At 40.3% G+C, this 288,358-nt stretch overlaps 2 protein-coding genes across 3 annotated transcripts; one reads left to right on the top strand and one right to left on the bottom strand.

The window, feature by feature from the left end:
• The first annotated feature begins 81,203 nt into the window (after positions 1–81,203).
• Positions 81,204–142,547, top strand: LOC106838326 (amine oxidase [flavin-containing] A). The gene is made up of 15 exons (XM_014852338.3): positions 81,204–82,648; positions 100,042–100,136; positions 104,810–104,947; positions 119,492–119,596; positions 120,344–120,435; positions 123,990–124,131; positions 126,450–126,599; positions 126,844–127,003; positions 127,921–128,017; positions 131,409–131,462; positions 135,035–135,092; positions 136,315–136,412; positions 139,073–139,184; positions 139,391–139,453; positions 139,645–142,547. Exons 1-15 carry the CDS (start codon positions 81,301–81,303, stop codon positions 139,789–139,791), a joined length of 2,859 nt encoding a protein of 952 aa, XP_014707824.3. The 5' UTR covers positions 81,204–81,300; the 3' UTR covers positions 139,792–142,547.
• A 19,529-nt stretch (positions 142,548–162,076) lies between these two features.
• Positions 162,077–281,303, bottom strand: MAOB (monoamine oxidase B). Of its 2 annotated transcripts, none has more exons than XM_070503287.1 (15): positions 280,944–281,303; positions 228,363–228,457; positions 227,250–227,387; positions 190,143–190,247; positions 189,353–189,444; positions 183,918–184,059; positions 182,497–182,646; positions 181,311–181,470; positions 175,711–175,807; positions 174,611–174,664; positions 172,316–172,373; positions 169,257–169,354; positions 164,765–164,876; positions 164,121–164,183; positions 162,077–163,072 (listed from the first exon to the last, which is right to left on the bottom strand). In XM_070503287.1, exons 1-15 carry the CDS (start codon positions 280,987–280,989, stop codon positions 162,920–162,922), a joined length of 1,563 nt encoding a protein of 520 aa, XP_070359388.1. In that variant the 5' UTR covers positions 280,990–281,303; the 3' UTR covers positions 162,077–162,919. The 2 variants fall into 2 exon arrangements, with proteins under 2 accessions (XP_070359388.1, XP_070359387.1); XM_070503286.1 differs by lacking the exon at positions 280,944–281,303 and adding an exon at positions 280,412–280,553.
• Positions 281,304–288,358: the final 7,055 nt, after the last annotated feature.

Genomic DNA, 288,358 nt, shown 5'->3' with positions numbered 1-288,358 from the left:
TGACACATGCTACCATATGGATGAAACTCGAGGGCATTATGCTAAGTGAAACAACCCAGTCTCAAAATGACAAATATTGTATGATTCCACTTATATGAGGCACCTAGAGTAATCAAATTCATAGAGATAGAAGGTAGAATGGTGGTTGCCAGGGACTGGAGGGAGAAGAGAATGGGGAATTGGTGTTTAACGGGTACGGAGTTTCTGTTTGGGAAGACGCAAAAGATCTGGAGAAGGCTGGTGTTGATGGTTGTAAAACAATGTGAATGTACTTAATGCCACTGAATTATACACTTGAAAAAATGGTTAAGATGATAAATTTTATGTTATGTATAGCTCATCATAATAAGAAAAATCAAAAAAAATCCATAAGTCAATTTCTGCCCTTTGGGCATCCACTCGAGGGTGTCAGAGAAGTATGCTGCATCCATGCCTGCAGCCGTAATGCAGGAATCAATGGAGAGGTGAGGAGATGGCTGTAGCTAGCATTTCAGCCTTTCATTAAAGCTATAGTAATAGGATAAAATCATGATTTGAGGTTTAGTAACTAGAGACTAGAACAAATGTATTTTACTGCCTCTTGAAACGCTAACTTTTCCTGCCCTTTCACCAACAAGGGACTAGGGTCATTGGGGCTTGGTTGGTTTTGAACAAGGTCTACCCTTCCACTCCTCCTGGACCTCACTCTCAGCAGCAGAGGCGTGACTACAATTTCCTGATGAGTCTTGGTTGTGATGACAGGATACCAGAAGATGGCAGCAAAAGTCCATCTAGCGGTAAAGTCCTTCTGCCAGATGCCTAAGAGAAAAGATGAGTCATAAGTTGGCTTTGATTGCTAGGTCCCCACCTCAATTCAGGACCGAGCTTAGTGTTCCATCACTGTATAGTAACACCATGCCTTGGGACAAGAGAGACATAATAAGAACAAGGTCATCAAGATTCAATCATTTAAGAAAGGACTCTTCCAAAGTGAGGAGATGAATAGGAAAAGATAAAGGTGAACCTAGTCAGTTAAACTCATTGAAAACTCCTAGCTTCTAGGCTTGGTGGATCCAAAGCTAGGTAAAGCAATCTCTCCCCCTGAGACATTCAGTCCAGTGGGGGATGTAAACCAGATGTGCTTACATGAAGAAACTCGAGAAGCAGACCAATGCCCAAGGTGTTTGGAATGACACCTATGCTGAGTGTTTCCTTTGCCCTCCAGATTCACTTTCTATCTTTTTCCTTATGGCTCTCTGTCCCAAGAAGCTGATCTGTGTAGACTGGAAGCCAGAGGACACGGGAGTCCATGAATGCAGTGGGGAGATTAGAAGGGTAAAGGTGAATGCCAACAGGCTTTATTCCCATGACTCTCACCCTGAGAAGTTGCCTTGGTCTCACCCTTTTGCGGAATGTTGCTGTCCCTCTCACAGGGCCTGCCCTACAGGAACCTCTCTCATTTTATTTTTCAGTAATGGCTCCTTCCCCTCATCTCTGTTGATCTAGCGGTAATAACAGTAGCTTTTAGTCTTGTCTTCCTGCACTATCTCTTGAAGTCCTCTTCACTCTGCCTATATTTTAATTAAACACTTTGTAAATAAACTCTCCCTAAATGATACTAATTTGTGTGCCATCTGTTTCCTATTGAGACCCTGCCTGATAAAACACCTGGCTAAATCATAGCCATCCACTAAGACTGAGCTCAGGTAAAGAAGAATGAGGAATAGTAGGAGGCCGTTCACGTTTTCATGGAGACCATGAATAATTCAGTACCACCAGAAATAAGTTGTAAGGCAAGAGATGGCAGTTCAGTCGAAGCTGAATGGTAGTTAATATGACACATGAGGCTCTCTTGATCTGGCACCCAGTGTCTTGAGACTGGTGCCCAATGTCAGAGAGTATGTCTGAGAGAAAAAGGCAGTTCTTGAAGGGCATTCATTAGTTTAGTGTTTTAGAGTTTTGAATATAGTTTCCACCCAACATAGGAAGTTGGGAGAGTGGTTAGGGCAGAAACTTGGCAATATGGAAACCAATTAGGGAGAATTTATCACAATCCAGGCAAGAGATGAGAATTTGAACCAGGTTAATGATATTTGGGATGTGTTTGATAAATACTAAGAGGTAAAAAAATCAATAGAACTGGATATTAAAATATTAGGGGTGTCAACGAATAAAATGAAAACCATCAGAGGCTAAAAAATTATGAAGTTGAGTCTATTAACTTCCCATGCAAAAGAATACATGCCAGTGAAAAAATGAACTGATCTGTTCACTGAGCAAAATAATATGGGGATATTTAAGTGCCAGACAGGGAATTTCATAGTGGTTACACTAATTGAGGATTAAAAACGAGCACTTTGGATAAAACAGAATGAATCCATGGGTCTGACAAGGTTGGTTCACTCAAGTCCTAGCATTCACGATCAGGAAAGCATCATCAGTCAGTTTCAATGAGTTTCTGGCTTACCATGGTCACTCAAAAAGCATAGTCTTTTGTCAGCTTCAGCTGGTTATAGCAAGTTGTGGTGACACAACATTCAGTTTTGATATCCCCTATGCAAGGGCTGATGTAAAAGGAACATTTTCCTTTGTTGGTTGGGAGTAAGCAGAGGAGGTGAGAAAAGAATTGAAGGTTCTCTCAGATTACTGGCTTGCATGACTAGTTGTATGGGGATACCATTAACTGTGATCCTGGATACAAGAAGAGGCTTGGGGGTGGGGAGGGCAGGCAAAGGGAAATAAAGTTGAATGTCTAGGCCATGGTGAATTTGAAGTATCAGTGGAAAGGATGAGTTTGCCATAGAGAACTGGAGTGAGACTTGAGATATAGTTCTGAGAGTCAACTGGGGATAGTTTAGAGGAATCACCACTCAAGAAGCACATGGAAAGCAGTAAGCAAAGAGATATTGCGATGGTTAATTTTATGTGTCAACTTGACTGGGTCACACTGCCCAGATATTTGGTCAAACATTATTCTGGATGTTTCTGTGAAGGTGTTTTCAAATAAAATTAATATTTAAATTGGAAACTTTGAGTAAAGCAAATTGCTTTCCCTAATGTGGATGGGCCTCATCCAATCAGTTGAAGGCCTGGTCCCGTTAATACCAGATCCAGCTTCCATTTTGGATGAAGTTGCGCTTCCAGGATGTAGCCCTGCTTGCTGCCTTTGGGATGATAAGAGTTTGGGAGACTGTGTCTAAACCTACCTCAAACAAATGTGTTTTTTTGGGCTGGATATGATTGAATGCATCATAGTATGTGCCCCAGGAGAGGGACCCCTTCTCTGACGTTCCACATTTTTATGAGGAATTTGGCAAGAGACAAGGAGTACCCAACCAGTCTTGTAAGAGGCAATTGAAAAGTCTTTGAGCTCACATAGTCAGGTAAAGACCTTTATGGCAAGAGGAACAGCCCACTTTCAAATATCAGGCACACAGGGGAGTTTGCACACCTTGCCAGAATCAGCTAGGGATTTTGCAGCATTTTCTACTGAGCCAGCTCCTTGCTAGGCTACCTAAGGTAGGAAGCTACTGGGGCTGTCCAGTAGACAAATGGGCTTATGTCTCCTCTGAAAATGATTGTTAGAGGTCTAGAGTTTAGGTCCAATCTCTGTGGGATGGTGTAATTAATCCATAAATAGTTAAACAACATGAGCCCAGGGAAGATAGATGCTTCTTAGACCAAACATAGGAAAAAATCTAACAAAAAACATCAAATTGAAGGAAAAAAGATAAAACTCACTGAAGAAAGCCAATACCCGTCACATCTTGCCTTTAGGAATCACACCTAAGTGAGAGAAGAATCTCATTTCTGTCCATTCAAAACCCATTCAGCAGCCAATTAAAGCTTTTGAGGTAACATAAAGACCCCTAGGAAAAAGCGAACATAGACCAAACTCAGGAAAACAGGGAAACTGAGTCCAGGTTAATCCTATATGAAAAGGAATAAGCAGACTCTGGACTGGAGAGAATGCTGCACCCGGCCCTGCCCCACCCTGGAAGAAGGAAAACTAATTGGTGTTGTTTGGAAACATAGGAGTAAATGTTTGATAAACTTGGAAAACACACAAAAAAATAAGCACTAAAAGAAAATTAAAATCACCCACAGTCCCTCGACTCAAAGGTATTCGTGTCAGATTCCCTCTGGTACTTTTCTTAGGTGCATTTTTTAAAAAATTGAGACGACATACAATAGTGTCATGCAGTACTATTTGAATTCTAAAATTCTGTTTCATGTCGTGTTACATGATCAAAGCTTAACATAGGCTACAAGACTTACAATGAAAATAAACAGATTTTTCCTCATATTTCTAAAGTTTAATGTTTTATAAGTTAAGTTATTATGGAAGATGAGGATTTAACACTCTTATGTAATACCAGTCTCCAGCCCCTCTAATATCATATCAATTAATAGTTAAACCAGTATTTACTATTTTCCTTACTATCATTACTATGATTCAATGCAAAGCTAAGTGATAAATATGATTATTATTTATTTTTGGCACTCTTCTACCCCATTCCTGGAATTCATCTGCCTTATTTTTCCTTTTTTGCAGTTGAATATTTGCATAGGTTCAAAGGAAATAGTTTGGAAATCCAACATGTCTTATAAGACTTACAATTTAGTTATGAGTCCTTAGTGAAAGAAATATCAACAATCTAAGATATGCAGATGACACCATCTTACTGGCAGAAAGCAGCAAATGACTTGAAACAACTTCTGACAAAAGTGAAAGAAGAAAGTGCCAGAGCAGGATTGCATTTGAACATCCAGAAGACAAAATCATGACTACGGAAGAACTACACAACTGTAAGGTACACAATGAAGACATTGAAATTTTGTTTACCTTGGTTCAGTCATCAGTTTAAATGGAGACTGCAGGCAAGAAATCAAGAGAAGACTAAGCCTCAGTAGGACAGCAATGAAAGAATTAGGAAAGATCATCAAGCGTAAGGAAGTGTCATTAGAGACCAAGGCCAAGATTATCTGCACCCTCGTATTCCCAATTACTATGTACGGGTGCAAAAGCTGGACACTGAGAAGGCTGACAGGCAAAAAATGGATTCATTTGAAATATGGTGTTGGAGGAGAGCTCTGTGGATACCCTGGACTGCCAGAAGGACGAACAAGTGGGTCCTTGAGCAAGTTAAGCCTGGACTATCACTGGAGACAAAAGTGATAAAACTGAGGCTGTCCTACTTTGGGCACATCATGAGAAGGCAGGATTCTTTGGAAAAGACAATAATGCTGGGAAAAGTAGAAGGCCGCAGGAAAAGAGGAAGACCAAGTATGAGATGGACTGACTCCATAAAGGAAGCCATAGGCACGAGTCTAAGGAGCTGAGCAGGGCTGTTGAGGAGAGGACACTGTGGACAGCACTCATTCACAGGGTCGCCAGGAGTCAAAGCCAACTAGACAGTACATAACAACAAGTGGAAGAAAACCTTTTTAAACTAAAAGACACCACCATTATACACTTCAGCTTTATGTTTTGAAACAAGACTTCTATACATTCTCAGTTTTTCACAGAATAAAGCCCTAAAAAGTAATCTTTGATGATGTTATCACATAGACTGCAAAGTAACATTTTTCTTATGCTGAATGTCCAAAACTACACACATTGTCAGGAGATATTGATGGTGTGCTCTCTGTCAACAAGAAGCAAGAGAAGGAAGGGCAGCAATAAAAGGGCAGCAAGGCCTTTTTTTTTTTTTTTTTTTGCTCAGCATTCATCATTTTCAACATTTCTTCTTAACCTTCTAAGAGATTGCTTACATTCAGTGTCCCATCAAGACTGATGTGGACGTTCTTAACAATAGTCCAAAGCATCTAAGTGGAGACACCAGTTTCTCTGGCTCTCCAAATCTGAAAGTCTACCATAACTGCTCATTACTGAGCATAGGGTTGGTGTCATTTCCTTAGAAGCATCAGTACTTTCTGGATTTTCCTTGTTAACAGAATCAGAATCTGAGTACCAAAAGACTGAGGGGATCTGAAGCCATTTAGCACATCTTTTTGAGCAGTTACCTCAAGCAGACCTTCAATTTTTGAAGCACACTAGCAATTGCCTGACCCACCCTTTGCTTTACTTCCCACATAATCATTTTTCCATTTGCAATCGTTTTTCCACAACTTTTCATCTTTGCCATTTGCAATTGTCTAGACATCTCCCTCTTCATGCCATCCTGTGGCACCAATACTGCTCCTTTCTTCTCCTTTTTCTGCCTTTCAAGATTGACTTGAGTTATGTGTGGTTTTCTCTTCTTTCTTCCCTTCATTTTGCAATGTTCTAACTTGATCTTCTTCAAGCAGAAGCATGCATAATTTTCCAATGGAACAGGACAATCTTTTCACAAACACTGAAAGGACAATCAACCTCAGGATATTTTACATATTCAGATATCTATTTGTCATACTTGTCTTGACTTCTGAAACCATGATCACAGGTATCACAAAATAGTAAAATACTCATTTATTTCTTTTTTTCCATCTGTTTTCTACCGGGGAAGAGATTAAAATCATTGAAATTTATATCTTATTTTCAAAAAAAAATATGGGTTTTCAATATCATAGTACTGGAGACAGTCTCTTGAAATTTTCCCTCAGCAGTGGAAGTGTTATAACACTCCAGATGAAAATTAAAAATCCCAGGAAGGCTGTGAAACAAGAACACTAAGTGCTGAAAGGGACAGTGCCCCAAGGAAAGGCTGGGCATTAGGCACCTGAGAAACGCTCTAATCTGGTAGAGGTGGTAAGGATGGAGGCAGTGGCTGCATTGCTCAGAACATCCAGTTTTCCAGCAGGGGGCAGTGTTGTCCAAAGGCTCCAACATGGGAGTCACCTATGGGGTTGGGGTAGAAACCACCCCACAGAAGCCCTGAAAACTCTAGCTGCCTCAGACGTGGGACTTGCCAGCTGGGGAAACTCACCCACAAATGTCTTTTTTGCCTTGTTTTTCATTTTCTTAGTTTCCCATTTCCCTATCACTAGTTCTTTAGGTTCTACAATTGAACTGTAAACCTCCTATGAATACTCTTTTCTATATAGTCAAAATCTAATCTTTTGTCTTTTTGGAGTCATCTCCCCTGGAGTCTTCTGTTTTCTTTCTACAGTTCCACTGGACATTGGTCGGGTAAGGTCCTGCAAGCTTGTTGGAGTCCCACCAACTGTCATGTCAATAGGGTGTCTCTAGAAATCTTGTCTTTGGAGAAATTGAATAGTCTCAATCTCCAGTGTGGGATGGAAGGGCAAAGTTCAATAGCCAGTATCATCAGGAGTGAGCATGAGAAAAGGTTGTGAGTCTCCCCATTCCGTTAGGAAGACTTTCCTCAATCTTTTCAATATGGCAGCCTCCCTCAAGTCCTGCTGTGCCTGATGTCCTGGAATTAAGAGCTTCTCTGGTACAATGTGTCCTTAGAATAAGCCTCTAGTTTCCAGTGCAATTCTGGGAAAGGTGGTCTGTACTCACAAGAGAGGGAAGGCACGCTGGGGGCTTAACAGTTCATTGTACAGATTTTTTAAACAGCTTATTTTCAGCATCACTCCTCAGCTCACCTTCTGAGGTACAGTATTTTACACTGCGAATTTCCTTGTCAGCACTTGAATCAGAATACTTTTCATGGCATTCCCTCTGCCAGCACTTACTATTAGAAAGGAGGTAAAGGAGCTGGTAACATTTGTTTCCTAGTTTCCAAAGATGTGTTGATATTTTTCCACAGTTGTCTCTTCTCCCATCTTCTTTATCCCTGCTTCTTTAAAGAGCCAAACTAAAATGAGAGGTAGGAATTCCATAAAAATTATTAATCCTCAGAGGCAAACACTTCCAATCCAAGAGGTTTAAGCGTAAATCTATTTTTTTCCTTTTAGGTTTTGTGAACACTTACCAAGTAACATTAACGGTTTTAATTTAAATTTGTATTTTAAAATACAAATGGTTTAACATTTTAGCTCTCAAATTAGTATATTTTCTGTTCCTTCTTCCTCCCCTCCTTTTCCTCCAACAATCAGATTTTTATTGATTATCTTGTCCTTTTTAGTTTTAACAGTATAAAATTAAATATACATAAGCAATATCATATCAAATACTGTAACCTCCCAGATAAAAAGATAAGGAACTCAGCACAGTTATAAACTCTACCAATGTAGAAATTATACAATGTAGACATTCCCACCACCTCTTCCCTTTTCATTCCATTTTTATTAGTTATAAAACAAAATGTGAATGCCCAAATATATTTTCGCCAGTCATATATTTGTGTATTTTCATGAGTTTTTACCATAGTTATTTTTTCAGTAATTTTATCTGATTGAATTTCATGTTTTTCTAAGAAAAGGGCTCATTCCATGAGATCTAGAATGTTCTTTCAAAAATATTTGTAAGCATTTCTCCAAACTTTTGTTCAAATAAGGGCAAGCAAAGCACTCAAGGGAATAAAGAGTGACCACACAATTTTATAAGCAGCAACCACTCTTTAAGAGGTAATGAATGCTAAAGAATGAAGGCAGTCTTGTTTCTAGGAAGCTTTTAAATTAGAAGACCACACCAAGGCCTAGGAGGAGAAAGATGATCCTAGTAAATTACTAGATTTTAGTGATGACCATTTTGTGCCCAAAAACAAAATGAATTTTTGGGCAGCTAGGCAAAAGACTGTCATTCATAAGAGAAAGAGAAACAGAACACAAAACTAGAGAGTAATATTTGCTTGGAAACCTTTAAAGTACTGAAGTGATGGCCCAGAAAAAATAAATGAATAAAAAGAATTTAAAGTGGATAAAAAGATGAATGAAACAAAGATAGTCAAGGGAGCTCCAACACAAACATAAGCATACTAGACTTTTTCATTTCATTCTTACTGCTTGCTGTGATTTTAGTAACACCTCCCTTCTTCCAAATTCCCTCTTAATCTCCATGGTTTTATTCTTCCACTTAAAATGTGAGCTGACAGAGCTCAGAAAATATCTTTCCTGTGTCAAGATATTTTCCACGAGCTCTTCCACACCTGCTTTGTGTTATTCTTCTATAAAAACAATTGCTTTAGTAAGTTTTCCCGTTTAGGGTAAAATATTTCAAAGTTTTTATTTTCTCTGTGGCAATATTTTTTCTTGTGAGGATTACTCTGCTACTTGTTATTCCCATTCCTTTATTTCTTTTTTCATCTCTAAATAGGTCACGTACAATTTCCTCTTTTTTTTTTTTTGCTCAGGAAGATTTGCCCTGAGCTAACATTTACTACCAATCTTCCTCTTTTTTTTGTATGTGAGCCACCACCACAGCATGGCCACTGACAGAGGAGTGGTGTAGGTCCACGCCTGGGAACCGAACCCAGGCTTCCAAAGTGGAACATGCCAAACTTAACCACCAGACCACCACAGTTGGCCTGCTATTTCCTTTTTGATTACCCATGTTTAGTCCAGGAAAGCTCTCTTCCATCAGTCAAAATCATTTGCAGGAGATTTGTGGTGGATGAGTTAGGCCCTTCCAGGCAAGGAAAATTTCATCCAATGGATATAGATTTGCACAGTAAATACCTGTATAGCTACCTCTTCTCCCAACAACCACAGGGACAAAATATGGCTTGCCTGTGTGCATTCTTGTTCAGGTTCACCAACTTTCCACCTAAGAACCAGGGAATCTTTTGCAGCCAGGCTGTGCTTCCCCATTCCTACTACTGCAATGAAGAAATTTAGGTTTTGTAACTCAGGTGTGTTTCTCACCTTAAGAAGTAAATTTTGCCAGCCTTTCTTGAGAACTGCAGCCATAAGAATTCTCTCTCCATTTCCTTCCATATGTTTTCAAATTTTATTATCACTTTGGGTACTCATTCCACCTATTTTGCGGTTTGGATTTTTAGTGAAAGCAGGAATCCACTAAGATAGAACATATTTTTCTCAGTTTTCTGGCTACGTCTAGGTGATTTCCAAGAGGATGGAAAAATGGTAACTTTACACCTACATCTTCAGACCAAAATACCTCAAGAGTAGAAATTCTTGATGATCTCCTTCAGGAAGCTGAAGTAACAGCCAATTTCTCATCAGAAACCCATGGAGACCAGAAGACAGTGGGACGACATATTTAAAGTGCTGGGGGGCAAATCTGTCAACCAAGAATTCTATAGTAGATAAAACTGCCTTTCAAAAATGAAGGAGAAATTAACAGTCCCAGATAAACAAAAACTAAAAGACTTTGTTATCTCAGACCTTCCCTACAAAAAAATGCTAAAGAGAGGGGCCAGCCTCATGGCATAGTGGTTAAGTTTGGCACCCCCCACTTTGGTGGCCTGGGTTTGTGGGCCTGGATCCCAGGCATGGACCTACACCACTTGTCAGCCATGCTGTGGTGGCAACCAACACATAAGTGGAGGAAGATTGGCACAGATGTCAGCTCAGGGCTAGTCTTCTTCAAGCAAAAGAAAAGGAAGATTAGCAACAGGTGTTAGCTTAGAGAAAATCTTCCTCAGCCAAAAAAAAACACTAAAAAATGCTAAAGAGAGTCCTTCAGGTTGAAATGAAAGGACACTAGACAGTAATTCAAAGCCATATGAATAAATAAAGACCTCTGGTAAAGGTAAATACACAGGCAAATATAAAAGCCAGTATTATTGTATTTTGGGTTTATAACTCCACTTTTTTTTCCTATAGCATTTAAAAGACAGATGCATAGAAAATAATTATAAATTTATGTTTTGGGGAACACCATGTATAAAGATGTGATCTGTGGCAACCACAATATAAGGGGGGGATGAAGCTGTAAAGGAGCGGTGTTGTTGCAAGCTATTGAAGTTAAGTGGCTATCATTTGAACTAGATGTTTATAAATCTAGGATATTAAATGTCATTCCCATGGTAACCACAAAGAAAATATCTAAAAAATATATACAGAAGGAAATGAGAAGAGAATCAAAACGGTTCACTATAAAAAAATCAACTAAACCTAAAAGAAGGCAGTAATAGAGAAAATGAGAGACAAAAAAAGGTATAAGACATACAGAAAACAAATGGCAAAAGGGCATAAGTAAGTCCTTCTTTATTGGGAATTATTCTAAGTGTACATGGATTAAACTCTCCAACCTAAAGGCAGAGATTGGCAGAATGGATTTAAAAACTTGATCCAACTATATGCTGTCAATGAGAGACTCATTCTAGATCCAAAGACACAAATAGACTAAAGGTAAAAGGATGGAAAATGATATGGCATGCAAATAGTAACCGAAAAAGGCCTAGGGTGGCTATACTAATATTACAAAATAGACTTTAAATCAAAAGCTGTCACAAGAGACAAAGAAGGACACTATAGCTAATAATACCATATTGCATATTTGAAAGAGAGTAAATCTTAAAAGTTCTCATCACAAGAAAAACAAATTTTGTATCTATGTATGGTGATGGATGTTAACTAGACTTATTGTGGTGATCATGTCGCAATATATACAAATATCAAATCATATGTCATACACCTGAAACTAAAATAATGTTATATGTCAATTACACCTTAATTCAAAAAAAACCTAAAAAATAAATGAAGTACACATTCTACAAAAAAAAGATTTAAAATCAATAACCTAAATTTACAGCTTGAATAACTAGAAAAAGAGTAAACTGCACTGAAAGTTAACAGAAGGAAGAAAAAAAGAAAGATTACTGTGGAAATAAAATATAGATTCGAAAGACAATAGAGAGAATCAATGAAATGAAAAGGTGGTTCTACGAAAAGATCAACAAAATCGACAAATCTTTAGCTAGACTGACAAAGAATAGAAGAGAAAAGATGCAAGTAAGTAAAATCTGAAATGAAAGTGAGGACATTACTACTGACCATACAGAAATAAAAGGGATTATAAAAGAACATTATGAACAATTATATGTCAACAAATTAGATAATCTATATGGAATTGTATGCTGACAAATTCCTAGCAAAGCATAAATTACCTAAACTGGCTCAAGAAGAAATAGAAAATATCAACAGACCTATAACAAGTAAAAAAATCGAATCATTAATACAGCTTTTTTCTTTAGTTCAAGACCAGATGACTTCACTGGGAAATTCTACCAAACATACAAAGAAGGTTAACACCAATCTTTCTCAAACCCTGCTAAAACATAGAAGGAGGAGGAACACTTCTTAACTCTTTCTATGAGATCAGCATTAACTTGATACTAAAGTCAGATAAAGACAACACAAGAAAACTATAGACCAATATTCCTTATGAATATAGATGCAAAAAATCCTAAAAAAAAATCCTAATCCAACAGCATATTGGAAAGATTATACACTACGACACAGTGGGATTTATCCCAGAAATGCACGGGTAGTTCAACATAAGAAAATAGGCAAATGTAATGCATAACGTTAACAGAATGAAGGGGAAAAAACCACATGATCATCTCAATTGACGCAGAAAAGGCATTTGACAAAATTTAACACCCTTTAATGATAGAAACTCTCAGAAAACTAGGAAAAGAAGGAAACTTCCTCAACATGGTACAGGGAATTTATGAAAACCTCACAGCTAATTCAAGGGTGAAACGATGAAAGCTGTCCTTCTAAGATCAGAATGAGACAAGGATGCCTGCTTTCCTCACTGCTATTCAATATTTTCCTGGAAGTTCCAGCCAGAGAAATTAGACTAGAAAAAAAATTAAAAGCATCCAAATTGGAAAGGAAAAAATAACCTATATCTATTTACAGATGACATGATCCCATATATGTAGAAAATCACAATGAATCCACAAGAAAGCTACTAGAGCTAATAAATGAATTCTGCAAAGTTGCAGGGTAGGAGACGAACACACAAGTCAATTGTGTTTCTATATACCAGCAATGAACAATCGGAAAAGAAAATTAAGAAAACAATTCAATTTATAATAGCATATAAAAGAATAAAATACCTTGGAATAAATTTAACCAAGGAGGTGAAAGACTTGTACACTGAAAATTACAAAACATTGCTGAAAGAAATTAAAGAAGACAAATGGAAAGGCATCCCATGCTGATGAATGGGACACTTCATATTTTCAAGATGTCAATACTATCCCAAGTGATCTACAGATTCAACACAATCCCTATCAAAATTCTATCAGACTTTTTTGCAGAAATGGAAATATCAATCCTCAGATTCATATAGAATAGCAAGCAGCCCTGAATAGACAAAACGTTCTTGAAAAAGAACAAAGTTGGAAGATTCAAACTTCCTGATTTCAAAACTTACTACAAAGCTGCAGTAATCAAAAAAGTGTGGTACTAGCATAAGAATAGACATATAGACCAATGGAATACAATTGAGCGCTCAGAAATAAACTCAGATATCTAAGGCCAAATGGTGTTTTGACAAAGTTGCCAAGTCCATCAATGGGGAAAAAAGAATCTTTTCAATAGATGGTATGGGGGCAACTGGATTCCTCCAGTTGCAACGTGCAAAAGAATGAAGTTGGACACCTACATCACACTACAGTAGTCCCCCCTTATCCACGAGGGAGACCTTCCAAGACCCCCAGTGGATGCCTGAAACCGTGAAGAGTACCAAATTCTATATATTCTATGTTTTATACTATACATACATACCCATGATAAAGTTTAATTTATAAATTAGGCACAGTAGGAGATTAATGGTGCTTTGGGGCCATTATTGAGTGAAATAAGAGTTTACTTGAACACAAGCATTGTGATACCATGACAGTGGATCTGATAACCGAGTCAGCTACTAAGTGACTAACAGGTGGGTAGCTCATACAGCGTGGCTATGCTGGACAAAGGGATGATTCAGGTCCCAAGCATGAGATTTCATCATGCTACTCAGAATGATGCATAACTTAAAACTTATCAATTGTTTGTTTCTGGAATTTCCTGTTTAATATTTTTGGACTACAGTTGACTGTGGGTAACTGAAACCACAGAAAGCAAAGCCGCAGATACTACTGTATAAACAAAAGTTAACTTAAAATGGATCAAGAACTAAATATAAGTGCTAAAACTATAAAACTCTTAAAGAAAAACGCAGGGGTAAATCTTCATGACCTTGGATTTGGCAATAGATTCTTGCATGTGACACCAAAAGCACAAGCTAAAAAAGAAAAAAAATAGATAAATTGGACCTCATCAAAATTAAAATCTTTTATGCCAAGGACTTTATCAAGAAAGTGAAATGACAACCTCAAGAATGGGAGAAAGTATTTGGAAATCATATATCTGATAAGGATTTAATAGCTGGAATATATAAAGAACTCCTACAATTCAACAACAAAAAGATAAACAACCCAATTCAAAACTGGGCAAAGGACTTAAACAGATACTTCTCTAAAGAAGACATACAAATGGCCAATAAGCAAATGAAGACACTCAACATTATTAGTCCTTAATGAAACGTAAATCTAAATGAATACGAGATATCACTTCACATCCCACTAGGACTGCCATAATTTTTTTAAAAATTGAAAATAAGTTTTGGTGAGGATGTGGAAAAACTGGAACCCTCATACATTGCTGGTGGGAATGTAAAATGGTGTAGCTTCTGTGGAAAACATTTTGGTGGCTCCTCAAAAACCCAAACATTGAATTATCCAGCAATTCTACTGCTAGGTCTATACTCAAAGGAATTAAAAGCAGGGGCTTGACCAAATACTTATATACCAATGTTCACTGCAGCATTGTTCACAGCAGCCAAAAGGAGAAAACAACCCAAGTGTCCATCAACAGATGAATGGGTAAACAAAAGTGGCATATTCATACAATGGAATACTATTCTGCCATAAAAACGAATGAAGTTCTCATGCGTATTACAACATGGATGAACCTTGAACATATTATGCTAAGTGAAATAAGCCAAATATAAAGGACAAATATTGTATAATTATACTTACTTGAAATATCTAGAATAGGTAAACTCATAGAGGCAGAAAGTAGATTAGAGGTTACCAGGGACTGGGAAAAGAGGAGAATGAGGAGTCACTGCTTAATAGTTAAAGAGTTTCTGTTTGGGGTGATGAAAATGTTTTGGAAATAGAGTAATGACTGTTGTATAACATTGTGAATGTAATTAATGTCACTGAATTGTACAGCTAAAAATTGTTAAAATGGAAAATTTTGTTTTTTATATATATTACTACAACTTAAAAATAATGTAATATACCAAAAACCATTGAATTGTGTACTTTAAATGAGTGACTTATATGGTATGTAAATACTAGCTTAATAAAGCTTTTAAAAAAATCCAGCCTAGGCTTTAAAATTATATACATACTCTACCCTGGTTTCCCATTTGGAAATACCACTAAGACTGTTAATATGGTACTCTCCTTTACTGCAGTATACCAAGTAAACTTCTCTTTGTTCAATCCACAGGTTTTTCTGGTGTACTTTTTAGGAGTCGACAGATGACAAATCCTAATGCGTGGGTCCAACAAATGACTAGTGCACTTGTTGGCTCTGCTGTGCCCACTTATCTGACCAGGATAAAATATACGTAAGTTAAAATATATTCAAAATTAAGATATTGATTCTGGTAACTCGTGGTGTCCTTTACTGAATGCAGGCCTCTTTTCTTTGACCAGAACTGGGACTTAGAGTCATAATTCACGTACGCAAACAGTCTACACCCCACTGTTATTCTTTTCTACCTAATAGTATCAAATTTGCTTAAACATTACCTGATTTTAAAGGGTTGAAACTTATTATTATCTCAGTGGAATAAAAATTCCCAAGACAAAAACATCACTAGTCCTCATGAAGTGCCTATTGGTTAGTGATAGAGTTATGCTCCACTATCTCTATTTATGGTCCAGAGCTTTAATTCTCAATAAAAAAAAAAGAACAGTTCATTTCTCTCATTGTAAGAGATGCTGAGATCTTAATGGCAAAAGCTATACTGTCATAATTACTAATCACTTCCATGAAAGAGTCAATGTCAATAAAATTATTGATTATTTCAAAGGTAGACACTCATCTAGCTGATTTGAAGGGAACAAACTTTGTACATCTTCTAAAGTTACTATCAGCTTTTAGAAGAATTGCTATCTGAGGTGGCCATGGAGTTATGCTGCTCAGATCTCCCTTTAAGAGAGCTTGTGGTGGGTAATAGAGTTGACTGAAAGTTTCCAGCTGGATCCTCCAGAGAATTCATGTCAGGCCGTGCTTTTCTTGGGCTGTTCCCCACTAAGCACAGTAGCAGTACTAGAGCTTGGCCATTTCTTGCATTTCAATGAGAAACTCCTGAGGGGCACCTTTTGCTCAGAAACTCCCCGTTAGCTTAAACACATCTTTCTTAGAGTTTCCTGTAGTCTGAGGCTTTGCCTGTCCAATCCTGCTTATTTATCTTCTTCTGCAGGCATCAGACTTGCATTGTGCTCTGAAGGCTCTTCTCATCTACCCCTGCTCCTTCTCCCCTTATGCCTCATATGCACTTCCCCAAATAAATCTCTTGCACATCTAATCCCTTCCTGGTTTCCTCTTCTCTGAAGACCTGAATCAACATATTAAGCAAGGAAATTCTGTCCAAAGAGGTAATGCCAGAGCCAAGATTAGCAAGAGCTCATGAGACATCCTTTAACTACAGGAGAAACTCAAAACATCAGGCCTTCTACTAAAATGATGGTAAATGAGTAATGAATTACCACAGAGTATGTTCCTATTCAACACGAGATATGAAAAGTCAGAACTTGCATATAATAATACATTATTATTAAAAGATAACACCACTTCCATAACCAGAAAAAGATGGATTTTCCTGGCACATTGTCAATATTGTAACTAATGCTTTGCTGTTATCTAAGCAAGCTACTTGCAAGTTCACTGTATAGCAAGTAATTTCGTTACTCCAGTCATCTGAGTAGGAATAAAAACAAGGTTAAAATTGTTAGTACTCAAAGTGACAATTTGTCCCAGCACTGTATTTGCTGTTCAAAATCAGAGGGATAAATTCTGTTATTGAAGTCTGAACATTTTAAAGAACCCAGAGGCAGTTTCTCAGATCTTCTAGAAGTAGCATTGATCCCACATGAATCAGAACAGGTAATAAGTAAGTTTCTCATCCATGCGATAATTACGCTTACCTTAAATTCAGAATTTTTCATCGTGTAGTAGGAAGATGACTCAATTATTAGAATAAATTTACTTCCAGGCTGAGCGTACAAGAACACAGGACTGGAAACATCAGAAATCACATTACACTTCTAAAGCATACAGGCACTCATGTTTGTGGGACCCCCACATACCTGTTCTCCTGTCTATTCCTTATCTTCCCAGTTACTGTACCAGAATCTCTGACTGTGAATCACTTCTTTAGTTTAAAGAAGGACTTGGAAAGGTAGCCCTTAATTTCTGAGAAAGTTTTAAAAGCGTTTAGTCAAGCAAACTATCACACCAGCAAAGCTTTTCATATTGTTGTCCTTAGGATAAGGAGAAAGAAAAAGACAGAAAGGAAGAAAAACCAGGGGGAAAGGCCCCAGAACAGGAAAGTGTGGTGTGAAAGGCCTAGGTCCAGGTCAACTGGAGATGTAGGTAAACTGCAGCTTGGACTCTGTCAGTCAGTGAGATGCATAAAGGCTGAGAGGATTTTCTAAGGCCAAGCCTACATAGGCAGAAGGCAAAATGTTTAGCTGCCCAAGGCAGAGAAGCAGATGTGAAGAAGATCTATATTTTAGAATATTCTACTTTAGTAAATGAAGTCAAACCCTATTGTTAGACTTGAGAATCACAAATTAAGCAAAAAGTCTTATTAACAACAGACTGAAAACACAGCCATTACTTTAACTCAGCATTGTTAACAATTAAAACAAAGATGATTTAATGGCAAACCTTGCCCATTGAAGAAGAGGAATAGATTGACAGCTGTGCTTTTATCCTACTCCCCCTACCTCTACTGACATTTCTGGGCTTACAGGGGAACTGTCACCAAGAGCATAAGAACCAAGTGAAAGTGAAGATACATTCTAGCAATTCCATTTCTGAGGATACATCCAAAAGGAATAGGACATGTCTAAAGATGTTGAGAAAAATTATGCAAAATTTGGAAATAATACAAAAGAATGGAGGCATTTCCTTTTCAATATCATATTGGAGTATTTTCTAAGAGATCCATTTACAAGATTATTTAATTATCTAGGAAAATGTACCGTTCACTTCCATTTACTATTATTTTGGGTCAAGACCACATAGTTACATGCTAACATGTAGACTTTTGTTCTATAGAGATGCAAGTGATTTTACTTTCCAGTAGAAAAATAATCCCAAGGATGTTTTGTTGCCCTATAGGCCATTGACCAGTTCTGTATCTAACTCAGCAATCTTATTCCAGCATTCTTTCAGGGCCTCCAAATATTTAATCTCTTGAATTATCCTTTGAACCAGCTTTATCAACTTACTGGTTCCCTTAATAATGAGTTAAATATTTGACATGAACTTGCTACATTTATATAAGTGATATTTTTAACATTTTAAAATATATATACTTTGACAAAGATTAGGCATCAAGATGTTGACAAAAGCATGGTTAAAACAAAAGGTAGGGGCTGGCCTCATGGTCAAGTGGTTAAGTTCACGCGCTCTGCTTGAGAGGCCTGGGGTTTCACCAGTTTGGATCCTGGGCGTGGATATGGCACTGCTCAACAGGCCATGCTGAGGCAGCATCCTACATAGCACAACCAGAGGAACTCACAACTGGAATATACAACTATCTACTGAGGAGGGGGGGATTTGGTGAAAAGAAGAAGAAAAGAAAAAGAAGATTGGCAACAGATGTTAGCTCAGGTGACAATCTTTAAAAAAAAAAAAAGTAGACTCCTAATTCTGGAAAAGGTGGAAGAGATGTAATAACCTTATCCCTCACACTAAGTACAGACAAAAACCCTGGAAATAATACATAAACAAACATTAAGAGATGCTGAATGATGAAGAGAAGAAGGCAGACTATCTAGGGATCTCAAGACTTGGGGGACGACATGGAGGGGAGTTCCCTAGGTTTTGTTTTCGTCTCCTATATACACTGGTTTGGGCTCAGGAGAAGTCCACAATCTTGGAACAGAAAAAGCCAAAAAGGCCTCAGGGAAAGCTTACTGTCTCCAGCCAAAAGGAAAATAATGGGTATTGTTACATACTTGTCCTACTACACTCAAACACCAGTGGAAAAAAATGTGAATCTCCTTCTCTTCCTATCAGCAGAGACTGAGTCGGGAGCATGGACTTCTACCTCCACTTGGTAGAGGTGAGGTAGTGATCTGAATACTAAAGAAAAAAAGTGCTGAAAACAGCTAGAGAGAAATAACACGTTACCAATAGTACAATAATGATTTGAATGACTGAGGATTTCTCTTTGGAAACAACGGAGGCCAGAAGACATGGGAACAACATTTTTCTAAAGAGAGAAAAAAATGTACTCACACAGAATTCTATATATACAGTGAAAATATTCTCTAAGAATGAAAGTGAAATAATATTCTCAATTAAAAGTATTTGTCACCAGATACCCATTCTAAAAGAATGGCTAAAGAAAGTTTTTCAAAGTAAGAAAATGGTAAAAGAATAAAACCTAGAAAATCATGAAGAGTGAATGATGGAAAGGGTAAAAATATGGGTAAATATAAATGACTATCCTCCTCCTGTTGAGTTTGTTATGTTTGATGGTTGAAACAAAAGTTATCATATTATCTGTTGGGGTTCTCAATATATTTAAAACAATTATAAAGGGGGAAAGTAAAGAACAAAATGGAGGTTAGTTTTCTACATTTCACTCAAAGCAGTAAAATGTCAACATCAGTAGATAGTGATCTGAGCTCTTGTGTCTGACTTATTCATAGTCTAACATTCAACAAGTACCATTCTAAGTGCTAGAGATACAGCATGGAACAAAGTACTGCATCTCTGCCCTTACTCAGTTTACTTTTTAACTGTGAGTTTACATTCTGTCTTGAATGCCTTTCTCCATCTGTGGTACAAGGAGAAATAAATGTTTGGCCTTTGCCTCTGGTTTCTGGCACAGAGCTCCTCATGAGTGACAGGAGTGTCTTTTGTTATTCATAATGAGCCCCTTTCCACTATACCTGAGTTTATGCTAATGAGATGACTATTGGTGGGCCCTAGACAGCTTCAGGATGGGGGATTGGTTACCAAGGGATCCAGCCACGTGACTAGAGGATTGGAACTTTCAGCCCCACCCCCTGGTCTTGAGGGAAGGTAGAGGGGCTGGAGGTTGAGTTCAATCACCAACGCCGATGATTTAATCAATCATAGCTACATAATGAAACCTCCATAAGAACCCCCTAAACAATGACGTTCCAAGAGCTTTTAGTTTGGTGAACACACTGAAGTGCTTGGAGGGTGGCATGACCAGAGAGGACATGGAAGCTCCATGCCCCTCTCCCCATATTTTGCCTTATGCATCAGTTTTGTTCAGCTGTTCTTAAGTTTTATAAACTGGTAATAGAAAGTAAAGCACTTTCCTGAGTTTTGTGAGTAGTTCTGGCAAATTATTGAACCCAAGCAGGGTGGTGGGAACCTCTGAATTTGTAGTCAGCTAGGCAGAAATGTGGGTAGCTTGGGAACTCCATTTGTAGCTGATGTCTGAAGTGGGGTCACTCTTGGACTGAACCCTTAATCTGTGGGGTCTGACTCTAACTCGAGGAGTTAGTCTAAGAATTGAATTGAATTGTTGGACACCAGTTGATGCTGGAGAATCGGAGAATTGATGTTGGAAAAGACACCATCAGTTTGGCGTCTGGGGAAATAACCTCTCTTATCATCTGTTGGTTACATTTTCATATAGTTCAACCAAATATGCTGTTTATTAATCTGATTAATTGAGAAAGGAAGGGGGAGAATATCTAGAGCAGTATTCATTAACTGGAAGGTCAGGATGAGAATGGGCTATGATTGATGCCCATGCCATGAAGAACCATCAAGGACCCTCTTGATGATGTGAAAGATTATTTTGAGTATTCAAAAGCTTTGGTCCAGATTCCACTTCTGGCCAAAATGGAGTCAAGGACTGTATTTACTCTCCAGTCTCCAAAAACAAAACCCCACAAACACTAACAAAATACATGAAACTATGGTTTTTAAGGCACTGGATATCAGGCAATGAAGGGCAGTGATCCCTGAGAAACTAGTAACAAGGTAAGCCCTATAAGTGCCCCATCTTACTGCCTTGAGAGAGTTTTCAGGCCATGGTGCAGGCAGGGGGAACTGAGTTGGAGCTCATCAGACTCAGAGTTGAGAAGACAGAGCTGAGAGTCCAGGGAGACCAAGGAAGCTGGGGTTTGTAGACATAGCATCACAGAGGAGATAGCTTCATAGACAGAAAACTACAGAGACTTGAAGAGGATCATCCTTGAATATTCAGTACCATCTGAAAGTATTAGAGGACACAGGGCTCAAACAGGACCTGATTCCACCAGCCAGACTGGAAAAAGTAACAATTTATGGGGCATTGGGAAGAATACGCAGGAAGATCTTGTCTCAGTAGTGGAGAATTATTAGCCCAAGACTGAGCAGTGTTCCAGAACTTTCTAACAAATCATAAAGGCAAGACCTGAAAACATTAAACTGTTTCTAAATAACATAACTACATCTTAGAACAAACATCAAGAAGATTTATAGCAATACAAAAATATTCAGCACCTAATGCAGTAAAATTCACAATGTCAGGCATCCAATTAATTATTACCTGGCATGCAGGAATTCAGGAAAACATGATTCAAAAAGAGGAAAATAATGAACCTCAATAGGCCCAGAATGACATAAATGTTAGAAGTAGTAAAAAGGACATTAAAATAGTTATTATAATTCAATGCCATATGTTCAAAAATTATAGACATGGAATGTATTAAAAGGACCTAAATCAAAAGATATAGAGATGAAAACTACAATGTCTGAGATGAAATATACAATGAATGGGATTAACAACAGATTAGATATTACAGAGAAAAAAATTAGCAAACTTGAAGATACAGCAATAGAAACTATCCAAAGTAAAACACAGTTTGGCAGCTTCCTAAAAAGTTAAACATATACATACTCTATGATCCAGTCACTCTACTCCTAGGTATGTACCCTAAAGAGATGAAAGCATATGTCCATACAAGGAGATGTACATGAATGCAAAGCTGTTCATAACATCTTTATTTGTAATAGCTAAAAACTAGAAACAATCCAAATCTCCATCATTGGGTGAATACATAAGTTGTGGCATATCCATACAGTGAAATACTACTCAGCAATAAAAAGGGATGAACTATTGATACACACAACATATGGATCAACACATTACAATGTGTATCTCAAAATAATTATGCTGAGTGAAAGAAGCCAAATCCCCTCACTCAAGAGTACATACTATATAATTCTACTAATACAAAATTGTTGAAAAGGCAAACTAATATATAGTGACAGAAAGATTAGTGGTTGTCTGAGGATTGGTGGGGGAGGGGAGGGGATATTACAAATGTGCACAATGCTTTTTAGCTGTGACGGTTAGTTTTATGTATCAACTTGGCTAGGCTACAGTACACAATTATTCAATTAAACTCCAATCTAGGTGTTACTGTGAAGATATTTGATAGATCTAATTAATGACTATAATCAGATGACTTTAAGTAAAGGAGATGATCCTAGATCATCTGGGTGGAGCCAATTCAAACAGTTGAAAGGCCATAAGAACAAAACTAAGGTTTCCCTGAGGAGGAAGAAATTCCGCCTGCAGATTGTAGTGTTACAAGGGTCTCCAGCCTGCTGGCCTGACCTACAAATTGCAGACTTGCCAGCCCCCACAATCACATGAGCTGATTCCTTGAAATAAATATCTTGATATTAGATAGATAGTCAGTCCTACTGGTCCTGTTTCTCTTGCGGGACTGTAGCTGATACAAGAGTTTGTTCTTCTTTTACCCTATCATGAGCATAACTCACTCTAAACTCAATATCTAAGTACTCATTATAACTAAGAAGTTTTTACCTTGAATTTATTGTTCAAATTGAAAATCTTTAATATTTAATATGCATGTTAGTGAAAACATTTAAGTTGGGTGCAAGTTTGCATGGTAGGGAGTGTGTTCCAATGGTATCTCAACTGTCCTCCCGATAGGATTAGGACTCTTGACCATGCTGTTTGAGCATGTTCTCCACTATGTCATTATTTTTCCTACATTAAATGAAGCCATCTATATTGGTTTCCTATGGCTGCCACAACAAAGTACCACAAACAGGGTGGCTTTAAACAACAAATCTGTTCTCTCACTGTTCTGGAGGCCAGAAATCTGAAATCAAGGTGTTGGTAGGGCCACACTCTCTCTCTGAAGGCTCTAGGGAAGAACCTATTCCATGGCTTTCCTCATAACTTCCAGTGCTGCCTGAAATACTTGGTGTTCTGTGGCTTGTAGACTCATCATGTTAATCTCCACCTCTGTCACCACATGACATTCTTGTGTGTGTGTGTTTTCCTCTTCTTATAAGAGCACCAGTTATATGGGATGAAGGCCTACTCTAACCCAGTATGACCTCATCTTAACTTGATTGCATCTTCAAAGACCCTATTTCCAAATAAATTCACATTCACAGGTACCAGAGTTTGGGATTTCAACATACCTTTCTGGGGAACAGAGTTCAACCCACATCATCTGATAAGTGCAAAAGCATTCGAAGAAAATGTTTAACATGATTCCATTAATTAAAGGAAGAGGCATAGATACTTGATGCCAAACATTTAAGATTTATTCTTAATAGTCCATGTAATCATGATGTAAGCAGAATCAACACATTCCAAAATGCAATTATAAATGCAATCCTATTGTCAGGAGCAGTGTCATTGCAAGCAAAGGAAATACAACCAGTTGTCCAATTTCAGTTGCTTTATTAATGGTTTCAATGATGATTTACAACCATCTAGTCGCAGTGCCTGAGTGCCAAGCAAAGAAGAAACTGTTCATTAATTCCTTTGATTTGGACGTAATTGAACTACAGGCATTCACTATCTCACTCATTCCTTCACAGGCTCACACTTCCTCATCTGCACCAACCAAGTAACTCAGTGCATCAGCTAGAGTCTAAATAGGAAAAGAGAAGAAGCCGCTTCAAGTATTTACAATGGATGGAATTTAAAAATAGTTGTTCACACAAATGAGAGAGGAAGTGAAAAGCAAACAGAGTGGTGAAGCAACCTAGTGATGGGCAAAACCAGGAATCAATGAAAACCCTTAGCCTACAGAGTCAAGAGAAAGAAGGAGAATTCTCAGAGGCCAGAGGCTAGAGGCCAGGGTCCACTGGCAGAAGCTGGAACTACAGAAGGAATTAGGTCTCAGGAAGAGAAGGAGCCACTGCCAAAGAAGCGCCTATCCTAACTTCTTCCTTCTCCCTACCCACCAATCTTTGATCTCTCACCAATGTCTCCCATTGGCCAAACCCAGCCAGAAGCCAGCCTTCACAGAGGCCAAGGGAATACAGCCTGCAGGGGTAGGGCAAGAAATCTGTGAAATAATGCTCAGGTCCTGCACATCTTCCTCCTATATGTTTGTTGCTATGTAGAGGGGAAAAATTCATACTTGTTGAACCCTGAAAACAAATATACCCAGCTAATGAACTCATTAATTGTGAAGTAACTAGAAATAGCCGTTTAATATGTTATTATGCAAAAATCCCTTTGAATTCTTATAGGTATTGAGGAATTTGTTTTGCTTTTTACTGGAATTTGGGAGAATGGATTAGGGTTTGGGAATGGAATGATGACACATTTTTACCACCTAAAGCAATAGATCCTGCATTTTGCTGCCAGTATGTTTTCAGGAACAAATTAGAGTCAGAAAAGAGAGGTGCATGGACTCAAAGCCTTAGTCTGGTACCAAGTTTTTCACATCAGGTCTAGAGTCTTCTTTCCAACTCATAATTTGTATTTTAATTCTTCTAAGACTTTAGAGTCACCTACAGCCTAGACATATTTTACTTGAGTATATGGTAAGCCTTGTTTTTGGTGACTAGTTATTTCTATAGCATTATTGTGTATCCAATACATTCAAAATACCAGTAGACAAACTAGGTTACCATCCTATTATGAGCTAGACTATCACTACCTTGAGACATAGAACTATTTGAATTTAAAAATATAGTAGGTTAAAATGCTTTTGCCATGACCTTGTTACTGAATTCTTGCACTCATACCAAACTTCACTAAAAAGGAGTAGTAACTTTTATTGTCCTTAACTCAAAATTATAAGCATTAAGAAAAAGAATAACTAGTGTTCTGATACGTTCATCCTATCAGTAATGTCCTTTATCATGTTGTATTGACAGGAACAAAGTTCATGTAAAGAATGATGATATAAGATGTTTACTTGTGGAACAAAGCTAATAGGTTCATCATTCTTCATTATGAGAATGCTGGCTTACCTAGTGTCACATTCACTGGTGTTCCAGACATGGCATCCCAATCATAGCATTGCCACAGTATTCTATGATCTCACAAAAGTGAAACAAGGAGCCAGTGTTGGCAGTCTACGCCTCTCCACCAGCACAACCAATAATATCAAAGGCAGCAACAAAAACAGCAAGAAGGGTTTGGCCTCCAGTAATCTCAAAGAAGTCACAAAAACAGACATGGAAATCCCTGGTTCAAAGCATAATCTCAGAACACCTAAAAGCAACCTTGCAAGGTGGCTGCTGGTTCACAAATTGGACACCAAGAGAGCTATGGGAGAGGAAGCAGGAATATTTGGTATACTCAGTATACTCAGTTATACTAGGAAGACTCAGTAGACAATCCCCCACAGACAAAGGCTAATGTCATCGTCTAGGGGTCATTTGACGGACTATTCGTAGGTGGGTTCAGGTGGTACAGTTAACAATCATAGCACAAATACATGACTATTTTCAAATATTGTGACTGTGGCCGCCCCTCCAACATCTTTCAAGCCCACACTTGAATTTCTCCAGTTTGGTTAAAAGTCATATCTACACTAAGGGGATGGAACAACACAGACTTGGTCACAGCCTGGGTTCCAGGGAGTATCTGGAAAATGTGCTCAAACAGCCACAGAAGATACTTTAAGCAGTTGAGGAGGAATATATTAGAGATGCACAAAATACCAAACTGGTTTTCTGTTAATATATATTTCCCCATTCCATGGACCTAAAGTAGCTTTCATGTGCTAGGGAGAGAGATGACTAAGACAGTCCCCTGCCTCTTAAGAGTTATTATATCTAGTAGCTGAGACAGACTTTATTATATTGACTTTTAAGTGTTGGCATGTGAAGTATTTACCAAGACCTGTGACAATACAAAACAAATATTTGATGGTGCTGCATGAAGCATAGGGTATTCATAATGGCAGTTGAGGTCTACGTATGCCCTAATCAAACCAAATGACTTGATAGGCTGCCAGGTCTTACCTAGTATATTCTTAGATATTAAGAAGTCTCACTGGGCTATTCATGCTCAACAATATAGCAACTTAGGCTGCCACAGGAACCAGAACTTAAGTCAGAAAAGCTAGGAATTTAAATGGCAAGTTTTCATACTACATCTTGGGAGCATGAGGCAGGTTTTCTCAAGGTCACGTGGAGCTCTATTTGGAGCACAGCTACTTGCAGGGAAAAGCTGAAAGCCACTTAGAGAAGATGAAGTTCTGTCCAAAAGATTGGGCAAGTCCAAGGCTACAGCAAGTGGACACAGGCTGGTTCCTGAGAAGTGGTATAACGCTATAGCATCCCAAACTGGATACTATTCCTCCTCACATGATAGAGGCTTGACCCATACTATCAAATCCCAAGTACTCCAGAGTGAGAATTACCAAAATGCACTTGGGGGTAAACAGTGGATGTTCATCAACTTAAGTAATTCATTTCCTCAGATCAAGACAGTCAAATATCTTAATTTAAAAGTGAAAAAGAATTGTACCAATGTCAGTGTCCTGGTTTTGACATTGTATTAGACTTATGTAGGATGTTACCACTAGGGGAAGGTGAGTGAGGGGTACGTAGGACTCTCTGTACTATTTTTGTAACTTCCCATAAGATCCTTTGAAAACTTGAAATCAGATTCCAGGCCTGACAGAATAACTTATTTGACTAACTAGCCTTATGAAATATGCTGCCACAGTAGGGATCACCCCAACCCATGTGCTGCAGGCCAAAATAAGAAAGCTATCTTTTACAGTAGGGTTCTTAAGTTAGGGGTCCAAAATATCATAATATCCATGGAATTTTTTGGTTTGATTGGGAAATCATTCATTTTTATTTTTCCTAACTTCTAACTTAAAGTATTACGTTCTTCAGCTAATATAGTTAAACCACAGCACCATTAGCAGAATCAGCTATTTTTGATTCACATTAACTTGCTGCAGATCTCAAATTGTAATTTATCTTCTTGGCAGTACCCTCGAATCAATTCCAACTCCACAGTGATGAGAGTGTGTAATATTAACCACTAGACCACCAGGGCTGGCTTTGTGTTTATCACTACCTCAGAATTATGGTAGCAATTAGGCTAGCCACCAGATCTCATGTGATCACTATTTTTGTGTATACAGATATTAGTACAAGGCAGTTGCCCATCTCTGGGTCAGGCAGACATTCAACTACTAAAGAATGAAGTAGAAAGTTATCTCATGGATGACCAAGACAGCCATGTTGTTTTCCAGTACTCCCTATCTACAATTATTTTTCAATCTACACATGAAAGGTGGTGAGCCATTCTTGTTACGTTTTTGCAAAACTAGCACAGTCAGATGAGAACACTTAACTCTTCATAAAGCAGCATGACTTTTATAACACACAATACGTGGACTACAGGGGTGGACCAGGCAAGTTCAAACACGTCTGACAGTTGTAGTAACTTTAAATAATACATTTTAACAGTTACTACTAACAGATTGTGCAATGATACAAGTCAAGTAGTGTGAATGTGGTAACGTGTTTTTCTCCTTATATTCTTTTTGTATATGGTTAGGAAGTAAAGACATGCACAAGAGCCGTACAGCTATTTTACAAGGGGTATTCATATACTATTCTGTGAAAACACCCCACATTTAAAAAAATTTGAGGGGGCCAGCCTGGTGGTGCAGCAGTTAAATTTGCACATTCCACTTTGGCAGCCCAGGGTTCACTGGTTTGGATTCCAGGTGTGGACCTATGCACCACTTATCAAGCCATGCTGTGGCAGGTGTCCCACATATGAAAAATAGAGGAAGATGGGCATGGATGTTAGCTCAAGGCCAATCTTCCTCAGCAAAAAGAGGAGGATTGGTGGCAAATGTTAGCTCAGGGCTAATCATCTTCAAAAAAAAAATTGAGGGCAAGAAAACCAATCACATATGAAAACTACTTTGCTAGGAAGGCACAGAAAGCCACATAACTGCAGTGCTAGAAGAAGTTCTTTACCAAGATGAAGTAATTCAAAATGTTGCCCATTTCATTGATGAAAAACAGCTGTGAAAATCTGGAAACATTGCAGAACTCTTTCAAAAGATCTTTTCTTGATGGTAAAATTGAACCACGGCTTCATAATCTTTTTCTAAATATAAAACTGTATCACAGATCTTGATCTAGCCATAGACAACCTTTTGATTTTTTTAAATAATGGCTTTGAGACATAATTCACACATGAAAAAATTAACCCATAATTCAGTGGCTTTTTACTGTAGTCACGAGATTATGCAACCATCACCACTATCTAATTTCTGAACATTTCGTCACCCCAAAAAGAAATCCCATACTCATTAGCAGTCATTCCTTATTCCCTTTTCCTTAGTCCCTGGCTACCACTAATCTATTTTCTGTTTTTATGGCTTTGTTTATTCCAGACATTTCATATAAATGGAATCATACAGTGTGTGGCCTTTTGTGACTGCTTCTTTAACTTAGCATAATGTTTTCAAGGTTCATACTTTTTATTGCTGGATAATATTCCATTGTATAGATATGCCAAATTTAGTTTATCCATTCATCAGTTGATGGACACTTGGGTTGTTTCCACTTTTTGGCTATTACGAATAATGCTGTTATGAACACTTATCTACAGGCTTTTGTGTGGACATATATTTTAAATTCTGTTGGATATATACCTAGGAGTGAAACTGCTAAGTCATGTGGTAATTCTATATTTAACCTTTTTGAGGAACTGACAAACTTTTTTCCACAGCCGTGGAACCATTTTACATTCCCAGCAGCAAGGTATGAGGGTCTAATTCTCTACATCCTTGCCAACACTTATTATTGTCTGCCTTTTTTTTTATTTTAGCTATCCTAGTGGGTATGAAATGGTATTTCATTGTTGTTTCGATTTGCATTTCTCTAATGGACTAATGTGCTTATTAGCCATTTATATATCTTCTGGGGAGAGGTGTCTATTCAAATCCTTTGCCCATTTTTTAATTGGGTTATTTCAATATTGTTGAATTGTAAAATAGCCTATTGATCTTAATGTGAATGCTTTAATACAATTGGAATTTAACTCAAAAAACCTTGGAGAGTTCAAGTGTTTTTGCCTTGCAATGTGAATTAGGAAAGTTTTAATTCCTTTTGAAACAATATATTTGTGAAATTGAGATTTTTCAACCCTTGTATCTATTAAACAAAATCAGAACTGATTAGATGTCTCATATGACATGCATGTTGTCTTGTCCAAAGATTACCCCAATTTAATATTCTGATTCAAGCTAAGGAGTCTTTACACTGATGTCTTTAAACTTTAACTTGCTTGTGCTTAAAATGTATTATCTTGTTATTTAATGCATTAAAGGTACATATTTTTAAATTGCAGGTTTGTTTTAAAATTGATACCTTTTAAATTCTTTTCTTTGAAATCTCATTGTTTTATTTTAAACCTTTATACACATTTCAGACCTCAAAGTGGTCCACAGAAAAAACCACAGAGCCCCTGCTGCAGCTGCAGAGAGGAACACACCTTCCAAAGGGCAGGAGGGATCACTGTGGTAGGTTTTTAAATGCTATAATGAAACACAGCTACTGACAATGAGCCTCTGGCTTTTTCCTACCTCAATCTAACACTGCATGCTGGAATAGCCAATATTGCCAATTTAATTGGGAGCAAGAGGAAAGATGAAGCTTTTGGCTTTTCTATATGAAAAGTCTTTAACCCTTAAGGATGCAAGCAAATAGATATTTCAGAGATAGCTTGTTTGTAATTATTACGAGCAAACTTGTAAAGCAGATTCTTATACTAGCCCAAAATAGCAATGTCTGCAGAGCGACATTTGGTTTTTCAGAAAAAAACTCTCAGCTTTCTTTTTTTTTTAAGTGCACAGTTTAATGGATCTTAGTGTATACACAAGATTGTGCAACCATCACCACTGTATATCAGAATATTTTCATCATCCCCCAAAGAAATCCTATACCCATTAACAATCATTCTGCATCCTCCCCTTTCTCAGCCTCTAATCTACTTTCTGTCTCTGGATTTGCCTGTTTTGGACATTTTATATAAAGTGCTAGAAACATTCTTTGCTTGACTTGCATTGTATTTCAATTCTTTTCTGAATTAATTGTCAATATTTAAAATTGGGGAAAAATACAGTATGTGGCCTCTTGTGACTGACTCCTTTCACTTACCTTAATGTTTTTGAGGCTTACCCCTTTTATGGCTGAGTAATATTCATTGTATGATACACAATCGATCCTCATTATTGACAGATTTCTGTACCTGTGAATTTTCCTACTTGCTAAAATTTATTTGTAATCCCAAAATCAATACATAGTGGTCATTTGTGGACATGAGCAGAGCAGTGAAAATTATGAGTCTTCAACACTCACATTTCCAGCTGAAAACTCTCAGCTTTCTTTAGCATTATCACTGTGGCTAGCAGAGTTGATGGCTAGTTTGCAAATCTTCACTGCTATCTTATGGATGTAAAGAAAATAAGTTTTTCCAACTAAGTCAGATAATAGAAATATAAGCCACAGCTCCTGGAAGCTAAGCTATCTAACTGAATATTCCTACCCAGTAAGAAACCTTATAGAGCAAAGTATGACAACCCTGGAGTCATTTGCTCTGTGCCAAGGGTAGCTGGGAGTTTCAGGCAGGTTCTTTAGGGAAGCTCCAGAACCCGGACTCCCACACACAGAATACATTCAATACACTGAAAAGAAGGCTCCATGATTTGATCAACAATATCCCTATTCCATGGTCTCAGAGACAAGAAGAACCAGTAGAGAATGAAAGCTTATATACAAAAAACCTAGATAATCGGGAAACAAAGGATGGAGAGAAGAGGGCTTCCTACTGAGGGGATGAAGAGATCTCTGCTAAATTCCCTAGTTCTAATTTGATGTTTTTTAAAAACAGTATTTCTATCCATTTCAACCATTTTAGTACCTGCTGTGTGTCAAGTTCTAGACACTGGAGATACAAAGATCAATTGAGATTCTTGACCTCAACGAGTTTGTAGTCTGGCATTTTTCATTCTAGGAATATCAGACTCAAGACATTCACAACAGAATTCTTCAGGGTCCCCATGCAATGCCCCTACACACGCCCAGTCTTAGTCATCTCAGCAAACGTCACCATCCACACAGTTGTTTGGGCCAAAAAATTGTGTTACCCTTGATTCACCTTTCATCCCATAGTCAATTCACCAATAGTCATGGAAGTTCAAGTTGCAAAGTTTTCAAAATTAGATCTACTTCTCACTATCTTCCATTGCTTTCACCTGAGCCATCACAATCCGATAGACTACAGCCAAAGCCTCCTAACTGGTCCTGCTCCATTCTCACCCCTGTGCAAGTCAGGGTGACCTTTCTACCACATATGTCAAATATCATATCCCTGCTTACAACCTCCCAATGGCTTCACAATACACTTTAAAAAAAATCCCAACTCCTTACCATGGCCTACTGGGCTCTACATAATCCAGCCCCTGTCTGCCTTATTTCCTTTCACTTTCTTCCTTATTCAAAACTCTTCAGCCACATGGGTCACATTTCTGTCCTTATGCACTTATAGTTCTGGTAAAAAGAAACTCCATTCCCCCAGATATTCATTCTGCTGCTTCTTCCTCATTCAGGTGTCTCCACTAGAGAGGCCTCCCTCATAAGCTTAACTGAAACAGCCACCCCTGCTGTAGTTACCCCAAACCACAGTCAGTCTGTTTTGTCTTTATGGCACTTGGTTCTAAACATTCTGACATATATGAGTCATCTCACTGTGGTAGAGTGTAAATTTCTTGGGAAGCAGTACTCATTCTAGATCCTGGGGATAAAGCCATGTCTGTTGGTTACCTGACTCAGTGATAGCCACTCCTGGCTATTCTTTCTGGTAGCTTAGGTTGCTTATATGTATGTTCATTTGATTTCTGTTTTGAACATTTGCTTGTTCTGTTTCTTAAATATATTCAGTTACCTCCCTTACTCAGCGTGAGACATCTTCCTCTTCACTTTCTTACTTGCCCCCTTTCCCTGCTATATCCCCTCTTCTCAGAATCAGACAAAAGCAGGCATTTAGCTGGTGCTTCCCCTACAAAAATGAGCATCTCCTTCTTAATGCGAGCCTTGCCTGCTTTGTGTCCTAGCAGCAGATCCTGCCAACAGTAACCTCAAGTTTAAAGGGTACCCTTGAGGCTCCCAAGGATCTTATAATGGAACATGATTATAAAGGGCTGGAAGTCTATAAAGCAGAGGCTATCTTCCCTGGCCTCGTCAGGCAAATGATTACATAGGTAACGTGATCAATGCACCAGGAGGTCTTTCATATATGAGAGACTCCAACAATAAGTCTAACAGACCTCCGGGAGACCTGGACAAATAGGTAACAAAATCAGATGATCCCAGTTTGAAAACAAACAGATTCATTCTGGAGATGGACACAGGAGACGTGTCAATCAGTCACACAATTCAAGAGGTAGCCAACCAATGTTCTATGAAACCCAAGGCCTGGTACATGCCCAAGCCAATTATACTGACCAGGTCATTTCCTAGGTTCAGGATCTGAGCGTGATGTCCAAAATCCTTCCCACCTCCCTCCAAGATAGCTCCAACCCTACAAGCTTCCTCTGGTAGGTAAGTGAATTGGAGTTTAGAAAAGGCTACAGCTTTAGGAGCCAGAGTTTCTTCTCCCATTACAGGAACCATTTCTTGGTCAGTTGGATCAGATTAAACCAATCCCTCATATTCTAGGGCCCCTATGAAGCCAATATAGCTTTGCAACTCAGCTGTCCCTGAAAAGACTAGGACTACAGAGAAGCCACCAGGTCAGAAATGCCAGCCCCATAATCTCAAGTAGTAACTGCTCTGATGCTGCAGTGCTCACATTGCTACCATCCTGGACTATTTCCCATCAAGCCCACCTACTTGTTCAGCTGTTCTGTTCAGTTATAACTGAATATGGAAACACAGAACTCAAAATTCATAGGGAACAGAACAGCAACATTCTTCAGGTCCCAGCTTAACAAGGAGGGGGAACATGGGGCTGACCCACAGCTCTAGTCATGAAATTTGATAATCCATAGAGAGACTATGGGCTTTTTCATTAGAAGACATCCTCCATGCACATACATACACGAGCAATGGCATTGGCCCAATTATTAGCCCAGGAAGAAGTGCATGGAGGTGAAGGAGGCAGCAACTCAGCCCGATGGGCTGCTCAGACTCTAAATAAGTAGATTTGAGAATGGCTGGAGGTCAGCTACATTCACCTCCCCATACACATTTCCTGTTTACCTCCACTGAACAGGAGATGAGTCCCTGAAGCCAGCCATGTTCACACTACCACCCACAGAGGGGCACGCCCTACAGGTGGGCTGCTACAGTGTGGTGCCCCAGGCTCAGAAAGATTTTGTCTCCTCTGCTAGGAAGCACTCTGGCCCAGTAGTAGACAGTGACCAGCAGGACCCTACATTATATCTCCCACCCCCATGTTCATTTCATCCTTCTGAACAGTGTGGCTGAGAAAATCTGTCTCCAGTCCAACATGATGGTCTATTAAAGAGAATTAGCAGATTTGTGGACCAAGCCTTGGTCCAACAGGCCAGCAGAAAACGTAAGCCACCTGTTGATGGATAGCCCCCGCTAGAGGTGGGGCAATATCTCACAAGACCACCCCTGTGAAACAGATTTCTATTTTACTTTACTGACTTTACTGAGCCTTTGGCTTTAGGGTTCTTGAAGCTATTAACCTCATCAGTGTTACCACAAGGTCCAGCCATTATTTTCTCAGCTGTGTCACAAGACCTATCTCTACGTATGTGTCCCACAGCACCCTGCTTCCCATATTCATACTCTAAGTGCTCCATCTCTACAAATCTTTCAAACACAGAGACAAGGGAGTTGCTTCTATGTTTTATATACCTGCACAACTGGCCTGATTCCCAGGAGCTAGACCATAGCAGAAGGAGACTCTTTTGGAAGCCAGACAGACTGAGTTGGTTGACACTAGCTTGCAGAAGGGGTTCTTCCATGGCTTGGCTAATGGAGAGTTCAACCTCTGCCACATCACCAAGATCAGAGTGTTGCCTATCCTTTAATTGCTCTTCATCCTTCACATCTCAAGGTCACAGGTCCTCATTAAACTGTACCTCTGGGATAATCCCAGCCTTGCCAGCCTTCAGGAAGGGCTTTCAGCTGTTACTAAAGTTAGAGAAAACAATCTGGCTTAGACAGTAAATGGGCACCCACCCACAGCAAGGACAAAATCTATGGATGGAATTAGGGCAATTTACCTCGGTGTTGTCTCCTTGGAATCCTGCTTCAAGTAGAGTTAATAGCTCCAAGAGGCTTGTATTCACCTCTTACTTCTGACACACCTGGAATATAGAGATCCCTGGTGATTATACGTTGCATAATAGGTAACCTTTGAGAAACTCTTTGTGACACCTGAATTTGGCTTAGAACAAGGTGTGGGAACTTGAAGATCTTGCACTGTTCCAGGCTCTAAACGTCTCTGGATTTTGTATGAATTTTCTCTTGGCTGTTATGGCACTACCCTTGCAGACATCTTCAAAGAAATGGCTATTTCAGACTTAACGCAGGTATCACATTTACCCCAGCCACCACCACCTTACTCAGCAAAACTTTACAACTTGTGGACTAATCCACTTTCTTTCCAGTCCAAGGTACACTTTGAAGATAAGCTCAAGGTTCTTTAAGTCTGCACCCACATCTCCTCCCCCGTCACTCCCAGGCATCTAAAGTACATTAGTGGGGTTTGAGGAATACCCATGCCATTTTCTTTCTCACAAATAACAAGAATGTTGCACCTACTCTACTTAAGTAAGCAATTGTTCACCCTCAAAACAGTTTCACACCAACTACAGCTTCTATCCCTCTGGCATCTACCACTGAAAGCTCATCAGATGGACAGTACCTGGGGGACATGACTCCTCCTCAATATCATACTACCTAGAAGTCCCCAGCTGCCACCAGTCATTTAGCCTCCTCACGTCAATGGGCTCTGTTGCCCAGGACTTCCTGCCTTTGGGGCCTAGTTACCCTTGTGAAGAGCGTGGATTATCCTCCATCTTATTTGGCAACCTGACTTTTTAACTGGTCACTGCCTTTAAGGTTTCTTACATCCAAGTTTGACACAACATGAAGCACCGCTGCTTACTAGCACAGGCCTCCCTCTGCTTCCAACAGCATCTGGCTCTCTTTTGGAGCCACTCAGGGCTGCCAGCCCCCCTCAGCTCCATATACAATCAGCCTTTTCACACCCTCACTATTATCCTGCCCTATAGGTCTCTTCTATTCCTAGGGGCCCCCTACTGGTTTTAGGCCCCAAGGACTACCACAACATGGCCACAGCTGAGCTGAGTCCCTGTCCTGAGATAAAACTACTAATAGGTTAACCTTACTCATTGGTGTCTGGAAGAGTAGTCGTATGTGATGCCCGAGAGATTCAAAGGGAACTGTTGCCACACAGCGCCCTCACATGGTAGGGAGTAGTCATGCAGCTGGGCAAACCTTTGCAAAGCAACGACTGATTCAGAGACCCAGGGACCCTGGGAAACCAAATAGGAAATTCTGCGAAATTCGGGGTCCAACAGAGCTTACACACGCAGAATGAAACAGTTTATCCTTTCACAAGCTGACAACTGAGGAAGAAAGAGACATACACAAGGTAACACAGCAAGTTTGGGGCAAAGTCAATGTCCTTGCAGGCCAAGTCAAGCTCCTAATACCTTAAAGGATATGACTTAACTCAATGACTTTTGGCTCAACTTTTCTCCACAGCTGGTTGTTTAGGTATTTTAGAATAGCACGTAGGAGTTTAAGAGATAGAAGAAGTCACTTGTGGGTACAAAGTAAAGTCTGAATCAGTATTTTAGAGAGACTTAATGAAGAAAGAGAAAAGTAGTTAAATATTCTAGTGTGTTTCTCTGACTTTCAGACTTAAGATTAAAAATAAGGCAGAAAAGAAACAGAAAACCAAAGGGATTGCCAGCCGTGAACTTTAGCTTTTTAACGTTCACAGGCATGTGGCACTAATGGTGTGTGGCCAAGGAAAGACTGTTTGGTCTAAAATCAGGCCAGACTGCTTTTCATAAGTGCTCTATGTCACAAGTGAAGTTGTTCCTCCAAAAATTAATTCATTTGATTACTGACGATTCTCACTTAGTTGTAGCAAAGACTGAGCAGTTTGTTGAAGAATGCCATTTTCCAAGAGAAACCTATATCTCGAAGCCAGCATGAGGATATTTGATTCCTTCTTTATTCTCAACTGGTATATTGAGTTGGTTATGCATGAGCAATGGGGGGCAGGGTGCACACCAGGGGAGGAACTGCATGCAAATGACAGTGAGGCCCTTGTAAGCTACATTTTGGTCAAAATCTTGGCCACAGACAACTTACAAAACAACCCAAAACAGTCAACATCCAGCAGGCTCGGTTCTCTCTCCTTCAGAAAGAATCTTGCACCAGTGCTCTTTGAGTGAACAATTTTTTCCTAGAAAACCACCCAACCCATTGGCCATCCATCTGAGTTCAATCAGCCTCAAACCACCAGGACAAACCTGTACTTTGACAGATTCAGGTTTGTTGACCCATTGCAATAAGTATGAATGAACAACAGAGGAGTCATGGGGCATCTCTCAACAAAGGTGAACGTAGTTATTGTAGGATTTGGGGAGAAGGTGTTTAGGTAAATGATTAGCTCAAAGCAAAGCAGGGCAGTGTGTAAAGATATCAACATCAGGTCTCTGCTGCAAAGTAGCCCCAAGTTCCTGTGTCCTTGGGGATGATAAAGTTAAGATAGATGTGAAATGTTGTGACCTGAAACCCCTTATCTACACCTGGATTGGAAACCTAGGCTGCTTCTCTCTGTCACAGAGACTCAGATACTCTGGGCAAAAGTCGGGGGGCTTCATCTTACACATCTAATTTCAAACAGTTATGTTTCTGATAATCCATGACTTTAGAGAACAAGGTTCTTCAGTGAGTAAGAAAGAAGTAGTCACTCAAAGGAGGAGGTTCTGGCTGTATTTGATCAAATGTCTTTTCAGCCCATATTGTTATAATCATATATCTTTTCCCTTTAATTTACTGCTTTGATGGATTAGGTTGATAGATTTCCTGACCTTAAACCAACTGATCCCTTAGTCATACTATATCTTTCTCTTGATATATTGCTAGAGCCAATTTTCAGTTAAGGGATTTTGTTCTATATCTTTATTTCTCCCTTCCTCCCTCCTTTCTTTATTTCCTTCTTTTTATATTATCATTGTCAGGTTTTCATATTAATGTTAGCATCATAAAGTAAACTAGACACATTTCCATGTTTTGCTTTTAAAAAAATGGAGGTTCTTATGATACTTTACAGCTGTGACGACCTGGAGAGAAATGTTTCCTGATAATTTGTAATGGCTTTATCTATATCTGTTATCTCAACTTGATGAATGCAAAGCAGATTTTTACCTTCTCCATCGAAGCTAGTATTTACTGTATCACATACAAGCAGAGCCTATTCACTGCCCATAATTTGTCTGCCAAGTGTTTTCATGAAATTACATCTTTATCTAATGCTAATTAGATCTTAAAAGTTCTAATAGTACTAAAAGCAGGAAAAATTGAGGCCATTAATGCTTTGCAAATGAGGAAACCCAAGATAAAAAGCTTTCTCTTGAGTCCTAGCCATATTAGAAAGGCAAACTCATACATGAACAAAAGTTAGACTAGGGGAGAGTGATCAAGGCAACTGATTGAGCAAGAGTCTAGAAAAGTCAAGCTCAGTTAAACTAGAACAAAATTAGATTTTCTAGTTGTTCTACAGCAGCAAAAACTTCCACTGGAAACAACTAGAGTAACAAAAAGAGATAGCCCCTGCTGACAAGTTGAGAAAGTCCTTTATTATTTCCTGTCTTAAAATTTGATTAAACAAAGAAAGCCTCATGTCATTAGATTAGTTTTGGCCAACTGATTTCTGAGCCAAAGACAAATTACATTTGAAACTCACTGATATTTGAACGTTATTGAAATTTGAGGCCATTTCTACTGTTGGTAATGAGCAAGCACACAAAGACTCCTGGAGCATAGAGGACAGTACTGCAGTATCTTAGGCTTATTTAGAGTTAAAACCAAGAACTTGCTTGGCTAGGAAAAATAAAGAAACCTAGAATCTTCTCCCAACTTGGTCACTGAATAACTCTGTGTCCTTGGGCAACTACACATCCAAAGCTTCAGTTGCTTGAGTCATGAAGTACAGATCACACCGAGATGCCTAAGGACATGAGAACAAAAGTGGAAAAGCTTTGTGAGTTGTGGAGTGCTGCACAGTGTAAAGTTATCATTGCTGATGGGCCAAGACCCTGATCCATTTGAGGTAAGTCTTAATACCAAAAAGAAAGCCAGGTAATGACAATTTCTAGATAAGTTCTTACTGTGACGGAGATAATCCACACATAGTAATAAATCACTTTTAGAAGTTGTTGGAGTGTTTTCTGAGAGATCCTCTTGATTAAACTCACATCTCTAATGCTGAAAGTTAATTGTATTCAGAAGAGAATTGACACGTGAGGGTTCATCAAAAAGAGAGATGAACAAGAATGGGAAGAGTGTCTCAAATCCCTGATCTATGGTTTTCCTATGCAGTGATAGTCTCTAAAAAACAAGTTACTGCAAATCAAATGATAATTTCTGGTTTCTGATCTGTCCCAAGTAGTTAAGTATCAAGCAGAGCTTTCTAGTTTAGAACTGAATGGCAGACCCCAGATTTAGATGTAGAAACTTAGTTTCATTTAATAATAAGATAGTTTACAATAGGAAAAAAATCAAAAGTGTCTGGATTAAGTGTTGTCACTGTTAAATCATTCTACTAGTACTTACTTCCAGTTATTTGCTACAATACCTACACATTGGCTACACTTCGAAACTCACGTTTCATCTTAATCTACGATAAAGTAAAATTGGCCCTCTGCTCTAATTCATGGTTAACAAACCACTTTGCTACTCAACAGGACCACTAATTCCCAAAGACCAGGGGCCGACAGGAGAAGAAAACAGCAAGTAGAAGAAAGCTAACTAGAGAAAGAGCTACAGTGCCTAAACAAAAGACCGAAGCAATTAAGAGGGAAGAAGTATCTACCTTGACGACATCCAGACATCTTAAATGATGCTTGGCTACTCTCTTTATATAAACTGGCTTCCTGACCTGATGGTTGAATACTGACACCTGGGGCTCATTTTTGACATTATCAAACAGGTGCTTCCTTTCAACTTGTGGCTCAGGGGTATTCCTATTGGAAAATCATAGCCACCAGTAGCCTACTGTGGGAAAAACCGATGAAATCTTAAAGAAGTCTGTAGTTTAGTTCATAGTATGATACCAATGTTGATTTCTTAGTTTTGTTAAATGTAGCTGGTTGTGTAAGATGTTAACATTAGGGGTAGCTAGGTAAAGAGTATAAAGGAGCTCTCTGTATTATCTTCCCAACTCTTCTCTAAATGTAAAATTATTTCAAAATAAATTTATTAACTGAAAAAGCCTACAGTTTGCCAGCACTGTGCTCCACAAGGCAATGGTTGGCCTCCAACAACCAGATCTGTCCTTAACTCTACAGCCTCTACAGTCAATTCAGGAGTATAAGGCAGTATCCAACCCAGACTGCACTTCTACTGTGGAAAATGGCTTCTGTGATGATGAGGAGGAGTATTTCTAGGAGCAGTGCTCTGTCCATGATGGGAGAGAACATAGAGCTCTGAGGGACTCGTCACATCTGTCTCACCCCCACCGCCCTGCAGCATCAACTGGATTCTGGAGTCCATCTAGAGGGCTCAGGAGAAATGTGACTATCGGAGAATCCGTTACTACTGGACAGACTGTTGGCACGTTCTCTCCTCTTGCAAATGCTCCTTTCAAGAAAGCTCATCTGCCACTGCATTGGCATATAGGAAGAATGCTGCCAGTTTAATTTGTAGGCAAAGTTCTCCATTGACACACATTAGCAGTCTATTTGATGGCTGGAGTTTCTGCTTAGGCAGACCTAGTGGTGCTTAGCAATATCCTTAATACCCTTGTATTGAAGCACTCCTGCTGAAGGTTCAAAATAATAATCTAATGAGAGGATCCCTATAAAAGACTTTAGTGGGTATTTTACTAAGTGGGAGTATTTTGTGCTTGATGACTTTTAGCTAATCACTTCCTTAAGACAGTAGATTATTTACCCTCTCTTTGTTACAGAGTTCCTGCCTCAAGTATAGGATGTACTAAAGCTAACACTCTCTGCTCCCCTTCATTAATACATTCTGCAGCTTTTGTTAATATTTAAAGGAGCTTTAAAGTCTCTTGGTTGAGCTTTATTTATCTGCAAGCTCCATTACTAAGCTTTCCAGGTGACTCAGTGAAAGCTTTTTACTCAAAAGGTAAATATCTCAGACTAAATCAATCAACTGTTTGTTCTCAATCTTAAAAAACTTTATATCATTCTTTATCTATCAGATATAAATGGTAGGAAGATAATACGAAGATATATTGAATAGGAAAAAAATGGGGGCAAGCTAATGTTTTGTATCATTCCCCACAAGATGCAAGGAGCACTAGGAAAATGAGCAATGAGACAAGCTCCCCACCTTCACGGAGTATACATGTTTGTAGGGAAGAGAGATAAAAATTGATTAAACGTAGACATCAATAAAATAAGTATAAGTTGTCATAGATGCTACACAGGAAACAAATAAGGAGCGGAAACAGAGAATAAGGTGGAAAGAAAGGGAAATCTACCTTAATGGGCTGTCAGGAGAGGCTTCCCTGGGAAGATGACATTTGAGCTGAGACCTAAAAAAAGAAGGAATCAGCTCCAAGAAATATTGGCAAGGAAGAGCTCTGTAGATGCTTATGTAAATCCCTGGGGTGGGAAAGCTGGGCACGTTGGAACAAGTGAAGACGAGTGGGGCTGCAGCACACCAAGAAGGAAGAAGTGATCCATGACTGGATTAGAGAGATGAGCAGGGACAAGTGATTCAGGGCTTTATAGGTCACGGGATGCAGATTGGTTTTTGTTCCAGGTACGGAGAGAAACCAAGGAAGAGCTTTAAGCTAGGAGTGACATGATTTGTGTTAGACTTTAAGAAGATTACTTTTGCTGCTACTGGGAATGAAGCGCTAAAGCAGATCAAGAATGGAACAGGAAAGCCAGTTTGAGGCTGCTGAAGTGCTCCATACCTGGACTAGGCTAGTGCCCAGGGTGAATGACAAAGGAGGGCAGATTCAGGAGATATCTTGCAGAAAGAAAGTACTAGACTCCCCTGTGGATTAGATGTATGGGTTGAGGGAGGAAGACTAAAATAACTCCCAATTTTGACTTGAATAATAGAGTCAATAGAGGTATCATTACAAAGTAAAGTTTTTAAAGATTGGATTTGCTTTTTTTAGGAGATCATAATCTCAACTCAAAAATACAGGTTTGTGTCTTTGGGTTTCAAACTTGGATGCACATTAGAATATCTCGTAGGCTTATTTCTTTGCTTAAAATACAGATGCCTGGGCCCTACTGAATCAGAATGGGAGGACATAGGGCCCAGGCATCTGCTTTTACAACAAGCCTTGCAGGGTTCTGATGTACAACTTTGAGATGCACTGGTTTAAGGAGGAAAACATGAGATGCACAGTCACAACAATATTTTTAAGGAATAGATAATAGGTCAGATTTACCTATAAGTTCATTGAAACCACTATTTCTGGTTTACATAAAAATAGTATTCAGATGGCAATGATAAAGAACTCATAAATATTCTAACAAAACTAAATGTATTTCTAAAAGTTAAGTTGGATGACTGGGAAAGAGGGAAGGCAAGTAGCAGTTTCTAAAGGAAATAATTATCTTCTCCAGATTCTCTGTCTGGACCAATTTATTTTGTGTTAGTAAGAATGTATCAGGCAGTATAATCATACACACACACACATACACACGCACAGTAATTTGATTAGTTAATACAAGATATTTCTGATCCTGCTAGAGTTTATAGAACTCCAAAGTGTTATTGATATTATCAATAGAATAATAGTAAATTCAATAAATATTCACTGAGAAACACTACAGTAGACACCATGAAATGCTATGGAGTTTGTGTGGGTGGGAGGCATGGGTGATGGTTTGCAGAGATGAATGAAGGTGGAAAAGGAAAGAATGTCCACCATGTGACAGATTGTTAGCATGTCTTATTTCACTGAGCCCTTACAAGGCCACTGTGAGACTAAAAGGATTGCATTCATTTTAGTGATGAGGAAACCGAAGCTCAGGGACATTACGTACTGCACCTGAGTCATGATGCTAGTAGGCAGCAGAGCCAGAATTTAAGCCCACATCTGTCTTGTTCTAAAGACTATCTATCTATGCTTTCTTCTTCACTCCACACAGCCCACAAGGGATTTACAAACAAGTGAGGGTATTGGAACATTAGCACCAAAACATATGTTTATGCCACAAGGTTTTATAAGTACTATAAAATGTATAAACAAATTTCTAGAACAATCAAATTGCCTGGGTGCCTTGGCAGAAAAAATTAAGGCAAACAATAATCCCTCAAAATTTTCAGCTAATCCTCGATGGAAAGGTAGGATTGTGAAAGAGTTGCTGAAAGCCAAAATATTTCTTCCTCCCAATGTTTTGGACCTTTTATCGAGTCCACCAGGAAAAGGTATGACTTTGGCATTAGCACAAGATAGGCCACAGTAAGAAGCAGGGCATATACCTGACTGTGTTGTGAGGTAAGGCTGCTGCAGGACTGTGAATCAGTTTTGCTGCAAGTATTCAATCTTTGAGGTTCCCTGAAGCTTGACTTAAGCCTAATATCAAATTAAGTAAACATACTTCTTCCATAGGAAAGGAGGGATGGGTTTGGGTTTTAATATGTGAAATACAATTTGGGGTAAATACAAATTGGAGGAACAATGATCAAGCATTAAATCGGTATGAGGTTTTTGCCTCTGATGAGGTATGGACTCCCTTGGAGATATCATTCATCATTCAAACACAGAAAGGGCAAAGCAAATGATTCCAAGGTTTGTTTCATATCCTGAAGGTGGCACAGCCCTGTGAAAATTAAGCAATTGTAAATGCATAGTTTCCTGTAATCCTTTTCACAATGCTGAGAATTGTTGATTATTATCTACAAATTGCTGGTTTCCTTCTTCTCTATGTGTCTCAAGATAAAGTTAGACTTTTGGAAGGATGTGAAGGACAGCTTTCCCATAAATATTCATGTGTAAGAACCCCTCACCATCAACTACCCATCATGGTGGATCACTGTATTAGTTACCTATGGCGGACTAACAACTTACCCCAAAACTTGGTGGCCTAAAATAGCAAATATTTATCTACCAGTTTCTGTGGGTCAAAACTCTGAGTGGCTTAGTGGGTGGTTCTGACTCAAGGCCTGCCATGAGGTCATAATCAAGACAGTGGCCAGGGCTGAAGTCATCCTACACTCAAAGAGAAGAAGAGCCTGGGGCTGGAGGATCCAACTCCAAGCTCACTCAAGTGGCTGTTGGCCAGACATCTGAGTTCCTCACTTGATGGGTCATACCACAGGGCTGCTTGAGTGTCCTCACAATGTGACAGCTGGTTTCCCTGAGAGGAAATGATCCAAGACAGAGAGAAGCAAGGAGGAAGCCACAGTGCCATTATGACTTAGTCTTGGAAGTTATATAGCATCACTTCCACCATATGCTATTCATTAGAAGTGAATCTGTCAGTCTAGATCACACTCAAAGAGAAGGAAATTAAGCTCCACATCTTGAAAGGAGCATCAAAGAATTTTTGAAATTATTTTCAAATCACCATAACTGGGGCCAGCCCTGTGGCCAAGTGGTTAAATTCGTGCCCTCTGCTTCACGGCACAGTGTTTTGCTGGCTTGGATCCTGGGAACAGATATGGCACCACTCATCAAGCCATGCTGAGGTGACATCCCACATAACACAACCAGAAGGACCTACAACTAGAATATACATCTATGTACTGGGGGGCTTTGTGGAGAAGAAGAAGAAAAAAAAAGAAGATTGGCAACAGATGGTAGCTCAGGTGCCAATCCTTAAAAAAAAGAAAAGAAAACAAAAGACCACTAAAAAAAAATCACCATAACCATTGAAGTAAAAAACTAGCGTGCTTCCCCATGAAACAGAGACAGTTCCTATTAAATATTAGTGGAGCACTCTTGTGATTGTCAGTTAAGAGTGATGAGTTGCTTAGTAAGAAAAAAAAATAATGGTGACCTATTGTATCATGTGGGAAATCATTTTGATGTGATGGTGGCCATCATTGCTATCAGACAAGCTATCCCAGAATCCCAGAGGTTACAAAACAGAAAGGTTCACAGACCAAATTTTGATGTAAATAATAAACACAGAGTTTATTAAATCAATCTAAAGCACAGTGAGAAACAAGAGGGAAAAGATGGGATAGTTTAATACACTTAGGAGAGAGTACAAGCAGGATGGAAGGACAACACACCTGAATCCTTAGAATGTTCTCCTTTTCTCTGTCACTAGCTCTGAATCTCTCTGTCTCTCTGTCTCTCTCTCCCTCTCTGCCACATCAGCTGCCCCCTACTGATGATGTGGTTGGAAAACTATATGTTACGGGCTCTCAGTCTGCAAATGGAAGATTCTTGGGACCAATGGCATACACTTGCTCTGTTGCAGAGATGCAGAGAGAAGCACATCTGAACACAGACGTAACTTGTCAATAAGCCTGCTGAACAGCTATGAGATTCACTTGTTTTTCTTGGGAAGAGCACGTGTGAAGCCAAAATTGTACCCTATAGGATGTCACCAATGGGTGGCCAATTTAGGGTTGATATAACTGTCAATCAGAGGTAGCATGATCATGATTTGGTCTTGGTCTTTCCATCAGTTTCTATCCATAAGAACACTCTTGTCTGTTTCATTATTATTCCATTTATTCTATCTATCTTTTAGGTTACCAACTTACTACCTACATTAAAAACCTCTTATATATTCTGCATGTCTCATAAATGACATGCTTACTCATTATCTGTACTTAACACGTCCTCTGACTTTTGCCTATATCTTATGAGCTTCTAGCTAGCTTGCTATTTATACTTAACTCTTGTGACTTTCATCTATCCCATTAAATTTTCTTTTCTATAGCAGAGTTGAATTATTGAATTATAGCAGAAATATGAATGATAGCAGTTGTATTATTCTCAAATACAAGTTTCCCCCACTATCCGAAAGTAGAGCTTTCCTGTGAAACCTTTTGTAAGCTAAAATGGTGTAAGGCGAAGAAGCAATTACCATTAATTTATATGGGGAAAACTTTTGAGAATTCCCAGACCCAAAAACTAACCTACCAAATCACACCAAATAACACATAAACCTAAAATAACACTAATACATAGTAAAAGCAGGAATGATGTGATAAATACACAGCCCGTATAAAGTAGAAATAAGATCTGTACAGTGTAGTTTCCCTTAGCAGAATCGGGAAGACGGCAAGCACCCTAGAAGGCTGAGAGGTGCTGGTGGTGATGATGGGGTGTCAGGCCGAGTCATGGAGGGTGGGGTGGTGGGAGGTACAGAGACTGGGGTGTAGGAGAGAGAGGAAGAGGGGCATCTACCGACGTCTCATCATCATCTGACTCCATCAGGGCCCGCAGGCCACTAACATCCATATCTTCTTCTATGTCTGCCTGCCTCAAGTTCTAAGGTCGTGGTTTTTCAGCTGCTGCGGCTGACGTAGCTGATGTGGCTGGCTTGAAATATGACAGTGTGCTTGACTGCTTAGCCTGTATAATGGCTCTCTGCAAAACAAATGCTGAATGCTATGTTCTCATCTCAGCTTTTTTCGTAAAACCAAAAATCTTCGGATTTCTTTCAGTTAGCAAAAACAGGTACTAATGTAGCTCTTTCTAAAAGTCAAGTGGCATAAAGCAAACTTTCGGGTAGGTGGGTAAACCTGTAATACCAAAAAACCCCCACATTTTGCACTATCTCTGAAAGCAGAAACAGCTCTTTGCTAATTGGGGGAATATTTTTTCTCAATAGGTATTTGGATTGTATTATCTCTAAAAACAACAAATGATAGCATTTAAAAGAGGTGATTAGATCACTGAGTAATGGAGCTGCATGGCTGACAGCTCTCTTGGACAATGGTAGATCTCTACCCATACATACACCCTACCCCCACTACTACCTGCCGAACAACCAGTGACAAACATCAAGGCCTACCCAGAAAAATGCAGGAGACTTAGTGATGACTTCAGGAACCAGACAGGACCTAGAGAGCCTCTTGCAAATTGAGTTCTCTGGAAGCAAAAACAGAGTTTAGGGTGCAAGATGCTGTTAGAGATCAACATGTTTGAAAGGAAGGGGGAGCAGAGGGAGAAGCTGAACTGCAGTGCAGACCCAAGACAGCCTAGTTCAATCCAGTGGGGATCTCTGAAGACAGGACTGTCCATCAGAGTTGTTTCCCATCGGGCCAAAATAGCAGAGCCTTTATACCACTACATCCTTCGGTCGTTGGATATGGGCTGCCCTGGTAGGGCATGACCTCCAACAAGGCTACTGTCTAGATGAGCCAGACCCTGAAGTCACTGACAGCTGGAGGCTGCCTGCTGACTGCACTCTTCCTAGCTGGGTAGCAAATCTTTCCTTGAAGAAGGATTCTGTTGAACACAGAGCCAGATAGATCTTTCCCTGTGGGACACGATGTGGTTTACCTGACAGGAAGAAGGGAGCATTCAGACCAAGAGATTTAAAAGAAAGGGTTTTGGGGAAGCAGAGGCCAAATTTGAGGGTAGAAAAGCCAATTACGAGTTAGGGGAAGCTGGGGAAGGGTGGCCTTCTCCAAGGGAAGTCCTATGTCTCTGGATGCCTCTCTCAGGAAGCAGAAAGGAAAGTCAACTGTAGCTAGAGCTTCAATTTCTTATCTCCCCTCTCTGTCCCTCTCTTCTAAACATACTTCACTCCTTAGAGACAGGGTGGCCAGAGGAAAGGGTTCTGTTGTACCCTATCCCCCGTATCTCTGAGAGAGAACACAGCAGTGACTTCTGGCCCTGGGAAGCTTCCCACAGTTAAGCCAGAGGCAGCAGGAAGAACTGAGACTCTAAGAGAAATGTTCTGGAGAGGACATATGCAGAAAATAAGACCAAACCTTTTAGTTACGTGTATAGTTTAGCAAATGATACCTCTTAAGAAAGAAGAGAGGGACCCCAGCAAACTTCTGAATTACTTACAAACTTCCCACATTGTGGAGTAAAGTGGCTTTTTCTTTTTCTTTCTTTCTTTCTTTTTTTTTTTTTTGAGGAAGGTTAGCCCTGAGCTAACATTTGCTGCCAATCCTCCTCTTTTTGCTGAGGAAGACTGACCCTGAGCTCACATCCATACCCATCTTCCTGTGCTTTGTATGTGGGATGCCTACCACAGCATGGCTTGCCAAGCAGTGCCATGTCCGCACCTGGGATCCAAACCCGCGAACCCAGGGCCGCCAAAGTGGAAGGTGCGCAATTAACCGCTGCACAACCAGGCCGGCTCTAAAGTAGCTTTTTCTGAAATATTTGCCTAGTTTATAATTCTAACCTAAATTCTGAATTTTCCAGTTTGATCACAGGTTCCTATCAATGGTAGGTGGATTAGTCAGGACGTAGTAACAAATAAACCCTAAAGTTTCCGTAGCTTAACACAACAAAAGATTATTTCCTACTCACATTATACAATCAATACAGTCAATGGGAGTCTGTGCTACAGACTCAGTCACCCAAGGCATAGAAGCTCCACCGTCTTGTAACTAGACCATTCAGAAAACATGTCCTACACCCACTTCCACATGCAACTCATTATCCAGAATCCAGTCACCTGGCTGCCACCTCAATGCAATGGAATTTTGGGATTGTAACCTTGCTATGTATCCAGATAGGGGAAAATGGAATGGGGTTTGGTGAGCATATAGCATCTCCTCTGACACAATGAGGAACAGCTAGCTGTCTGATTCAGCAGAAAAGCCTGGTGAACTTTAAAACACACTTCTCAGTTGCTCTTACTTTTATCTGAGTTAAATAATCCCAGACTTGGAACCACATACTGGCAACACTGAACAACTGCCTTTGGGAAGAGGACATTAAGTTATATTTTTGAGACGAATTGGTGCCCAGGGACTATTGCCTTAGCTTATCTATAAACCCTGAAACTGTTGGTGTATAAAAATGATGAGTACAACTGAAAAACTACGGTAATAAATCTGGGATCAAATAACATTTTAGGAATAATCTTCACAATTTTAAGTAAACCAGAATCGATAGAGGACTAGTGGTCTATCAAAACACCAACGAAAAAGATAAGCATTCTTCTATATCCTCCCTCAGAACGGAAGATGATAGCCCCTTGAGGTTGTTTCTGTGAATTATTTCTTTTAAAAATATGAATAAACAGAATATTTCCAGAACATTCATGCCATTTAAACTCAGAGATTAATATGGTGTCTGAAGATCTATTGTTCATTCTATCTCTTTCTCAGTTCAATAAAACCATGATGGACAGGTACCACAGGTTGCCTCCTTGAGTAGAGATGATTTACTTTCACTCTACAAATATTTATTGAATATACTATGTGTGAGGTAGTTTCCTCTGGAGATATAACAGTGATCATACAAAAATTTCCCTGCTCATTTAAAGTTTACATTCTCATGGGTAAAGACAGACAAATAAACAATTCAGTAAAACAAATAATGTGTCAAAAGGATATAAGTGCTATAGAGATAAACAGAGCGAGGAAAACAAATGGGAGTTGTCACTAATTGGGAATTAGGGTCTTTGGGAATAAAAGAGAAGTGATAGACTTCACGTCACTGTGAGATTTTTCCTGATGCTCTCAAGGCAGATAGTGATAGTAAAGGCTGTGATGGGGGAAAAGGAGTTGGAGATGGAAGTTTTGCCAGAAACATAAAGAGCTCTGATCTCCATTCATTCCTGCCAATGGCGATGTGGAGACTGAGGAATAAATGATTGTAACCAGAGAATGTAGAGCTCTGGAACTCTTGCGCTCCATTGATTTGTCTGTTTTCCCCATGGGACTGTGAACTCCTTGAAAGCAGGGACTATACCTAGTGCCTATTGGGATTCAATAAATGTTGGATGAGTAAAACTCTATGAGATGCATTTGTAAATGCTGCAGTATTATTTATTAGCTAGCAATCTATAAGAGTGGTTTGGTGATTGTGGAGGCTTTATAATGTGTCAACTTGGCTAGGCCGAACTACATTTTTCAGAATTCCCTTTCTTGTATGTTTACAATTAGGGTCAGCCACAAGAAAGATTCTTGGGAAATTTGGAGCACAGAAGAGAAGCAGCAGCCATTTTGTAGCTCACACACGTTGTTGCTGGTCTGCTGACTCACTCATTGGTTTGAGACAGTGGCTGGACCTGCAACTGTTCTACCCTTCCCTGGATCCTCCTGCAGCTTCTCCAATTCCTCAGGCAGATGTGTGTGTTTAACTCCATGACGAAACAGTACACCCACACCACTAAGGTCAAGGGAAACAAAAACCAACATGAATTTTAGTCTGCACTTGGGATATTCCAGCCTGGGTTTTCTCTTCCCCACTTTACAGTCATCTTCCCTTCCTGACTGCCTGGCCTGGACTTCACATTCTAGCATCTGATGCAAAGATTTATACACACACACACACACATACATGCATATCTTTGTGGTTCTGCCTCTTTAGTTGAATGATAATGGATACAAATATTTTAATTATTAATGTCCTCAGGGAGTTAAGAGAAAATATTGCATCTGTAAAACAAAGACTAGGATACTATAACAGAAGGAACATTCAGAAAACAGCACCCAAAAGAAGTTATTAGAACTCAAAAATAAGATAGCGAAAATATGAATGAGGAATCTCCCAGAAATTAGAGCAACAAGATTGTGACTTCTGCCTTGCTCACACTTTCTCTCTGGCTCTTCTTGCTTGCTCGCTCTGATGAAGCCAGCTGCCATGCTGTGAGCTGCCATATGGACAGGCCCACCTGACAGGAAACTGAGAATGGCCTCCAGCCAACGACCAGGGAGGGACTGAGGCCCCCAGTCCAATAGCCCACAAGGAACTGAATCCTGCCAACAACCACATGAGTGAGCTGGGAAGCTGGTCCTTCTCCACTTGAGCCTTGAGATAAGTGTGGCCTCAGCCCATGCCTTGATTGCAGCCTCATGAGAGATCCTGAGCCAGAGGACCCAGCTAAGCTGTACCCAGATTCCTGACCCAGAGAAACTGGGAGATAATAAATGTTTTTTGCTTTAAGCTTCTAATTTTTGGGGTGATTTGTTATACAGCATTAGATAAATAATATAATAAAGGTAGGTGATCATTAATCTAAAATCAATTGATATCTATTCAGAAGTTTTAGGTAAAGCATAATCACTTATTACAGACTATCCTAATGCAATCATGTGCAGGTTAGGTGGAAAGCATTATAGTTTGGGGGTATAATAAACAGTGTAAACTTTGTTCTACTCTCTCTCCCTGCCCCAAAGTATCATGGAGTAAACTTGGCAGTGAACAAGACATTTTCAGAAGAGAAAGATTTCTACGGGCCTGGGACTAGCACTAGAATATGGCAAAGCTGAGAATCCTGAAATCTAAAGAAAACTAAAGATGCATTTGTTTGTGATAAATAAATGAAAGTAATAGGATATATTGGAGTATATGAGGAAGCCATTTGGTTTAAAACTAATTTGACCTGACCTTGTTTTTCCAAAAGGGCCTGGCATGCATTGTATGTCTGCTTTAAACATTTACAAGGTTCCAAAGACAAGAAGGATGCTCTTAAAGATAGGGATGTATCTTCCCTCCATATCAGTATTTCTTTAAGGATGAGCATCTCTTCCTAGAAACTAAGGATTAATTACCAACCTGCTGTGCTCACCTTGTGACCACTGACCTGCTGTGCCAGCTAAGCAATCTGACTATTGTAATCAGTAAAGTGACTATTGTAAAAGGACATTCCTATCATATGTGATGTATGTTCTTTTTTCCAAGAGAGTATATAACCACTCTGTATACCTCACTTCTTTGGTGCCTTTCTTTTGTGTCCCAGGCTATAGTCCTCAGACCTGGCTCATAACAAACTCACTCCAATTTTGACTTATAGATTGATTATGGATTATTTATATCAACATTTGTCAGCATTTTGGCTTCCCTGGGAAACCTTTGGAAGTTAATGACTCACATCCTGATATACCAAGATATCTAACCCTGAGTGAGGTGTGTAATTATTAAGGATGTGTTATATACGTGTGTATGATGCAGGACTGCCTTACTGTAAGTTACAAATCACTGAGAAAGGCCAAGGTCCTACAGTTTCAGGATTAGTCTTAATTCTGAGATTACCCCTTTTTTTGGCTGTATGTTTTTAGGGAGATATGTCAATATGACAAGTTGTGACATATTTATAATGTCAAATATGTATGTTGGTCTTATTTTCCTTTTCCATACATTTGTGCAGTGTGTGCACCCATCATGTGATTAACAATTGTCCTATATTCAGGAAATATATTCCATGAAAGCGTTATACAGCTATGGTTTTTAGATAACGGTTCAAGGATTTCTGTGTGAAAAAGTGTGTGTCACATAGAGCTGCTTTTGTAGTTTTTAAATGGAGATTTCATATTACAATGAATCTTTCACACATGTTTAAGGATTTTAAAAATATAGAAGATGAAGAGGATGAAATGAAATCTACAATGCTGAGCTCTAAAGGAGTTAGCAGACTTAGATTACAAAGCTTCTCACGTTATATTCCATCAATATTATGCAATGTTGACTTAATATTGTTTTTTTAGTATTTATTTTCTCATTTCAACTCTATGACTTGCCAAGTGAGTAGAAAAGTGTCCTGTGTGTCTCTTCCTTATCACTCACACAGGACACTTCACTTCTGACACTTCTGGTCAACAAATGTGTGGGGAGTTTTCCCTCACTAAGCAATTCTGTTTGACAGTAGCTGGCTGTCCTATAATTCAATTCAACTCAATTCTGACACTATCTACTTGGAGTTAGCATCAGATCCCACAGGTTGTGGACTCAGTCCCATAAGACTGCCCACCCCTTCTTCAGATGGCAATCACAAGTCCCAGGTTATCACCTATACTTCTGACCAACCAGCTATAAGTCAGGGTTCCCATGATCCCCTCCTTGGGTTGGATGATTTGCTAGAATGACTCACAGAACTCAGAAATACTTACTTACTGTTCCCCAGTTTATTATAAAAGGATAAAATAAAGGATACACATGAATGTCCAGATCGAACAGGTACATAGGGCAAGATATGTGAGAAGGTGCGTGGAGCTTCCATGCCCTCTCCGTGTGTGTGGTTCTCCCAGTACCTCCACGTATTCAGCAATCTGGAAGCTCCCCAAACCTCATGCCTTTGGGATTTTTATGGAGGCTTCATCACTTAGGCATGATCCATCATTAACTCAATTTTCAGCCCCTGTTCCCTTCATGGAGGAGAGGGGATGGGGCTGAAAGTTCTAAGCTTCTAATCATAGCTTGGCCTTTCTGGTGACTGGCTCCCATCCAGGAGCCCACCAAGCGTTGCGTCATTAGAACAAAAACCGCTCCTGGTGCTCTTATCACTTAGGAACTTACAAAGTTTTTAGGAGCTCATTGCCAGGAACCAGGGGCAGAGACTAATATATAAATATATTTTTTCTATTATTTCACACTAAAAGCCAGAAGCAAATCAGCAAATAAAAATGCATGTGAACAATTACAGGAAAATATAATTAAAATTGACTCTAATAATTTAAAACTCTCTAAACACAGGAGGACTGCCAAATTTACTTTTGATTATGGTACTAGGTTTTGAAAATGGCTAGAACAATTAGCAGAATTACTTATTAAAAGAACATCGTATTTTTTCCCTGAAATTTAAGTTATTCATTTAATGCTTAACTACTTTGGGAAGCAGTGATGGTTTAAATCAGGAAATCAGTTACTTGACTTCAGCTCTGGAACTTTCTTTCCCCTAAAGAGTATGAAAGGAAGAATGCTAAAGAAGACTAATGTCTGACAATGCATAGGAAAAGTCTATGCCTTTTCCCTACCTTCTCTTCAATCACCTAAAAGAAAGTTTAGGCACTAAATTCCATGTATTTTATTCATACAAGAGAGCCCCAAACTATCACTCTGTGTTTATTTACAACTCTAACATACTTCATTCATTCATTAAACAAATATTGAGCTCCTACTATGTGTCAGCTTCTTATGTTAGTTATTGGGATTATGACAAAATAGAAACAGTTCCCGCCCTCATGAATCTTACACTGTGTAGGGGGATATAGATACAGCTGGCCCGCTGCGTCCGAGGGGGATTGGTTCCAGGACTCCTGCAGATACCGAAATCCGCTGATGCTTAAGTCTCTTATATGAAATGGCATAGTGTTTGCATATAATCTATGCAATCCTCCCATATACTTTGAATCTTTTCTAGATTGCTTATAACACCTAACACAATGTAAGCGCTATGTAAATAGTTGTTCAAGTGCATTGTTTAGGGAATAATGACAAGAAAAAAAGTCTGTACATGTTCAGAACAGACGTAACCATCATAGGCCTTGTGATCTGCAGTTAGTTGAATCCATGGATGTGGAATCCATGGGTACAGAGGGCCAACTGTAATTAAACAAATGACTGTAATAAAATAGTGTAAATTCCATTGCTGGAGGAGAATTAAGGGAACACACAGCAGGGAGACCTAAACTACTAAACCTAAGTACTACTTAAACTATTATAGTAGATTTCCCAGAGGAAATGATTTTTCAGCCAAGTAGAAGATGATGTTGTTCATTAAGATAATAAAGGAGGGGTAGCAGCTATGGCAAGGAAAATGATAAATTTTATTATAGATGTGTTGAGTGAGCTTATGGAGCCTACACACAAGTTATGATATTTTGGTGGCAGTCAGATGAATCTTATCCGGGGCTCACAAGAGAGACCTGGATTGGGAGTCTTCACCCTGTGGCTGGTAAAGGAAGCCAGAGGAGTAAATGAGCTCACCCAGTCAGAGGACACAGAGTGGAAGAGAGGATGCCTAGGGCAACATCATGAAAGACAGAAACATCCAGAGACAGGTAGGAGAAAAACAGTCAGAGAGAGAGCTGACAGAAGAGTAAATAGAAATCCAAAAGAATGTAATGCTCCAGAAGCAAAGGGAAAAGAGTACTTCACAGAGAGAGGGAACACAGAGTGCTGTCGAAAGCCAAATAAAATGACAACTGAGAAATGTTAATTAGATTAGCAAAAAGCTTGTTAATAAACTTGGCAAAACCATTTTGAGCAGAGTGGTAGAGAGATAATACAGATTGCAAAAGAGTGGGAGCTGAATTAGGAGAAATATCAAGTATAGGCAACTCGTTCCAGAAGTTTGGCTGTGAAAGGGATCTGAGAGTGCAAGAAAATGAGAATGAGTTGAATAAGCAATAGGTGAGGCAGGATGGGACAAAGAGAGACTTTTTTTCTTTGTCTTTTTAATGGGAGAGAGGAACATGTTGACATTTTGATGGGAAAAAGAGTCTAGAAATGAAGGGGTTAAAAATAAGAGAGGGAAAGGTGGAGATGGAGAGAGAGAGGGAATGAAAGTAACCAGAAGTGATATGAATTTTAAAGGAGATAGGATCCAGACCACCGGTTCTACTGCGAATGGAAGGAATGAGGAAAAGACTGGTAAGGATACTGATAAAGGTTTGTAGATTTAATTGCAGGGAGTTGAGAGGATTTTGTTATCTGGTTTCCCAGGCTGCATAAGATTAAAAACAAGAAATTAGAAGGTGTGGATTTATTAGGGGCAAGTACATTGATGGTAATAAAAAGAACAGTTGATCTTAAAGGATATTTAATTCATTTACTTAACATTCACCTAGCACTGTAATAGATTTTATGAGGACACTTCAATGAGAAAAACATTGTCTTAATTTAAAAAATAGGTGAAAAAAAAAACCCCAAGCTTCCCACTCTCAGTTAACTGTAGTCCCACCATTCCACTATTCATCTAGTTGCTCCTAGGAGAAACCCAGGAGAAATTTCTAGGAGAAATTCTTCCTATCCATCACTTGTCCTCTGCCACCTCCGTACCCCCAGCACACACACACTTACCATGTCCAACTCACTGGGAAGCCCTGTCAATTCTCCTTCCAAAACAGGTCTAGAATTTGCTACTTCCATCTCCACTGCCTCAACCTTGATCCAAGCCATTAGCACTTTTCACCTGACTACTACAGTAGCCTCTGTTAAAAAATAAAACTCCAAGTGAGGAAATTTTAAAGATCTTATTAGCTTTATTCAGCAATTCATGAATTGGGCAGCATCCAACCTAGCAGATAGAAAGGAGTTCTGAGGAGCTATCTGAGGCAAGAGATTTCATAGGCAGAAGGAAGCAGGAACCCGGAAGTGGTACTAAGCAAAAAAGCAGATCTGTTATTGCAAAGTTTCCTTTTTTATAGGCGTTTATTAGGCAGATTACCCAAGTCATGCTGATCAGGCGATTCCTGATTGACTGGTTTAAGATTCCATTTCCAGGAAAGCCAAAACTGTAACTAAGTCTCAGTGTGGTGACGTGGCACTTAGCATAAGTGACTCCATTTTGGACCTGTTATCTAGTCTTTACCAACTCCTAACTTGTCTCCTTCCCATATCCACTCATCCCTTTCCATCCATTCTCCACACAGCAGCTAGAACATACATCAGATCATTATACTTCCCTATGTAAAACCTTCCAATGGCTTCCAAATGCTCAGAAAATAAAATCCAAAACCTTCACCATGCCGTGAAAAATCCTACATGAATGTTCTCCTGCCTGCCTTTCCAAATTCATCCTTACCACACTTCCCTTGTTCAAAACACCTCCTCCACATGGGCTCCATCTTAGTTCCGAGAATATGCTAAACTCTTTATCAATGCTAAACTCAATATCAATCTCTGAACTTGTTGCTTCCCCTGGCTTTCTGCATGATTGGCCCTTATTCAACTTCACTGTCACTCCTGAAAAAGACCTTCCTTGGCAATTCCATCAAAAGTGTTTTACTTTACTCGCTATCATAGCACTTTAATGATTCCCATCATAACACTTAGGACAATCTGTAGTAATTTGACATGTTTACTTTCATTGTCTATCTTCCCCTCTAGAATGTAAATTCCATGAGGGCAGGGACTATGTGTGTCTTGTCTCCAATTCCTAGAACAGTGCCTGGCATATAGTAGGCATTCAAAAATGTAGCTTGAATAAATGAATTGATTGAAAACAACTAACCAATAAACAAGGAAGAATGAAAGTGTACTGAATTACACATAGGATAAAAGTTGTGAGAAAACATAAGAGATGATAAATTCTCCTTGTTAAGTAAAAATAATGACAATGAGATAGCATTTAAGGCAAAACTAATCTATGATGCTAGAAGTCAGGATGATGGTTTGTCTTAGAGGGGTGCAGCTAGTGACTAGAAGGGAGCAGGAGGCAGGCTTCTAGGGTGCTAGTAATGTTCTGTTTCTTTGAGTGCTAATTACCCAGTTGTGTTCAGTTTGTGCACCTTTCTAGATGCATATTTCAATAAAAAGTTAAAGTTGAGGATAAACATAGTTTTATAGACCATATGATATCAAAGTATAATAACTAATGCTCATAATGGTGGCCTAAGTCATCAAAAAGATTAGGTTATGTCTATTGTGAACTATTTTCAAAGACTTCAAGTATGTGATGTAGTTTTTAAAAGATTTCCACTAAAAATAGTTAACATTATACCACCCAGATGGGTCTATTATCTGAAAAATTGACTTAAGCGGAACACCTTGTACTTCAACTATGCTCAAGAAATAAGGTGTTAACACATTAACGCCATTAGAACAACCACAAGAACCAGGCCAGGACTATTGCCCCCATTTTACAAAAGAGAACTCTGAGACTCAGGGAAGTTACGTGATTTCTTTATCATTGCATATAGAGAAAGCCTAGAGTCAAGTTCCTCTGACACCAGGAGCAGCACAGTATGCTTCTTACTACTCTTTGTATGAGTACATGGCAATCTAGGAGAAAAGAGGCAGAGCCAATGGGGTTGGGTCATCTTAGGGAGAAGGGCCTGCTAAGAAGATGCTCTGTGAGTGGCTCCCATCTTCAAGATTCCCCTTAACATCTGCCATGACTCCTCCTCACCTCCCTTGAGTGACTCTCAGCATTCTTTTGAGCAATGAAACTGTGGTTCTTCAACAGGTATTCACTATATCTTACCATAGGTATAGCTAGGCTCTAAGTAGAACCATCTTTCATTGCTAAGAGACTCTGTACATCTGTTCCCTGGTTGTAGATAATTATAAATATAAACAAAATTGACCGTGCAAAATTACTATTTTCTGTTGGGACCTAGAAATTTCACCTCAAAGTTGATAGACGCATTTAAACCAATGCCTAGGTAACTACTCCTTTGACATCCAAGTTCAAGACTGATTGATTTTGGACTGATCAAGGACTATCTGGTCTATATTGAGTGAGGATGTGGGATGTTAGAGAAAAAGGAAAAGGTGAGGCCCACTTTGGTATATAACAGTCCTGGGAAGGTCGGTTTTCCCAGAATCCTATCAGATCTGGAGAGCTTGGTGCAGGCCTCCTCTTGGGCCAATAAGGTGAGTATGTGTAATTCAGATAATCTGATAATAGCCACAGATCCCCCATGGGAGCCTCAGAAATGGCAATTCTAAGTCCTAGGAAGAGCCTGAACTTGATCCAAAGTTCTAAGGTAAAGCACTAGATAAGACTCAGAATTGAGAGAAGACCTGAGACCAGATTAGGTTTAACAAAGCCACACTCAACCTCCCAGGCCTGTGGAGGACCAGATATGGCAGAGGAGAAGTCATTCACTCCCAAAGAATTGCAAGTCTTGCCAGTGTTTTCCACCCTGTGGCAGATACTGTGATCCATCATCCCAGATTTCACGTTGAGGACTGAGACATTCATTATCCCACCTGCCAGGAATGTTGGTGGCTGATGGATCTCAGCTGAGTCCCTGTTGGGGCGTTGCCAAAAGCCAATAAGAGCCAACTGCCTCAAGGTCATACTGCCTTTCCAGGGATAGACTTCATCCAGTGACTGGTCAAGGTTAGAGCGGAAAGCCTGGTCCCCTTATCTCAGGGTGGGACAACAACTCTGAAGGACCATCCCGGCTTCAGAGCTCCCTGGGAGATCCACTGAGGACTTTGCTGTGTCTGCAGCACAGTTCGCCTCCACCCAGTCCTGCTTCCTTCAATCCCCCACAAGTGTTGATCCAGAGAGAGATCCTGAATACATTTCCTACACACTAAGCTGTACACAAAACTATGGCTCAGAATCAACCTTTTGGGAATAGGAAAACTGGCCTCAGACAATCTCTTAGAAGATATAGAAGGTGTCATAAGTTTGGGAAACAGAAAGGCCATGGGAGCAAATAGCTAAAATATGAATGCAGCAGAATATTGTTTTAGGTGTGGTACCAAGGGTTGATATTTTTAATGTCTAAGAAACTCATATACATCAATAAATAAAAGCATAGATGCTTCAAAAGATATAAATGTTTAATGATATGAGTAGATAACTCAAAAGTAAGCAAATATTAAGAACAATCTTTAGTAATATAAAATACAATTAAAGCACTATTTTTGCTATTAAATTAGTGTACATTAAAAAATTATAAAATGCCTAACCCTGGTGATGTTTCAATGAAACACATTCTTACGTACTGCCAGTGGTGTGCAAATTGGCACAATCTTTTTGGGAAGTACTTTAACATTTGATATTAAAACTAAGCAATTAGTATTCTGTGTTAAAGTAATCCCAATTCTTGGAATCTATCCTAAAAAAACAGTTCCAAATATGGGAAAAGCTTTGGTCTGCATATTTTTTCATCACAGTATTAATTCAATTTGCAAAAACATGATAAGAAATAAATACAAGACTTATTAAATAAGCCAATACATGTATTTGATGGGCTGTTACGTAATCATAAAAAATGATTACAAAAGGTTTGTAAAAATTTGGAAAATGTTCATAACTTAATGTTAGGTGAAAGAAAAAAGATACATTCTGTATGTCCTCTCTGCTGTTGAATAGAAAATTTCTCTTCCACTTGATATGGCTGTTAAACAATTATGTCCTGCATTTAAAATATTTTTCCTGTCATCAATTTAAGATACTGAAAAGATATTGTCTGTATATCAGTTTTAATTAATTTTACGATGACCCTATCATGTTGGACATTACTCATTCACATCAGTTTTCTCTAGGAATCAGACAGAATGGTTCAATGAAACTTTGATTGGAACACAATACAGCAGCAGGTGAAAACATTGTCCCAGTGTGGAATGGCTTCCGAGAATTTTAGGGCTTTTAAACAGTGCAAAGCCCCGGATCATTGCCCTAACTCTATTTGCTCTAGCAAATGCAGTCAAAAGACTTTATTTACTGAAATACCAGGGAGATTTTGCCTCAGGGAGACTTGACTCATAAAGCCATCAACAACAAAGCCCGAGGCTTTTCTGGCAGGGAGACTGCACCCTGTTGGTGTTAGCTCTGGCAGGAGGAGCTGCTCTTCATCATTAACCAGTTAGTCTCCATGTTATTTGAGAAGTGTGCAGCCGGAAGTGAAGGTAATGGCTTTATGTTTTGTACAAATGCTCCAGGGTAAAATCCACAGTGAGGTCCTAGAAACACGGAAATAGTTCTCTTGCATTTCTCTGCATTTTTGAACAATAATTCTTGAGGGAAGAAATGTTCATCAGATAGTTTGGTCTGTAACTTCATTCCTTATCCTCATTGCCCTGGTTGAGTTTGATACACATAAAAGCCTATTCTTTTACTGGAGTAGTACTTGGAAAATCACTTACATATTACCAAGAAATGTGTTTATCACCAAATACTTTGAATGTCGTTTATTTTTACATTTCAAACCAAAAAGTATGGTCAGAAATGTATCATCTGTCCTCCTGTCATATAAATTTGCAAAAATTATTCATAATGTGTGTTAAAATACCTTAGCTATTGAAACATGAAGTCAATGGTTTTCTTATTTTTTATACTTGAATTTTATTGCCTTATTTTTTCTCAGTGGGATACGATTTTCTATAAGAAGTTAACAGGAACCTTAATTTTTAAGTGCAGGTAACATTTTTTAGAACAATTTTATTTGTTTCAAACACTGATTTATGTGTACTCCTATAGCAAAAAAAAAGCGTTTCTCTTTAGGTGCAATCATAGCAAGTCCATTTTGCCAAGGTGACACTCTTAATATTCAACAGGATATAGTAAAGATATGGAGGACCTAGAACTCTCATACGTTGCTGATAAGGATATAACATAGTACCACCACTTGGAAAATAGTTTGGCAGTTTCTTAAAAGGTTAAATATATTGCTACTGTGTGATTCAGCCATTCCACTTGTAGGTATTATCCAAGAGAAATGAAAGCATAAGTCCATACAAGGACTTGTACATGAATGTTCATAGCAGCTCTATTTGTAATCACCCAAAACTGGAATCAACCCAAATGTCCATCAGGAGGTGAGTGGATAAACAAATTGTGGTATATCTACAATTGTCCATTATCCACAAATACCCAATATCAGCCATAAAAAAGAATGAACTGTTTATACAGACAATAACATGGATAAATTTCAAAACAATATGCTGAGCAAAAGAAGCCAGGTAAAAAAGAATATATTTTAAGTCTGTGTATACAACATTCTAGAAAATGCAAACTAGATTAAGAAAGCAGATCAGTGACTGCCTGGGAGTTAGGTGTAAGGAGGGGCAGGAGGGAAGGATGACAAAGTAGTTCAAGGAAGCTTTGGGGGCTGATGGATATGTTCATTTTCTTAAGTGTGGTGATGGTTTCAGGTATGTACATATATGTTAAAACATATCAAATTCTACTCTTTAGATATGTGCAGTTTGTTGTATGTCAATTATACCTCAATAAAGCCCTTAAAAATAAATAAATATAAATAAGATAGAAGGAATAATATTCAATAGAATAAAGGTTGTAAAAAACATAAGATGGAATGACACAGTTTCTTTAAAAAGGGATATAAAATTTACACATCCTGTTTTTTAAAGACTTGCTTGGGGAGCTACGTAAGGACTAGCAGTAGAGCTGAAGAATCCTGTAGAAAGAACAGTCACTAAGCGATTTTCTATTCACTAGGGCGTCAGCTAGGTAATAATACCCTGGGAGAGAGAGAGAGATTCTATTAAAATATCAACAACAACACAATCTCTCTCTCAGACATTTGAGGAGAGCAAAGTAGAATACTAAATAAATGAAATCCGGTTCAAATACAATCTAAAGTTCCTCCGTCCAGGAGAGAGAGATAGAGAAAATTAAAAGACCCCTAGAGTAAACAGCAGGCACTCACCTGACAAATTGTAGCCCATTATGTAGGCAAGAAAAGGTGGCTACGAAGTGCGTGTGAGGGCTTATATCATCCTGCAGAATTTCTTCTTTTAATAAAACTCCACCTGTGCCTAATTTCCCCAAGCAACCATCAGTATTTAAAACTTAAACCCAATTGAAAGATTTTACATTTCACTTGGGTAAGAGCAAAGTAGAGAGAAAGAAAGAAAGAGAGAGAGAGAGCAAAGAAAGGCCAGAGACCCGGGAGTCTGCCATCCCTGATTTGATGTGCCAGCCACAGAAGCAGATATCCTAAGCGAGTTAAGAATATTGGATCTGCCATCCTCCTTGAAGCAAGGGATTAATCCTATTAAATATACCTTCCCTCCGAGGCTGTTTTGGAACTGCTGTTTCACCCAAAATCTTCTCTGGATCCTCTTGGCAAATGGCTTTGAGATGACATGATGAAAATGAGCTTTGGGTCTTGTTTTTAATGACCTTCCTGTAAACAGAAAGAATAGGCTCACGTCTAAAAGTTCTGATATGGAAGTATTGGAAGTAACACAAGTGCGAAACAAGCAAGAAGATGAGGAGAAAGACAAAGAATGCAAAAAGAGATGAGAGGAGAAAAGAAAGATCCTAAGTATGGTTATTTGGAGGTAGGGGGAAAGAAAGGAAACTGGATTGCCTAGAAAAGTAGACCCTTGAAACAACCAGGACCCCACAATATTTACTGATAGATACAGCTTCATAAGGAGATAATGACTGATTTTGTCTAGAAGAATAAATAGAGATCATCCAGGCAGAAATTTATGTAGCGGGAAAATGAAGCCTAGGATGCAGCACAAATAAAAGGGTAACATTATGAAACATTGTGCTGCCCTTGCTGGTGCATAGAATGTGTGTGTAGTGGGGCAGGTGGATAGGAGAGTGGAGGACCAAACCAGGAAATTGATATTGGCAATGCAGTTAACTAGACTACAGATCTTGCTCAGATTTTACCAAATAACAATATTTATAAACTAAAATATTAGCATTTTAATAGTGATATGTACATAAATCAAGGATGATTGCTAAGGACTCATGTGGGCTATCATTCAGAAATAACTTCAGTGATGCTGGTGAGCATGTACCAACCTATGTAAACATATTTCCTGGTATAAGACACACACAGCCCCTGTCATATAGAAGTGTGCAATCCAGTTGGGAAGCTGGACAATGTAAATAAAGATGAGTACACAACCCAAGTTGCTAATAAATGTTTAAGGTGGAAGCAGTCTTGTGGAAACAACTGGAAACTTGCCTGCAGTGGTGACTCCATGTAACTCCAAAGTAAGAGGGCAGAAAAAATTTTAATCTATGTGTTGAAAGGGCTCTTTGTTGTTTTTACTGGGACAGCAAATTTTTATAAGCAAACCATGACTTTGACCTTTTAAACTTGGCAATTTCGTCCTTTGCTCCTCAATTTTGGGTAAGTGAGGTTTCCAAAATGGTATAAAAGAGGAAAAGAGTCTTCTTCCTCTACACATCTTGGGTTCTCTAGCTGGGGTCCTGTAATTAGACTGACAAAAGGCAGATTAACAAGAAAAAAACAAGCAGAAATTTATTAACATAGGCATCATGCATACACACAGTGGCATTCAGTGATGAGTGACTCAAAGGGGTCATTAGAACTTGGGCTTGTATAGTATCTTAACAAAAGGACAATAAATTTGTAGAGATGTGACAAAACAAAGGAAAAAAGTTTCAGGCTTCCAAGGGCGGCAAACCGTGGGAAGGTAAATATATGACGGAAACTAATGAAAGATAAGCGGTATTTGTGCAGGTCTATTTTCGTGCTGACTTTCCATCTTCTTCGTGGCCATAAAACTTGCCTGGGAGAGGAGATTTATGGCAGTCTTCATTTCTCAGAAGTTTCTGCTTTTAGATAAGGAAAGTTCCAGAAGGCTTCATTTTGCATCTGTTGACTCTCCTTTGCCTCCAGCTCAAAATAGTCTTTATGCCGAAGTGGCATATTTTGGTGTGGTATATTCTGCAACCCTTTAGTAGGAACAGGAAAAGTTATAGAGAGTGGATTCCTGTGTCCCCAGAGGACAGTGTTCCTGGGAGCATTATCCATGGAAGTTACTCCCTCTTAGACTCAACAGAAGCTGAACATCTATTCTGATCATTCAAAGGTTAGTGACTGAAGTGGTCATTGGGACCTAAAAACTATTAGAGACTAGAAAACTTGCAATGATTTTCAAGTCAGAGCTGGTTGTCTAAGGCAGATGATCTTAAAGATTTTTATGCCACAGACCCTTCAGCAGTCTGGACAATAATGTTTTTGAACTGATAAAGTAAAAGATCTAAGATTATGAAGGAAACCAATTACATTGAAATACAGTTATCAAAGTATTAAAAATTTCATAATACAATAATATGTGTGATTCTTTATTAGTGCATTAAATAGCAAAATCTAGCAGTGGGCTATGTGATTAATTTTAAAGTATTGTGATGAATATAAAGGATTTTCAACATAGCTGCAAGAACTACCACAGGATGTGACAGTGCCTGTGATTCTTGTTGGTGACAAAGTTACAGGTACTGCTAACACTACTATAGTTTGTTACCTACATTCATAATTGAAAGAAATGCTAATTTCAGTTAGAGATTAGTGAAAATGAAGATGTAAGGTTTTTTCCCTTCTAAGATCACACATCCTCCTCAATTCTATTAGTTGACCCCAGGTTAAGAACCCCTGGTCTAGGGGCTGGCCCCATGGCCAAGTGGTTAAGTTTGCATGCTCTGCTGCAGGCGGCCCAGTGTTTCGTTCATTCGAATCCTGGGTGTGGACATGGCACTGCTCATCAAACCAAGCTGAGGCAGCATCCCAAATGCCACAACTAGAAGGACTCACAACGAAGAATATACAACTATGTACCAGGGGGCTTTGGGGAGAAAAAGGAAAAGAATAAAATCTTTAAAAAATAATAATAAAATTTAAATAAAAGAACCCTTGGTCTAAAATTCTGTGATCTTATTCTACACCTCCACACTGGGTCTGTAGTGTGTCCTGAGAAAATCCCCATTATATACCAAACTACATGTGCAGTGACAACAGCCAAGCCTTTCCAGACCCCTTCCCTCTTCAAATCATAGAGAAGTGGTCAGGAGACTGCAGTGCCTGGCAACTCTGCTATTTGTGTAATATCCGTTCATGTCTTGTTATCCATAACGCTCTCTGCTTGGCCTGTCTCCGATGTCCCGATGTCACTCTCATCTTTGTAAAAAAAATTTTATTGTAATAATCATGGTTTCAGAGTTTAGTTTCCTCTGGGGAATTTTTTTTTTAAATTTATCTTAATATATCACAGACATAAACTGGAAGAATTCCAGGTGCTCTGCACTTATAGCAAGAGCTGTTAGCTCCAATTTTATTTGGAACATGAAGCAATTAAAAATAATGAGGCTGAGTCATGCTCCTACTTGTCAATCCAAACTGTTCTAAAGAACTTTCACCATCACGCAAAGGATTGTGGTGACTGATAACAGACTTTATCTGTTATATAACAGGTCACACCTTCTCTTTTAAACATTCTTCGCCAGCTCAGCAAATTTAGAACGGTATATTCACCGTGCATATACACTGTGATTACAACCTCATTTCTGAAATATTTTTAAGGGACTCATTCAAAAATAGAACACAGAAAGTAAATATAACTCCAAAGTCTTGCTTATCAGTAGGCCATATTGATGTAGTTGATCATTATTCAAGGTCCCAATAACAAACACATGACAAACTCAGCTGGGATTTTTGAATAGACTTTTTAAGAAGAGGTTATTTACAAAGGTATGGGCTGGGTTAAGGGAATCAACAAGGGATGCTGAAGCACGTAGGGACTAGCAATTGTGGGAAGCCATTACTTGGCTTGACAGGGCAAAGGGAAGAAATGGTGTTAAGGGATCCCAGCTGAGAGCTGGAGCTGTGGAAGATGGCAGGACAGGAGTTAGAGGGAGGTAAACATGGATGGCCACGACCTTATCTAAGTGGAGGGAGGGGAGGAGAGATAGCGATGGTGATGGAATAAACACCCTGACCTTTCTCTCCTATCCTTCAGGCTCTTGCCAACCCCCACCTCCATGGCCCAATCCGACCAGAAGCTAAAAGGCAGGGGTGACCAGGCCATGTATTCCGTGGGGGTCAGAGCAGGGCAGAGAAGGGTGGAAAATCAACGTGGAGGAGGGATAAATGGAGAATAACCAGCACATGCCCTCAGCCCTTTTGAAGAGTGTTTGTACAAAAACAAGTTGAGGAAATTGAAGGCAGTTATGTGGTTTATAATTCAAGCCTTTCTTACGATGATGCTTTTAAGGAAGCATGGCGTTCCAGTTCCATATTGATCAAATTGTCTAGATAATTGCTTGTTTGCCTTACCATTTTACTTTGCCTTCCTGGTCCCAGTCAGTGGGAATGCCTGGAGCTGCATCTTTTAAGTGAGGCTGATTTGAGCTTAATTGTTTATCTGCTCAAAGGAGAGCACTGCCTGAGTGGTTTTTTAAAATCATTCTTGTTGTTCAAATTTTGTCTTGAAATACTGAAAGTTAAAGGGATGATTTAAAGAACAACCTAGACTTCAAATTGCCTAGAGCCACATGATTCAGAGGGTTCTCCTGCTCTTGTCTATTTAGGTGAAAAGAAGAGTAAACACATTTATAAATGTCAGACACGGCTCCTGTAGGAACTATTGATGCAGACAGCCAGAGCCAGCATTAAAAAAATTATCCAAAGGGCTTGATTCAATATCATTGCTGATCAGAAGTCTGGGAAAGAACTGATGTTGATGTGTTTGGAGAGCCTTACCCTTCCCTGATTCTCTGTCACTACACACAAGAACCTCTTTAAAGGAGCCAGTAGCTCTTGTGGTCTGAGTAGAGAGACTTCAGCCATTGAGCAGCTGGGGTGATGTAGTGCCCACCTCACTGCTCTATACCCAGTGCCTCGCTCTGAACTTGTCACCTGTCACTTATTAAGGAACTCAACCACAAACATTAATATTTTTTCTTGTAACTGGGAGACACTTCTGTGAATTTAATTCGCTCCACATATATCAAATCTCAGTGATGCCATCACTGGTTATCACCATGATAATTAGTGTGGTTCCCTCCTGCAATGGGGCTATATTCCAAAGTATTATCCTGGTTGTGTTCTATCTTTTTCCCTGCCTCCTCTTCACTCTCACTGGTACACTGAAGGCCAATTTCACTATTCCAGTCTCCACTGAAGATGAAATAAAGGTACATAAGAAATATTCAAAGAAACTTCTAACTTTTGTGCCAAATGAAGAGTCTCAAATATGTGTATGCTAGCTTTTGCTCTCCAAGAGATTAAATGAGACAGAGCCTAAGCAAAGTAGAAAGAGATGGCAAAGTAGAGACTCAAATGGAAGGACACAAGAATGGGAGAAATGAATTTTCTGTCACAATAACCAGGGTGCTGAGTAAAAGGGATCCCCCTTCCCCTACACCTGCCAACTCAAAACCTGTGAACAACCCACCTTTCAACATTATTGGACATTTGCAAGACCTCTTCCCCACCCTACCCTGGACCAAAAGGTTGGAATGGGAGGCCTGAAAGGAGAATCTCAGGCCCTGGTAAGGTGGGACTGAACAAGAACAGTGGGGAGTATCCTTCTTGAACAGGGCAACAGCAGACACACATTTACTGTTCCACGTTCAGTTAAAGGACTATATCAGAAGGATTAAGTGCAGTTGCTTGTGACTGAACCTTCCCCCCACTGAAATAGTGGCTTAAACAAAAAGAAGTGTATCTATCGTGTAAAAAAAATCTGGAACTGTACAGACTCCCTCCATCTTATTATTCTGCCAGCCTCTTTCTATCTCATAGTCCCAGATGGCAACGTGAATTCTAGCCTTCACGTCTATATTCCAGATAGCAGGAAGGAAAGAAGAGGGGACAATCGTTCCCTTTAAACAAACTTCCTAGGAGTTTCACGTGATGTTTCCAATTATATTTATTTGCCAGAACTTAGTCACACTTAGCTGCAAGGGAGGCTTGGAAATTACAGTCTTTATTCCGAGCAGCAAAATCTGTGGGTTCTAGTTCTAAGGAAGAAAGGGAAAATAGCTATTGGGGGATAACTAACTGTCTCTTCTAGAAAGATAATCACAGTGATCTTTTTTTTATTTTTGTTAAAAAAAAAGGCAGCAGACCCAAAGTGGAGTCATTTATGCTAAGCCCCATGTCACTACACTGAGACTTAATTACAGTTTCAGCTCTCCTAGAAATGGAATCTTAAATCAATCAGGAATCGCCTGATCAGCACTAGTTAGGTAATCTGCCTGATAGACCCCTACCATCCCGTGAAGGAAAGTGATCTTGCAATAACCAACCTGCATTTTTGCTTAGTATAACTTTCTTTTTCCTGCTCCCTTTTGCCTATAAAAGTCTTTCATTTTGTGTAGCTCCTTGGAGCTCCTTTCTATCTGCTAGATTGAATGCTGCCTAATTCATGAATTGTTGAATAAAGCCAGTAATATCTTTAAAATTTACCAGTTGAATTTTGTTTTTTAACAATTTATAATGAACTAGGAGATGGGTAGAAGATTAGAGGGCGAAAGACAGATAAAAGAACAGAAATAGTGCATGAAGTCTTGGCATTTTTGCTTTTAAAGAGTGGAGTATACCAAACACAGTCAGTATCCCATAATGTGGCAACAGATATAGGAACAGGCAATTTTAATATATTTATACTACATGCAGTAGAAGATGTAATACCCGCAGTAGGATCAGGGGATGGGCATTCATTCAGGATTGGAGCCTGATCAAGGAGGGCTGCTGTCGGGGCCAGCTTCATAATTCACGTGGTCCAGTGCAAAATGAAAATCGAAAGCCCCTTGTTCAAAAAGGGCATCACTAATGTTATATGCAAATATAGGGACAAGGAACAGAGTACATGCATTTTGTGCTTATCCTCTCAGCTCACAGGCATGCTCCATTGTCTCATTGGGCTTCATTTACAAAACACAAGTTTAAAGATAAAATTAAGAATTTCAAGACAGTGACACGGGGGCATTAAAACAAAGGCAGGCCCTTCTGAACATGGGGCCTTGTGGGACTGCACAGGTCACATGCTCATGAAGCCGGCCCTGAGTGCTGTGGCGGGCGTGGGGATGTGCCCTCATTTCCCACTTCAAGAAAGGACTCTCTACCCAGAAGTGTAAGGGTGTGGTTAGCTGACAGCCTCTAGCTGTGATTTTCTTCAGGATCTGCCTCAGCTTTATAGCCAACTTCACGATATTCTTGGGGAAACACAAGCCAATGACTAAGCAAAGCAGTCTTCTCAGGGCAACTCCCAGTGAATGACTGAGCAAGGTGCTGGCATCTGGGAGTGGCCATTTCCACCTAAGGTGAAGCTCCTCTGTTGGGCACCCTTTGCTCAGAGCTCCTGCTGGCAGGCAGAGACTGTTAGATCTGCATTGCTGCCTGCAGCCTCTTGCCCAATCTTTCTTCCACCCTTCTTTCATGGGTGCTTCTCCCAATAAACCTTTTGCATTCCCAGCTCCATCTCAGTGTCTGCTTCCCAGAGAACCCAACATGTGGCAGCTTCATTAGGAGATAATGATTTGGTCTAGAAGAATGAATAGAGACCATCAAGGCAAAATCCATATAGAGGGAAAATGAAGTCCAGGAAGGAGCATAGTAAAAAATTATGAAACATTGTGCTGCTCTTGCTGGCGCATAGAATGTGTGTGTGTGTGGAGGGGGCAGGTGGAGTGGAGAGGAGAGTGGAGGGCTAAACCAGGTAATTGACAATGGCAATGCAATTAACTAAACTACAGCTCTTATTCGGATTTTCCCAAATAACAATATTTTAAAAGTTGAAGTTTTAGCATTTCAATAATGATACATATTTAAATCAAGTATAATTGCTGAGGGCTTCTATGGACATCCTTCAGAAGTAACGTCAGTGATGCTGGTAAGCATGTACCAGCCTTTGTAAGCACATTTCCTGGTTTTGATAATGTACTATGGTTATATAAGATGTTGCCACTGGGGGAAGCTAGGTGAAGGGTACACTGGACCTCTCTGTACTGTTTTTGCAACTTCCTGTGAGTCTGTAAATATTTCCAAATAAACACAAATTTTTAGCTTAATATTTCAGTGATTCTCCATCCTATACATTTTGCTTTACAATTGAGACCACAAGCCATTTACGTTTTTATTATGCATTTGTTCACTCAATCTTATAATAATTTTCTCATGCCACGAAAAAAATTCTTGTAAACATAATTTTTGAAGACTGCATGATCTCTAATGGCATATTTGTGACATATTCCTATCCATTTCTTTATTGTCGCATGTTTAGTTGTTCTTAGTTGTAGGGGCTCTTTTATGGAAGGGGGTATTATAAAAGTGATTGAACATAAATCTTTTGTCTGTGTTTGTATTTTTATGAAAGATTCCCAGAAATAGAAATAGTAGTTGGTAGGAAAGAACATTATTAAGGCTTTTGACATACATCGCCAAATGGTTTTTCTGATATTTATACCAATCCACTCTCCCAAGAGGTAGGTGTGAGAGCACCTTTTGCTGCACTCTTAAATTGTCATTTCTGAAAGAACACATCAAGAGATACCTCAAACACTCCAGTAATCTGGAGAATTCAGGAAATGAAGATTAATATAGATTTTACTGTCCCCTTCAGTTCTAGCAGACACTACCTGTCACATCTAAAGGTTTTGTTTTTGCCAGCTAAGATTGTTATAGAGGATGAATGGGAAACATCAGAGACTGCATTTACTTGCAAGTTAAAATATATTTATTTAAAAGATCCATGAATTCTGAACACTAGGCCTGAAAATGGCAAAGATGATGTTTTCTTGTGAAAAGCAAGGTATCTGGCTCATAGTCTTGCTTTAATTGAAGGTTAGCCGTGCTGGATGTTTTCCCAGTTGCCCCTCTAGATCTACTTTCTGCTCTTCTCCACATTGCATTCTTCCATGGGAGGCTGTCTTCTGTGGTCTGTAACAGGCCCCCATGTGCTTTGGCTTCTGGTTGAGTGCATCCAATGGGGAGCTCAATGGGGGGATAACAGGGCAAAGGGAGTAAGTTTGGGGTACTTAATCCATGGCTCCTTCCCTGTAAGGTCTCCTGGGCCTATTTGTATCCCTCAACCAGTGCTCACATCTCCTCTCAAGGTAGTCTTTTCCATATGACTTCGTTCTTCTGGATTCCTTTCTTCTGGCCCTGCCTTGGGGTGGTAACAGCTCTGCTATTATTTCCTCAAGAGTACCTCACTATCCTTTGTAGGCTCCCTACACTCTGCCCACACCTTGGTAAATATTCCAATTACCAAACCTTCCTCAAATTATCCTAATTTCTGTGTGCCTTCTTTCTCCTGGTGGAGCCCTTCTTCAATGAGTGGCTAGCTATAGTAACTCTGAGGGAGGTGGGTGCACCCTCTTACTTTCAGAGAAGTCATGGACCTTGTGACTGTAGGGGCTGTGCTTCTGTTGGGAGGGATGGGTACTGGCTGGAGGAGAGTGGGCAAGTGCAAGTTTATGAGGCTGATTTGGCATCTGTCGATCTCGTGTTAATATTTTAGGCAGGTGAGTGCCTCTACAGAAATGACACAGACATTTAATATTTTGAGGAGTAAGTGAGGAGTGAGTTTGCAGGCAATCAGCTCTCAAATAGTTCCTATGACTCACATGCAAGTGCTCTAGATAACCGGTGGGGGGTGTCAGCAGGGAAATCTGAAAAGAATGTCCCACGGACCCCAGTGACCTGAGGAGCTAAGGGAAGCTCCTAAGCAATGATGACATACAGGGAAACTGAACAGAGTGGCCCATATGCATCTTCTACCTGCTGACATGAGTAAAATCAATGAGGGAGTATCTTGGGAACACCCAGGAGCCTAATCTATGCCTAGCCAAATTGGAGCCTGAAGGCAAAAGGAAAAATCGAAATTACTGATCCTGTCTTTATTTGAAATTTTGATATTTGCTTCATCATGAGTTTTTGCATTAATTTTAATTTTTTTAAATACTGCATGAAAATATTATTTTCCTGACTATTTAGTGTTTGGTGCCCCTTAAACTTTGCACCTGAGGAAACTTCCCCATTGGCCTCACTCTAGTCAGCGGGACCAGCTGCAAGGAGTTATTTTTGACTCTTCTCTTTCTATCGCACCCCACACCCAATTCTGTTGGCTCTACTTTCCAAATATTTCCAGAATCTGGTTACATCTGGCCACCTCCACTTCTACCACCCAGATTCAAGCCACTGTCATCTCTCACCTGGCATTCCAGTTACTATTCAAGCATAATACATTATCCCCAAATCTAGTAATATAGTAGTATAAAACAACAACTACTTTATTTTGCTCACGATTTTGTGGGTCAGGACTTCAAGAAGGACTTGGCTGGGCAGTTCTTGCTTAGTCTCTCATGCTGTTGCAGCCAGGTGTCAGCTGGGGCTGTAGTCATCTGAAAGTTCGGCTCGGCTGACTGTCCAAGATGACTCACTCATGGACCTGACAGTTGATGGTGGCTGCTAGCTGTGAGCTCTTGGGCTGTAGACTGGGGTGCCTAATACATTGCCTCTTCAGCATGGGGATCTGAGTCAAATTTCTTACATGGTCACCAACTTCCATCAGAGCACTCATCCCAAGAGAATCAGGTGAAAATTTCATCATCTTTTATGACCTAGCCTCAGAAGTCACATACATCATCTCCACCAAACTCTATTGGTTGATGCAGTCCCAAGATCACCCAGATTCTAGGGCAAGGGCCCCAATAGTCTATCAATTACAAAGTAGCTAGGATTATCGCTCCAAAATAGGAGTCAGAACATTTTACTCTTCTGCTCAAAACTTTGAATGGCTTCCCATTTCTCAGAAAAAAATAATCCAAAGTCTTCAGCATAGTCTACAAGGTCCTATAAGATCTGCCCACTCTCGCACTGCACTCATCTCCCACTACTCCCCTCATTGCTCACTCCACTCCAACAGTGTGGATCTCCTTGCTGTTCCTCAACCAAGTCAAGCATAATTCTAGCTTTAGGTATTTGTACTTGCTGTTCTTTTTCCTGGAATTCTCTTCCCCAGATATCCTTTTGGCTCTGCCCCTCAGTTCCTTGACATCTCTATTCAAATGTCACCATATGGAAGAGGTCTTCCCTGACCACCTTATACAAAGTATTAAACCCTACCCTATTACTCTCCTTCCCCTTGCTGTGATTGATTTTTCTTCAGGGCACTTTTACCACCTGACACCCTATGCAGCTACTTATATATTTATTTATTGTTTCCTCTGCTCTCCTTCTATTAGAATCCAAGCTCTTTGAGGGCAGAGACTTTATTACTCGCCCCTCTGATGTATCCATGTCATCTAGAACAGTGCCTAGGACATAAAAGGTGCTTGATAAATATTTCTTAAATGAATCAACGGAGGAAGATAACCATGATTACTCCTGAATGAAATATGCATCATCATTTTTAATGGTTACAGTCATATGTACAGTTTATGGGTAAACCATAATGTGTTTAACAAGTCCACTGTATTTGGGTTCTTCTCAATGTATTACTTGTTTAACAATGAACATGCGTATAGCTAAATCTCTTATAATTATTTCTTTAGAACAATTCCCTCAAGTAGAATTACCAAGTGAAATAGTATCCATATTTTTAAGGTTTTTAATACATGTTACCCTCAAATAGACTACTGCAATTTACACTTCCATAGCAACATATGGAGGTGCTTTTTTCCCCACAATCCCAGCTCGTAGTACTATTTCTTCATTTGTCTACTTTAGACACTGTCTATTGACTTCCCTTTATTTTAGGTCAAGGATTTAATTCAGTTACACCACTCCCACATTCTCTCCTCATTCCCATTTTTGGTCGTCAGCTCATTAATTTAGTTCCTGCTTTATATTTTTGAGTTGTATATGTAAAATCTTATTTCAGTTTCTACCAATTTTCTACGGTATCTTTTGATGTGAAAAGTATTATGACACTTCTACATTTTCCTCTACTCGTTCCTCCCCATCAGTTGTCAGCTGTTCCTTTATTTTTATACTGTCAAATTGATAAGATTTATATTACTTTCTGTAACCATAACTCAGTATTCTAAAAGTAGAAAAATCAACAAAATATTTACATAATAAAAGTTATGAGAATACTGTAAATTGTAGAGCTGAGTAGTGTGGCACAATTATATGGTGTTTTCTTCTCTCTGGCTCCAAGGTCATGATCCTTGTGCCAAGAAAAGGAGAATTTGCTTAGTGTCAAGGTCACATGGATTTGCTTTTCCTAAATGCAACAAATTGCTCAGTAATGCCACATTTTTGTTCGCCTCTGTCTCTCTTTAATTGAGAAGATAATAATAAGCTTTCTTTATCATACTCCTAACGTCTTCCAATTTATTCATTCTATATCTCCTTTGGAATACACTGTATTCTTGTTATATCCTGCTGAACTCTACTGTGGTCTGTTTGCATTCCAGACTGCCAACCGATGGTCACTATTTCACTGGATTTTTACTTAGTTCCTTCCCATGAAATAGCCCTCTTTCTTAGTTTTCAGCCTTATTTTTCTGGAGTGCATTCTAACAAGTTCCCTTTCAGAAAGAAAGGCAAGCTTTTTTTTCTGCTTGTATGATGAATTTCTTTGCCTTCATAATTAATTAATAACTTACCTTGGGAAAGAATTTTTGGCTCAAAATAATCTTTCCTCTGAACTGTTTTCTCCAAAACACTTAATATTGAAAATTTTATAGTTAAGAGACTATTTTGATTGACACTAATATACCCTTCACCTAGATTCCCCAATTGTTGTGTATATTATCACATTTTCATTGTTTGTCTGGGTTTTTTTCTGAATTATTTGAAAATAAGTGGAAGCACTCATGACATTCACCTCAAAGTACTTCAGTCTGCATCTCCTAAGAGTAAGAGCTTTTTCTCACAAAACCACAGTACCATCATCACATCTAGGATGATCAACAGTAATCATAATAATATCATCAACTATAAAATCCATATTGAAATTTTCTCAATTGTCAAAATGTGTATAGATTTTTTCCTTTCCAATTCCAGAATCCAATCAGGTTTCTCACACAGTGTTTGGTCATTATGTCTCTTCATTCTCTTGCCTTTTAGCTCTTTTTACAACATTGACTTTTTTTTTAAGGATCCAGGCCAGTTGTTTTGTAAAATGTCCTGTATTCAGATTGGTCTGATTTTTCCCTCATCATTGGATTCAAGTTAGACATTTTTGGTAAGAATACTGCATAAATGAGGTTGTGCACTTCTTACTGCATCGCATCAAAGGAACTTTTACATTAGGTTATTGATGATTGGTGACCTTCAGTTCTGTCATTTGGTTAAGGTGAGGACCACCAGATCTCTTAACTGCTAAGGAATGATTTTTCCTTTATAATTAATAAAATAATCTGTGGAGTAATTCTTGGAGACCAGGTGAATAAACTGTTTCCTAATAATCTTTCACTCAAGGTTTTTAGCATTGCTAAGATCCTTGCTTGGCTCAATTAGTACAAGTTCGAAATGGTGTTTTTTTAAAAATAATTTTTCTATATTTACTACCTGACAGTTTTCTGTAGAGAAGAACTTTCTTTTTTTTAAACTCCGTTCTCTCTCTATTTCATTAATGTATTTATTTTTGTATAACACAGCGGATTAATGCATTTTTGTAATGTTTTATTAATTACTATTATAAGTCTTTTGATGCACAAATTGCTCCAATTTTATTAGGCAACGTTATTTATGGCAAAAAGTGCCCTCTCATTGGCAAATAGCATCTGGACTGGTAGAAACTATAAATGAACTATAAATACTTGATGCAAATGTCATAATTTTGGGCTTCACTGGGTGTGGTGACTGTTACAATTGGGTATGTCCCATTTGAGGGGCCCTGGAAACTATGCCTGTGGAACTATTACAAAAGCTATTGGCTCCTACAGGGCATAAGGCTGCTACTCCAGGCAAGGTTCCACACTTGTCTGATGTGAAACTTGTTCCTTTGCACCTGAACTACCACTTGGAGGACTAAAGAGAATAGCTAAAGTTCTATTATTTGGTCTGCTCTATGATCCGCTGCTGCAAGGACTCCCATTGAAGATACACACTGGATTCTGCCTTGCTGGAAATGTGTATCCCTCCCAGCAGACTGATGTCAAATGTGGCCCATAGTAGCTTTGTGAGTCTGAAAGTTTAGTTGAACCCATGAAGATCTCTAACAGGAGTTGTACTAGTTTTTTTTTTTTTTTTTAAGATTTTATTTTTTCCTTTTTCTCCAAAGCACCCCGGTACATAGTTGTATATTCTTTGTTGTGGGTCCTTCTAGTTGTGGCATGTGGGATGCTTCCTCAGCGTGGTTTGATGAGCAGTGCCATGTCCGTGCCCAGGATTCGAACCAACGAAACACTGGGCCACCTGCAGCGGAGCGCGCAAACTTAACCACTTGGCCACGGGGCCAGCCCCAGAGTTGCACTATTTTAAAAAGAATACTCAGAGAAATCTCACTCCCATCCCTACCCCCTCCATTTTATTCTCACACATTTCCCCACTTAGGATTTTTCCTTTCTATGTTTCTTTTTGTAAATATAAGTAAATATTTTTCTTATGCAAAGGCACAAATACACACACACACATATATATATAAAGGTATATTATATATATTCTCTCATACTTTTATTTTATCACTTGACAATATATTCTTAAGTTCACTCATATCAGTTCATAGAGACTATCTTCATTCTTTTTTTAATGGCTGCATATTGTTTCATTGTGTAGACATATCAAGGTTTATGCAACCAGTTTCTTGTGGATGGGCATGTAAATTGTTTTGAATATTTTGCCATTCAAAATAATTCTACAACAAACAACCTTTTCATATGTTTTTCTTCTTTGTGGAGGTTTATTATTAGGGTAAATTCCTAGAAATAGGACTGCTGGGTCAAAGTGTGAACGCATAAGCGTCTTTGTTAGATATTACCAAATGCCTCTCCCTGGGGGTTGTACCATTTTGCACTTGAGCTAGCAGTATATGAGAGTGCAATACGTGTCTGCAGACAGAGAAGAGCATTTTCAAAAACAGCTGATGCTGTCCCAAGAAAATGCATAAAACTAGGTTTCTGTGAAACAAAATTAGGGAGTCATAAGAAGAAAATACACTGAGATACACATTATACACATTGCATAAATGAAAAGTGAGTTGGATGAAATAAGAATTTAAAATGTAAAAAACCCTACACTGAAATGACATAGTAAAAATCTGCAGTAGAAGCAGTAAAGACTAGAATTAGAACTGCAGAAATTAAAAATTCACAGATTGCAAGGATGTATGATACCACACACACACACACACGCACACACACACATGTGCACATACACAGACTCATATTACCTTCACAAAATTGCTTAATTTCAGGGATAAATAAAACAATTTCTTGTAAGTATTCTGGAAATAAAGACATCTTTAAAAAAGATGTTAAATAAGACTGCCAAATATAAATTTCCTCGGAATAATCACTATCCTATTTAAATTAACCAAGAGAGTTTTTATTGATGAAATGATTCTAAAATTCATTTAAATATATAAGAATATATTAATGGTAATAATACATAAGAATATCATAAATAATTTGTAAAGAAGAACATTGGGAAAGGACTAATCCTTCCATCTAGTAAAATCTGCCTTAAAGGGGGGCCGGCCCGGTGGCGCAGCAGTTAAGTGTGCACGTTCGCCTTCTCGGGGGCCTGGGGTTCGCCGGTTCGGATCCCAGTTGCGGACATGGCACCACTTGGCAAAAAGCCATGCTTTGGTAGGCGTCCCACATATACAGTGGAGGAACATGGGCATGGATGTTAGCTCAGGGCCAGTCTTCCTCAGCAAAAAGAGGAGGATTGGCAGTAGTTAGCTCAGAGCTAATCTTCCTCAAAAAAAAAAAAAACTACTATAAAGCAACAACAAGTAAATCAATGTGGCAATGATGGCAATGTGGTAAGAATAAGCAGGTCAATATAACAGAAGAGACAGTCCAAAACCAGATCTCAGTATTTATGTTCTATGAGGTAAAACAAATCAGTGGAGAAGGGTAGAAGTTTTCAACAGACAGTCTTGTTATGATTGGTTAACTATTTCTGTGTGTGTGTGTGGGGGGGGGGTCTACTTAGATTCTTACCCTACAGCACATAACAAAATACATACCAGTAGATTAGGATTAAATAATTAAAATTTAAAATATCAAACCATCAAAAAACAAAAGAAAGATTTTATCCTTCAGGTCTTTAAAGGCAATGGAAGAAATCACTAAAGAATAGATACAAGCACATACATTTAAATTTTTTTTTTTGAATAAACTACCTGCAGTGAAAATACCAAACAAGGGGTTAATATCTTATTATACAAAGCTCTTACAGAAATCAACTACAGAAGGGTATGAGTTGATCATCCACAACAGAAGAAATTGAAATGGCTAATGAATATGTGAAAAAAGCATTTCATCAGTAATTGAAGAAACGCTGATTAGAATAGCAATGCCATGCTGATTTTTCACCTTTCAAATTAAGAAAGGTTAAAAACTTGCTTGACGTTGGAGTGGAAGCAGGAACAAGACAGCCCTTCTTAGACATTGCTGATGAGGTATCAATTTGTATGATCTCTTGGGTAAGTAATTTCAATCAAAGAGCTTTACAAATGCTCCTACTCTCTTACCCTATAATGCTATTTTTAGAATTCGATCTCAAGGAAATTCTAAGAAATATGTGCTATATTTTATGCATTAAAAGATTCATCTCCATTTTACGTATTATATTTAAAAAATTGGAAAGTACTAAATGCTTAATGTTAGAAGATAATGGTTCAGTAAATTACAGTACATGACATGAATATAATGTCATTTTTAGAAATTAAAGTGTGAGTATGTATTGAGTAACTATCTAGGTATTTTCTATTCATTTGCTCATTGAATCCTCACTACAATGATACTGGATATCTTTCCTTGGCCCTTCCAGGTTGGGTTACGTCAAAAGAGAGGAACAGCAGGCAACTGGAAGGAGGGAGAGAGATCTGGTCTATTTGTCCTGGCTCCCTCTCTGTGGGTTTCCTGTGGGCTGACTGTCTCCCTGAACTAAAGGCCACAGCTTGTGTCAGGCAGCCCTTTCCAAACACCCCTGTGGCCAGGATCTGATTACTGCTCTCTCCCCTTATCCCTTTATAGTGCCGCCTTCTTGCTGTCACCAGCCTGAGAGTCGTGCACGATTGCTTGTGGTTTCTCACCATCTTGCCCACACCTTTTAAAACACTTCCTTTATGATACTGCCTTCAAATGATCCGATTAGAGTTTGCTGTTTCCTACTGGAACCCTGGCTGATACAACAACTTATGAGATTGGGGAGACAGACACAGAGAACTTAAATAATTTGCCCAAGGTCACACAAGGGAGGAAATAATACTTGTAGGATATGTCACAACAATTCCTTTATTTATTTATTTTAAAATAACCTTTATTACAAAAGGCACACAAAACATACAATACAAACAAGTAAAATGAACAGAGAAAATACTCATATTTCCAGACTCCCACATTTTTATCTCCAGCCAAACTCCTGCCTTTGAGTCTCAGACTTCATGTTCAATTGCTTACTCTACAAACTTCATGTTGAAACTCAACATGTCCAAAAACACACTCATGGTCTTCCAAATCCCAGCCATAACAAGTCCCGTCAATTTTACATGTAAAAGTCTCCAATCTGTCCATCTCTCTCCAGCTCCACTGCTGCCACTCACCTTAGTCAGACAACGTCACCTCTTTCTTTGAAGAATTCCAAACTTTGGTCTCGCTGTATGTATCTACTCTTGTCCTCTTCAACCCATTATTCACATGGCAGGCAGACAGACCTTTTCAAAATGCAATCTAGTCATATTGCCCCTTGCTTAAAATCTTGCACTGGCTTCCATTGCTTTAGAATACAGATCAAGGATCTGACTTTGGCCCAGCCAACCTCAGCAACTTTGTCTCCTGTGCTTCTCCCCTGCTATAGGTACACTGGCTGGCTTTCAGCTACTTCAATGAACCATTGTTTTTTTCTACCACAGAGCCTTTGCCCACATCATTCCCTCTGTATGGGACATTTGTACACTCCCCCTCCCAAAGTTAACCTCCAGAGTGGTCAGGACACCCTAACACTTTATCACTATGGACCTTTCCAACATAACATTTATCAGAATTTGGATTGACACATCAAGCGTATGGCTGTCTATCTTCTCTACCAGCTGCTCTAGCAGACGGTATTTTGATGAAGGTCTCCAACTGTCTTGTGTCACCTGTGCATCCCCAGTACCTTGCCCTGTGCCTACCACATAGTATGAAATCAAATATTTGAATGAAAGAAATGAAAGCAACAGAAACAAGGAGAAAGTTGGACAGAATCATATTAGAAAGGGCTGAACTCTTTATATTTATTATTTCCTCTTTCTTTGCTTCAAATCTAACAAGACAAAAATGATACCAATTTAGTCCTAAGTCTCAACTCCTTTTCTAGAAAGTAAAAGCTATTAAAACTGGATAAAAGACTAAATTTCTATTTCCTTAGAGTTTCTTCAACAAGATATTGTTTGATACAGAATGGGGGGGGGCAGGAGAAATGATTATAGGTGGGAATGGACACTAGTTAACTTCCAGAGTTCTCATCATTTACTCTAAATTCATGTCATAATTACATCTATTTTTGAGGGTTCTAGTGATGATAAATTCAGCTCTAGGAGGATAAGTGGAAATTTAAGGAAAGAATAAAACTAGCAAGACAAGAGGCTGGTTGCACAGCAAAAATCTATGCATTAAATATCCTTTTCAGTAGGACGGGGAAACATGTTTTCTTGTTTAATTTGTTTCTGCACCTTAACCATCCCTTGACCTTCGCTTTTAAACTGCAGGTCCCACTTAATCTGTAATGGCTGAGTTCTTAATTTTCTCGCCTACTTGCTTCAATTTTGGCTAAGCACCTCAGCTTGAAAAACTCCACAGAAAACCACTAATTGCCAAACCTCCCCCAAATAAGTTTCCACTTCACCCCGCCCCCTGCGCGGCTGCGCAGACCTCACCCGGCCCCCCGTGACGTCACAAAGAGGCCAGACCAAGTGGGGCGGCGACCCTGCAACCCTGCCATCCAGGCCCCCTTCTTTCATGAACCCGCTTCCCTTAGCCCACCCCAGCCCAGTCCCCTTTTAGTTAAAGCGTTAGAATAAAGCACCAGGTTGAAACCCCCCTGCAGCCACGCCCACACTCCCGCCTGGGAACCGCCCCCCTTCCCCTCAGTGGCATAGCCCGGCCAGTCCCGGCGGGAGAGCTCCCCTGGAGCGCGCTTTGGGAGGGCGGCGGAGGCGGAGCCAGGCCGCCTCCGCTCCTCATCTCCCCGCCCCGGAGCGGGCCTCCGGAGTGCGGTTACGGACAGTGGGGCCGAGGCGAGCGCCCGTAGGGGAGGGGCGGAGGCGAGCGGAGCGTCCGGCCCCCGGCGCGAGTCAGACAGATGAGCGCACAAAGTCCGGATGCCTCCCGCGGCCGCGGCGGCAACGGCAGGAAGGGGCGCGAGGCACAGCGCGCGCCCGGTGCCAGGGGCACCGCTGCCCAGATCCAGGACCCGGCCTCCCCCTTGGGCTCCGCCTCGTCCTCCACGTCCCGGTGGAGCGTCCATTCTGAGTGGCGGACCGTCTCCCGTCTGTTTTCCAGCAACCTGTCGATCGCGCCCACATCAGATGCGGCATACTCCGGGAGCTCCAGCACGCCCTCCCAAACCGGCCCCAGTCCTAGCCCGAGGACTCACACGGACTCCCAGATTGGTCTCTACGGCTCTGGAGCCCACGGCCTGAGCGACTGGATCCTCATGTCTGCCGCCCGCACGAGCACCCCCGAGGGGGCCGCCCCAGCCTCTAACCCGGACTCCCGCAACCCCCGGGTATCAGTACGAGGATCTGTCCCGCCCTCAGGCTCCCCCAGATTGTTAGTACTTGAATCCGCCCCACCCTCATTGCCCAGCTCCCCCCAGCTATCAGGACTCTCTACACCCCCAGGACCTCCTGCACCCAATAACTCGCCCCGAGTGTCATTACAGGAGTCTATCCAGTTCTCAATACCCCGCTCCACCGAGGTATCTGTAGAAGGAGCTTTCCCATTCTCGGGCGCCCCAGCATCGGTACGAGGATCCGTCCCGCCCGCAATGCCACGCTCTCCCTGGAGTTTAGAACAAGCATCTTTCCCATTCTTTGGCTCCTCCCGAGTGTCAGTGCTAGGGTCCCTCCCACCCTCAGTGCTAAGCTCCCCCTGGAGTTCGGTACAAGGATCTTTCCCATTCTTGGGCTCCTCCGAATCATCGGTACTAGAGTCCGGCCCGCCCTCAGTGCTAAGCTCCCCCTGGAGTTCAGAACAATCATCTTTCCCGTTCTTGGGCTCCTCCCAAGTGTCGGTACTAGGGTCCGCCCCGCCATCAGTGCCAAGCTCCCCCTGGAGTTCGGTACAAGGCTCTTTCCCGTTCTCGGGCTCCTCCCAACCGTCGGTACTAGAGTCCACCCCGTTGTTAGCGCTCAGCTCCTCCCTGGATTCGGTACTGGGACCTCCTACACCCAATAACTCCCCGCGGGTGTCATTACAAGAGTCTGCTCCGCCCTCACTGACCCGCTCCTCCTGGGTATCGGTGGAAGAATTGGCTCCGCCCCCATTCTCCCCCCGAGAGTCGCTAGAAGGGCCCGCCCCGCCATTGGCGGGCCCCACTCCTATACCCACGCCTGGGGAGAGTCTCAGCCCGATCATGGCGAGTCAGGAGAAGGCGAGTATGGCAGGCCACATGTTCGACGTAGTCGTGATAGGAGGCGGCATCTCAGGTTAGTGTGGACCGCTATGGTAACCTAAGAGGACCTGGCTGGCTCTGGGGTGGGGGACTTGCAGTAGCGCCGTGGCGTTTAGGGGGTCTCTCTTGTGGGTGCCAGAGTACAAGAGTGGCCGGCTGGATCCTGCAAGGTGGGAGTGGGGGTTGGGCCAGTTTTACTGGTGGTGTGAACGGAGAGGAGGCAGGAACAATAATTTTACTACTGCCACTATTAAATACTGACATTTAATTAGCTGTTGCTGTGCAGTCATATTTAGCACTTTACGTGGATTTTCTCAATCCTCAGCAATCCTGTGAGGTGGGTATTATATTCGCCCCTATTTTACAAAACTAAGAAACTGAGGTCGGGAGAGTTTCAGTAACTCTCCGAGGTCCAATCCCCTAGCCGAGAAGTGGCTGACAGGATTTTCTCCCATTTAAGACTCTTGTCTTCTAATTCCTGAGGTGACTGCTTTGCCTCACTGATTTCATGTCCTTTGCCCTAAACAGAACATCGGTATACCGATTTCTGTAGTATTACGGTAGTAATAGTGTTATTTCAGTTTATTTCAGTCCTGCTGTTCTCTAAGCACTTTTCCTTAGGAAATTTAGTAAGTGAAGAAGAATCGTTTAGGAAAAGGTTTTTTTTTTTAAAAAAAAAAAAGAAAGAAAAAAGCGAGCGAGGTGGGCTCTTAGTTTTAACCTACTCCCCCTGGTTTTTTTTAGAACTTGCAGGAAGGTGTAGGGCATTTTTTGCCCTAAGGGAATCCCTTTGTGAAGCAAGGGCTGACAGCAGAGCAGGGAATGCCCTGTTGTGTCCTTTCATAAGAGCTCCCATCTCCTGAATCTTGTCCTGTGATGAGCCAGCTGGCCAGCCTGGGTTCCCCTAGTCCTGGCTTGGGTTTGTAGCTGACCAGTTGAGCGGTGCATGAGGCTTTTCAGTATCTTCCTGGAAACCTCATCATGATTGATATATTAAAGTCACTTATTGTTGTCATAATTGATCAAATGTTTCAAATTTAGGAAATGTGTTTCAGTCCTGGCTAGAATCCCACAATAATCTGTCTACCGCCCAGGAGGGTGTTAATAATTTCTGAAATATACCTGCAGGATCTGATTTAGAAAGAGGGAGAAAGAATGTGGGAGGGAGTAAGTAAGGTGGCCCCATACTAGCCATTTTTATGTATGATACTTTTAAGGAGACTCTGAACATGCTTACAAATTAATTTTGAGTGGAGATAGCTTTTGACTTAGCCCCTTGAGGATAAAGTCTTAATCACCAGGGAAGAGATTGACATGAGCTGTTTCTTTGACAACTCCAGCCAGTGCCAGCAAAAACGTGCATGTATGGTCGGAGCATCAGAGGAAAGCAGAGTAAGAAAAACAAGTATTTCCCTTCATTCATTCATTTATTTATTCATTCCACAAAAACACTTGTTGAGTGCTTGCAATGAAGTGGACTGGTGTTTCCAAAAACCTAGTCCTTCTGTGCAAGCCTTCTAGAAGCAATATGATTGTTAGTCACTGGAAAATAAATATGATGATAATGTGTTGTGTAAATTGATTAGGAGTTCTGTCTCTTCTGCCATCTCTATGCCATCCATATTTCACAATTCAGGACTCTTTTTGGATTTTATTCTTGTCTTTTTCTTGTTCTGTGCTCCATATTCCTTAAGGAGCATTTTATCTTTTATTTTTCCTCTTCTGGATTACCTGCCCTTTCTCCCTTTCCACACTCTCCCTCAGTAGTTGGTCATGAGCAGAGGTGGATTTACCATGTAGCTGATGACCCTTATGCTTTATGGCCTTGCCACTGCTGGTCCCCTCTGGTTCTCACTCCAAATAATTAACCAGTTTCATACTGAATCTTGTATTCCTAATTTTGCATTCTTTTTCCTACAGGAGGGCACCCGAATTATATAAGGTTCAGGCCCCTCAGAACCTGGATCTGTCCATGGTCACTATTAATTATTAATTTGTTCATTTCCATTTGGAAGAAGTAGAGTGCATCTCTTGCACAGTAGTTCACACTCCTATTTCAGAAGCCAGCTTTCAGACCATCAATGACAGTGGAAAAGGCACTGGGCTTCCCCTAATACCATCTCTATCAGTCAGATTTGAGGGATTTTAACATCAAAACTGACCAGAAACATTGCTTTCTGGCTGTGGTGCCTTCCCAGATGGTTTACAACTAAAATAAAAGTAGATGCAAATGTGGCTCAGGATAAAGCCTGCACACAGACTGGGTGTTTCATGAGCTGGTGAGAGGCATTACTTCCCAAGGGTTGTTAAGAACTCAGAAACATATCATCTTTGTGTGTGGTTAGCAGTATCCCATGAGTTACTTAATAGTCCTTATATCAGTTTTAAATGCTTTTGGATATGTCTTATAACTTTTCTCAGGACTTGCACATTTTATTTTATTTTATTATTTATTTTGTGTGTGTGTGTGTGAGGAAGATTTGCCGTGAGCTAACATCCATTGCCAATCCTCCTCTTTTTTTGCTTGAGGAAGATTAGCCCTGAGCTAACATCTGTGCCAGTCTTCCTCTACTTTGTATGTGGGATGCCTCCACAGCATGGCTGATGAGTAGAGTAGGTCTGCACCTGGGATCCAAACCTGCGAACCCAGGCTGCTGAAGTGGCGTGCATGGAACTTTAACCACTTGGCCACGGGGCCAGCCCCAGGACTTGCACATTTTAATATGTTACCCACACACTTATAATATATGGCATATATATATAGAGAGAGAGAGAGAGCTCTCTCTCTATATATATGTATATGCAGTGTTATTCCTATTATATAACAAAATAGCTCCCCCAAGAGTACAAATTCTAAATGACAGTCCTCAAAATCAATCCATATTAACAGAATTATCTTTCGTTTTTTATAAGTATCTTTGCCCAAAGAATAGCAGCATCTTAAAATATCTCCCTTTGTCATTACAAAACACAAAACACAGCATTCTTACAGCCACAAAATCACTTTTTCTGCCCACTCACTGATTAAATAATTTTATATACTATGTTAGTAGTTAGAGGGGAAAACACTTGCTCATTTATAAGTAGTATCTTTCACGTGCTCTGGCCTCTATCCATCTTCCGCCATCTATCACCAAGTCCTTTTTGAAACTCCTTTCATGTTTTCTGTGACACTATTGGATCCTGAATTTTTAGCGCATACTAATTGCTTCTTTTCTATCCCTTTCATTGTGCCCATATTCTTGTGAACTTCTAGTCTTGAAATGGCCTCGAGGTTCAGCTGTTCATCACTTTTGGGCTCTTATGTACTCTCTTCTTTCTCATTCTAGGCCTTCAAGTTTCCCTTATCTATAGGGAGCTCTTAAGTTTCTGGTTTGAATCCTTATCTTTTTCTGAACTACTGTCCCATAGCTTTTCTGCTCCTGGATATTTCACACTTGAATGTCTTGTTCTTACTTTGTATTCAGCATGTCCAAAAGCCTCCTTGCCCTCCAACCCAGTTTCTCTTCCTCACTTCCTTGACTCTGTTCTTGGCACCACCATCCTTTCCATCATTTTTGACACATTCTTTTCTTTTATTTTCTACACTCAGTCAACAGATCTTTCTAACTCCTCTTTTGAGCTATTCCTTTTCCCTATTTCTGGTGACTCTCCTGTCCCCAGGACAGACCCTTGACCCCTTCAGCTCACGAGGTGATGACCATCTTCCCGGTGTCCACCGTTTCTTTTGGGCTCTCCCTTCATGTCCATCCTGCAGTGTTCTCCCAGACATGAAGATAGGATTTTTTTAAAAAGACACTTCTTTCATCACCTTGCTCTTCTGCTTAGGACCTTCAGTGGTTCTATCACCAGCCTTTCAAGCTCCCCTCCACACCCCCAATTATCTGGTCCTACTTTGGTGGCATTTTCCACTAATCCCAACATGGACCTGAGCTTCAGTCACACTGCTCTCTTGTCCTCAGTGCTCCGCCATGTTTATTTTGTCCCTCCATTCCTTCCCTGTTTTTGTTTTTCTTTATATGGAAATGCTTCTCTCTGACCATTCACATCCTATCCATTCTTCAATACCTGATTAAACATTTTTTTCCTTGATCACTCTGACTCCCCTTAACTTTTCTCTCTTCTTGTAGAGCTTATAATCTATAGCTAGCAATTCACACATTTTCTGTCTTTATTTCTTGATTTTATTTTAAGTGTAGCAGTTCAGTCGCTGACTTTAGATACTAGTTCTTATTCGTGAGATGACACAGATATGACAAATGACAGAAACCCAGTGGTGTAAGATTGTAAAATCTGCCTTAACTGAGAATTTCTAAATTGACTGTCTTTAGGGAGAGAAAAAAAGGAAAAGAGGAAAAAAGCCCACCTCCAAAAGACAATGCATGCTTCAGAGTCTTTGGGCCAAAGGGATTTTTAAAAGACAGTCTAGTCCAATCACCTAAGATTTTAATCCTCTTGGCAGCATCCCCTTTGTGTTCAGAGCTACAGCCAGAGAATCGCTTCTAGGGAAAAGGAATGCTCTGCCCCTCAAAGCAACTCATTAGGAGCAGAGGTGGCTCTGGTGCCTGGACTCGTTCAAGCATTTTGAGAGCCTCTGCCATATGCTGAGTAGCGGCTAGATCAAGGGAAAGAGGTATATAAAGCTGAGTAAGTAGTGTCCCTGCCCATAGGGCACCCAATCCTCTTGCAAGAAGTAATCAAGTGAGAAAATAATTGACATTCATGCAGTGAGAGAAATACTAATGTTATGAATATGAACAAAGTGCTGGGACCCTGAGAGATAGGTAGGATTTTTAACAGGTACAGGTAAGAGGATGGAAAAATGAAGGAGCACAGATACGGAGGCGTGAGGCTGTGAGCCATACAGGAGCAGTGTTTAATTGAAGCCCATGGCAAGAGTTCCAGGGAAGGAAAATAGTTGCCTACTGTGCCTCTGGGATGTGATCCTGGTAACTATCGAGATAACCCCAATGTGCCACATCTGCCCAACAGTTAGCAAGTGCACAGTGAAAACACTTTAGTCGTAATGCTGGATAGTCCTCAGTGACTAGAGAGTTTTTCCATGTTTTTTTTTAAATTAAATTCCAAGTGTCATGTAAAAAGAGATATTTCCATATAGTGTCTAAGCAATAGAACTCTTATGAATTTTTTTCTACAAGCTGAGCTCAACTAAAAGAATTGAGAACACTAGCCACCCAGAACTTGGCATAAAATCATCAGGGACTGAATGTTTCTCATCATCTGAGACAGAAAAGCCATTTTTCAAGAAGATTGACTAATGTTCTCAATTCTGACAATTGAATCCACAACATACCACAATTTCCCTTTTTGTTGAAATATGTCACCCTGAAGAATCATTTCTGCATGGAGCATTTTAATCCAGAATTTGGTAGCATGTACTGTGTGGTTTTGTAGTGATTAAGAAAAGCTTACATTAAAAAAAAATGCCACTTATTTTGACGACTTAATTATTTAGATACTCTGAGCTTCAGTGCAGGCTGAGCATTAATTTTCTGCCTTGTAGGACACTCCTTTGTCCCTATTTTGTGTTTTTTTTTCTCTAAAATAAACTAGGGTACTTTTACTTTATAATTTTTTTTTTTTGAGGAAGACTAGCCCTGGGCTAACATCTGCCACCAATCCTCCTCTTTTTGCTTGAGGAAGATTGTCCCTGAGCTAATATCCATGCCAGTCTTGCTCTATTTTTTATGTGGGATGCCACCACAGCTTGGCTTGATAAAGCAGTTCACGGGTCTGCACCTGAGATCTGAACCGGTGAACCCCAGGCCACCAGAGCAGAGCACACAACGAACTTAACTACTGTGCCACCAGGCCAGCCCCTATAAAATGTTTTTATGCTGAACAAAGAATACAAGAATTACATTTATTTGGGTTCTGATTTTTTAATATCTTCACGGTTGAATGAAGGTTTATCTGACATTTAATGGGCAGTTTTAGCATTTGACCAATACTAATTGATTTAAATCTATACATAATTCTCAGCCAATGTGAAAAATATATTTAACAATAGATCAAAGTATAGTATAATTATATAAGTATAGTATAACTGTAGTATAATTGGATCACAGAGACCAATAATTGGCAAAAAGAAATGTGGAAGCCTGTTATTGGTGAATATTGGGTCATACAAGCTTTGTGCAGGCATGACATATCCTTTTTTTACATATGACAAATCTTGCCAGTATTTGGATTCAGGTGTGCCCAAAACGACTGAGGTTATGGTGTAGTTTTCTATCACATACAAGGATGTGCAAGAGTGTAGTCATCCAATCAGGGCTCATTTGAAGACTATACTTGCATGTATGAGAGGGATAGATTGTTATTTTTCTTTTTAAGTTTGAGTGTTTAGAACTGCACAAAATGAATCAAAAAAGTTTAGTTACATTGTTAAACATTGGAGCATTTGAGACAAGTTGATTGCTAGGACTGTTTTATCCTTTTGTTTTGAAAAATATTTTATAGTTTTACCAGCAGTTTGTATTTTCATTTGGATGACCTATTCCTTATTATGTTATCATCTAGCATTATGAATTAGGGCAGCTTAAAAATCTTTGAACCACAGTTTTGTCATCTGTAAAATCAGAGGTTCAATTAAGTTATATGTTATATATCTTCCAGTACCTTTTTTAGTAATTAGTCTGCTTCCTAAAGGTCTCTCTCTTCAGCTTTTTCTTTCAGACCCCTCCCCAACACTTTTTTTCTTCCATGTGTATTCTGGAAATGGTTTGCGTCATCTCTCTTATTGACATCCTACACTAACTTAAATCAGGGTCTGGGTCTCTCTTACAGGTACTTATTCAAACCTTCTCCGTGGCTCTTCTGAGCCTTAGCTTCAAGCCCTTTTCTAGTTGTTGCTAGGCCAAAGTAAGTAAAACCCCACTTTATAGCAATATTCTATCGATTGATTAGGTAAGAGTGTCAATCAGAACATAAAAACCAGATGATAGGCTTTGAGAGTTAATTGCATATTAACCATGTTCAAGAATTACAGCTTGTAAGAGCTCGAAGGGGCAGAAAAGAAGGCTCAGAGGGGTCGAGTGAATTACCAAACGCCGCAAAATTCTTAGCTGTTTAACTTGACGTTGGACCCCTAAAATACTGACCGCCAGGGCAGTGCTCCCTCTAGAGCCCGGCTCAGTGAGCTTGTTTTGTAGGCTCATTCATAAAACTGCAGTAAACTTTATCACTGCTTTCCTTTGAGGCTTGATTCTCTAAAACCTAGTGACTGTTTCTTCACAGTAATTTATATTTTAGAATATATTACATGGCGTATGACTGCTTCATGGACATTTAAATTTAAAAATATGGGGCACCCTATTAGGTCAAATGACTTTTATATGAAGAATCTATTTCCTTTTTGAAAAATCCATTCCTGGTGTGTTTAGGATAATATGTTGGCCATTGTTTAAATGGTTTAGATCAGCGGTTCTTAACCTTTTGGATCGAATGTTCCTTTGAATATCTGATGAAAGTTATTGGATCCTTTCACCAAAAAAATGCATATTTTTATGCATAGACTTTTTTTTTCCCTGCACCAGGCCAACATCCGATGTTATGGAAACCTCTTCAGTGTCACTGTCCCTGTAACGTAAATGTTTTTGGCTGATACTGGGACTTCACAGAAGTGGTCAAAAATAAGAATTCAAAGGATTCATTAGGTCATTAGACAGTTACTAGTAATGAATATGTAAATAGACAATGATAAAAACTGTCAAGACATCCAGGCTGAAAAATAAGGCACCTGCATTTCCTACATTAAGACCGTGAACCTGATATGTTTTGAGAAGAAAGCATTTGGGGAGACAACACTGGTGAAAATGAAAGGCTGTGGTGGTTGATGTGATTTTTTTAAAAATAGTTTTCCAAGATTGGTATTTACAGATTTTAAGTATTGAAGTGAAGCCATTGATATTAAATATACATTTCTGATTGAATATGCATTTGTAATAGCTTATAAAAATCATTGGTCATGGAAGGCATTTGACAAAATTTGGCCCAAATGGAAGATTTCAGTTCTCTAGTCCATCGGTCAGTCCATTTGTCTCTCCAGTGACCGTCTGAGGCGGAGGACTCCTCTATGTCATGAGATAACAGCGATGAACAAGAAGTGCTCTTGGTGTTTGAGGTTGACTCGGGGGTTTGGCCAGGGCTCAAAGAAGAGAGCAGGAAATGACAGACAAGGAAAGGATTTCGTGAAGGAAATCATGCTTCACAGAAGTGTGTTTTGGATAAATTCTGAAATGTAACAAAGATGACCTTTAAGGTGACCGTTTCCAGATGAAATGAGTTTGCTGTGGCTTAAGTTAAAGACCTTTTTCTTGCATGTCTACATGTATTTACTCATTCATTCATTTATTTCTTCATTCATCCAATAACTATTTGTTGATTGAGCCCACTATGTGCTTTAAGCAAAATTTATGGCTTTTGCCGTTTCCCTGCTTTGGGAGCATTGTTTCTAAAACTTCAGTATGAGCTAATGTTTGACTACCCTTTTTATTGTCCTTGGAGTATTCAGTCCAAGAGTCCAAACGTGCCGTTATGTAAGAATTCTGTTGGCCAGAGATCACTTCACTGAAAATAGAAAGTTAACTTAAAAAAGTTACTATATGATATATACTATACACATTCCCCAGGTGGTGATGAACGTCAAAGTTGAAGGAAAATGTCTCTTTCTGGGAAGAAAGACAAAAAGCTAGGAAATCCAGCAGAGCATAAGCCATAGCTAAACTAAAGCTTTGTTTCAACACTCAGCTTGTGTTCTAGGCATTGTTCTCCTGGGACCCTGCCCAGGGGAGTTTATTACTGTAAATATTTGAACAATTTTATAAGAGATGAAACCAGCTTTCCCAAAGTGTGTTTTGAGGTATAGTTTTTCCAAAAATACAGAGAGTGGAGAAATGCAGAGTTAAACAGGTCTCTTCGCTGCAGGACTTATCAGGGCCTTTAATATGCCAGTATGCGCCACACATTTTGCAGAAGGAGAAACAGCATATGTCCCAACTTCCACACTGATACGTTGATACTTTTCCCCGGAGCATCTTTAGGACTAGTGTTCCATAAAACATTTTGCAAAGTATTTCTTTAAACTACAGCACATCCTAGTGTGCAGAATCTGAGGACAGCAGGATGGAGCACCCCTGGGGTATTTTAACTTTCAAGGAAAGAATGGGGTGAATAATGAATTAAGGGGTAATTGCATTCCCTAACTTGTGTGAGATCCATTTATCTAAAGTGAAGATGAATGCTGAACAATAATCAAATAAATTAGGACTGTCTAGACAACACAGTCTGTCGAATTCAGGACAAATTGAAGTTAATTGTTAGCTTTCCTCTATTTATCATTTGAGACAGTACTGTCTTTTTAGCTCATCAAATGGATTAGAAGATTTGGCTTTTTCAATAGCAGAGAATTTTTTCTCTGAAAGGAAGCACAAAATGCAGATGGATATAGGGATGGATAGGTAGGTAGATGGAAAGAAAGAAATGACTGTATGTGTCAGGAACAAGTTTGTGTGCGTATTGATATTCTCTGTTCTCTTTTGCTAAAAAGCTCAATGCTGATTCAAAGACCAGAAAATGTACTAGTAGTATTTAGAATCTGCTGACTTACTTAGGCATAAAGGTTAAAGTGACTTGGTACCCTATCCTTGTCAATATTTCTTAGTTGCTTGAGATAAATATAATCTAAGTAGCATTAGAAACTTTTCTGTTGCCTTGGTTTTGTTTTCCTAGTATGTGGTTCTTCTGTTTATTGCAACAAGCATTTGAACACCTGCAACATGGCAGGCTATATTCTAAGGATGCAAAGATGTATAACCCATTTCTGTTCTGAAGAAGGTCATAACACACTAGTTAAAAGGTAGATCTCTGGGCAAGAGGTCATGGTACCCTGGACAAGAGCAAAAGGCCACAATGGCTTGGACAAGAGTGACTGTGGTTGCAGTGCTGAGAATCAGTCAGATTCAGAATGTATTTTGATTCTGCAACCAACAGGACTTGTCACTTGAATGGATAAGGTATAGGATGAAAAGAGAGGAGTCAAGAATGGCTCCAAGGGTTTTGACCTGAGAACTAGCTAAATGGTGATGCCGTTTACTGAGTTGAAGAGCTTTAGGGGAAGAATGAGTTATGGGGAAATATCAAGTGTCCTGTGCTAGACATATTGAGCTTGAGATGCCTAAATGACGCTACTTTCTTGGGGGCTTAATTCTAGTGAAGGGGATATAAACTATATAATACTATATAAATATACTATAGTATACATATATAGTATATATAGTGCCAGGTGGTGAAGTGTGCTAAGAAGAAGAATAAAGCAGGGGTAACAGGGACAGAGTGTGACAGATGATTATATCACTTGTCTATGTTGAAAGTGGGGTCCCTGGACATTTTTCATGAGGAATACACTACATTTCAAGATTTTCTCTAGTAGGGAAGTAGAGACACCGGATCATTTGTTGTTGAAAGAAAATCAGAAATTGAACTGGAAAGGGTAGCACGGGTCAAATGGGCGATTTCCTTTTTTCGCTAAAATAGAGTAACGTGAACGTGCTTGAAGAAGTAAGGTAAAGGAAAGGGCCCTTGGCGAGGTGGAGAAGGCAGGGGTAAGTGTGAAGCTGAGTTTCACGGCAAGAGATTTATATCTCAGGAAGCAGAGGACCATTTCCTCCATGGCTTCGTTGCAGATATTAATTCCTTCTCCAGGTACGCTATGTAGGTTTAATCACTTTCTATACCATTTCTATGAGGATGTAGCCATGTCAGGACTTTGGTAGCACTGCAGAATCTGTGGGAACAGAGTTTCCATGGGCAGTGACTTTAAGAAGCTGGAGCCCGGTTTGCAGTTGCTATGGCAACACTGGTGCTGGCTGTATACATCATCTCGCCCAGGCTCTCCTGATCTAATAACCAGGATTAGCAGTTGCCTGAACTCTCAAACGAGGTGTGCTTTTGGCAGACTTTTTTTTTTTCAGCCTCTCTGATAAATCTATTAACCTACTTTATTTTCATTTCTGTAAAATCCAAATGATTACTGAGAGAGAAATCAGAAGAGGAATTGTATTGTTGTAAACTCATCATCCCTATTTAAAATACTTAATTGCAAAGTGATTTAAGATTTGCTTGTGCGATTATCTGCTATTTTCCTGTTTTCAGGTTTTTGCATTTTGAAAGTGATCAGATCCTTATTTTCACAATAAGGCCTTGACAAACTCTTTGTGAATGTAGCTTCTTCGGGCTCGACTCTCATAGAAAACCACAGGGCATTCTGGAGTGCAGGCCTCTTTTCTTCCTAATGAGCTCGGTTTGCCGTGATTTGGGAGAGGAAGAGCTCCTGGTGCAGGTGCAGGGGATGGTAGATTTTGCCAGTGCCCACTTAGACCTCTTCCCTCAAACGCAGCCATGGGAGAATCACAGACTTAAGACACTAGGACACTTGAGAATCTGGGACACCTTTCCAAGGTGGTCCTTCATCCCCTACAACCCAATGAATCTCATATACTTGCCGATTTAATAGATGCTCTCCCTCTCCCTGACTTGTTTACCCTTCCGCTCTCTGATCTGAGGCCAAGAGTCTATAGCTCTAACAGTGTGTGTTGGAGCCAGCTTCTACTAGCTCCAAAGGACTGATCGTGATCGCAAATGCTCTTCCCAATTCCACAGTCAGTGCTATCACATTGGCAGCTTGAAATCACACTGGTAGTTTGAAATCAGCCGTCATGGGAGTGTATATATACCATGGAAATTCAAATGCTCCACATCAGGTGTCCTCCCCTTCCCCCCAGCCCAGAGATGGTTGTTAACCATTTACCAGCGTGCTACATGTCAAACCCTTTCCTTATCTTGGAGACGGGCAGGGGTCCAGGAGGGGTGGGTGAGGAGCAGGCTTCTTCTATCACTCTAGATTCCATATGGCCATTAAATGATGGAAAATGAATGAAAGGAGGAGCTGTAATGCACAATGCTCTTAGCTTTGGTTTATCTATATTTCTTTGGAGCAAGATGAAATAGGTTTAATGTGAGATTTTAAATCTCTTTTCATAACAGATATAAGTAAATATTTAATTAGGAAGTCTTTTTTTAGTAGCTACGTTGTATTTGGTGACTGGCCTTTAGACTTAAAGAACTTTTCTAACAATTTTATCCCATTTACAAAAAAGAAGGTTAAATAAATATTTTCAAAGATTATGGCAAAAGCCCTAAAACCATTCTGTGAAGTTGACAATTGGGATGAGATTTTTTTTTCTCTGATTATTGAATTTTGTAGTGATGAAGGGAGGATAGAATGCATAGTAATACACAAAAAGAGTTAAGGGGTATAATCCAAGACTTATATCTTGAAGCAGACATTATCTTAGTTTTTTCCATTTGAATCAACAGACAATTACAGTTGATATATTAGAAAAGTGTTTCTGGATTGCGAATGTTTGTGCTTTATTTATGACTTCCTGAATTATTTATTGAAAATTAGTTATTTTTCAAAAATAACCTTTTCTAATGGCATCTTGCTTTTATTTCCATATTTTGTATTTTCTAACCTTTAAATTATCATAGAAGATCCTTATCAGAGTCTTCTTCACAATTAGCACTCAAACTGAAACATTAGAACCCCATTTATTCAGCATCTTAGAAGAAATATTTTTCTAAATAACTTAAATCTTCTCTCTTCAAATTCTAAAACCTTTTTAAAACCATTTTTCTGAAATCCTTTAATGCTTTAAATGTTTTCCTTACTTCTTAAACTAAGAGTTTAAACTTTCCTTGCTAACATAGAGCCAATCATTTTCCTGTAATGCAGAAACAATCATTTTTGTCAGCTTCTTAATTTTGTTTATGTCCATAAATGCCAAACTGCGTTTGTCACTGGTGTGGTCCTTGTCTGGCTCAGCCAGCTCTGCTCTCCTCTCCCCCGTTAGCCTCCTGAGTGGTGTTTATTTATTATTGGCCCTGAACTCCACTCACCAAACTTGTTTAGAGTTACACGCTAGATTCTATTTTATCAGGGCTCCAAGTGAGGATGTGAGAAGTAAAATTCCTTCGCTTTTCAGGAGACTCTGTTGAGGTCATATCAGGCACTTGATTTTTCTCATCTGGAATATGGGGATGATGAAATCTATTCAAAAGGATGGCTGTGAGAGGCAACAGGAAAGGCACGTGAAGTTGACCTGTAGGACGCACAATGCTAACCAACTGTGAGGCTGCCTCGGGGGGCAGGACCACTGTAGGTCCCACTGCTGCGGGAGTTCAAAGCCACCTCTGCTTCTCCTTAGGCGGCATGCAGAGGACAAGTTGCTCCTTCCTTCGAAGAGGAGCCACTCAAGTAATTCTAATAAACCCTTGGGTGTATTTATCTAATTGGATTATAAATAGATTGATTAAGGGGCACTGGGAAGAAATTAAAATTTTCTGCATCTGAGTTTCTTTGCTTTTAAATATAGAGTGGTGCTTTGAACCTAAAAAATGTTCATATCTTGGGGCTGGCCCCGTGGCCGAGTGGTTGAGTTTGCACGCTCTGCTGCAGGTGGCCCAGTGTTTCATTGGTTCGAGTCCTGGGAGTGGACATGGCACTGCTCATCAGGCCATGCTGGGGCAGCGTCCCACGTGCCACAACTGGAAGGACCCACAACGAAGAATATACAACTATGTACTGGGGGGCTTTGGGGAGAAAAAGGAAAAAATAAAATCTTTAAAAAAAAATGTTCATATCTTTTGACTAAGTAATCTCTCTTGTAGGACTTAATTCTAAAGAAATAGTCAGACATAAGAACAAAGATTTAATGCATAAGCATTTTTCATCTGCCTTCCTCCTTTTTTTGTGATGGTCAGCATAAGAAGCCTGTGGCTCTGTCCCACAAAACCCATAGCACCAAGATTTGCAGATATTGGCTTGAATTTATTTAAATTGCCATGGGATGCCTTTATTTTTGAGCAGATTCCGAAGATTTGTTGCACACCTAAATCTTTGATGGATGTCAGCCATGTAAGGGTACACTGGACTTGACAGGGTCAAAAGTACGTACAAACATCGGCAGATAGCAGTGCTGGATATTATGATTTAGCTTCCTTGCATTTTAGATCTTATAGACCTAAACTCATCCTTGATTCTGGCTATGTATATTCCATGCCATTCTGTATATGAACAAAATACTGTGTCAGTCTGGGTCCTCTGAGCGCAGACATCAAGAGAGAACTAGCTGTGTAAGAGATTTACTGTAGGAAAAACCTGTGAAAGGTAAAGGGGAGAGGGAGCAGGGACAGGCAAGTTGTTAAAAAAAAATGAACCAGGGCAGTCTTGCATAATTTCCTATCTGGATTTTGTTGATTGCATCCCAGTGGTGGTATTTAACACGTTCCTCTAAGTATCTGAGTATCAGATCTAGAGGCTTGATCACATTAGAATTTAGTTTGTTTGCCCCTTCCCTTCCTCCCCTCCCTCCCACTCTTCCTCCCTTCAACTCTTTGTAGGTGGTGGTGCATGCTTTCATCAGGAGGCAAATAATGTTTGGTTATCTCTTTTTTGTGTGTGTGATGTTAGCAGCTGTTGACAATTATTACACTAGATCCATTAATTCATTAGGGGTTGCAAAATGCTCATATTCTAATTATTCCTGTCTTCACTTATTAGCTAGCATACTTTTATACGGTAAAACCTTCCTTTGTTAGCCATTTGGTTGCTTTGAGGTTCAATGCAAATAGGAAAGGTAGGATGATTGCCAGATTCTTTTCTTTCTTTTATCATTTTTCAAAATGATAGGGTGGTTCCTTAGCATTCTCCAAAGGTGAGCAATGAGAGTTTTTATTTGTTTGTTTAGTATTTATTATGAAATCATGGATTTAAGCCATTCACTTGTTATTTTTGATAACCAAGTTGTTCTATCTTTGGCCTGTGGGAGTTTATATAGGTAGGTTCCTGAGCCCTTTTGTCACAATCCTAGTAGTCTCTGATAGCCTCCTTGCTTTCTGGTATAACTTGCTGGTTCAGACCCATCTTGTACATTTCCTGCCCCAGATCTGGACTAGGTCATGAGCCATGGTTCATTTTTAGTGGGAATTGATTGTTTGGAAACCACAATCTGGATGTAGAGAGTGTTCATTGCTACAAGTTAGGTTATTATTTTTAGCCCTTTTCATTGGACAGAACTAAGAAATATGTATTTTTTTAAAGACAGAATATATCCAGAGATTATACTGATAATTCCAATTCATATTTAGGACTACAGGGTTTTTATTTAATCTCGTTGTTCTTACATCTGAATTTTCTTATCCCCTTGCCCCAAATTCTGCTTCTCAGTGACACCAGCCTGATTACTCATTTGCTTTATCCCACACTACGTACATAATAGCCTCAAAATAACAAAACTAATACTAGGACCAATGAAATGGTTACTGAACAAAATGTTTCCAGTTCTTTTTTGTCTTTAGGATATATATCATTAGAAATGAACTATCAAATTATTGGGTTTTAAAATCACTTAGGATAGTTCCTCTCCTCAACCATTTGTATACATATTTAGGTATTATTTGTATCATTTTACTAATCTTATCCCTAGTGTCCTTCTTATTTTTCTTTCACCCTAATATTCTAATTTTTTTCTTCTTGAAGTATGTTTAATTCTGTAGTCTGCTTCATATTTTTTGTAATAGGAGTATAAAGATAACTAGGTATAAGGTATCATTTGAAGTACAAAAAGAATGTAAATTTAAAAATAAGTGTGGGGGCCACCCCGGTGGCCTAGTGGTTAAGTTCAGTGTGCTCTGCTTCCATGGCCCAGGTTCAGTTCCTTGGCGTGGACTTACACCACTTGTCTGTCAGTGGTCATGCTGTGCCAGTGGCTCTCATACAACAAAGAGGAAGATTGGCAGTGTATGTTAGCTTAGGGTGAATCTTCCTCAGCAAAATAAAATAAAATAAGTGTGTACACACATATATTTTCTTACTTTGTGAGCTGAAAGGTCTTAGAAGTAGTAACACCCTGGTAGCAACAGGCACACCTAGAGCCCAGATCTTAGTTTCTAATACCTGTCTGCAATAAAAGGAACCAAGGCTATGGCTTGGCCCAATGGTATAGTAGTTAACTTCGCATGCTCCACTTCAGCAGCCCAGAGTTCACGGGTTTGGATCCCAGGCGTGGACCTACACACAGGTCGTCAAGCCATGCTGTGGCAGCATCCCACATACAAAATAGAGGAAGATTGGCACACATGTTAGCTCAGGGATAATCTTGCTCACCAAAAAAAAAAAGAAAAGGAAAAGAAACCAGGGCTCATTGGAGAAATGGCTGATTCTAAGGCTGGCAAGAGAAGACATCTTGTAATACCAGAAAGTGAGGAAGTGTTTAAACACACACACACACACACGAAATGATGGGAGTGTGTCAAAGGGACACAGGAGCCAACTGAAAGCAACAAAATCAATAACATAGTATTGGATTATAATCCAAAGTATCAAACAACTATCTTTGAGTCCATACTGATATAAATAAATGATTGAATAAATAAAGAAGTGGGGGACAGGGGGGACAAATCTCCTGTGCAGGAGAATTCCAAATAATTTATGTCGCTACTCCACCTTCAAGGAAGTGGGACATAAATCCCTACTCCTTAAGTGTAGGCTGGCATAGACTTCCTCCCGAAGAGTACAGAGTGGAAAGGGGGAAAAAGAGTAGCTTTACAGTGGAGAAACCGGACAAACACTGCCTCAACTAGGTTATCAAGATTAACATCGGCAATAAATCATGTGGATAGCATGCACACTTGATGTAATGTTAATCCACGACACTTTCTCTCTTTTCTGGTATTACTACACTGGGTTTTAAATCTATCTTTTATGAAAGTTTTGATTTACAGGTGAAAACTTGTTCTCAGCTTTGAGCCAATGAATAAAGTATGAAGTGTGGTTCCTACCTTTGAATCTAGTGGGGGAAAACAAGATCTATCAAGCATGTAATCCAGATATAAATTATAAGAGGGGATTATGGGGATTTTCAAGTTGAGAAAAGCACAGATATACTGAGGGCTGGTGTACCCAGGGGAAGTTTCCAGGAAAACATAGTCTTCTGTTTATACAATCAGGATTTCTAGAAGAGGAGCACAATAAGGGTTGATTTAGGGGTTCAACAAATTCTCTTAAATATGATTTGATTATCACTAAAAACCGAAATAGATATTTTAAAAGTTACATTTTGTCAACCAACTTTATTATGATAGATAATGTAATATATAATAGATTATAAAATTGGTGGCTCAATTAATCACAGTGTGGTCAGAATTTCTTAGAAAGACAGTAAAATCAATGGATTGTGTATGATGCCCTGCATTCATTTTGTGTGTAACTTGCTTAAATCTTGGATGTTTCTTGTTTAGATGTTGGTATATTCCTCGATTTTGTTTTCCTCTTTTTCCTTTTAGGATTGTCTGCTGCCAAACTCTTAGCCGAACATGAAACTAATGTTTTGGTTTTGGAAGCCCGGGACAGAGTTGGAGGAAGAACATACACTGTGAGGGTAAGTGATTTTAATACCTACATATAATATCTCACACAAACCAGAAGGGGCTCACTGGAAGTCACAGGGCTAGAGCAGATCTCAAGAGTTCATGCAGTTAAGACATTTGTCCTCCGTAGCCCTAAACTACTCCATCAATTAAGTGTCCCTTCTTTTCAACAAGAACTCATCGAAGAGTGACAGCCTCTGTCCTTCAGTAGCTTATAGTCTAGTGAAGAAAACGAACGTGAACAAATAATTTCAGTACAGCGTCATAATTTCCATACAAGAGACCTAAATAGAGTATGCAGTGTCTCAGGTGGGGTTACGGTTTGGCTGGACTGGAGATGACCACACACCCACAGCACACACACAGTATAGGTTCCTTGTTTATTTATCCAAGGATACACAACTTAAAAGAAGTGTGGCTACAGTAAGCAGAATTAAATGTAGCGTATTTTTGTGCAACTTTTTCCTTGGTCCTTGTTCCCTAAGAGGTGTGCTGCTGCTAGAGACACTCTTTGCTCAGGTCGGGTCGACTAGACATGAGAAGGAAGCTTCTTGCTATGTCACTGCCGTTTTATACTTGAGCTTACATCACCATTCTGGAAAAATGCACACTTATTGTTTACTACTATTCAAGGAAATGGTTGCAGGTGGTTGAATGTGTGGAGCTGATGCAAGTACAAAGGAAGAGTACGTAGGGTGGGGAGGAAATAGGACCAAAGATGGAAGTTTGGGGAGCATGCAGATTTAAGAGGGGGCAGAGGCGGAGGAGCCAGAGAGAGGCAGTAGGGGCAGAAGAGGAGGACCAGACTAGAGCAGTGCTGTGCAAATCAGTGGAGGAAAGTGGAAGGGATGATCAACAGGGTCAAATGCCAAGGGCACTTGACACAGGATGAAGGCTGAAAAGAGGCCCTTGTGTTTGATTAGAAGGTGAGCGCACAAATAGAGTGTTAAAGGCTGGGGATTGGCAGCAAGGACAAAACCAGACTGTTGAAGTGACTGGAAGGAGAGAAAGCATCTATCTAATTAGAAGATGTATCAGACTTAGAATAGAATGGCTTTTGCGGTGATAATAACAATGGCTTAAGCAATACAAACATTCAATTATTTTACATAGGAAGAAGTCTAGTGGTAGGTGGTCCAGGCTGGTGCGAGGGTTCAGCTTTGTTTTCAAGGCTTTGCCTTCTTTCTGTCTCTCTGCTCAGCCATTCTTTGCTTGTTGGCTTATTGCCTAGTGGTAACCAAATCACTGCTGCAGCTCAAGCAGCAAGTCCTCCTTTTCAAGGCAGGAAAGAACATGAAGAAGTGGCCTGTCTTATCTGCAGCAATGCTTTTCCTTTACCAGAAGACCCCAGCAGACATTTGCTTTAGTCTCATTGGCCAGAGTTGGGGCACATAGCAACCCTTAGCTGCCAGGGAGCCTGGGGAAGCAAGTATTTACCATTTCCAGGCTGCATAATAGAAGCAGGCATGGGAAAGGGAATATGAATGGATGTGGAATAGCCAACCAACAGCATCTGAACCAGGACATTTTACCAGCTCTTTCAGTCACACCATGCCATGCTCCCCTTCTGTCATTCGCTTTCTACCTTTTTAGATGTGCAGGGATGTCTCATAGGCCTATTTTCACTTTGCTCAGCTCTAAAAGTGTTCTACAGCCTCGCTACGCAAAGTGTCCTGTGGACCAGCAGCCGTGGAATCACCCAGGATAGAAATCACCCTTGATAGAAATGCAGAATCTCAGGCCCTGTCCCAGACCTGCTGAACATGAAGCTGCATCTTGACAAGATCCCCAGGGGATACTGTAGAAGTGCTGCTCTATGATGTGTGTTTGCTTGCTTGCTTTAAATTAATGTAAATCCAGATTAATTGCATTTGGAGAATTTCTGAGTACTTCCTCAAATGTAGTCCACTGGGAGGCGATAGATCTAGGAGTGAGCAGACTGGGATTCTGGCCCCTGTACTGGCCTGATTCACTGTCTTATCTTGGGTAAGTTCTGTTAGCACTTTACATCTGAGATTTCTCATCTGGGCAATGAGATACAATCTAAATACACTCAAAGAAGCTCCCTTCCACCTTCAAATTCTAATCGAAGGCAGTGTGTTGGAGTGCAAAAGAAGGATTGCATATTCTGACTGTATGACTTATTAGATATGATTCTCCTGTCATTTTCTGAAAAATATTCCTTCATTTTTGAGATAGTTATTAAGTTGTCCCTTAGCCCTACTTTTCATATCTCTAAAACCTTTTGGTTATTAAATACGACCATCAGTCATGTTGCAGATTTTCAGTTAGGAGCAAATTTCTTTCTATAAGGGAAATGAGAATTTAGCATGCTTGTCCCCATCTATGTTATTTCCCCAGGCTGCTTTTCCATGCTGCATTATTTATATATGTCAGCACCATACAGGAACTACTGTGTATTGAACATGATATTATAACTTCCCTTAGGTAGGCGAGAAAAGAGCTTTGAAATGCTTAGAAACTAGGACTTAACATTTATAAGATTTCAAATGAATAGAAGGAGAAAAAAAGGCTTTCTTAAGAAACAGGGACAGATGATGGTATTTAATAAAAAAACGGAACTGAATATTGTTCGAATTGTTTCTCATAGCTCTGTCAATTAGGATAATTTGGAATGGAAATGTCATAAAAGTTATTCTGGATCTTTCAGTACTGAAATGTCAACTTTGCTATTGTCACTTGGCGGCTGTTCAGATAGATCTTCTATTAGTTCAGAACTTCCCAGTTTTTCCTACTGCGATTCCTCCGTAATTCTTCAGGATCAAGTTAATGCAGTTGATATGCCTGCAGGGCTACCGCAGGGATGGTGTATTTGTTTCCTAATATAGTTGCATGTTTGTGACCTTTTCAAAGGCTGAGTAATGAAATGGAAATCAAGACCCTAAAGACTGAAGTGCAACATAGCAGAATATGGTATTACAGTTCTAGTATCTTGCTGAACCTGAGGCACCTCCTTTAGAATCTTTTGACTTTGTAAAGAAACATTCTGTAAAGTGCCTCACACTTTTTACTACCTCACTTAGGACTTTTGCCTTAAAGATAGTGTCAGTGTTCTAAAGACATCATGTTTGGGAACTCACAAGAGTCCTCTTGCTGTCTTTGTTAAAGCCTCGAAATTTATTGGAGTGCTGACTCCAGTTTTGTTTTCATGTCTTAAAAAGGATGTTGGAGACTAGAGAAGGTCTGGAGGACAGCACCAATAGGTAGTAAAAGGGAATGTAAGGGTTATATGAGGAACAGGTTAAAGAAGTCAAAGGGACACTTCATTTCTGGTATTCTGGCAGAATGGAAAGCCTGATTAACTCTCCCCATCGAAATAAGTAAGATGCTGAATAAAGTATACTGTGCTGCCTTGATATGGAAGCTAGAAATGTGCACATCTCCTGGATGTTGAACAGATATCTCAAATTTAACACATTCAAACTGAACTTCTGATCTTCTTCATCAAGACCACTATTCCACAAGCCTTCCCCATATCAGAGGATGGCAACTCCAAAAAACTCGGAGTCATGCTCAACACTATCAGGTCCCGCATTCATTCTGTCAGGAACTTCTGCTGGCTTTGCCTTCAAAATATATCCAGAATTCACCACTTCCCACCACTTTCATGACTGCCACTTGGTGGGAGCCACCATCATCTCTAGGACAGATTATTCAGTAGCCTCCTAACTGATTTCCCTGCCTTTGCCCTTGCTGCCCATAATCTAGTCTTCGTGCAGCAGCCAGAATAAGCCTTTCAAACCTGAGTCAAATCGTGGCACTTCTCTGCTCAAAAGCATATTTGGGACAAGAGCATTCCTGGCAGAAGGAAGAGCCAATGCAAAGATTCTAAGGCAGAAATGTGCCTGGTGTATTCAAGAAATAGGAGATCAATTTGGCTAAAAGAGAGTGATTAAGGAAAAGAGAATTGGAGATGAGGTTAGGCAGGTCACTAGGGGGCAGATCGTATCTTCCTGTGATGCATTCTGTCCAGCAAATTTTGTGTGTGTGTGTGTGAGGAAGACTGGCCCTGAGCTAACATCTGTTGCCAATATTACTGTTTTTGCTTAAGGAAGATTGTTGCTGAGCCAACATCTGTGCCAATCTTCCTCTACTTTATGTGGGATGCTGCCACAGCATGGCCTGATGAGTGGTGCCAGGTACACGCCTGGGATCTGAACCTGCGAACCCCCGGCTGCCAAAGCGGAGTGCGCGAACTTAACCACTACGCCACCGGGCTGGCCCCCTGCAGATGTTTTAAAATAGGATCAAGAACTCATCAGTGTGGGCTGATTTAAAATTTCTTCTGTTGGAAATCAGAGAGTTAGGCCTAATCAATCTCTGCATGGCTCCTGCAGCACAACCTCAAGGAAAAGGATAGATAATAACCTAAATGCTTTGAAAAGGATTTAGATCAGCAGGATGTCCCACAGTGTTCTTTATTCCTTATGCATGTTATTGCTGAATTGGCCTCAGCAGTGACTATACAAATGGGGTTGCTTAATGATGAGTGTCATACAGGGTTAATGAGTGGAGAAGAAAGGAATGCTATTTTCAGTTGCATTTTATAAGAGAGATAAAAGGCACATTTAGGTTGTAATAAATAAATGTTTTTTTATAAGACAGAAACTCTTTTTTTCATGTTTTAACTAAAATCTTCTGGTTACTTTTTCTCCTTCTACAGAACAAACATGTGAATTACGTAGATGTTGGCGGGGCTTATGTAGGACCGACCCAGAACAGGATCTTACGGTTATCTAAGGAGCTGGGTTTAGAAACCTACAAAGTGAACGTAAATGAGCGTCTTGTTCAGTATGTCAAGGTAAGCCTGGCTCAAGTGACCAATGGGGGAGCATTATTTGGGAAAACATTTCGTTTTGTTTTGTTTTTTCTTCAAGCAATCATAAAAATTGGCTGTCAGGTTTAAAGTAGTATTCTGCCTTTCTTTTCTTTTTTTGTTTTCATTTAAAAAATCCCTGTGGCCTCCTGGAATCACTGCAAGGGGTCATGCCTCAGCTTGGCCCTCCCCCACATCACCCACTGTGACCCTTGAAGGCTGCACGCCCCACCCCAGTCCAACTGGAGTAGGAGTAAGAAGCTCTCAGCTTCCTTCCTTCCCTCCCTCTGCGGGTGGGGGTGCCTGGGACACACACATATACACACACACACAGCCCCAGGCAGCCCCTGAGGCACCTATGAGGCAATTCTAAGGTCCCAAGGAACCTAATAGTTTGAGGCCACTTCTTAAGACTTTGAACAGATTATTCATCCTCATTCTTGCCTGACATTTCTTTGCACACTTTGATAATTTCCTTTGTACCTGGCCTTGACTCTTGGGAAGTCTAGCTCGGTTGTGCAGTTTCCCACTGTTTAAACAAGAGACTGTTTAAACTCTGACTGCTGATACCCAGTCAAGAAACAGCAGCTGTTGCCAGCATTATTCTTTCTTACTGAATCCAAACACGGAGCAGCTGGAGTCTGGAAACGTGCCTTGAGAAATCAAGTATCCAATCTGACATTGCAGCCCACTTCCTGGAACTAGTGTCACGAGGGCAGGGGTCATTTACTCATTCTAATGCCAGGATTCCCACACCGGTAACCACATCTACCCCCCATTCCACCCCAGGCAGTCGTGTAGGTCTAGTGTCTTCAAGGCCTTTCAGAGCTGGGAGTTAAGGATGCTTGTGATGTATGCACATTGATGCCCAATGAAGGAGATCAGGAATCTTGGGAAACTCGGAGAGCTGGTTTGAGATGGTTTGGGATGCTTGGGAAAGTCTGGCAGTGGCACATGAGAAAACAAACCAGAAGCCTTTAGAAAAATTGGGTCCAGATGTCAAGGGAGGAATGTAGAAAACATAAAAAATTATACCAAGTGTTTATGAATGCTGGCTTCAATAGGCCATGATCAAAAAGGGAAAAAATCCTTTGCTTCCCCACTTTCTCTTTTCTGCATAGTATGTTTCCCTGTAATAAAAACGGTAAGAATAATAACAGCTCACATTTATTGAGCAGTTTTACGTGTATTGGCATATTTAATGTCGGGAGAGAAACCAAATCCTTTGCACTCAACTGCTAATTAAACAGTCATGTAAATTCACTCGCCAGTCCAGCTGGGAAGAAAAGGAGTCTGATGATTATCCTGGAATCTGAGCACACTCACGCTTATAATTTCTTTCTTCCTAACATTCAGGAGCTGGGAGATTTTTCTTTTCCCCGGAGACTCACGATAAACAACTAAGTGCTTTTTATGCATAAATTCCTTAAATCCTTCTATCTACCTTATTAGGCAGGCATGGTTATCCCCATTTTACAGAGGAGAAAACTTAGGTTCAGAGAGGTAAAGTGATTTGACAGGGTTATAAACCTAGTAATGGTCTGCCTTCCCCCTGACTACATGCTCTTCATGAATTTTAGAACTGACTTACCAGTAAGCACGTATTTAACATGCTACACACTGTCCTTTTCATTTAAGACATAATCTCATCTAATGAAATGGTGGAGAATAGAAATACCATTAAACCATCCTCTCACATACTTTAACCTGCCAAAAAAACACATATTTTCACCAAAGTAGACAGCAATGTTATGGTAAAAATGTAGCAGGTCAATTAGAGGTTAATTTCTCTGAATGAGTGCCTTTCTGCTATTGTTTCTAGTAAATCGTCTCCTTTCTGCAATGAGAAATAGTGTAGTAGATGTTTTTATAATGACCAGGAAACTGTAAAGTAAGGAGACCAGATGAGGGAAAAGCAGGAAGATATTCAGTTAACTATTCCAAGTAAGATTGTTAATAAACTGTATAGCAAAAAGTAATTCCACTTATCTAAAAATATCTCAACTCACTATTCTGGCCATTTCTAGGGAAAAAAAAATGGACTTTTCCGCAGCACAATAGTATATTGGGTTAATAATGCAAATTGTCTTTGTGATACTCTCTGCATCAGCTCTCATGACAACCCCAGCTTCTGTAATTCTAATACAGTGCATTCTTTTTGGTAAATATCACTGAAGTGAGTGAATCACTAGAAGATTGCTGCTATCTAGTTAAACCAAGCCATATTCTTTATGGTCAAGATTGATTCAGCTCTTAAATTTTCCCAAGTTGCAGCCTTAAAGAATGCTCCAATTTGTTTCTTCTGTTAGCAGACTGTAGGGCATCCAGTTTCAACCTACTCTAGGATGGTTTTTAGTATTCACCAAAGAACTATTCTTGACCTCTGCTGGACTGTGTCTACAGCGCAAGTTTTGACGTGACAATGTGGTGTTCCAAGCCTGGGTCTCTGAGCTGAACCGTGAGAATAGACATTTACTGGTATTATCTACCCTGTCCCTTCCCCAAGAGACTATGTCTATCTACTTCATTCATAGATGTTTTACATCATTATGCTAAATTCATTCCATCAGTTTAATAAATAGTTACTGGGCAATCTACTCTGTACCAGATCTTTTTCTAGGCTGAAAATAGCGCTGTGGGCATATGATCAAAGTTTTTACTCACATGGAGCTTGCCATCTATAGGGAGGAGACAAGTAAACAATAACAATAAATAAATACTATTCACTAACATTTCTGCCTGTATCCTTCATGGATCTTGTGAATAGAACCCTACTCTAATTCTGGTTTAGTAGATCCTGATTCTTGTATAATAGGTTCTTGACTGGTTTCTACAGTGAATGTGTTTTATGAATATTGTGAATTTGATGGCTTTATTTGGGAGATTGTATCTGATTTGTGAAATTAATATAACTTAATCATATTGTCTTTAACCAAAAAGGTAGATTTGAAGTGGCATCAGCTAGATGTGTTTAAAATGTTCTCTTTATCAATTCTTCTGCTTTGGATGGTGTAAGGAAAGCAGGTGGACTTGAATGCCTCTTGGATTAATGGATTAATTACTTGCATTAGCAAATAAGATACACCACCATTATGATTGTTTTATGAATGAGTATCATTGAGTTTTGGAGACTTTTTTGTTAAATTTTGCCGTGCCAGTTTTTGGAGAGGGAGGAAAAAATGCTTGATTCCTTTTTTTTTTTTTTTTTGCTTTCCATGGGTTCTTCCAGATCATAATAATGCAGGTAGGGCGTGGAGAGGGAGAACACTGCCAGAGATGGAGCAAGGCATCTTGCAGGAGCTGCTTTGAAGGAGAAATTGCCATATTCACTCATTCTCGCTTTCTCCCTGCTTTTCATGTCCTCTCAATAAAAATAGAAACTATAAATGTATACCACACATTTGTTTTTAGAGAATGGTGTGATAAGATTTATTTAAAACGACATAGACTTTCCTGATAGTAACAGCTCAGCAAGCAATTTTTCCTAGAATTGGTTCTGTTCTTCCCACAGCCATTTACTCCAGGTTTCTATGCCAACAACTGAAATCAAAGGCTTTTCAGACTGTGCATGTTCTGGAATACTAAGTAAATTTTTTTGTCGTTGCTAAGAGGTGAACTTTGTTTTAGCCAGTAGGCCATGTTGAAAGCAGAGGATGTACTTTTTGTCAGTTTGTCTTAATTCTTGCCAAGTATAACTGTGTCTTTGGCCCCTTGCATATAATAGGGTGTTTGGTGTGGATTAGGGACATATATTTTTAAGCTGCTTTTAACCCCTTTCCATACCAACTCACAGAAGTCTTCTCTTTTGTCTTCAAAGAAAGTTATACTTTCACTTTCAACCCCTCTCAGTAGGAAACTCAAGAAGCTAAAGGTGTTAAGCTCTTGTAGGGATGTTGCTTGTGGTGTCTTTGCTTCCTTTCTTTTAATCACCTAGATTCATCCTCCTGACTCCATGCATTGGCATTGCCTTCCATCTGTAATGTGCCTATACATGTGTTACCTCGTTTGAGCTTCCCAGTGACCCAATGAGGTAATAAGAATTATTTCCCCACATCTTACAGATGAAAAAGCTGAGGCTCAGAGAGTTTAGGAGCCAAAGTGAGGCTTTCCAGCCCCTGAGCCCAGGATTCTGTGGGTTACATCACATTGTTCCTTATTCCATGGGCAGGAAGTCATCTTATGAACCCCTTTAATAAACTGCTCTAAGAAAAGACAAAAATCACCTTACGCCAACAGGCTCTGGAGTCCTAAGACTGCCACTTTAGCAGTAGGAGCTCCTCTGGACCCAGGGACTCGGGGGAGTGGGTCTTCCTGGGAACCACATCTGGTTACATTCACTAGGGTGGCTTCTTCTCTTCTCTTGTACTTTAGGCCATAGATCTGTAGCCCATTTGGCCTTCAGTGAGTATCTGACTCCTGAGCAACCCCCAGGGCAGCCCAGTTAGGCTCTGCAGGCTGAAGACTACAGATGGATTCTGTTATTGTGTTAAAATACTAAGTCTAGAGGTCTAGGGCATGGTTGGAATTGTTAGCTATATATTCTTTTTGTTAAATGATTTATGTAAGCTTATTAGTCAAAGTATGATCTAGGTAAGAGTATTTTATTTTATGCCATTATATCCTGCCTGGTTTTAAAAAGAAAAATAAAGAAAATGTAAAGTAATTTGTATAAGTCAGGGTGGAAGATGAAAAAAAGACAATTAGGTGAGGACAGGCAAGTGGTAATGGGCCTGTGCTCCTGATAAGAAATTCTGTTTTGATTGTAGAAATGAGGTAATGCAAGAGAAATTATTTGTTTTCTTCTCTAAATTACAATTATATGTAAGTTTTTAAAAACAGAGAGACTAAAAATGTTTACATATTTTTAATTTGTCAAGTATTCAGTATAAAGATATATGGACATAGCTTGTAAGAAATAATTTTTAGTAACTTCCATTCTTTTTTCTCCTCCATTTTTAAAAGACTTCATTTACTTCTTGTGGGTCACAGGAAAGCTTAATGACAGAAATTACTCTTAAAGCCTTGTACTGTTTAGAAAGCTAGATAAGCATTAGCTTTTTTCTCTCAAAGACTCCTTTCTTTCTATAAACTTTCGGGGATAAATCTCAGATTTAGTTTCTAGAGAATGAAGTTTCTACTCAGTTGAAGTGACAGCCCAATAAATAGCAAAGTCAGGTTAATTACTACATTTTTTCTTTCTGTTTTTAAATTTTTTTTTAAATTGTGGTAAAATATAAACATAATATAATATTTACCATTGCAACCATATTTAGGTGTACAATTTAGTGACATTAAGTACATTCACATTGTTGTGTTACCATTATCCCTCCCCAGAACTCTTTTCCTCTTCCTTTCATTCATTTTTAATAGGGAGTAATTTACTACAGAAATTGATTTCTAACCATTCATTGAGAAGTAATCTAGAATGGCCCTCCCGCCTTGGACTGGCCTTCACTGGCAGCATAGAAAGGAGGTTAGTTCAGACACAAAAGATTTTTCTCATGAAGGCAGTGGAACTTTGCAATCATCTCCTCAAGTAGGGCCTTGGCATTTTGGTTAATGGCAAAAAAGAACCTTGTGAATAGAATGAAACATTACATAAGCAGCTTCCTCAAGAGAAATTGCTCTAATCGCCGTGATAACCCAATTCCTAGAGGTTCTGACCTTTCAGGTTAGAAAGTAGGTGCCAGTTTGAGGCTAAAATCTCCTTCTTCCTCCTCCTTTCTTGCTTTCTACTTCCTGCCTATTTTCCCCTTCTGCAGCCCCGACCACCTCAGAGCATGCACCCACTACCCCAACCAAAAGGCTTAATCATTGGTCCTGAATTTTCAGACTTTTGCAGAGTAGCCTTCTAACAGTTGAAACTTTAAAAACCCTCTAATGTCCTATGAATCCTGTACCTGGTCCATTCTGGGCACTTCCTGAAAAAGGGAAGCTCCAGTGTCCTATGAGTACATGCAGACCCAGCCAGAAAGTCTTTTCTGTCATTGCCCTGTCCTGCCACTTAACAGGATCGATGCTGCTGTATAGCCCTCTGTCTCAGGTGTGAACTCCAAGCTTTTTCACTTCTGTGTCAAACTCAATGAATACCTTTTGAAAACCTAGTGGACCTCAGAGTTTTAGTAAGTGACAGTTATCCTTACTTGAGAGACAGGAAAAAGTTGTAAGAATGCAAGTATTTGGTTCAAGGTCCTGCAGAAGTGAATGAGAGAGAGAGAAACACACAGACAGGTAGACAGACAGAAAGCCTACTTGATAACTAACCTTAGCAAACACAGAACTTGAAACTGAACAGAGACAAATAATGACAATAATGCTGATACCTTATATTTGAACAGTCTAGTACTGTTTTCATAGCACTTCATTTTAATTTTTGCTTTGTGTTTGGGTTTAACGCAACTAGAAGGAGAAAATTCTAAGTGGAATCACAGAAAATTTGAGTGTGAATTATAGTTACACGTAATGAACACTTTGATCCTGAAAGCTGTGGAACTGAGTCCTTTTCATGTCAGGCTTTTCAAACAAAGAGAAAAATTACTGAGCTCTACTAGCCCTTTTCTTTTCATTTCCATAGCTCTCATGTAATTTGTCAGACTCAAATGATACACAATGAACCTCAGGCTGAGATTTAATTTTGTGGCCTAGTTTCTACAGCCATAGCCAGCAGATAAATGTCTCTGAAAAAACATCAGGCTTCAGAGACAATGCAAAGAAATTACTGTTGGCTCACACTTGCTGACCAGCCGTGGGTGATAAAAATAGTCCCTGGGTGCAGTCGCTAATCTACATAATTATTTGGGCACCTACCAAAGAAATCCTGAGTATCTTTGACTTTTCCCAGTCTGTAAATTATTTTTAAATACTTTTCTGATCTTCAGATGTTGGGAAGATCGTGCTAAGAATCTGATGGCTCCTGGTGCACCTCCCTCCTACTGTAAGCCCTGATCATGTCCCTCATCATGATGGCATGATCGCAGGAGCCATTACTGAGGTATCTCCATCCATTACCATCCAGCGGAGGGGCAGGGCTGCATCTGCCTAGTCACTGGGATACACAAGGCTTCTCTGGCAAGAAGCTCTGTTTGCCCTTGACCCTCCTGACCTGCTCTGACGTACTTTCGCTCTGTACTGCCCGGTTTTAAGTGGCAGGGGCCCAGGTCCAAGACTCGGCACAGAACATTTGCAGTTTGAGCTAGACGTATAAGTGATTTCATTTTATTTCTCCTATTCAACTCGGCGTTGTGGAATGATGTACCCTCTTGTCCAGGAGAGGTATAAATGAGAATATATTCCCATTTGTAGCATTTGGAAAATAAATCTTCTACTTATCACACCTCTTCTTTCTAGCCCACATTTTCCCATGTTTACTCAGGCCCGTGCCAGTGGCAGCCAGAATAAGAAGACATGCCTAAGGGCATATTTTCAAAGCAACATTAATCCCAAAAGTGCTTTGCAAAAGACAGAGTTTGTTGGTCAGATAAATTTTGGAAGTGCTCCATATTCTATCCCTATCTTTAAGAGCCACGATGTCCATTAGCAAATTAGAAGTCCTATGAGGGCTGGCAGTTAAGAAAAAATAAAGCTGTTTAACTATAAGTCAGGATTTCCAAGATTTATGACCGTGGAACTCGTTTTCATATCGCATCCATAAAGATCAAAGTGAGAAATGCTAACATAGGATGTGTTTTAGAGATTTAGGTTCCCTAAGGGTCTGAGCCTTCCATATTTTTCTCTTCTCTTCAACACTTTACACATAGGGAGTTCTAGTAAATTTGATGGTGATATTGATTATTGCTATTTTAGAAAAGGTATACATATGTGTAATTGATAATTAAAAATCAGTGCTAAATTGGCATTCATTAGAAAGTTTTATCTGAGGTGGAAAAAGAGGGAGTCATTTACATAGAAAGAGACTGGACCCTTTCTGAGGCCTAGGGGAGCTAGATGTGATAGTAGATAGACTAAAAGCAAGAATTCCATTCCCCTTTTATTCCTTCATTTAATGAGCATTTCTTGGGACCTTGGTATTTACAAGGCAATGTAGGAGATATAAACACAAGTGAGGCATGGTCCTTCTTCTCAGGTGTGTTGAGACTAGTCGGGAAAGTAAGACATGTACATAAATCAGTCTAATACAGTGTAGAAAATAGCAAGGTGCCATGGGCAACAAATAAAATGCTCTAGTTTATCAGAGGAAGCAGAAGTGGTTTCCAACCTAGGCAGCCAGGTGGGATCTTTGGGACCATGTCTCTCCCAAATCAGTATTCGCTGGTGCCTACAAGCTCCAGGCCAAGAAGCACATCCTAACAGGAATACATGGACAACTTCTTCTCCAGGAGGAAATGGGGCATGGGCAAGCCATGGTATGTGGTTGCTGTATAATATCTTAAATTATTGTTGGTGGTGTAGGATGAAGGATAGAGGGGGAACAAAGCATTGGGTAATCAAGGAGCTTTGGCATTTGGTTGCTATGGCAAGAATAGTGACCATAAAGATTATAGAATCAGTTGACACCTACTGATGGTCCTAAGGAGCATAAACAGAGAAAAGGAGAAACTGAAAATTGTGAATGTCCGATTGAGAACAGGCTTGGAAAATCAGAGTGTCTCCAAGGCAGCTTGAATGAGTCAAGGCATAGAAATGACTGAGAATCCAAGTCCAAGCCCTGAGCGTAAAGTTTGCAGAGTTGGAACACCAATTAAATGCCCCACCCTGCTAGGGACACTGCTAAATCAGGGACACTGGTAGGGAAGGAATGGGAACTTGAGACTGGGATTTAGGATACTTGGGTAGATACAAACAAAGCTGAGAACTTTGATCCCAGAAATCCCCTCTCTAGATGAGAAAACCAGCCTTTCCTCGCATACAAGCCTTTCATTGTCTGTACCAGGCGCAATTGCCTCTCAAGCTGAGACAGATTCACCCTCAGCATCTACTTGTACCATTCCTCACAATCTTCAGACCCATGAGAATTAGATCTCAACATAAGTTAGATGGAGAAGTGCAGGACCTGGCCCAAAGTACAAGGCCAGCTGCCAGAGTCACATGGCATGGTTGATCTCTGGATTTTAGAAGCAAAATGACCACACCAAGGCATGCTGCTCTAATGTATTTGCCCATTAACTCATAAAGCTATGACTTTTGAATGAGGCTTAAAGTAAGGAGGGACTCTACAGCAGGTCCAGGCTCCAATGCCTTAAGACCCAGCAGAACCAATGATATTGGAAATATCATGGCAGGCAGAGATAGTGTCTGCAGCTTTTGGTAGCCTTCAGTAGGAATATTGGAGCAAAAACCACTTAGGATTTGAGTGAGGCCATGAATACCCTTTTCTGCTGACAGCTACTCTTCATTTGCAAAGCGGTTCCTGACTTGTAGCTAGGTCCTGGTAGGGACTGAATAACTGACCATGGGATACCAAGTGATCATAGATTCAAACTGTGCATCATGAACGGAGGTAATATCTGCTCCACTGAACTACAGAACTAGACATACATATCATTATAAAATTGATTAGCCCAGGCCTGAGAAGGTCCAGCTGGTACAAGTAGACTGCACGAGCAAGGGGTAGTTTAGGCTCCCAAGATACCTGCTTCTATTGCTTTGGTTCCTTTCCCTCAACCATACATACAACCTCATGCATAGTATCCTACAAGTAGCTGATGGGAGAGGCTAAAAACACAAGCCTGGTTTACAGAAGGATCTGTACCTTCTGCAGTTGTCAACTGGAAGTGGATGGCTACTGCATTTCAGTACCACTCAAGGGTGGGCCCTAAAGACAATGATGAAGGGATATCCTCCCAAAGGGAGAAGTCAGGCAGCACATCTGGCTGTCTGTCCCGTGCATAAGGAAAGATTGATTGTTGTCTTAGTTTGTTTTGTCCCCATAACAGGCTTGAGAACATTGATTGTGCCCCCAAAGTAGACCTGGAGTCACTTCCCAAATAACTACCTCCAGGGAAAGGGATACGTGCCCATAAAGGTTGTATAAATGAGTTGTTAGAGCTGTGGGCAACTGAGGCTCAATTTCCCCTAGGTTCCCCTGAGGAACTGTGTGGAATTTGTCGCAGAATTGCCCCACCAAGAACAAGGAAGCTGAGATAATTTATCCATGTCCCTCACTAGCTGGAGTTGCCCTTGTGGATGTCAAATTCCTACTACTTGTATGCTATCCTGCCCTCAGGCTGAACAAACTCCTGGTGGCCCAGAAGAAAGTCCTCAGGCAGAAAAGGAGAAAGACTAAGTTTTAGTCACTTAGAGTGCACAGGTAGCAAAGGTCTAGGAATTTTCTACCACGGCTCCAGTCCTCTGCCAGAACTCAGAGATAGGATGTGGAGTAGGGAATCAACAATATCCACCACAGCCGGAGGTTTGGATCTATACTGATATGTGGGCAGTGACTAACAGACTGGTTATACAGGCAGGGGTTTGGAAAGAACAAGATTAGAAAACTAGTGACAGAGAACTCTGAGGGAAAAGTGTGTGGATGAACCTGTCAAAATGGCCCCGAATATGAAGATGTTTGTGTGAGGGTCAGACTTTGGGGGTGGTCAGTAGATGGGAGAAGGGAGGATCTCCCATGAAGAATGGGAATTAGGTGAAGGGAGACTTGAGAGACCCAGCACAATACGATGGGATAGATGTTTCCATGTCAAGTGTGAAGGCTTTTTCTAGGTAGAGTAGAACTGTATATGTTTGAGGAGAACTTGGATACCTCCATTTGGAAAGAGGAAGAAAGTAACTTTTTAAGCTACTAATACAACACAATACTGACATTCTATTTAATGGATCACTTTTTAGATGATTTCTTTATTTAAAGCATTATTGTAGACTATAGAAAGGAACCACCAAAAGATTTCTCTTACCAGCTTGTCAGAAAACAGTGGGACTAGAAGGGTGCCAAGGAATTCACATGGGTTGGACAAACGTCTTTCTAAACCAATCCAGAACATATCTGTTTATTTTCAAGATGATTAAAGGAAACTCTTTGGCAGCTTTCCTCAGTGGCCTGTGATACTCTTTAATAGCACTCGGTTCTTTTTGTTTAACTAAAATGTAAAAGTACAGAGAGATAAAACTCACCAACATGCCAATCAGCAAATGATACTTGCTTACTATAAACTTGGCTTATCTTATAGGACCAACAATAAAGAACGATGTGGGAGCCATAAACTGTCATCTCCTGGCAATAGTCTCCCATTATTATGAATGTTGGTAGGTTGAGAATGTGATTTCACAAAGGGACTTAAGTATTTGGGGCAAAGTTCCAGGGACATTGTGTTCTACTTGACATCAACAATTTCTGCTGTGTCAAAGACGCTTTCCTTTAGAGATTAAAGGCCACTTTGGAAGGATAGGAAGGTTTCAGAGTATAGGCACAAAGTGAACTTGACCTTTACTCAAGATTTTTGTTCCTTTTATTTTTAAAGTGCAGTAGCCATTTGGAAGTATTCCCAGAGATTCTGCCTCCCACTCTTAGGTCGTAAAGGCATTTCTTGTTGAGAAGTGGTTTAGGATTGAGAAACTACCGACACCTTTGTGAGAAAACTATAAAATCCCATTTAAGAGACTGAGAAGGTCTGGATCGAAGGGAGTTCTCACTCAGCCAAGAGACCCCTCCAGGCCTTCCCACTGCACAGCTTTAGGGATTCATCCATGCAAAAGGCAGTCTCGAGTTGTCTAGTTTAGAAGCGGGCCATGGAGGAAATAAGCCTTCCAGAGGCTTGTGAGAAAGGAATAGGTGACACGGAAGTGCCTGTTTCCACATACAGGTATATTCATTTCTTTAGGTTTTCTGTGGAATAAGAGCAGAGAAGCCAGAAACTGCTAAGAGCGAAACTAATTAATGAAATTCCTTTATCAACTTGGTGCCTCTGTCAACAGGATAAAAATTACTGTCATGGTGGGCCTCTGTGATCTTCTTTTAGAATATTCCATGGCTTCCATTCCTAAAAAGATTGCCAGGCTAGGGTCTTCTCTCTCCCTGAACTCTTCACTTCTCCTTCCATCTCTGTTTGTTTATCAAGGCTCAGATCAGGGAGTCTCTTAGGACCATGTACGAGATCATACTTTGGTTGGCATCATCCTGCAAAGAACGTTAGGAATGTGGGACATAGTTTGTTGAATTATATTTAGAATATTTTTCTTGATGTCCTTAGACAATTCAGCATGTTTAAGTTTTTTTAATAATTTTTTTCAGAGCAAAGATCAGTTTGTGTGAGACTATTCCTTGAGTATAAACACATTTTATAGAGGAAAATGTAGATTTTTCCTGATTTCGATTAAGAGAAGAATTATAACAAGAACCAGTTGTTCTGAAGGCTGCCCATGAGCTATTACTTAACCATGGTCTCTCTCTTCTCTCTAGCTATTTTTGTGTTTTGGGTAAAATATCTCTGCCTATTTGTCTCAGAATACACTTCAGCATTTTCGAAAGTTGCCCCTGTTTCCTCAGCAGTCATCTTATACCCCAGAGCTTCTTAGTCTCCATTTTTACTCCTTAGAAACATAAAAGACATGTGTGGAAGATGTATAAGATTCACATTTTAATGTTTTCTTTCTCTTAGTTGGGAAGTTTAAGATGTCTCTAGAACAAACCTATCTCAACATTCCATCAACTCTATAGGAGGCTGGAAAGCTTAATGTTTATGAACAAAGGCTTTGGGAGCAGGAAATTTCCCTTCTACTATTTTCTAGCTAATGGCCCTGGGCTTTAGTTTCCTCATTTGTAAAATAGAGATAGCAATAGTGCTTGCATCCACAGGGTTGGGATGAGTATTACATAAGATAATGCATATGAAGAGCTTAAGCCAGTGCTAGACATAGAGAAAGAGCTCAATAAATGTTAGTAATAATGGTGGTGATAGTGGTGGTGGTGATGATGATAAAGGATTTGGAGTCCCGGAAAGTTGTATTGCAGCATTACAGCATAGCATTTTCAGATAAGAAATCAGATCCCATAATTTGCCAAGGTCATTTGAATTTGCTGCTATGGAAGGGAAAATTACTTCTTTGTCACTTAATTGCTGCCACATAGTCTTACTTAGTTGGAGTGTGTGTGTGTGTGTACGTGTGTGTGTGCACGCACATTAATGCAAATGCTGTTATGTCTTGTGTCCCTGCCTTGGTGGACAGGAGTTCTGTTTTAGCCCTTTCTTTAAATCCAAGACATCTCTTAATATTGTGCAGTACATACAGTAAGCTTTCTACAAATATTGAATATATTTTTATTTGATAAAAAATTAAAAGCTCATACAAAATTGTATTAGTAAACAATATTTTGACCTTATGAAGATTTATAGGATGTTTTATTTTTAAAGGAAAAGAAGATAAATTAGGAAATAAGGCCATAGGAACTACTTAGACCTGGTCTCTTTTCCTTCATTCTCCCTGCTGCCCTGCATTTACACAGCATAGTGCCTGTCACATAACTGAAATGAGGTAAATGGTGGCTATTAGCTGTCTTTGTGTTAGAGGTCTTGGTACAGGCAATAGAAACCAACTGGAGCTAACAAGAGGGAATTTACTGAAAGGATATCAGAGGACCGACAGAATCAATAGGAGACTGGAGGGCCACACTCAAGAATGGGCAGAGACCAGGGGAACTCTGGCAGGTTAGGGACAGGAACTACAGCCGTGGTCTTTACAGCAGGAAGCATCTGCTCAACATGCTGCTATAAGGAAGGAGAACCCAGAGTCAATTTTTTTCTGTTCTTGAGTGACCCATTACAGGGTGAGAGTCCTCTGAGAGTGGGTGATTTGCCAAGCTCAGATCACAGGCTCACAGCCTGGCTGCACCAGGAGCCAGAAGTTGGGAAGAAAGGATCTAGACCATCGCCTACTGTCATGGGAGATGGTACCCAGGACCATCCTCCCTACACATCTATCCACAGGAGAGGAGAGGCAGTTTCCCAAGAAAAAAACCAGGGTACTACCAGGAAAGGGGAATGGATGCTGGACAACCAAAAATGGCAAATGCCCATTATTCCACAGTTCTAATGCTTTGATTCTTGACTTCAGGCATGGTCTGTAGTCTATCCAGTCTTAATTTAGCCTGTGTGAACCTTCAAACACAGTCTGAGATATTCTGCTTTGTTATTCCAGTCCGCTATGTGGTCCAAGGACAGTCCTCCATGTCATCATCCTGCTCTCATCTGAGTGGGACCATCCTTCCAAAGAGATTAGATAGAAACTCAGGAGTTGAGAATATTGTGGCATCAGCATTAGATACTAGGACGAGCTACTTTTATTTATTTATTTGTTTGTTTGTTTGTTTATTCCTTCATTCTCTATAAGGAGAAATAAGTTCAAATAATAATTTCCTGTAAATTAAAATCGACTAACAAAACACCAGGGAAACTTTGCTAATCTAATTGAAATTTAAGGCCTGAACAGGTAAAATATATTTACTTTTGCTTTTGACACAGTAGAGGATCCTGTTGCTTTGAAAATAGCTCTTAGGTTGATTGGTTTTTTGGATTTTTAGAAGGCCATCCTAATTTAAGGTATTATCCTTTGCTTTTGTTATAGGGGAAAAGTTATCCATTTCGGGGAGCCTTTCCTCCAGTATGGAATCCCATTGCGTATCTGGATTACAACAATCTGTGGCGGACGATGGATAACATGGGAAAGGAGGTAAAGTGTGTTGTCAGCTTGCATGATGACCTGTTACTGAAATAACAATAGGAACTGTTTAATATCCTTCCACAGTACAGAGAACATTGCTCAGGACATTGATACATATCATTTCCAATGCACCCAACAACTCTGCCAAGTTGGTAGTATTTCCACTTTACAAATGAGGAAAATGAGTGCCAAGGAGTTATGGGTTATGTAATTTCCCCAAGACCACACAACAAGGGAACCAGGATTCAAACCAACATCTCTCTGATACTAATGCCTGTGTGTGTTCAACTCTATGCCACTGAGAATTTATGCAACATATTTTTCCAGGTATCCTACTTATAGTTGTCTTATCTATATGTGATGCCATTTTAGATAGTAAAGGAGAGAAGGATTTGTTCCCCCAAAGTTTTATTACTTAGTCTCAGGCTCTGTAACATCACTCTCTCAAACTTAAGTTGAGGACTTAATATGGGTGTTAGCTTTCAATAATAATAATGATCATCATAATTACATATTAATTTATACATACATTTACATGTAATTATTATTATCATTATTATTTTGGCAACAGTATTAGGGCATAGAATCCAAAGAGCTATCCATCCCAACCCCACCGTCTATACATAGATTTGTATGCCAATCACACATTCCAACATAGACAGAGAGATTGGTTTTCAGAGGTTCTCCTGAGGGCCTCTTGGCAGGGCAGTGGGCAGTAACCATCACACCTGAATGTGGACCCTTCTTTCTCTGCAGATTCCAGCTGATGCACCGTGGGAGGCCCCACATGCTGAGGAATGGGACAAGATGACCATGAAAGATCTCATCGATAAAATCTGCTGGACAAAGTAATCTTGACTATTTAAAATTTGCTTTTTATCTTCCCTTCTGATCCTTTCTATCCAATCTTAAACTGCAGTGTTTTCTTAATTATAGGCAAAAAAGTTAAGAGGAAACCTAATGACCTTTAGGTTAGTAGCAACTTTGAGGGCACTTTAGACACTTCAGAGTAAGTTTGACCATAAAATGAATCTAAAACATAAGAAGAAAAGTAGATGAATAAATTAGAACTTGAATGAAAGAGTTGTGTAATTTGCAATAAAACAAGGAATTGTATTTTCAGATTATATAAAGGTCAGGTACAGGAACAGTTTGAAAAAATATTAAAGTAATTCTATATAGATACAGAAAAATATGAAACTGAAAAGAAGCTAGTCTATATTAATAAAAAATATAAACTGTATATAATGTTTTCAATGAGAATCTGTGTTATTAGCTGAATGACTTACAGATCATTCAGTCAGCATTTTGGGGTTGCAGTATGAAGGCACTGTACCAAGCACTGAGGAATGGTGGTGAACTTGTTAGACATGGCATGAACTCTCATGAAGCTTAAATCCTTCTAGCAGGAGAGACTGACATTATACACATAATTACATAATGCTAGGAAAGTGACTATAACAGGAATCCTGACCTGAGGGTATAAGAGATTCCCTGATGAAGCAATCTTTAAACATAAACCAACGAGTTAGTGCATCAACTAAAAATGAGCCACAGAGGATGGGGGAGACAGGAAGGGGCGAACAGTGGGGAGGGGGATGGTGTCTTCCTAGAATGCGCCATAGTGGGTGGGGGGAGACAGGAAGGGTGGATGGTGTGGAGGATAGTATATCCCAGGAATGAGCCATAGCAGATGAGGGAGGACAGGAAGGATGGATGGTATGAGGGGATGGTATCTTCCAGGATGAGCTATAGTGATTGTGGAAAATAGACAGGAAGGGTGGATAATGTGGAACATGGTATCTTCCAGGAATGAGCCACAGTGGATGGAGGGAGACGGAAAGAGTGAATGCTGTGAGGGAATGGTATCATCCAGGAATGAAACACAGTGCATGGGGGGATACAATAAAGATGGATGGTTCGTAGTATAGTATCTTCCAAGAATGAACCACAGTGCATGGGGGGAGACAGGAAGGATGGATGATGTGGTCTAAGGATATCTTCCAGGAAATAGGCATAGTGGATGGAGGGAGACAGGAAGGATAGACGGCATGGGGAGATTATATCTTCCAGGAATGAGCTACAGTGGATGGGGGAGACAGGAAAGATGCATAATGTGGGGGATGGTATCTTCCAGGAATGTGCCAGTTGATGGGCATTATAGTTAGAGTAGATATAGTGAGAGCATGATATCTTCAGGAAGGACCACAATGACTTGCAGGAGTCGACGGGAAGGATAGGTGGTGTGAGGGGATATTACCTTCCAGGTTGAGCTACAGTGACTATGAGGGAGACAGGAAGGTTGGAAAATGTGGTAGCATGATATTTTCGAGGAATGAGCCATGGTGGATGGGGGGAGAGATGAAGAGTGGATGGTATGAGGGGATGGTATCATCCAGAAATGAGCCACAGTGGATGGGGGAGACAGGAAGGATGGGATGTGTGGAAGGATGGTATCTTCCAGGAAAGAGCCACAGTGGGTAGGGGGAGACAGGAAGGAAGTATCCCCTTGGGGGGATGGTATCTTCAAGGAATAACCACAGTGACTTGAGTGGGAGGGGGCAAGAGGAAGGACAGATGGTGTGAAGGGATGGTATCTTCCAGGAATGTGCTACTGTGACTGTGAAGGGGAAGAAGAGTAGTAGATGATGTGAGGATGAGGTATTTTCCCAGAATGAGCCATAGTGAATGGGGTGTAGACAGGATAGATGAGTGATGTGGGGGCATGAATTCTTCCAGGAATGAGCAAGTTGATGGAGGAGGCAGGAAGAGTGAATGGTGTGAGGGAATGATATCTTCCAGGAATGAATCACAGTGTATGGGGAGAGACAGGAAAGATGGGTGGTGTGGTGTGATGGTATCTTCCAGGAAGGAGCCACAGTGGGTAGGGGGAGACAGGAAGGATATATGGGGGGGGATGGTATCTTCCATGAACAAACCACAATGACTTGGGGGGGTGGTTAACAAGAAGAATAGGTAGTACAGGGGATGGTATCCTTCAGGATGAGCTACAGTGACTGTGGGGGAGATGGGAAGGTTGGACGATGTGGTGGCATGGTGTCATCCAGGAAAAAGCCATAGTGGATAGGGGGAGACATGAAGAGTGGATGGTGTGAGGGGATGGTATGATCCAGGAATGTACCACAGTGGATGGGGGAGACAGGAAGCATGCGTTGTATAGGAGGATGGTATCTTCCAGGAATGAACCACAGTGGGTAGGGGAAGACAGGAGGGGAGTATCCCCTTGGGGGATCTTCAGGTAAGAACCACAGTGACTTAGGTGATGAGGGTGACAGGAAGGAAAGGTGATGTGGTGGTGTGAAAGGACAGTGTCTTTCAGGAATGACTCACAATTAGTAGGGACAAACAGAAAGGATGGATGGTGGATAGGGAGGTAGTATCTTCCAGGAATGACCCACAGTCATAGAGGCAGACCAGAAGGATGAATGCTGTGAAAAATGGTATCTTCTAGGAATGAGCCACAATGAATGTTGGGAGATATGAAGGTTGGATGGTGTGGGGGATATTATTTTCCAGGGAGACAGAACAGCTCATAGCTTTTATGAAGGCCCTGAGATGAGGAAATTGACATGTTTTAGCAATGAATGGACAGTATGCCTGGACCATAAAGATGCTGTTAGAAAGTGATGTAATGGGGGTTTGGAGAACTGGTTGAGAGGCAGATGGTGCAAAGTATATTGACCATATTTAAGATTTTTGCCTTTGGCCATAAAGGCCGTTGAAGTCTTATAAACAGAGTGTTTTTTGAGTTTTGGACTGTTAGAAAACTTCATTGGCTATAATGTGGAGAAGGATCAAGAGGGGATGTAGGATAACCAGGTAGGGATGACCAGGAGGAGCCACCACTTTTGTAACCCTGGTGAGGGACAGTGGTAAACTGGACCAGGGTGGGTTCAGTGGAGGTGGAGAGTAGGGGATGGTTGTTCAAATAAATGAGACTAAATATGCTTAATGATCCTGGACAAGCATATTGACCCTTTAGACTGCACTGGAAATAGCATATTTGGAGCTAAGCTGTAATTTCCTAAAAGCAAAGGAAAAGTTTACTGTTCCCAGGAGTTAAAATTTGCATTCCTTCAGAAATTGGGCCCAGAAAACTTCAGCATGCTCCACTTTGGTAACCCGGGTTCAGTTCTTGGACGCGGACCTACACCACTCGTTGGCAGCCATGCTGTGGTGGTGATCCACGTACAAAAAAGAGGAAGATTGGGACAGATGTTAGCCCAGGGCAAATCTTCCTCAAGCAAAAAGAGGAAGATTGGCAACAGATGTTAGCTCGGGGCAAATCTTCCTCAGCAAAAAAAAGCAAAAACAAAATACATGATATCCTGTGATGGATGTATGTATTTACTCCTGACTTCCGCTCTTGTTCTGTGACCAGGACTGCTAGACAGTTTGCATCTCTCTTTGTGAATATCAATGTGACATCAGAACCCCACCAGGTGTCTGCTCTGTGGTTCTTGTGGTATGTGAAGCAGTGCGGAGGCACCACTCGGATATTCTCGATTACTAACGGGGGTCAGGTATGGAGTGTTCATTCTCATACTATAACTTCATTTGTGATTTTGCCCTCACCCAGTGTGGTGTCTTAATAATTGATTTTGTATTTTGAAACATGAGTGAATTTGAGACATGAACTTTTGAAATGATTTCAAAAAACTTTTCTGAAAACAAAATTTCTCATTTCCTCTTCTCATTCCTGAAAATAAGTTCACAGCTAAAGAATGTTTCATTTTGATTAATTAAGTCTTGAGAATTTAGTTCCTTCCTTGTGGAGGTATATAAAATTAGGCTACTTGTGTAAGAGGAGCTAAATTAGTAAAATCAACTAATTTTCAAAAAATTCTAGTACTTCTGAAATTATTGTGCTTAAAGTCGTCTCTGTTCCAGACATGAGGCTTTTTTGTCCCATTTTGTGCCTGAAAGTTATTCTTTTATGTTCGTTGTTATAGAATGGAAGTGACTGCTCTTTCCTCTAATTCACACAAGTGATTCATAGCCACTCTTTCAATAGTAAATTCTACATTTTTTATTTTAAATTTTTACTGCCCACTAGCATTTGCCCTGATTCCATACCACTTTCATTACTGATGAATGAACTCATTTGGCTCATTGGCTGGACATACAGCGAACCAGTTTTGAGGTCAGAATCCTAATTCCATGATTTTCAAGACTCTGAGGTTCTTTGTGTAAAGGCTCTCCCTTATTCAAAAAGAGATGGGTATCTCTTTTCTAGGAATCTTATCCCTTGGCAGGATGAGATTTAATTCAGAGCAGTTTACTTCCAACTTATGCCCTGCTCCACAGTGGACAGTGTAGAGTCTTTCTCCACTAAGTGAATTATTCCTCTCCTTAGGAGATCTCCGGAAGTCCCTAAATTGTTCTTGTGGCCCCAAGAGTTACTACCCATTTGACCGGTAGCTTTAGCAAATGCAGGACAGTTGCATTTTTTAAGTATCTTTACACTTAGAAATCCCACATTACTCCTTTTAACTTATATTTTTTACTTTCTGAGGTATCATGACTCATATTTTATATTTATAGCCCTCATTCAGAGGAGGCAAGATACTTCTAACCAAACTCTACATGACCTTTTGGAAAGCACAGTTCAGATTATGAATCTCAAACAATTATCACAATATTTTTATAAAGAACCTAGATTTATCCTTTAATAATTTAGTTCAGCAAATACTAGACATGAAGGAGTGGACAGAGAACAAGATGGAAATAGTTCATGGTCTTTCCACTATACTAAAATTCAGAGTAACTCTTGGAAAACAGAGGTCAAATTATAAATTAAATGGTCCCAGTTTCTTGAGGAAGGACAGATCATGAATTCAGGTGTGAACTACTACGGGAATATTTTTATAAAAAACTTTGGTGGTGTCACTAGACCAATAGCCTATGCAGGGTTTTTGGAGGAGCGTGTTTGAGGTACCTAATTGTCAAGTGTTAGGCTGTGCCTCAGTCTACCTACATGTATTTCTAACCATTCAAAGAATCATCTACAACAGGCTAAAAATATTCCCCTGGTTCTTGCAAAGTGCATCGTATTAAGGATTTAACCTTCATAGATTAAGCTGGAAGCATTTCCATGGGTGAGTGTGGCAGACCACAGTGGAGCAGAGCACTCATGGTCTTACAGGGCTCCTCAAGGGAATTATTTAACACTGTCTGGAGGAATAGGCAAGTGACTTCTTAGCCTTACACTTCTGCCCCCACAGTGACACTTGCAGACATTTTTGCAAAAAGTTACTCAACCTCTGAGATTTAGATTCTTAGAACATCATTTGGTGATGACCAGATGATCCCTAAGACCACCCTTAGCCTGTCCTCTTAGAGAACATCTTAATCTGCCTAGACAACCCTTGACTGGGACTTTGAGAAATCAGATGGAATTAGAAACTGCATCCCCATCTCAATAAAACCAGGAAAAACGATAGTTAATTTTTAAAAAAGAAACTGCATCCTCCAGGAGAAGCACAGCACCCTCCCTTTCCCAGGGCTCCCTCCATGCACTGCACTCTTAGGCATTTGAAGCCCCCAGACTTGCTGATACTTGCATTCGCTTAAAGCGTCCCTGGTATAGGGGAACATTTCTTCTGATTCTGCAATTTTATAAACTAGTACTGGCTTTCCATTGCCAGAAGCTGTGCAGAGTGTGATGACTGAGGTGTCTTGGTAGACTTTGCCTCTGTCCTTAATGAGTTCCAACAGTTAAGTGTGCAGAGGGTGGATGTAGGGCCTGTGACTTTCTGGAGTTTTTCTAATCACTGGCAAATATGATTTTCCTTCCTTGAGCTTTTATAATGTTTCCTTTCCTGCCTGCCTTCTCTTGTAGGAACGGAAGTTTGTAGGTGGATCTGGTCAAGTGAGTGAACGGATAATGGAACTGCTTGGGGACAGAGTGAAGCTAGAGCATCCTGTCACCTATGTTGACCAGTCAGGTGACAACATCATCGTAGAGACGTTGAATCATGAACATTTTGAGGTAATTCAGTTTAGTCAATATAATCAAAGCAGTGGTATAATTAATGCTGGCATGTTTCCAACTCAGTTTTCCAAATTATCAGCCTTGGCTGACCTGCCTTGTTCTGTTTTGTTGCCTTGCAGTGGCCTCATTTTGTATGTTGTTACTGCTCAGTGTCATTCAAAATGATAAATATGATATTTCATGCCCTCTACAAAGACTGCGACTCACATTAGAGGTGGTATTTTGTGTCTGTGTGTTTTAGTGCAAATACGTAATTAGCGCCATCCCTCCGGCTTTGACTGCCAAGATCCACTTCAAACCAGAGCTTCCATCAGAGAGAAATCAGTTGATTCAGCGTCTTCCAATGGGGGCTATCATTAAGTGCATGATGTATTACAAGGAGGCCTTTTGGAAGAAGAAGGGTATGCTGCATTTATTCATGTTTAAATTGTACTAAATGAAGGGACCACACTGTTCTTGGAACATACTAGACATTGAACAGAAAAAGAGATGTATTTTCAAGCTGGAAGAGAAAAGATCAGGAATTTTAGTCTCTACATCTCCTCATAGCCCCTGGTGACACAAAATGACCCCAAGAGCACTTGCTAGCAGTGAGAGGGGAAGAAGAGATCCCCCCAGTTACAGGGCCGCCATTGCCCTGGCTCCTGGCCTATGTCCTACCACTTACTCTTCATGAGCAGAGTGAGACAAAGGGGCACCATGGAAATAGCTCTGCTTTGAAGTCACACATTCCTGGGCTTCACTCGCTTCCTAGCTGTGTGGCCTCAGGTGTGACTCTTCACCTCTCTCAGCATCAGTCTCTGTGTTAATGGTAACAATGAGGCCTACTGTCAGGGTGTTGTAAGGATTAAATGATGCAGGGTCTGGGCAGATATGGTGGCTATTGTTGATAAGCCTTCTGCTCATACTCAAAGAATTCCTTCCTGCCACTTCTTCCATGGGTTTATAGGGGTGATTCCCTCTAACACATCCCTCTCTCTCTGCATGGACTCCAAGGCCATCTTACAATTTTAGCCATGCACTGGTCATACATGACTCTTATGTAAAGGTCATTGAGATGGGTCATTTTCCATGTGTCTGGGTGAACAGACATCCTTGTATAGTCAGTGTACGTATTTAATAGAAAATAGTTCTAGGGTTGGGATAAAGACCAATAGGTTAAGATTTGCCTTCTTCTTAGCAAAATACTTTATATGTATATATATATATATATATATATATATATATATATATATATATATATATATATATATATATATTCCCCCTAAATCTCTGATGAGGTCAGTCTCAATTTCTTATTGATCTTCTCCTGGTTAAGATTACTGTGGCTCTATGATCATTGAAGATGAGGAAGCTCCAATTTCAATAACCCTGGATGACACTAAGCCAGATGGGTCGCTGCCTGCCATCATGGGGTAAGTTAGAGCTGGGTGTTCTGCATTTTCCAAATTGTATGGGTGTATTGGTGTGGATGCTGGCAGAGCATGTTGTTTTGGAGTCAAGCTCAAGCAATGAACCCTACAGAAATATATCATGTTCCTCTATATTAAAATATTAGAGTAATGTTTTGTTTGTGGTACCAGAACGCTGGGAAACTTTACTCAAATTGACACCATTTTGAACTTGTGCCCATACATCTCTTTTCTCCATAAAACTTACATATTGAGGACAGAGTGAAAGAAGCAGCTAGACAGGCAGTATAGTAGACAAGCTTGCCTAGAGGCAGAATGTCTACAACCGTTCTGGAATGAGAACTGACTGTTTTATCCTGTAAAACCTTCCAAAGTTAGGGTTTCTTGGCTTTATACTCTTCTCCATTCCAAACATTGCCTCATAACAGATGTTAATATGTTCATTGTTACCCTCGGATATAAGATGGATGACCAATTAGGAAGTGCAGCTCAAAGTAGAGTCAGGCCTTGAGTGGATAGCACTTTTCCTAGTAGGTCATTCCATGGCTATCCTTTACCAGGGATGGTCCAGGGTGAGGTTCTGTGTCTGGAATAGGAGAGCTCTTCCCCTCTCCTCACATCCTGCCACACAGCTGCTCTGCCCTTTGGGACTAGGGGCCCAGAGAAGGAAGTAGGGGCTCCCACAAAGGGATTGCTAAGGAGTGCTGCAGCCTCCCAGTTGCCATGCCTTTCAGTCCTCCTCAAAACTATACAACCAAAAGGGCTATTTATTCTACCACATCATGACAAAAGAGCACAGCTTCTAGAGTAGTCAAGTGACTTTTAGAGACCAGCAGGTTTCCTCTTCACCCCTGGGAGAGTTGAGCTCATGTACATTACATCATTAAAGGGAAATTACAAAACCAAAAGGAGCAGACCCATGATCCAAGGGACCTGGAGAGCAATCTGTGCTACTGGACTGTCAATAAGACATCTTATAACCCCTTCTCTGGCTGTAAAATATAAGAAATCGTACCAGCCCCCCTGAGAAGGGCAGGTGCTCACAACATAATGACCATCCCCTTCAGCTCTAACCTCAGTGGGCAAGAAAGGATATAGATTATTGGGGCAGTTTGCTATCACCTTCTATATGCCAAAGGAAAGCAGGAGGTTGAGGTAGAGATTTCAGGAGACTGTCAGTCAAGACCAATCCAATTGTAGATGGAAGAACATTCAACTTCTTGCCCTGGGAGTTAGAAACTGTGGCATCTGCCCTTCTGGGCTTTCTTCAGCTTTATTTACAAGGACATGTATGACAGAAGCCTTCCAGATGGTAATGGAGTTACTTAGGCAGCTCCTAAAAAGTGATATTCTACTCTGTTTTATCTGGACGGTTGCCTCCACCTTGTTCTTGCCTTGAAGCTTTATTGCCTCGACACTGCTCTCTGCTCTGGCCAAGGAGAGCCTTGAGGATGAGAGTGGTAATTGCCCAGCACTGTATTTGTTGATAACTACTGCCTTTTGGGAACTAGAAAGGGCTTGTACTTTAGAACTGTGAAAGGTCCTCAACCCAAAGCCAGTGTGTTTAATTTCCTCACTAAAACACCAAAGAACGTTAAAGAGTAGTTGTCCATAGTTAGAATTAGATCAAAGAGGTTATTTAATTCCTGACTTGAGATTTGATAGAAATAGCCAACACTAACTGCCCTTTAGGAAAGGACCTGTAGAAAGCACTCAAGACCTAAAAAGATTTTCAGATAAATCATTTGATCTTTCATCAGATATTGGTGATTTTCATTGAAATACTGCATAAGTCTAAAATCATCAATTCTTGCATAAACCCAAAATTTAACTAAAATCATTACTAGCAAGCCATAACACAAGGTATGAAATCAAACAAAATCATGACTATATCCCATAAAGTTCAGTAATTCAAATTTCTTAAATAGTCTACAGCTTCCTCTGAAATACTATTCTCTGGATTAACACAAATACATTTTGCATCTTTGCTTCCCAGAATGATCTTGTATAACAGCTCTGTAAGAATTGCCAATCAAATTAGGAACAGTTTAATCTGAGGGTGAGTGAGAAGATGAAATATCTGTGTTCAGCTCTTGCATCTTCAGTCCTGATCTACTTGTCTTTTTGGTCTAGGACAAAACAAATATAATTTTAAAGCTTTTTTTAAGTGGAGACATAATTTCATTGTCCTTTAGCTCATTTGGCTTTTTGAAAGATTTCTAATAATAGTACAACTAAGGTCTTCTTGTCACAATTCAATTCTTTGAAATATACATGCAATTAGTAATAGTATTATAATAAATAGAATCCTTTTTTTGTGAGGAAGATTCGCCCTGAGCTAATATCCATTGCCAATCTTCCCCTTTTTTTGCTTGAGGAAGATTAGCCCTGAGCTAACATCTGTGCCAGTCTTCCTCTATTTTGTATGTGAGAGGCCTCCACAGCATGGCCAATGAGTGGAGTAGGACCACACCCGGAATCTGAACCCGCGAACCCAGGCCATTGAAGGGGAGTGTGTGGAAGTTTAACCATTTGGCCGTGGGTCCGGCCCCCAAATAGAGTCTATTTGATTAAAGGGAAATAGACAGATTATAACTGAGTTTTACTGAGCTACTGAATTTGGGGACTGTGCTAGGCCAGTTTTCCAGGAAGCCAACTCAGAGATGGAGATTTGGGTGCAGGAGTTTCATTGAGAAGTGCTCTGGGAAGGGAAGGAATCAGGATCGGGCAGAGGGATATATTGGGCTCCAATGTTGTCCCAACAGAGGCCTTAGCCATCCCATGGGGAACTCTGAGCAGGATTACCCTTCAGAGATGTCCTGCACTGAGGCAAGGGGTCGGGCCTAGGTACCCCAGAGCCAGTCATCCTGGGGAGAAGAGGGACCTTGAGCCAGGCATTTCTCTGCTGCAGAGTGCGATTGCTGGGGAAGGGTTCAGCTATGAGCTGAGGGCAATGAGTGCTTGATCCTGAAGAGGGATCTGGGTGGCCCACCATGGCATCCACTACAAGCATTTATTTATATTTGTTATTCCAATTTTTCAAGTATTTGGCAGAAGGCAACAGTCATTACCAGGATAATCATTTAATCCAACATTGATTCATCTAATATTTGATTTCCTACTATATGCCAAGAACTGTGCTAAACTTTGGGGGTAGAATATTGAGTAGGAGGTGACCTGTCATTTAGGAGCCTACAACCTAGCAAGGGTTTTGGACACAGAGGCAGATGGGGAAGACAGCAGGGCATTTGCTCTAGTAGAGGGAAATAATGGGAGGATGTTGGAGCGTTCATTAATGCCAAGTAGGTGGAGGCAAGAACACTTCACAAAGAAGCAGCAACTCTTGAGATAAACTACTAACACCTCATCGTTCAAATGTAACCTCTCTCTCCAGCTTCATCCTTGCCAGAAAGGCTGATCGACTTGCTAAGCTGCATAAAGAAATGAGGTAAGAATTTGCGTCTGAAACAGAAAAGGTTAGCTTTATATTGTGCTTACTGCACTAACCACAGTATAATAGCATTATGGAAAACCACAAATAATTCACTAATATTCTCAAAATCCCAACAAATCAACCTCTTTGTATTTGGCTACACCCCCCTCCACTCGGTCCTTGCCCATATGTATGTATCAATTGAGTTTTACATGTTTGTGTTCATTTTACTGTGATTGAGTGGTAGGATTTCCCTGTAGGATGGATAGAGAAAATCAGAAAACATTAGCTTTGAAAAAAGCCTTAGAGGCCAAGTCCTGTTCACCTTGCAAGACAGTTATTCCTTTTCTAAGGTTCTCTGACTTGTACTTTTCTGAAAAGCAAATCCATATATATGTGTTTCAACCTGTTGCAACTTGTGCACATAAAGTATTCCTCTTTCATTATCTAGGACATGGCTCTGATGTTCCCTTCTCCCTAGAGCTTCCTAGTATAAAACAGTTATTTTAGGACAGTGGCTTTTTTCTTTCTTTCTCCCTTTCTCTCTTTGTACTTTGTATGTGTTTTACTTTGCCTTGGAATCCTTTGTTCAAATTAAGTCTTACTTGGAACTCTTACCTGGAAACAGTCATTTGGCTGGTGGGGGGCTGCCTCTGGGAATTTCTGGGCTTCCCTTCTTTAGGGTAGTCCTAAATCCTTTGTTAGCTTTTGAAGAGGACCAACACACATGCAAATGTGTACTTCTCTCTGCATTTAATTTATAAATTAAGCAGCAAATCCACTAACAGCCCTTCCTTTGAGAGTTACTTTGATGACTTTGGAAGTTAGGAAAAGGCTGCAGAAGTTCCCACACTTGCATGCAAATTTGTTTATTTGAGCTACTGTGAGATTCGATGTCAGGAAGGGAACTATTTTAATGTCCACCTACTCAATAGAAGAGGAATTTGGGCTCCAGTGACAGAGAATGATGTCCAAGGCTCCATAGCTAGCTTGTGACAAAGTCAGAAATAGCATCTAATGTGTACTTTTTTTCATTACGCCACACTAAGCTTGACATTTTCTTTTGGATTTCCTGCTTTCCCTCCTTATTAATAGTAAAATAAATACCAGCCTGGATGTAGACATTTGGTTATGATTCCACATGGTGGCTGAACTTCTCAAAAGTTTTTATAAGGCAAAACCCTTAGAACTCTGAATATGCCCTTGACCAGAGCACTGGTACCCAGAACTGACTGCATCAAAATCTCCCAAAATATGTTTGGAAAATATATTTTTCTGAGGCCATTAGATTATGATTTGGTAAGTTAGGGGTGGGGCCTGAGTATTTGTATTTTTTAACAAGCTTTTCCAGTGATTATGATGAACAGCCAGATTTAGAAACCAGTGGGTAAATTCACCTACAAGATGACCTCTTTTGGCCATCATTTAAAATATGTTCTGTTATTTTCAGAGCCCAACTAACCAATCAGTGCATTGCTCCAATATCCTTGTTTTATATAACTTTTCCTAAAATTTGTAATTTTAATGGGTGGAAAGGGATGGGGAAGATAATTTCCTGATATATTTGTATGAACTCATCCTTGACTCATCTCATAGTATGGAATACAGTAAATAATGAGTTATATTTCTAGTATAACTACTTTATCATTCATGAATGAAAAATTAACTACAATGTAGGTTGACTGGATTTTAGGTTTCACTCTGTTTTACTAAAGATTTTATTACATGTTCCAAAAATAACTTAAGCATCATTAAACTTTTCAAAATAATGATTATCAAAACTTTTGTTTTCTAATTGACTCAAAATGTGAGAGTTATTCTTTGTAACACTCTTATGAAGTAGGTGAGAATCAGTCATCTCATCATAGAGTAGGAAAGAGGGTACCATACTAGGCTGAGGATGGGTTTGGATTACATAAATTTTTATTGAGCACTTACTACAGGTGCAGTGCTCAGGAGAGTAGAGCCTCAGCCCTGCCATTCATCAGCTGAGTGATGTTAAACAGGTCTTTTCAGCACACTGAGCCTCAGCCTCCTCATCTTTGTAATGAGGGGCTTGGATTAGACAGAAAGAGACAGACAGGTGGACAGTAGTCCTGAGACTTCTTCCAGTTCTGCCTCTCCTTTATGATTATTGATCTGTAGTATGAACAGCTCCTTGAAGGAAACCAAACTTTTCCTGTCTGTACTAGAACTTAAATAGCCACCTAATATTGAGTGACATCACCTCAGGAGTGGCATTTGTTTCTCCCTTAAAACCTGCCATGGTAAAATGGTGGCAGTAAGCAATGTTTATAATTCAACCTCCTCCTCCTGACTTAACACTGTATATTCACAAGATGGAAGTTCTGGGGTTATATAAATGGTATAAATGTGAGCATTTGGATAAATTTACAAGGTTATATTTTGTCCCACGTGATTCAGAGAAATTGGAGACATATTTGAAAAATATTTTCTAATGTAATTGGCAACATAAAATTGTCATCTTTTAAAATGTCTGTTTCTTTTATTACTGGTAAGTGTAACCTTCCCCACACACACATTTTTGGCCATTTGTCCCTTCAGCTTTTAATGCTCGTCTTACAGATTTGAATTAAACCCTTTGCCACATTTTTTAGCAAATATCTTTCCAGTTGCTTGTTAGCCTGTAACAAATAATTTGGAGCACTTTCAATGTTTAAACTATATAAAAACTAAAGTAGGCAAATACCAAAAGTATATAACTGGATCAGTGTGAACGTATTCAAACAAACCCTGAAATAGAACTGTTCGTTTCTAAAATGGGTGATTTTAGTAAATTGGAACTTTTTAATATCACCAAGAGTGGTTGTAAGTTTAAAATGTGTCTGTTTCAAAAAGTGCTTAGTTAAATTAAACTACTGATTTTTAAGATATAATGCATGCCATGTTCTATGCTAGTCATTTACATAATGAATTATGAGGGTAACCAAAGACTGCGTTTGAGGTAATACCACATAGTGCATCATGCCCACTCCCCAGATGCCCTTTGAAGTACTCTGTCCACAGACCATTCTGTCACGTGACAGATTACTAGGCTGGAGTGACTCTAAGCCTCTCCAGGTATAGCATATTTTATGTTTTGCTTGAAAGATTAAATTAGCTTTATATGTTTGTAGATCTTTAAAACATAGATATAGGATAGTTAAAAGACACTGTTATATGTACTATAAACTTATAGTAGGATTATAAATCCTTATAAAAGGATTATTCTAGAATTCTACATATTCCAGAAAAGTGACTTAAAATTAATTCCTAAAACTGAATTTAATTTAATCTCATTTTCCCCATTTTAATCTTGAATAGATATGGTATAGGGTAGTGAAAGAGGCAAAAATATTTTTAAAAAGGAAAATTCTGTTGAATCTTCAAGTCAAATGACTGTATTGAAGCACAGAGTTAATCTGAGAGCAGAGATTCACGGAACTGTTCGTTTTGTATAGTTACAGAAGGCCATTGATTCTAATCTTTCCTTAATCTGACTCATTGGCAAGAGCCCTGGAACTTGCTCTCTTTATTCTATTCTCATCAGTTATTACTTCCTTAACATTTTTTGTTCTTTTTTATAGGAAGAAGAAAATCTGTGAGCTCTACGCCAAGGTACTGGGATCCCAAGAAGCTTTACAAGTAAGAAACCCCCAGCTTTAATCCCTAGTAGGTTCTGCCCCGTTTGCTCTGAGTGGTAAAGCAAAGCAGATTCTGCTTTCCTGACAGTCTTATGAAGAGAGTACAAAGGGATATGCTTACTAGAAGATTAACTTCACCAATCACAAAAGGCTATTAACAGTTGCTGTCAGGTGCATGCAGTTTCTGATGCAGCGGTTCCTTGGGCTGTTTAAATGTTCACTGGGTAACTGGCAGCCAATTGTAATCAGAGCCTGGAGCTGGAGGTATTGTCCGGAGGGGTGAGATCAGTTCCCAGAACAGAGATCCTGCCTTCTGTCAATGTCAACTGACTGCTGTGAAATAAAATCCCAGCTATGTCATCATTTGTTGGTGAAGGCACAGTAGTGTACACTTGACAAGATGGACTGAATCTGGACTCTCCGCCCAGGTCAAAGTCATACTGATTTATTTTTCCATCTGTAGACTCAATTCATGGCTCCTTTAGGAATTTCCGTGCTTTCAATCTGCCACTGAAAGCGATTATGAGAATGAAATTCTTTTTGAAGAACCTACCAGATAGTTGGGGGCTCATTCAGGCTATTACCTCTGAACTGTTCAAATAACAAACTTGTAGGACGTGTTAGGGAAAGTAGAGAAGGTTCTCTCTTGTCCCTTGAGAAACACTTTTCATCTTAATTGTCCCCTGTTTAGCAGGATTCCCATCATTCACTTTTCCAACTTACACTTTTTGGTTGTGAAGAAAGCCTTTCGTAGGCACTATGCTTATCTTCTACCTCCTCCCTTCCACTCTTTTTTCAGCAGTAATGCCTTAGCAGATGGGAGAAGGAAAGGAAAGATGGGCGAAGTAAAGAAAATACAGAGAATTCAGAGATTTAAGCAGAACTTTCCAGAACCTGCTTGTCAGCGGGGTTTCCTGTATACTTAGGTCTAAAGACTTCAGAATCTGCGTGGAGAGGCCCCTCTTCCAGTTATTGGAATATTTCATGTCTCTCCTAGAGAAAAGGTTGAGAAAGTCAAAGTATACGTAGCTTGTCACTTGGTACCTCACAAAAGGCCATTACTTGATACTGTCATATTTCTCCTTAAATGAGTTAGAAATACAGGGCTGCCTTTTTTTAATGTAAATTTTTTGTTAAAGTAAAACACAGAAGAGCCTTTATTATTGAGCGCTAGCATTTCAGCTTTGTCTTCCCTTTGACATTTTCTCCCCACTGATCTGCAGCCGGTGCACTATGAAGAGAAGAACTGGTGTGAGGAGCAGTACTCAGGGGGCTGCTACACTGCCTACTTCCCCCCAGGGATCATGACTCAGTATGGAAGGTACTACCCAGACACTATACCAATTAATACAAGACATACACCAAACTTAAAAAGATAAGCAGGTCAGAGGCTAGTCCGGTGGTGCAGCAGTTAAGTTCGCACATTCCGCTTTGGCAGCCTGGGTTCACCGGTTCGGATCCCGGGTGCAGACACAGCACTATTTGACAAGCCATGCTGTAGTAGGTATCTCATATATAAAGTAGAGGAATATGGGCATGGATGTTAGCTCAGAGTCAGTCTTCCTCAGCCAAAAGAGGAGGATTGGCAGCAGATGTCAGCTCAGGACTAATCTTCCTCAAAACAAAAAAAAAGATAAGCAGGTCAGCCTGGTGGCCTAGTAGTTGAGCTCAGTGTGCTCCACTTTGGTGGCCTGGGTTTGGTTCCTGGGCATGGACCACTTGTGGGCATACCACTTGTCTGCCAGTGGCCATGCTGTGGTGGTGGCTCACATCCTAAAAGAGGAAGGTTGGCAGCAGGTGTTAGCTCAGGGCAAATCTTCCTCAGCCAAAAAAAAAAAGATAAGCAAAGTTCAATGGAAATTGTAGAAATAATCATCAGCATTCTTATTTCTAATGCCCCAGATAGTCAGTTTATGTATTTCTGGATATCCATAGGAAAATAAGTATGTTAGTACATAGATCAACAGCTGTCAGTACCTAGAACAATCACAGAACACTGGTGAGCATTTCAGATGTCAGCAACATGTGAGAATTCTGCAAGCTGCAGTGTCCTCCAAGGGGGCTTCTTGAGCTCAACTAGAATTTAGCTTCATATGACTAACCTAGGCTCCGTGGCATCAGTCTACACAGAAGGACATGGGCTAAACACGTCTTGCCATCCAGAACAGCATCAGACATTCCTCTTCACAGGGAAGCATCCTTGCTGTATACAGCTAAGGTGTGAGGAGGTGATATCCACTCAGGCTGGGAGAATTCACCTTGGCTTAGAAACCTCATGCCCCATAGTGGTCATTGTCTCTCGAAACAGCCTCTTAGGCTTAGTGTCCAGGGTCCCTGTAAGGCACATGCCCAGTTACAAAAGGCACCACACTCAGGGAAGCCCAAAATGATAAACTCCTACCAGGCATTTACAATTCATGACAATTTTCCCAGCCCAGATGCAATTTTCCAATGTAGGGGTCAGGGGAGACATTTTTACCATAAGCACTGTTACCTGGTAACGTAGATGGCATTATTCTTCATCAGATTTCCGAAGGAACAGAGCTAGAAAGTTAACTCAAGGTTGTGTTTGTCCACAGAGAAGGAAGAAGGATTTGTTAATCCTTTCCTTACATGAATTTTTTTGTTTGTTTATTCTCTTTTGTTTTTGGTGACAAAGATTGGCCCAATCTGCCTCTTTTATTTTCTCCATAAGGCCCCAGTACATAGTTGTATATCCTAGTTGTAAGTCCTTCTAGTTCTTCTATGTGGGATGCTGCCTCAGCATGGCTTGATGAGCAGTGGGTAGGTCTACAACCAGGATCCGAACCGGCAAACCCCGGGCCGCCAAAGTGGAGTGTGCGAACTTAACCACTACACCACTGGGCTGGCCTTGTTTATTCTTAATTGAACCGTTAATTAAGTAATGATTTTAGTTAAATTTTAGGTTGCGCAAGAATCAATTATTTTAGACTTATGCAGTATCTCAATGAAAGTCATTATCTGATGAAAGATTAAATGATTTATCGGAAAACCTTTTTTGATCTTGGGTGCTTTTTACAGTTCCTTTTCCAAAGGGTGATTTTTGTTGTCTATTTCTGTCAAATCTCTAGTTGTGAATGAATAGGCTTTGTTAGTGATAACAGGATTAATGAACTGGAGTGGACCTGGATTTAAAGTAGAAGTCTACAGGATGGGACTAGGATTAGGAATAGATGAAGCCAAAGATTCCTGAATTGGAAAAAGCCATGACAGTGGATTAAGGTAAAGGCCTTTGGGGTGGAGGTGTGCAGCTTAGGAGAGTTCATGAAAATGGCTGCGGATGTGGCAGGAGTCAAAGTCAACAAGGTAGGAGAGGACAGTTGCCCAGTCAGCTTAGCCCTTCTGTGGTTCTCTTCACCAAGACCTGTTTGTAAGAGAAGGCCCATTTCCCTGCCCTCAGCCAGTCTCCAGATAAATTCATGGAAGCAAACTCTGCAGAGGTTGTCTTTTAAGGAGACAGACATATAAGCCCTCAGGTCTCTCCTTTGCTAGAAGGCAGTTAATCTCCCTGTCTCCCCACTTACCGCCACGGTTCCTGCTGACACCCTGGGAGTACCTGCATGGCTGGGGTCTGCAGTCAGATGTGATCTCATGAAGAATGCCCCCCTTGGAAAGACTGTAGGTAGCAAAACAGACCACAAACAGGAACCACAGAGCAAAGAAATCTGATTGTGGATTTAATGCATGTTCTCATATTCCAGTTCTGGCTGGTGAGGAAAAAGTCAACATCATCTTTAGTGACTGATGATCTGACAGCCTGATTCTCTCTGGCTTGAAAGTTCAGATCCTTGGGTGCAGGTGCAGCAAATGGGGAGGAGCCTTTCACCTTTGGCTGAGTCACATGGGAGTTTTTAAAACAGTTTGAGTTTCCTTGTCTGTGGGGTAAATGAGGGCAGTGATCGGCTCATTTACCCTCAGCGCCTTTCCAGGTAACTATGTGACCTCTCTGTTCCCTTAAAGGGTGATTCGTCAGCCAGTGGGCAGGATTTACTTTGCTGGCACGGAGACTGCCACACGCTGGAGCGGTTACATGGAGGGAGCAGTAGAGGCGGGAGAAAGGGCAGCTAGAGAGGTAAGGGAGGAAGGGGAGTCACTCTCCCTCCTCAGTCCAGCAGTGTGTTTGGTACCTGGCCTTTCTAGATCTTGACACTGATAAATCTGTACGTCCACTTCTCTGCCCCTCACTCTACTCATGGGGCTCATCTGTGGCCAGCAGGGCCTTGAATCTGTCGAAACTACAGAACTTCATTTCATAATACCATGGCCATTTTTTTTCAGATCTTGAATGCTTTGGGGAAGGTGGCAGAGAAAGACATATGGCTTCAAGAACCTGAGTCAAAGGTCAGTTTGGCAGCTCCATTTCCATAGACCAGTAACTACATGTAAAACTCCTATCTCTCATCTTCTAGCCTCTGATGTAATTGTAGATGCCACTTTCCAGGGCACATCCGTGCACTGATTTTACAGATAGGTTTTGCCCCTCCTTGTCAGTGCAAGAGTTTTCTGCTAATGATCTGTGTTCATTCATCTAGGATGTTCCAGCTGTGGAAATCACCCATTCCTTCTGGGAGAGGAACCTGCCTTCCGTGGGAGGCCTCCTGAAGATCATTGGATTTTCCACATCAATCACCGCCCTGTGGATCGTGGTATACAAATTCAAGCTGCTGACACGATCCTAAAGATTCAGCCTAATGCTTTCTGCTTGCTCTTTCCCAGCACCATCAAAAGCAAAACGTTGCCAAATTAAAGACCTTGTCATTGGATCACCTTTAAGTGCACTGAATTTAATCCTTCAGTTTAGTCTTAGTCAATGTTAAAGTGAAAACAATCCAAAGAATCACCTCATTAATTTCAGTCAGATCAAGCTCCATCTTGTTATTTGTCTGTGTAGACTAACTTGTGTTGATTGGTGGAATAAAACCTTGTGATAGTTTTCTTAATTTCAAGAAGTTAAAGTTGAAATGTTCATTCTGACACAATTTCTGTGTCCTGTTTTTCTCCCCTTTAACACAAAATGCCGGATGATTGCAGAAATGAAGCATTTAACTTTCTCTCTGCGAGGTTGAGTAGATTAAGGCCCAGCCTGTGACTGTCCTTTTCAGTCCTTAGGAAATGAGGAAGCATAGGTCCAGAGCCCAGAGTCTCACAGCTTCTTGGCGTGAGCAGCTCACACTTTGGATGAGAGAATAAATAGTAAATGAAAGCAGTGGAGGCCGGAGGATGTTAAGGCCCTCAAACCAGTATAAGGGACATCTTATGGGCTGCTGCCTCAGGACTCTGCTGACTACTTCTAATTCCTGTGAAGTTTCTGGACATCTAGTCTTAATGCTAGCTTGTTTGTATTTTCCTGTTTTTCTTCTTAAAGAGGGCAGTGTTTACCAACGTATAATGTTAAAATTGACTTGCTGTGACTTTTGTGCAGCTCCCCAGGTGAGCAGAGTAAAATAGTGGCAAGACTGTTCCCCAAGAGGCCTCCCTGACTAGCTCTGCATGAGACCAATTGCAAAAGGCATCTGCTCTTTCTCCTGGAAGGTGGCTAACCATTTCTTCGCTCATTGTCAATGATAACATTCTCTGCCGATTTCAAGAAAGCAGTATTTTCCTTTTTTCAGGTAGATCCTTGCCTTCTGAAGGCCCCTAGTGGCATACATTTTTTCTTTTTTTCCTACAACCATAGTAGAATTAGGCATATCTGTTAACTTGTCTTCAACATGGTTACCTTTGAGTAAATGTTAGCATGCCAATTTCTCTAATACGAACTGAAATACATGTGATAAATTTCTGATTGTTATTTGCCGAGAGTATCAAATACAGAAAGGGAATTACAGCTCTATATTATAACCTCCCTTGCTTCAGTTAGTAAGTTTTAGAAACCATAAAATCAAGTGATTTTATATATGATGACTAAGTTCTCTATCTTAGGAGAAATGTGGGCCCAGAACAGTGCTCACCTCTTGTCTTTCCCCTTTAAAAAACTATCAGACTTTTTAAATCCCCGTCGAAAGGTTTCAGCCATAAAATACTCCTTTTTTTAATATAAATATCTCGAAAAACTGAACACAGATGTGATCAAATAAAGTAGTTGAGAAGATTCCATGGACTCGGGTACACAGGTGGCGGATACCCAGTAATACCTTATTCTGTATCATTGATTAACGAGGCATTTTACTTTAAATGACGTTTCTGAGTAGCCGAAGCTGCTGCTTTTATGTGCCCAAATTTTCAAATAAAAATTTTGATGGACCTACTTCCGCGCATTATCAAATATGCTAGATGCCAGTTCATCTTTTTTTATTAATGAGGTCAATCTATGTATCTCAATTATTTTATACTTTTATAATAGAGCGATACCATTCGGTTTGCCCCTCTGCTAAATGTCACGTGATTGTTTTATAGCTGGTGAGTCTCGTGCTTCTTCTGTCTTCTCCCATATTCAGTATTTTATATCCTTGTTATCTCCATTATCTCCCAATACCTCTTAATTTCCTATCTATTTTTTATTGAATGGGAATTAAAGATTGCCAGACCAACCCAAGTTTATGCCATAATTAACCTTATCATCAATCCAAAATTAAGTCACTGGACCCTGGTGCAAGGACTAGTTTTGCCTATCTTAAGAGCAAAGAGCAGGATTTTTCTGCCACTCTGCCTTTAAAAAGCATTTTAGCTAACTTAGGAGTTTTAGTCATGTCTTGGCTATGCTCCAGTACATAAGGAGTTGTCGCATATTATATCAAACTGCCTTGAGAATCACATCCCTGATCTATTTCACTTGTTTCCGTTCACTTACTGATAAACTTGGTTCACCTTGTGGGAAATGCTGATTTAAATTTTTTAACTGGCAACATTTTTAACAGTAATCAAGTTGTAAACATATCTAAGTATTGAACGTGGAAGGACTCCTGAGTATGTGATTTACCCTCTGCTCAAACTTTTGAGAAAAATTAATTTATCCTAATTAGATCAGCCCTGTTAAACTAGAAATTGAGCATCAAGATGAATGCCATTTCAGACATGAAATCGGAACTGAGAACTCCCACCGTATATGAGACTGTGCAACACAAAGATACCACAGGTCTTTTCTTCAACCCAGAGAAGCTACAGTCGGTGTAAGCAGTTCATAGAGCCTGGACCTGTTAAGGCGTCTGGTTCACAATTCTGAAGGCTGAGTTGGCCTCACCTGAGAAGTAGATTTTAAAAGTTAACCCTTTTTGTCACAACTATTAAATAAGGACTTATACTACACTGAAGAAAAAATATTGAAGGGTTGTGAACTACATTTAGTTTGACTGTGAACTTGCTGCCTAATGTTCTGTCTGAACAGTGCCCTCAGTGCTACATGTGGGAGTACACCTATGTATGTGTTGCCATTGAAGTACGATTTCGCCTGTATGGTACTGTTTTGTTTGTTAATAAAGTGCACTACCACCCCTGATTCAGACCTCGCTCCTCTATGTAGTCAGTGGTCCCAGGGTTAAATGGCTTCTTATAGCAGGAGTTCACAATGAGGTGTGGTCCATGGATGCTGGGCTTAAAAAACACTTTGTATTGACTCCAAATTCTCATAGTTTAATTTGACTTTCACGTTTTATCAAGGTTTCCTGGAAGCTGATTAAATGCTAGAATATTGGGCCACAATATTCTGGGCCACAGTCAGTCAATGTGGAGTCTGATTGAAGCTTTCTCACTTAATCAGCTTATGATACCTTGAGGAAATCACTTTGGTTCTCTGCCTCAGTCTCCCCCATCTGGAAAAGGGTAGGTTGCACTTGATGGCTTCTAAGGATTCTTTTCATGGCAACATTATATGATTTATGAATTTGTTGCATATCTGTAAGGCAGGGGCAAGTCACTCAGCCTTTCTGTATCTTGGTTCACTCCTTGTCTTAGGTTGGGTTCCCTAGAAACAGACTGAGATGCAGAGTCGGGAAGAAAGTTTATTAGGGACAGCTCTCAGGAAATACAACTACGGGAGTGAGGAAGGGAGGATTGGGCAGGAGTTGACCTACAAAGCAGTTGCAACTGAGGCCTCAGCAGATCCTAAGCGGGAGCTGGGAAGGCCCTTCAGAATCGTTCCCCATTGAGACAAGGGAGTCTGGCCTCTATCCCTTCATTAGCTGCCCCCTGGAAGGGGGTGTTGCCTTGAGTGAGGCCAGTCCAAGGACAATTTCTAGTGAGGAAGTGCAGTGAACTGAGATTAGCCTGTGTTCTCAGCAGCTGGAGGATCCAGGGAGGGGTACCCACAGTATCTACTTTACTCCCCCTGAAAATATATAGAATTGCCCTTTGTCGTGTAAAAGACCTTGTGGACTTGAACTTTGGTTTGATAGGTAGAATGAAGCTATCTCTGTGAATCTATCCCTGTTAGGTAAGGGAACTGCTTTTACACGGTTCTATTTCTGCACTATTTATGTAGAAGAAAATAATCAGAGTTGGAAGAAACGCTGGAAATGATTCAACCTCTGTCTCAATGAAGGAGCCCCCTCAACAGGTTACTAACAGGAAGATCAAGGGGTAAAAATGTGCATTTGTAAGTAGGAGCCGAAAATCCAATGTTTTCAAGAGTTGGGCAGCTAAAAATTAACAGCATCAGGCATGAGACATTAGAGAGTACTGAGGACTGTGGCTGACCTGAGGAGTATTTGCCCCTCTGAAGGGCATCTATGTTCAAATTCCTTTAAAAGATTGCTAATCAATGAAAATGCATTTGAAGTTTTGCTCACATGTCCAAGTTGTTCTGAAGCCTCTGATAAGTAAGTGCAAGGTTTCCTTTTACATCACTTAAATGACAAATTCTTTTTGGATGTCTTTGATTTTCTGAGAAATGAGCACCAAGACCAGCACCATTTTATAAAACTACCTAAAGCAGGTAAGAGAGTCTGGTTTGGAAGGGGAAAAAGACAGAAAAAAAGCCCTCTTAGACCAGAAATCTCCCTCAAGAAATAGCCCTTTCCTCAGCCCATCCCAAGGCAATGCTTATCTCCAGCTACGTCAGTGTCATGATTGACAAGAGCAGTGCTGAACTTTATTGGAAAAACTGCATCCTCGTGATGAGATAGAAATCGCAGCTCTTCTGTCAGCATTTAATCTCTGCTGACTGTGATATAATTCTAGTAAACGGGACATCAACATTGAATGGATTAATTTTTTTTAACTATAAAACTATACTGTCCACTTTATACCGAGGTGGTGGTCAAAGTGCAAGGTGTGTCCCTTAGCCCAAAGAAGCCGGCTGACATTAAAGGAACAGGATGGAAACAGAGGAAGGTATTGGGTAACTAACAATTCCCTTTCTTCTATCAGAGCTCAGGGCTTGGCTCCCTTCCTTGACCAAGGCCATTCTCTTCAGAGTTTGAAGGCAGGTCTCAAAGTGACAGCTGATGTAAACTAGTCTTAGCCTGGAGCCAGGTTTCTGAAGGTAGCTTTGGGCCCTCATGTGAAAAATTTGTCTTGAAGGAACTTGGAGTTCCTTCAAGATGGATCATGGGCCACTCAGGCAAGATCCCCCCTAATGCACATATGACCCATACAAGACTGTTATTTATTTCTACTCCTTTACACTCACATCTCAGTGGGAACCAGGTTTTCCTATTAATGGGCCTCAGATATTTTCCAAGAACCATCGAGATCCATAGCTGAAATAGTGATGGAGCATAGTGGCGTGGGTGTATGCTGGGGAGTAGGGTGGGAGCAAGAAAAAAAAAAGGAAATAGAGGGATGCTTAAAAGTCCACAGAGCAACATGATGAGAAATTGATGGGTTGATACCCCCAAAGTGAATAGGGCACCCCAAACCTTGTGTCACTTACTCTGACTCAGAATACCTGCCTTATAGAATTGATGAGAAAAGTGAGAGAATGCAGGTAAGGGCCCAGCATAGCAAACACTCAGTAAGTATTAGCTATTATCCATCGATCTTTTAGAATGGAAGAATGCAGAAAGCACTTTTTAATTTTTTTTTATTTATTTTTTTGATGAGGAAGATTGGCTCTGAGCTAACATCTGTGCCCATCTTCCTCTTTTTGCTTGAGGAAGATTGTTGCTGAGCTAACATCTGTGCCACTCTTCCTCTATTTTGTATGGGAGATGCCACCACAGCTTGGCTTGATGTGTGGTGTGTAGGTCTGCACCCAAGATCTGAACCCACAAACCCTGGCCCACCAAAGCAGAGCACAAGAACTTAACTACTACACCATTGGGCCAGCTGCAAGAAAGCACTTTTTAAATTTTGTGAGCAGTAACCACCTTGAATTTCTTACAATCATTCAACACATTCTTACTGAGCATCTACAATGTGCTGGGATTCAGCAGTGAACAAGACAGAGCCCAACTCGTGGAACACACAGACATCAAGTAACGCATTCATTGTGGCTCTGGTCAGCGCTATGACAGAAAAGCATAGAATACTATGAATGCAGGGGAAGTGTTCTGTGAGGACGTGAGATTTAAGGGGAAGTTTCTAGGATCTGTGCTAAAGCCGCCATAAGCATCACTGTGTGGCAAGTCAGTAAGGACATTGCGTAAGGCAGAGAAAGGAAGTGAAAAATAACGAGATGGTGTCTTAGTCTGTTGGGGCTGTTTTAACAAAATGCCATAGACTGGGTGGCTTATAAACAGCAGAAATTTACTTCTCACAGTTCTGGAGGCTGGAGAGTCCAAGATCAAGGCACCAGCAGATTCGGTGCCTGGTGAGAGCCTACTTTCTAGTTCATAGATGATGCCCTCTCACTGTGTCCTCACATGCTGGAAAGGACAATGGAGCTTTCTCGGGCTTTTTTTAAATAAGAGCACTAATCCCATTTCATGAGGGCTCTACTCTCATGACCTATACACCTCCCAAAGTCCTCACTTCTTACCACCATTAACTTTGGGGTTGGAATTTCAACATAAGAATTTCAGGAGGACACAAACATCAGTCTCTAGCAGATGGCGTGGCTAACTGGTAAAGAAAATCCCAAGCATCATCAATAAATGCTGAATGTTAAGTCCCATTTGCTCCATTGACCATTGTTCACCTTCAGTCTTTTACTGTTCCTTTACCCAGCCCTTCTCTGCACTCCAAGAGATCTTTATCAACTAGGACTCATTGTCTCCCAGCGCCCTGTGCTAATGGGCTGCCTAAATTTGTTTTAAAAGAGTGCCATCTTCTGGCCAAACACTGCAGTTTCCTTCCAATGGAAAGCCTAAAGTATTTCAAGACAGTTTTGTCCTTGGGGAAACTAAGATGTGGCACCTCCACTCAGAATTTCCTCCAAACACATTTACCTGTGCTTTCTTACTTTCCAGTTTTGAAATAGATAAAAAATATTAATATCTAATATCCACAGCCTTTCCTCTGCCCTTATCTTCCGGGAAGATTTTTTTATTAGAACTGCTTGGTTCCTCAGCTTTTGTTGTTTCCATCTGGGTAATGGGTGAGGAAAATTGGTAGGAGCTGAGAGAGGTGGAATTGCTTTTACCTTAGATAGGGCAGGGAATTAATTTGGGAAATGCAGGAGAGGGAGGCTGGGGAGAAAAGAGAAAGTTTCAGAAAGTCAACTTGGGGCTATGGAGTGCAGCTGGAGAGAAGGAGTTTTCAAAACCTTCCTTGTTAACCTAGGGACATAGAAGTAAGGAGCGTTATTAGGAAGTTTGGCTAGGAGTCATGTGGTGCAATAAATATCCACACTATTCTTTAAGCTTTGGGAGTCAAAACTGTGTTTCGTTTAGACACTATATTGTACTGAGACCATCTTAGAGGTCCTCTAAACGGCCTATATTATTCTGGGCTATGTGAATTCAGAAAATATATGGCTAATAAGTGCCTGGCATCTTGAATGATGCCTAAGAGTCCTGTAGGTTCAGTTTATGGGATGTCAAAGGAACTAAACAGAAAGGACTTCAGCAACTCTGCCCTGAAAAGACCCACATTTAAGCTGGTAAACTGCACACCCCAGACTGGAAATACACTAAATAGGTCTGGCAGCGAATTAGATTTATATTAAGAAAATGAGTAAAGGAGCTTGCCCAGGACGTGTCTTCAGCTGGCTACCATGGGCCATTGTATCAGCATCAACCAGTGAACATGGGAGATGCAGATGTGGGGCCCCTACATGTGGCCAACGAGGCTGCGAGTGTTAGATGGGCCCTGTATGTAGACTGTGCAGGGCAGGCCAGAGCATGCATCCTGAAGGCAAGTTCACTGGGAGGAGGTGGGGCCAATTCAGACAGGCTAAAGGAAGTGAAGGTAGATCAGCTTCTCTCACCAGCAGCCAACCACCTTTGCCATATCAGCCATTTTAATTTTCTGGGCTGTACTAGTTTCCTATTGCTCCTGTAACGAATTACTACAAACTTAGTGACTTAAAACAACACAAACTTATTATCTTACAGTTCTGAAGGTTGAAAGTTTGAAATGAGTCGTACAGGGCTAAAATCAAGGTGTCAACAGACATGCTTCCTCCTGGAGTCTCCAGGGGAGAATCCATTCTTTGTCTCTTCCAGCATCTAGAGGTTGCCACTACGCTTGGCTTATGGCCACATCATTCCAATCTCTTGCTACTGTGGGCACATTGCCTCCTGCCTCCCGCTTATGAGGGTGCTTGTGTTAATATTTGGCCTACCTGGATAATTCAAAATAATTTCCCTATTTTATGATCCTTAACTTAATCATATCTGCAAAGTCCCTTTACCATGTAAGGTAATATATTCATAGGTTCTGGAGTTAGGACACGAACATCTTTGTCAGGGCCTACCACATGAGCCTTGATGTTCTTGAAAACCAAGAATTAAATGCCAGGGGCCAGCCCGGTGGCGCAGCAGTTAAGTGCACACATTCTGCTTTGGCGGCCTGGGGTCCACTGGTTCGGATCCCGGGTGGGGACATGGCATGGCTTGGCACGCCATGCTGTGGTAGGCGTCCAACATATAAAGTAGAGGAAGAGGGGCAGGGATGTTAGCTCAGGGCCAGTCTTCCTCAGCGAAAAAGAGGAGGACTGGCAGTAGTTAGCTCAGGGCTAATCTTCCTCAAAAAAAAAAGAAGAATTAAATGGCAGCATTGGCCTGTCCTCAAATTCCTGCTATTCCAGGCACCTGAGTTCAGAGCAGCAAACAGAACTTTTAATGATTTAAAACCATGTGGGCTCTCTCCTGCTCCCACCAATGCCCCCCTCCCCCTGCCCCACCACACACACACACCTGAACCATTTCCCAGTCTTGTCTTCTAGATACAAAAAAATTGGAATCTGTGAGAAAAGATTGTGATCTGTGGGAAGCAAATGTATTTGTCTTACATAAGCACAAAACTAGACTTCAATTTTGTACCTTCAATAAACGAGAGAACAGAAATTTCTATTGTCTAATCCAAATGAATTTTTATTCTCTAATCCAAATTCTTTGAGACTCTTCGCATGACTGAATACTGTGCTCTTATAAGAACCTTCTCGGGGCCGGCCCCGCGGCTAAGTGGTTAAGTTTGCATGCTCCGCATCGGCGGCCCAGGGTTTCACCAGTTCGGATCCTGGGCGCGGACATGGCACCGCTCATCGGGTCATGCTGAAGCGGCATCCGACATGCCACAACTAGAAGGACCCACAACTAAAATATACAACTATGTACCGGGGGGCTTTGGGGAGAAAAAGGAAAAATAAAATCTTAAAAAAAAAAAGAACCTTCTCAGGCCTCCCTTTAGGTGGCAGAGTCTCAAAGTAAAACTATCCTTACCAGGCACCTGTCAACTATTGACCTCCCGAAAGACCACCAGAAAACACATCAATCAAGCAAAGCTAAGTTTATTAGACTTGCTGCAGTAAGGAGAAAATCACATTGACAGAGTCTTAGTGTCTCAAAGGAGAGAAATTAAGATAGAGTTTATAGGTTTACAGGGTTTTCATCTTGGGATGGCTAATTTTTAAGGCTCGTCTTGCAAGACAGAAAACTGGTTGGGATGGGCAGAATCTATGACATACTAGCTCAGGATTGGTGGTGGGCACAGTGAAGTGGGGGTCTTGGAGCAGGTCTTGATCAGCAAGCTGTTAGTCCTGATAAATAATCTATTTTGGTCAGTTCAAAGTTCCGTATTCCAGGAGCAAGTATTTCCTGGAACAAATAGCCAAGTTATTTTGACTTGTTCCCATATTGCTTAGCTCAGGGACAGGAAAGTATGTTGATTGGTTTCAGTTCTTAGATTTAACACAGAACTGAGAATACTTACTATTGCTACATGTGCATTTTGATTTCTTAGCCCTAAGAATTTTCTTTAGAAACAGATCCTTTGCAGGAGAGCATACACGTTAAGAGCCCAGGTTTCTGGAGCCAGCTCGGCCTGGGTTTGAATATTGGTATTGATCATACCTTTCTCATGTGTTAATTGGAGCTCTTCAGTTGCTCTGAGCATTCAGTAGAATAATACAGGTAAAGCCGTTAGTAACAATAAAGGTTAGCCTTAAAAAAGGAAAAGGATTTTCAAGATCCGTTTGGGGTCTACTATGACTCCTAAAATGCACCTTGAATTACTTCTCCCCTCCACTATCATCTCTCTAGTTAGTCATCTCCTGCCAAAATGCTCTAGTTCGTCCTTTCCTATACCACCTGAGTAGCCTGAGTGATCTTTCAGAAAATGCGAATCTGATCCTGTCAGTCTGGGCTCAAGCCCCTTCAGAAGCTGCTCGTTGCACTTTGGATAAGATGCATGGCAGCTCACAAGGCCTTGCGTGCTCTATCCCCTGCCTGCTTCCCTATTCGTGCCAGGAGCCACTCCCCTCTCCCTCACAACCTTCCAGCCATCAAATTGCACTTATAAATCCTCAGACATATCCAGTCTTTCTCTGTCTCAGTTCCCTCGCCCTGGAAGGTTCTTTTCTCCATTCTTCACTTGACTAAATCTTCCAGGTCACTGATAATATCTTACTTTCTGAGAGGCCTTTCCTGACAACCCCTTTCCCACAATTAATTCTCCATCACAATCTTTAATTTCCTCCATGAAGATTTGAAATTACATATGTGTTGAGATGATGTTTAAGGTCTCCCCAAATGATAGGCCCACCACAAATGGGTTATATATGTGCAGAGATCTGGAGGCCATCAGCCCTCTGGGCAGAAGGACAGGGTCTTGGGTGCTGGAGCCCCCAAGCTGCTCAATTCCAGGCATGGAGTGACCTTATCCATTTAACCAATATGCCATACAAATGCAATAATTTTCTCTTCAGTGTGATATGATGTGGAAAACGTTGGAAAGGACTGATTTAAGCCAGTATTTTTGGTACACATAAAGATATAAGCAAGCAAGGGTCAAGGATCACTATTAATATTCAGATTTTACTATGAAACATCACTTGCGGGAGACAAATTAAAACCCACTGTCATTTCCCTGGACCACAATTTCATATGGTGCCCAGTATCATTATGGTAATGACATAGCTTCAAACATATCCAACCACAAATTCAAGTTTGCTGCTCTTTAATTATTTTAGTTCTATTGTAACATGCCCTCAAAAGAAGGAATTTAAATGAGCCAATTAGTAACTGGAGGTCAGTCTGGAAGAAATAATTGACAGGACCAGTCCTCAGATCTCACCAGGGCTCCTTGGATTTAAATTGGAATCTAAGAGAGAAGTATTTATTCATTATTTATTTCACTCGATCATTTATGACATGCCCAGTCTCAAGGGGAAGTTGGGTATCTGGCTGAAATACAAAATTAACAAATTAAAATTAACAAGCACAGAAAGGAACAAATCCAGTCTCACCCTAGCTCACTTCAAAGGCTAGGACTGACACTGGGTACACCCAAGAAGGGTGCCCCTGGCTTCTCAAAGTTGGATCAACCTTCTCCTGTATCCCCGGTACCCCAACTCCCAGCCACACACAGGATTCTGTCCATGGTAGAACTTTCTGGTTAGGTAAAGAGAGAAGACAATATTGGGATAATAGAAGGGTTGTTTAGCATCAGGTGGGTGCTTTCAAGCATTCAGCAGATAACATCCTTCATGGACGCAAGGGTCCAGCCATCCCCAGTCTGGGTTTCCAGGGTGTCTCAGGAGGTTGGCCGAGGATAACAACAGGAAATCTGAATCTGGGGTAGGGCACACTTTCAAGCTGAGGCAGGAGGGCCCCACACATAAAGAGAAGAGGCTAGGCCCCCCATGGAATTCCTGGGGGACTGCCAATGGCTACTGGGCATGGAGCCTCAGTCCTGTCCCCTCAGGCAAACTCATCTTTGTGAGAGGATGGGGTCTGGGACCCAGTCCTAGTCCAGTGGTCTGCACTGGGGACCTTAACTACCCTGTTCTCACTGAATCTCCCTAAGAGGCAGGGATATAGCTGGAAGCCAGGTGCTGCCAATCTCCTAACCCACCCCCCGTCTGAATATATCTTTTCATTCCCCTGGGGAGGGCTGCGCCCCTGAATTCCCCTGGACTAGTCTCCATTGAACTTCAACTGAATCACTTGCCAAACCCCCTTGGGATCCTGCTGCTCTGCCCTGCTCACCTATCCGGGTCACCCTACCAAGCCAGGAGTACTGTGTGATTGGCACCGCAGGCCTCGATGGGTTGGGGTGGGGGAAGAGCCTCGCTGGACCCAGCTGACTGTCCTCTCCTTGGCTTCCTGAAGAAGAAAATTCTAGAGCTGAGTGACTGAAGACAAACTGAAGAAATTCTCTAGGCTGACAACAGGGGAGGATGCCAAGGCCGAGGAAATAGTACTGCCCACAGGTGTAAGTCCCAAGGGAAGATTCTCAAGCCAGAGTCTGCTGGATGGGCAACAGACCAATAGAACTTACTGCAGCCTTCCCCACTCACCTGTCTTTATTCTAGCTCTCTCACCCATCTGGTTTTTCATAGAGCTCTTTCAAATAGGGAACCCATCTCTCTGAGGTCAAGCCATGAAAAGTATCTTTTAACATCCTGCTGCTGGCCCCTGGGAAGCACTGGACACATTTGGGACCCTCTTCTCTCCATCAGCAGGATCTTGGGAAAGGAGTTCACCCACTGAAAGTGCACCAGGAAGAGGCCAAGGAGAGATATGAGGAAAAGCTGACGTTGAGGAGGTGATCAGAAAGGAGAGCCCAGAAGGCGATGCGGAAGGAGGAATCACTGGGTCTCCCAACATCCTTCAGTCGCTTTGTGCTGATGTTGCCCAGAAATTCATCTTCAGAATAGATTTTGTTTCTGGGTGGACCACAATCTGATGAAGCTTATTCACACTAGGGTGAGATGTGCCAGGAATCCACTTGGTGGGCTGAATGTGCATTTTAACAGACCCCAATCCAAGAGGCTTTCTGATGTAATATTCCAGATAATGTGACAAAATGAAATAGGAACATTTCAGGCTGGGTCAATGTGTCCTTGCTGGAGTCCCTCAGATTCCCCACTTAGAGAACAGGTGGCCTTCTCCGTGTCCAGCTGCTCGTCTACCTTCTTCTCATCCACTTACTGCTTACCTACCATCTCCTTTTGGCACAAGTCTTGATTTTCTGTTCTGTTTTATTAACTTTATATTTACATGCACTGCTGGATGTTGCCTGAAATCCTTTGGGAAGTAGCATACAATAAGCAAATACATAAAGACAGCAGCAGATTGTTCAACCAGGTGTCTGAACACTAAGAAATATATAACAGAAATATTTTAAGGAGATTTTTAAAAATAATTACTTCTTAAAATCAGGTTATTATCATCATTGAAAAGCTGTAATAATGTAGCTTATAATGGATGATCACAGTGAAATCACAGTAATCTTTCTGTGTACATAAATTGTGATTGTTCTTAGATATGGCTCTTTTAGGGATCACATCTGTTTGTAATTTTTTGAGCAAATATATATTGAACATTTCAATGTAATGTTTGGATGTCTCAGGGTTCATCCTCACACATTTCTCTATCTATACTCAATCCCATAGCTCCTCAAATTATATCACCAGTCCCAACCTCTCCCCTAAATTCTAACAGATATGGTCAACAGTCTACCTGACATCTCCACTTGGATGCACGTGGATATCTAATAGATATCTCCAGTCTATTACACTAGACCAAGCAACCAGAGTCTCTGGCTTGGACAACTGCCTTGATCTCCTAACTAGTCTCCTGCTTCCACTCTTACTGCAATAATAGCCTGCTCTCCACATTGCAAAGTGTGTCACAGGCTGAATTCCCCAGGAAGCTGATTCTGAGATGGAGATTTACATGCAAGAAGTTTATTGGAGGGTGCCTTGGGCTCAACACCTGTGAAGGAGTGAGGGAAACAAACTGGGCAGAGGGCGAAGCTGAACTCTGATGTAATTGCAATAGAGGTGTCAGTTGATCCCATGGGACCTCTGGAGCTGGGACAGGCCTTTTCACTCCCTCCTTGCCCAGTCACTGGATGTGGGCTAACTCTAGTAAGGGGCATGTATTTGGGCCAGGAGGCTGTGCTCAGCTCACCAAAAGGAACACAGCCATGAACTGTCAACTTCCCAACTTCCAGCAGCTGGGAGAATGAGAGCATCAGTCCCGAAGGAGGGATCTGGGCTGTGCACCAGAGTGTCCACTACAGAGTGATTCTTGTAAACATTCGCCAGGTCTGCTCCCCTGTTAGAAACTCTCCAGCGGATTGTCTTCACACTTAGAAAAAAAAAGCCAAACCCTTTACTATGGCTTAAGACTTTCTACATGAGCTAGCCCCTGTCTAACTCTCCAACCTCGTTTCCTACCACTAGTTTTCTGTTACTGTTGCTCCTGCTACACTGGCCCTTTGCTATTCCTTTAATACGCCAATCATACTCTCACCTCTGAGCCTTGCACTTGCTCTTTCTCCTGCCTGGAATGATCTTCCCCCAAATAACATCATGCTTCATTGTCTTACTTCATTTAGATCTCTGTTTAAAAGTCACTTTCTCAAAGAGGCCTAACCTGACCATCCAATCTACTTTAGCCATCCCCCCCAGCACATCACTCTCTATCCCCTTGCCTTGCTTATATTTTCTTCATAACACTTCTCTCCACTAACAGTATATATTACAGCATTTATTTATCTATCTATTTATTTATTTACTGTCTACCCATTAGAATGTAAGCTCCATGAGGAAAAAGACTTCCTCAGTTGTGTTCACAACTATATTCCCAGCACCTTAAAAAATACCTGGAATAGAGAAAGTATTCAATATATATTGTTGAGCTATTGTTGAATGGCTATCATTCTTTAACCCATATAATGCAATAGGCACAAGAACACGTCGAGGAGATATTGAGGTTAGATTGAGTGGCAAGAGAGCAATAAAGAAAGCTCTTTTGCAAAGAAGATGTCTAAGCTTTGGAAATACCAGTAATTCAGAAAGGTCAGGTCCTAGGTATTCTGGATAAGTGATCTTATAAGGCTGGCACAGGGAGAATAGACAGTGAAGAGAACACTCACAGGTTTAGAACAACTCCCAAGTGGGTTTGAAGCCCAGGTCCACCTCTTACTGATTATGAGACCTTTGCCTCATAGCATCTCTGAGACTTAGACTACTCGTTTGTCAAATGGAGATGATGGGGGTGATTTCAGGATAAAATGAGATGACGTACAGTGTCTTGTAAATATACATGTTTAATGAAAGGTAGCTATTATAATAATATAATTAATAATAAGCATGATTATTATCCAAAGACAGTCTTATGTGAAGGTCTTAAATTTTCTCGTCAGGTGGATCTTTCAGGATGCTTTGGACTATAAGTACCAAAAACCTGTATTCAAACTTGTTGAATTTATTTCTCATATGACCAGTTATCCCAAGACAGGACAGGCTGTAAGCAGGGTGCATCAGGGTTGCAAGTTGGTTTCTTCGTGACTTTTTGGCCTTGACCTGTTCTGTGTATGGGCCTTATCCTTGGCCTGAAAGTTAGATGGCTATAGCAATTACAAGTGTCACATCTAAACACTTGTAATGTCCAGAAGAAGGATGAGATGGGACTTTCTATTTCATGAGTCTGTTCTTAAGAGTGAGAGATCCTTTCCCAGCAGCTTCAGCCCACCCCCCAAGAAGACTTCTTTTGTGCCATTAGCCAGAATTGCATAACACACCAAGGTTTAAGTCAATCGTTGACAAAGGAAATAGGCTCACCATGATCATCTTAGACTAACCAGTGCCCACCTCTTGGCACTGGGGATGTGGCCAGCTTACCTACCCTGAAGCATAGCGGTGGGTGAATAGCTGAACAAAATCGGTATTCTATCAGGAAGGAGGTGTAAGGACGGATATTGAGTAAGTCTAATACCCAACGTTCTTCCCCAACTTGTGGCTCAAAAAGAGATGGCCATTGCCAATGGGCATGGCCTGTAATACCTAGAGCCCAGACTCTGTGAACCTTATTCCTATACTGCTCCTTTCTAGGGCAGGTTTTATCGCCTAGATTACCCTTTACTTAAGTAGTGCCTGTGGCATTGGGCACCTAAAACAAAGGGGTCTCAAGGACACAGGGGGTTGGTAGGGAGGTTCTTATTTACCTAAGGACACAGAATTTATTTCCCAATTTTAAGATTACAAGCAGCTTTTAGGAAATGTTATTTTGAAGATAATCATGTCCTTGAAGTGCTTCCAAAACATAGCATTCCATAGCCCAAAGGGCCAACATCCCTACTGAGCATCGGGCTCCATAAGGAGTTACAGTCTATTTATCCAAACCCAGCCTTGACCAGTGGACTAAGGGTCCGAGCATTTGGCAGCACTAGAGTCGAGCAGAAGAGGAGAAGAGCAGATAGACAACAACATGAAGCCAGAGATGAGGAATGGGTCATGGGGATGTGGGGTTTATGGCCCATGCCACCTCTCACTTTCTTCTGAAACAGCTGTTAGTCTCTTTCCCACTGCCCTCACATAACTCCAGGACTTTCTCCTTGATTTTCTATAACCCAGGGAAGATTCTGCTCTTGAAAAGGTTTTGACAGCAGGTTAGGGCAAAGAAAATATAATACAATGAAATGGCCTAGAGGTAAGACAGTTAGTTATGTCAAACTCGAGCGCATAAGCTCAGTGCCACTCAGCATTTTGCCTTGCAGGGAAATGGATTTTCAAGGAGAAGAAACTGAACCAGAATGCTTAAGGAAGAAATGGTTGAGAATTAGAGAAGAAAAGAAAGGTGAAAGAAGAGGTCAAAGTGATCATGGATGGAAGCCAGAGGCTGAAATGTCATTTTTCTGGAGTGGTATATGACCTGTCAGTGACTCACTGCATAGTCTCAGCAGAAATGACAAGAGCAATCACATCAGAAAGTAGCAGCCTAAAGTAAGTGCAGGGTCTGATTAGATCAGTTATTTCCAATACAGGAGCTTGGCTTCTAGTGTCCACAGGCTGACATGTCATGAAGATCATTCTCCAGGAGAATTTTCAACTCAGATGAGTCTTCCTCAGCATTTAAAAAGCAAACTAACAGGAAACAACAAAAAACCAACAACAAACCCACCACCACATTACACCAACTTTTCTACACAGTCCCTTAGAGTCCAGAGCATTCTAGACTACTCTATTTGGTTACAAGGTTTAATATATTGTTGAAATGAGGACTTGTCCTTCTTAGTTTGGAGCCAAAGCTTAGAAGTAAAGGGATCTTAACAGATTGTCCAGGAGACAGGATCCTAAAGAACGTGTAGTGACAGAGGACTGGGCAATTGAGAACATGCAGAGTTGAAGTTTGAAAGGAAGCAGATAGGAGGGAGGTGAATGTTGGCAGAGGAAATACACCTCTGTTAGTTAAGTACCCTCAATTTCAATAGAAAAACTAGGGGAAACGAAGAAGTAGGGGAGATCAACCCACTGTGGTTCAGTCAAGTCTCATGATGTCTGGGAACATTGATCATTGCTATTGAGATGCCTCAGTAGGTCAAGTGACACAGCAGTCACTCTACTGTCACCCCCTCAGGATCAGGCATCACTCCTGTGACTTAGCCTGCTTCCTCTTTGTCCACCTTCTCTTCATCACTGCCACAGAAAGGCTTTGGGCCAGGCCAACTCATGGGCCATTGGCCACTCCTCGAGTTCTGTCTTTGACTCAGGAATTACCCCTGGTCCAATTGGTTGTGGCCAGAGTAATAAGATCACAAAAGCAGGTGACCTATCTGCAAGGATCCATTTCTGACCACTTTTTTAAAAGGAGACCACAGACATGGGAAGCACTTAGTGTTTCACAGACACCCTTATTGCATAAGACCTTCCAAATAGATGGGATTTACCCTAGTTGTGCAGCCTTGAAGATCTCAAATTGGGATGTACTCTTATAACTAAAATATCCACAAGAGGGTCACATAAACAGATTTTTTTCCCCAAGATTCAGAATCTCTTCCTTGGAAATACACACAAAAATACACACAAAAATACACACAAAAATGCCATATTGTGCTTCTCTTAATTTCTCTTTTAAGTTGTATATTGGCCCCTAGATATAGGGCACCTCTTGGGCACCACCATATCCTCTCAACCTGTCTTTGCACTCCATTTGCTATAGCAACCAGCAACCAGATGTGCAAGTTACTGACAACGTCTTCCTCAGCAGCCATTCTGATACACAGGCAAACCTGGAAGAGTAAGGAAATTAACACTCCAGGGAAAACTCTGATCAATGGGAGACAAACGCCTCCTTCTTTGGTTCCCTCGGGTGATCTATTCTGAGCCACATTCTGCGCGGATCCTCAGAAGGTCCCTGGCAGGACTTGTCCCCAGTAGCCCACAGCAGTGACCAATTCAATAATGCACCCTTGGATTGTCTTTCCCTCCTTCCCCGTTTCCCTCCTCCTAGTCCTACTTCTGCTCCCTGAGATCACTTCCCAAATTGAATTATCTGCATAAAAACCCTCGTTTGAGGCTCTGCTTTTAGGGGGGCATCTAGTCTAAGACAACCATGCTTTCCAATTAAGATAGTCTTTCTTTGTACAAGGGGTTCCTATGATCCAGGAAACATGTCTTACTCTTTAATTCGTTGAATTAATGAGTAATCTTCAGAGAGCAAAACCATTTCCTTTTATTCCAAGTACTTTATGAGCATCTTCTTTTCACCCCGATATAGCTGAATACCTGAAAGAAAATGGAGGCAGAGCAGCAGTCCTATGAGAAGGACTCAACTCCAGGATCTCCAAGCGCTACTCTATCTTTGAACTAGTGATTCTTAGCCCTTGGCTAAGACCATCACAGGGAAGCTCCATGAAAACACTTTCTCTCTGTCTGAACTGCTAAATTAAACTCTCCATGTAAAGCTTAGGCACATGAGTCTTTCCAAAGTACCCCAGTAATTCTGGTATGCACCCTCAGTTGAGAATCACTGATTTAGACTCATGAATCTACTCAAGAAGGAAACAGGACCAAACAGGTATTAGTGCTACCTCAACTAAAATATAGTCAAGAAGACAACTGACACTTTCAAAATGAGTATGATGAAAAATGAAAATTAGCTTTCTGCAAAGGAGGGCACAGAAGCACTCATTACAAAGAGTAAACAGGTATAACAGGATTGTTATAACAGGATTGTGAAATCCAGAATGATAATGAAAATGACAGGAATCCATTCATTTATCTTTTGAGACACTATGATGGCACCATAGGAGATATAGAAGATGAAAAGATGAATGGAAAACAGTCTCTGCTCTGAAGAACAGATGATAATAACACCAGTGCATTGAATGAGATGTAAAGAAATCACAATTTTATTTATTTTCCACTGTTCAGTGAGGGAAGTTTCTCCTCTTCTTGGATTCGAAAACCCTGGCAGCTCTATGACTCTATCAATCACTCCTAAGTTAAACGCAATCTTAAGTTTTCTTTAAGTCACAAACCACAGTTTCAATTCAATAATTTGAATGTCCAATATTGTGGAACTTCAAATCTCTGAACGTGACTTAGAGTTTGACTTTCTCCCCTCGTCCAAATAGGACCAGCTTCAGGGGCTGTTGTGCCATCTCACAGAAGCCAGTGGTTAACTTTTCTTCTCCTCCTCTACTCTTTGCTTAGCTTGTCTATTGTGGATTCCGGGACTTCAGGGTTGGGCATGGAAAGGGAGGAGAGAAGAGAGCTTACAGAACATTCCTACTTGATGGGTCCTCTTGTAAGATAGTTTTATATGCTCTGGGCCTGGCTGTCATGAGAATTGACTCTTGTGGGGGCACTTGTGGGGTTTTTTCAGAGACTCTCAAGCGAGCCCTTTCTGACTCTGACTACCCCAACACAGGCAGTAAATTTCTTTTGGTTAGTCAATTTGACTCCCATTCTGCTTCTGTTTTCTGGCAATCTCTGTGGCATTCCCTCACTCTCTGGTCAAAAGCATCTTGAGCAGGGTCCAAGGCATTAGATTCCTCAGGAGTGTGTCAAGCTCTCAAAGGGGTCTCCCAGAAACCCCTCTCATTAGACTTGAGATGCGAAGGTAACATGCTGTCCCTCCCCTTTAGGGTGACTTAGACTCAGAGCGTGGCAGTTCTGAAGAGATCTCTTCACAAATCTCCCCCTTCAAAAACCCCTCCCCACTCTTCTTATACCCTCAAAACTGGTGAGGAGTTTCAATAGAGAAGAAACTGGTTTTTAGGTCTTGCCTTTAAAGTTTCCCATTTTTCTCTACCTCAGGATTTACCTTGGTAAGTGATATCTAATGGAACTTAGCACCTCAGGTAAACCACGTAATTTAACAAGATGGCATAATTGCGATGTCATGTGGTGAGTGCTGGCATTGGGAGAACAAAGAAGAGGGCCACCTCACCCAGCTGGAGGATGAAGGGTCCAGGAGCAGGAGATTTCTGGAGAAGGTAATTCCTTATTTGACTCTTCCATTTTTTTTTCATTCAATGTCTTTTTTTTCCAGTTTTATTGAGATATAATTGACACACAGCACTGTAAAAGTTTAAGGTGTACAGGATAACGACTCGACTTACATATATCATGAAATGGTTGCCACAATAAGTTTAATTAACATCCATCACCTCATATACAAAAAAGAAAAAGATAAAAATATTTTTTTCCTTGTGATGAGAACTCCTAAGATTTACTCTATTAACAACTTTCATATATACCATACAGCAATGTTACAGGCCAGCCCTGGTGGTCACGGGATTAAGATTCAGTGCTGTCACTGCCGTGGCCCGGGGTCACTTCCCAGTCAGGGAACCACACCACCCGTCTGTCCGTTGTCATACTGTGGCGGCTGCATGTTGTTGTGGTGCTGAAAGCTATGTCGCCAGTATTTCAGATACCAGCAGGGTCACCCATGGTGGACAGGTTTCAGCAGAGCTTCCAGACTAAGACAGACTGGGAAGAAGGACCCGGCCACCCACTTCTGAAAAGATCAGCCATGAAAACTCTATGAATAGCAGCAGAGCATTGTCTGATAGAGCACAGGAAGGTGAGAGGATGGCGCAAAAAGAACAGTCAGAGTTCAGGTTGCTAGAACTTGGAATCGACTTGAGGGCACTAACGACAAAGTCAACTTGAGGGCACTAACAACAAAGTGTTACCTATAATCATCATGTCGTATGTTACATCCCTAGTACTTATTTATCTTATAACTGGAAGTTAATACCTTTTGACCATGTTCGTTCCCCTTCCCCCAACCCCTCAACCTCTGGTAACCACAAATCTGATCTCTTTTTCTATGAGTTTGGTTTTTTGGGGTTTTTTTAGGTTCCACATATAAGTGATACCATGCAGTATTTGTCTTTCTCTATTTCACTTAGCATAATGACCTCAAGGTCCATCCATGTTGTTGCAAACTGCAAGACTTCCTCCTTTTAAATAATATTAATATTTATTAAATAATTTTCCATTGTGTACTTATATATATACCACAACTTCTTTATTCATTCATCCATTGATGGATGCTTAAGTTGCTTCCATGTCTTGACTATTGTAAGTAATGCTTACAATAATGTAAGTAATGAACACGGAGGATGCAGATATCTCTTTGACAGTGTTTTCATTTCCTTTGGATATATACCCAGAAGTGGAATTGCTGGATCATAGGGTAGTTCCATTTTTAATTTTTTGAGAAATCTCCATCCTGTTTGTTATACTGGCTGAACCAACTTACAACCCCACCAACAGTGCCTGAGGGCTCCCTTTTCTCCACATTCTCCTCAGCACTGGTTATCTTGTCTTTTTGATGATAGTCATTCTAACAGGTGTGAGGTGATATCTCATTTTGGTTCTGATTTACATTTCCCTATTTGACTCTTTCTTAATGGATGTGTTGGAGCTATGTAGTAACGTGATGACTTTGGGGGGGATATTTTTTTGGAGGGAGCATGCTCAAGAAGATACCCCTATGTAAAGTAGATTACATTTTTAGGCAGATTGAAAAAACAAAATACAAAGAAAGTCTTAGTGGGTTCTTTAATTTCCTCATTTATTCTCTAAAGTTCCTATAAATTTATGAATGTAAATGCACCTGTAAAATCAGAACTCTATACTATTATTGATTAATCCCGGGGCATTTCTTAAATTTCACTTATGCTAAGAATAATAAGCTTTGTTTTCCAAAGAACTGTGTGAAAATGGTCATTTATAGATTTAAACTATATCCTGATAAAAACTGACCTTGGGAGTTGAGAGGTATGAGTAGTTTGAAATGATGATATCATTTAAAAAGGAGTTCAAATAGGATTTAATGGACTGTGAAACTGTAGTTTTAAATTAATGAGTGTACCTAGTAAAAAGTTTTTTGCACTGATAAGGAATGTGAAAGGTCAACTGAAATATTATAATTATCTTAATAGCTAAAGCATCTTGCTTATTAATATGTCAATTATTTTGACAGTTTTTTGGGGAGGTGAAAGCAAGGAGCTCTGTCTTTTAGCATCCTTATCAAATCATTATAAATCATTTACCAAGTGCTCACACGCATGCTACCCATGATGGATGGTGCAATCAAAATGCATGCATCATCTGGGCTTCAAGGAAATTTTGACTGAATGCTTTAAAGTCACAATTATATGCCTAATACTAGATCTTGATTTGATCTGTCAAAGCTTTGAAAGTCATTACCCAAAAAGAAAAGACAACAGACATCTGGTCAATCAACTTTATTTTTAATTGCCCAAATGTGTACTGATCTTTGTAGCCAGACATAATGGAGGATACAAAAGGAAGAAAACAAGATTCCTCTCCTCAAAAAGATGAAAATCAGCTGAAGACACATTGCACAAGACAATAAGACTGAATAAGATGAGTAGCATCTGAGTAGTGCAAAACAACTTAGTACAGATTAAACCCACAGAAAGGGACACCATCAGCAACTACAGCAGGGAGTGGAGGAGAGTGACTGGGAGATGCATTCTGGGAGGTGGGAAAAGCAATAGACCTATATGCTAGTCCCCAAAATATCAGTAGCTTGTTGTGGACCTTGGACACAAGTTCCACGTCTCTCGGCTTCAGTTTGCTCAACTTTAAAACAGAAGATGAGGACTAGACAGTCTCTAAGGTCTTCCAGCTGTAACAATACAGGATTCTAAGGACAAATACAGAGAACTTGGAAGATGAAGATGTCACAGGTAAGAAGGACAAGCACAAAGCCACAGACATGGGAAAAACTAGTTTTTTGTGCATGGGCAAGGTGTGTCGTGGGACAGCAAGAACCTTAAACAAGCCTGCTTAACTACTGTAAAGATTCTGGGGGCAGTAAGCTTGGAAATGGGTGAGACAGAGTGCTAAACCAAGTAAGGGAGATTAAGCAAGGGCCAAAAATGGACAAAGAGATACTGTGTTTCCTGTGGTTGGAAGTCTGACATAGCTTCACGCTTCCCTCCTCACTCATCAGTCTTTATGTCTTCATGGAACTTTATCGCAACTCCTTGCCCAAACCCACATACCCAGTAGAGTAAGAAGAGGATGCAGCTACAGGTGCACTCTCTTTAGGCCCGCACAAGTAGCCCCCTTTTGTGGGCTAGGAAGCCAAGAGCAGCTGCGGAAAAGATGGTGGTCAATCCAATCAGCCTCAGCAAGCCTGGCACAGAGGGCAAATGTCTCTCCAAGAAGGTCGTGGTAATAGGCTGCGCAGGGACATCCTGGGTTCAGAGAACATCTGGTGTCAGTACAGGGCTTGTGCACTTTGCTCCAGAAAGTCTGTATTTCCTCCAGTTCTCTGAACATGACCCACTCTTGCCAACCACTAGGCCATTAAACATAATGTTCTCTCTGCTCAGAACACTTATCCCCAATTCCCAGTGGCCCTTTTACACTTAACTTATTCTGACTCATCCTTCAAGTCTCAGTTTTTATCTCACTTCCTCAGGGAGCCTCTCCTGTGCTCCCAGGCTAAGATGGGACCCTCTTTTTACATTCTCAGTGTGTCTTCTTCATTGTACTTGTCCTTTTTGGTTATCATCTGTTCCCCTACCACATGTTGAGCTCTGTGAAAGCACTGCTGTACCCTTATCACTGTGGCTGACGCAGAGTAGGTGCGCAATAAATACTTGTCAAGTTGAATGAATCTATGGTCCACTCAGCCCTCCTCCCACCTCTGACGGAAGCACTAAGAGAATGACTTGGACTGGCAGGGCTATTCTTTTTGACTTCACACTTGATAGAGAAATAACTTTGACCTTTTTGACCCCTGTCCTCTACAATGCATTTCACTCTATCCTCTATGTGTCCTTCCTTCCAGTCAGGAAAACTTCCTGGGGTTTTATCATAAAATGATAGCGCATATATTGAAAATGCATTTTTAATCTAAATCTGCTCCATTTCATTCCAACTCTTTGCCCCGGGACAGGGGGTGCTGACATATCTTCCTTTCATTTCCTACCCCCTGCTGAGAATCAGCAGGCTAGAGATTTATTCATCATGCATTTATTGAGTTCTTAATGTCTAGAACTCTCTGACCAAAACAAAAATCATATTTTTTCCTAATAATCTGCAATGGATGTGGAAGCTACAAATTTATTAAAGTTCTTCTAAATCTCTCACCTCTACCCTAATCCAGGGTATCTGTTTATATATTCATGGATTGAATCACTTAGAGAAAGGTATGTGAACATATACAAGTGTGTTCTTTCACAAATAATTGTTTTTAGAGGAAAGAGATTTAAATTCACGAAATAAAATATAACCTACCACAGACTCTGGTTCTGACTGCCAGATTTCATCCTCTGGGATCTTCCCCAGGGCATGCAGGATCTGAAAAAAAGAGTACCTTGGCAAATAACGAAAGTGACACCATCTTTCTCCTCAACTGCTCTTTAAATAAAGGACCAACTGAATGCCTCTTGGGATATTCATCAAAAACCCCAGGGTTAAAGCCAACATAGTCCACTTAACCTTTAAAAGGCTCCAAAATGTCTTTCATTTATGGTGTAAGAAGCTCCAACCATTGGGCTCCCCATAAAATTTAGTAGTTGTGAACACGCCCTGATAGAGATGAGATCAGTGGAATTGTTGGGAAATATATAAATGAATTCTGAGTCCCAATATAAATTGCTTGGTTCTATAATATTAGACCTAGGTTCTCTCTCAAGGATAGCTGGAGTGATCTTTTGCCCCATGGGCTCTTTTTACCTTGGGTGACATGATAGATATTTTCATTGTTACTTCTAGGTTAAGGTGTTCATTTCACCTGAGACTACTGTTAAAATGGTGTTTCATATGTCTTCAGATGGAGGTTGCTGGAGAGTTGGTCTCCAGGATCTCAGACATCTTTGACCTGCTTGTCAGGCCCATGAGTTGCCTCCTTCCCCACAGCCTGTGACCCCAGGCCCTACCTCTCGGGCTGCTCTCTCCCCGGCTTCCACAGCCCCCTCCATGTAGCCACTCCAGTGTGTGGCAGTCTCGGTGCCTGCGAAATAAATCCTGCCCACTGGCTGGCGTAGAACCCTTGAAACAAAAGCAAAGAGGTAAAAGTGGTCAGTCTCAGAGAGCCAGAGACGAGCCTTCCCATGAAGACCGAGGCTGGTCAGCTTCTTCTCAGATTCTAAACATCAGGAGTACATTGTCAACAATGGAATAACGTTCATAGCTTCCTCTAGCTCTTGCATGATCCTTGTCATAGACAAAATGAAGTAAAAGCCAAAGTCCACTCCTGCACCAAGAGCTAATAGATAAATGGACTGACATCAATGGAGTGTGTATTTGCTTTCCCTATATGAAGTGAGGGATTGTATGAGCCCAGTCATGTAGTCACCAGCTCTGAGCAAGGCAACACGTGCCCCCAGTTCCCTACCTGGTATTCCACCAATGAATCTGGCAAATCACTTCCTCTCACTGAGCTCTGGCTTCCCCATCTGTTAAATGGTATGGTCCAATGATTTCTAAGACCTTTTCCGTCATTAACACGCAACAAATCTGTGAGTCGGACTATGGCTCCAAAACTACCATTCACTGAGCACTTACCTTTACCCTGTTAAGAGTTTTACTATATTACATCATAAAAGTTAGTATTTGTTGGGTGCCAAGCACTCTTCTAAGTGTATTAATCTTCACAACCCTATAAGGTCAGTACTATTATTACCCCCATTTTGCAGATGAGAATATGGAGATACAGAGACTGTGGTGGACATTGTGGTGCACTGCCCAGACCCCCTTCAAGAATGAAGGACTTATTCCCAGCTGCTGGGAGTGCTGCCAAAGATGGCCTTCTGATATCAGTCCTCTTTGGAGATTGTCTCCACTGAAGAAAATTGCCTCACTCAAAGTCATGCTTCCTTCCAGCAGCAGTTGCATCCAATGACTGATTATCACAGGGCTATAAAGACCCGACCCCCTCAATCCAACTTGAAACAACTCTTAAGGGCCATCCTAGCTCCAGACCTCCCTGTGGGGTCAGCTGAGGCCTTCATTGGAACTGCATCACAGCTCAACCTCTCCCTCTGCCCACTCCTGCTTCCTTCCTCTCATTTATACAAGTGTTGATACCAAGGGTTCTCCCTGGTACATATCCTATATGCTAATCTTTGTTTCAGAGTCTGCTTCTTCGGGAATCTAACCAGCAACAAAGACAAAGTAATCTGCTCTAGGTGACAGCTAGTAAGTGGCTGAGCTGGTATTTGAACATAGGCCATCTGAGTCCAGAACCCACAGCCTTAACCACTCGGTTATACTTCTTCCCTCTATTGAATTATATCTTTATTCTTTTTAAAGAACTCTATGACATAGCTACCATTATCATTACCGCATTTTACACACGAGGCTTGGAGAAATGTACGGTGACTTGCCAAAAGCCACGTTGCTAGAAAATAGCAGAGCTAGGTTTGAACTAGGTCTCTGCTTTTATCCTTTATGCTTTGTCTAGTGTATCATCATCACTACTTAACAAAAAGGACTCATATGCTACACAAAGGGACAGAAGTGTCATAGCACTTGGCTTCTAAGAGGGGCAGTTTGTCATTACCCTGACAAAAATACCATAAGGGAAGCAGCGTCAACATATTATTCATCCTATCCCAGGCTGGCATTATATCAGGTAAGGGATGTGGATGTCCATAGCTGACTCTCATGCTCTATCTTTGTAAATACTGCGCACCACCAGGCCTTTGATCAGAAAACCAAACAGCTGACTTGAATTGATAGGTTTTCCTTCACCAGGCCTTATTGTAGCCATCAAGAAAAAAAGCAATAGAAAATAAAAGAGAAGATATTATAGAATACTGATAATAATACATGGAATAATCTGGAATGATCCATAGCCGGCATGGGCCGGAGAACCTAAGGGTACTCAAGAAGGGTTCCGCAAGAGAAGGTAAATTTGCTTTCTCCATGTTCATTAAACAAAGTTGCTTTCTCCACATGGTCACTTTTTTCAAACAGAGGGAACTAACCCCAAATTGGAAACCTCTGGGAGGCCTGGCCAAATCCTAGAATTAAATATTAGAAAAGAGAATAAAGTTAGAGAACCAATCACACTAACAAGTGGAATGTAAAAATGTAAAAACCAAGAATTAATTTCAAACAGACAAAGATATTTTTCCTCCACCTGTCATGTGGAAATCTTTCCCTGGGGGGAAAAAAGTCCAACAGCTGGAGAAGAAAAATCCCTGCCCCTTCTTTTGCAGGTGAGTGAATATTTAGTATATATTCACAAAATGGGTGTTTCTCTTAGCTTGGTGCAGTAAAATACTTGCTTATGTGTTTTACTGCTTAATCACTATAATCAGTTTTTCAGTCTATCCAGAAGTAAAATTCCTTAAGAAATGTGTGTTTATTTTTTTTACTAAAGTTGTACTGTCAATGGTGTCCTCTGTCTTCCATCTAGAAGCAGAACATTTACTGTGTATTTCCAGAGCCATGAAGATAAAACTCCTTGTAGTATCCCAAAGGTCATGGACCTGAAGGGTCAAGGGAAGCCCTGTGGGCCGGTAGTCCTTACTCACGCTGGGAGTTATGTCACTAAGATCTGCTGTGCCTTAGTTTCTACCCTACAAATGGAAGCTAGTGATATGAAGCCTGACTCGTGTCCTTGGGAAGGAATAAAGATGAAAAAGGACATCACTTGTCACCACCCATGCCTGATACAATGAGATTTATCTTGCTTCTCTCAAGTGGTCAGGGTCAGACCAGTGCAGGTGAGTGTCCTTTTTGCTCCCCCTACCCCATTGCCCAAAAGGCATTTTCCTGACACTCCTTATGGGATTGAGCATGAAACTTGCCACTCCGTGGTCAGAAATCTAATCACATCACAAAACCAAAAACAAAAAAGGTTAAGTTTTGTATTCCTGAATGTATTATATGTGGCAAAGGATTCTATCTATCTTTCTGATTCTCCATTCCATTCTCAATATCACCCAGAGCCCAGCCATGCAGAACTTTTCCCCAGACATTTCATGACCTGGTAGGATTCCAAGCATTTGCTCCTACAGTTCCACCTGCCTAGAGTGCATTCCCCTATAGCCTTTCTCTGCCTTCTACAATCCTTAGATTTCTCTAGGTAAGGCTAGCCCGTCCCTCCCTGGGCCCCCATGGTATTTCTACGCCCCTCTACTAGAGTGCTTACCACAGTACGTTAGAGTCAATGTTTGATATTCCTTCCTCTCCCCAGCCCAATCCCAGCCCCCAACACTGTTAGCTCTTTCACAGCAGGGAGGGCTTTTCTCCATACGGACGTTTTCAGCAGAGTGCTCGGCAAATGGTTGGCACTTAACTAATAAATGGGGAATGAAACAATTAATACTGGCACATCCTGTACTCACTATATCTAAAACTTAACTTAATGACCCAGGAGCTAATCAGGTGGTGCCCTCTGGCCCCAGAATGTTCTCGTAGATGATATTTTGCCATTGTCAGGAAGATAAAGAAAGTGCTAATCCAAGTCATGATGCATCTTCTCACAAGTGGGTTTTAATCCTTCTCTGACCAGCTTTCATGGACAGATTGGTTAGCCATTTACATTTACTCAAACCCTCTTTTCATTGCACACTCTCAACGGCTTTTACTCACTACTCTACATTTCCTATTTGGTTCCGATTGAGCTCCTGGCATCAAATTATTGCTTGGTTTAGTATTACTATAATGGTCATAATAATTACTGTTAGAGCAATCATTCATACCTTGTTGCTGTCAACAAATACAATTAACTAAACACCAATGAGTCATCCTTGGATGCACAACACTGTGAATGTTAAAAGTCAATGAATTGTGTGTGTTGAATGGGTAAATTGTATGGTAAGTGAATTATATCTCAGTAAAGATGTTGGAAAATAACTCATGCTCTCATTAACATGCTGCTTGTTGTCTTTGTATGCCATCTTGTCCTTTTTATTTACCTGCTAAGGAAAGTGAGGTTCAGAGAGGAGAAGTGACCTGTCTATGATACCAAAGTTGGTTATTGGTAGAATCAGGACTGGAATGTAAGTCCCTTCATTCCAAGTCTAGAACTCATTTTGCTTTTATAATGCTGTACCCATGTTGGAGCTTACACAGTTCCATTTGAGGAAGTTTTACTGAGCTCTAAACTCAGTATTAAGATACTTCTGACAATATAAGTGAACCTGCTGACCGTCTAAATTCCAATTCCTATGCTGCAACCTTCTTTGGTTATAGTGATTGGGATTGCTCCTTCAGAGGAATTGAGAGAGAAAGGCACCACCATGATGCAGAATTAAGATGACTTCATTCATGAGATTCACAAGATACAAAGGAAATTGGGGATTTTTTTTTTTTTTAGCATTTGCAAGAAACAGGATAAGAGCTACATGAACCTATTTAAAGTTTGGATTCAGGCTCAGGGAATTTCACTTAGAGCTTAGTATATGTTTACTCTACCTTCCATACTGAGTCATGATCCCTGGGGGGAAGTAGGTTGTGTAGCAGCCCCCTGAGTACTGCTCCTCACACCAGTTCTTCTCTTCATAGTGCACCGGCTGCAAGACAGAACGAAAAAAACTCAAAGAAGACTCACAGGAAGCTATCTAGTCTAGAACAAATCACAGTCTTGTCCGCTTTATATTGGAGAACCAATATATGGCTGAAGTAGAGCCTTATTATCCTGATGTTTTTAGAGATATGTCCTTGGGCAGGTAAATGTCCCTGGTGATAAACTTTTAAGAAGTTCTGACTTGAGAAAGTTTTCTCACTTGGTTCATTCACGTCTCAAGTGCTGATCATAAATTGCAATTGCCTAGTTCCATTTTTAAATTAGTCTTACCTATTGAGAAGTTTGCAGTGCTAACGGTTTCAAGGCAAGTTTAAAAAAGGATTTATGTTTACTGAGTGGGTGGAGCAGGAAAAAGCAGAAAAACATGTCTATCAAGGAAAAAGGATGACCAGATTTGTGTTTCTCGTAGAAGTGAGGTTTGTTAAGGGAAGTTAGACGAACTAATATTTTTGCAGGATATAGGCACTTCTGTCGATGGTGGTACATGCAAAAACCATTGGCCTGAAAATACGTTTTTGCCATGAACAGGCAAAAATTAGCTGAGATCTTGCAAAGCTCAAGCTCTTTATTAAAATAACTAAACATAAACGTTATCATTAAGCATTATTTTGAAAAGATAAAATCAACGTGGCAAGTTTAAAGAGAAAAACGTTAGTTCAAAAATAGATTTTGAAAAACTGTCTTATTTAAAAAATTCACAGTCACATATGGGACTTTAGATAGTCATTTGTACCCTATCTTATTTACAAAGCACAAGGCCATGCCCAAGAGGCATAAGTGGCTCCAGGCCTCTAGGGTTGTTCCCTGCCTCATGCCCAGCCCTCTTCCTTCTGCATCTGAGGGTGACAACCACCTCGTGAGCACTCTTCTCTGGCTGTTTCCAGCCAGAAGAAAGATTGGACTTCATCTTTCACCTTTCCTTGCTCCAAGAGCTTGTTTCCTTCCACACAACAGACACCAAAGCAAGAGTAGAGCAAGTGCCCCTTGCAACGCCAAGAGCAAACAAAGACAGGAGCAACTCAATTGTAGCATTAGCAATCATCATCCACATTCTTCTTAGAAAAAGACACTTTCCCAAATTAAAAATGATCAACTGTTTTGGAAATTTGAGAACAATTGCTTTCCTCTCTAACTGGGGTTCCCAGATAACTATCTCCCAGGTTGTTGAAGGAATCTCCAATTACAAAACACTGCTGACTGAGAATGTCTCAGAACGTAATTTCAAAAAAGCTTGAGTATCTACCAGGGTAAAATCTCCTGAACAGCATTTTTAAACAGAAAAACCAGTAATTTTTTTCCTGCTTTTTTTTTTCTCCCCAAATCCACCCTGTACATAGTTGTATATTTTTAGTTGTAGGTCCTTCTAGTTGTGGCATGTGGGACGCCGCCTCAACATGGCCTAATGAGCAGTGCCATGTCCGCGCCCAGGATTCGAACCCTGGGCCGCCGAAGCGGAGTGAGTGAACTTAACCACTCAGCCATGGGGCCGGCCCCAAACCAGTAATTTTTAACAGACGTAAAATGACTTTTTTAGTGTGCATACATTTCTGGTTCTGCTACTTCACTCACACTAACTACCCTTGAGCCTAGAGGCTACACTCAGAATTAAACTTGCTCAGTGGTATAGGAGAGCAAAAAATGAATCAAAACACATTTCTCATTAGGACCGTTTCTCTCCAAACCAATCAATTCATCATCTTGTTCATTTGCTGAGAAAGAACTTGAAAAATCCTCAAGAGCACGTGTTTCACCTATACCAAGTGCAGGAAAAAAAATCTTGCTTTAAAAGAATGAACGAAAATGACAAATTCAAAAGCCATAGCAACTTGACTAGGAGGAAGCAAGCCACTGCGAAGCTGAGCAAGATTAAGCGTTAGAGTACTAATACTAAGCTAAGCAGCTGCTCAACTAGGGCATGGCATGCACCGCAGAGATTTGGATGCAAGAGGCTTAACAAGTTAAACATTCTTAGCCCCCTCGTTAGATTTTTCTCATGCTTTAACTGCTCATTTGTATATCGGTCTCCACTGTCTTCAAATGCTTCACGGAAAACAGGATTTAATCATCTCTTTCAAAAGGTGATTTAATCCATGTCAAAACATTTAAAACCCAGCAGGCTGGTGAATGTAAAGAGAACACCAATCCATTGCTTTAAACATTGATGAGGGAGGCGGTCATGGCTACTGGTTATAAGCCCATTGGGCCCTCTGACTGTCACCAGATGCCCCTACCACACTGCCTACCCCACCCCATCCCTCCTCTGACCAACTGAGGGGTGCTACTGGTTTCACTTGAAGATCACAGTTTCCTTAGGCTACTTCCAAAGGTGCCTAGGAAACTCAGCTGACAGGGTTCACCTTGAGTCAACCCACGTGTCTTCCCTACACCCCTAATGTTCAACGATAAAACAAGGCAAAAAGGATGTGCAGGAGGGAGGCAGGCCACCCTATTTTTACCTGCGAGACAGTGCAGGGTTGGGTGAGTGTTAGGGAGTGCTTCTATGCTAGTTTATGTACACAGATGAGACTCTGGTCTCTTTACAAGATCAACAGAGAAGGAGAAAGCTCTTTTCATCCCCATCATGGCTGCTAGGATCTAGGAGCTCACTGAGGGTAGCAGAAGCTCCCCTCTTTTACCCACTGACAGAGCTGGGAGCAGAGTAGTCCAATGCTGTGCTCTAGGAAGAGCTCAGAACTCAGGGACAAGCATAGCACCACCTGAAATACAACAATGTTGCAGGGTCCCTGAGCAGTCACCAATACACCCAGGGCCCATACTCTCTGGGACAATTTATACGTTGACCAGCCCTATGCAGACCATTCTGAGAATATATGAGGGAAAACAGGAGCTCTCAAGTCCTATTTGCGTGGGCCTATCCCTGAAGGGCCCCTTGAGGACAAAGCAAGATCTTTTTCTCCCTTAGGAAAGGATTGGGAGGCAGCCTTACCTGCAAAGCTTCTTGGGAGCCCAGAACTTTGGCATACAGCTCACAAAGTTTCTTCAACCTATGAAAGGAGGGGGGGAAAAGACAAAAGTGAAAATGAAGGCAGGAAGGAAGTGAAAGAGGCACTATCCCCTCGTTCAAAAAGATTGTGAGCTATTGCTTCCACGTGACATTTCATTTTAATTTTTCAAAAATTAAAATGCATCACTGGGGGCACATGACAATTTATTCATTCATTCAAGAAAACACTGTGTACCTCTTAAGTGTCAGTCAGTCTGCTAAGCACTAGAGATTCCAGGAGGAACCAGACACACCCATGCTCACTCCCCTTTCTCCCTCGACCCCACTACTAGGCAAAGGGCAGAGTGGAAAGAAGGCGGCGCAGGAAGAGATCTGAATTCTGCTGCTGCCTCTTCCAGACTATGAGGTCTTGAGCAGGTTACTTAAGCTCTCAGAGCTTTAGTTTCATCAACAAACTCACATTATTTTTTCATTAATGATGTAAAACAGTGTGGTCCCTGGACCAGCAGCAGCAGCATCACCCAGGAACTTGTTAGAAATGCAAATTCTCAGGCCTCACTCCAGACCGGCTGACTCAGGAACACAGTGGCAGCAACTGTGTTTTCACAAAGCTTCCAGATGATTCTCAAGTTTGAGAATCACTGATATAAAGCATATAAAGTTCCCAGCCCAATAACTGGTACATAATAAATGCTCAATAAATGGTAGCTCTTAAGAAATTTAGCCTCATGGGGGAAGAGGACGTAAGCCAAAGGTCATAATTAGTCAATTAAGGTATGCAATTGTAGTTACTTCGAGTCTGATTTTTACAGAATAATAATGCTAAAGGGGATCTTAAAGATGATTTAGAGTTAGGCCAATGACTTTCAAAAGTATTATTATTTAAAATTCAGGAGCTCTTTCTAAGAACAAACGTAACTAAAAATGCCTAATTTCCTCTCCCTCCTTCTCTCTCTTCCTTCCTGCTTTCCTTCCTTCATTTTTTCCTTCCTCCCTCCCCTATCCTTCCCTCCTCTCTCTCATTGTTCTTTCTTTGTTTCTTTCTAATTTGTTTTTACATAAATGGAATAATTTGGTGCAGAGGAATAGTCAGACAGAGCAAAGCAATAAAACTAAATTCACAAATAGAACCAAATACATACGGGAATTTAGAATTATAAAGGTGGGCATTTTAAACCCATGAGGAAAAGACAGATTATTCAATAAAATGGCACTGAGACAAATGGCTACCCATAAAAGAAATAAAGTTGGACTCCTACAGGACTTATTACACCAAAATATAGTTCATAAAGATCAAAGATTTTCATATAATAAATGAAACTATAAATGTAATGAGATAATGGGAAATTTTAAAAATAATCTTGGAATAGGAAAGACTTTTCTATGAATGCTGGATCATTCAGAAGCCATGATTTAAAAGATTGATAAATTTAACTTCATAAAAAGTTAAAATTTTATTATGGTATGAAACAAATAAGCCGTAAACATGATTGAAAGACAAATTGGGAAAAGATTTGTTCCAGGCACCGTTCCAAATCCAGCAGTGAACCAACCAGACAAAACCTCTTACCTTCATGGATCTTAATATTCTAGTGGGGACATTTTTAGGTGAGTGGCCCCATCAGACCTCCATAGCACTGGCCAAGCACAAGGGTGGTAATAGTCACAAAGGAATATGCTAATGGAGAGGAAGGAATGAGCCATAATGTAATTCAGGGGCTCTTAGTGGGTAAGTATGTTATCAGTGGTGGCGTCGGAATAAATAACTGGCAGTGGTGAATTCTAATTGCTGGAAGAAATTGCCACCTCCAGAGAAGCTAGTCCCTCCGTACCTGTAATCTGTAATTGTTATGCATCATTCATGCAGGATGCACTACAGACTGCCCTGAAATGCACTCGTTTGTCTACCTGGTTATCTCCTCCCCAAGGAAATTGTCAGCTCCTGGGCTATATCCATTTTTGTGTTTTCCATAGCTCCTTGCATGGTATCTTACATACAATAAACTCAATAAATATTAATCTGAATACTTGTTAACTTAAGTTATCAGCTCTGTGCCTTTATACAAGACCTTATAATTAACATAACACACACATAGCATTGGGGGATACACATACTATTAGACAGTCTTTAAGTTAAAAAGTTAAGTAAAATTGAAAGGCAGGCACAAGGCAGAAAGGAAGGAAAGGAAAGGAACGGGGGGAGGAGGAGTAGGGAGGAAGGAAAACGGGGCAGAGGAAGAAAGGGAGGGAAGAAAGGAGAGGCACGCTTTTTCTTACCTTTCTTCTTTGGTAAGACGGGCCAGTTTTCTGGCTTTGTGGGAAAGGATAAATCTAAAACATAGAAACAAGGAAAAGGGCAGAAAATTAATGGCTGCTTTCATCTTGACCTCATTTCTTTAGCTATACATATGGCTAGTGTAGAAGCTAAAAGTCAGCTAGAAGAAACAAATTATACACTAGCTTATTTTATGTTCAATGTTTTACTATTTATATATTACATTTCTGACACTGAAAGGCACCTTCTAGCTTTAGGGATTCAAGGGACAAAAAACAGATGACTGGCCATAGTTTCTCGCTAAGGTAATACTATGACTGACCCATCTCCCTCGACATGGGTAGTGAGAAATAGGAAGGAGCCCTGGGTCTCAAATGTTCATCTAAGGCCATGTCTGAGCCTTTCCAATTTCATCCAGCCCTTGCTCTTTCATTCTATCACCATGATGGTGTCTCCCTAGTGCCCAGCCTTCTAGAATCCACCTCCATTTCTAGCCCTATAATTGCCTTGAACTTAAGTGATCTCCATGTTAGGACCCTTGGTTCTCTCTGAAATAAACTTACGCATATCCTAGGGCCAATTTCAATTTCTGCTGCTCCACGTAATCACCCCTCTGGGCCAGGTTCTGGCCCCCAAGACATCCCCTATCTGTACTGGTCTTCCTTGCCAACCTGAGGACTGGGAGGGCCTTGGCTTCTCCCGAGTGGGACTCAGAAAATCTCAGCATCCCATGAAAATACCAGTGATGCCCACACACTGTCCACAAGAAGCCTTCTTAGTAAAACACTCTAACTGAGCTCTTGATATCATGCTTTCGCAAAAGATAGCTTACCAAAATATATCTACTCCCAGCACTAAATATGAAGCAGTAAATTAATATAACAAATTTTAAAACGTTATTGGTATTCTACTTCCTTTCTAAATATTTATTCATTGGAAGACATTATTTTTAAAAAAGGGAAAAAGAACTTTTCTACTGGTAGATTTGGAGAATAATTCCTTTGGATAAAAAGTTATTTAACAAAGTTTGGGGCACATTTGTTAATAGTATGTAATCTTGTCAACACTGAATAGCATCCACACCACAACAACCATGCCTTACCCCATTATGGCAGCATAGCTGCCATCAGGTTTGGTATCATCCAATGTGTAGGCAATTGGAGCTTCCTCTCCTTCAATAATCATGGTTCCACAGTAATCTTGGAGAACAGCAAAATGAAAGAAGATATTCATCGCCCTATCAAACTACCAATAGCAGTTAGAATGAAGCACAAATTTTTCAACTTAAGAAGCCCAAGGACAGAATGTAAGATACGAAGGCAAACCAAAATGATGTCAAAAGGAAGGCTCAGTAGTCAACATTTTGTGAAAAAATCAAACTGAAGGCCTTCTCTGCAAAGGATAAAGAATATGATATTATGAATTAATCCTGGCCACCAATTAACGCAATCTTGTTTTTCCTGCCATTAATACTCGTGTCCCCTATTTTCTCTTTCATAAGAAATCAGATAAAACCAAAGATGTGTAAAAGATTAGTAGATTATTAGTACATAGTACAGTAATAGACTAGTATATTACTGTAAAATAAAAGGAACTGAATGTTCGCATTTTACGAGGAGCCACTTAGTCTATGTTAACTGGAGACAGAGTAGAAAGGACATGGATAACTAAAATCCACAGAGTCCCAAACCGTCATTTCAAACATGACCTCCAGAACAACTTGGGAAACAATTTCAGCTCATTCTGGACAAAAGCACTTCTCTCATGTCCCTCCTGAACAAAATATATGCAATTTCAACAAAAGACTATGACAGAGCAATGGTGAAAATGTCAGGGCAGAATTTGAAATGTTATAATAATATCCTACTACAGTGTACCACTCTTCCCTCTCCATCATTTACTTGCAAATTGAGGTTGTTTGAACAAAATTATGGTGGAAGACTCCGGAACAAATGTTGCATAGAAAATATAATAAGAGGGTTTCAAAATGAAGGAGAAAGAACAGAGACAGAACTTTGAGGGTATGCACCACCCCAACCTGTGTGTGAGCAGACACACCTGTAGGCCTTTTTACCTGCACCTGTTTCTCTCTCTCTCTCTCATCCCTCCCCACTGCCCATCCATGAGAATCAATGTGACAGTCAGCCACTGAATTGAGGGGTATTTGCATGTTCCTCAGGTGTGCTGGGGCAGGAAAAACATTGAGAAAAACTGAAATACGGAAAGAAGAGATGTTTAAGGTCTGTCCAAGACTCAAGAAGATTTAAGAATACAAGAGAAATAGCTAAGGAATCACCTGTTATAAGAAGACAAGAAAGAGAGGAGAAAAACAGGACAGGGTGTGATACGAGAAAAGAGCAAGTGCACACTGATCACGTAGGGGTCAGCTGGACCGAATGGAGGGTTAGCGGAAGACGCCAGCTGGCCGGGGTGGAGACCCTGCTTTCTGGGTGGGCTCCTTGGACACTTCCTTCCCACAACAAAGCTGCCCTCTGCACTATGCAGGTGCACTGGGCGAAAGTGAAGGAACAAGGGGCAGAGAGAGGAGTCATGTTCATGCCCGGACAAACCATGAGGCATCAGTGGCATTTCTATTCTTTGTAGGCAGAAAGCTCAGGAGCCCCACTCATGCACACAGGACTTCCAGTTTGCTTTCTCTGCCCTCACTCTTAAAAAGGAAGGGGCATTCAAGGACATCTAAACATTTAACAAAGCCCTTTAACAGGAGAAGCAAAGACAAAAGCAGAAGCCAACTAACAACAAACAAGAAGGAATTCTTTTGAGTGTGGGGGTGTGGAGGGAGGAGTTCTGAGAAAATGATCACGTTCATCTAGAAGAATAACTGAAGTTTACCAAGGACAAAATTACCAGAAAGATAACGAAGGGAGAATGTCCGACCAGATATCAAACATACTATAAAACCACAGTGATTAAAATACTACAGTGCTGTCACAGGACTAGATAATATAAACCTGCTCTCCAAAGTGGGGTGTGCCCACCTAGATTACACATCTAGGTAGTAGAGTAGGATACTAAAAATTCTTGTTTTTTAATTCAGCTTTTCAAAAAGTCTACTTTTATATATTTTATAATTATAACAATACATTTTTCAGAAGTCCATATACATAATTTAGGAATAAATATATACAGTGGTAGTGGATGTTTACATTTTTTTAATGTATAGGTCTACAAAAAATATCTGAAGCTCAATGACAAAGATCATTGGAATAGAACTGTTAGTCCAGAAAAGCCCCATGTATATATGAGAATTTAGTAGGGTGAAACCATCAGAAGCAAATTTTAAAAAACTGACACACCACAAGAAAATATTTACAACATATAAAGAAAAAAAAATTAAAGAGCAAAGAATAGGTAATTTACAAAATGATTTAATATAACCCCTAAGCCTTATTAATGATAAAACTTACAAATTATAGATAAATGGGATATTTTCCCCTACTGATTGGCAAAAAGTTACAAATATTATTAGCTTGGTCTACCCAAGTCAATTGACTTCAAAATTCCACTTTTACAAACTTATCAAAAAGAAATGCTCTGTCACAAATCTACAGAGCTATATGAAGGAAGCTGTTTATTGCAGCATGGTGTGTAACAGCAAAAACTCAGAAACAATCAAAATGCCTATCACCTGCAGACCTATTTGGCACATTGGGATAGAGCCTTACAGTGAAATACTGTTTATTCAGTTGTTGAAATGAGATAGATTTAAATGCAATGATGTGGAGAAATGCCTATGGCATACTATTAACAGGAAAAAGCAAATTTCAGCATAATATGTATCACGTTTTTAAAAAATAATGGTTTTGGGAAAATATATAACATTTATTTAAAATTATATTTGCATATAAATGCTGTACATATTCTTTAATATATATTTAAAGTATATATATATGGCAATATATATGTACACATATATTTAAGGTATTACCTCTGCATACAATAAATCTCTAAGGATAAAAGAACTTAAATTTTCAACAGTGGTTCCCTAAAGGGAGGAGCAATATGAGGGAAATATTTTTCATATACTTTCATTTTTTGAAAGTTTTATAGTGAACAAGTTTACTTCTGTAATTTTTTAAAGCAGGTATTGCTTCTGTCATTTTAAACATAAATTGATACAAATTAGATTTAAGGGAAAGTGTAAATGGTAAAGATGAGCAAAAGCAAGGAAGACTGAAAGGATTCAAGGTGTTGGTAACAGTGTGCTGTCTCCACATTAGTGGGGAGGGGAGCAAGTGTTGAGGTGGTTGTGATGGCTCCCACAGGGATGCCAGGAGGGTGGGGCACTGATGGTCAGGGCGGCTGGACTCAGGACGACTTGGTGGAAGGTCAGCAGAGAAGAGAGGTCTCCTCATTGCAAATCCACAAAGATGTTACACACCAAGGGACTGGGAAGCATGTCCCAGGATAATCAATCTACAAGTAGTCAAGAACTGGCCTGTATCAAAATGCAAAATGTTCCCTTCTCCTTAATAACCCAAACCATAGCACACTTATAAAACAAAACAAAGCAAAGAAACAAACAAAAATCTTGAGCAATTGATTGCTGAGTGCCCATATGTGCTACTCATTGTGGTAGGCTGCTTGAAGCTGCGACATTCACTCCCTTTTGTCTCATTAGCTCATATTCCCTGAGCTTTTGCGTTACTTGTTAATTACAGTGTCTTCAGCAGTGGCGTTGATAGTCTGACGCAAAGACCCTGTTGTGAGAGTGGACTTCCTCAGCTTTCATTCCCTCATAGAATCCTTCAGAAAACTGTTACTGAGAGCCAGCCCTGATGGCCTAGTGGTTAAAGTTTGGTGTGCTCCACTTCTGCAGCCCAGGTTCGGTTCCTGGTTGAGGAACCACACCACTCGTCTGTCAGGAGCCATGCTGAGGCAGCAGCTCACATGAAAAACCAGAAGGACTTACAAGTAGAATACACAACTATGTAGTGAGGCTTTGGGGAGTCAAAAAAAAAAAAGAGAGAGAGAGGAAGATTGGCAACAGATGTTAGCTCAGGGCGAATTTTTCCCAGGAAAAAAAAAAAAAGATAAACTAGGTAATCTAAACACTAAATTATAAAAAAAAAATTGTTATTCAATCACTTAACAATTTAACAGGAATCATATTGGGTGTGAGTTTTGGAGCCCTCCTCTGTGTTTCTATAATCGCCTAGGTAATGCCAACACTGAACTCAACACGTTGTCATGCAATTATCAGTTTACATGACTGTCTTCCTCCCGAGTCTGGATTTTCTGGGCAAGGAAACACGCCTTTGAATTCCCATTGCCCATCATGGCACCTGTCATACAACCGGCGCTCGACAGTGGTCAGTTGAAGAAATACATTACTACAATAACTCAAAAGAAACTGAACATGCTTTGGTGACGCTCTCATGTCTACAATCATTTGTTAAACTGCTAGTCAAGTCTCATTACCAACAAAGGCCTAGTCAGGCCAAGCCTCTTCTTGAGGGTAGAGAACTTGGGTTTTCTTTTTGATACTAATACCTACCATGAACTTGCCTAGGGCATAGCAGGCCTAAGACAAAGGTTTGCAGACATGAATGGAAAGTTACAGATTCTCTCCACAAATAAAGGCATTCAAAATCCTTAAGAGAAAAATCCTTATTCCATGGTCCTAAACCTTATCTACTTGCCACAAGCCAGCTATCTAAAATGAGTGACCTGGGTCATGAGAGGAAGCAGCTTGGCCCCAGCAGGCTCTTCACCATACGTCACTGCACCGTCCTTTGCAAAAGGTAGATTACTTGTTCAACTGATGCACCAATCCAATAATAGTCCTAAATAGGATTTCCTGCAAAGGTGGAGAATCAGGAGGCTGCGATATGGCTGAGAAAGGGTAGGCAGAGGAAGAACGCCCCGAAGGTAAAACCGTGAAACTCCCTTTTTGCCTCCAGCGCAAGCTTCTTCCTGTGGTTTAGTTCCTCATTCAGTCCATCCTTCCCTTTGCCCTCAGTCCCAGCTACCAACTGTTCTCAAGTAGCCTCCTCTTGGAAGAAAAGTAGATGTGATGAGAGTAAATGTGATAAGACTCCAGCATGGTGCTGGCCAATACAGTAGCTGTGAGCCGCAGGTGATTTTTTACATTTGAATTTCAAGCAATTAAAATGAAATAAAACTGAAAATTTTGGTTCGGCAGTCTCACCAGCTACATTTCAAGTGTTCAATACCCACACGTGGCTAGTAGCTGCCGTACTGGACACAGCAACTCTAGATTTCCAGCATTGCAGAATCTAGCACTTCAGTAGGCATCCCCACAATGTTCTACCCAGTACAGTAACACACTTGTTGAATACATAGGAAAGAATAAGTGAATTTAACTCAGAATAGTAGAATCTCGACATGAAGGAGAAATTGGAAATTTTCAGAATCCCCACTTTGTGAATGGTTCTATAAACTCATACTTTAAAAAACTGTATTAGAAAATGTTAATAATCTATTTTTGTGGGAAGATTAAACTTTATATTGAATTATAAAAAGAGTTGATCATATTCCAAGGGAAGTTGTTTCCATGAGTTTGCGCCAATATATTTTATTTGACAGAACTGTACTTAGAACTTGGTCTAATGTTTTATGTCCAGCATTCTAATAAAAATAGTTACATGCAAATGCGCGTCTTTGCACCCAGGTTCTTGGACCTTCTCCCCAAGGTCTTCATTTAAGGAAAGTACTCACCTTTTTTCCTCCAGAAGGGCTCTTTATAATAAACCATGCACTTGATTACTGAACCCAAAGGCACACGAGTGATCAGCTGGTTTCTCATCATTGGGAGAGGGGGTTTGAAATGAATCTTCATGCCCAGAATAGGAGGAACAGCGCTAATCACATACTTAGCCTGGAAGAAAAACAACATGGTTAAACATTGTTGGTGGGTTGTTTTTGCTTTTTTTCCTAATGTTTCTCCCTCATTTTATCCTTGTCCCAGCCTTTAGTCTCTTCTTAACAGAGAAGCTGGAAGGATCTTGTTAAAACCAAAATAAGCCCTTATTGTTCCCTAGTTCAAAACCTCCAATGCCTTCCCATCACACTTAGAGTCAAAGCCAAATTCCTCAGTCATCTCCAAGGCTATACATGAAACGGACCCTTGTTACATCTCTGATCTCATCTCCTGTTACTCTTCCCCTCACCCCTCTTACTTCTGCCATTTTGTCCACCTTGCTGTTGCTTCATCATGCCAGGCTTGCTCCTACCTCAGGGCCTTTGCACTGGCTGTTCTGTCTACCTGTAACACTCTTACCCAAGAGAGCCACATGGCTCAATCCCTCATCTCTTTTGGTTCTGTGCTTAAATATTACCTTTTCAAGTGAGGCTTTCCCTGACGACCTTATTTAAAATTGCATGACCAATCCTCCCACCCCACCTTCTGACACACCCTCTCTCCCTTCCCTGCTTGATTTTTTCCACAGCACTTATCACTATCTAGCATACTTTATATTTCAACTCTATATTTGATCGTGGCCTTTCTCCTTCACTAGAATGTAAGCCACATGAGGGCAGATAATTTTATCTGTCTCATTCACTGCTACACTCCCAAATCATAGGAGGCACTTGATATTTATCAAATCAATATTTTCTTTGGTTTTCTAATTATGTAGGAGCCCAATACAGAGGGTTGATAATATATATCTTTATAAATCCTCCCCAACCCCAAATATTCTTGTTCTCTTTTCCATTCTTTCAGATAGAGGTAGCTTTTCCATTTTGACAAAGAGATTGTGAAGTCTGGCACCTTCTTGGCTTTACTTAAGCTTTGGTTATTTAAGAGTTCATCTTTCTGAGGAGACATTAGAATAAGTAGAGAGGGCACAGGATGAGATAGAAAAGGTAGGCATGAGCCCCTTAGTTTAAGGCTCTTGGTCACCTCATACACTTCATGGTTCAGGGTCTCCACAAGGACATGTTCTCCTGTCTGGTCAATGTGTGTCACAGGCCTCTCCAGCTTCACCCGGTCCCCGAGGAGGTCCATTATCCGCTCGCTCACTTGACCAGAACCACCTAGAAATTTCCTCTCCTAGAAAGAAAAAAGGACTCAAGAGGTGGGCATGAAATATAAGAATGGGAATAAACCATTAAGCTACAAGTTTTCTTTGCATATCTTTACATGAGATGTATAAAATCTCATTTTGCTGTTGTGAATAGTGTCTTTCATCATTGTCTTCTAACTAGTGATTGCTGGCTTTTGACAAAATTGCAGGTTTTCTAACAGTCCCCTTCCAAGCTATGCTCTTACGGATTCCCAGGCTCCAACCTCAGCTGGACATCCTCAGCCTTACCCCCTTGTCCCACCTGCGTGGCCACTACCCCTGCTCCATGCCCTATCTGCATCCTTTTGTTGGGTTGCTGGGTCTGATGGAGCCCTACCTACCGCTGGGCCACTGCTTGCCTGAGCATATTGGAGCCTGTTTTCCTCTTCCCTGTCACTCAGGCTCAGAACCTCCCTGGCCCACCCACCCCCAAGTCAGCCTACTCCCTGCTGCAGGCTGCCCACCTCATCCTGGGTCAGGCGCCTGCTGCTTCTGTGGCCACCGAGGTCATTTCACCTCATTGCACCCACCTGTCCTGAGCCCTGCTAAAACTTCCAAATGTTCTGCATGGTTATGCACACAGTCAATCTGACTGCCTCCTCCTTAATTTTCAGTTCAGTTAATTTTTTAAAACACTATTTCAAATAGGCCTAGGAAGAAGAAGGAAAAGGAGAAGAAGAAGAGGAAGAAAGGGAGGAGGAGGGGAAGAAGGAGGAGAATGAGGAGGAGAAGCAGGGAGGAAGAGGAAGGGAAGAAAAGGAAAACGACTACCAAGCAGATGATGTAAGAACTCTAATCCACTTCCTACTGTGCCTAGCACAATGCCTTATACAATGCTCAGGAAATAGGCAATGAATGAATGAATAAATTTATTCTATGTACTGTGTATGTTTTAAATTGAAAATGCATTTCTGACTTTCCTTGTTGAGCTTTCCAAGAAGTGCTCAAGTTATGTTTGTCAGATGGTCTCCTACGATCTTACCAAATAATAATTGGATGTATATCCAAGTGGAATACTGCAAAAAGTACATAAAAAGAGACAAGCCTAATCTTAAAATTACATTGGCTGCTGAGTTCTCACACTGGGTACCTAACAAGAGACTGTCACTTACACGAGCCACCTTGAGCTGCCATGGTAAAGCTCTAAAAGCCACAAGCCTGCCTCCTGCTTCATCTGTTCATGCTTGAAAGATGATGCCAATCTTTCATTTAGGCAGTGGTGGCTTTCTGTTGAAATGGCCGGGGGATAGATGGGTACCTGCCCTCCATTGGTTGTCGAGATGATCCTGGTTGTGCCCCCACACTGCTTCACATACCACAGGAACCAGAGAGCGGAGACCTCATGGGTCTCTGCAGTGACACACAGATTCACAAAGAGAGTAGCAAGCTGCTTTGCAGATCTGCTCAGAAAGAAACAAGAGTAAAATTGGCAAATGCAGGAGAGCATCTTCTTCATTCTCTGGAAATTATTCAAGCAATAAATTTACTTGGCTAAGTTTAGTGCAATTTGGCAGGTCACAGAAAACTGTCAGTAGAATCCAATATTATAAAACATGACATCAGAGATTTGGGGAATATGAGGTTTATTGTCCCCATAACCAGAATACCTTACTCAGAATCAGCTTGTATTCCATATTCTGTGCTGTCATGATTTCTCCCCACACACCTGCTACTCTTCCAGTGATCTCCATCTCAGTAAAAGGCATCACCGTTCACCTAACTGCCAAGGCCAACACTCTAGAAATCAGCCTTAATTTCTCTCTTTCCATCACTCTCTCCCCATCCAACCCATCAGGAACTCCTGTTGTCTCTTACCACATCACTCCACCTTCATCACAACCAATTTAGCATCATCTCTTGCCTGGAGCATTGCAATTATTTCCTCCAGACCAGCCTCTCTGCCTCTACTCATCCTCACCTGGTATCTATTCACCACACTTCCCCTCCATGGTGCTCTTTCTCTAGTGTAAATCAAGTCACGTCCTTCCCCTGCTTAAAACCTTCCAGTGGCATCCTATCAAAACCAGAATAAGATCCAGATCTTTTACCATGGCCTCCAAAGCCCTGAGTGATCTAGCCCATGCCTACCTTTTCTATCTCATCCTGTGCCCTCTCTACTTATTCTAATGTCTCCTCAGAAAGGTGAACTCTTAAACATCTATGAAAGTGTGCACCAGTTTCCACATTCCCAGCACCCTGACATTCTTGTCATTTTACCACAGTATAATATCTTTATAAGTCTTTTCACTTTCTTATATTATCTTGATTATCATTATTTTTTATTGCTGTCTCTATTGCACACTAGAATATCAACCAACGAGAACAGGGATCTTGACTTTCTTGTTCACTATAGTGTCCCCTTTTAATAAAATAGTGACTGGCACATAGTAAGCACTTAATAATTACTTGTTGGATGACTGACTGAATGAATGGTTGATGAGAAATATCAATTAAATATTATTTTTAAATTATCCACAGTCCACAAAGGATATGCTAGTTGCTGTACCACACAGTCATAGTTATCTATTCACTTATTTTACTACCAAATAGAAGACAAGCTCAAAGGATGGATGAGGGGGAAAGCAATTAATAGAACACAGATAGCTTAACTTTTGCTTGGGGTTGGCAAGCAAATCGTGAGAAGTTATTTCCTATCTGGAGGCACACCAGAAAGTGAATGATCTCATGCAATTCCAACGACTCAATTAAACCTAACACACCCTAAAATTCACCAGTAATAATGTGTACTCTGGGATATCTTTAACAAGGACAAATACCCCTTTTCACTTTGACATAAAGTTTGCATGTTATTAATCTTGTTATATCTGAGACAGAATTTGTCACCTGGTAGTTCTGACAATGGGTGGAATAAATAATACTCTCTTCCATTTATTGAAGTCTTCCACACTTCATGGTTTTTAAATCTATTGTCTTATTGGATTGTCATAAGAACTCTATAAAATAGTTATTGTTTTTCCCCAGCTCACAAGCCCAGAAACTGGATCTTAGAGAGGTTAGTAATATGTAGTATACCGCTCAGTAAATGGTACAACTTCAAACCAGATCATACCTGATTCTAACCTCATGCTTTTAATACCTCAAAATGCTTTATAATTAACTGACGATCTTGAAAGTGCAAATACTCACCAAAGGGCACCTCTCTACTCTTGTGTACCTTGACTCTGAAAGTTTGTAGAATCACATCTAACACACATTTCAGTTACTAACAATGTTTGCAGCCATAACAACCTGACAGCACTTTTGTGACAGTCCCCGTCATTTAGCCTGCAAATAGTGTAATATATATGTTGAAGTGATTTCGTTTTATAAGATTCCTCTTGATAACCGAAGGGATGGAAATTGCTGACTCGTGCTTTCTTCGCAGAGGCAGTTTGCAGTAGCTATCTAAAGCAAATATCCAGACAATGGTTTAAAATATTACTTCAAAGTGAAAACATCCTTTGCTATTTCCTGATGTCCTATTTCTTTTGTTCCTTATTTTATAGGTGAATTAGGGCAGCATAAGGTAAAACGGAGTAATAAGTAACTAAAACTTAACATTGGCCCAGCTAGACAGCCAAAATGAAACATAAAAATATTGCTGCAATTCTAGTTATTATTGTTGCCAATTTGGTGGAGAAAAAATAATCCTGGTTTGAAATGGAGGGAGATCTAAAAGTAATTCTCTGTGGAGGGCCAGGCCATTTGTAATCCTTTATTTGATTTACTCTGGGAGCTTTAGTGAGAAAAGAAATGAGAAGAACAATATCTGAGGGATGGAAGGTCAAGGAAGCTAGTGCAATAATATTTTCGTGTTCTTTCCCCTGTTGATTTTTAAAAGATAAATGCTATTATATTTTTCTACATGAAAAATATATAAAAGCTCTATAAAAGTTGGAAAAATTCATAAAATAAAGAGGTAAGAGAATGAGCATCTTCCATATTTCTGTCCCCCAAAAGATAATCGCTAGTCTCATTTTAGTGCATTTTCTTCTAATTATAGGTTTTAAAAAGTGTATTTACATAGCTGTGACCACGTTGTAAATTTAATTTGTGCTTCTGAAAAGCACTTTATAAATGAGAAGAACTAAAAGAATGATCAGCATTAGTCTTTGAATGCATGATTGTGCTTAGTTTGAACAGGTTGGATATTCCGGGGTTTACTTCTTTTAAAGCTAGGAAATGATATCATGTATATCTTGCTTGGGAAAAGTTAGACCATTACCTTGTATTCATATATTCCTAGTATCTCAGAATGCTTTATTTTGTCAGCCAATAATCTAGAATATTCACTAAGGGGAGACTAAGCCAAGGACTATGATATAAAAAGTCAGATCTCTATGATCCCAAAGGAATATAATTAGTCCCATTTTCAAGGAGATTCAAAGCTCTCTGGGGAGAAAAGACCTAACTGAATTTATTAAAAGCTTTTCATAACAGAAGTTATAAAACAAATCCAGATGATTAAATACTCACTGTATTTTGAAAATTTAATGTAACAAATTTAAAAGTAAACACTGAGATTTTATTACAGTCAAAATAAGTTACATTGCAAACTACATTCTCAAAAAAAGTGGTAAATAGCAATAGATAGGTGTTTAAAAGGATATAATAGGCATTGATTTCATGGTAATAACAGGATTTTACTATTCCATAATCGGTTGCTTTCAAAGGTTAAAGACATAGGAGAAACACAAAAATGTTTATCACAAAGCATTATGTAATAATTATGAAAAACTGGAAGCAACCCAAATGTCCAACAGGATGCTAACAGATAAATAAATTATGGTATTCACTTCCCATGGAACATTCTCCCACCATGAAATATGGTGTTTGATGAAGCATTTTTTTTAAAGATTTTATTTTTTTCCTTTTTCTCCCCAAAGCCCCCCAGTACATAGTTGTATATTCTTCGTTGTGGGTCCTTCTAGTTGTAGCATGTGGGACGCTGCCTCAGCGTGGTTTGATGAGCAGTGCCATGTCCGCGCCCAGGATTCGAACCAACGAAACACTGGGCCACCTGCAGCGGAGCGCGCGAACTTAACCACTCGGCCACGGGGCCAGCCCCTTGATGAAGCATTTTTAATGATATGTTTGCATTGTAATATTAAGTGTTAAAAAACATTTTGTTGGATGTCTATTTCTTTTGCAGTGCATATACAGTTTCCTTTTTAGAAATGAGATCACATATCACACTATGCATACTCTATGAGTATGCTCATCGAACATGCTTTTCTATGTGTTTAATATTATGATATTTTTCAAGCCATTAAATATTCTTCTACAACATGATTTTAAAAGACTATAGAGTATTCCATTCTTCAGATGTCCCATAATTAATTTAACCAATCTTCTATTATTGGACATTTCAATTTTTCTTTTAAAAATAATGCTTTTAAAAATAAGAATCTTCCTCCCTCTCTCCCTCTCTGTATGCCTTTCTCCCTCTCTTCTTTTCTTTCTCCTTCTTTAAGCTAAATTCTAAGTTGAATTTAAATATCAAGAAGTAAGTAAATTTTGGGGTTGGCACAGTGGCGTAGTGATTAAGTTCCCACGTTTTGCTTCGGCAGCCTGGGGTTTGCAGGTTCGGATCCCAGGCACAGACCTACACACTGCTTATCAAGCCATGCTGTGGTGGCGTCCCACATACAAAATAGAGGAAGATTGGCACAGACGTTAGCTCAGGGGTAATCTTCCTCAAGCAAAAAAAGGAAGATTGGCAACAGATGGTCGCTCAGGGCCAATCTTCTTCACCAAAAAAAAGAAGTAAATTTTATGTCTTTTGATTATTTCCATATCTTAGATTCAGATATCCCTAAAAACTCATTTTTACTTTTAGTTGTCAGTGCTCCAGTTTCCCTCCCCAATACCTAGAGAATGAAAGAATGAAGACATCAACCCCAGAGCCAAACGTATTTCCAACTAATGCTGTTTTGCATGAGAGGACAGTTTCCTTGAACTTGGCTTCCCTTTCTCTTACTTTATTTACTACAAATTCACCATGTGCTTGGACTAGAACCTTTGCAATCCTTTCCTTTTTCCCTGCTGTCCAAGAGCAGTGTGGCCTCTCCATGTTGTCTGTCTATATAGCCTCCACAATTTATACATAGTTCCCAGCTCTGTCAGCCAGAATTTAATGCTTGATTCATGAATACTTGCTTTCAATGCTACATGTTTTTTTCATTAAAGAGGAGCAGTCAGTCCAGTCATACATGTTTCCTCTACAGTTGTGAATTATCCAGACAACTTCTCTAGAAGTTCCTCTTCAAATTCTTGAAGAGTTGTACCCATCCCATAAGATGTCTCAAATGCATTTGCTAACTCACCATCTCTACACTTGACCACCAGTAAGAGTACAAAAGTATTCCTATATCGACAACCCTATAAACGAGATCTCTAGGCTGGTGGTCTTTAAGCTACTCTAAGTAAAGGAGGCAGCACATTCTGGTCTGTTTTGAGGACTTTTTGGGGTAATACCACCTCTGTGATGCAAAACTATTCCAAAGAAGTGGGTTTGATGCACAGACATTTTTAAAGCAGGACCCAGTTCCAATAGTTTTCAACATTCCACCTGGCCAAATGGCATGGTTTTAGACACAAAGCAGCTACTAGCCCCATACCTATTGAATGGCATTGCCAAGCAAACCTGAAAGACGATCACAATAAATGTCTGTGCCTAATGGTGAGTCTTACTCAGTCCAGCAGATCTTGTCCAGCAGCTCCTTCATCGTCATGTAGTCCCACTCCTCTGCAAGGGGTGCTTTCCATGGGGCATCACTGGGAATCTACATTCAGATGAGGATTCAGAGGGGAAAAACAAATCTAATTTTCCATTTTAAATAACTATTTCGACAGTGTTAGACACTGTAACTTAAAGAAGGAAAATGCAAGTTTTCCAAATTCCCCCAATACTGACTTTTACTCCACAGCCAATGTTGTCTGTGTAGCTTTCCTATTATAGATCTATAACACTCAATCCACATTTATGATGACACTTCCTGCACAATAAATGGAGGCTATGTTGTATTTGGGCTGTTTCCAAATATTGATTATTAAGTTTCTAATTGAGAGAACATTCAGACATCTGCACCAAATCACATCTAAATTGGAGTTTCAGGTCAAGCTCTCTGCGTGTTTACTCGTGGGCTGCAGGTTTAAGCATGGCAGCGACTCAAACACCCAGAACTCTTATTTTGCTATGTCCTGAGGATTTTCTAAATTAGAAACATCATCCCAGGAAGGCCGAGTGATGTATGATCTTCTCCCCTTCATCAGTGGTATACAAATAGCAGTCTGGTGAACATCTCATTCTTTTAAAGGTTAGAAACAAGTTTCTTCATTCATTTCACAAATCTTTACTGAGAGTTACTATGTGTTAGACAATGTACTAGCCATTGGTGATAAGTTGCCCCCTCTTTCTTTGAAGGACTAAACTTATTATGAAAAACACAAATGTAGTGAAAGAAGCTTTAGGAAGCTTTACCTCTCGTCCCATGTCATCCATTGTCCTCCAAAGGTTGTTATGGTCTAGGTAGGCAATTGGATTCCACGCAGGTGGGAATGGGCCCCTGAAGGGGTATGATTTGGCCTGTGAGACACAAAATATTTTTAAAAGGAAACATTTACGATGTAAAAGTAGTCAAATCTGCCAAGTAGGTAAATGTCTTCAAGCAAAATCACGTCAGTTATCAATACGTGATATATACTCAAGTATTTTAGTTCCTTGTGTCCTCAGAACCCTACTTAACTTTTTAGTATAGAGATTTCCAACATCAGTCTCTGTTACTTAAATAAGTTGGCTGCCACAACAAACACAATAAAAAGGTTTCTGTCTGAAATTGGGGCCCTTACCATGTAAAATTTAAACACCAGTACAGAAGTGGGGTTACCTAAAGTAATCTCATTTGTCAAGGTGCTTGCAAATATCTCAGAGTCAGGAGACCCTGTGTGCCTGGAGGGTCAGAAAATTACGACTATAAATATTATACAAGTTAGAAGGGGATGAAACACCAATTGTAAGAATGCAACCATCTGTAGAAAAAGCCACAAAATTGGGCCCAGAAAGCTCGCCCAAGAAATCCGATGTGCTAGGTCAACACAGGAGTTCCCAGAGATCAATAAGGTCAAAGCAGAAAGAAGAGACAACTTCATACCTCTCCTCAGGACATGTTTATACTACCTGGTTCTCCTGGTAGGGCAGGGACACCTTGACACAGAGATAAAGGGAACACATCTCTCCAAGGATTAATAATAAGCAGCCTCTAAGTCATCTCTGGGAGGCTTGACTAGTTGACGGCAGTTAAGGGACATGCACAAAAACCACTTTGGGTGTCTCTCTCACTCTCACTCTCTCTATATATACATATATGTACATGGAGCGGTGGTCGGGGAGGGAGATTTATTTTAAGGAATTGGGTCACACAATCATGGAGGCTTGGCGAGTCCAAAATCTGCAGGGTAGACTGGCAGGCTGAAGAGCCAGAGAAAAGTTGCAGTGCAAGTTCAAAGGAGGTGGTCTGCTGACAGAATTCCCTCTTCCTTGGGAGACCTCAGTCTTTTTCTATTAAAGCCTTCAGCTGATTGGATGAGGTCCACCCACACTATGTAGGTAACCTGTTTTACTCAAACTCTATTGATTTAAGTGTTAATCTCATCTAAAAAATACCTTCACAGAAACATCTAGAATAGCCTTCCACCAAATATCTGGGTATTGTAGCCTAGCCAAGTTGACACATAAAATTAACCATCACACTTCTTAGTTAACTTTATTAAGGTGTAATTTACATATAATGTAACCATTCTTAAATGTATGATTTAGGGAATTTTGGCACATGTATGCACCCATGTAACCACCAGCACAACCAAGATATAAAACATTCCCATCACCCTAGAAAATTCTCTCTTGCCCCTTTCTCAGTCAATCCCTGCCCCTACTTTCTTTTTTTCTTTCCTTTTTTTTAGTGGTTATACACAATGAAATAGTAACTTTAATTTGTGCTCACACAAGTGTTACTTCCAGGTTGTTTTTACATCTCTTATTTTTTTTTTCAGTTTTATGGAGATATAATTGACCCAGAGCATTGTATAAGTTTAAGGTATATAGCATAATGACTTGACTGATATATATTGTAAAATGATTACCACAATAAATTTAGTTAACATCCATGATCTCATACGATACAAAAAAGAGTTTTAATGGTTTTTTCCATGTGATGAGAACCTTTAGATTTACTCTCTTAGCAACTTTCAAATATACCATACAGCAGTGTTATCTATAATGATCATGTTGTACATTACATCCCCAGTACTTCTTATCTTATAACTGGAAGTTTGTACATTTTGGAGTTTGCTTTGTTTGTTTTTAGGTTCCACATATAAGTGAGATCATACGGTATTTGTCTTTCTCTGATTTATTTCACTTAGAATGATGCCCTGAAGGTCCATCCATGTTGTCGCAAATGGCAGAATTTCCTTTCTCATGGCTGAATAATATCCCATTGTATATATATATACCACATCTTCTTTATCCATTCATCCATTGATAGACACTTAGGTTGTTTCCATGTCTTGGTTATTGTAAATAATGCTGCAATGAACATGAGGGTGCAGATATCTTTTCAAATTAGTGTTTTCATTTCTTTTGGATGTATACCCAGAGGTGGGATCATATCGTAGTTCTATTTTTAATTTTTTGAGGAACCTCCATACTATTTTCTACGATGGCTACACCAATTTACATTCCCCCAACAGTGCAGAAGGGTTCCCTTTTTTCCTCATCCTTGTTAACACTTGTTATTTCTTGTCTTTCTGATCATAGCCATTCTAACAGGTGTGAGGTGACATCTCATTGTGGTTTTGATTTGCAATTCCCTGATGATTAGTGATGTTGAGTACCTTTTCATGTGCCTGTTGGCCCTGCCCCCTTTCTAGCCCCAGACAACCACTGATCAGTTTTCTGTCACTATAGATTGGTTTTGCCTGTTCTAGAATTTTTTTAAAAAATGGAATCATACAGTATGTACACTTTTATCTGGCTTATTTTTCTCAGCATGATGTTCTTGAGGTTCGTCCCTGTTAGAGTTCGTTCCTTTTTATTGCTGAGTAGTAGTCCATCATATGGATGTACCATGGTTTTGTTTTTTTTTAAGATTTTATTTTTTTCCTTTTTCTCCCCAAAGTCCCCCCAGTACATAGTTGTGTATTCTTCGTTGTGGGTCCTTCTAGTTGTGGCACATGGGACGCCGCCTCAGCGTGGTTTGATGAGCAGTGCCATGTCCGCGCCCAGGATTCGAACCAACGAAACACTGGGCCGCCTGCAGCGGACCACGCGGACTTAACCACTCGGCCACGGGGCCAGCCCCTGTACCATGGTTTTTTTATCCATTCCCCTGTTGATGACTATTTCCATTTTCAATCTACTGTGAATAAAGCTGCTATGAATGCTCCTGGGCAAGTCTTTTTGTGTACATATATTTTCCTTTCTCTTGGGTAAATGACTAGGAGTGGAATAGCAGAGCTGTATGGTGGGTGTATGTTTAACTTTTTAAGTTAAACATTTTCCCAAAGAGGTTGTACCACTTCACATTATCACCAGCAACGTATGAGAGTCCTACTTGTTCCATGTCCTGACCAGTGCTTATGGACTTTTATGCTTTAAATACAGTTTTGATTTTAGAATAATAGATTGACAGATAAGTTTGCAGAGATAGTACAGAAAATGTCCATATACCTCTCAACTAATTTTCCCTAATGTCAGCATCATACATTATCGTGGTACATTTATCAAAACCAGGAGACTGGTACATCACTATCTACAAAACTTCGGGCATTATGTTGACTAATGTACTTTTTCTGTTCCAGGATCCCATGCAGGATACCACATTACATCTAGTCATCAAGTCTCCCTGGTCTCCTCTGATCTGTGACAGTTGCTCAGTCTTTCCTCGTTTTTCATGACCTTGACAGTTTTGAACAATATTGGTCAGGTATTTTGTAGAATGTCCCTCAATTTGGATCTGTCTGGATTTTTTTTTTTCAGATGGGGGTTGTGAGTTTTGGGGAAGAATACAACAGAGGTGAAGTGCCGTTTTCATCACATCACCTCAGAGGGCATGTGATAGCCACATAACTTATCGTTGGTGATGTTAACCTTGATCCCTTGGTTAAGGTGGTATCTGCCAGCTTTCTACACTGGAAGGTTACTATTTTTCTCTTTCCATGCTCTGTTCTTTGGAAGAGAGCCACTAAATTCAGTCCACCTTCAAGAGTAGATGGGAGGAATTAAACTCTACTTCCTGGAAGGAGAGTATCTACATAAAACTTTTAACTTCTTCTTTAAGGAAGATTTGCCTTTTCTCCCCCTGTTACTTATTCAGTTGTTTATCTATATCAGTATAGAGTCATATATATTTACTTTATACTTTGTGTCATAATCCAATACTAATTATTTATTTTGCTGCTTAAATTGTTCCACCTGTGGCCATTGGGAGCTCCTTCAGGTTGGCTTCTGTGTCCTTTGGGCATGCTCCCGTCCTTTTGTTTCTTGAGCGCTTCCTTCATTTCTGGCACTAGAAACCAGGCTCATCTTCTATTGTCACTGCCCCAGCCACAGGATCTGCCATTTCTCCAAGGAGTCTTCACTCCTTTTATCAAAAGAATGGTATTTAGAAGCAACTTCCGGCTGCTAGGAGTATTCTAGCTTTTTTTAAAAAAAAAAAAAAAACGCCTTTATTGAGATGTAATTTACATGCCACAAGATACAATTTGCATGCTGATTTTTAAAACCCCTACTTATGCCTCTATCAGAGTTCAGCACATAGTACTCAGTAGAAACCTGTGGATTAATCCATGGGATTATTCTCCACAAAAGACATGTGTATCCTGATTCCATCTCTGCCTCTCCCAAGCTGACTAACACAGAGAAAGTGAGTTTCTTAATCTCCCTGGGCCTTTGTAACTCAATATCTCTTGGCCTCATCATCTTCCTCCAGGAAGTATGCCCAGATTACCATAAACAGCTTGGTTGGGTGGCCTTCTCAGTGTTCTAAAGCTCTCCATTCAACTTCCACCTGCCACTAACTCCACTGCACCAGTTCCATGCATTTACCATTCTGTGTTACCTCTTGGGCTCTAAGATGCAAGAGCATGGGCTCTAGAGCCTGCCTATCTGGGTCAAGTCATGGCTCTGCCTCTCACTAGCTGTGTTAAGTTGCTTAACTCCTCTGTGCCTTAGTTTACTCATGTGTAAGATGGAATGACAATACCTACCAAATAGATGCACTGGGAAGATGAAGTGAGTTGATCTATGTAAGTCAATTTGAACAGTGGCTGCCATGTTGTAAGTTCTCAGTAAATGTTGTTGTTATTGTTACTTCAGCTGCTACTGTTGTAATTATAATCTTTGCACGCCTAGGACCTGTTGGCATAGATTGCTGGCACATAGAAAGTTCACAATAATTGTTTGCTATCATCTCAGTTGTTTGACCTTGAACTTGTTATTTATTTGACACACAGTGTCCTGATTTCTAAAATGATCTTTTGTACTTAGGTTTTATCTTAGTCCATTTGGGCTGCTATTACAAAATACCGTACACTAGGTGGCTTATAAACAACAGACATTTATTTCGCACAGTTCTGGAAGCCGGGAAGTCCAAGATCAAGGGGCCAACAGATTTGGTGTCTGATGAGTGTCTGCTTCCTGGTTCACAGATGGTCATCTTCTTGCTGTGTCCTCACACGGAAGAAGAGACAGGAAGCTCTCTGGAGTCTCCTTTATAAGGGCACTGATCTCATTCATGAGGGCTCTGCTGTCATGACATAATCACCTCCCCAAAGCCCCACCTCGTAATACCATTACACTGAGGGTTAGGATTTCAACACATGAATTTTGGGGAGACATAAACATTCAGTCTATGGTAGGTTTCCTATGCTATTATTAACTTCCTTGTTTTTAAGTCTCTCATTGAGCCCAGACCGACTCCTGCCTCTGCAGATCCCCACCAGCAGAGCAGTGCCAACCCCTGCTCCCCTTCCCATCACACACCCAGATGCACTTATACAAAGAGGATGAAGGATGGAACTATAATAGTGAAGAACCAAGTCAGGCTACCTACCAACGGCAGAGTGTATCCAAGACTGGCATATGTAGACATGTCCCTGGACTCCTCAATGTGGCATTGTGCCCACAGGGAAAGGGGATCAGAAAGAGATAAAACTACAATCAGGTTGAATAGCCACCCCTTAAATGGGAAGAACAGCACATTTTCCTTTGAAAAAACCCTTAAGACTGAGATGGAAGAGAAGAAATTAGTTAAAAACTCAACAAACAATTTAGTTATTCAGGGTTTGTTTTCACAAACACTTTGGCTCTTCCAGAAATCACCAGCAGATAACTTGAAGAAGAGTATGGAGCCCAGCAGATTTGGTTAATTGGTCTCTGCCCTATCACTGCCAGGGTCTGCACCAATAGCCGCTGCAGCTCCTGGCAACATAAAGACAATTGCCTCAGAAACTGAGAACTCCAGTCTGACTCATGCAGTTTGGCCTGGGAAAAGGTGAAGAACAGCTTTTGAGTGAAGACAGTGTTACCTGGCAAACCATGACCTGCATAGGGAGCCCCACCCAACAACAGTAATCTCTACCTCCTTCCATGTTAACCTTCCCCTCACGGACACATTTTGAGACGGGCACCTCTCCACCACCCCTCCCTTGTTTCCCAAAGATAAGGTCTTTGCGGTCTTTGCTCAGTATGTGTCATATGGAAAGGATGTGATGGGTGTGGAGGGGGGTCCTCCTTCCAAGACTCTGTTTGACAGATCGCAGCTCAGTAGCCCAGTTGAAATGTCACCCCAGCTGAAGGATAGGGATTCTCATTCAACGGGGTCCCAAACACAGTGGGGACCGTACAAGCAGCAATCATCTCAGTAATGCAATAGTGTCAGAGAGCAGCTGCTAAAGCCCTCCTGATTCAGGAATGCTCTTCGAAAGGAGGTGTCTCCAAAACCAAAACCAGAGCGAGAAGTGACCACCAAAAAGAGCTTTGTGTGAGTAAACGGAAACCAAACACTATGTAAAGGGCACCATGATGATGAAGAGGAAAACACTTTACCCTTTTATGTACTCGTTTACTAATAGCCCTCAGTGTGTTACCTCCATGTAGGTAACAGCTTAGCTAAATTTACAAAAGCCATTATTCTTCTACAAGATTAGGGAAAGATTCTGATAAACCCAGGAACGAGCTATTATTAGACCCATAAAAATCTCAAATCTTCAAGCTTCAGGGAATAAGTAGGGGAGGGAGGAAATGTCTAAATTTATTTTGTATGACCAAAGGCACTGCAAGAGTTTTCTGCCTCAGATTTGGCCACTGCAGTGACTGTTTCACTTGAGAACATCATCCAGGTAGGCTGTCTTTCTGAAGAGATCATGAGAAGACATCGGAGTAAGCCCCCAGCTAAAGGAGCTCTCGAGTTACAAAGTCTAATTACAGACAGCATTTTTGATTTATCCTCACAACACAGCTCTGTGAGGTAGACCCAGCAAGTTATTTCTTCCTTTTATAGGTAAAGAAAAGAAAGTTCAGATAAGTTTAAACGAGTAGTTTGGGATCTCACAGCCCATGAGTGGAAACTACCGGAAATTCAATTTTATTTACAGAAGCTGTGAAGGTCACAAGTGTGTGTGTGTGTGAGAGGGAGACAGAGAGAAGAGGAGGATGAGGAATATCTTGAAAATCATCTAGAACCATCCATTAGTCAATAAATATATACTGGTGACTAATATCAAAATTCCTGTGATACAAATTAAGTAAGCATCTGTAGCAAGTGCCATGAAGAAGGGACACCACTGTAGGGATTCTGGGATCTGAGAGCAAGGTATATTATCCTATGGGCTCTCTGGAAGAAACAGTGGAGGGAACCTACAGGCAAACAGATGGTACAGAGGAGTCCAAAGCAGCCCCAAGCTCTTTAGGGGTCATTTCGGGGAGGGTGAGCAAGTGTGGAGAGGTAAGACAGGGCTGAAAGGCATACCTCCCCACTAGTGGGGAGAAGGCGAAGCTCCTGTGATGTAAATGTTTTATATATAGATGATGTGTGACACATCACACGTATACACATATATATATGTGTGTGTATGTTTTATCCACATACAAATTTTAGATGACAAAGAAAACTATAAAGAAACAGTAAGCATTCAAAGTCCCACCAAGCTGAAATCTATCATGGCTATCAACATTTCAGCATGTTTCTTTCATCTTTTCATTATTTTATACATTTTACAGTTGAGGTCCTGTTGTACATACAACTCTTGTCCTGCTAGTTTTCAGTCAATGTTGTATCCTAAACATTTCCCACGTCATTCATTGACTTGTTAAGCATACTTTTCTTGCTTATTACATAATATTTCATAATATGCAGAGACCAGCAGTTCTCAAACTGTGGTCCAAGGACCCCTCAGGGTCCCTAGAACACATTCAGGGAGTCTGTTGAGGGTCTCCCTTTTCCAACCACACACGAGGAAAGATTTCCTTCACATACTTCAACCAAGACAACAGATTGCAAAGGATTGAATGCCAATGCAGACATGAGAATCCAGCTGTCTTCTATCAAGCTAGATGTGAGAGAGAGGTGCAAAAGTGTAAATCAATGCCCCTCATTCTTTTTTTTTTTTGGTTTTAGAAACTATTTTTTTCATAAAAATGTTAACTTGTGATAGAGTTATTATTGTTATTTTAGGTGAATTAATAGATATTGTAAAAATTCTCAGTTTCCATTCCTAATATGGTAAATATAGATAGAGTCACTTGAGCAAAAGCTGCTTGAGGTTCTCAATAATTTTTAAGAACGTAAAAGTTTGAGAAGGGCTGGAATAGAACCACAGGAGAAGGGATACAGGTTGGTTTTTAAGAAGCCAATAGGACTGATTCAAACAGGTTCTGAAACTTGATAGTTGTGTGACTACAGGCAAGTTGCTCAACATTTGTGTTGCCTTGTCTTTAGATATGGAATAATAGTACCCATCTCACAGGGGTGTTGAAGGAATTAACTAAGATTATACATAGCAAAAAGGATGTACTCACAAAATGGATGTTGCTGACAGTTCTGTAATTTTGATGAATGCCCTGTCATTTATACAACCACTTCTTACCCGTAAATCTATGTTCTCATTTTTGATTAATCTTCTTTGGATAAATTCCCAGAGTCAGAATTCCTGGCATGAAGATTTATGTTTGACATTTTAAAGCAGACTTGCTGAAAACTGGCAACCAACTTGATCATCACGTGGCCTTATTTTGTAGCCTGTGAGCTTCAGTGGGCTCAGTAAAAACATCTGAAATCTGCCTTCTGGATTCCTCACCTAAAGAGTGGGTGAGCGGCTCTCAGAAACAGGCTGGCTTGGCGACAACACATCACTAACGTCAACTTCAATGCTCCAGATGTCCTGCTCTTCTCCTGACCCTTGTTCTCTGGAGGCAAAGATCCCACACTCCGATTTCTGTGCCATCTAGGAAGCCCCTTTGCCACCTTATTCCCATTGCTGACCCCAGACTCTGCCAGTAGGAACAGGTCGCCTGGTCCTTCTTAGATCCAGCTCCTCAGGAGTGACCTTTTCCTCCCAGAGTGTCTCCTCTGCTATTCATGGGAATCTTGCCTTCCTCACCATGGGGAGCTGGAGTGCGCCACCCAGCTCTCTAGAGCACAATCATTTTTACAGCTATCGGCAAGGACCATGCTTGGGCCATAAACAAATCTGGAGGACCAAGCTGTTCTTTTGATCAACATTTCCAGTTTGGAAGGAAAGAACTTTAATCTTCCCCGTGGGAAAGAAGGGAAGGAAGTCCTGCAAGCTCTACTTAGGCAGATGGCTTTCTTTCCCTGTTGATGTGTTCACATTTCTAAGCACCCGGAGCTGGCTTCAACACTGTCTTCTGATTGCATCATCACATGGGTGAAACTGGAGGGAGGGGCAGACCATGGCAATGTTTCTGGAACCAGCCAACAGCACACTAGTACATGAAAGGCCTGGAACTGTCCATGTAGGGAGACATGGGGCAGATGGGGGTGGTAGTGGCTGAGAAATTAGGCAAAGCCCAGCAGGAATAATAATAACAAACAATAGCAACAGCTACCACCGAGTGTTTACTGTGTTCAGGCCTTGTTCTGTGCACTTTACATGTATTGATACATTAATCTTCACAATGACCCTATGGGATAGGCACAATATTGTCCTTTCAGATGGAGAAACTGAGGCATAAAGAGATGAAGTAATTATCATGTGCTCCAAGCCTCACAACTAATAAGTAGCAGCAGGATTTAAATTCAGACATCCAAAGGCTAATGCTCTTGATCATGAAGATTCCCAGCCTCTTAGTTATAATTAAAATTATTGAACACAATTTGTCAGACACTGGGCTAACAGTTTTAATTAAATTATTTAATTTAATTCTCACAACAGCCCAGGGAGTAAACTGCTAATTGTATGCCTCATTTTACAGATGAGTTCTGAAGCACAAAGAGGTTGTATAAGTTGTTCAAGGTGACACAGCTTGAATGCAGTGGGAACAGAATTTAATCTCAAGTTTGTGTACTCAGAGCTCAAGCTCTTCCTTAGGTCTCTGCTCTATGAGCCAATGCTCAGTTGGTTTAAAGAAGGTCTCTGGAAGGCATTGAGATCCAGTAACCACTTGAGATTCTTACAAACCAGGTAGAAGCTAATGACAGGTTCAGTGACCAGCCAGATGTTTTCTGTGGCTGTCCTTGCTGTTCCCAGGCAAGGACCGGTCCAGCCTATCCTCAAATGGCTGCCATGAAAGTTCATTCACTCATTCCTTCAACAAATATTTCTTGAGCTGCCACGTAAGTTCATTCACTCATCCATCTGACAAATATTTCCTCCTATGTGCTTGTCACTGCTCCGGACTCTGGGGGCACAGTAGTGAGCAACAACAGACAAAAGTCTCTGCTCTCTGGGGACTTACATTCTAATAGGTTTAAACAAAAGAAACTAACAAAACAGATACTACACAAAATCAATAGGAAATCATGAAGTACATTAAAGGTGATGAGTGCTATGGAGAAAAAGAGACTCGCAGAGAGAAAGAGGAAGTGTCGGAGGTTTGGGTTTGATTGTGCTTTTAAATAAGCTGGTCAGGGAAGGTATCACTGAGAAGGTGACATTTGAGTGAAAAGATGAAAGAGGAGAAAGGGGCTGGCCCCGTGGTTAAGTTCACGCACTCTGCTTCAGTGGCCTGGGGTTCACCAGTTCAGATCCTGGATGTGGACCTATGCACCACTCATCAAGCCATGCTGTGGCAGCATCCCACATAGAAGAACTAGAATGACTTACAACTAGGATATACAACTATGTACTGGGGCTTTGGGGAGGAAAAAAAAGATTGGCAACAGATGTTAGCTCAGGGCCAATCTTCCTCACCAAAAAAAAAAAGAGAGAGAGAGAGGAGTGAGAGGGAACCATGTGACTATGTGGGAGGAAGAGCCTTCAGGCAGGCCTCAGCAAGCATCCTGAGACGGGAGGATGAATGGATTGGACAAGGAACGGGAAGGAAACCAGCTTCATCCTATCTCTTCTACAGGGATGTCCCTTTGCTCACTGGAACAAATCCAGGTTCATAGATGCCAGAAGAAGGTGGCTGCCGAGGAGATGGCCTCTGCAGTTTCCCTGATCTTAGCAGGCCACCCCCACCACTGTATTATCGCCACATCTTCCCTCAAAGGCTCTTTGTCTTCTGATCTCCATCAGTGCGAAGCTTAAACTACATTTAATGCCCAGCTCAAGACTCACTTTCTTCAAGAAGCCTTCCAAAATTCACCTCAACCCTAATCAGTGCTCTAACATAAAATTCACTCCATTTTGAGTCCCTACCATATTAGCCTGTACTTGCCCATGGTATCTTGATATTATTCTCCAGGTATCCCACATGGCTCTCTTCTCTCTCCAGTAACTTCAGGAAAGGAAGTAACCATCTGCACCCTCTCACAATGCTTCAGAGTGTTATATATTCAACTGGTGTTTGACAAGCATTGGATGGTTAGATGGATGGACAGACAGACGAATAGTGCTACAGACTGAATGTTTGCGTCCCCTCAAAATTCATGTGTTGAAACCTAACCCCCAGTGTGATGGTATTCAGAGGTGGGGCCTTTTGGAGGTGGTTAGGCTTCACCCTCATGAATGGGATTAATGCCTTATAAAAGAGACCCCAGAGAGCTCCCTGGTCCCTCCACCATGTGAAGACACAGCAAGAAGATGATCATCTATGAACTAGGAAGTGGGCCCTCACCAGACACCAAATCTGCCAGCACCTTGATCTTGGATTTCCCAGCCTCCAGAACTGTGAGAAATAAATTTCTGTTCTTTATAAGCCACCCAGTCTATGATCTTCTGTTATAGCCACCCAAACGGACTAAGACAAATAGTATTAAAATAAGAAGAAGAATTCTTCAGGGTCCAAGGCAGATGTCTGACTGAATGCTTTCTAAACACAATCAAAACTAATTTCTTCTGAAAAAGTTAAAGTAAGTGTTAAAAACTAGGAAGGTGAAAACTGCAACTCTTTCCACAAAAGGCCTAATCGATGTCTTTGTCCTCTTTACCTTCATAATCTGTTGTAAATACATCTCCCAATGGAGACGGGCCTGAGTTCCACAGGGGAGAGTCTCCAGATTTAGCCTAGACATTTACTCCAAATAAGCGTGTGTTGAGAAGGATGCAGGGTTTTGTGTCCCTATAGTTCTGCTGCTTATATCAGCCATTTCCAGCCATACCCCATTGAAACCATCAGGATTCACCATTGATGCCGAGAAATTGTTTCCAAAGCAGAATAACACCCAAAGCTAAAATGTTTTCCGGTGCCAATTTTTTCACCCTTTCAATTTGTAGACACATAAGTGTTTATTTGATCAAATAGCACAAACATCTAAAATTTCCTGATAAATATAATCCCTGTATTTAGGGCATGTAATTTTGAACATCTCCAACATATTACCCAACATGCACCAGCACCAGCAAAATTCCAGAATTCCCTGGCCTTGAATAATGAATGCACTTTTCAAAAAGGAGACAGCTACCCAGCAGCTTTAGCTTTTTAAGAGGAATCTTGGCTCAAATAAAAGGATGTACCATCACAATGTTAGGGATTATAAGAGAGCTAAAAACTTGAAGCAGTGGTTCTTGCTCTTCTCTGGGACAAGGGCCCCTCTGGAAATCTGTTGAAAGCCATGGAATCTCTCCAGTAAAGTAGACACACACAGACAATTCTGTATATAAAACCAGGGAGTGTACCTGAAGCTTATCTTGGGCCCTTCCCCAAGAGTCCAGGAATTTGAAGTTGAGAAAGTTTGATGATAATACCAAGTTTTGCTGAGATTAAGGAGCAGCCAGAACTCTTATATTCTGCTAATGGTTGTGTAATGTGGTACAACCACTTTGGAAAACTGTTTGGCAGTATCTATTAAAGCTGCATATGCACATAGCTTATGACTCACTTCTATGTAGATGCCTAGGAAAATGTCCTCCAAACATATACACAAGAATGTTGAGTGTCCATTAAGAGTAGTAAGGATAAATAAATTGAGTTATATTCCCACAATGGAATACCATATAGCAATGAGAACAAACAATCTACAACTACCCATAAATAAAAATCTGGTGCTGTGTTCTTCTGAAACCATGTTTAGAGGCCAGAGGAGATTCATAACACATAGTAATGATGCCAAGAGGGTAGCTATGCCTTAATCACATAATTGGAAGGTGTTCATGATGAGTTCTTCATTTGTGAAGTCAAGTCACTGTCCCACGGTGATTAACTGAAACACCACCCATTCAGGCTTGACAATACTTACCATTGACCACAGGGAGGCTCAGGCTAGTGAGAAGGAAGGGAGCAGAGTAAAACAGGTGGTCCTCTTCTGTTAGCGTGGAGCGAGGGCCAGAGGAGAAACATAAATGCTCTGGGAAAGGATAGCTCTCACTCAAGTGTACATATGGATTATTATTAGAGGAGATTCCTGCACCCATCTTAAGACCAGAGAAAGAGCTGCACATCCCAGTCCTTAAGCATCAGTGCCTTTTAGAATTATGGGGTCCTTTGCATAAGGCAATTGCTTAATTTCTAGGCCACACCTCGCAACAACTACCTTTGAGTAAGTACTTACCATGTGCATGGTACTTCTCATATATCATTCTTAATCCTCACAAATATTTTGTGGGATAGGTACTGTTATTAACCCAATTTTTAAATAACAGCTTTATCATGATATAATTCACATACCATAAAATTAATCCTTTTTGATGTTGGTAAAATATACAAAACATAAAATTACCATTTTAACCATCTTTAAGCATACAATTCAGTGCCATCAAGTACATTCACAATGTTGTGCAACCATCACTACCATTCATTTTCAGAACTTTTTCATCATCCCAAATAGAAACTTCGTACTCATTAAACACTAACTCTTCATTTCCCCCTTCCACTAGCCCCTGGTAACCTCTATTCTACTTTTTGTCTCTGTGAATTTGCCTATTCCGGGTACCTCAGATAAGTGGATTTTGTGTCTTATTATTTCACTTAGCATATTTTCTAGGTTCATCCATGTTGTAGCATGTATCAGAATTTCATTCCTTTTTAAGGCTGAATAATATTCTATTGTATGCATAGTTGTTGTTAGTGCCATCGAGTCAATTCTGACTCCTAGTGACCCTGTGTACAGCAGAGCGGAACCCTGCCCAGTCTTTTTGCGCCATCCTCTCACTTTCCTGTGCTCTATCAGACAATGCTCCACTGCTATTCATAGAGTTTTCATGGTCAATTATTTTGGAAGTGGGTAGCCAGATTCTTTCTAATCTGCCCTGGCCTGGAAGCTCCACTGAAACCTGTCCACCATGGGTGGTGACCCTGCTGATATCTGAAATATTGGTGGCATCACTTTCTGCATCACAGCAACATGCAGCCACCACAGTATGACAACCGACAGATGGGTGGTGTGGTTCCCTGATGGGGAAACGAACCCAGGCTATGGTGGTGAGAGCGCCAAACCTTAACCACTAGACCACCAAGGCTGGCTTGTATGGATAGACCTCATTTTGTTTATCCACTCATCCACTGATGGACATTTGAGTTGTTTTCACTTTTTGGCTATTAGAATAATGCTGCATGAACATTTGTGTATTAATCCATAATACAGATGAGGAGAGTGAGTCTTAGGATAAACAACTTTCCCAGGATTGCACAGCTAATGAGGGGTGTGCAAATTCAGGTGTGCTTAAAGTCAAGCTAGTTCCCCAGCTCATGTCACCTCTAATGCAGCAGGAGATCCAAGATCTGGATGGTCACGGGTGCACAGGTGACAATAGGCACCAACATGGCTCATCTCATCACCATTCCACTCTATCTGCTTAAACATAATTCTGACTTTAAAAGCCCTAGGCAGAGAGGCAAAGCATCAGACGAACTATCAAATTAGAACTAACATTTGAAGTGAATCAAAATTGTCTTATTGATAGGCTTGGATAGGCCCAGGGAAAATCTCTAGGCATCATATTTTTAAGTGCCACTAACACTTGGACTATTTCTTCTTTATTCAGTAAAAATGTATTAACCACAAGGTATGAGAAAGGCACCATGTAACACTCTAAAGATACAGAAATGAAATAAGACACAGTCCCAGGTTCAAGGAACTCTGAAGTCTAGTTAGAGAGGTAGGTCCGTGGAAACAGAGAATTACAGCACCATAATTATAACATGGCACATGGCTGGCTTCCGGGTGTCACTCGGCTACACGGCTGTGTATTGCAAAGCCCCTTGATGAAACCCCAAGTCTTTGGTAAAGGGAGCTATGGAAAGTGTGGTCAGCAGGATTCATGACTGCTTCTGTCTCACTCCAGACACCCCTAGGCTTCTCTGTCGAGAGTCATTCTATTAGCCAGTTGGAAAGATCTACAAAAGCCCCAGTAAGTAAAGCTTTGTGTAGTATTACTAAAGAGAAGAGTCGACTACCCAAGTGGTCAGTGTGCTGGACACTGAGATAAGTTTGCCCAGATCTCCATTCAGAAACAAGGGACTTATTTCTTCAGCAGCTAGGAGTGTTCCTGGCAGGCAGCCCTTGGTTCTTTGTTCCCTTTAGAGATGGCCCCCGCTGCAGAAAAACCACTTTGCCCAAGGTAATGCCACCTTCTCTGGGCGGCCCATTTCCGATTACTGACTGATGTGAGAGTAAAATGGTCTGTCCTTCTGCCCTACTCAGGACAGCTCTGAAGGGTTCAGAATTCCTTTCAGAATTCCTAGTAGGGTTGGCTAAGGTTTCCACTGAAACTACATCGCAGGTTGACTTCTCTCTCTGTCGGCTCCTGCGTCTTTCTCCTCCTATCCACAGCTGTTGATCCCCAGAGCTCCCCCTAATAACTCTCCTGCATGCTAATCTCCCTCTCAGAATCTGCTTCCTGGGGGACTCCACCACAATAGCCATTCACTGGAACGGGCACGACAGACTGTCACAATGTCTAAAGAATCTCAAACCCAGGGCTCTGGGGTGGCCCAAACCCCAGGAATAACTTGTAGAACCAGCACAAAGGGACTTCATTTGACAATAAGGGTGTTTTCTTTGGGGAAGATTAGTGGGGAGGTCTCAATCTTCTTCTCCATGATTCTCACCAAAGACTTGGAAAGGAAATGGAAAATACAGCAATAGCTGCTACAAACATCCTCAGACAGGTTAATACACAGAAAGGGGAAAGTTGAGGGAAGGTTTGTAATCAAATCTAAGGCCTACAAGGCAAAGCTATTTTTACATCATAGGTCATAATTTTAAAATCCTATTAACGTTCATATAAAGTCGTGTGCCAGGAGCAAGAGTGAATCTGCCATCTTAAAAATGTCTTCAAGGACCTTAAAAAAAAGACCCTTCTCTTATATGTTTTCAGTTATTTGGGAAAGGACTTTGGAGTTAAAATCCATACTATTTCCCAATTCCAACAAATCTTAAATGAGTCTAAATATTGAAATATTCTCTTCCATGCATTTTTAACATGCTCTGCTAGCTACATTAGCTTACATGTAATCTTAAATTAGAGAAAAAAATCACTTTTAGTCTCACTAAAAGACTTCATAAAATCTTCCATAAATAATTTACACAGAAGGTAGTTTTCCCAGCTCAATATTCTAGTTTAATTAATAAATCTAATGTGGTTTCTCATAGATGAAAATATAAAGTGCTTGTTAAAATAGCCATTATTAAAGAGTTGTAAAATTGCATGCTTATATAGATGAGTTATGGTTTGGAAAATTTTACTACAGAAGTATGATAATATATATTTGGTCTTTGTCCCCAGTTACTGACCAAAGAGCTTCTAAGACCTTTGGAATTTCCTGAGTAATATGGCTGAGAGGAGTATCTTCTGTTATTCATCACAAGCCCCTTTCAACCATACCTGAGTTTACGCTAAGGAGGTGACTCTTGGTGGGCCCCTAGGTAGCCTCAGGATGGGGGCTGGTTGCCAGAGAACAAACCATGTGATTAGAAGTTTGAACTTTCAGATGTACTCCTGGACCTCTGAGGAGGGGAGAGGGGCTGGAGCTTGATTTAATCACCAATGGCCAATGATTTAATCATCACGCCTACATAACGAACCCTCCACAAAAACCCCTAAACAAGGGAGTTCAGAGAGCTTCAATGTTGGTGAACAAGAATGCATCCATGTACTGGGAGGGTGGTGCACCCCAAACTCCACAGGGACAGAAGCTCCTGTGCTCAGGACCCTTCTGGACCTCTCCCAGTGTACCTCTTTATCTGGCTGTTTTCTGTATCCTTTGTAACAAACTAGTGGTAGTAAGTAAACTATTTTCTCTGAGTTCTGTGAGCCACTCCAGTAAATTATCGTACCTGAGGAAGGCGTCATGGGAACCACGGTCAGGCAGGAGCACGGGAGGCCTGAGACTTGCGACTGGCCTCTGAAGTGGAGGCAGTTTTGTGGGACTGAGCCCCTAAATTGTGGGGTTTACGCTAACTCCGGGTAGTTAGAGTCAGAATTGAATTGAATTGTAGGACACCCTGTTGGTGTCCAGAGAGTTAAAGAATTGGCTAGTGTGGAAAAAAACTCACACATTTGATGTCAGAAGTGTTGTGAGTTAAAACATAAATCATAGCGAGAAGTAAAGTGATTTCTAGTGATTGAATTGTAGGGCAGTAAAGAAATAAAACCAAACACAATAGCCTTAGCAAAAAGAGACACCTGGCTTAGCCATAATCATTGCAAACCCTTATTTTAGAATATTCAAACACCAAAAATCACTTGAAAACGATCCATTTTTGCCCCAACATACAAGCGATTAGAGCTGAGAGCACTGTTTGAGATGTTCCACACACCACGTAACCATGTGAACTCAGGCAAATGACTTCAACTATCTGTCTAATGTGGATGCAAATAGAACCAATGTCATGATGTCATTGTCAGCAATCAGTGAGATGATGCATAGACATCTCTTAACAGAATGCCTTGCATATAGTAAATGTGTAAATACTAACAGTTTTTTTTAAATATTGGTCCTGAGCTAAGATCTATTGCCAATCTCTTCTTTTTTTCCTTCTACTCCTTCTCCCCAAAGCCTCATAGTACATAATTATATATTCTAGTTGTAGGTCCTTCTGGTTCTGCTATGTGGGACACTGCCTCAGCTTGGCCTGACAAGCAGTGTTAGGTCCGCACCCAGGATCCAAATCAGTGAAACCCTGGGCCACTGAAGTGGAGCGCATGAACTTAACCTCTCGGCCACAGGGCTGGTCCCGATACTGACTAATATTATCACTACTGTCCCTACACTTTTCTTTCCACAAAAGGTACTGCCAACTGTTATTTAATTGGTTCAATAAACAGACAAATTCTATGCTCTTAGGTAAGACACTTTATGTCTCTGATGCTTTCATCAACTATAAAATGTGAGTAATAATACCCACCTCCAGAGCTGAGGCGAGGATTAAATGAAATAACGTATGTAAAGTGCTTAGAAGGATGTTATTGTTATTATTTCAATAAATGCCACAAAGCCCCTTTACAAACACATCTTGAGGCTCCTATGGAGGGGAGCTCTTGGGGCTCTCTAGGGGAATTCCACTGTGTGAGCCCACAGATAACTTTGCAGCAGCAGGAGCAAAGCTTTCTTCCCTTACAGCATCACTCGGCATGCTGGGATTTGCCAGCAGAAAAGTCAGTCTCCAACTGCTCACCCCGCACCTCCTTGTAAGGGAAGGTGCTCATCCAGTCACCTTCTCTATGAAGGCCTCTCTGAACCTTCAGGACTGGACCCTGACCTCCAGCCTCAGAGAGCAGCTCAGCTAATCCCCAACAACTGCACACTCTCCCAGCCCAGCTGCAGCTCCCTGGGGTCACAGGTGCCGGACGACAGGTGTGTCGCAGTCTTTCAAAGATATTATCCGAATGCCTTTGATGTCCCTAAACTATATAGAGTAATGAGAAGATGAAAAAGCTCTTTGTAACCTGCGTACAGACATGGTACAATATAAAAGGAGAGAGAGAGGGAGAAGGAAAGAGAGAGAGAGAGAGATTAGAACTTCTAAAATAAATGATTTTTCTCAAAATGGATGTTTCCTCAGATGTCAATTATTATCATCGTTGGATTCTCAGACTACTATTTTGAAATCTGAAGACGTGATGATTTAAGTCTGGAAAAATTGTATCTAAAAAGCAAATTATCAAAAAATTCCCTCTTAAAGGGTTTTTCTACCACATATCACAAAAAAACAAAAGTGAAAGTAGCTGATATTTATAAAGTCATTTTATATATTATCATATTTAATTTTCATGACAACACTGGCAGGTGGAAACTAACAGTTCCACTTTACAGACTAGGAATTGAGGCTTCTAAGAAGCAGTGAATTATATGCCCAAGATCCACAATGAATTTACTGAAAGCCCAGGACTTTAACAGAGGTCTGTGACTCCAGAGTTCGTCTTCCTTTCTCTACAGAGATGTCCTTGCAAGACGGAAATTCATATCCTTGAATGTATCCAACACAACATATATTCTACTCTCCGTTGAACAACTCAGTTCCACCGTCAGCCTCGCATTAATGCCTGTACATATACCAACTTTTCACTTCATAAATTGTTCGGGGGAAATGTTTACTTTCTCTAAAGGTACAAACCAAAATGATAATTCACTTAGATGGGTCAGAAGATTCCCCCCAAAGAAATTCAATACTTTGAAATAAGAACTCCTCTTTAAAATAAATCAAAGGAAGCTTTATGCATAAATAGAAAGGTTTCCTTCGCCCCAAAAGGAGTTTTGCTGCTATGAACTTTAACCCCTCGTGGTAAAATTGTGTTGATTTAAGAGAGAGTCACTTGTACAGGCAGTGACAAAGGTGCTGGGCAGATCCCAATTAGAAGAACATTCTGGGGTCTAGCAGAGAAACGATATGGCAGGACACATATGGAGTGAGATTCAGATAAAGGAAGAGGCAAGTCTGGCAAAGAGGTAACTTGTGAATTTTATATGGGAGACACGCTGGAGAGACTTTAAGAGAATTCAGACTTTACCAACTGGACTGAAATGAAAGGGATACCCCAGAGGCAACTGCTTATTTGGAACAATTATTTTCAGGAGGAAAGAGTTTTCAAAGAGATTCATTTAAAGGGTACTTTTGATTGACACTCATATTCTTAAAAAAAAAACACCACCATTGCAAAAAATAAGTCATGAGAAAGAAGACAGTGGGTAAGAGAAATAAAATTGTGAACGGCAAGCATCATAATTACCATCATCACTACCACCACCACCACCATCATCATCATCATCATCATCATCATCATTATTATCATGGCTAACACTTTCTGATTATTTGCTGTGTACCAGGGGCTCTTTCAAGGATTTTACAAATTTAATTCATTTACCTCTCTCAATAACCCTGCGAGGAAGGTGTTATTATTATTTTCATTTTTTAGATTAAGAAACAGAGGCACAGAGAGTTTAAGAAACTTACCTCCAATCACACAGTCAGTAAGTAGTGGGTCAGAAATTCAAATCCAGGCCCTCTGGATTCTAAGCCTATGATCCCAATCTCTGTATTATTGCAGATGGATGGGTCTTTTTATCTTCTGGCCTTCCCCCAAAATACACCTGATAACATATATTTTTCAAGACTGAGAGGAACTTTGATATGATAATGCAAACATATCATGGAGCTGCTGGAAGATATTAGCAAAAGACTACTGGGACAAAGACAATTTGTTTCATAGCTAGGAGAGACATTCTTTAAGATGTATTGTATAATACTGCATGGCTTCTGTGAAATTTATAAGTATTTACTTCTTTCTCCTTCTTGACATTATTTTCAACTATCTCATCTTTTCCATCTTCAGGTCTATGTGTTTATGCTCAGGACTTCTATCACTGTATTCTCTCTTTCTCTGATCTGTATTATTGAGACTCCCTAGAAATTAATCTATTAACTTAGAAGGTTTCTAAAGTACTTCCAATACCATTTTTATGCATAACTTCAATTTTAAAATTCTGTTCAGGATATTGTCAGGAAAGATTGCTTTAAATTCCAAAGCAGGTCACTGAGTGCAAGCTAACTTATGCTGACCTAAAGTAGGTTTATACGATGACCGTGATAATGAGGAATGCAGGGTAGTCTAAGCGTAGTTTCAAAATGCTCCTCTTCAAAATTACTGAATGTCTGCTGACAACCCTTATGTTTCCCAAATGTACATATATCAGTTTGTATAGACTGCTATGAGCTTCCGAGCTGGAGAACAGAGCAGTCCTAAGAATACTTTCATCACTAATAAATGACATGAAGTAACAGAACTAATTCTGATGACAAATTAAGGCTTCACAACATGTGCTGAATTTCACGTTTATGAGAGGCTCTAGGGTTGAACAAGCCACATATTCTTAAAAGTCATGATAATATATGGCATTTTTATTTCAGTGGGTTCTTGGTTAAATGCCTGAATAACAAAAGAGAATCAGCCCTTAACAGGAAAAGATGTATATTCTTCTTTTGTATCTGCCCAATAGAAAGAGCAGAGTGGCGGCTGGGGTGAAATGACATCTATGAAATAGAAATATACACACATTCATGCGTTCATGCACACACACACACACACACATGCACAGAGTATCTATTTACTCATGAGCAAACTTCTGTAGAACATTACTTTTAAAGCAAAAGTCAGATCATGTTACTACTCTACCTAAAACCTTCCAATGGCTCCCCATATCACCGAGAGTAAAAGCCAACACTCTTATAATTGCCTATAGGGCCTCTGCCAGCTGGTGTTGGATATTACCTCTCTGACCTTCCAGTGTTGTACTGGAGCCCACGCATACTGGCTCATGGGAACTGATTATGCTCCTCTTGTCCCAACTCTTTGTTCAGCAATGATAAGTTGGTAGGTTGACATGGACCATAGTGAAATATTTACACCATGCAAACCCTACAGATGAGAGTTAGCTTTTCATTGAAATGTCACTTTCTCCCTGACTACTCTATTTGAAATTGGATCCCATTCTCTCATACACACTCCCAATGCCCCCCATTCTCCACAGCACTCGTGATCTTCTGATAATATAGATATACTTCTCACCAAACGTGGCTGAGCACATGTGTTATACATTTCTTTTAATGTAAATGAGAGATTTAGTAGATCTAGTTAAAAAGTTCAAACCCTTTGCAGAAATTATTAAATCTTGACATGGGAAAAGTAACAAATTTTAAAAGCCAAAGCTTTTTGCATAATTTAGCAACTTGGTGGTTAAATGAATTTTAAGTCTAAAATATATTTGAAAATCATCTCATGTACTCATTAGAGTTGAGAGTGTTAAATTAAAAATTAATATTTAAAAAAGCTTCAGACAAAGCAATATATGAATTTTTAGCATATGTGAATTAACTTCATTTTAAGAAAATCCATATTTTAAACCATTTTTTATTTTGCACTTTACTATATTTCTTGATTATGCCTATAACTGTAAGTGAAAAGCAATATAAAATCAAACATCACTAATTATAATTCTATTTTAGGTATATAAATTGTTTTTCTATATATTTTATTGTTTGTTTATTACCTGTCCTCCCTCCTAGCACGTAAGCTCCATGAAAGCAGGAATTTTTGTATATTTTGCTTGTCCCTGCATTTGTAAGTTTATTTGTAACTTAACTGTGAACAAAGAAAGTAGTTTTCTTCAACTGTGCAATTTTGGTGGCAGCTGGTGGTGTATGTGTTGAGATGGGGGGGCCCTCCTGGTTTCTTGACATCATACAAGGGAGGCACTTACTTTCTTACAGAACTAGATTACTTGTCACTAAAATATTTCAGTTTTGCCCCTAAGAGCAATACCAAATCAAGGTCTGCCCAATTGTGCTCTAAAAGGACAGGCTCAGACAGGGACAAAGACCCATTCTTTCAGTGATTCATGCAAGAAACACTTACTGAAAGCCTACTATGTGCTAGGTCCTGATCCAAGTGCAGGAGATACAGCAGTAGACAAGATAGAAAAAAAATGTCTTCCCTCATAAAGCTTACATCCTACCAGGAGAAGGCAGATGAAAAGCATATACATGTATGATAGGATGTTAGACATTTGTAAGTGCTATGAAAAACACAGTGAAGCAGGGAAGGGATAAATTAGGGATAGAGGATGCCAGGTGGTGGCAGGAGAGGTTACTTCTCAAGATAGGGTTATCTGGGAAGGTCTCTTTGAGGAGGAGATATTTGAGTTGAACCCAAGAAAGAGTATTCCAAGTGGGGAGAAAAGCAAGTGTGTTTTGGTTATCTATTGCTGCATAAAGAAATAACCCCATAACTTAATGACGTAAAATATTAATCTAAAATTACCTCTCACAGTTCTGTGGGTCAACTGGGCTCATCTGGGCAGTTTTTGCTTGAGGTCACTTAGTGTGGCTGCATAAGATAACAGCCGGGGCTGGAGTCATTGGAAGCCTCCACTGTGCTGGACGTCCAAGACAGCTTTACGCCCAAGTTTAGTACCTTGGTAGGGATGGCTGGAAGGCTGGATTCAGCTGGGACAGCTGACCAGAATGTCTGCATGTGGCCTCTCGAGCATGGTGGTCTCAGTGTATCTGGACTTCTTACATGGTGTAACTCAAGGTTCCAAGAGTGAGTGTTCCAAGAGAGAAGTGGAACCTGCCAGTTTCTTAAGCCCTGAGCCCCGAATCTGGAACAGTTTCACTTCCATCATATTCCACTGGTCAAAGCAATGACAGAGTCCTCCCAGATTCAAAGGGAGGGGGCATAGAACACACCTTTCCCTCTCCATGGGAGGAGTATTAAAGACTATGTGGCCATCCTTAATCTGCCTCAATGTGCAAAAGCCCTGGGGTAGGAATATACTTAGCATACTAGCATCCAGATTGGCTGAACTAGAGTGAGCTGGGTCAGGAGGTTGGCAGGGGCATATCATACAGGTACTTACAGGCCACGATAAAGATTTGATCTTATTCATTCTTCTAAGTTATTTTTCATTCCTTTTTTTCTCCCAGGATTCTACAGTCAAGAAATCTTAGCTCCAGCCTGGATACACAGACAAGATGTCAACAGTGATCTGGGAGAAATGCCTGGAACCAATAAGGGAGAAATATGATGCCCCTAAAATAGCAGCAGTACAACTATCCTGGCCTTAGAAAGAGCGGTAGCAGCTTAAAAACAACCTGTTGTTTTTAGATGGACTCTCATCCTTTCTAATCCAAGGGATCAATGTCATTAGGTATCATAATGACACTCTTCAACTGCCAAACATCTACTTTATGTAAATCACTCTTAAATTTAGAGTTTTATCTTCTGTTTTTTGCCTAAGCATGAAATTGAACATAAAGCAATGCTTCTTCTAACCTTACTATGTTTACACTTTGCAATGGAAAAATGACATGAACCAGAGACACGTGTATGGCTGTCTACACATGTTTATGTTTATCTTGTATGATACAGAGTTCTAGCAGTCTTGCCAAAATGAGCAGCTTTAATACTTTTTAAAATTCCTGGATTAAGAATGAAATGAGACAGTTCAATGTTTCTCAATAGCCTTTGATTTAACCAGATGGACAGTTCATGTCTGTGGCCTCCATGGGCTCCTAATGCCACCAGTGGCTCCTGATGCCACTAGGAGATCAGGTGGGTCTCAGGAGGTCAAATGGGGATAAAAAAATCAGTGATGGGGCATAAGGCAGAAAAAGGTAGTATTAGGGAGCAAGAACCTGAGCAGAAAGGAGGGTTGAGGGCCTGTCCCACATTTCAGTCCTCAGCACCATAACCCTTTTCCTTGTCTTTCTTGAGACTTCATCCACTCTTAAGTATGATTTCCGTGTAGGTCTGCACCTCAACTGAGAAGCCAAGTACACAAACTCTGGAGTGAGATGGATCAGGGTTGGAGTCCCCACTCCATCACTTACCAACTGGGGCAACTTGGGCAAATCACCCAGATGCTTTGCGTTTCAATACCCTCATTTGTAAATGAGGGATAATAATAACTATCAGCCTTTTCTGAGTATTAAGTGAAATACTGCATATCAAATACTTAGAATGGTGCTTTGCACATATTGAAATCTCAGAAAGTGTTAGCTATTGCTGTTTTTATGAAATTCGATTTTGAACTGAATCTTCAGGAGCCACAATGAACATGTGTGTTTGGTTCAACGTGAGAGCCTAAACTATAGGTGATTATGAATTTTGATTTCTTTTTCTTGGTTTGCATGTGACTAGACACTGTCTGTAGCAGCTGCCCTTAACATTTGCCAACCTAAAAAAGGGGAAACAGTAAATGTCAGCAGTAAAAGGCTCCAGGTCACTCTGCAGCCCTTTTGCTCAGAGTTTTGTACAGAGCATGTGTGCTGAAAGATGAAATGAGCAAATAAACTTCTTCCTCTGAACTATAGGCTTCTCTTTCTTACAACTCATTACTTGTGGGAATCTTCCTTAACTATATTCTAAGACAATAATCATTTATAGCACTTTGGGCTAGTATTGTGGTTTCTCCCGAGTAGTCATAGTCAGGGACAATTTACCAACTTTATTAAAATAACAATGCTACACAAAAAATATTTATGCTCTCCATAAAGTTATTCCCTTAAATTTATTTAGCAATGTCCTTCAAGGTTTGAGGAAGTGTTCAGAGCATTCCCTCCAGCAGCCTCTCAGACCACCTTGACCCCAACTTGCTCATTGCCTCATGCATGAAAATCTCAGGGACATGGCATCTCCCTGAGCACCTAGGAGAGGTTTCTAAAAGTGATTCAAAGCTCGTTTACCCTTAGAAAGCAACAGGCATATAAGGAATTTCACTTTTTGTTTACTTCCAAGTTCTTTGTGATGCCATATATTTGAAGTTGCCAGAAGAAGTGAAGTTAATCTGCATCATAATGTAGGGTTTCTGTTATGGGATCTAACCATATTTTTTACACAAGTGTTTAAAAAATTGAAGATGGATTCAAAATATTTGCAAAAATACATGGAATCTGCTAACCTCTTAGGCTTGTGCTGCCCAATACAGTCGCCACTTAGCACATGGCTAATCCAAACTGAGATGTGCTGTAAGTACAAAATACACACAAGATTTCAAACGCTTAGTATAAAAGAAAACTGTAAAATATCTTATTTGTCATGTTTTATATTGACTACATGTTCAGATGATAATATTTTGGACATACTGGATTAAATAAAATATATCATTAAAATTAATTTCACCTTGTTCTTTTCACTTTTCAATATGGCTCCTGGAAAATTTAAAATGGCATATGTGTCACATGTTATATTTCTATTGGACAGTGCTGTTTTAAGCTATTTTAATGAGTATTCCCAGATTTCATGAATATGTCAAAAAGGGGGAAAATGAATGTATTTCGATTCTCTGAACTTAGGTTATTTAGAGATTAGTAAACTCTGACATGCCCACTGTCTCATGACAGCTCCACAAAAATGCCAGCACTGCCACGTAGTAACCCAGAGAGAAGGGTCTCAGCTGGGCCAAATAATAACCGCTGTCCCATATGCCAGGATCTAAAGACATCAGAGTAGAGCTGAAGAAAACTTAGAAGCTAACACAATCAGAAAAGGAGAGTTTAATTTCTCTCTTCTATTATCTATTTACTCTGCTTGTCTTGGCATGTGAGTTTGGTTACAGCCAAATGATGTCCTAGCCTATTAACCATACGAGAAGTGAATAAAGAAGAGAAGACTGAATTGAAAAGTGAGACAAGTCATAGTTCAGTGTATAAGGAATCTATGAAAATATTTCAGGAGGACTTTATTGGCCTGGTTCTCTTTTGAAAAGAATTTGTAAAGCTTTATCCCATGTGGTGTCTCACCATTTAAATTCTTACTTGGTACTAAGAATCCCCAGGGCCGATCAGAAATGTTTGTTTTCAAAAAGAAAGTAAACAGACTCTGGCCTTCCTATCAAAACATTCTTAGTTTCTTCAGCATCTCATAGAAGTCTTGTTGGTGAGAATAATGATAATCAGTGTCTTCTGTTATCATCTTTTCTCTTTAAAAGCTCAAAGCACTACACAGGACAGGTACAAATATCCATCTTTTGCAGATGGAGAAATCAGGGCACAAAAACATAAATCACATGGCCAAGGTCACACAAAACACAAAAGGTCAACGATGAAGCGTGTGTGTGCGTGTGTGCGTGTGTGTGTGTGTGAGACATTGGGAAAATTTTGCAGCCCAGTAAGACCAGGATAAGAGCCTTTGAGGTTCTGCATTTGAGCAGCTGCTTCGGGATCTAGCCTGTCTAAACTCAAAGGATCCAAGCTCAGGCACTAAGCCTGGCTGGAAGCAGTTTGGTTATTGTTAATAGATATGTAACCTGGGAGACTGCTGCCTAGGCAGGTGAGAATCACAGAGATCTGCTGGAAACACTGGGCCTCATCTCTTCTCATAGACCATGGGCTCTCAAAAGTAGAGTGTGTGTCTAATTACCTTTTTAAAAATAAAAATGAGAGGAGCTCTTTATAAAAAGTTCAAGCTATACTAAAAAATACAAAGATGAAGGCATCAAATTACCTCAAATCATACCATCCAGGTTCAAAAAAAATAACTATAACATTTGGTGCTTGACATTCCACATCTCTTTATAAGCATCTACAAGATAGAAAGATGGATAGATGAATGGATGGATGGATGGTTGTATGGATGTACAAATGAACAAATGGATGATTGAGAGAGGGAGGAAGGAAACAAAAAAGAAAGAAAAGAAGAAAGGAAGGAGAGAGAAAGGGGCAAAGAAAGAAATACAAATATCTGAAAATTGAATCATACTATATTTGCTATTTTAATGACATAAATGTACTTGAATCTAATGGAAGAAATACAAACTGAAATGAATTGAAGGAAGTGCTGAACTTCACATAAGTGTTGCATAACCCCAAGAGATATTAGTTCCTGAAAGAGCCCTGAAGCATAAAGCCAAAAGATCATACACAAATCTATGGATAGCTAATTTTTGACAAGGGAGCCAAAAACATACAATGGAGAAAGGAAAGTCTCTTCAATAAATGGTGTTGGAAAACTGGATGCCACATGCAAAAGAATGAAAGTAGACCATTATCTCACACCATCCACAAAAATTAACTCAAAATCGTTAAAGACTTGAATGTAAGACCTGAAACCATAAAACTTCTAAAAGAAAACATAGGCAATACACTCTGACATCAGTCTTAGCAGCATATTTTCAAGTACCATGTCTGACCAGGCAAGGGAAACAATAGAAAAAACAAACAAATGGGACAACATCATACTAAAAAGCTTCTGCAAAGCAAAGGAAACCATTAACAAAAAGAAAAGACAACCTAACAATTGGCAGAAGATATTTGCAAACCATACATCTGATAAGGGGTTAAGATCCAAAATATTAATGGAGACATTTCTCCAAAGAAGAATGGCCAACAGGTAGGGGCCGGCCCGGTGGAACAGCGGTTAAGTTCGCACGTTCCGCTTCTCAGTGGCCCGGGGTTCGCTGGTTCGGATCCCGGGTGCGGACATGGCACTGCTTGGCAGCCATGCTGTGGTAGGCGTCCCACGTATAAACTAGAGGAAGATGGGCACGGATGTTAGCTCAGAGCCAGGCTTCCTCAGCAAAAAGAGGAGGACTGGCAGTAGTTAGCTGAGGGCTAATCTTCCTCCAAAACAAACAAACAAACAAACAAACAAAAAAGAATGGCCAACAGGCACATGAAAAAATGTTCAACATCACTAATTATTAGAGAAATGCAAATCGAACTACAAGGAGATATCACCTCATGCCTGTCAGAATGGCTATAATTAAGAAGACAAGCAATAACAGGTGTTGGAGAGGATGTGGAGAGAAGGGAACTCTCTCATACATTGCTGATGGGAGTGCAAACTGGTGCAGCCACTATGGAAAACAGTATGGAGTATCCTCAAAAAATTAAGAATAGAACTGCCATACGATCCAGCTATTCCACTGCTGGGTATTTACCCAAAGAACATGAAAAGACAAATTGCGTAAAGATATATGCAGTCCTATGTTCACTGCAGCATTATTCACAATAGCCAAGACTTGGAAGCAACCTAGGTGTCCATCAAGGGATAAATGGATAAAGAAGATGGTCTATATATATACAATGTAATACTACTCAACCACACACAAAAAAAGATGAAATCTTGCCACATGCGACAACATGGATGAACCTTGAGGTATTATGCTAAGCGAAATAAGTCAGAGGGAGAAAGTCAAATAAATAGAAGATAAAATAGAAGATAGAAGATAATATTAACAACAATAATAAATAGAAGATAAAATAAATAGAAGATAAAATAGCAGATAAATAAATAGAAGATAAAATCAACAAAAAGCAATTACACAGAGACAGAGATTGGATTGGTGGTTACCAGAGGGGAAGAGGGGAGGGAGGAGGGCGAAAGGGGTGACTAGGCACATGTGTGGTGATGGATTGTAATTAGTCTTTGGGTGGTGAATATGATGTAATCTACACAGAAACTGAAATGTCACGATGTACACCTGAAATTTATATAATGTTATAAACCAATGCTACCACAATAATAAAAACAAGAAAGAAAAAGGGACAAAAAAGATCATAAAAATCATTTAGACATTTGAGTCTCTGTCTTTTTTATTAGCTACAAGTTTAATTTTGGTATAGATTGATTCCACATTACGAAGAAAGATTTCAGTAGCACTTCTTTCTTATACTTCTTCCCTTCTCGCCTTCTCCACATTCTGATTTTATAGATTATATAATTTTTTACCATATAAAGGTGTTTTGAAAATTCAGTCTGTAGTACATTCTGTACTACAACTGTAATTCTTCCAATTCTTTTTATTTAAATCTTTATTTGAATGTATTTAATGATTAACACCAATTCCACCAGAAGGTATCCATTCCTGAGTTCTTTATTTTGAGCCATTATTTGATGGTGCCTTGAAGTGGAGTGCTGCTATGACAAAGTTTTAAATCATGTGCCTTTGGCTTAGTGGATAGGATGCAGGTGGCCAGAAAAGAGATGTCACAGGATTGAAAGGTAGAGAAAGTGGCAAAGTATTGGCAAAACTGTTGCCTGGATAATATGAAAGGCAGACCAAGTACCTTGCTGCTCCAAGAGAAACTGTTGACCTGTTCCTGATTATTGGCTTTTACTTGTAATACATTTGCTTTCAGTAATGGTATAGCTCTGGGATTGAGGAGCAAGGATTAGAAATCTTAAATTTTTCTGCCATCCATTTTCAAATTTTACGATCTAAAGCTGCTGTCTTTTCCTGGTTTAATTGTGGTATGAGAATCCTTTCCTTTCTTTAAATTTACTTTATGTAGTCATTTTTCTGATTTGTTTGTTCATTTCCTTTTATATTGAGAGGAGAATCTTTGATCTCACAAATCCCATACCAACTGTACCCCAAATTGTCTCAAATTCAATTATTTAGCCCAGTGCCTTACATAGTAGTAACACATATTAAATGCTCAATAAGTTTTGGATGATTTGAATAGAGGGTAGATGGTTAATTAATAGCAACTGATTGGAAAAATATCCACTATATTTCAGAGTGTTCTTATGACAGAATATTATGTACCCCTTTAAAATGGCATCTGTAAAGAACTTTTAACGACATTGGAAAATATTTGTGAAAATATTTGTAAGTGAAAAAGCAGACCTAAAAACTTCTTTTATGCAAAAGTATAAAAATAGGAATCCAAGAATCTTAAATATAAACAAAATATCCTGTATATGTATATAAGTGTGTGTGGATAATCTTGAAATACTAATAATAGAACGCTATTCATCCTACTTCCAAACAGGATTTTCCAAAGTGTAATCAGGAAAGCGAGGCGGGGACAGGGCTTGGGAAGTAGCCAATGGAATAACTGTAGTCAGTTGCAGAAAACTTTAAAGGAAGGAGGATCTTGAACTGGATTTTTCCAAGGTATGAGAGTGTAAGTTTGGCAGGAAGGAAGGCAGGCAAGTCGGGTGCTGGGGCTCAGAAGGAAATGATGCAAAGCCTCTCATCCAGGGGACAGTGGGCTTTTTATGATCTAGTCTTGGCATCCAAAGACGTCAGTTCGTGCTCTGATCCCATCACTTCTTGTCATATACAATTAATCTCTTTAGCCTTTATGTTCCTATCTGTTAAATGGGGATGAAACTTCTAGTTCACAACCAAATAACTAGTTATTATAACTATAAACATATTATGAACTATAAATAACTAGTTATTTGGGACTCACATTTGTGAGGCTCAAATAAGATATCATGTGTGAAAGCAGTTCGTAGGTTCTAGATGTTCATACAAGAGTAATGTTACCATTGTTATTATTTGCTGGTTGCAGCAGAGACCAAGAGAATGGCATGGGCTCCGTGATGAACAGACTCAGAATCCATGTCTAAGGCTCTCCACAGGCTGCTGACGCTGAGGGGTGGCAAGGGAGGCTAACACACTTTAGGCTGTCTTGTATTTCCTGCCAACCCCTTGGTACTGCATGTTGCTGATGCTCTTTGACCAGTTACATGGTCGTCCTTACTAGTCACCATCCTTTGGAGAGCTGGACCCCTGTCATTGCATCTCCTTTGGACTACTTGGTCATACCCCATGATGACATGTTTTAAGCTACAGGCCTGTTTCCTTTAGTAAATTTTACCATTGTAATCGAATTCTATACATTTTCTACCGTCTACGTCCAGCATAATAACTAACTCTGTTAGCCACAACTCCAATCACTGTTAAGTTTATCCAGATGTATGTGTGTACGTATGTGTGTGTGTGTATATATGTACATAGAGAATATATTTACTGATTTTACTGGAATAAATTCATCTCATATCCAAAAATACTGCTCCAAATCTAGCCATTGAAGGTATAATTTTCACCAAATTATTACATGCCAAAAATCTGACTATATTCTCTAAAGAACACAAATGAGTACTTCGGTTTCCAGAACAACTTAACATAAGCTTTAGAACGATCACTAGTCAAATGGGTTTCACTTGCTGAAGAGGAAATTACTATTCTCTCTATTTTTTTCTTTGAAAAAATCTCCCACGACAATAAGACATATTTGTTTCCAACAAATAAGAAATGAAATGGAGTGTGGCTGGGGGCAGAAGGTTTGTGAATCCCATCTCAGCTAGGGCAGACTCACGGAGCCAGTGAGCTCTGAGTGGCATGTGTGAGGTTCATGTGAAATGGGCAGCTGTTCATGGGTGAAATACAAGAGTTTGTCTAACCCGTTCCTGAAGACTTCTGTCATCATGAGAGAAGCACGTGCACCCTGGACTTTGATCCAGGCTTCTCTGGATTAACAGGATTGGAGATAGGAGCCTGGAGAAGGGGATGTTAAGAACCTGGAGAAGCCTAGACACTTCTAATTTGCAGATTTCTGGGACACACTGAGGTTCTGCACCACAGGACAGTTTCCGTTTGCCAAATGCAATTATAATTTGAATATTTTATTTCTAGTATTTCAGCTCTAATTCTGTTGCTATTCCCCAATACCGAGAGACAGTTTAGCATCTGAGATCTTTTCCGAGAAATTCACCAAACTGGTCTTGTCAATAGAGATCTACAGTGTCTACTCTGTGCCTTTATGTGCTTTTTGTATACTATATTGTCAACTGGATTTCAGAGTTCTCAACAAACTGAGGGGCTGTGCCAAATGCTGCCCCCTCCATGAGGTCATTTGAGCCATAGTACTTGTAGCAGCAACAAGCAGACAATATATTTGAGAGATATCTCCTCATTCACATGCCTCTTCAAGCATTGAGGCTGATAACATACAACACAAAAGGTACTTTGACAATGAGCTGGCTCCTGCTCACTGGGAAGCGGACTAAGACCAGAGCATCTTTTTTTCCCAGCTTCCCCAGATAGCTGAAGTTTAAAAATGACTATCAGTGTGAAGTTTGGAAATGACTATCAGTGTGAAGTTGGGCTCTTAATTTTAAGTCACTCTACATCTTTACATTTACCAAACTCTTAACAGTTCAGACTTCAAGTCTAAAGCAGTTTCATGCATATTTTGACTAGATTTTAGTTTCAAATTTGAGACTTACAAAAGCTTCTGAGACAGAGGAACTTTATTTGCCCATAGCCTAAAGTGTACCAAACTTTAGAATATTCTCCAGGGGCCAGCCCCGTGGCACAGTGGTTAAGTTCGCATGTTCTGCTTCGGTGGCCCAGGGTTCACTGGTTAGGATCCCGGGTACAGACATGGCACCGCTTGGCAAGTCATGCTGTGGTAGGCGCCCCACATATAAAGTAGAGGAAGATGGGCACAATGTTAGCTCAGGGCCAGTCTTCCTCAGCAAAAAAGAGGAGGATTGGCAGCAGATGTTAGCTCAGGGCTGATCTTCCTCAAAAAAAAGAATATTCTCCAGCTTCTTCAAAGTAAGAATCCAAAAGAACCAAAAATAAACAAGTATATACATGTGCACACACCAACACACACACACACACACACAAGACGAAAGAGGAAGAGGTGTAAGTCAAAATATTGCAAGGTTCCTTAAGAAGTTTTTATTTTTGTCTTTTTGTTTTTGATTATGAAATAGTCCCTAAAAGGGAACAATTTTTACAAATCATTTCCAAGGCTTCTAAATAGCTTCCTTCTAACTATACTAGCAGAAATTAGCATGACTACTTGTGACACAGATTAAAAACTTCAGGAGATGCTTAACAGTAATTGTTAAGCGCTAACGGTTGCATCACTGATTTTAGAAGTGAGAAAAACACCTTCTAAAGTATATAGATTTGAGCTTAAGCGATCACTTTTCCCACTGATAATTAAATCCCGATATAGGTTTGTATCACATCTTTTATTCACAGACAAGGCTTTGGAAAACCACATCTTAGCAACATAAGACAGATCTACAGTAGCACTAAAAATGAGTGCCCCTCAGTAGATATAAACATTCCCAACAGGTCGGAGGCAGATAGTGAAGGAGCCCGCACATCACAGCACACCAGGGACTTTACAGATGCCCGTTACAGGACCGGCATGAACACACCCCATTTATCAGCAGACTATTTCGTCTACACTACCAGGGAACTGGTGATACTGGGAGTCATCCTTTCTTGAGAAAGACACCCTCCCTTTGGGTAGCTAGCCCATCATGAGCTGCTGTATCCTGCCCCTTTTTTTGAGTAGCTTTATTTCATCCATTTCAACTCCAATCAGCATATCCAAGTTCCTGAGCCTAATGTTATTAAGGCTGCACACAAAACTCTGTCTTCCATTAGCGACCATGTAAGAAATTTAAAAAGCTGATTCTTTAAATAGGCTGATTTGAAGAGCAGGATCTGATAACACGGTAAGTAGCATACTGGATACTCTCAGATTTGGGTTCAGAAATACATGCAGGTCCGCTGAAGAAACAAGGCACAAATACACTATCTATTTGCATGAACCATAGTTTGCACTTGGGAACAGTAGTTACTAAAATGGATGATAGAGAGTAATGCCCAAATGCTCAAAGTACTGCCCACCATGGCAGAGAAGACAAACTTCTGAACTACATTCTCTCCATGTAATAAGAGATAGAACGTCAGAGTTCTTGTCAATAATTCCAGAAATGGATGTAGCCATCTGAGATGCTTTTTACAGTTTAAAAATAAGAAAAATCACACATGAGCAAAGCCATGGGGGTGGTGATGGTGGAGAACAAATATTTAATTTTGGGAGGACTTCTTAGCTATAAAGTCTTTATCATTATTTATTATCATGTAGTTCCTCACTGGACATGACCATGAGGAGGTCAAATTAGCACCTCTATCAAGGCTGAAAAATCCGCTGTTTCATTGCCTCATTAGTGTTTCAATAGTCTCAGTAGTGAGGATTAATTAGAGAGTATGTTAGCATATCAAGCATATACACATATGCATATGTATATGGTATTTTTAAGTGCACTGATATTTCTCATTTCCTCCAGCAGAGGTCAGAAAATAGCAATACAGGAATATGAAAATCTATGAACCAAGAGAATATTTTAGAGTGATTTTCCCTAGATAGGATTATGGAGGGGTTTTTTAATTGTTTTCCTTTACCCACACGTTCTAATTATATTTTTACAACAAACATGCTTTATTTTTATAATAACTAAAAAGTAACAGCATTTAATTTAAATTTGATGAAGAGTACTGTCAGCATATGTATTTACCCTATATCAAGTCAAAGATACTGATTAATTACTTGTATTTTCTTAGCTGCACATAGATTATTTGAAATAGTCTAAGAAAACAACACTTTTGGCCACCACCAAAAAATTTTTACGTGCAACATCGTTTCTGTAATTGATGACCGTAAGCAGTCTCTTTCAAACAAGGAAGTCAACGTCAGTCAGAAGATTACCAGAAAAACAAAGCCTCCTGGGCAAAGCTCCTGACTGCCAAGAAACTGCACATACAAAGACAGAAGAATTAATATAATCTCTAGTTATCTCCTATGTCTGGAGAAACTTAAAAGAGATCTCAGTGATCTGGGAAGTCAGTCTCTGAGAGTCTTACATGTTATGATAAGGAAGATAGAAGAGATCAGTCAATGTGACTTACATTTAAAAAAGCAAGGAACCCAGCAAAGGATGTTTACTAAGCGTTGCCGATTGATGTTCGACAAATCGCTACCACCAGGCTATATTTTCGTTTCTAATGGAGGTATCTCTTTTTCTGCTAGACACATATGGTGAAAAGGCTTATAAAACAAAATCTGAAGGTCAATCAAAAACATTTATGCACAAATTAAGAAATCTTTTACCCTCATTATACCAAATTAGTAGATGTTTATTTCTTGTTTTACTAAATGATTTATAATGCAAGGTCTGTTATTATCCTTCTTGATATTATCACTTACAAATAATATAAGAGTGTCAACATTGTTATGTAAATGAAAACTGACCGCTGCTAGCTTCTTCTGTCTTCTAAGGGGATGATTTCTACCAGTGAGGTATATGTCTCTACACTGCTCACTTCCACCTGTGGAGCCACGTGAAGAAGAGAGAAGAAAGACTGAAATTCAAAACCTCTGCTAGTTCACCTGTGGGACTTCAGGATGGGGCCAAGAGTAGGTGACTCTCTGCTTGTCAGAGAATAGCAGTGACTTTTTGGACCAAGATGATGCTGCTGAGAAAACAAGGATCAGGGAGATGGGAGAGGAAGACCTCTGAAGACCAGCAACATGGTGGGAGACTAGAATCCACAGAGAAATACGGCCAGTGAGAAATCCCCTGGGGCACACTGGTCTAAGGGCTTATTAAAATTAGAATGTCCAATATTAAATTCTAAGTTGTTTGTGTTTCTACAGTTAACTCCCCCCAGTCATTGCTCAAAACTTCAGTCAAGTCGGCTGCACACAAATGCTCGGGGTAGTCTGAGGAAAATCAAGCCAAAGACGTGAGTCTGAGCCCAGGTTGGCATTGAGGAAAGGGAAGAAAGGAGTCACAGGCCATGAGATGTGAATGAGCATAGGCGTCGTGGAAGCAGGAACCATAAGCCAGAAATGATCATGGGAATGCGAGACCCAGTAAACTCACAGATATCTTGGGGACATCAATGGAGGTTCCTTACAGAAAAACAGAATTTGGGACTTGAGCTACTTTTATGTAAATCTCCAAAGAAGAGTAACTTTAGCTGATATATAGGACACAATGATAAGATTTCAAAGTACTACATTAGACATATTGCAAATACTTTTTATAATGTGAAGTCTAGGGCAGCATTTGTAAAACTGCACACAGGTTTTCGTATCACACGAAAAAGCCCCAGGTATTTAAATACAGGTGTTTAGTAAATCAATCACATATATTTTTTTCTCTATTGGTTTTGCTAAACTTTTTACCAAATGGACAATACTACTTGTCAATAACTTTCCCAAATAAGTTTAGAATTCGTACCTAATTCCCCTTTGATAACAGTGAAAAAATTCTCAGAGTGGTTGAAATACAGTTATAAAATACATATGCATCATTCAAGGATGCAAAAGATTCTCTGGGAGAAGGATCTGGAATTCATATACGGAAATACCCATAGAGTAGCTTTGAAATCCTTCAAAGGCTGGCTCAGGCTTACCTTTACGTGGTGGATCAGACGCTCTACTTCATTCACTTTGTAGGTCTCTAATCCTAGCTCCTTGGCTAATCTTAAAATACGATTCTGGGTTGGCCCAACATAGGATCCTCCAAGGTCCACATATTTAACGTTTTGGTTCTGTTTTCCCATGGAAAAAATAAAAATAAATAGTTGTGAAAATGTTATTCCTAAGATAAAAAAAAGATAGTTCTGAAATAAAGCAAATTGGCATTTCACAGGTGGTAGACACGTGGAGAAGCATCCATGGAAAATAGGATTCTGTTCTCAACTCTACTTCATTCACTTGACTTATTAAATCACTCCTTCATTTAAAGCAAAACTGATTGAACTTTGAATAGGCAAGAGACTTCTGAACTCCATCATTCACAATATGCCACAACATGGTATTTAGTGCCTTGAGTTTATATGCTATGAATTGTTGGTGAATTTCTCATAGTAGTTCAGGCTAATTTTGAGGCACCTAGTGCTAATGAGGAAAAGTAAAAAAGGAATGGATCACTTCTTACGTGGTTTGCTAATCCAGATGTTTGAAAGATAACATTAGGGAATATTTGGTCATAATTCGAACATTTGAAATTGCTCTTATGCTCACTAGCAAGTTTTCTCTACGGTTTCGAATCAGCTTCACATCCAACGACAAAAGACCAACCTTTGAACAAGAAGTGAGTGGAAAAGCTCCCTATGTCTGAATGTGTGCAAGCATAACCAGGTACCTATCAGTCAGGGACACCAGAGGAAGCCCTCCTTTTCTGTTTTTGTTTCCTTGTTTCTTTATTGTCTAGCCGCCGCCCCACCCCGACCAAAAAAAAGAAAAGTTTCACAAGGGCAGGGATCTTTGTTTTATTCACTGATGTAATTCCAACCACCTATTTATTGGTGCAATAATTTACTGGGAAAGTGCCAAGCGTCATGAGATCAGAAGAGAAAACGGACAGAAAAGAGTTGAAAAGGAAACAAACTGAGAGAGAGGCTGTGGAGAATGTTTCAGAGTAATCGTCACTGTCTTAGAGTCAAATGAAATTCAAGACTTTGAGAAAGAAAAAAAAACCAGCTTCAGCCCCACGTTTCTCCACGCCATCTTTAATGGCTTACCCTAATGGTGTAAGTCCTGCCTCCCACACGGTCCCGGGCTTCCAGAACAATCACATTCAGACCTGAGTCATGCAGAAGTTTGGCTGCTGCCATACCTGGGAGAAAATACAATAAGAAATCATAATCAAACTCTTTACAGGGACTCCAGATAAGCTCCTCATGCTAACAGCCAATAAGAAAAGTCCATGTTGGCTCACATACATGCTACTGGTATGTTCAACTTACAAGTGGCTAGGGTTTCTCAATAGAGGCCCAGATTCCAAGTCTGGGAAACCAACTGCTATTTGTAGAAAGAACAAAAGAGACTTCATTTTTGGTAAATGTCTCAAATCTTAAAAAAATCTTTGGTCATCATATCAAAATGTCTATCTTTAAGGACTAAACTGCATGATTACACATCTGAGAACAGAGATGAAAACACAAGGCCACACTTAAGAGAAATGTATCAGCCCCAGCAGACACAGAACCAAGTGTAGCCACTGACTTCACGTTAAGGTAAATCTGAAAAACCAGTGAATTGTGGGGAGAGCGGGCCTTCAAAGCACATGAGAGGACCTAGGATTTACCGTTAAAATTGGGCTTTTAGAAGTTGATTCAAAACCAAGGACATAAAATTTGACCTCTTTATGAGTCATAATTCCCCATGTGATCCATTGCTGAAGAATTAAATGACTCCATTCATTCATTCATTTAATTATTAATGTAGTCAAAAATACTTAAGGAATGCCTACTACATTCTCACGACCATGAATTTAGCTTTAAAAAAAAACAATGGCTTTATTAAGGTAAATTCACATACAAAAACTGTGCCAAATCACTTCAATGAGTTTTGACAGTGTATAAATCTTAGTATAGAGTTCATGTATGTAGTTATTGGTATAAGTACATCCTGGATGGAGTTTTTGACCTCAGACGTCTTAAAATCCTTCATCCTTAAAACCATTCTTACAGTTTAGTAAGAGTTTTCTCAGACAACAGAACCCTGAAGCTCTTACCACATGAACCAAGTTTGCTCGATTTGAATTACCTTACTCATTTGCTTTATGAAACCAAACAAAATCAAGGAAATGCCAAGACACTGTGCCTTACAGATAAATAAAACAGCTTCTATCTTGTCTTTCAAAAATAATAGTTTTTGGAGTTTAAGATCCCACTAGTGTGAAACAAAAAGATTTCTACAAAAATAGCTAATATTCATATAGTGCTCACTCACCACATTTGAGACACTATTCTAAGTGTTTTATTACATTAACTCAATGAGTTCTTACAGCAACCCAATGAGAAAAGGTACCATTGGTATTCCCATTTATGGCTGATGAAACTGAAGCACAAAGAGGTGTCCATGGTCACCTAAGGAGCCAGCAGGCAAAGCCAGGCAGTTTTGCTCCAGTGTTGATATTCATAACCCCTACGCTTACTGCTTTCCACAGGGCCTCAGAATCATTCTCTTCAAAGATCACAGTTTTTGTTTCAGGGAGAAATCACATTTCAAAAGATATTTTTCACTATATTTGGATCAACGTGTTTTTAAAACACACTTGTATTTTGTGGTTTGATAAGGATCCATGGAACATAAAATATTAGCCCATCATAAAACCATAATGAAAAGGTGAGGCTTCATTCACTATCAGTTAACATAAAAGAAAAAAACCCATGTTTCAAAGAGGCTGATTTCATTATTTAAGTTAATCCATCTTCCGATCGATCCCTGTCCTTGGGGGCAGGGCCAGAGCTTTCATTTGGTGCTGGGGTAAGAGTCCCAAAGTCCACAACCCCTTACTCAATGTGCACGAGCGTTGCACAACCCTGATTTACGAATACAGGGCTTGAATTTTTAACTCTAGTTTCCTAATTTTACCTCCAGAAGGAAAAAAGAAAAAACATTTCTATTGAGATTCAAAATTGCAGACAATTCAATGCCATTTCTCTTATCAAGCATCAGTTCAACAAATGAAATACGAAATAAGATGCAGCCATAGTAACAGCTGTTATCAGGGGATTCAGACAGACCTGCTGAGCATGCTGAGGCTTAAACAAAAGGCTTCAGAACAAATACAACATCACTCATATACACTACATTTTATATTCCACAAAAGGTACTGTCTTTTAGTAAGTGCAGTTACCCAATAGTATCTGATGCTAAACATAAACAGTTATTAAAACAAGCTGGGGTCTTATCAAACCATTGAATAGAGTTCTCTATGCTCATGTGCTTTAAAAAGTCATAAATGAAAAATTACAAAAATATCTTCAAATAGAGCAATATGAGAGTATATTGTTGGAAATACCTCACAATTTGTCTCACTAATGTTCACAGGGCCTTTTCAAAATGCTCGTTGGACGTCAACTGACAAAAGCTGATTTGAAAAATAACTAGCCCAAATATCGGTGGCTGAGGAAAGTCACTGGAATTTAGGAGGGAATGTTAGGGTACCTAAGAAACTGAGGAGTTGGAGTCTGGTCAGGAGGTGATCAAGCAGGTTAATCTCTCTAGGGCTTCCTCAGTGATAACTGATGAAAGGACTAATGGTTGGACTGATTAAAGAATAAGGAAACAACTATACGGAGCTGCCCCAGCTTACAACAGGCTTGTTTCCCAAGAGGTCATTTCTATATCAGTTGTTTGGAACTTTTAACACATTTTGCCATAGAACAAAAAGATGAGAGATGGTGCACTTTCTGGGAAGTGTGGGAATTTTAAAATGCAATACTATTGTGGGAAAAAAGCCCCAAATCATAAAGCAGCAGAAATATATTTGTTCTAAAACACTAGACAATGTCATTGGCACTGTTTAAATACTTACGCAATTACTTCCTGACACAATCCAGTAAGTTAAAAAAACAAAGAAAATATCCACAACAATAACAGCCACCATCATAAAGCATTGAGCTTGCTTTGCTCTGTTAAAGGGCTTTACATACAAACTTCATCTGATCTTCACCACACTGCTGAGAGATATTATTATCCTCATTTTACAAAGAAAAAATGGAGGCTTAGAAACATTCACTGACTGGTAGATTACATAATTAGTAAATGGCAGGGTCAGAGTTCAGCCCCAAATCTGAACTCTTAGTCACCACCCTTGGACCAAAAAGGAAAACTTAAAAACACAGTAACTCTATACACTGATTGATGCAGTGTCTTCAAACATTCTGTTCTCCATCTAAATATAAGAATCTTAAAATACCAAGTTTTTCTCTAAAATGAATACTGAACTTTTGCAACCAATTTAGGAGCAGGCTTATAATCACTTTGTACTTTTAAAAAGCTAATTAAACTTGAGTTTAACAAGCAATATCAACTAATATTTCATGAACGAATTATCATTTGGCACTTTCAGAAGCAGCCCCTATGCGCCCCTGACAGGCCCCTGATAAGATCATCTCATTTGTTGCCTCCAAATGGTGCAGGGTCCATAATATTTTGGCTCAGGGAGTCTCTCTTGGATGAATAATCAAAGCATGTCACACCCGAACAATGGTAGATTAATGCCTAATGCTATGAGATTATAAAAATATTACATCTCTCTTCCCAGGAAGATTACTTGGAAAAGTTTTCATCAAAGTGATGAGTATTTCGATGATTCGCATACCTCAGTTTGGATTAGACACCCAAATTATTTTAAATGCAGGCATGCAGCACTTAACAACAGGAAGAGGTTCTGAGAAATGTGTCATTAGGCAATTCTGTCATTGTGCAAAGATCATAGAGTGTACTTATGCAAACCTAGATGGTACAGCCTACTGCACACCTGGGCTACATGGTACTAATCTTATGGGACCACTGTCATATATGCAGTCCATCATTGACGAAACGCCATTATGTAGTGCATGACTGTACCTAGAAATTAGTGACGTGCAGCATTATTCACATTCTGTGCTTCCAGTTTCATGCCGTGAAAAATGGCCTGAGAGCTAGACGCTGTAGGAGACTGGAAAGTACACAGTGTAGGTAATAAAGGGGCTTCTTCAAGGTGTCTAGGGAGCAGTGGAGGAGTTAGGATTTGGAGGGAGGAGAAAAATCAAAATCACCATCTGCCTCATCCTTTGCTTTGTCCATCTGTCGCATGTTCTTCATATCAAAATCTGATATTTAACAAAACTTTTTCAGTTTGAAAATGCAAAGTTAATTGCTTTGAAAACATTATATAATATCAGTATTTCAATAATACATAAGGACTTTTTCTCAGTTTAAAGTTACCAAAAAAAAGCATCATGTTAACCAAAATTGACCAAAAAAACCTCACTGTACCTCAAAGTATCTCTAACCTTATAACCCTGGCAAATGATACAAGCACTCCCCTAGGAAGAATAAAAGCCAAAAATATCCAAACAGCCCTCATCACCTCTGTCAATTCTGACAAAGCAATGGTTTTATGAGAAAATTCTAGAAACAACCAAGTGACCTTCCCATCAAAGAACTAGAATTCTTTGATGTCTCTAAAGAAAATGCCTTTCAGTCATTTAACACAAATACACACCAAAAAAGGTCTGAAGTAAGAAGAAATACATCTCCAATGTGAAATTAAATTCATTAAAGGAAAATGGTATTTGTAGGTAAAATTCAGATGTTAGTTGTTGAACTTTTCAACACAGAGTAAAGAGGCAGGTAAAGATATCACTAAAAACAGCTAACATTTTGAGCACTAACTGTACGCCAGCTTCTATTCTGAATATTTTACATATAGGAATTCGTTTATCCTCCCAACAACTCTATGAAGTGGGCAGATGCGGAAAGTGAAGCACAGAGGGGCCTAGTAATGTGCTCAAGGTGGCAAAGTTAGTAAGTGGCAGAGCCAGTATTTGAATCCAGGCAATCTGACTCCAGATGACAAGCACATCCAGCAGCCTTCCTCACACTCAACAGTGAAACACTGAAAGCCTTCCATTGAACATTCATGGATGATATAAGCGTCAAGGCCGCTGCTAGAACATTCCATGCACTTGTGTAAATTACAAGAAAGCACACACTCCCGGAAGGTAAATCTCAAAAAGGCATCCTTCCTTCAGGCAAATGTAGCCCACATGGGTGCAAATGGCTTGACTGGCAGAGTGTGGTCTGGGTTGCGTCCCTTCTTTCACTGCAACAGCCTTGTGCAGGGCATTGCCTGAACAGCTTATGCTGTGGCCTTGAAACTCAGAAAACTTATTTCCTGAGTGATAAGAATTTAATTACCTATCGTCTCTGCAATGCTAGTACACAGTTGGCACTTACAAGTTTGTTGAATGGATTCATTTAATACCCATCAACCAAGATGACATTTAATTACTTAGTCAATAAATAAGTAAATGACAGCAATAGTGTTTATATAAATATAGCATATTTAATATAGTATAAAAAACTAAAATATTTACACACACTGAAACTGATTTCCTCTGGTCACGCTGGAAATGGTAAAGGATATTCTTGACTTTTTCAAAGGGAAGGAGCTGGAAAGAAAAACAGCCAACCAACAATAATAACCACCTTACATTTGTACCACACTGCAGTTTCCAATATTCACACATATTCAGTCCTTAACAATAACCCTGTGAGGCTGGCATTGTTATTCCTATTTTTCATATTAGGAAATGGAGGCTCAGAGAGATTCAGAAGCTTGCTCTGAATACAGCTAGCAATGGCACAACTAGGGCTAAAACCCAGTTCTGTTTCAGTGTCCTATGTGTTTTTCATGAGTCACATTACTTCCTATAATATACAAAGGCCTACGCTGTTAAAAAAATTCTCAAAGCATGCTGAGTTTTAAACCTAGAATATTTCTCTTTTTTTCTTTTGCCAAGGAAGATTTGCCCTGAGCTAACATCTGTTGCTAATCTTCCTCTTTTTTGCTGAGGAAAATTCACCCTGAGCTAACATCTGTGCCAGACTTCCTCTATTTTGTATGTGAGCCACCACCACAGCATGGCCACCAACAAATGGTGTATGTCCACACCCAGGAAGTGAACCTGGGCTGCCAAAGTGGAGCATACTGAACTTAAACCACTAGGCCACCAGGGCTGGCCCTATAATATTTCTTTATTAACTTTCTTGGAAAGAATATATTGATATAAACCACCTGGATCCTGTTGGTGCTCAAAGTCCTGAGACCATATCATTACAGGAAGCTCTAGAAGCATTTAAAGCAATGTAGTACCCTGTAGGAGAGCTCCACTGAACTACTCATTAAGAGGTGCTTTGGCCGAACGGTTCCCTTTCCATAAGTAGTATAGACTGACTCTTTCCTGAGAATGCACCAATCACAACTTTTTGGAAAATTGAAACAACACACAACATAAACCAAACATACCAACATGTACCATCATTTTGATCATTGAGAAGCAAAGTCTAAAATTATGTTATTCACATCTTGCTCCTAAATATGAAAAGGACAGACTCCAAGCCTTCTTGGAAGGCGTTTCTTTGTTTTCTCTAAGACAGTCAAAATATACAACACAAAAACAAATGGCAATAGCTTCTAAAATAAAGGAGACCTTTACCAAACCCTCAGGCCATGGGATGATTTATGCTCTTGAAAAGGATAAAAAAAAATCAAGCTTTCATGAGTTGCCATGGAAACCTTTCTCCAGATGCAGCCGCTGTGAGACACTAGAATGAGATTGCCTTCCAAGGTCTTTCAGAATATGTCTGAATCATAAAAATTGTTTCTTCATCATGCTTTCTATGTAAATTATTGCATTTTCCTAAAATGTCAGCGATCATAATGAGTCTTATTTCATATCCAAGCTTTTGTCTTTACCCTTTGTTGTTTGCAAAGAGTGGAATATCTCTTGTGCATTGTAATCGTGGTAGACAAAATTGATTTTCACTTGACCTCAGCATGGTCTCCCATGAAAAAAGGATGCAAGCCCAGAAATTAAAGCTTTGTCCTTCTCAAGTTTGTGTGTTATAGTCTTCACTTTAAAAACTGTTAGATAAAACTAAACTTTTAATTCCCCTGCCTTGAGTCCTTTTAGGAACTTTACAGAATATGTATAAATAAACAAACACATACTTTTTTAAGAATACTGTTTTTTAAGTAAAGAAGATAATCATACGATACCATGAGAGTTTCCTTGACTGTGATTTGAGGACGAAATATTTTATTGCTGTGATCATAGCCCTCCTATGGATTATCAACAGGATTTCAGAATCAAGGACATCTTTAAGGTAGAATATAAAATTGAAGAGATACCATTCCCCTTTGGCTTACCCACTCCTTAGATCCTAGTCTCTGAAATAGCTGGGTGTTACAATGGCCTGAAGAGGGTCAGAGGTCTGCTGTAGAATACCTTGAATAATTCTCCATTTAAACATCTCCTTTCACCAAAAATGAGATGATAAATTAGGAATTCTAGAAGGAGAGGACAAAATGTGGGCATTGTCAAGGAAAAGAAATCTGAGTGAGATGCAACAAATAACTGGAAGAAATGAAGTTACAAAGTAGTCATTTGGCGATGCCAAAGCCTAGGCCTCTCTCCATCTCCTAGGAGTCTAGTGCAGAGCCCGGCCCAGGAGCTTTACTTTGTCTGCCCCTGAAAGACCTTTGTGAGCCAAAGACCAAGGCAGTCAGTGCTGAGCAAGGACAAGAGTGGAAGGAAAACATCACGTGGTTCAAGGACAAGGCAGAACATTGCCATTCTGTAGAAAAAGCTCTATACCTAATAGGCTACTTCCTGGGTGTATGATCTTGGGCAAGAGTCCTCGCCTTTCGGAGCCTCACTTTCCTATCTGTAAAATGGGGTGATTAAAGTAGGCCCCTGCCATTGTGTGATTAATCTAAATGAGACAGGACAATGATTTCAAATAAGCTGAGATTTCATTACACAGGTGGTGTCTTCATAACCCCAAAGCATCTACCCCAAAGTCTGTCCGATGGAGCGTGAAATTTGGGTGACATCAACAGGTGATAATAAAAACAAGATTTTTGTGCTAATGTAGGACAAGAAAATGCTGATTTAAACAAAGCTGGTTAAGGATAGCTGTGCTGAGGTAATCAGGGGCAAAAGCTCCTGATTTCTCTAACTTACTTTGAAATGCATTAAAAAATAAAAGGGATTTAGAGATGGAGAGAGGGATAGATACATGGAATAAAGCAAATATAGCAAAAATGTTAATTGTAGAATCTAGTTGGTAGGTATATGAGTGTTGACTGTACAATTCTTTGAAAATTTTCATAATAAGTTAATTCTGGGAAAAAAGCTAAACTGGGTGATCAAAAGGTACAAATTTCCAGTTATAAAATAAATAAGTCACAGAGATGTAATGTACAGCATGGTGACTATAGTTAATAACACTATATTGCATATTTGAAAGTTGCTAAAAGAATAGATCTTAAAAGTTCTCATCACAAGAAAAAAATTTTTTGTAACTATGTGTGGTGATGGATATTAACTAGACTTGTGGTGATCATTTCACAATACATACAAATATTGAATCATTATGTTGTACACCTGAAACTAATACAATGTTAATGTCAATTACATCTGAATTTTTTTAAAAATGGCTATAAAATCAAAATTATGAAGATGATCCCTTGAAATCTGAAATATGTGGATTTTCTTAGATTATATATATTTTTAATTGCAAAATATTTAAGGTTTGCCTAACTTAAAAATGAGGGAAACATTGTTCAAGTACAAATGTTCAAACACTTGCTGACCTTTTCTGCATCAGCCATGGTTATTAGTAATAATAGTAATAGTTGTTAGTAATATGCTACCAAGCTGCCGTAAAAGAAAATAAAAATAAACACACACACACACAAAAGGTTAAACCAGCTTCTATTCAGCTGGACTTGTCAGGCCTTTTAATTAACATATTGCATACCTCCATCAGGAGACACTAGATATACTATTTACATAATTTCTTAGTCTCTATAATTTACTGGGGGACAGGGGATGGAAGTGATTTTCTTGAGGGCAGAAATGTCTTCTTACATATTTTGGGAAGCACTACCTAAAGCAAACAGTCTATTTGGTCAGTGTGGCCACAACTGGTGGTGGGTTTGTTACAGGACTCATCTCTCAAAAAAAATCCTCCTCTCTTCCCCCCAACAAATCAAACATTCTCAACCACACCATTGCTGCACTTTATCAAGCAGTTGATGTCCAAGCAGGACTTGCTTCTAAGAAGAGAACAAAGCCTAACAGGAGAGGCACGAAGGGGTTGGGAAGAGGGTGACTATAATGTATTTGGAAAGAGAGCTTCCTGGGGAGGCTGGAAGTACTTGGTTCAGCCGAGTTATAGAAAAGTGGAAAATGGGAAAATGAGAAGGAAAAAGACAGCATCCTACCAAGAAAGGAACTAAAAGATTCCCTCTTTCTTCATCTTTGAGGACATGCAGTGCAGCAAGATTGCCCAGGAGAAAGCAGACCAGAGATAGAAGAGAAGTTCCAGGATCTGGAAGGCCTGGGGGCAATGCCACAGCTGGAGTCTCAGGGAAAGGGGAAAGTGGGCTGGCTCCCGATGGGGTGCTGTAAATTAGCCAGAAGACAATCAAATGAGTACTTCTGGGTAGCACAGTGTTATGGGTTGAATTGTGCCCTCCCCAAAATACCCAGAACCTCAGAATGTGACCTTATTTGGAGATAAGGTCGTTACAAAGGTAATCAAGTTAAAATGAGATCACTAGGGTGGGCCTTAATCCAGCATGACTGGTGTCCTTATAAAAAGAGGAAATTTGGAGACACTCACATAGGGAGAACACCATGTAAAGATGAAGGTGGAGATAGAGGTGACATTTGGCCAAGGAACGCCAAAGACAGCAACAAACTACCAGAAGCTAGGAGAGAGGCATGGAACAGATTCTCCCTCACAGCCCTCAGAAGGAACTTACCCTGCTAACACCTCGATCTTGGAGTTCTGGCTTCCAGGCAATACATTTCTGCTATTTTAAGCCACTCAAGTTTGTGATACTTTGTTACAGTGGCCCCAGTAAACTAATACACCCAGGAAATTTTATTTTCCATATTAAGATAACTTGACTGTTAATTGAACTTACTTTGGGATAACATGGTGATGGAAGTCCTAGTTGGCCAGGCTAGGCAGGCATTTCTTATGGTCTCAGGAGTGCTGGGGCGTTGGTGGGGGGAGGAGGGTAAGAGGGCAGAGAGGGAGGGAAGTTCGCCAGTGGTACTATTTCAGGACCTTGGGAATGGGGCACCAGCCCAAATAGGCATTACATGAGCAGTTGAGTAAGACTCATGGTGACAAAGCTTAAGGATTTGAGTTCCAGCCTTGGAGTTGTACACAGCATAACAAAGAGAAGACCTGTCAGCATTCAACACAGAGCAGTAAATAATAATGAGGGTGTGTGAATGATCTTGAACTTGGGTGAGGAATAAAACCTTTTGAGATGTACATTAAGAAATTAGCTATTGCCAAGATTATGCAATTTCTATGCTTCATATAAATTCCATAGTATTTTTAGAATGTCTCATGTTAAATCTCATTAAATTCTACTTGAAAATTAAATGATTATCAATGCCATTTATGAAACTAACTCATGGAGAAAAACCCTGGCTTCAGAGTCTCATTGCTTTTCTCAATGCCAAAGAAATATTGCAACACACCCCGATATGAGAGGTTTCATCCTGCCCGCTCAAACACTCCAGGTCATGAGCACCTAGACCAGGTGGGATGGAAACATGGTGGCAAGTCAAGAGCATGAACTTGACTGAGAATTGGCTATTCAGAAATGTGTGTGTGGGAAAATCTGTCCTATAAGGTTTTAACGACTTTCAAACAAAAGTTGAAAGAGATGGAAGAACCAGTTCTAGCATTAAAATATTGGCCCCAGTAATCACAGGCCAAGCAGATTCTGTTTGTTTGGTTGAAAGACGCATGTTAAGACTATAAGTCCCACCTGAAGAGTGTGTAGACCTAGACCCATGTAGGCATGCACAGATGTGTGCTCAGTGTTGAGCACACTAGTGTGTGAGTGAAGCTGTGCACAACACACATGACCAGGAGCATTACCCGGGGGTGGGAGTGAGACAGAGGCTGCAATGGACAAGCTGCCACTGCTTCCGCAACTGTCACTGGGAACTGGGTGCCACCCTTCTGCTACAATAGGGAGACAACATGAAGCTACTATGATAAGTAACTAGGTGGAGAAAGAAAACAAGGATTCTTGTGAAATCATAACACCAACAATTAGAATCCTCATGCAGGATTATTTTTGTTTTTTAATGGACTCAACTAGACCAGGCCTTGTATCCAGAATTCTAAACAGGTAAACAAAGGGCAACAAAGAAAAGGAAGATGTATGGCTCTCCTGGCAAACACCACCAAGGTCAGTGTCCTGTGAGGAGTGGGAGCTGGGGAGTGCTGGCAGGAGGGGCTAAGGGTGAAGGTGTGTTTTCTTAGAAGGTGCTTTCATACATTAGCCTTGGAGCTGACCCTCCTGCTTTACCCTCCTCATGCCTAAGGTCAGCCTATCTGGCAGCAGCCTAGATCTGAGGAGACAAAATGTATTTTGCATCACAAGGGAGAGTGAATAATTCCACCCAGGGTTCAGGAATTTGCCCTCAAAAAAGAAAAAAAAAACTCTACAGAATACTTTAAGAAGTGTTCAATTATTTTAATTTTGATAAAAAACAATGTTGAAATCCTAGTGTTTTAAAAATTCAATTACAGCAGCTTTTACATCATGCTCATATCTACTTTTGCTTCATTTTCTCTTATTCTGTTTTAGTGAAATTTTAAGTATGTGTTTTTTTCTTTTAAAATAAAAACCAATGGATCCAGGGCCTTTTCCCACCACCAGCATCCCACCATCAACAACACTTCCTAGAAAGTTCCATCTAGCACCCTGAAACAGACTTTCCATTCTGTGACCATTCCAACATAAAATCAGAACTCAGGGCAACGCCGACGGCACAGAAGCACTTCCTCAAAAGTGCGGTATGTCTCACTCTGGCTTCTGTCTTCCTGAGAAAGAAAAATCACCTGCTAATCTGGTTGCAAAGAATTTTCTTCCACATTTCTAGCTGTTCTGCTAAACTACTTCCACCTCAAACCTCCTGAGTGCTAGCCCCTGGAAGTTACATTGCCTGGGCTTGTCTCTCAGTTATGGATATTGAGGTTCTGGCAAGATCTTGCCTTCACTTTTCATTCCAAGCCAGGGATTAAAAATCCAAAAGCACTGGGGAGTAGGGCAGAGTAGGTAAATTGTGAAGCACGCAGATGTAAAACAACAGCCAGGGGCAAGGGCTGTGGAGAACTGAAGAATGAGTGCCTTGAACAAAAGCACTTAAATCAAGTTTCGAAACACTGGAGAGTCATCCCCAAATTGTGAGACTTGACCTGTGGGCTACCAGTTTAGAACCTCTACTCTAAGCTACTGTCTGGGCCTCATCTTATTAATAGGGATGTGGCTTCAGCAGAGGGCATCATTTTCCTGGGGCCTCACTGGTTCGTCAGTTTCCTGCATGGCTTCAAAGATGGCGGCTTTCCCTGTTCTAAAGTGGGGCTCTTCCTCAAACCACTAATGAAATCCCTAGTTTTCAGCATATTTACAACGTAGGGATAATTGACAAAGCTGAAACCAATAAATGCTGAATTTGTTTTCCCAGATTTTTTTTCTGGCTTATAGTTTGGGCCCAGCCATTTTCCCAGGAGTTTAAGTCTAAAACCTGGGCTTTGTCTTGGAGTCTTCCTGGTCCCTCGTCCCATCTGATCCTTAAAGCCTTACAAGATTCAGCATGACCTGACCCCTGCCAACTTCTCTAGCTTCTTATCCTTATGCACCCCACCCTGCACCCTACACTCCAGCAATATTGAAACCTCTCCTTCCGTGGGTCTTTCCATAACCCCACGTTATTTAGTGCCTTCAGATCTGCCAAGAAGATTTTACCTAATACCACCTTGTCCCCCAAAATACGGCTCAGGCTCTAGACAACTTGCCCTCTCCAACCCCCAGGGTGTGTTAGGAGCCCCCAAGTCAAGGTTTCTATAGCAATGAACACTTTGCTCCTTATTAGACCTCCTACAATAAAAATGAGGAGACCACGGTGGGCCAGGAGAAGGTAGGCTGAGGCAGAGTTTGCATCTAACTTCACAAGAATCTTTTGGGAGCTCCACAATTTTAAACTTTTCACTCAAATTATTTTTGGAGAGAGGCTTTTCCTGTTATTTCATACCAACAGATTGGAGATAGGTTGAAACCTCTCCGTGTCTGGCCAAAACCCAGCTTGTGGTTTGATAAAAGAGTTAACAGAAAGCCAAAACAAGCTGGCAATGTTTGCCAAGACGAGGCCTCAAATGGAACTCAGATGAAATTACTTATATGTTTATTAGGTTCAATTCTTTTTAGGGAAAATTATACTTTCAAAAAAAAAAAGAGATCGCTCTAAATCTCAGTGAGAGGCCCTGCACTCAGTTGTCAGGGTTAGTATCAGATGAGGAACTGCCACAAATAAGTTAATACTAGTGCAAAGATTTACAGAAAAACAAAATACATATTGCTGTCTGGGCAAAGTATTTCAGGGGTATCTGTAGCTGGGATCAAGCTTCCCCATTCACTTTGGGACATCTGCTCAGTCACTCCAAATCAAAAACAAATTCAGGCACTTTTAGCCAGAATATCTAGATTTCATGCTGAGTCCCTAACCCTTGCCAATCCAATTGTCTTAATTAATTCCTTATGTTAAATTGACTTTGTATTACTTCAAAAAGGAAATTTTAATGTTTCTGAAAAATTAGACATCTCTGAGTCTGCCTTTGCTTAGGTGATCAAATTTATGCCCTTCTTTAAACCTCAATCTCCTGATCAATAAAAGAGTGAAAATATTTATTCCCTACCTCATCTAGTAGATATGAAAAGAAATTGAGGCAAAATATATAAGGTACTCAGCACATTGCCTGTTGCATGGTAAATACCCAAGAAATATCAGTTCAATGAAGGAATGAGTCCAACATCTTAGGAAGCATTTGGCTTTGAAATTGGAAGAAACAGGTTCCAATACTACTTTGTCTCAGGCACTGTGGAATCTTGGGCAAGTAACTTCTGAACTCCTCCTAAATCCAGTAAAACAGGGATGATACCTTGCAAGCAGAGGTGATGTAAAGATTCTGTGCACAAAATTACTTGCATATATTGGCCTGTTGTTGCTATCTGGTGATAGGCAGGCTGGGCATGGGAATTAATCATGCTTCCAATTCTCCTTCACCTCCATCTCCCTACAAATACTTACTGACAACCTAAGGCTTTTTACAGCATCTCTCATCATCCTTTGATTCAGTATAGATGATTTATCTATAGACAACATCTTAAAATATTGGTTTTAATATTTATTCAAACTGTGCATCACAAAAAAACCACTAAGTCTTAAACTACCTTCTTTTTAACCTATAATAAAACAAATGGATAAATTGTATCACGGATTGGATGAATGCCCACCGACCATAGCAGAGAAGAGGAAAAGCATTTTTTTTTCTGTTGACAACATTTTTATCATGGACTTGGAGCAATCTAAGCAGTATGTTTTGATTAATCATCATCAGAAAGAATACTTTAATATCTCTTTTCTAAAATTAAGACCATTACATTTGACACATACCTTCATGCAATGAATAATATTTTTAATAATAATATTTTTAATTATTAGTGTGTAATTTCCCACTGTCAAAAATAGCTATTTCAGGGCGAGCCCCAGTGGCCTAGTGGGGAAGTTTGGTGCACTCCACTTCAACGGCCCAGGTTTTATTCCTGGGCATGGACCTATACCACTTGTCTGTCAGTGGCCATGCTGTTGCAGTGGCTCACATACCAAAAAAGAGTATGATTGGCAACAGATGTTAGCTCAGGGCAAATCTTCCTCAGCCAAAAAAAAAAAAAAAACGCTATTTCATACCTTTTCTTCTTAAACTTCCTACATGACTCCCTCCAATCAATACACCACCCTCCACCCCTCATCAGCTGATGACTCTGCTTCATTTTTTATTGAGAAAATGAAAAAAACTCATTCATTTTTTCCATAATAAATCTGCCTATGTACCTTCATTTGTGCCTGTATGTGTGCTTTACCCTCTATGATTTAAATGAAGTGGCTTCTTTAGTGAAGCCAACCTCCCACTCTTTTGATTTTATTTCCCCAGGGCTTTGATCCTTCAATCATATACTTTCTCTCTTGCATCATCAATTTCTCCCTTTCTCCTGGATCACTGTCATCAGCACACAAACCTTCTCTGGTATCTTGCATCGTCAAAAAAGCTAACTGTGGTCCAACATCGCCTTTTAGCTACAACCCTGTCCCTCTGCATCCCTTCACAGCACTTCTTCAAAGAGTTATCTACATGTATTGTCCCTATTTCCCCTCTTCACTCCAGTCAGGCTTTCATCCCTACCATTCCACCAAGACTGCTCCTGTCAAGGACACCAGTGATCCTCATATTGCCAAATTCAACGGTCAAGTCTTTATCCTTAAGTTACTTGTACACTTAGTGGCTTTTGGTCTTGTCCTCCTTCTTGACCCACTGCCTCCACTTTGTTTCTGGGCCACACACTTCCTTGGCTCTCTTTCTCTCTTAACTCATTGCTCTTTCTCAGATTCCTTTGCTGTATCCTTCACCTCTTCCCAACCTCTAAAGGTCAGAGAGCCCCAGGATTTAGTTCTTGGGCCTCTTTTTTTAAAAATCATTCCGAGGTGATCTCACCCAATCCCATAGCCTTGAAGCTTCAAGCTTGATATATAAATTGCCTACTTAATTATGCCTTCAGCTAATAATCATCTCAAACTTAACACATCCCAAACAGAGCTCTTGCGTTCCCTCCCCCAAGCCAGCTCTTCTTCAGTCTTTTCCATCTCAGTAATGGTACCACAATTCACTCAGTTGTTCAGGCCAAAATCCACGAATCATCCTTGATTCTTTTCTTCCCTGACCACTCCACCCTCCAATCAATACATCAGTAAGTCAACTCTACCTGTATACAACCATTTTTTCCCACCCCCAGTACTACCACCTTGGTCTAAGATAGTATCATCTTTCCTTTGGACTGTTGCAATAGCCTTGAAGCTGCTTCCACTCTTGCTTCTCTAAGTTTTCGATTTACACAGCATAGAATATCTTTTAAGACAAAATGAAATTCATGACACTTCCCTGTTTCAAATCTTCCTATGGCTTACATTGCAAAGAGGCAATCCTACCCCATTACTTAACTTATAGGGCCCCACATGACTTCACTCTTGCCTACATATCTTGCCTTACTACCCCTTGCTCATTCCACTCCAGCCATATCGATTTTCTTTCTGTCCCTTGAACATGTCAAAGTTGTTCCCACCATAGAGGCTTTGCACCACCTCTTCCCAACTCCTGTAATACTCTTCCCCCTAATATTTACATGTTCAACATCTTAGATCTCAGCTTATACCTAATTTCTAAGGAAGAGCATTTCTTGGCTCTGTTCCATCACCTAATCTATTTTATTTTTCATGGATTACTTACCACTGGCAGTACTTTGCATGTACATATATAGGTAGGTAGGTATTTATTTGGTTGATTCATTGGTTATTTATTGTGTGACCCTCCTCACTAGATTATAAGCTCTACAAGGGCAAGGATCTTACTTGTTTTGTTTCCTGATTTATCCCCAATACCTGGGAGAATATCTGGCATGTAGACATCCTCAATAAATATTTGTTCCTGGCATGAAAGAACTCAGACAAGTCAATTAGTTCAGCTGCAAAAGATGAAGAGGGGCTCATTTTGCAAAGAACTTACTCTGGTGGATTCATCAGAATGCATTTCTACTCAAAATCTGATGTATCACAAAATTTATTTTAATGTCAATGTGACCATTTGATCACCAGTGCCCTTTAAAATTTTCAACTCCAAATTTTCTCTTTCAAATATCTTTTTAATTACAAATTTAATACAAAACTTTTACAAGGGAAAATAATTGCCAATACAGAAATGGAGTCTTCCACCTGGACAAGGATTCAAACAGGTCTCCAAATATTGACAGTACAACGTCAGCTTCACAACCTGTCTGCATCACATCTAAAGTCTATAGAGTTCCCTTTAATCAATAACACCATCAGGGCACGGGTCAGAAAATTTAACTGCTTCCTCTGCCAAAGGTCACTTGAGCATCTGATATATTAAAGAGGTATTTTAACAGTTTTCTTAATTATTAATTCCTCTGGAGCATTTAAATTCTGCACCATTAGATTGTGGAACAGAAAGATACCTGGTCTATGTTGTACCAGCTACTTACAGAAATTTCTTATATATTAACTATGTTTTAATATTATGCTCTAACTGAAAATTGCATGTGTGCATGCATGTGCATGTGTGTGTATTTTTAAGTACTGAAACAAACTCTTTGTACTCCCAAGCTTTGGGCACAGTCCAACACTGTAACAACAAGTTGAAAGGTGAAACCACCTCTAATGGAAGAAGCCAATTCCATCTTGTTAAAAGGAGGTTCAACCCAGACCTGGGGATGCTGCAATCCTTGACAAATTCCTCCTAGACAAAGGAGCAAATGGAACTGAAAATGCCAATGTCGCAATTTACAGCTATGCTTGCAAAAACACATTCAAAAGCCTTTTGTAGCAAAATTCTAAATCCAGAAAATTATGCTGTGATGTTATGTTCTTCTGTGCCCCTCTGTCCTTCTGGATTTCTGCTTGATTCCACGAATCTTTATTCCTAAGACTTCTTTATTCTATGGGTATCTTTGCAGAGGTCTTTGTGTACATTCTTAGCTCTGTGTCTTACTATGCCCTTCTGCAGCCCATACTTTCACAATTCCTTTTGTCTCTCTTAACTGACTCAAATACAAAGCCAATAATTATTCATTTATTTTCCCATTTGTTGACTTGGCTGAAAATATATGGAGATTTGGGAATCGTCTTAGTAGAGGTAAGTGTTGAAACCACTGAGTTCCCCTGGAGGTTTGTAAAAGTAGTATAATCATAATAGGAACTTTATATAGACTAATACCACAAAGAAAACATGTTCAAGGAAGTCTACTTATTGGATCAGGCCATTTTAATTGCAGTATCAGAATCATCCTGTGGCTACTGGCCATACACCTGGGTGTGAAACCTGTACACTGAAAATGGTTGAGAGGCTCACAGAAGATTACATGCATTGGAAGGGCACAATGGTTCTCGAAGACAGAGCATTTAAACATCTTGGCTAAAATGTCTCTAGTATTAGTTACCTATCAGTTCAGAAACATAAATAAAAACACTGATTTATTCAAATAGAAGAATGGCTCCCATCCCATATTCTAACCACAAGTCAAGAAAAAAATGAAATAAAAAGAGCCCTCCCAGAAAATATAATTGAACAATAGACACGACAGAAATGTTCAATTTTGCCAGTAATTAAAAATGAAAAACAACCATTCTCACTCTCAATTTGAGAAAGATCAGAAAAAAAGGATGATATTAAATGTTGCCAACAATGTGATGAAACAAAGCCAGCTGGAATAGTAACTGGTAAAACGTGAGAAAAGCAATTTGGCAGCATCTGTCAAAAACTTTAAACTGTCCATATCTTTAAATCGAAAATTATTACTTTATGATTCAATTCTAAGAAACAATACCAAATGTGGAAAAAATTATTATTCCTAAAGATCTTTAGTGCAATGTCATTTATAATAACAACACACACATAATACATAATGTCCAATAATCTGGTATTAATTAAGTAAGCTATGATACACCTATTTGTTATTAATTAGATTATGTTGGTAATGACTGTAGTAATGTGGGAAATGCTTATGTTTTAATATCAGGTGAAAAGATATAAAATTGTGTCTATAAGATGACTATAAATATAAATGTATGCCGTGCACACACACACAGACACACACACACATAGAAAACAAACAAATGCATGAAAAAAGGCTAGAAGATGATACACTCAAATGTTAAGAGTTGTCATCTTTGGATGGTAGGACTTAAAAATGAACGTATAAAAATATTTCATCCAGAATCAGGAAAAAAAAAGAAACTTATTTAGTCATGTGAGACTATGTGACACCATGTGAGTAGTTTCATTTACTAGACTATTTTCAGCATTTGCTGTATAAATGACTGACTTTTTGTTATAAATTTATACGTTTCAGAGACCTAAAATTAAGCACTTAGTCACATAATTGCAAAACTTCTCTACAAATCACAGTCTATCTTCCTTCATATTGCCAGTAACCCTCCCTATTTCAAAAAAAATTGTATGCATGTAAACTGATAGAAGTGCTTTCTCAAAGGTCAACTGTATATCAAATAAAATAAAAATAAACTCCACTACTTGATATCTCATGAAATTTACTTCAATTACATCCTAATGATCAGATTGGGGAAATGAGAGAAGGATGTACATTATTTTTTCAAGGCTTGGGAGCTGTTTCCCTTAATTGCTTTTCCTTTGAACATCACCAATACATCTTTATTAGACTATCCTGTAAATTTTGGAACTTAATAAGTGTTTACATTGTGCTTTCTAAACTGATGAATACAATGTAATCATTGTTCACCAATTAAGGGACTAAGTTTGGCATTATGATCTGTAACTACAGGCTCATGGGCCAACTAAAATACCCCAACATTCATAGGAAAACTGTGACTAAGGAAAATACTTATTCCATGTTAAATATAATACCTAAATATACACATAAATATATTCATGTAAACATATACATTTTATATATAAGCATATACTTAAAATACACATGTAAGTATTTTCTTTGGTCAGGGTTTTCATGTGAATGTTGGGGCATTTTGCCCAAAGGATCTCTTCCAGCCCCAACCATCTGGAAAAAGCATATGGGAGAAGCAGACAGCTCAGCTGGTCAGGCACCCCCTACCCACGTGCCTTTACTATAGTTCAAGGCCTCTCCCATCTCCTTCCAGTCTTCTTGACTAATACTGTCAACTTCTCCTCTTTCCAGAAGGCAACACAAAATAACAGCTTTCTAGGTGCACACACACCATGTGGTACCCAGAAAATCACTGAAGATCACATTTTAAAATCTTAACAAGATGATTCTCAAAAGGTTAAGCACAGAGTTACCAAATGACCCAGCAATACCACTCCCAGGTATTGCTCAAGAGAAATGAAAATACGTGTATACACAAAAACTTGTACATGAATGTTCACAGTAGCACTATTCACAATAGTCAAAAAGTAGAAACAACCCAAATGTCCATCAACAAATGAACAGATAAACAAAATGTGGTATATCCATACAATAGAATAGTATTCTGCCACAAATATGAATGGAGTACTGACACATGCTACAACATGGATGAACCTTGGAAACATTATGCTGAGTGAAAGAAGCCAGATACAAAAGGTCATATATGGTATGATTCCATTTATATGAAATGTCCAGAACAGGCAAATATCTAGAGACAGAAAGCAGATTAGTGGTTGCCAGGGGCTGGGGGTGGTGGGGTTGGAAATGGAGAATGACTGCTAATGAGTACAAGGTTTCCTTTTGGGAGGACGAAAATGTGCAAAAGTTAGATTGGGTTTGTGGTTACACAATCCTATGAATACTTTAAAAACCATTAAATTGTACACTTTATTTTATGTTTTTTTAAAGAGTGGCACCTGAGCTAACATCTGTTGCCAATCGTCTCCTTTCTCCTTTCTCCTCCTTCTTTCTTCTTCTTCTTCTTCTGTCTTCTTCTTCCTTCTTCTTCTTCTTCTTCCTCCTCCACCCCCCCCTCCACCTCCTCCTCTTTCTTCTTCTCCCCAAAGCCCCCCAGGATACAGTTGTATATTCTTGTTGTAGGTCCTTCTGGCTCTGCTGTGTGGGACACCGCCTCAGCATGGCCTGATGAGCGGTGCTAGATCTGCACCCAGGATCTGAAACAGTGAAACCCTGGGCTGCCAAAGCGGAGTGCGTGAACTTAACCACTTGGCCACAGGGCTGACCCCCCTAAATTGTACACTTTAAATGAGTGAATTATATGGTATGTGAATTATATATATCAATAAAGCTGCTACTAAAAAATCTTAAGAAGATGACATTTTAGAATTCAATGAGGTTTATCATTATTATCGCTACTTTTTAAAGTTAAGTTTTTAATGAAAGATGTTGTAGCAGGTGTTGTCCATGCCCCACCCATATGCCCTCCTCCAGAGTCAGCCAAGTGTTGGTGAGTAGGGAACCCTCCTTGTCCTCTGGGATTCAGTTTGCATGATGGCCCTACTCAAAGGGACAGAAAAGCAGATGACATGGAAGGACTGCCAAAGAAACCACGGAAAGCCTAAAATCAGGAGACTTTGTAGGGACTCGCACATAACAAATTTTTGCTGAAATTTTGGTGAGAATTGTCAGGTTTTTTCTGAGAACAATGAGCTATGTGCATTAGCAAAAAACCACCAACTAACAATCAAAAACCTTAAGAACATAACAATGTGTGACCGTCTCATTTTAGGTATTACATTTTCCAATGTATGCCATCCTAGTTTATATTTTAAAAGTCTTCCTTGATCTGAAACCCTTGGGACAAAATGCATTTCAGAACGTCAAGTTTTTCAGATTTTAGAGAGACGAAAGTGCATTGCATATGTTATGTAACAGTCCTAGTGACAGCTGGCCCAACCACCCTGAAATCACCTGCCTTATTATGTCTGCAATAAAACAAATGACCACGAGCAAACCAGACTCATCAGTTCTGGTCAGGTTTTGCTGAAAGTTCCAGGAAATAGTTTCAATTTACAGAGCTCTGGGCATTTGGGAAATGCAGATAAGGGCCTGCAGCCTGTAGTATGGCTGATTAGAGGCATAGCTGCCATCAGATAAGTGCTGAGGGCACAGATGTTGAAAATGGGACAAGAAGACTCAGGGAAAATGAGGACACTCCCTTCATTAAAAATATAATTTTCCAGCCAACTGGGTAGTTTAATAGTTATTAACCCATCATAATAATTACATTAAAGTAACTCAGAAAAGAGGAACAACACAGAAGGGCCCAAATGCAATTTCAAACCCAAAGTTCTAACTTTTGTTCTCAAAGAAAGATTCAATAAGCCAATCAATGTTGACTGTGAACCTGCTAGGTGCGGGCACTGTCTTAGGTGGTAAAGACAGACAGAGTGCCTGCCCTCTTGGAGCTTACAGTGGGGAGGGCAGAAAAGGTGTACAACCAGGTGCCCCAGAAAGATGGACCTGGGGGATGCAGTATAGTCTGCACGAGGCCGTCAGATAAGGAGACCTCAAAAAATTGAGTTTTAAAATAAATTCTGAAAGATGATCAAGAGTTAGCAAAGTGGTAGGTGGGAGGGAGGAGAGCCAGGAAGAGATTGCACGTGGAGAAGAGCCAGTACCAAGGCCAGAGACTGAGGAAGATTATTCGAAGACTTGACAGTGGGCTAGTGTAGCTGCAGAGTGAATGGAAGAGAGTGGTAGGAGGTGAGGCACCCAAGGTCAGCAGGGGTCAGGTCTGCAGTGTGTCTGGGTGACAATCATCATTTTGGACTTAATCCCGGAGTTAATGGGAGGCTACTGAAGGATTTTAAGCAGAGTGGTAACCTCATGACATTTATATTTTAGAAAGATTGCCCTACCAGGAGAAAAGTCTGGAAGGATATATGCCAGGCTGTTAACATGGGTCACCTCAGGAGGGCTGGGATGGGGTGAAGGCTGACAGATAATTAGCTTTGTCTTTGAACAACTTTGTTTGCTTCACTTCTGACAATAAATATTTTTTGTAGATTGAAAATATCAAATTTGAATTTTTCCCATGAAAAACAATTATTCTTCCTTTAGTGTAAGAAGGGACTGGACGGATGAACCTTGAAGACATTATGCTAAGTGAAATAAGTCAGACACAAAAGGACAAACATTGTATGATTCCACTCACATGAAGTTCCCAGAGTAGTCAAATTCCTTGAGGCAGAAAGTAGAATGTACTTTGCTAGGGGCTGAGAAGAGCAAGGAATGGAGACTTAGTGTTTGATGGGTACAGAGTTTCCATTTAGCATGATGACAAAATTCTGGAGATGGATGGTGGCGATGGTTGCACAACAGTGTCGATGCACTTAATGCTGCTGAGTTGTACACTTAAAAATGGTTCAAATGGTACAATTTATGTTATACATGTTGTATCACCATAAAAAAACAAAACAAAAAAAGAATAGACTGGCAAAGGGCTGGACCAAATGACGGGATGTAAATGAGAAGACTCTGGGAACTACAGTGGTCCAGGTGAAGAACCCAGATCAGGAGGGGCATGGAGACAGTGAAGTGGACAGGTCTGTGCTATATTTTGAAACTAGAACTAACAGGGCTTCAGGAATAAAAGGAGAAAAGAAGAAAGCATCTAGTATCTAGTATCCAAAAGCAGATTCTGAAACAAGGATTTGGGTGCCATTAGTTTATTTGGGAGGTGATCTCAAGAAGCCTGCTGGGCTCTGGGGAGATGAGACAAGGAAGGAAAGACAGACAATAAGAAGTGCAGCATCAAACAGGGTGCCGCTGTGGGCAACTGGGGCTTGATTCCACTGGGGGCCTCTGGGAGACTGTGTGGAACTAAGAGGTGAGGAAGCTGGGTTATTTACCATGTCAGTCCTAGGCAGACGGCTGCTCCTGGGGGGCATTAACGCCACCTCACTGCTGGCCTGTCCTGGGTGGGAGCCAAGAGGGCTTCAGTGGCCAGAGAAAGCCATCAGGAAAAGACTTGAGCAGTCAGAAGCCACAGGTTCTCCCATGTGTGAGAATGGATGCCAACCGAGATGCTGGGACCCCTCCAATGTCTGTGAAAAACGTCAAGGGTCTTGGCTTGAAAACTGGTCTGAAGGTGATTCTGTTTCCCAAAACAGGAAACACTAGAGGTGAAGCGAGTAGGAGCAGGCAAAGGAGGCTGAAGGAACAGCCAGAGAGGTAGAAGGGAAGCTGAAAACTGTGGGATGGTAGGAACGACGAGAAGTGATGTTTTAAAATGCCCCATTAATACATAGCACAAGAAGCTGGAAAATCTTTTCTTAGATTGTGGGAACTATTCTGGAAAACAGTAATAGTTAAATAACAGTTTATAGGGTCCAAACACCCTTATACTGCACTGTACCACAAGGTTCAGATGCCAAAGAGGCAGAAACAATATTCAACTACACAAATAACAAAGTGAGATACACATAAGCTCTCAACCTGTGTTTCCACTCTTCATCTCTTTCTGATCTTCCACTTAATGTAAAATTATACAAATCAATATACCACACATACCACCTTATAGAAAGGATGTTGAGGAAAACAACCCGAATATTGCTTTTTTTTTACGTTCTTTTAAACTTTTCCCTTTAATTCTTCATTGCTTAATAATATTTTGAATAGTTGCCTTTCTTATGTGTACAAGAATTATATGCATCCAAGGTCCTTTAGAAGCATCAGGCACATATTATTGGTACTATATTTTGCTTATGCATTTGGTCTGTTCTTCACACATAGCTGCAATTATTTTAGCAGCAAGATTGAATAAGTTCTCACTTTACAAATTACTCGCAGACATCATTTTTCATTGTCATTGACGTCTTCGTCCACCGTATTTGAGAAATATTAAAAAACGATGCCAAGGATTTATATATAGAATGCATGATTTGAAGACTGGTATAAATTCTAAGTGCTAATACTTTTTTTGTAAAATCCTTTTTTCTAAGAAAAAGTATTCAAACATCTTAACACACACATATAAATGTGCACTGGAAACAAAACTAATGTTTTTAATTTTAAAGACTGGTTTTATATATTCTCAAGCAATTTTTAAACTTACAAACTCCTTTCAAAGGAATTTGTCTATAGAGAAGGAAGCCAGATTTAAAAGATATCTGTTCACTAAAATATATCTTTAAAAACAACACAGTAGGGGAGAAGATCCAAGATGGCACCGTGAGTAGTCCTCTTTGTCTCTCCCCCTTCGAGTCTACAATTATTTGGACACTTATCACTTGACAAAGGATATCCAGACAGCATCTCAGGACGTCTGAGAGACCCACGCGACTATACATCGGAAGGCGGATGGACTTTCCTCCGGGAGGATGTGGAAATAGGTGAAAACTCTCCGACCCCGACGAGCAGCCTAGTACCCGCAAGCGGCTTTCTTCCAACGGACGCCCCCAGAGGATCTACACACATCTAGGGCAGGAGCGAGCACACAACAGAGGAGCGACGGTGGAAACAGGTGACCAGAACCCTACCTAAACCCCCCGCAATTACTCCTAAACGCAGAGGGAAACTTTGGAGTTGCACACCTGAGCCCACGGGGAGAGTCTCTTCCCGCCATTGGCGGGGAGTCCCCGCCGGGTGTTCGCCGCGCCCGGAGGGTCCCAGAGAGAGTCGCTGAGGGTACGGAGGTCTCCCAGCTGCCGTTGCCCGCCCCGTGGGACTAGGGATTGCCGGAGATCTCAGAGAGGACCGGGGCTGGGGGAAGTTTCAAAGGCCGGCTCTGCGACCCGGACGGGAAGCGCCGGAGTTCCGCCCGGGCAGCAGACAAAACTCTCTGTCTGCCATTAGCAGAGGGGCCACGCCGAGCATTCACGGCTCCGGGAGAGGCCCGGAGAGAATCCCAGAGGGCGGGGCGACCCCCAGCTGCCGTTGCCTGCCCCGTGGGACTAGGGATTGCCAGAGATCTTGGAGAGGACCGGGGCTGGGGGACGTTTCAAAGGCCAGCTCTGTGACCCAGACGGGAAGCGCCGGAGTTCCGCCCGGGCAGCAGACAAAACTCTCTGTCTGCCATTAGCAGAGGGGCCACGCCGAGCATTCACAGCTCCGGGAGAGGCCCGGAGAGTATCCCAGAGGGCGGGGCGACCCCCAGCTGCCATTGCCCGCCCCGTGGGTCTAGGGATAGCCAGAGATCTCGGAGAGGACTGGGGCTGGGGGGAGTTCCAGAGACCCAGCTTCGTAGCCTAGGGGGAAACCCTACAGGCTCACAGCAGCCTTAGGGAAAGCCTCTGCACAGCACCAGTAGAAGGCACCCAGCCACCAGCCACAAGGCTGGAAGACCCCAGGGCAAAAGCAGCATAGCTAGGTGAACTAACCACAGACTGTAGAAGATGCCAATAGCTCTCCTACAACCCATAAAGGACAAGTGAGATTTTGTGGGTGCCGACAGCAACGGAGCGACAAATATAAGTGATCCCACCCCTGGCCGCTGGAAAAGCCCATAACACCGTTGCAGACCCCAAGGAGGGAGCACATCTAGGTGGGCTGCAACAGTAGGCAACAGCAGCCTGAAGCCCCCCTGTGATGGCCCCCACAGCAGAGGAGGGAATCCAAAGGGCCACTGTGGCTACGAGGAGGGGCCCAGGCCCAGTTAGCAACTGCAGACAGGGTTCCTGGTTGGTGCAGTATAAACAGCTGCTCCCCCGCCACAGCAGCTGAAACAAGTGAAAGGAGCAACTAAACTCTATCTCCATGCGGAGGCACAAATCAACAACATCAAGCAATATGAAAAAATACATTAAATCTCCAGAACAGAAAGAAAGTAACAAATACACAGAAAACAAGCCCAAAGAAAATGAGATATATAACCTAAATGATGATGACTTCAAAACAGCCATCATTAAAATTCTCAATCAGTTAAGAGAGAGTTCTGACCGTCAACTCAACGAGTTCAGGAGCTATGTCACAAAAGAGACACGATAAAGAAGAACCAAACAGAAATATTGGAAATGAAGAACACAATAGAGGAGATTAAGAAAAATCTAGATGCTCTGAACAGTAGGGCCGATAATATGGAGGAAAGAATTAGCAATTTGGAAGATGGCAATATAGAATTGCTGCAGGCAGAGGAGGAGAGAGAAGCAAGACTAAAAAGAAATGAAGAAACTCTCCGAGAATTATCAGACACAATTAGGAGATGCAACGTAAGGATTATAGGTATACCAGAGGGAGAAGAGAAGGAGAAAGGGGCAGAAAGCCTATTCAAAGAAATAATGGCTGAGAACTTCCCAAATCTGGTGAGGGAGATGGATCTTCAGGTGACAGAAGCCAATAGATCTCCAAACTTTATCAATGCAAGAAGACCAACTCCACGCCATATAGTAGTGAAGCTAGCAAAAGTCAACAACAAGGAGAAAATACTAAGGACAGCCAGGCAAAAGAAACTAACCTACAAAGGAACCCCCATCAGGCTATCAGCAGATTTCTCAGCAGAAACTATACAGGCTAGAAGAGAGTGGAATGATGTATTCAAAAATCTGAAGGACAAAAATCTACAGCTGAGAATTCTCTACCCAGCGAAAATATCCTTCAAATACGATGAAGAAATAAAAACTTTCGCAGATAGACAAAAATTAAGGGAGTTCATTGCCACAAAACCCCCTCTTCAGGAAATCCTCAGGAAAACCCTCATTCCTTAAAAATCCAAAAAAGGAAAGGGGCTACAAAACCAAGAGCAGAGGAGATAAGTAGAAGGACAACAACAGAGAGTAGCAGCTCTACATCAGAACAGATTAAACCATGGGACGAGAAACAAAGGAAACTGAAGAAAAGTGGAAAACAAGACACAAAATGGTAGTGGTAGGCCCCCACATCTCAATAATCACTCTAAATGTAAATGGATTGAACTCCCCAATCAAAAGACACAGAGTGGCAGGATGGATCAAAGAACAAGATCCAACAATATGCTGCCTCCAGGAAACACACCTCAGCCCCAAAGACAAACACAGACTCAGAGTCAAGGGATGGAGAACAATACTCCAAGCTAATAATGAACAAAAGAAAGCAGGTGCCGCTATACTAATATCAGACAAGGTAGATTTCAAAGCAAAACAGATAAAGAAAGATAAAGAGGGACAGTATATAATGATAAAAGGGACTCTCCACCAAGAAGACATAACACTTATAAATATATACGCACCCAACACAGGAGCACCAAAATTTGTAAAGCAACTCTTAATAGAACTAAAAGAAGACATCAACAACAATACAATAATAGTAGAGGACCTCAACACACCATTAACACCAATGGACAGAACATCCAGACAGAAAATCAACAAGGAAATAATAGAATTAAATGAAAAATTAGACCAGATGGACTTAATAGATATATATAGAACGCTTCATCCAAAAACAGCAGGTTACACATTCTTCTCAAGTGCACATGGAACATTCTCAAGGATTGACCATATTTTGGGAACCAAAGCAAACATCAATAAATACAAGAGAGTTGAAATAATATCAAGCATCTTTTCTGATCATAATGCTATTAAACTAGAAATCAACTACAAGAAAAAAGCAGAGAAAGGTGCAAAAATGTGGAGACTAAACAACACGCTTCTCAACAAACAATGGATCATTGAAGAAATTAAAGAAGAAATCAAATTTTATCTGGAGACTAATGAAAATGAGAACACGACATACCAAAACATTTGGGATGCAGCAAAAGCAGTCCTAAGAGGGAAATTCATTGCAATACAGGCTCACCTCACTAAACAAGAAAAAGCTCACATAAGCAACCTCAAACGACACCTAACAGAACTAGAAAAAGAAGAACAAACAAAGCCCAGAGTCAGTAGAAGGAGGGAAATAATAAAAATAAGAGCAGAAATAAACGATATTGAAACAAAAAAGACAATAGAAAGGATCAATGAAACAAAGAGTTGGTTCTTCGAAAGAATTAACAAAATTGACAAACCCCTAGCCAGACTCACCAAGAAAAGAAGAGAGAAATCGCAAATTAATAAAATTAGGAATGACAGAGGAGAAATCACAACAGATACCAATGAAATACAAGAGATCATAAGAGAATACTATGAAAAACTATATGCCAACAAATTGAACAACCTGGAAGAAATGGACAAATTCCTAGACTCCTACAATCTCCCCAAACTGAATCAGGAAGAAATGGAGAATCTGAATAGGCCAATCACAAGTAAGGAAATAGAAACGGTAATCAAAAACCTCCCCAAAAATAAGAGTCCAGGACCAGACGGCTTCTCTGGAGAATTCTACCAAACATTCAAAGAAGACTTAATACCTATTCTCCTCAAACTGTTCCAGAAAATTGAGAAAGATGGAGAACTCCCTAACACATTCTATGAAGCCAACATCACCCTGATCCCCAAACCTGACAAGGACAACACAAAGAAGGAGAACTACAGGCCGATATCACTGATGAACATAGATGCAAAAATCCTCAACAAAATTTTGGCAAACCGATTACAGCAATACATCAAAAAGATTATACACCATGATCAAGTGGGATTTATACCAGGGACACAGGGATGGTTCAACATCCGCAAGTCAATCAACGTGATACACTACATCAACAAAATGAAAAACAAAAACCACATGATCATCTCAATAGATGCAGAGAAAGCATTCGACAAGATCCAACACCCATTTATGATAAAAACCCTCAGTAAAATGGGTATAGAAGGAAAGTACCTCAACATAATAAAGGCCATATATGATAGACCCACAGCCAACATCATACTCAATGGACAAAAACTGAAAGCCATCCCTCTGAGGACAGGAACAAGACAAGGGTGCCCACTTTCACCACTCCTATTCAACATAGTACTGGAGGTGCTGGCCAGAGCAATTCGGCAGGAAAAAGAAATAAAAGGAATCCAAATAGGTAACGAAGAAGTAAAACTCTCGTTGTTTGCAGACGACATGATCTTATATATAGAAAACCCCAAAGAATCCACAGAAAAACTCTTAGAAATAATCAACAACTACAGCAAAGTAGCAGGGTATAAAATTAACGTGCATAAATCAGTAGCATTTCTATACACTAACAATGAACTAACAGAAAAAGAACTCAAGAACTCAATCCCATTCACAATCACAACGAAAAGAATAAAATACCTTGGGATAAACTTAACCAAGGAAGTGAAGGATCTATACAATGAAAACTACAAGACTTTCTTGAAAGAAATTGACAATGACATAAAGAGATGGAAAGACATTCCTTGCACATGGATTGGAAGAATAAACATAGTTAAAATGTCCATACTACCTAAAGCAATATACAGATTCAATGCTATCCCAATCAGAATCCCAAGAACATTCTTCACAGATATTGAACAAACAATCCTAAAATTCATATGGGGCAACAAAAGACCGCAAATTGCTAAAGCAATCCTGAGCAAGAAAAACAAAGCCGGCGGAATTACAACCCCCGATTTCAAAACATACTACAAAGCTACAGTGATCAAAACAGCATGGTACTGGTACAAAAACAGGTCCACAGATCAATGGAACAGAATTGAAAGCCCAGAGATAAAACCACACATCTATGGACAGCTAATCTTCGACAAAGGAGCAGAGGGCCTACAATGGAGAAAAGAAAGTCTCTTCAACAAATGGTGGTGGGAAAACTGGACAGCCACATGCAAAAGATTGAAAATTGACCAGTCTTTTTCACCACACACCAAAATAAACTCAAAATGGATCAAAGACCTAAAGATTAGGCCTGAGACAATAAGTCTTTTGGAAGAGAATATAGGCAGTACACTCTTTGACATCAGTTTCAAAAGAATCTTTTCGGACACTGTAACTCCTCAGTTGAGGGAAACAATAGAAAGAATAAACAAATGGGACTTCATCAGACTAAAGAGCTTCTTCAAGGCAAGGGAAAACAGGATTGAAACAAAAAAACAGCTCACTAATTGGGAAAAAATATTTACAAGCCACTTATCCGACAAAGGGTTAATCTCCATAATATACAAAGAACTCACACGGCTTAACAACAAAAAAACAAACAACCCGATCAAAAAATGGGCAGAGGACATGAACAGACATTTCTCAAAAGAAGATATGAATATGGCCAATAGACACATGAAAAGATGTTCATCATCGCTAATCATCAGGGAAATGCAAATCAAAACTACACTAAGATATCACCTTACACCCGTTAGATTGGCAAAAACATCCAAAACCAAGAGTGACAAATGTTGGAGAGGTTGTGGAGAAAAAGGAACCCTCATACACTGTTGGTGGGAATGCAAACTGGTACAACCACTATGGAAAACAGTATGGAGATTTCTCAAAAAGTTAAAAATAGAAATACCCTATGACCCAGCCATCCCATTACTGGATATCTATCCTAAGAACCTGATATCAGAAATCTCAAGAGTCCGTTGCACCCCTATGTTCATCGCAGCATTATTTACAATAGCCAAGACGTGGAACCAGCCTACATGCCCAGAAACTGATGATTGGATAAAGAAGATGTGGTATATATACACAATGGAATACTACTCAGCCATAAAAACAGACAAAATTGGCCCATTCACAACAACGTGGATGGACCTCGAGGGTATTATGTTAAGCGAAATAAGCCAGTCAGAGAAAGACGAACTCTATATGACTCCACTCATAGGTGGAATTTAGTATATTGATATGGAGATCTGATCGGTGGTTACCAGGGAAAAGGGGGGGTGGGGGGAGGGCACAGAGGGGGAAGTGGTGTACCCACAACATGACTAACAAAAATGTACAACTGAAATCTCACAAGGTTGTAATCTATCATAACATTAATAAAAAAAAAAAAGTAAAAAAAAAAAAAACACAGTAGGAGAAAAATATGTTTTCTCACTTTCATCAGCTTCTCATAGTTTTCTATTCATAAACTAAAACCCAGAAATAAAACAAGCATAAGCCCCAAACGATTCTTCTTCTGCACACAAAATATTTTTGCCTTCCCTACCTTATAGTCATCTCAACCTTTGTGCTTTTCCCCATTTCTCAGACCTGTCCACTAGAAGCTCAATATTGTGGATTGGCAAACTGATTTATCTACAGAAAACTCACTTTCCCCTTGGACACATTCTCGATGAAATCAGAGAGAAAGGAACAAGGGGACAAAAGCAGACCACAGGCAGAGTATTCTGGATGTTTTGACTTTTATCAGCTTGGACCATGTGATTTCCTTTCAGACTCTGACTGCTCCTGCACGCAGCCCGACTTCTGATGACATAAAAGGCATGTATGATATTCTACTTGCCCCTCATAAGGCCAGAAATATCCCACCACCTATGAGTAAGACTGAAAAAGCTAGCAGAAGACACAACACCTGGAAACCAAAACCAAAGTTATCTTAGCATCCATTCTGACTTGGTCCAAAAGTGAACTCTTTAAAGGCACACAGAGGCTTCTCTCATTTAAAAAAGGCCATTTTTGTGCATGAGCCAACAAAACAGGCACAGGAAACGTAATTTAAAGTCATTTCTTGTGTGTGTGTGTGTGTGCATGTGTTAAGCTGGAACTGTTTTGTGACGGTTCATGCCTAGCACCTAGCACATAGAAGGCACTCAATGTTTTCTAAATGAACGACTAGCAGCAGACAGATAAAGATAGATTGGCACATTGCTAGTCAAGATTTTGGGTAGATAGTAAATATAAGAGGCTGAATCACAGGATTAAAAAGTAGCCCACAGTTTCCTTTTACAGACATTTCCATAAGTAATGTGCTTTATCTTTTTCATCAGTACAATCAGAGAACAGAATCCTCAAAGTGTGAATGTCATAAGACTCAGAGTCCAGCTCTATAAGGTTTGGTTTGGTGGGCCTGGGAAGGACAGGATTTCTCTCTCTCTCTGTCTCTCTTTCTCTTTTGCCATGGAATGAGACACAGTGCTGTCCCCAATAGACAATACATAATGCTGAATTATATATAGTCCCTGCCTTTTTCTATGCTTTTCTAATCATCTTCAAGACAATGAGCTGGTAGGGAAAATACCTTGCTATGGGTTCCCTCCCGATTCTGCTGTACATCAGTCACACAAGTCAGAAGTCGAGGGGTTATCCCTCCCAGTGATGTGCATGAAATTTAAGCAGAGACCTCTACTTAAAATCTTCAGGACCCAAAGCACAGGATTCCCTTCTCAATCCTGTAGAAGGTCCTTCCAGAAAAAAAGGACATTTTTCTGGCTCTTAAATCATTTGTTGAATCACACAGAGGATCATATCTCTAGATGTGCCAATTAAAAATTGTGCAACTCCTTTTGATGCCATCAATGGGCATTTACAACAAGCACAAACAAAAGCACCCCCCTCACAATCATGATCTTCTATCTTTCTAGTTCACTTGCTCAAATCCTTCTAATACAAATGCTCTTTAACCAAAGACTCTCAATCTATTAAGCTCCCCACTCGAACACTACCAACCAGCTCCCTCACAGTCTTGCTTTCTCCCTTGCCCATTTTGGATTCTATCGTCAATTTTCACAATCACTTTCACTATAATCAATTCCCTGTGAGAAATCCTACAGGAAGCTGCCTATAATAGTAGTAGGATTAGGGGAAGAATAGAGGTGCACACCAACAGTGCTATTTTGCCAAGAACCCAGCATCTGACTGGATCCAAAATGGTAGCCTGGGATAGATGGATGGCCCCTGACCTCCTATATCCAATCTTCACAGATTAGGGTTGTCTGTTTCATAATTTATCCCTTGGTTGCACTGCCACAAATTTCTCCAATAAAGAATGAAATTCATATTTGTAGCGATTCCAGACCACAGGCTAAGAATCTCAGCTCTAAATTAGCCTGTAGAATAGCAAAGGAAGAACTGGATTCCCCAGAGCTTGTTTGGGCCAGTGTAGTTGTCAGTCTCCACCCTCCACCCCTCTTCCAGGTACTCTGAGGGCACCTAAGACAGGTAATCCAGAGCTGATGAAGCTCAGTATTCTCCCTGGACACTGCTGGCTTCTTGCATCCTGGAAAAGGCCAAGTCCTTTAATGGCCTCCACCTCCAACTGACTGAAGCTTCACGATTAGAACATCTTGAGATGTGCAGAACAAAAATGCTATCCAATTACTCTGTCTAGATTAGTGTTCATGGCGAACAGCCTCTGAGACAGACTGGCATGTAGATGCTTTATCAGGGTTCAACATGTGTAAAGAAGTAAGGGAAGCAATACTGGGTAGAGGAAGGAGTTGAACTGAGAATGCAGTCACAACAGAGGCCTCAGTCCATCCTACAGGGAGCTCCAGAGCTGAGATGGCCCTTCAGAGTTGTCCTGAATTTAGGCAAGAGGACCAGGCCTCTATCTCCTACGTCTGTTCCAGGATGCCCCCAGGGAAGGGGCATGCCCTTGGATGAGTCAGCTCCCCTCAGTCAAGGGCAATTTCCAGAGAAGGACTCAGCTGTGAACCAACAGAGCCAACACTCTCAGCAAGTGGGGGAATAACTGTCCTGATGGAGGCTTGAGCAGCCCCCTAGAGCATCCACTACACTGCCATTTTAGGGCCAACAGTAAGAAGAGCAAAACTGAAATTTCAATGCCCTGTGTATATTAGAGCATAGATTTAAGTATCAACCACTTAAAGCTATATTTTAAGGAAGAATATTTGAACTGCTAATTCTTGTTCCAATAAATCCTATCACTAAATCTTCCTTCAGTTACTATGAGGCCCTGAGGTGAAGCTGCCATCCTCCTCTCCTCTGTGTCATCTGAACCAGATGAACTTGTCTTTCTCAGCACCCAATACCCCTCAGAACATTCATCTCTATGTAGCTGTATGTGCTTCCCCCTGCTTGGTGTACCACTCAAAGTTGGAAACATGTATTACCCATCTGCATATCCCCAGACCTAGCCCTATGCTTGGTAACTAGGGCACTTGATAAGGGTTTATTGAATGAATGAATCAACAAATGAGCAAACTTGTCTTCTTTTTCTCCCCTGCAGAAACAACACAGTTGTTGGAAAACACAATTGATGAAGCAAGGATAACTCATCTGAGCGCATGCATTTATGTGTGCTTACCATCAGTGTTTAACGAGGGCTGTTTGATTTTGACTAACTGGCATGGCATAAAAGGGCTATTTTGAAACAGTCAAGTGTATCTTACAGGACTCCTAAATAAACTAAAATCTATCATGGGATTTGAATGCAAACTAGAGAGGAAATTAAAATGTAAAACATGAAACAGCTGTTTGATCAGCTGTTAGAATAGACTGTGGACAAAGGCTATAATCATGTCTTATCTAGATGCATAACAATAATTCATAGAAAATGGTTTGCTACAGGGCTATTTTCTTCCCTCTTCTGCACTGAAGCACAACAGAATTATCTAATTAATGATACCAAATTTCTAGAAGCACAGGATAAACGGTACTCAAAAATTTTAAAGTAGTATCAAAAATATATGTTCCTAGTAAAAATATCGGTAGGCATAGAGCATTAATTGCAAAAACCAGTTTGCCTGCATGTTGTAAAGAGCAAAATTTATCTGCCACAACAGAAATTTTACAAAACTGAAGATATTTGTAATTTTTAGTATCTACAACTTCATTAAATTACAACTAAGAACTGGTGAAGAACCAGTTTTCTCTGTATTGTGCCAGAGGAGGAAAAATATGTTGGTTTCCTATTAAGTAACAGAGAAGCCCATTATTAAAATTCAACCCTAAAGTAAACTGGTAAAACTTTCTTGGGGTGATAATTTTGCAATAATTATTAAATGCTTTCAAAGGATTCCCAACATTTATTCCTAGGAATTTCCCAAAGAAATAATCAGAATTATGCACAATGCGGGGCTGGCCCCGTGGCCGAGTGGTTAAGTTCGCGCGCTCCGCTGCAGGCGGCCCAGTGTTTCGTCAGTTCGAATCCTGGGCGCGGACATGGCACTGCTCGTCAGACCACGCTGAGGCAGCGTCCCACATGCCACAACTAGAGGAACCCACAACGAAGAATACACAACTATGTACCGGGGGGCTTTGGGGAGAAAAAGGAAAAAAATAAAATCTTTAAAAAAAAAAAAAAAGAATTATGCACAATGGTTTAGGTATAACGATATTCATGATGGCTCTGTTTAAAATGGCAGAAATTTGAAAATAATACAAATGCTCAGCAATAGAAAACTGGTTATATAAACTGAATACAATCAAACGAAATAATATAAAGTTATCAAGATCGTATGGAAGAACAGCATTTAAGATAGTGAAATATTCATAATATGTTATTATTTATTTTAAAAGGGCTACCAATGAGTATGGTAAATACAATAGCTGGTTTCTAAAAGGAAAATATAAGTGGCAAAAGTAATAGTGGTTAGTTTTTTGTGGGGTTCAATAATGGATGATTTTCATTTTCTTTTTCCTCTTTTCTGTAATTTACAGATTTTCACAATAAATATGTATTATTTCCACAATTCACATTATTAAAACATGTTCCCACCACTCTAAAGAAATTCCTTAAACTGTAAATCACTAAGAAGGAATGTGAGTTCTCCTTTCATTTATATCAGTGGCCTTTCTTCTTAAAATTTTTTGAGGGAATTTTGGTTATTTTAGTTATTAATTAATAATTATTAATTATTCACTTTATCCTAAGTTATCTGAAAAAGAGGCCCTGTTGGATAACAAAAGCTCTTCCAAATAGCTTGTTGCTTTATTATAGAAAACAGGAAAATAATCAAAAGTAATGAGATGTAATTAAATACATATAGTTATAAAGACACAATTTAAGATAGAAACACAATTTGGATCACAGGATAAAAAGTAGCTCCATCTCCAAAATATGAGGTCAGGATTCCAAATTCAATATAAAAGAATCATTGGAAATGTTTGGGAGGTAAACCAAAACGGAGGATAATTTAGGCTAGAAGTAAAGCAAATAAAACTAAGGAGGACACCTTTACCAGTGCGCAATTCTGAAAGTGTTGATGATGATGATGATGATGAGGCCAGAGAGAAAAATGGTCTAGGTAAGAGATGACTAACATAAGACCAAGAGCTTAAACTTCCAACATGAAGTGGGAATTAACCAGGATATGACATTTAAGATGCCATTAAATGGAGACTATGGTAACATGACTAACATTTGAAAGGTCAGACCTACCAGAAGGTGCTTTTTGATTGTGCCCCCTTTCTCACATAACAACAGGTTTCAATGACAACTTTGATATAACAAATAGGATGAACTATTCACTTTGTGTTTAAAATTGCCCAAGATGTGTGTTTGTCATTTAGTAAGCTGGGTCACAGCCCTTGGGAAGAAAATCTCTTTGATTTTATAAAAAAAAAAAAAAAGAAAAATTTAAATACAGTGCAGTCCTTCAATTCCAATTATAAAACTTCAGAGGGAAAATACTAATTATTTTTTTTGTGATACTTCCTTTCTGAGTAGGCTCTCAGCAAAACAGAAGAAAGGAAACTGTGCTTTTGAAGACCTCCTTCCCATTCTCACCTCCCCTCTCTTCCTTTCTCTTGCAACCTGCCTGGGATAATGCAATTCATTATAATTAGCTGATCACCTCTCAACCTGTTCCTAAATTTCTACCCAACTCTTGGCTTCCCTGGCTCTAGGGCTGCCCTCTTCACCTATCAGCACACAATTTCCCACCTTATCTTTACAGCATAGATTCAATGGCTCCCTATTTCCAAACACTGAAAAACCCAACTACTCATTTTGCTTTTCATTGTCCAATTGTTTGATCCTGTCCTCTTTCTACTAATTTTATTACCCATATCTCCTCATCCTATTATTCTAGCTTTGCTGTGCTTTTTACTTTCCTGTAAATAGAAATATCAACTTTTAACTAGAGCCTAAGGCCCTGTGATTTATATTATTCTGCTCATCTTTAAAGCCTCTCTCTTCTTCTCTACCCATCCAAACCTTGACTGTTCTTCAGGACCTGTTCCAATTCCACTCCATTAATGAGACCTTCTCCAAACCCCTCAGGTCTTCAGTGACTTCTTCTATCTAATTTAGCCCTTGGGTCCCACAGCACAGAAGTCAATTATATATTTTTAAGCATTCCTTATTGCTTGCATGTGCTGCTCTTGTGTCTCCAGCTGCATTTTAAGTTTCCTGAGGGTAAGAAATTGGTCTTACTCTTTTTTTGTACCTCCATTCAGTAAATAAACATCTGCTGACTTTAGAACATTACTTACTTGGACTTGGTTTTCTATAGTACCTTTGTTACTGAGTTAACTGACAAGGCTGGGGATGGATCCAATTTTGTGATCATGGAAGTAGTAAAAATGCATTTGAAGTATTAGTGATGTTTACCTTCCACTCGGCATCATTTGGTCAAGTTCTTGTTGCAATTGTACTTCCTCCTAAAGCTGAAAGTTCATCCCCCAGGGCAGTAATTTTATTCAAAAGAAGTGGCTGTGAGTGACATCAGTATCATTGCAGAGTGAGCTGTTCCCTTAGTCTCTCCCCACTAAGTTACAACCAAATGGACATTCATTAATCAACAGAGGATTCCTTATAAAGCACATTAGGATATCTGAGAGATCCACACAACCATACATCTGAAGGTGGGGGTACTGGATCCCTAGGAAGCAGTGGAAGGAGGTGAGCAGATCCCCTCCCCCTCCCCAGTGGCACTGATCTAGGTCAGGGGCCTCATGCAGCAGCCAGCATGCAACTGTAAGAGGAGGTGCAGGAGCAGGCAGGCCTGTATGTGAATGCTTTTGCTTTTGGAGTTGCAATCTGGCCCACAGGAACAATCCACACTGAACTGCAAGGCTCAGCCACTGTGTGGGCACCCCCACCAGGTGCAGCAGCCCAGGTGAACCACCCATGAGCTCAGAGCAGGCCCATCCGTGTGCAAAAGAAAGCACCCCTCCCCCACACCTAGCTCACCAGCTTGGCTGGTCCCTGGCCAAGGCAGCAGATCCACACCAGAGCACCAGTACTTGTGTGTGACCTGCAAAGTGGCTGCAGCCAGCAGGCAAATGCAGATAAGCTCTATGGGCACAACTTCCAGCAGACTCGGCAGGTGCAGAAAACACAGCTCCTGCCCCCCCCCCCCCAATGGTGGCAGCTGGAATTTGCGACCTGATACTACCACTATGCACTGGCAAAGGATCACTTCATCAAAGATTATAAAGAACTACATTAACACTGCAGAGCAGAAGCAAAATGACAAGTCTCCAGAAACCAATCCTGAAGTCACAGAAATTTACAACCTAAGTGACAGAAAATTCAAAATAGTTTTCATAAAGAAACTCAATGAGTTACAAGAAAACTCAGAAAGACAGTTCAATGAACTTAGGAATAAAATTAATGAGCAGAAGGAATTCTTCACAAATGACATTGAAACTCTAAAAAGAACCAAACAGAAATTCTGGAGAAGAAGAACACAATGAATGAGATTTTTCATAAAAACTAAAAACCTTAAAAAACATAGCTGACATGATGGAGGACAGGATTAGTAATTTAGAGGTCAGAAAAATAAAAATGCCTTAGGTAGAGGAAGAGAGACAACTAAGAAGAAATTCACTGAGAAATATCCAACTCAATTAAGAAATGCAACATAAGGATTTTAGGTATTCCAGAGGGAGAAGAGAGGGAAAAAGGAGCAGAGAGCTTCTTGAAAGAAATAATAGCTGAGAACTTCCAAACCTGGGGAAGAAACAGGACTTACAATGAAACCAAGAGAACTCCTACTTACATCAATGAAAAGACTTCCTCCAAGGCATATAATAGTAAAACTGGTAGAAGTCAATGACAAAGAAAAAATATTAAGGGCAACAATGTAGAAGAGAATAATCTAATTTTTTTCTTTTTTTTTTTTTTGAGGAAGATTAGCCCTAAGCTAACATCTGCTGCCAATCCTCCTCCTTTTTGCTGAGGAAGACTGGCCCTGAGCTAATATCCATTCCCATCTTCCTCTATTTTATACGTGTAAAGCCTACCAAAGCATGGCTTGACAAGTAGTGCATACGTCCACATCCAGGATCCAAATCTGTGAACCCCAGGCTGCCAAAGTAGAACATGCAAACTTAACCACTGTGCCACCAGGCTGGCCCCCAGAGAATAATCTACAAAAGAACCTCTATCAGGCTTTCAGTGGACATCTCAGAAGAAACCTTATAGGCTAGGAGAGTTTGGAATTATATATTCAAAATACTGAAAGACAAATCTTCCAGCCAAGAATACTCTATCTGGCAAAGCTATCCTTCAGATACAATAGAGAAATAAAAACTTTCCCAGATAAACAAAAGTTGAGGGAGTTCATCACCACTTAGACCTCTCTTACAAGAAATCATCAAGGATGCCCTCATACCTGAAACAAAAAGGGAAAGGTTTACAAAGCCTAGAGCAAGGAGATAAACAGATAGACAAATTCAGAAAATTTCAGCTTTCTATCAGAACAGGTTAGCAAATACTTCATTACAACATAAAAGATAAAGGGAAAGAAAGCAGTGAAAATAACTATAAACCCCTCATTTTAATCACAAACTCACAATGCAAAACAGAATAATTAGTGACAACAATAATTTAGACAGGGAAGAGGAAAGGGATGGAACTTGCCTAGGCTATTGGAGAAAAGAGGCTATCAGAAAACTAACTAGCTCATCTATGAGAACTTTTATATAAACCTCATGGTAACCACTAAACAAAAAATCAGAACAGAGACACAAATTATAAAGAGAAAATTGAGAAAACCATCACAGAAAACCACCAGACTGAAATGGCAGTCAGAAATACAAGAGAAGAGAAACAAAGGAAATATAGAACAACCAGGAAACATGAGATAAAATGGCAGCATTAAGCCCTGATATATCAATAATCAATCTAAATGAAAATGGATTGAATTCTCCAATCAAAAGACACAGAGTGGCTGGATGGATTAAAAAGCAAGACCCAACAATATGCTGTCTCCAGGGAACACATTTCAGCTCTAAAGACAAACACAGGCTCAGAGTTAAGGGATGGAAGATGATATTCCAAGGTAATGGAATGCAAAAGAAAGCAGGTGTTGCCATACTTATATCAGACAAAGCAGACTTCAAGATAAAAAAGGCAGTGAGAGACAAAGAGGGATACTATATAATGATAAAAGGGACATTCCACCAAGAGGACATAACACTTATGAATATATATGCACCTAACACAGGAGCACTAAAATATATAAAGCAACTATTAACAGCCCTAAAGGGAGAAACTAACAGCAACACAATAATAATAGGAGGGGATCTCAACACCCCACTTACATCAATGGATAGATCATCCAGACAGAAAGTCAACAAGGAAATAGTGGACTTAAACGAAAAACTAGACCAGATGGACATAATAGATGTATATAAAACATTCAAGCCAAAAACAGCAGAATACACATCCTTCTCAAGTGCACATGGAACATTCTCAAAGAGAGACCACATGCTGGGAAACAAGGCAAGCCTCAATAAACTTAAGAAGCATATCAAGCACCTTTTTCAACCACAATTCTCTGAAAATAGAACTCAACTACAAGAAAAAAGCCAGGAAAGTCACAAACATGTGGAGATTAAACAACATACAATTCAACAACTGTTGGATCAATAAAGAAATCAAAGGAGAAATCATAAAATAACTGGAGACAAATGAAAATGAAAATACATCATATCAACTCTTATGGGATGCAGCAAAAGTGGTTCTAAGAGGGAAATTGATAGCAATATAGGCCCACCTCAACAAACATGAAATCTCAAATAAGGAATCTGAAACTACACCTAACAGAATGAAAAAAAAGAAGAACAAACAAAGCTGAAAATCAGCAGAAGGAAAATAATAAAAATTAGAGCAGAATTAAGTGAAATAGAGACCAAAAACACAGTAGAAATGATTGATGAACTAAGAGCTGGCTGTTTCAGAAGATAAACAAAATTGACAAAGCTTTAGCCAGACTCACTAAGAAAAGAAAGAGAGAAGAGTCAAATAGAATTAGAAATGAAAGAGGAGAAACTATAACAGACACCAGAGAAATACAAAGGATTATAAGAGAATACTATGAAAAACAATATGCCAACAAATTGGATAACCTAGAAGAAAGGGGTAAATTCTTAGATACATACAACCTCCCAAAACTGAATCAAGAAGAAACAGAGAATCTGAATAGACCAATCACAAGTAAAGAGATTGAAACAGTAATCAAAAACCTCCCAAACACAAAAGTCCAGGACCAGATGGCTTCTCTGGAGAATTCTACCAAACATTAAAAGAAGATTTAATACCTATCCTTCTCAAACTGTCCCCAAAAACTGAAGAAGACGCAACACTTCTTAACACATTTTACAAGGCCAACATCACCTTGATCCCAAAACCAGACAAAGACGACATTAAAAAGGAAAATTACATGCCAATATCACTGATGAACATAGATGCAAAAATTCGCAACAAAATATTGGCAAATCAAATACAGCAACACATTAAAAGGATCATACACCATGATCAAGTGTGATTTACATCAGGGATGCAGGGATGGTTCAACATCCACAAATCAATCAATGTGATACACCACAATAACAAAATGAGGAATAAAAATCACAGGATCATCTCGATAGATACAGATAAAGGATATGACAAGATCTAACATGCATTTATGATAAAAACTCTTATTAAATGGGTATAGAAGGAAAGTACCTCAACATAATAAAGGACATATATGACAAGCCAACATCATACTTAATGGTGAAAAACTGAAAGCCATTCCTCTGAGAACAGGAACAAGACAAGGGTGCTCACTCTCACCACTCCTATTCAACATAGTACTGGAAGTTTTGGCCACAGCAATTAGGCAAGAAAAAGAAATAAAAGGTATCCAAACTGGAAAGGAAGAAGTAAAACTCTCATGTTTGTGGATGACATGATCCTATAGACAGAAAACTCTAAAGAATCCACCAGAAAACTACTAGAAATAATCAACAATTACAGCAAAGTTGTAGGGTACAAAATCAACTTACAAAAATCAGTTACATTTCTACACACTAATAATGAACTAGCAGAAAGAGAAGGCAAGAATACAATCCCATTTACAATCACAACAAAAAGAATAAAATATCTAGGAACAAACTTAACCAAGGAGGTGAAAGACCTATACAATGAAAACTATAAGACATAATTGAAAGAAATCAAAGATGACATAAAGAAATGCAAAGATATTCCATGCATATGGATTGGAAGAATAAACATAGTTAAAATGCCCATATTACCTAAAGCAATCTACAGATTCAATGCAATCCCAATCAGAATCCCAATGACATTCTTCACAGAAATAGAACAAAGAATCCTAAAATTTATATGGAACAATAAAAGGCCCGAATAGCTGAAGCAATCCTGAGAAAAAAGAACAAAGCCGAAGACAATCCCTGTCTTCAAAACATAATACAAAGATATAGTAATCAAAACAGCATGATACTGGCACAAAAACGGACACACAGATCAGTGAATCAGAACTGAAAGCCAAGAAATACCACACATAAAGCCAAGAAATACCACACATCTATGGACAGTTAATCTTCGACCAAGAAGCCAAGAACATATGATGGACAAAGGACTGTCTCTTCAATAAATGGTGTTGGAAAAACTGGACAGCTACATGCAAAAGTATGAAAGTAGACCATTATCTTACACCATACACAAAAGTTAACTCAAAATGGATTCAAGACTTGAATGTAAGACTTGAAACCATAAAAATCCCAGAAGAAAATACAGGCAATATACTCTTTGACATCAGTCTTAGCAGCATCTTTTCAAAAACCATATCTACTCAGACATGGGAAACAAAAGAAAAAATAAACAAATGGGACTACATCAGACTAAACAGCTTTTGCAAGGCATGGAAACCATGAGCAAAACGAAAAGACAACCCACCAACTAGAAGAAAATATTTGCAAACCATAGATCCAACAAGGGGTTAATTTCCAAAATATATAAAGAACTCATACAACTCAACAACAAAAAAAAACAAACAACTCGATCAAAAAATGAGCAGAGGATATGAACAGACATTTTTCCAAAGATGATATACAGATGGCCAACAGGCACATGAAAAGATGTTTAACATCACTAATTATTAGGGAAATGCAAATCAAAACCACAATGAGATATCACCTTACACCTGTTAGAATGGCTGTAATTACCAAGACAAAAACATCAAATGTTGGAGAGGATGTGGAGAAAAGGGAACCCTCACACACTGCTGGTGGGAATGCAAACTGGTGCAGCCACTGTGGAAAACAGTATGGAGATTCCTCAAAAAACTAAAAGTAGAAATACCATACGATCCAGCGATCCCACTACTAGGTATCTATCCAAAGAACTTGGAATCAACAATTCAAAGAGACTAATGCACCTCTATGTTCACTGCAGCATCATTCACAATAGCCAAGATGTGGAAGCAACCCAAGTGCCCATCAACTGATGACTGGATAAAGAAGATGTGGTGTATACATATATGTGATGGAATACTACTCAGCCATAAAAAAGACAAAATTATCCCATTTGCAACATGAATGGACTTTGAGGCTATTATGTTAAGCGAAATAAGCCAGACAGAGAAAAACAAACACTGCATGATTTCACTCATGTGTGGAAGATAAACAAACACATGGATAAAGAGAAGAGTTTAGTCACTACTAGAGGGGAAGAGGATTGGGGGTGGGCAAAAGGTGTAAAGGGGCACATATATGTTGGTGACAGATAAAAATTAGACTATTGGTGGTGAGCACAATGCAGTCTACAGAGAAACTGATAACTAATAATGTACACCTGAAATTACACAATGTTATAAACCATTATGACCTCAGTAAAATAACTGGAAAAAAATCTTTTTAATAAATAAGTAAAAATGAATAAATAAATAAATAAAAGAAGTGGCTGTGAGGTCTGGAGCCAGCCCATTGGCCTCTCTTGGTCTCTTTTCCTTGGACAGAAAACCAGGTGTTCTCACACTATTTAGGTAATACTCTAAAGACGCTTCCATCTTTACTCCTCGATGATTCTCTTAAAGCAAACAGTTTTTAGCTCAGAAGAAGTTTATGTGATTTGGATGTTCAAAGTTAGGTAAGAATTTTATACCATTATTAAGGGAAATGATGACTTTTATGCAGAGACATTACTAAAAAGGTAAGCCTAACAAACTTGGGGCCCTTGCATAATGGTAACGCTGCACATTTAACCTGAGCAAATCTACATAGTATTCTGTTATGGGGTTAAAAACACTCATTCTGAACATGAGCTCTCAATTTGGTTCATTTTTGGGGCTTGAAGAGTATTCGATCTTGTACGTTTCCAGGATCCCCTCCTTTAAGGACTACCCATTGACTTGTAAAAACAGCAACGTTAACATTTAGTGAGCATTCCAGGAGTTAGCCCCAGGCCCATCACTCCACGTTGTAATTGAAGATATGGAAGCTGAGGAAGCAGGTAACTAGCCCAAGCTACACAGTTAGAGACATGGGTAGGATTTCACCCCAAGCCCTAGGCCCCCAGAGTCCTTGCATTTAACTTCTGCGTTATCCCACTTCCTCCAGGGAGTGAAAGGTTAGCTCCATTCTTCCAATAGGTTTCTTCTTATGGAGCTTACCTTCACTGGGTCCAAAGCCTGAGAAGATCCACGATCCTTATCAAGGGATTCTATCAATTGAATTCAATTTCTGGTGGCTAGAGTAGGCTGGGTTCGTTGGTAAACACCAGAAATAGGGAGATAAATCATACAAAGTCCCTGACTTTGAGCAGTCTATGGTCAGGGGAGGGTCCACAGATGCTTAAACAGGTAATTTAAATTAAACATGGTAAATGAGATGTAGTAACAGACATGCCCATGGAGCTCTGCTAAGACTATAAGCTTAACGGCCATCAAATCCAAAAATGAAACTGAAGTTTGTGGTAGGTCTTACACAGGGTCACATGCAACTGTACACACTTCATTTGTCCCTGACTGATATCTGCCATTATACTATGGCCATGTCACACGTAATAATTTAATATTCACTAATCTTAAATGTTCCTTAAACTGTAGAAGCTCTAACTCAATGTACATCAGTCAAGTGTATCTGTGTATATAGTTTGAATCTTGACAGGAATAAAAAAAGTACTAACATATTAGAATTTGATGATAACATACTAGTTGTCATTATTGATATCTGGAGAAATAACGCTTGACACTGAAACATTATATGGACTTCGATATGTCAATGGAACATGGAAACGCTCCTGAGGTCCAAAATGTTAATGAAGTAAATTAGAACCTGAATTATGTCTTCAAGTCTATAGGATAAATTTGACCCAGACGCCACCCATGTATTTATTGTCAAAAATGCAGGAATCAGGGGCTGGCCCCGTGGCTGAGTGGTTAAGTTCACGCGCTCCGCTGCAGATGGCCCAGTGTTTCGTTGGTTCGAATCCTGGGCATGGACATGGCACTGCTCATCAAACCACGCTGAGGCAGCATCCCACATGCCACAACTAGAAGGACCCACAACGAAGAATATACAACTATGTACCGGGGGGCTTTGGGGAGAAAAAGGAAAAAAAATAAAATCTTTAAAAAAAAAAAGCTCCAGTTCAGTGTTTTAAAAAAGAAAAAAAATGCAGGAATCATTAAAACAGTTGCTTTTCAGTTATAAGCTGCAGTATTTGAGAACAAACTTTGATGACATACATATCAATTGCATAAGGTAACCACTTTACTAAAATCCTCTCATTGTATGTGTCTTTGCAGCCATGTGAGTGTGAACAAATGACATCAAACAAATTCTAAGCTATTGTTACAAAGGAAATGGCTGCTTTGATAATGGTCAAAGGTTAAGAGACTGGAACTAGCTGCTCCTGTAATGATATTTTCACTGGGGGCAGAAGAAATTAAACAGGGAAATGAATGCTAAATTGAGTAACAGTGAGGTGATCCTAATATTAACATCTGCCGGGCACCAAATGAATTAGAAGTCTTCATACAGAAGTGTGTTCTACCTTGTTTAGAATTTCTGACATACTTATCTCTTAAATATATATTAAAAATAATTAGGGGCCAGCTCCATGGCCTAGTGGTCAAGTTTGGCGTGCTCCCCTTTGGCAGTCTGGGTTTGGTTCCTGGGCACGGACCTATACCACTCATCAGTGGCCATGCTGAGGCAGTGACCCACATACAAAATAGAGGAAGACTGGCACAGATCTTAGCTCAGGGTGAATCTTCCTCAAGCAAGAACAGGAAGATTGGCAACAGATGTTAGCTCAGGGTGAACCTTCCCCAGGAAAAAATAATTTTAAAAAATAGAGTTTAAGCTTTTTCTTTAAATTTAGCTGCTGGCTCTGTTATATAATCTGAGTTAGTAAATCATATACAAGCCAAGAAAGTAGTGCTGGGAAGCAGCATTCCCAAAACAGGATCATATTCTGTGTGTGTGTGTTAGTGCATGTACATACACAGCCACCAGCCACTTCCTCAACCCAAAGTTTGGCAGTGGAGTAGCTGGCACCCTGGCACTTCAGACCCACTAGTGGTTAGTGACCATTCTGTCAGTCTGATTAACACTAATAACCAATGTCTACTGTGTGCTTGCCAGATGCTAAGCCTCATTCCAAGCACTTTACATGCATTTTCCCTTTTAATCCTGTCAACCACTTTTTGAAGTAGATACCATTATTATCCCTATTTTCCAGATGAGAAAACTAAAGCACAGAAAGGTCACCAATTTTGCTTAAGGTGGCACAGCTAGTTAGTGGTGGAACCAGGGTAGATACCATGATCTTAACCTCTATGCTCTACCACTGCCCCTGTATGACAGGGAGGACCTCAACACCCAGCCAGAGGAGAAGCAAATTGTTGCCTTGATAATGGCCAAGCCAAGCCTTAAACGTGCCCTGGTGACTTCTGAGGATATACAAGGACGTAGAAATTGTGGCTCTAGTGGCACCTGGCTCTGCCCACATGGCCCACCAAGCAGGCCCCTCCCACCCGTGTGCCCCAGGTATTAGAATCAAGCAGAAAGAACTGGACTTTGCCATTCTAAACCCTCACAGAATTGCTGTGAAAAGGCAAGCTCCTAACACCTTGCCCAGCATGTAGACAGCACTCAATGTGCTAGGTCTTTTCATTATTTATTATTATTAAATAATTCATATCATTAAATAAATAATATTATCATTTATTATTAATACATTTGTTATTTATTGTAATTAAGACAGGAATCAGGTGGCTGAAATGGAGACCAGGTCAGAATCGGAATAACAGCCAGGCTGGGGGTGGTACCGAAATACAGATCTAGAGCTTCTGAAATTTCTCCTGATGAGGAACACAGCGGGTCCCGGAGCCTGGGGTGAACCTGAGCTCCTCAGGGCCCTCGAGGGAGAGAACAAAGGGATGGGGTGGGGCAGGATGAAGCTGGAGCCAGGCAGGTGCCTACCAACGCCTGTGCATATACCTTGCATCCCATCGCCACCTTATAAAAGCTACACAGCAAGAAAAATAATTGGTTGGTGAAGAGGAAGGAGTGATTACATGGAAATGCCTGCTTCTGCTCCCATACACTGAAAAATCCTGGAAGCTAAATAAGAATACATTTTCCAAAAGGCACAAGCTGAAGCCATAATGACCACTGTGTATAGTCCTTCATGTGCATTCTTTCTAATTCTAGTAAAACGCCCCTCTGCCATAAACACATAAGGAGTCTCATTTTAAAGATCAGGCAGCTGAAGAACAGAGAGGTGATGGAACTTTTAAGGTGGCACAATAGGTAAGTGTAGGAAATGGGATACAGAACAAGTCTGTTTGATGCTAAAGTATATGTTGTTTCAACTTTGCCATACTGTCTCTATATCCTCTTCTTAACTAGGAAGTACAAATTCCAAAGAACTTGTATACAATTGTTGTTTAGAACATTCAGGTGGGTTATAGGAGCCCAGGGAAGTTCTCCATCTTTCTTCATCAGAGGAGGAAGCTTTGCTGTTAATACACAGGCCACATCTGCCTACTGCGTCCCTCAACTCATGATCCCTCATGGGTCATCTCTGACACCCCCTGCCCAGGCCAGTCCTGCTGGCCTGCAGCTCACTCTCCCAGACACATAGATCACCTGCCAGGTGTTGGTTACAATTTGGAAAGCTGGTTCCCACTCTTCCAGGATCTCAGCCCAGGGCCTGCCACCCTCAGAGGGCCAAATTCCTCTCTCAAGCTTAGCAAAAACGTTCTCCTTTCTGCTTGGAGTCTCCCTTTTTTAGCTTTTATTTTGAAGATTGAGCAAGAGCCACTCCAGAACTGAAAAAGATAATTTCCATGGTTCCATCAACCCAAACACTAAAACCGAGAAGCAATGTGATGCTGTCCAGCTCCATGTGGGAAATGCCATTACTCTGCCAAGTCTCCAGAGATGATCTGCTCCCTGGGTGAAAGAGATTTCAGTAGGTAAGCATTAATATACCACACACATTTCTAAAAAGCTATTCCACAATTGCCTTGGAATTTTTCAAACATCAAAAAAGAAAGTTATATATTAACCAGCTATACACCCAATACATCTCTGTTTATCCCAAAGAGAGTGATTAAAATTTGCTGACAGCTTTGAAAACTATCAGAGAATTACCAGAATGTCCCAAGGTTAATAATTAACAAAGTTTAAAAATCAGAGTCAAATTCAGACACGTTTAAATGTAAATCCTTGTGTCAGTGACCTACTAATTCTAAACTTCTGATTTTGCTACTTGTCCCATTGTCACTGTGATTAGGCATGAAATGCAAAAGAGTTGGTAGTATAAGGATGTGAATTTCAGGTTCAATTGATTGCTACTTTGTTGGTGTAAAGTTAAAGTTCATTAATCCAATACATTTATCGGGTGCTAACTGGGCCAGGCCGAGCTCTGGAGCTGCGGTTGGGGGTTCTCTGGGGAGGAAAAGAGACACTTTCTCAGGCTCTAGAGGCTTACAGCTTAGTGGAGGAGAAAGATACTGAATAAACAATTACACCAATAAGTGAACAATTAAAAATGAATGGCAAAGGACAAAGTGGCAGAGGAGAGTTAAGCATCTAATCCAATTTGGGGGGACTCGGGAAGGCTGCTCTGAGAAATGACATCTAAGCTAAGATCTGAGCTTCACTAAGTGTTTTTCAGTTTCTCAGTTTCCTCATCTCTCTCATCAAACTACAGAGAATGACTGAAATATCCCCCTCCTTATGCAGGAGGTAAGTACCCTCTCTTCTAGTTCTATCTCAGACGTCCTCTCCTCTCTACACTCTTGGTTCATTTACTTCAGCGGCTTCAACTAAAACTTCTCTGTCGCTCCATCTGTAGGCTCGACTTCTTCCCTGCATTTACAACTGCTAGTCTTCTCTGCATGGATATCCTCCCAGCACCTCCAACTCTAGACGTCCCATCTTTCCCCCAAACCTGCTCTTCCTCTTCTTCACATCCCTCTTTTTGCTAACACCATCACCATATTCCTGTCACTTGACACATGCCGCTTTGTGAATGAAAAATCCTCAGTGGCCATTCATTGACCACAGAGGAAGTAAACCTTTTGAGGATGACATACAAGGCTCCCCACAATTCATCTTAGCTGGCCTTTGTAACTTGGTCTCCCACCAGACCCCCAACTCTCCACACTGAAGTTCTTAAGGTTTCCTAATCACACTACTGTGTTTTTTCATATTTGTGATTTTATATAAGCTGTTCCTTAGCTTAATATATTCTTCATTTAGTCTTGTGAATTCACTTTTATCCTTTAAGATTTACTTCAAATGTCACCTCCTCTGTGAAGTCTACTCAGATTTTCTCAGGCAGCGATCGACATTCTCTCCGATCACCTTCTCTAGAACATTGTCCATGCACTACTAAAGCATCTATCACAGTTCATTAGTATTAAATGTTCATGACTCTGCCTCCCACATCAGCTTGTGAGTGCCCCAGGGGCAACAGCCCTGTATAATTCATCTTTTATTCCCTTTGGGATAAGATGTGGGAAAGGAAGTAAATGCTCATTGAATGAATGAATAATGAATTAAGAAATGGACGCCTCTTGTGGCACGTACGCTTTCTACCTTGTATTGTCTTTGTTTGAGTATCTCATCTCCCTTCCTGGATGGACAAACTTTCCAGGGCAAGAACAATGTGATCCATTTTTGCATCCCCTACCACAGCCTTCCCTAATGCCCACTGTTTGAATAAATGAGTAAAACCCTTGAGTAAACCGTCAGATCTTGTGAAGCTATTTTCACACACATTGTTTCACTTGCCTTTCACAATGATCTTGTAATCTAGCTATGTCTAATTGATGTTATCCTCATGTAGCAGATAAAGCGACTGAGTCAGGCCTTAGAACCCTGCTTTCTTGGTCTTTAGAACAATGCCTATTCCATGTAACGTTCTTGAGAAAAGGCAGATGGACTCATCAGTCCCATGTTTTGAGAGTTTAGGGGGGAATGTAGTGGTTCACCGCTGCTTGTAAAAACAGCTAAACCCTTATCTACCCCTCCTGTATGAGTCTAACATGAACAATTTGAGTGAGTCTGAAGGTTTGGAGTATGAATCAGAAAGGGCAAAATAAGGGGGAAAAATAGAAGAATCTGAACCCATTGGACATACTTCAGGGGGCCTGGAAGGAAGAAACTTCAGCTTCTGTAAGATGGTGGCCTGTCTGTGCAAGGCAGCATCAAGAAGCACTTAGATGGATATGCTTTTAAGCCCAAGCTCCTTTAAGAGAGAAGATGTCAAAAACAGTGAAAGAAAACGGAATCTATACAGCCTTGGCCCACCTCAGCATGCTGTTGTGCTTATGCATCTATGTAGCTGCAGCACCGGGCACAGAGCCTGGTGTGAGTGAGCTCAGGAGGGCCAGGTGGATAGAAGTGGTAGCCTGGGATCTGACCCAAAGGTGAGAAGGGCTGGAGTGGAAGGAGCAGCACAGGCCCAGGGTCAGCCCTCAACATCCAATGCCTCAGTTTCCTCACCAGGCACAGAAGAGTCAGAGCATTTCTGCCCTGCCTGCCTCACAGGGAGCAAGGCTGACCCCTGCTCCTGAGATCTGGTTAGGGCAAGTCTTAGCCAACATATCCATGGGTTTTCGAGGTGTCCTAACTACTCCTCAAGCACCAGGAGGCTCTGAGAGTTTGATCAAAGCATCCCCAGGAGTCTGTTAAACAGGCTGTTCTGGGAGTATTGCTTATTCCCACTGACCCCATCCCTCCTTCTGACTTCTGTCTTTGGGGCCCTCTGCTACGCGCACAGCTCCCCCTGTGTATGAGAGGGTAGTCTCTGTCCTATCCCTGCCAAATAGGGACTAGGCCAGAGAGCCAAGTTTCTCCACCCTAGCCCTCTGGTCAGCTTGGCCACTACCCTACGCTGGTGCAGGGAGGGAGCAGGGGTGTGGGGAAGAGGGCGGGAGGAGAAAAGGCATTTTCCAAGAAGGCCCTGCAGCCTCAGTAGACCCATGACAATCACGGTACCACAGAGAATCAGGCACAGGAGGGTCTTTGGCAATCGGTGGCCCCGGGGTCCGACCCCTTCTTTCTGAACCGGGAGCTGTTCAAGGTCGTTTTCCTGGTGCCAGGACAACAGAACGTTGTGATGCATGCCAGCTCCAAGCGAGGGTGCGGAGTATCCAGGTCAGGTTGGAGCAAATGACTGACTTTGCTTGGGGCAAATAACTGACCTTTGCGCCAACGCACAGCAGGAGTCTCTTGCCTGCCCACCCCCTTTCCCCTAGCTTGGCAGCCTTCCGGGGGAAAAAGTTCAAAGTCTGGCCCCAGACCTTCAACAGATTTCCAGCCCCCAGCTTCTGTCCAGGTGCGCACCAAATCTTTCCCCCAGGGAAGGTTCTGTGCGCGGCTCTCGGGATCCGCTAGATCCTCGCCTTCGCACGGACAATCCGCGGCTCCAGGGGGCAGCCCCCGCCCCACGGCCTCCCCCGCGCGCCTCCCGGGGCGGCCGCCTGACCAAGAGCCAGCGGAGGAAGGAGGGCGAGCAGCCGCAACTGACCTGAGATGCCGCCCCCCACCACGACCACGTCGCATTTGCTGCTCATGGCGCTCGCCTTGCTCCGCGCCGCCCCGTGCCTGCTGCTCCGATCTCTGGGTCTCGGCCCCCTCCCGCCGCGCTGCCCCGCGCACTAGCGCCTCCGCAGAGCTGCTTTATCGCCTGCCCAGGACGCTTGGGCGGGGAGCCCCGCCCGCCCGACCGCCGACGCGTGGGCCTAGTGGACGCTCGGCCCCCGCCCCCGCCGGCAGCTCCACCGCCCACAGCTGGGGAGGGCGGGCGCCTGGGTGCAGAGGTCACCTGGGCCTCCAAGAGTCTCTCCCCAGGGCCACCACCCCTTGGCCTTCTGCACAGTATTTTCCCATCAGCCCTCCTAGAGAGGTGTTTAGCTTGGAGGCTGGGAGCATGTCTGATTGGGTGTCTTCCTCCAACACCCCAATTACTCCCTGAAGTGGAGCAATACAGATAACAGCAAACATTAATTGAGTGCTTTCTAGGTACCAGGCACCCCACTAAGGGCTTTATATGCATGATTCCAGTTAAACCTTACAACAACCCATTTTACAGATGAGGAAAGCGAGGTAAAGTCCTTAGTGAGGGTGAAGGCAAGATAAAAAGCCAGAAATAATAATTTTTTTTAAAAAGCCATGAAGATTCTGAGACCCAGTTTGATCCACCACACAGTATTGCCGTTATCTTGGCGTATACCTGAGTGGGATTTCCAGCCCCTCTCATCCTCCTTCCAAATACCCACTTCTTTCCCCACTCCTGCTGCCCTTGTGCCCACAATTCACTCAGGCAGGCTCTTCCCTAGTATTGTCAATGCAGCACTTAAAGACGATCATAAATTGCCTCATTTTGCAAGTGACCAAATGAGCCAACTGCTCCTTGTACAACCCTGTGTGTCAGTGGTGGGAGCTGCTGAGGCAGGAACCTGGGAAACTGGTGGTGGCAGGGATGGGCAGGGTGACCTTGGATGGGCAGGGCGCAATTCAGAGCCTCCTTGAAGCAGCAAAAGGAGTTACTTATGCCCTGGGAGGTGGGTCTGGGGACCTTGGCTTTGCCAAACATAGGGGTGATTCAACAAGATCAGAGGTGTTTAAGCTGAGGTGGCTCCAAGTAAAACAGAGGTATATTCTTCAGAGCACTGGGAAAGCCACCTCTGAGAACTAAAAGTGGAAAGAAGCAATGCAGGGTGGCTTTTCAGGAAATAATTGTGTGAAATGCTTCTTTTCTGGTTAGGGGAGCTGTGGGCCCAGTGGGGACCTGACTCCAGGTCTAATGAATTGATGAGAGCCTGAAGCAAACCTCCATCTCATCCCACCTGTATGTATCTACCTGCTATCAAAGGATCCTGAGCTCCTGCTGCCCTCCGACTAGAAGAGGGTTTGGGCATGTCTGTGACTGAGAAGTCCCTGGTGGCAGAGAAATTCTTTGTCCAGCTCTGATTTGGATTCTAAAAACATCTTTCTCTCCTGCTTTTGGTATAAAACAGCCCCTGTGCCTGAACCTAGAGCCCATGCCCCCTCTGGCTTGCCCTGCAGACAGCCTATGCTGGCATCCTCTTTGCCAAGCTCTGCCCATCTACCTCCACCCACAGGGCCCTGAAGCTTTGGACTCCTCGGCTGTGGACTTTCTTTCCCCTCACCTAGCCTGCAAGTGACTCACCTAGCCTGCAAGTGAGGTGGGGTGGGATGGGTAGAAAGGATACTTGTGGGATCTGTGTGGGATCTTTTCTGCTTAGCTCTAGCAATGCAAAGTTAGCCAGGGGTCAGGGCATCTAAAGCTTTGAGTCCAATGCAGGCTGACTATCGCTTCTCGATGTCCAACTGGCAACGAGGCCAGGAGAGGAACCACACTTCCACAGTGTCTGTAGAGAAAACTCACTGGTAAACAGCATTTTCCCCAGACAAAGGTAATCAGTTACCTTGTGCTCCATGAGGTCAAAATGCGTTGAATTAGAACTCAGACCTTGACTGTAGGGGAAACAGGAGCCTTTAGAGGGTCTCTGAGACCACCCCTGTCTCCATGTCCAGGCAGTTTCTAGGCCTGTTCAGGGTACTCACTCTCCTAGGTGGAGTAACTCCCAAGGTCCGCCTTCTCCCTCAGCATCATGTGGCCAGGTGAAGCCTCTAGAAGCAGTGCTTCTCAAACTTGAACATGCATATGAATCACCCAGGTCTGGGGTGGGGTCTGAGAAGCTGCATTTCCAACAAGCTCCAAGTGATGCCAGTGTTGCTGGGCTACCAACCACACACCTTGAATACATTCTTCTCTGCTTCAGCAGTCTATTCCTCATCAGTTCCAGAACCAGCTCCATGCTCCAGAGCCCCTCACCTTTGTCAAGGTGATCCTAACGAGAAGGTGTCTGATCATTATACAAGGATTTATGGAACATCTGCTATGCTGAGCCCTGGGGAAGAGATGAACAAGACAGAAGCTGCCCCTGCCTTCTTGGGGCTCACACTCGATCAGGAAAGACTTCCAGGAAGAGTGATCACAAGTGTAATTCTGAATGTTTCTCTAGAACATGCAGCAGGACCAGATAACCTAACCCAGGAAATCATGGAGGACTCCCAGGAGGAAATGACTTTTCTGCTGGGACTTGAAGGATGAAGAGGGGTTAATCAACTATTGAAGAAAACAAGCACACCTGGCAGAGTTGGGAGGCAAGCCTGAGACTAGAGCATTGGAAGAACTAGACACCGTCCAGCATACAAAGAACATCATTGACCACCTTTAGGACTTATTACAAATACTGCAAAACTAATAGTGAATAATAAGATAATAAGAGTGAAAAATTAACAATGAATAAGATGATAGGATCATTTATTTTTGTGCGTGTTTGTGTCTTCTCTTCCCAAGAAGAGAATAAATTCCTGCAGAAAGGATCATGCATTGTCTTTTATTCATCCATTCAGGAAGGATTTATTGAGTACCACCTCTGTGACAAGCACTGTGCTCATCATTGGGAATATACCCTTATAAATAAGAAATGATGCTAATCCTAGGATCACCGAATACGAAAACAGACAAGTACAATAAATCTAATTCATGTTCCAATGAAGCAACGCTCAGTACCTGTAACCAAGAAGCACAGAGGAATGCTGTTTGCCTCCAACAGTGTTTATTTGCCTTTCCAACTTGATGAAATCCATGTCTCTTTCATTAATTAAAATGAACTTACTTTCCTTTCATTTTTTTATTAGAAGACTGTCAAAGAGATAAAATTTCCTTATTACTTCTTTCTTGCTGTCCGGCTTTTCATTAACGGATATTTCAGTGAGTCTCTTATAATGCCACAGGAGGTTTCAATAAAGAGAGAGGCTGTGTGGAACAGAGGTCACTAGATATGATCTAAGTTGTACATTTCACTTTTTTTTTTAATGCTGGAAGCTTGACAGGGGATGGAAATTTTGTTTAAAATTAGATTCTTCAGAGGCTACTAGTTTCTTTTTCCCAACTTCTCTCTTATTCTTTTTTTAAAAGTACATTGAGGGATCAAATGATGAAAGGGTCAATCATCAGCCAGGACAGATATTTAAGAATGTTCAGTTGGAAGTGTTATAAGGTCTCTGGTTCTGCCCAGTGAAGTATCCATCATCAGCTTGGATTCTAATCTGTGAGTGTCCAAATCACCTCCTTGGGGACAATGAGAAAGCAGTAGGGGACCTTACAATGGGCCACGACCTTGCTTTTAGCTTCAAGGACTTGCTTAGAGGGGAATCACATCCTCAAGCAGCCCAAGAGTTGGGGGCACCCAGCTTCAATCCAAGTCAAAGCCCTTCCCGGGACATTGGGCTGGAGACTCGAGATCCAATTCAAAAGTCCATAGGCTGGTTTAAGATACCAAAGGAAAGATCTGCCCAGGACCAGGGGACCAGTCAGTAAGTGAATCAAAGTAGAGTTGGCAGGGAATGAGCCAGATGACAGGTAGGTGTTCATGACTCACCTTAACAGGCTGACAGCTATGTGGATGCGCTGAGCTGGCTTATAGAGACAAGGTTGAGATGGAAGAGAAACGACTCTTCCTTCCTAAAGGACCAGAGTATGGCTCTTTCCCCTATGACCTAATGGTCATAGCACAGGCTAGACAGGGACAAAGGGGCACAACACAGAGAGGTGGGCCCCAGATCATGTGGAGTCAGGCAGAGACACCAAGCTACAAAGCTTCAGAAAGATAGAGGTCATACCTAGACACGTTGCAGAGCATGTTGAAGAAAAACAAACCTTATTTGCAGCATAAATGCTAAACAAACTGTACCCAAAGTGATTTTTTTGTGATGACTGATGTCCAGACTAGGAACACTTCTACAAATCATAATAAGGGTTCCTAAACAAAGGGTGACATACCAAACAGATGACATGACAAGTACTGTATGGGACACACAGAGGAAGAGCAAACAGCGAAATATTCACCTCAGGAAGAAGAGAAGATTAGAACAGACATTTCCCAAGAACACCAGGTTAAGGGTTTTCACCAATTCTTTTGGGAAGAAGAAATTAGAAATTAATATTAGAACCCCACTGCATACTAATTATTGGTTGTTGAATAGTTATTTTAACTAATTATTTTTATTTATATTATTCTAATTTCATAGTGTGAGGTCACTGATGCAGAATTAGTCCTTTGGTTATCTTTATGTAGTCCTGAGTTAAATAATCACTCCATGTTTTCTTATAAATAGACCTTTGTGTGACATAGACTCCAGATGACAATTGCAACCAAAAGTCTGGTGACTATGGCAATCAGATGAGAACAGCTCCCCTTACAGATGGCTACTGCAACAAGACTTACTCTTGGGCGGGAGGGTTACACATTACAAAATTATGCTAATAGCTGGAGCTTGAGTTGACTGGAACTCTTCTAAGTAATAGGAATCCAGTTTATATGAAATGATTGAAATGAAAGTGTTTAAGAACAAAAATTATTCTTCACTATGGATGTTGTGACTATTAGGAGTTCAAACTATCAACAACTGTAAAACTAAGTGAAGTCAAAAATGGGCATATACTACAAATACCTGAAACGTATTATAAAAGGAGAAAACTTGAACATACTTCTGAAATATAAAATATAATAATATTGTATATAATAATACAAATATATATTACTATATATTAATTAACTAATTATATATTATAATTATAATAATTATATATAATAATATGTATTAAATATATATAACATATTATATGATTAGAGTGTTTATAAGCTCCCATTGAGATCCATTTGTCTGTGGTGGTACAGTCAAGATAGTGGACCAGCAGCTGAGTATGGCTAGTGGTGCAGAGCCTGTTTAGAAGATATATAGCATCATCATGTTTTTTAAGCCAGGTACCCACATCTACAAGGGAAGAAAATATTCTACAAGAGGGGGCAAACTAGAGGCACTACAGGAAGTTACTGTTCTCGGGAACGTAGCAGTATCAGAACTAGATTGAGGTAATTTTCTCCAGGGGTAGAAAGCTGCCTTGTGCCTAAAGGGCATGAAGCCCAGGGTACCGTGTCTAATCCCTCAGGATTGAAGAGTCTGTGCTCACACATCAAGCAAAATCCAAGAGACTGTGTCCCAGTCCGGATTACATGGGAAGCAGACTCTGAGATACAGGTGTTAAATGATACACTGAGGCACATTACAATTTTTCAGGAGTTTATTTGAGCAAACATCATTTGAATGGGGCAGCACCAAACAGGAAGTGGGTAGGAGTCCTCCACAACAGGATCTAGGGGCAAAGCTTTTATAGAGCAGATGCGGAAACAAAGCGAGGAAATTATTTGATTGGCTGTAGCTGAAGCAGTTGGGAAAGTCTAGTCGGCTGTTTGTGATTAGTTGTCCTCAAATTTTGTCTTCTTGAGTATGAATGCATTGACTCCGGCTTAGGTTTCAGTTTGCTTACATAGGCTACCAAGGCATGAGAGCCAGTTCAGTCTAATGACCTCCTTGTTTAATTACAGTCAACTCTCCCATATCTGCATGCTGCATCCACAGGTTCAACCAACAGTGGATGGAAAGGCCCACTATTGTTGCATCTGTACTGAACATGTACAGACTTTTTTTCTTGTCATTATTCCCTAAACAATACAGTATAACAACTATTTACATAGCATTTACATTGTATTGGGTATCATAATTAATCTAGAGACAATTTAAAGCATACAGGAGGATGCGCTTAGGTTACATGCAAATACTATGCCATTTTACATAAGGGACGTGTGCATCCTTACATTTTGGTATCTACAGTGAGTCCTGGAACAAATATTCTGTGGATACTAAGGGACGACTGTGCTTTATCCGAGGTTAGTAAGCAGGAGATTTATTAGGGAGTGCTCTCGGGATCCATGCCTGAGGAAGGGAGAGGAAAGAAGCAGGAAGTGAAGAAGCTGAGCTGTGATACAGTCCCACTGGAAGCCTCAGCCAACTGTGCAGGGAGCTCTCGGACTGAAAGGGCCTTGCAGAGTTGTTCCCCCTTGAAGAAGGGGCCAGGCCTTTGTACTCCTGCCTCGATCCCTCATTGGATATGGGCTGCCTGGCGGAGGTGACATGGCTCTCAGAAGCTGAGGCAATCCTCAAAAGGCGTTAACAGATAATTTTATTGGGATTGTGTTAAATTTATAAAATTAACTTGGGAAGAACCAATATTTTTATGATGTTGACTCTTTTTATTCAAGAACATGGAATGTTTTTCCTCTTGTTCAAGTATAATCTTGTGTATTTCCAAACTACTTTGTAATTTTCCTCATATAGGTTTTGGATGTATCTTGTTAATTTTATGCCTAGTTATTTTCTTTTACTTATTTATTTTCTATTCTGAATGAGGTCTTTTGTCTCATTATATCTTTGAATATGATACTTTTTTAATGGAGTACTTTCATTTTTGAGTATTTATTTTATAATCTGTTACTTTATTAAAATCTCTTGTCATTTCCAATAGTTTTTCCATTGATTTGAGTTTCACACAAAGGATATGCAAATAGAGACAGTTTTACCTTAGAATAGCTAGAAAAATCCTGAAAAAGAAGAGAAAAATAAAGAGAAGAAGAAGGCTGGACTTACTAGGTATGAAAACATATTATAAAGCTTCTATGACTAAAACAGAGTGGTATTAATTCATGAGCAGACACAACAATGGGGTGGTATTGCATAAACTGATTCAACTGCATATGGAAATTTATCATATGATAAAAGGCACATCTCAAGTCAGTGAGGAAAAGAGGGAGGCTGTTTTTCCTCCATAGCTATGTTACTTTAAACAGTCTCAAACTTACAGAAAAGTTGCAAGTACAATACAAAAAACAATTTATTCCCCTGAAGCATTTGAGAATAAGTTGTTGAAATGATGTCCCATGACCATCTCCAAAATGCTTTAGTTTGTATTTCCTATGAACAAAATCCTTCTCCTACATAACCACGATG

The sequence above is a fragment of the Equus asinus genome, chromosome X (assembly GCF_041296235.1).
Source record: "Equus asinus isolate D_3611 breed Donkey chromosome X, EquAss-T2T_v2, whole genome shotgun sequence".
NCBI classification, from domain to species: Eukaryota; Metazoa; Chordata; class Mammalia; order Perissodactyla; family Equidae; genus Equus; species Equus asinus.
The sequence above is the reverse complement of the archived record's forward strand: the minus strand, read 5'-3'. Positions and strand labels throughout refer to the sequence as shown.

Bases quoted from the DNA above. Each gene is read 5' to 3' on its own strand.
- LOC106838326 (XM_014852338.3), top strand. From the start codon at position 81,301: ATGAGCGCACAAAGTCCGGATGCCTCCCGCGGCCGCGGCGGCAACGGC. The intron at 124,132-126,449 runs GTATGGAGTGTT...CTTCTCTTGTAG, and splicing joins CGATTACTAACGGGGGTCAG to GAACGGAAGTTTGTAGGTGG. The intron at 126,600-126,843 runs GTAATTCAGTTT...TGTGTGTTTTAG, and splicing joins TGAATCATGAACATTTTGAG to TGCAAATACGTAATTAGCGC.
- MAOB (XM_070503286.1), bottom strand. From the start codon at position 280,538: ATGCATCACAACGTTCTGTTGTCCTGGCACCAGGAAAACGACCTTGAA. The intron at 228,458-280,411 runs GTACCGTGATTG...ATTTTCTCCCAG, and splicing joins CCTGTGCCTGATTCTCTGTG to GTATGGCAGCAGCCAAACTT. The intron at 163,073-164,120 runs GTAGGTTATATT...CTCTGAACCCAG, and splicing joins AGTCAGAACCAGAGTCTGTG to GATGTCCCTGCGCAGCCTAT.